This window comes from Phocoena phocoena, chromosome 4 (genome assembly GCF_963924675.1).
Source record: "Phocoena phocoena chromosome 4, mPhoPho1.1, whole genome shotgun sequence".
Taxonomy (NCBI): domain Eukaryota; kingdom Metazoa; phylum Chordata; class Mammalia; order Artiodactyla; family Phocoenidae; genus Phocoena; species Phocoena phocoena.
Genome location: NC_089222.1, coordinates 68,574,278 through 68,862,635, shown reverse-complemented (window position 1 = coordinate 68,862,635; position 288,358 = coordinate 68,574,278). Strand labels below are relative to the sequence as shown.

At 36.9% G+C, this 288,358-nt stretch overlaps 1 protein-coding gene and 1 pseudogene across 3 annotated transcripts; one reads left to right on the top strand and one right to left on the bottom strand.

The window, feature by feature from the left end:
* The first annotated feature begins 6,434 nt into the window (after positions 1–6,434).
* LOC136122728 (probable E3 ubiquitin-protein ligase HECTD2 pseudogene) lies at positions 6,435–7,524 on the top strand (annotated as a pseudogene).
* Positions 7,525–101,350: 93,826 nt separating this feature from the next.
* IL1RAP (interleukin 1 receptor accessory protein) lies at positions 101,351–236,095 on the bottom strand. 3 transcript variants are annotated; one of them, XM_065875963.1, is made up of 13 exons: positions 235,853–236,095; positions 191,042–191,106; positions 158,042–158,327; positions 154,091–154,277; positions 142,968–143,133; positions 140,529–140,600; positions 138,432–138,558; positions 135,897–136,045; positions 123,656–123,799; positions 122,192–122,335; positions 111,809–112,387; positions 111,443–111,526; positions 101,351–102,402 (listed from the first exon to the last, which is right to left on the bottom strand). In XM_065875963.1, coding segments are annotated over exons 2-12 (1,920 nt in total). In that variant the 5' UTR covers position 191,106; positions 235,853–236,095; the 3' UTR covers positions 101,351–102,402; positions 111,443–111,524. The 3 variants fall into 3 exon arrangements, with proteins under 3 accessions (XP_065732035.1, XP_065732034.1, XP_065732037.1); XM_065875965.1 differs by lacking the exons at positions 101,351–102,402; positions 111,443–111,526; positions 111,809–112,387 and adding an exon at positions 116,379–119,694; XM_065875962.1 differs by lacking the exons at positions 101,351–102,402; positions 111,443–111,526; positions 235,853–236,095 and having other exon boundaries at positions 111,669–112,387; positions 191,042–191,105.
* Between the last annotated feature and the right edge of the window lie 52,263 nt (positions 236,096–288,358).

Sequence of the window (288,358 nt, the reverse complement as noted above, 5' to 3'; positions counted from 1 at the left end):
TAAAATGTAATTTAAGAAAAGAAAAAAAGAAGAGAGCAACCAAACCAAAAAAGAAATCCACCAATGATAACAAGTGCTAAAAACCATATTTAAAAAAATGGACAGAGAGAACCCTCGGATAAATCACACAAAGAAGCATACACATCACACTCAGAAAAAGGGAAAAAGGAAAAAAAAACATATATATATATATATATATATATATATATATATATATATATATATCTACATTTTAAAAAAATGGAAGAGAGAAACCAGGTCAATAAACATATCTACCAATGATGATAAACTCTAAATACTAAACTAAGATAAACATAAAAGCAGAAACAAATTAGATGCAGAAAGCAAACCCCAAATCTACAGTTGCTCCCAAAGTTCAAGACCTCAATTTTCAGATGATGTGTTGTCTATTCAGGTATTCCACATATGCAGGGTACATCATGTTGATTGTGGAGTTTTAACCCGCTGCTCCTGAGGCTGCTGGGAGAAATTTCCCTTTCTCTTCTTTGTTTGCACAGCTCCTGGGCTTCAGCTTTGGATTTGGCCTCGTCTCTGCATGTAGCTTGCCTGAGGGCGTCTGTTCTTCGTTCAGACAGGACGGGATTAAAGTAGCAGCTGATTAGGGAGCTCTGGCTCACTCCGGCAGGGGGAGGGAGGGTTACAGAACGCAGGGCAAACCTGTGGTGGCTGAGGCTGGCGTGATATTGCAACAGCCTGAGGCGCGTCATGTGTTCTCCCAGGGAAGTTGTCCCTTGATCACAGGACCCTGGCAGTGGCAGTCTGCACAGCTCCCAGGAGGAGAGGTGTGGATAGTGATCTGTGCTTACACACAGGCTTCTTGGTGGCTGCAGCAAGAGTCTTAGCATTTCATGCCCGTTTCTGGTGTCCCTGCTGATAACCGTGGCTTGCGCCTGTCCCTGGAGCTCGTTTAGGTGGTGCTCTGAATCCCCTCTCCTCGTGCACCCTGGAACAGTTGTCTCTTGCCTCTTAGGCAGGTCCAGACTTCTTCCCAGTCTCCCTCCCGACTAGCTGTGGCACACTAGCCCCCTTCCAGCTGTGTTCACGCAGCCAACCCCAGTCCTCTCTCTGGGATCTGACCTCTGAAGACGGATCCTCAGCTCTGAGCCACTACCCATCCAGCGGGTGAGCAGACAAGCCTCTCAGGCTGGTGAATGCTGGTCGGCACTGATCCCCTGTGCGGGTATTTCTCCGCTTTGCCCTCTGCACCCCTATTGCTGCACTCTCCTCCATGGCTCTGAAGCTTCCCCCACCCCCCCCCATCTCTGCCAGTGAAGGGGCTTCCTGGAGCGTGGAAAACTTTCTCCTTCACAGCTCCCTCCCAGAGGTGAAGGTCTCATCCGTATTCTTTTTTCTCTGTTTTTTCTTTTGCCCTATCCAGGTACGTGGGGAGTTTCTTGCCTTTTGGGAAGTCTGAGGTCTTCTGCCAGCATTCAGTAGGCATTCTGTAGGAGTTGTTCCACATGTAGATGTATTTCTGATGTATTTGTGGGGAGGAAGGTGATCTCTAGTTTTTACTCCTCTGCCATTTTGATGGTTTCTGCAAGATATATTTTGAAGGTAGAGGCATTGGGATTTCCTTACAAAATGAATATAGGGTATTAAATGAATAAAACAATCGGTAATGTCTCCAAGGTTTTTTTTTTTTTTTTTTGCCTGACTAAATGGAGAGATAGAATTGCTATCAATTGAGAGGGAGGACACTGAAGTTGGAGCAAGTTTGGGGCATAGAAGTAGCAGTTCATTTGAACAGGTGAAGGGTGAGATGCTATAAATTATCCAAATGGAGATGTTGAGGACACAGTCGGGTATACAGAGTCAGAGCTTGGGAAACAAATTTGGTAACCATCAGCATAAAGTTGGTATTTAAACCTATGAGACTAGACAAGATCATTAAGGGAGTGAGTGAAGATAGAGAAGAGAAGATCAAGGACTGGGCCCTCGGTTCTTCCATGTTATCAGTCTGGAAAAGAGGAAGCCCAGCTAATGACACTGACCAAGAGTAACCTATGAACTACAAGGAAAACCAAGATATAGAAATGTGAGCATTATTAAGGAAAATGTAGTTAATATTCTCTTTGGGAACATTGACATGCTTTTTTTTCTTTTGCCATTTTGTAAAGATTTTTATTATGAGCAGAGAGCTATGGTTTTTGTTTTACAAGAAAGAACATAAACTATTACGGCCAAGATCCTGAATAAAATTGAAAAATTTACCTCTAACCAACTATGTGTTGCTGAGCAAGTGCTGTATATGTCTTTAACCCTCCATTTTTCATCTGCAAAATATAAATAATGGATACGTAAAATGTGTGCATATAAGAAACTTTACTTTTATCAAGTTGAAATAAAATATCCTATATCTTTCATTTCCCCTACATGCTATGAATAATTCCAATGTTTCTTCATATTTTGACTTGCTTGTTGTAGTAGGAAAAATTATATGATTAATATGTTTTATAATTTCATAATACATGTTTAACTTCTAGGGAAACTGTGCTTTCTCTTATTTAACAGAAAAAAGTGTTTTGGTTCTTTACCCAAAGCCTTACATTTTCAGTTCTTACCTGTTCTGGCATATTATAATTTGTATAGTTTGTAACAGGTCTTTCTCTTTTGTTTTGAACGGAAATCAACTGTTGTTGTGAAACATTTACAGACCTAGATTTCTTCGTTTCTCAAAGTCCACTTGTGTACTAACAATCTGTAAATCACTGAGCCTTAGAAGAGAGCTTCCCCAGGAAGGAAAACATAAAACATCAGAGGCATGAGATCTGAAATCTTTTTATATCAACACCCAGTGTTTAGATCTGGTTCTGTTTAACATTTGATTGGTAGAATCCTGTATCCTAGAAGAGTAGGTAGTCACCTCCTTCCCTTTTCCTCTCTCTGCCTCCATGCCCTACATAAACAAAACTAATATATTTCCTTCAAATCTCGTATATTGGAGCTTTACCCATTCTTTAATGTCTGACAAAATTACCACTCTTTCTATAAAAATGTTCTTATCTCAATCATTTGGAAATTTCTGATTATCACCATTTTATAATTATTATTATTTTTAATGGGGATATATGTATAATTATTTTTATAAATAGATTTTCTTGGACCATTTTATTAGATACTCAAAGGTAGAGACTAGGCCTTATGTATACACTTACATCGTATAATTTAAATTTAGTGGTTACTCAAATATATGGGTTGATACAACAATAGCAGAATACACTTTTTTTTTTTTTTTTTTTTTTGCGGTACATGGGCCTCTCACTGTTGTGGCCTCTCCCGTTGCAGAACACAGGCTCCGGACACGCAGGCTCAGCGGCCATGGCTCACAGGCGCAGCCACTCCGTGGCATGTGGGATCTTCCTAGACTGGGGCACGAACCCACGTCCCCTGCATCGGCAGGCAGACTCTCAACCACTGCGCCACCAGGGAAGCCCAGAATACACTTTTTTTAAAGCACTATGGAATATTCACTAAGATAAACCATATCCTGGGTCATAAAACGAACCTCAACAAATGTAAGATACTTGTAATTTTTATAGTATGTTCTATGAAAATAATAGAATCAAACTAGAAATTAGTCTAGTCTCTATACTTAGAAATAGCCTAAATAATCCTTGGGTCAAGGAAGAAATCTCAAAGTAAATTAAAAATTCATAGAACTAAATAAAAATGAAAATACAACATATTAAAATATGTGAGGTTCACCTAAAGCCTCTAATCAATAACGTAAAAAAAATTTTTAAAGAATGACAAAAAAATAGGAAAAGAATAACAAAATATGCCCAAAGCAAGAATAAGGAAGAAATAATAAAGACACAAGTAGAAATCAATGCAATTGAAAACAGGAAAACAATAGAGAAAATCAATGAAAAAGAAGTTGTTTCTTTGGGAAAAAAATAAAATTGATAATGCTCTACTAAGGCTGACAAAGAAAACAACTAGCAAAGACATAAATTACTAATATTAAGAATGAAACAAGAAACATCACTACAGATCTTGTAGTCATTAAAAGCATAAGAGGAGACTACTACAAACAATTCTGCACTCATAAATTCAATTTAGAAGAAATGGACAAATTCCTCAAAACCCACAAACTACTAAGGCTCAGTAAAGATGAAATAGTCAAATGAAATAATCTTATTACCTTTAAATAAATTGAATTTGTAGTTTAAAATCTCTCCAAAAAGAAACCAGACCCAGGTGTTTCACTGAAGATTTCTACCAAACAGTTAAAGAATACAATAATTTTATATAATCTCTTCCAGAATATAAAAGTGTGCAAAACATTTTCCAACACATTCTATAAGGCTAGTATCAACATGATATCAAAACCAAACAAGGACAGTACAAAATAAAAAGGAAAGAAAGAGGAAAAACATCTATAGACCAGTATCTCCATGAGCTTACACATAAAAACTGTCAACAAAATATTAGAAAAGTGAATCCAGAAAGGTATAAAAAAACCATAATTACCAAGTGAAATCTATAACAGGTATGGAAGACTGCTTCAACATTTGAAAATCAATCAGTTTAATTCACCATATCTATAAGCTGAAAAAGAAAAATCAAATGACATATCAATTGACAAAGAAAAAGCATTTTAGAAAATCCAACATTAATTAATGATAAAAACTCTAAGCATATTAGTAATAAAGTGGAATTACCTCAACCTGATGAAGAGCATCTACCAAAATTTCTAGCTATCACCATGCATCAAGAGTGAAAGACTGCCTCCAATATAAATCACATGCTGGGCCACAAAGCAAACCTTGGTAGATTTAAGAAAATTGAAATCATATGAAGCATCTTTTATGACCACAACACTATGAGATTAAAAATCAACTACAAGAAAAAAAAATAATAAACAGAAAAAACACAACCACATGGAGGCTGAATGAAATGTTACTAAACAGCCAATGGATCACTGAAGAAATCAAAGAGGAAGTTAAAAAAAAAAAACCTAGAGACAAGTGAAAATGAAAACAAGATGCTCTAAAACCTATGGGGCACACTAAAAGCAGTTCTAAGAGGGAAGTTTATAGTGATACAAGCTTACCTTAGGAACAAGAAAAATCTCAAATGAACAACTTAAACTTACACCTAAAGCAAGTAGAGAAAGAAGAACAAACAAAACCCCGTTAGTAAAAGGAAAGAAATCATAAAGATCAGAGCAGAAATAAATGAAAGACAGACTAAGAAAAATCAATGAACCCCAAAATTGATTGTTTGCAAAGATAAATAAAATTGATAAACCTTTATCCAGAATCATCAAAAAAAGGGAGAGGGCCCAAATCAATAAAATCAGAACTGAAAAAAAAGTTACTACAACCAACACCACAGAAATACAGAGAATCATAAGAGACTATTATGATCAATATACACTGATAGAACAAGAAACCTAAAAGAAATGGACAAATTCTTAGAAAGGTACAATCTCCTAAGACTGAATCAGAAAGAAATAGAAAGTATGAACAGACCAATTACCAGGACTGAAATTGAATCAGTAATTTAAAAAATCCCAACAAGCAAAAGTCCAGGATCAGATATATATATCATATATATATATATATAGATAGATAGATAGATAGATAGATAGATAGATATATAGATATATAGATATAGATATAGATATAACTGAATCACTTTGCTGGACACCTGAAAGTAACACAATACTGTAAATCAAATATACTTCAATAAAATTAAATTAATTAAAAACAGAGTGAGCTACCTGGGTTCTTCAGTTGGGCTAATGGCTGACTCTGGGAGGGCTCACGCTAAGGAGTACTTCCCAGAACTTCTGATGCCAGTGTCCTTGTCCTCATGGTGAGACAGAGCCACCCACCACCTCTGCAGGAGACCCTCCAATACTAGTAGCCTCAAGACATTCAGAAGACAATATTAAAGGGAATCATTAACAGCCTGTTACAAGAATGGAAAAGTCCATGAACAAAAGGTTATCTTAGAGCATATTTTATACATTTACAGAGTCCTCAATTTAATAACACATCTACATATGTCATCTGTGCTCACTTGCTACAACAGATAGCTACGTTAGTAGAAGCTGACCATCATTTCCTAGTTCACTGGTTTAAAAAATTATCCCAGAAGAGGTTCAAACAATTGGTAGAGAGATTGCTGCAGTTTATTTCTTTACACCTGTTTCCTGCAAAGCTTGAAGAATTTCCACCTATATCAAAGTGTTCCTGGTGGATCCCATTATCATCTAAAGTGTTGGCTTTACTTAATACTGCAAACAATTTTGTTCTTCCTCCCCTTATTCCTTATACTGATTTCTATAATTCTACATTGGATCATATTGATCTCATGGAAGAATACCACACCTGGCAGAGCTTCGGAAATTCTCAAAGCAAAGTCTGGTGGATAAAGTATCTAGAAGAGAGAGACCTGATATGAATATGTTATTTCTAAATATGAAAGTAAAGTGGACATATCTGGTCAGGGATTCTCTTGATGAGTTAACCCGGGAAAGAGCAGACTTGAAAAAGCAGTTGAAAGTTACCTTTGTAGGGGAAGCTGGTTTGGGTATGGGCGTCTTGACTAAAGAATGGTTCCTTCTTCTAATTCGCCAAATTTTTCATCCAGATTATGGTATGTTTACGTATCATAAGTATTTATACTGCCATTGGTTTAGCAGCTTTAAATGTGACAACTATTCTGAATTCCGATTGGTTGGAATTCTTATGGGACTAGCTGTTTATAACAGCATTGCTTTGGATATTTGTTTCCCCTGCTGCTGCTACAAGAAATTATTGAGCCCTCCCATCGTTCCAGATGCCCCCCAGTAGGCATCTGCAGTGTTACCACTGACGACCTGAGTCAAATTATGCCTGAGCTGGACCATGGATTAAGTGAACTCCGGTCATATGAAGGCAATGTTGAAGAAGATTTCTATTCAATATTTCAGGTGTTTCAAGAAGAATTCGGAATAATTAAGTCCTATAATTTAAAGCCAGGTGGTGATAAAATTCCAGTTACCAATCAAAATAGGAAAGAATATGTACAGCTTTATATTGACTTTCTTTTCAACAAATCCATCTATAAGCAGTTTGCTGCATTTTGTTATGGATTTCACAGTGTGTGTGCTTCAAATTTCCTAATGCTGCTTCGTCCAGAAGAGGTTGAAATTCTGGTCTGTGGAAGTCCTGAACTGGATATGCACACCCTGCAGAGAAGTACTCAGTATGATGTCTATGCAAAAACCGACTTGACTATACAATACTTTTGGGATGTTGTGCTTGGATTTCCTCTTGATCTTCAAAAGAAGTTGCTGCATTTTACCACAGGAAGTGACAGAGTACCTGTAGGAGGAATGGCTGACTTGAACTTTAAAATCTCAAAGAATGAAACTTCAACTAACTGGTTGCCTGTGGCCCACACCTGCTTCAATCAACTTTGCCTTCCCCCCTGCAAGAACAAAAAGGACCTGAAACAGAAATTGATTATTGGAATTCAAATTCAGAAGGTTTTGGACTTGAGTAACCTAGAAGACTTGAAATATATTTTATATGTAGCATTCACTTCCTTCTCATTGTGCCTTTAAGCTTTTCATGTTTCTGTCTCAAAACACCTTGACAAAACTCACCAACTTTAAAATACTGATATTTTAAAAATCAAATATGAAGTATGTTCAGTAGAGGCATGGTTTTCTAAAAATACAACACTGCTTGAGTGAGAAAAAGACCAGATGGCGGAGACAGGTGTGGGTCCAGTCCCTCTTTTTTATAGCACTTTATCATTCTCCATAAGTAGTTTGTCACAGGTGTTCCACTGGGAAAGCATTGTGCAGTAAAGAATGCACTGATGACAGAGTGGAGACCAGTGGCAGCTTGTGTGCTTCTAGCACACCGTAGCAACACAGATAGCTACATTGTCATTAATGTAAGGCATGTAGCCATATTTTCATATAGCTGTTAAACAACAGTATAATTGCAAATGCAATTTACAGAGTTTTTTGATATACTGGCTTTCGTTCTCTAAGATTCTTTTCAACCATTGCTGAAAAGCATGTAAATAACTACATAATAGCCTGAGAATAATGGGATTTTGATAGTGCCATTTATTGCTAAAGATTTATTTTTACAAAGTAAATTCAGGGTTTTAGATGTGTATACAGCTTTTACAAATCAATAAAGATGATTGTATAAGGGTATAAAAAAAAGTGAAAAACTGAATATTTTCCTTCTAAAATTGGGATAAGGTGAGGATGTCTGTACTCACTACTCTTATTAAACTAGAAGTTCTAGTCAGTGCAATAGGGTGAGAAAAACATTAAAGAAATAAATTGACTATTTCCATATGATATGATTGTTTACATCGAAAATCTCAAGGAATATACAAAAAATTCTTAGAACTATTAAGAGATTTCAACACAGTTGCAAGATTTATGAGTGACACATAAAAATCAATTATATTTGTATATACTAAGAAGCAATCCCACTACTGGGTATATACCCAGAGAAAACCATAACTCAAAAAGATACATGCACCCCAATGTTCATTGCAGCACTGTTTACAATAGTCAGGTCATGGAAGCAACCTAAATGCCCATCGACAGATGAATGGATAAAGAAGATGTGGTACATATATACAGTGGAATATTACTCAGCCATACAAAGGAATGAAATGGAGTCATTTATAGAGACATGGATAGACATAGAGACTGTCATACAGAGTCAGAAAGAGAAAAACAAATATCATATATTAATGCATATATGTGGAATCTAGAAAAATGGTACAGATGAACCTGTTTGCAAGGCAGAAATAGAGATACAGACGTAGAGAACAAACATATGGGCACCAAGGGGGAAAAGGGGTATGGGATGAATTGGAAGATTGATGACAAATACACACTAATATGTATAAAATAGATAACTAATGAGAACACACTGTATAGCACAGGGGGCTCCACTTCGTTGTACAGTAGAAACTAATGCAACATTGTGAAACAACTATATCCCAATTAAAAAAAAAATCAAAAGAAACATGTAGAAATCAAAATTTTTTTTAAAAAATTACAATTGTTCCCCCAAAATAAAATACTCACGTATAACTATAATAATACATGTAAAGGACTTTTATCCTAAAAATCACAAAATGTTGATGAAAGAAATCAAAGAAGACCCTAATGGATTCATGATTCACAATTCACGTTCATGGATTGTAACACTGGACATTATAAAGATGTCAATTCTCTTTAAATTGTTCTATAGGTTTAATGCAATTCTGTAAAAAAAAATGTGTCAAAGACATACTTGATCTTAGCCAATTTATACATTGTCCATATATACAGAGATTGACATTTTATCAGTATTTACAGGCATAAATTTTCACAATTTAACTCTCTTAATGTCATTAAATTTCTTCTCCCATTTCACATTGATAAGGTCTAAAAATTACTTTTAATTAACCTTTTGCTGGGTAGAAAGTGTTAAATGTCATTTGGGATTAAGAAGCCTATAGATTTTGACTGATTTCCAATTTACAGCATTTTAAAAACTGTTATATAATATTTTCAATGCATAGATTTGTACACTTATTTCTTCAGCTTTTTAATTTAACAATAGTATGATTTACAAAAATGGGAGAAAGTTGTGAGCACTGAGATGGTTCTTAGTTTTATTCCCAGCTTCAGAGAGCAAATCTTGCAGTCATCTTCATGTGCTTTTATTCCACAGATGTTAAAGCTGTTTATTTTTAAATGTTTAGAATCACGTCTTCTTCTGATCTTTAAAACTCACAATGATTAGGGAATCTGGATTTTGAAATAAAGTACGTCCAAAGATATGTCAATGGCATTAAATAAAATCTGAAACTGAGTTTTTTTAGGATGACATCTCCTTACTCAGATAAGGATTTACTTCATTTTTTTTTCTCCCTGTATTTGGGAGAATTGAAAGTATTATTTCTTCTTGGCTTGAATGAGGGAATGACTTACATTTATCTAATACAATTTATTCTTACAAATGGTCTCAAAAGTGAGGTAATCAGACATTGAGGCAAAGGAAAAGAGTTATTATCATAATAAATTTACAAATTTATGTGCATTCTTTCTGTTCTTTATAAGTCTGTGAGGTCCTTGATACCATGCCTTACATGTGAGACCTCTCAGTTTCCAGATCAATGTTTTATTTTATGCTTCAATATATCAGAGGATACTTTCATACTCAAACCAGTTCAAGCAAAAATTTTATTATTTCACATAACTGAAAAGTCCAGGGACAAATTTGGCTTTCAGGAAAATTGAATCAAAGATGCCATCATAATTCTGTCTCTGTCCCTTGATTCTGCTTTCCTGTGTTCTGGCTTCATCCTCAGGGAGATTCTCCCCACAGAGCAGTGTGAAAGCTTCACACTTATATTCTATAGCACTGTAAACCTAGTGGAAAGAGTTCTCCTCCCTTTTATATGTCCAGTTAAATTTTGAAGATTGAATGATAGGCCTGGAGTAAGTCATGTGTTGATCCCTAAACCATTTATTGTGGACAGCACATGTGCTGCTCTGATCAGATATGCATGCATCAACCCTACCCAAAGTCAGAGATGGAGTGCAGCACTGGGTGTTTTCTTGATGGAAATTGAGAATTTATTATTAAAAAATAGTAAATAGGTGCTGAACTGGCATAAATGAGATATCCAAACAGTACACATCCAATACAAACGCCTGAAATAAAATAATTAAAGCAATTAAATAATAAAAGTAAAACGCGAATTAAAGAATGCGCTGAGATTTACATTTGAAAGAACAGTGTTGGAATTATGGTTCTGGCACTTTCAAGCCCTGTGGACTTAAGTAAATACTCTGTGAGCTTTACTTTCCTTGGTTTTTTTTTAATTTTTGAGGAATAAACAAAATGTTTATAATCCACTAATGAGATAATTGTGTGCAGAGAAAAATTCAAAAGCATTTGAAAAATAAAATAATGTAAGAATTCAGCAGGTTTGTTGGAACTTAACAGATATCATAAAAATAAACCCTAACTTTATGCTTTAATAAATGGTTCAACACTGAAATTAAAAAATATACTATCTAAAATGCTAACAAAAATATAAAGCATTCAAGAAAAATGCCCCACAAATACGTATGAGACCTCCATAAAAAAAGAAATTAAAACAATTAAGTCTGGTTTATTAGGCTATAATTTATATGCAATTAATTTTTCTTTTTTCCCAGGACAGTTCTATGATTTTTAACAATGCACGCAGATGTGTAACCACTAGCACACTAAAGATAGTGAACATTTGCATCACCCCTGCAAAATTCTCAAATGTTCCTTTGTCAACCTACTTTTCTCACATCCAGCCCGTGGTTACCACTGTTCTTTTTTTGTTAGATAGATAGATATACACATCAAAGCCTTCCAGTATTCCTTATAAGCTTGAAAAGGTGAAATGTTATTTTTATCAGCAAGGTATTAAAATGCATTTATAAATTCTTCTTGGCTTCAATCATGAATAAATATTTGCTGTTAGCAATTAAAAAAAAAAACTTACAGTTTTGATTTTTCCAGAACATCATGTTAATGGAATAATACAATTTGTGGCTTTTTGAATCTGGCTTCTTTCACTTAGCGTCATGTATTTGCTAGTCATCCATGTGTTGCATACATCAGTAAATCCTTCCATTTTATTGCTGCATAGAATTCCTTTCCATGGTGTTCCACAGTTTGTTTATCCATTTAACAGTTGACATTTGCGTTGTTTCTAGTTTTTGGCAATTATCAACATGCAATAAAATTTCCCATACAGTATTTTTTGTGAACACGTATTTTCTTTCTCTTGAGTAAATACACAGGAGCGAGATTTCTGAGTCAAATGATAAGTATCTAACTTTGTGAGAAAACTGATTTCTAACATGTCTATACTAGTTTGCATTCCCACCAACAATGTATAAATATTCCAGCTGCTCCACATACTTGCCAGTACCTGGTACTGTCTGTTCTACTTTAGTCATTCTAATACATGTGTAATAATATTTCATTGTGATTTTAATTTGCATTTCCTTAATGACTAATGATAGTGAGCATCTTTTCATGTTTTTGCTTACTACCTATGCATCATCTTTGATGAAGTTTCTGCTCAAATCTTCTGCACATTTTTAATTTAGTTATTTTCTTGTTAAGTTAAAACAAGTCTTTATATATTCTGAATACAAGTCCCTCATCAGAGAATTATTTTGTATATATTGTCTCCTAGTCTTAAGTTATCCTGTCATTTTCTAAAGAGTGCCTTTTGAAATGCAAAAGTTTTAATTTTGAGGAAGTCCAATTTATCAATTTTTTCAAAACATCATGGTTCATGACTTTTGTGTTGTAGCTAAGAAAATTCTTGTTTGACCCAAGGCCACAAGGATTTTCTTCTATGTTTTATTCTAATATTTATAATTTTAAGTTTGATATTTATGTTTGTCACTCATTTCAACTTAATTAATCTTTGTATAGTGCAAGGTGGGATTGAGAGTTCTTTTGTAGAAAAATATCTCATAGTTTTGGCATTATTTGTTTAAATTACTATCCTGAATTTCCTTGGCTTCCTTGATGAAAATTGGTTAACCATATATGTGATCCTATGTCTGGAATCTATTATTATTTACTGGTCTATCCTTTAACAATATCACACTGTGGTAGATTACACAGATAGATAGTAATGATATAAATATATATATAAGATAATTATATATAAATATATACATATTTATGCTATTTTTATCATTTAGTATTTATATAATTGGTATATATTGTATATAATTATATTATATGTATGCCAGAAAGAGAATATAAATTCTTTTCAAGCATACATGGAGTATATTTGTCAGGATCAATGAAATAATTTTAAAAACTCTTAAATGCTTGCTAGCAGACAAAACACATTCTATAATCAAAACCAAGAAAAACTGAACACAAATGAGCTAAAAATTTGAATCAAGAAGCCAGAAACAGAACCATAGAAGAAGTCTAAAGTACATAGAAGGGAGAACAGATAAAAGCATAAATTAATAAAATAAAATTGTATAATATTTCTTATAGTAAATATTGCAGAGAATCAAAAAAGGGACTTTGTACAACTAATTTTATAAACCTGGTGAACTATGAAATCAGTGATAAGGACAATATAAAAATTATAGAACATTCTTACATATGAACATAAACTATAAATATATTAAATAAGTAAATCTAATACAACTGTGTGTGTGTGTGTATGTATGAATTATATCATCAATCAGTGGGATTTATCATGAAAGAAATTATACTCAAATAGAAAAGTAATTGATTTACTTATATATTCTAACATTAAATTTGAGAAATATTCAGATTAGCTTAATAAATAAAAAATTACTAAAATTAAAAATTTGTTGATAACTAAAAATAATAACAATAATGTTTTAGCAAAATAGGAATCGAGAAAATTCCCTCAAACTGATTAATGAGATAACTACTAAAAGTCAACCATAATCATCATGTTCTATGATGAAACTTTAGGTGCATTTTTTAAAATTAATTAATTAATTAATTAATTTTTTTGGTACACGGGCCTCTCACTGTTGTGGCCTCTCCCGTTGCGGCGCACAGACTCTGGACGCGCAAGCTCAGTGGCCATGGCTCACAGGACCAGTCGCTCCACGGCATGAGGGGTCTTCCCAGACTGGGGCATGAACCCATGTCCCCTGCATCGGCAGGCGGACTCTCAACCACTGCGCCACCAGGGAAGCCCTAGGGGCATTTTAATTAATCTAATTAAGGAGACCTTCAGGATGGTGGGGGAGTAAGACGTGGAGATCACCTTCCTCTACACAACTACATCAGAAATACATCTACATGTGGAACAACTCCTACAAAACACCTACTGAATGCTGGCAGAAGACCTCAGACTTCCCAAAAGCTGTGTGGCTGACAGGGTCTTTGTGCTTCTGCCAGGTGTCAGGCCTATGCCTCTGAGGTGGGAGAGCCTAGTTCAGGGCATTAGACCACCAGAGACCTCCCGGCTCCACGTATATAAAAAGGAGAAAGCTCTCCCAGAGATCCCCATCTCAACACTAACACACAGCTCCGTACAACGACCAGAATATACTGTGCTGGATACCCTATCTCAGACAATTTGCAAGAAAGGAACACAACCCCACCCATTAGCAGAGAGGATGCCTAAAATCATAATAAGTTCACAGACACCCCGAAACATACCACTGGACGTGGTCCTTCCTACCAGAAAGACAAGATCCAGCCTCATCCACCAGAACACAGGCACTAATCCCCTCCACCAGGAAGCCTACACAACCTACTGAACCAACCTTACCCACTGGGGGCAGACACCAAAAACAATGGAGACTACAAACCTGCAGCCTGCAAAAAGGAGACCCCAAACACAATAAGTTAAGCAGAATGAGAAGACAGAGAAACACACAGAATATGAAGGAGCAAGGTAAAAACCCACCAGACAAAACAAATAAAGAGGAAATAGGCAGTCTACCAGAAAAGAATTGAGAGTAATGATAGTAAAGGTGATACAAAATCTTGGAAATAGAATGGAGAAAATTCAAGAACATTTAACACAGACCTAGAAGAACTAAAGAACAAACAAACAATGATGAGCAACACAATAAGTGAAATGATAAATTCTCTAGAAAGAATCAATAGCAGAATAACTGAGGCAGAAGAATGGATAAGTGACCAGGAAGGTAAAATAGTGGAAACAACTACTGCAGAACAGAATAAAGAAAAAAGAAGAATGAAGAGAATTGAGGACAGTCTTAGAGACCTCTGGGACAACATTAAATGCATCAACATTTGAATTATAGGTGTTCCAGAAGAAGAAGTGAAAAAAAGGGACTGAGAAAATATTTGAAGAGATTATAGTTGAAAAATTCCCTAATATGGGAAAGGTAAAAGTTAATCAAGTCCGGGAAGAGCAGAGAGTCCTATACAGGATAAGTCCAAGGAGAAACACACAAAGACACAGATTTATCAAACTATCAAAAATTAAATACAAAGAAAAAAAATATTAAAAGCAGCAAGGGAAAAACAACAAATAATGTACAAGGGAATCCCTATAACGTTAACAGCTGATGTTTCAGCAGAAACTCTGCAAGCCAGAAGGGAGTGGCAGGACATATTTAAAGTGATGAAAAGGAAAAACCTACAACCAAGATTACTGTACCCAGCAAGGATCTCATTCAGATTGGATGTAAAAATTAAAAACTTTACAGACAAGCAAAGGCTAAGAGAATTCAGCACCACCAAACCAGCTTTACAACAAATGTTAAAGGAACTTCTCTAAGCAGGAAACACAAGAGAAGGAAAAGACCTACAATAACAAACCCAAAACAATTAAGAAAATGGAAATAGGAACATACATATTGATAATCACCTTAAATGTAAATGGATTAAATGCTCCCACCAAAAGACATAGACTGGCTGAATGGATACAACAACAAAACCTGTATCTATGCTGTCTACAAGAGTCTCACTTCAGACCTAGGGACACATACAGAAAGTGAGGGGATGGAAAAGATATCCCATGCAAATGGAAATCAAAAGAAAGCTGGAGTAGCAATTCTCATAGCAGACTAAATAGACTTTAAAGACTATTACAAGAGACAAAGAAGGACACTACAGAATGATCAAGGGATCAACCCAAGAAGAAGATATGACAATTGTAAATATTTATGCACCCAAAATAGGAGCACCTCAAAACATAAGGCAAATGCTGATAGACATAGAAGGGGAAATTGACAGTAATACAATAATAGTAGGGGACTTTAACACCCCACTTTCACCAATGGACAGATCATCCAAAATGCAAATAAATAATGAAAAACAAGCTTTAAATGATACATTAAACAAAATGTACATAATTGATATTTATAGGACATTCCATCAGAAAACAACAGAATACACTTTGTTCTCAAGTGCTCATGAAACATTCTCCAGCATAGATCCTATCTTGGGTCACAAATTCAGCAATGGTAAATTTAAGAAAATTGAAATCATATCAAGTATCTTTTCTGACCACAACACGATGAGATTAGATATCAATTACAGGAAAAAATCTGTAAAAAAACACAAACACATGGAGACTAAACAATACACTACTTAATGACCAAGATATCACTGAAGAAATCAAAGAGGAAATCAAAAAATATGTAGAAACATATGACAATGAAAATACGATGACCCAAAACCTATGGGGTGCAGCAAAAGCATTTCTAAGAGGGAAGTTTATAGCAATACAATCCTACCCCAAGAAACAAGAAACATCTCAAATAAACAACTAAAGCATTAGAGAAAAAAGAACCAAAAACCCCCCAAAGTTAGCAGAAGGAAAGAAATTATAAATATCAGATCAGAAGTAAATGAAAAAGAGATGAAGGAAATGATAGCAAACATCAATAAAGCTAAAAGCTGGTCTTTGAGAAGATAAACAAAATTGATAAACTATTAGCCAGATTCATGACGAAAAAAAGGGAAATCAACAGAATTCGAAATGAACAAGGAGAAGTAACAACGGACACTGCAGAAATAAAAAGGATCATGAAAGTTTACTACAAGTAACTATTTGCAATAAAATGGACAGCCTGGAAGAAATGGACAAATTCTTAGAAAAGCACAACCTTCCGAGACTGAACCAGGAAGAAATAGAAAATATAAACAGACCAATCAGAAGCACTGAAATTGAGACTGTGATTAAAAATCTTCCAACAAACAAAAGTCCAGGACCAGATGGCTTCTCAGGCGAATTCTATCAAACATTTTGAGAAGAGCTAACACCTATCCTTCTCAAACTCTTCCAAAATATAGCAGAGGAAGGAACACTCCCAAACTCATTCTATGAGCCCACCATCACACTGATAGCAAAACCGGACAAATATGTCACAAAGAAAGAAAACTACAGGCCAATATCACTGATGAACATAGATGCAAAATTCCTCAACAAAATACTGGCAAACAGAATCCAACAGCACATTAAAAGGATTATACACCATGATCAAGTGCAGTTTATCCCAGGAATGCAAGGATCCTTCAATATACGAAAATCAATCAATGTAATAAACCATATTAACAAATTGAAGAAGAAAACCCATATGATCATCTCAATAGATGCAGAAAAAGCTTTTGAAAAAATTCAACACCAATTTATTATAAAAACGCTCCAGAAAGTATGCATAGAGGGAACTTACCTCAACACAATAAAGGCCATATATGACAAACCTACAGCCAAAATCATTCTCAATGGTTAAAAACTGATATTTCTTCTAAGATTAGGAACAAGACAAGGTTATCCACTCTTACCACTATTATTCAACATAGTTTTGAAATTTTTCGCCACAACAATCAGAGAAGAAAAAGAAATTAAAGTATTGCAAAATGGAAAAGAAGAAGTAAAGATGTGACTGTTTGCAGATGACATGATTCCATACATAGAGAACCCTAAAGGTGCTTCCAGAAAACTACTAGAACTAATCAATTAATTTGGTAAAGTAGCAGGATACAAAATTAATGCACAGAAATCCCTGGCATTCCTATACACTAATGATGAAAAATCTGAAAGAGAAATTAAGGAAACACTCCCATTTACCATTGCAACAAAAAGAATAAAATACCTAGGAATAAACCTACCTAAGGAGACAAAAGACCTGTATGAAGAAAATTATAAGACATTGATGAAAGAAATTAAAGATGATACAAACAGATGGAGGGATATAGCATGTCCTTGAATTGGAAGAATCAACATTGTGAAAATTACTATACTACCTAAAGCAATCTACAGATTCAGTGCAATCCCTATCAAACTACCAGTGGCATTTTTCAAAGAACTAGAACAAAAAATTTCACAATTTGCATGGAAACACAAAAGACCCTGAACAGCCAAAGCAATTTTGAGAAAGAAAAATAGAGCTGGAGGAATCAGGCTCCCTGACTTCAGACTATATTACGAAGCTACAGTAATCAAGACAGCCTGGTACAGGCACAAAAACAGAAATATAGATCAATGGAACAGGATAGCAAGCCCAGAGTTAACCATGCAAATATGGTTACCTTACTTTTGATAAAAGATGCAAGAATATACAATGAAGAAAAGACAACCTCTTCAATAAGTAGTGCTGGGAAAACTGGACAGCTACCTATAAAACAATGAAATTAGAACACTCCCTAACACCATACACAAAAATAAACTCAAAATGGAATAAAGACCTACATGTAAGGCCAGACAATGTAAAACTCTTAGAGGAAAACATAGGCCGAACACTCTATGGCATAAATCACAGCAAGATCCTTTTTTACCCACCTCCTAGAGAAATGGAAATTTAAAAATAAATAAATAAATAAATGGGACCTAATGAAACTTCAAAGCTTTTGCACAGCAAAGGAAACCATAAACAAGACCAAAAGACAACACTCAGAATGGGAGAAAATATTTGCAAACGAAGCAACTGACAAATGATCAATCTCCAAAATTTACAAGCAGATCATGCTGCTCAATATCAGAAAAACAAACAACCTAGTCCAAAAATGGACAGAAGACCTAAATAGACATTTCTCCAAAGAAGATATACAGATTACCAACAAACACATGAAAGAATGCTCAACATCTCTTATCATTAGAGATAGGCAAGTCAAAACTGCAATGAGTTATCACCTCACACCAGTCAGAATGGCCATCATCAAAATCTATAAACAATAAATGCTGGAGAGGGTGTGGAAAAAAGAGAACCCTCTTGCATTGCTGGTGGGAATGTAAACTGATACAGCCACTATGGAGAACAGTATGGAGGTTCCTTAAAAAACTAACAATAGAACTACAATACTACCCAGCAATCCCACTACTGGGCATATGCCCTGAGAAAACCATAATTCAAAAAGTGTTATGTACCACAATGTTCATTGCAGCTCTATTTACAATAGCCAGGACATGGAAGCAACCTAAGTGTCCATCGACAGATGAATGGACAAAGAAGATGTGGCACATATATACAATGGAATATTACTCAGCCATAGAAAGGAACAAAATTGAGTTATTTGTAGTGAGGTGGATGGACCTAGAGTCTGTAATGTAGAGTGAAGTAAGTCAGAAAGAGGAAAACAGATACCGTATGCTAACGTATATATATGGAATCTAAAAAAAAAAACAAACTGGTTCTGAAGAACCTAGGGGCAGGATAGGAATAAAGACCCAGACGTAGAGAATGGACTTGAAGATACGGGGAGGGGGAAGGGTAAGCTGGGAAGAAGTGAGAGAGTGGCATGTACTTATATATACTACCAAAAGTAAAATAGATAGCTAGTGGAAAGCAGCCGCATAGTACAGGGAGATCAGCTCTGTGCTTAGTGACCACCTAGAGGGGTGGGATAGGGAGGCTGGTAGGGAGACACAAGAGGGAGGGAATATGGGGATATATGTATAGTTGATTCACTTTGTGATACAGCAGAAACTGACACACCATTGTAAAGCAATTATACTCCAATAGAGATGTTAAAAAAATCTTTCAATATTTTCACCATCAAGTAGTTGGTAATTATTAGTGAATAACAAACCAGTGACCAACTTACAAGTGCCCAGAAAATATGACAACAGCAAAGTGAAGGGACCAGATGGAAGTGGGAGTGTAAATGTGGAGATATACATGTCTCTTCAATGTTCCACACCAGGCTTAGCTTGCTGTCGACCCTCAGTAAATGTTAAGCAAGAATAATAATAGGTACCATCTGGATGCCAAATTTAGAGTGGTAGAAACATACAGGCCAGACTTCCCTTACTGATTATTCCCAATGCGTACAGCACTTTTCTTAGCTCAGTTAATAGGGTAAATATTCTTTCAGTCACTCAGGCAAAAAGTCACCTTTATCTTTAACTCTCCCTGCTTCACCATCACTCACAAACCCTTTCAGAAATCTTCCTGTCTTCAGTCTCCTTCTCTTCTAAACCAGACATAGCATTGCTGTCATTGTTTCCATAAAAAATGCAAGTCTATATTACTAGCTCAGAAAACCTCTGATCATGTTCTGTTACCTAAGAGGATAAAATCATAATATTTTAACTTGGTATATAAGACTTTTTAACTTCCTCAACTCATGTTTCCAATATAATATCATGCTACGTCACTTGAAAATCTTCTCTTGCATTCTATTTGCCTCACATATGAGGCTAATATTTTTCAAAAGATACCAAAAAAGAACCCTCATGTATTTCTAAGTACTCACACTTTTCTCATATGGAATGATCTTCTTATCTCTACCTGTTTGATTTCGATCTGTTCTTCAAAGATCAACTTAAAGTCATCTCTTGTGTGAGAACATCACTGTTCATCCCATGAGAATCTAAATTCTCTCTTTCATCTTCCTTTAATATATTGTGTGTGATCTTCATACCATATTATAGTCTGCTTTTTCTTAATAATTATAGCTAAAATTTATTAAACCCTCATTATGCATCATATATTCTTCTAAGTTCTTTTATTATTATAGTAATAATATTATATATTAACACACAATCTTCACAACAATCCTAGAAGAGCATTATTAACCATTTTACAGATGAGAGAATTAAGGTATAGAGCCATCAACTAATTTGAGCAGAGATAGTAAGTGACAGAGCTGAGATTTGAACCCAGAGTGCCTGCTCTCAACCGCTAGACTCGTGTTGAGCTACCTGTCTTGCTACTAGATTCTGAGCTACTTGAGAGCATATGATTCTCTTAACGCCACTTCATCAAGTTCTACCTTGATCCCATCCCCCATCCCACATAAATATCCAATTCCTCACAGCACCTAACAGAGCTTCTTATAGCTGGCAAATAATTATGCTATGGAAAGGAAAAAGAAAAAAATGATTCAACTGGTATCAATTAAAGACGTTATTATCACTATTATTATTATTAAAATATTATTATCTCAGCAAAGAAAAATTAAAGCATCTCTCATTTATTCTACCCTTTACCCTCCAAGAATAGAGACTAAGTAGGCTCTGGAGTTATTTAGTTCTAGGCTATCTTCCCCGCTAGGAGTAATTAATAGTATTTTGTGTTTTATGTACTCCAACTGGAATTGGAGTTGCTCTGAAGACATTTGCAACATGCACAGGTTCTGGAAGGCTTAGGCCCTTGAGGGAATTAGGTCGAATTATTCACAAGGAAGCCCTATGGACTAGACAAGAGGAGAGTGCTATGGATTGAAGGTTTGTGATCCCACCAAAATTCATCTGTTGAAATCCTAACCTTCATTGTGATGGTATTAAGAGGTGGTGTCTTTGGGATGTAATTGGTCATTAGGATGGAGACCACATGAATGGGATTAGTGCTCTTATAAGAAGAGATAGAAGATTTTGCTCCCTCTCTCTCTGCTTTCTACCATATGAGGATACAGCCATCTGCAAATGAGAAAGCAGGATTTTACCAGACACTGGATCTGCCAGCACCTTGATCTTAGACTTCCCAGGCTCCAGAACCATAAGAAATAAGTGTTTGTTGTTTAAACTACCAAGTTTGTTGTAATATGTTATAGCTGCCAGAGCTGACTAAAACAGGGAGTAACCCTGGAAACTGGCTAGGCATGATCTCCCTAAAAACTGGATAGAAAACAGCCATTCAGGTTCCTTTAGAAGCTATGCTCAAACAATTTCAGCTCTAGGGGAATGTTAAGGATCTCTGTGTTCCAGGAACACTAAAACCATGAAACTCGTAGTTCACAACACACTGCCTGAAAAACCAAAGGAAACAATGATACTGATGAAAATAACCAGACTCTTAAGACTTCTCTAAATGTACCTATTTGTTAGGACCATGTAAGTGCCAAAGAAGGAAATCTGTCCTTTAAACATTGATAATCAACTTCTTGACAATCCTACTGAGCTGGGAGTATATAGGAAATTTTAATTTAATTTATAAAAATAAGGAAATGTTGTGGAACAGTTAATACCTATTAGAGTTTTTGAGTGAATTGATCAATCAAACCACAGTTTGGAAGCCACTTGTAAAATAAAGGTTTATTGAGAATAGACAATATTTTTGCTTTGCTTGATTTTGATAGATCATAAAATCCATTGGTAGAGAAATAACAGTGACAATAAACTTTTATGAAATTACATAATTAAATAAGAAATTATAAGAAAATGAATAGACTATCATTTTTCTTTCTTAAAAGAATCACACAAAAATGGAAGAATTTACAATTTATTTTGAAATATCCCTACTTGACTAAATCCTAATCTTGCCAATTCTTCCTACAGGAATAATGCCGGAGAAGTAAAAGCTGTATGTGAAAAGATGTCCATCACAGTATTATTTATAAAATAATAAAGTTAACCAAAATTATATAATTTATTCAAATTGGGCCACTATTTAGAGAGAAAGATAGCACTAAAAATGAACAGGCAGTCATTGATCTATAACAGTTATAAATTAGGACTACCTTTTGAAGACTGGAAACTATGGTTACATCAATAATGAATTTAGTTAAGTAAATTACAGTCCACTCATTTAAAATAATGGTTATGGAGACTATGCTTAAAATTCATGTTCAATTCAACTCAATAAATATGTATTACACAATGAGTATATAGCAGTGAACATGTTCCTTGTCCTTATGGAACTGAAATTTTATTGGCTTATGAAACTGTATGTATAGTGTGACTTTCCCATATAAATATTCTTAGCATATATATACTAATAATTAAAAAAATAAGAATTTGTGCCTGACTTTTAAGGTGATGAATAAAATTTTGGGTGTTTCTTTACCTTTTATTTGTGTTATTTCTACAATATTGTTTAGACAATACATTTAGAGATGATGAACTTGAATATTCAATCCATTGGCATTAAAAATTAGAGTTAATTGGTAAATATTTATTGAGCTCTACTAGGTAATAGGTATTGTGATAAATGTTTCACTTATATTTCTTCCTCTAATTCTTACAATAACTGCATGTGATGAGCTTGAGGTTTAGAGGAATTAAGCGATTTGTCAATGGTCAAGCACATGATAACTAGCTAAATCCAGCATCAAAAGCTTGATTCTGAAATCTGGGTTCTTAAGCACTATTTCTCACCCACTGGAGAAGGCCTTGTTCTGTGGATGTTCCACACCTCACTTAATTTCCTATTGGTTTCAAGCTTAACATTAAGCACTCAAAATAACAGCCTTAAATCTGGCTGTGACCCAATGCAAGGTCTCCCAGGAGATTGCTGGCCTGGTATCAGAGATCCCAGATGGGAAAGCCATATAAGCCACTTTCCTAAGCTTACTTTGACAACCAGATGGAAACTGCAAGTGAACAAAACCAAACTGTACAGCTCAAATATGCAGGGTTGATTCAACTCAAGGTCTTTTATTTTAAGTTAAATTTTTTTTAAAGTTAAAATCATGAGATGGATAACTGTTTAATTAGAATTTTTTTAATGTTGTCTTTTGACTATAAAGTGTAGCCCTCTTAATCATAGTGAGGAATTGGAAAGATAATGCCTTTCTTCAATACATTTTACCCTTTTGATAAGCAACTTTCATGGTTTTTCCCTTAGGTCTTTGTGTTTTCCTCATGTTTTTTTTTCCTGCTTTCACTTAACCATATTTGATAGATCAGGTACTCATCATCTGATAAGAAGGCAAAAGGTTTCTTCCCTCTCAATAATGGGGTAGGGAATTTTCTGGTGGTCCATTGGTTAGAACTCGGCGTTTTCACTGCCAGGGACCCAGGTTTGATCCCTGGTCAGGGAACTAAGATCCCACAAGCTGCAGGGGAAAGCCAAAATAATAATAATAATAATGGGGTAAACCCAGATGCCATTGGAAATAAGATTATTTATAGTTTAACCTTAGTTGTAAAGCTTAGATTCTCCCTCATCCTGCTCTGCTGCTCAAACATTTCTAGGATAAGGTATTAATATCAGCACTTAGAAAATGTTCCCTCTTCCATAAATTCAAAGGACATACTTTTTACCATAAATATGTTCTAGGCTAAATTTTTTTTTTTTTTTTGCGGTACACGGGTCTCTCACTGTTGTGGCCTCTCCCGTTGTGGAGCACAGGCTCCGGACGCGCAAGCTCAGCGGCCATGGCTCACGGGCCCAGCCACTCCGTGGCATGTGGGATCTTCCTGGACCGGGGCACGAACCCGTGTCCCCTGCATCGGCAGGCAGACTCTCAACCACTGCGCCACCAGGGAAGCCTTAAGCTAAATCTTTATTCCATCAGTCATCAAGCTGTGTAAGCTTGGACAATTTATGTAATCTCTCTGACTTTCAATATCAGTGAGTAAGGGAACTAAAGGTGAAGATGGTTTGGTAGATAGAAGTCAGCTTATAAATTTTGTCTATTAATATCTCAGATTTTATTCTGCAGTAGAAATATAATTTCTGTGGGAGGTTTTGTTTTTCTTCTATAAGCCTTGACATTAATGGCTGTGTGTATGTGATGTGTTGTGTCTGCGATGACTATATGAAGGTCTTTGTTTTCTACCATGAGTTTTCTGTGTCTGTGTCTATGGTCTATATTCTCTTTGGTGATTGCCCACTTTTTTGATACTGAATGATCTGCTTTAGCTCAAAAATGTCTCACTTTGCAGTTTAAATTTTATCAAATGAAAAATGCACCTCTGTTGAACAGAAATTTGAATATATAACATAAAATGAATTGAAAATCCCCCCTCTATCTCATGGGGCTCCACCCCAAAGTGCAGGATGTTTTCTAGTTTTAATGCAGTTCCATGTAATTACTTTATGTTAGAGATCATGTGTGAATGACTACTGAGTGTGGAAAACAAAAATTACCAAGTATAAAATGGAAGAGTTTATTAGTCATATTTTAAGAGAAGTCACCAAAGGCTACCTTTAAGAGACATTTTTCAAAATATGTAAAAGGCGTACGACTGTTTTTAAAACCTATTTAAGCAATCTTTCCTCCCCTGCACTCCATACTTTTACAGAAAAGGTTAGAAGCATCTTTCAATAAAAGCCACTTTATGCTGTAAAGCTATATATTAAAATAATTTGGGGGAAGGGACTTGGGCTAGGGGAAAAAATAAAGTTATAGAAAGACTAAATTAACAATAGTTACTGTAATTGAACATTAAGTATAGCTCACAAACATTTTATGGGGAAGATATAGAAACTTTTGTGTCAAGTCTTCCATTGAAATTATAATGTCTGATTCTTTTCTACCATTTAGGGAAAATTAATAACTTCTCTGGATTTTAATTGTTGAAGAGCAACCCTATTGGGGTCTCTGAGGCAGAAATTATGCCGAAGTTTCACAAAAGGGGAAGAAAGGGAAGAGACAATTATTTGGTCAGTGAGAGAGATACAGCTAGACCTGGAAGGAAAAGTTGGATTCTCTATGCGTAGAGTGTGGAAGTGTCAGAGGACTCAGGGGTGATGGCAAATTGCACTCTACCCCACATAGAGAATGGGCTGGATACCTGTGAGAGGGTCAGGCCAATGTATGTGCAGGATGGCTTTTCAGTACCACTCCTTGTGAGTAACAGTAGTTGTGCCATTGGGCATAGTCTTTGAGCAAAAAAGGGCAAAAGGCTAACATTCAAAAGCTACATCTTATAGCAGAGGGAGCAGAGCTAACCATGTGACCACAGTAGCAAAAAGACCCTGCATGTTCCCACTATCCTGACACCAAGTAAGCTTGATGAACACCATTATGAGTAACACAAGATACTCTGCTAGCATGGGTGATAGGGTCTCAGAGCTAGGTTTAAGTCAATCTGGGAAAAAATGCAAATGTGGTGTTTCTCGCACACAGGTTTTATAGAATAAATGCATAATGCTACATGTAAGATGAGCTATATCATCATAAGATTTTCCTACTGAAAATACCATGTGTCATCTATGAAAATGTTAAATCTCTGCCATCTGCAGATCTGTTTAAATATTTTTGAAAACAAGCTTCTTTGAAAGATTTACAAAGTAAAGGCTTTAAGTAGAAATCTTGTTTCCAAAGATGAGGTATTTTCAGTTTTGGATATTCAGCAAAATGTATGTGATGTCTTGTAAGGGAAAGATTGAAAAGAATATGGACATTAATTTAAATTCAACAGCTTTTTCAGGTGGATGTATGGATATCTTTGCTGCATGGCAAAGCATTTGCAGAACCTCCCACCCACTCAACTACCGGGATTAAATCCCATCATACTTCCAGTTAAACAAATTTTCAGACCACTTTTCTTCAAATCTTGCCATCTTGCAGCTGTCAAGACAGTTTGGTACTAGACATCTAAATGGAAAAGATATGAATTCCAGGAATCCCTCAGCTAGTACTTTTGTATAATTCATCATGAATATTAATTATCTCTTTTCAGCTGAAAAGTGGTAGTAAAAAGATTAATGATTTTTTTTTGGACAAACTAAATGCCTCCTTGATTTTTTTTTTCTTTTTGGCAATAGTAAAGAGAGGTAAATATTTAAGTAGATGTATTTTGAGTGTGCTGCATGTGAACTTTCACCAAAATATTTTTTATACATTTTTATTGTATAGTTAGAAACAAACCCCACAACCAATATCTGTATTTTTGAGACCTATAAAAGATACCTCTTAATGTGCTACTTCAAAGCTTCTTGGCCTCATTTGTTTCCTGTTTTACTCTCTGCTATGAGTACCAGCTTTGTATGGGTTATGATAGCACTGTCCCTGGCACCTATGTCACATATCTTGTTTTCTGCTCCCTGTTAATTGGAAGGCTTGAGTAGCTAAGCACCCATGAAGCACAACTGAGAACTGTCCATCCTTGGGTGAAACATTGATAAATGGGAAACAGAAACTAGTGAGTAATTCTCCTTCCCCACCACCCCCAAGATTGGCTCTCCTGGGATGAAGTTTATGCATCTTACTGGTGGCTGGGATATCAGCAATCAACTGCATTTTGTAGCAGCCAAATCAATAGCATGTCATAGTAATTGGCTTTTTGTTTTTGTCTGCTTCACTCACCTCTTCCCTCATTCCTGCCACCTGGTATTATACTTCCCAGTAACATGGTTTCAGATAAGCCCTTTAGCTCAGGTTCTTCTTTCTGTGGAACTCAGACTGAAACAAGACTCTCTATATATTTCTCTGTCAGTTTTTAATTCAATTATTATATATTGTTAAAATACAAAATGTATTTAATCTTTTCTTAATTTTGAAAAGAATGCTATATATTTACTTTGAAAAATAAAAGATTATTTAATTAAAAATAAATGTGTCATATTTTTTATTTTAAATTTATTCATATATAATCATGATGTGGGCTTCTATAAATAAGGATTCTGTTTTTAAAAAGTGTAATTTTTGAGTGAACTGATGAGGAAGATTATAATTTTTGTGACTGAATAAAAAAAATAAAAAAACAACTATAACAGAAAAAAAAGTGTGTAATTTTTTAAAGGATTCAATGCAAAAAAATGAACAGCAAAACCTAGGTAAAACATTACAAAATGGAAAATGAGCAGACAATTGATTACTGTATTAAACGTTATTGGTGATTCTAGTCCAAAATTTCAACATAGGAGGCTTCTGAGCTCACCTACTCCCATGGACACACCAAATCTACAGCTACACAAGGGGCAGTTCCCTCTGAAAAAAATCCAGAAGCTAGCTGAGTGACTTCTATACATTGAGCAACAAGAAAATACTCAAAATGAAATGGGAGGAAAGGCTGAGACACATTCTGGCCATCAACCTCAGTCTTACCACAGCAACATGTAATTGGGAGGGAATTCACAACTCACAGTATCTCTCTGAGGGGCAATTGGTTTGGACCCAACATCAAGTGCCCCAAGTTTTAAGAATTCCACCTGAAAGATAGAACCCCAAAACACCAATGGGGTTTGAGTCCACAATATCCACAAGATTACAGCAAATGAAGAAAGAGTTCTTAACAGGCTCAAGAGGACTTGCTATAGCTATCTCCAAATGCCTTTAGGTCAGCCTTCTAATTTAATTTCTATCTAAGGGCTCTAATGGAAACAGTAGACAACATGTAAGAGCACATGGATAATGTAACCAGAGAGAATTTTCAAGAAAGCATCAAAAAGAAATTTCAGAGATCAAAAATGTTCTTTATTTAGAAATAAAGAAGGTATTTGATGGGCTCTGGACATGACAGTAGACTGGACATGGCTGAGGAAGGAATCTCTGAGCTAGAGAATGTAACAACAGAATCTTCAAAAACATAGAATTCCTTTATTCCTTTTTAATTTCCATGGAATCTTTAGTGATGTTCCTCTTTTCTTCCTAACATTAGTAACTGTATCTATCTCCTTTTTTTCTTAGCTTAGCTATAGGCTTATTCATTTTATCAATCTTTTCAAAGAATCAGCTTTTGATTTCATTGATTCTATTGACTGAGCATTTAATAGGATTCCACTTTCTTTCCTTTCTTAGCATATCAGTTATATCAATACTTTGTTTACTTTCTTTAGTGACTGCCCTTGAGTTTGCAATATACATTTACAGCAAATCTAAGTCCACTTTCAAATAATATTATATCACTTCATATGTAGTGCAAGTACATTATTATAACAAATAATTCTAATTCCTCCCTGCCATCCCCTATAACATTGCTGTCATTCATTTCGGTTACACACAAGCTATAATCATTGAATACATTGTTGCTTCTATTATTTTCAACAGACTCTTTTCTTTGATCAATTAAAAATAAGACAAATAAAAGTTTCTATATTACTTTCACTCTTTTCTTTATGTAGATTCGAGTTTCTGACCTATATTATTTTCCTTATCTCTAAAGAACTTCTTTTAACATTTCTTGCAAAGCAAGAAATTCCCTCAATTTTTATTTGTCTGAGAAAATCTTTATTTCTCCTTCACTTCTAAAGTATAGTTTTGCAGGGTAAAAATTTGGTTTCAGATTGAACAAATGCAAATTTTTTGTAAACTGTGAAGTATCAGGTAAGTTATTTAAAATAAATCTCTCTCTCCCTCTCCCCCACCACCTTTCTCTCTTCCTCCCTCCCTCTCTCTTGAGCCTACTGGATCTCTTTCTCTGCAGAACTCTAATACAGGGACATATATTAAAAAATCACAGGTGGCCTCTAGAAGCTGGCAAAAACAAGGAAACATATTCTCCTCTGGAGCCTCCAGAAGTAACCAGCTGTGCTGACACATTGAATTTAGCCCAGTGAATCTAACTTTGGACTTCTGGTTACCAGAATTGTGAAAGAATACACTTGTGTTATTATAAGCCACCAAGTTTGTGGTAAGTTTTACAGCAGCCCTAGGAAACTAAGGCAGGACCTTATCCTCACTTAATTAGTAAATTATTCCTGTTCTAATGTATGTTCTTTTAGATAACAATACTTCACCTCTTATCTAAATGACAAGTATAACTGACTCAACATGTGTCTCCCTTTACGTTATTTCAGCTTCCCTTTTTATTTCAGTTTTTGTTGTGTCAACCTACTGTGTGCAAGTGTAATCCAAGTGTAAGTCACTTCACCTCAGCTGTATGGAATAACTCCATTTATTTTCCTGAGCTTTTCTTCCACTGCCTGAGGTATAATGGCCAGCAAATCATCAGCCATTCTGACATGGAAAAACTCTCAAATTTTGAGGGAGTTAAACCTTGCATAGTTGCTTTTAACCAATGAGGGATGGAAACCAATGGAAAAATACCTTCCTTCTTCCGCAATTCAGCAGAAATAAATAAGTACTCTCCACCTGGTTCCTCCAGGGAACCAGATCTCTCTATCTCTAGCTACTCACCGTGGTGATTAACATGAAAATTTACTTCCTTCCCACTACCACTCCTACTTCTTGGGATCACGTTCAAAAATAAACTATTTACATGGAGGCCCATAATTCATGCCTGCCTTTTGGAGAAACCAGTCTAAGTTGGTTGGTAACAGAAAAGACACTGAAAGCACACCATCAGATTAGGATTTTAAACTAGAGCCCTCACCAGTCAGATAGCAGTGATGACTACATTGCTGGTGGTAAGTGGGATGATGATAACTCTTGCATGCCATAGCCTTATATTTACTAAGAATCTTACCAATGATAGATTAAAGTAAGGTATAGACAGGGCTTCCCTGGTGGCGCAGTGGTTGGGGGTCCGCCTGCCAATGCGCGGGACGTGGGTTCGTGCCCCGGTCCGGGAAGATCCCACATGCTGTGGAGCAGCTGGGCCCGTGAGCCATGGCCGCTGAGCCTGCACGTCCGGAGCCTGTGCTCTGCGGCGGGAGAGGCCGCAGCGGTGAGAGGCCCGCGTACCACACACACACACACACACACACACACACACACACACACACACAGATGTATAGACAGAAGAATAAACTTTAGCTTCTGAGGCAGTTTTAAAGGGTTGATATTTAAATATCACATAGGGGCAATAGTAATTCTAAAGATTGTCATTTGGCTGGCTTTTATTTACAGCTTCAAAAGCTTTAAAATATAAAGTGATAGACTCAGATAGTTATACTTTGAAACTAAAAAGAAAGCCTCCATGGCAACATGTATAAAGACCCTCATCTCCTGCAGCTAAGGCAGAGGCCCAATTTTTAATTATAAAGATAGCGCAGTTACAACTAATTCTATAACCTTAATAGGTCTCTTATGTCAAAGACAAAGTGCTAATAGAAAAACAATGAGACTTGAGGCCTGTAGTGGGACCATTTGATTGAACGAGCTTAGAACTTCTAACTTCTGGATTCTCCTGAGCAGTCTGACCCAGCAGAGGCAGTTTCCTTTCCCTTGTAACAAAAAAGATGCCTCTCGTTCCCTGGAGTTTCTGTAAAGACATCTGATATTTTTGCTTTGCAACATCATATTTGATTTCATCAAAAATGCCCTTGCTTCCCTTTATTGTTTCCACAATAATAAATACAGTTGGCTTGAACAGGAAAATAAAGCCCTTATTTCAGGAGGAAGTAGACGGAGAGAGAGAGGGAGAGGATCATCAAGCAAATGGGATAAAATGCTAACAATTGATGAATTGGGGTTAAATTTTTATGGATGTTCTTTGTTCTCTTTTTATTTTTGCAACTCTTTGTAAGTTGAAATTATTTCCAAATAAAAGTTTTAAAAGTGTATATCTTCCAAACTGCACTTTAAAGAAATGAGAAAAAATAAGGTTTTTCCTCAAGAGATTCCTAAATGCCACATCTCTATGGAGAACAAAAGTTAGACAAGTATTCTTTGACTTTAAGATATTAAAGGGGGCTAAAATATTTTAAAATTCACACCCAATATCCCCAAACACATTTCAGGAATAAGTCTTACATGATTAGTTGGATGAGTAGCTTTTTATATCTAATAAAACCACTTTCCTTAGACATACCAGAGCAGGAGATTGTGAAATTGGTATGAGTTGGTTCAAAAGTAATCCGAGTCCTTGCTTGCATTCCAAACAAGGAAGATCAAAAAGTAAGCCCAAGGAGCGAGTTGTTCCTTAAATATTTGATTTCTTTGACCCTAAGAAATACCTGAATTTTAAGGGACAAAATAATATCCATGAAATTGAATTTCCTAAGACCTTAAAATGTAAGATGCAATGTAAATGTCCAAAATGAATACCTTCCTAACTTTAGCTAAAAACTATTAGAAAAGTATCTTGCATTTTTTTGAGTTTATATTATATGATAGTGAAAATAATTTTTAAAAATCAGTCTGAGATTGTTTTATTATTCCATATGATGAAATATTTTCATGCACTTCTATAATTTAATGTCCAACTTACAAATGGTAAAATGCTTCAACTAATATATAATGTCATTGTATTGGAAATATTTAGGATGAGTGATTCTTTATTTCTCTAATCTAACCACTGCTTGTCTGCTTCTTCACTGCAAAATTGGCATTCTACTTATATTGTGAAACAAAAGAGACATTTAAAACCTCTTCTTGTGAGATAAGTCTCATAAGGCTTGGCATGCGGAGATGAAAACATGTCTCTCATTGCAGAGATAATAATTCCTAGGGAAAGTCTTAACAGCTCTTTCTCCTTTCTCTCACTTTCCAGAAGCAGCAGTTTAGGGCTTAACTGCTTAATCAGTTCAAGCTCCCATATTTGGTGAGCTATAACAGTAAATTAAGATTTCCAAGTTGTGCTAAAAATATCAGGTGATTCTCTACTCTGGGATAGGCAAACTATATTTGTCCTACAGGTCATACTTTCAATAACTAAATTTTATTTTAACCCACTTACTTTACATCAAAATAAATTGTGGCCTAGACAGGAGAGGTAACTTGTCCAAAGATGAGCTGGAATTAGCATCCAGGCATCCTGTTTCAGTCTAACATTATATGCATCACACCTAGAAAACTGTTTTTGTTTGCTCTGGATTTACCCTACTGATGACTTTAGCCTGAACACAAGGAGAAAGTTCAGACTCCTTGTGTTGACGACGATACTTGAATGACTGTCTATATATTAGTTTTAATGTGGAACAGGATTGTTCCCATGTGAAATCTAACTGGGTCTGCAGAGTTCAAACTGTTTGTAACTTTTTGGGTGGTTGATGCTCGACTTTAGCTTAAGTCTTCAACATATATTGTTTTTGCTTTTAAAAATGGAATTTTAGTATTTCAAGGTAAAATAGAGACTAGAAAAACAATAGAAAATATGAACAAAACTAAATGTTGGTTTTTTGAAAAGATGAAGTGCATTGACAACCCTTTAGCTAGCTTAACCCAAAAAAAGAGAGAAAAGACTCAAATAAACAAGATTGTGAATGAAAGAGGAGGCATTACAACTGATACTATAGAAATTCAAAGAATCATACTAATATGAACAATTATATACCAAAAAATTTGGATAACATAGACGAAATGGATGAATTCTTAGAAACATAAACTTACCAAGACTGAATCATAAAGAAACAGACAATCTGAACAGACTAATAGCAAGTAATGATGTTGAAGCAATAATCATAAACCTCCCACTTGTTCATCATAAACATCCTACTTGTGAATTTTACTAAACATTCTAAAAAGAATTAACACCAATCTTTCTCAAACTCTTCCAAAAAATTAGAGAGGAAAGAACACCTTAGGATTGTAAACTCTTGTTCTGAGAAATACCCATGGAAAATTTTGAGGCCTACATTGATGTTGTATTCTTCCAAAGAGAATTTGTGTTTTCTTCTGCCACATGACTGGGTATGCTATCAACTTGGGATCTTTTTAAATAAAATTCTGAGCTTAAGTTTTGTTGGATCAATTAGGTATATAACCCTGAGTTACATAGCCATATGAGAATCACCTTATGTTTGTAGGGCAATTATGGAATCTGAACTGACATTGGATCTAACACATGGGTTCACAAATGCATTGTATACCCCTTAATAGGATGAGGACTTATGGAAACCAGGTGATAAATGGAATTATGGTTCAAATATATCTTACTATATGTGAAACAGGTCCTTGGACACATCCTCAGGTCATTCCCTGATCCCCAGTACATAATTGAAATGCATATATTCAGATGATAGTAGAACCCTCATCTTGACTGCAGAGTGAATTGATATTATGGTAAGAAATTCCAAGTGAAAATTGAAACTTCCCCTCACACTGCCAGAATAGTAAGTCATCTGCATTACCACATGCCAGAAGGAATTGCAGAGGTAAATGTAATCATCAAAAATATAAAATATGCTGGGGTGGTGACCCCTCATTCCATTCAGCAATACCATGCCTGAAAACTCTGATGGATAATGACAACTAACAGAAATACGGTAACTCTCACCAAATGACAGTATTCATTGCAGATCTACCAGCTGTGGATCCTTATTGGAATAGGTCAAGACAGTCTCTGACCCTTGGTATGCAGCTATTGAGCTAGAGAATGTATTTTTATCAATTCTCATCAGTAAAGGAAAAATGAGTTTGTTTTATATGAGATAGACAGCAGTACGCATTTACCATTTTGACCCTGAGCTATGTTAATTCTCTTGATCTTTATCACAATAGCTGGCAGGTACTCTGATTATCTTAAAATTCTACATAATATTATACTAGTCCACTACATTGCTCCACCATGCTAATTGGACTTGGTAAGGAGGAAATTTCAAGTACTTTGTGTAATTTTTCTATGACTTCAAAAATTATAAAATATTATGGCTTCAGAAAACTAATTGCATTTTTTTAATGTATCTAACTCTTTAATCTAACCTTATATAACTTTGGTCCATTTTGAGAAGTTAAATTTTTTTTTCTAATTTTCTAAACATTTATTTTTCTTATTAAATAAGACCCAAGTTCATTATTGATTTGCAAATGTCTTCAAAATATGTTACATTCATTGGCAGTCTATTCTATTGCCTATTTTCTATTTTGCACATCTATTTTATCAAGTACAATATTTTTTAATTTATAGAAATACTTAAACTATGTCCATTTTTACCTTTAAAATATTCTTTGATATTCTTACCTGTTTATGCTTCCGATAATGTCTATTGTCTCATTATAGAGGTCCAAGAAAAAACTTGATAGGTTTAGTAGTGAAATTATGTTAACTCTACTAATTAATTTGGGAAAATTGAAATCTTTACAATTATTAGACTTCTTATCCATAATAAAAGTTTCTGCACTTATCCATAATAAAAGTTTCTGCACTTTATCCATAATAAAAGTTTCTGCACTTATATATTCAATACATTGTTACTGTTTTATATAAAATATGCATATTTTCATTGGGTTAGTAACTAAAAGGAAATTTTGTATTATTCCCTTTGTAAACACAATCTACATTAATAAATATTTTATTAAGAAACATCAATGAATAAAGCAAACCAGGAAATAAACCCTGAAAAAAATGTGTTTTACTTTCTGTGTAAATCTAAGCCTTATAAATGTAGATATACTTTAGTGTGTGGAAAGGGAAAAAATAATAGTGAAGAGTCCGTGGCATCACATGGCGAATTAATTGAAAAGTAACAATATTTAACCTATATAGATGAGAAGTTATAAGTTAATTCTATTGGAAAGTTTTTCATGTGGACAGAATAGATACATTTGTGGTCAAAAGAAATATAATTATACCATGGATAGAAATCTCAAGGCAACAGATTTTGACAAAGTATTTTAATAAATTCAGTTATAGATAACTTAGGCTACCCTAGATGGGAATGAGGTAGTTCCCTGCCCTTGCAGAAGCTGATACCACTTGGAAGGGTACCTGTGAAACAGATAAGATATTAAACAGTGATATTTTGAATTTGTTTCAAATGGTAAGTCTTTGATAGTATGGAACTTACGGTATAGTTTATTCTTCATTCCGATGGTCTTCTAATCCCACGCACAAAATTTATGATCTTAAAAAAAAAATGGTAGATCATCATTCCCATGACTATTGCTTCAGTTCTTAGTTCAGTAGGCATTTTTTGGCAGATGTAAAATGGCACCTGTAATGTAGGATATCGTATAAGGACATAGCTCTTATTTAAATTCCTTCATGGTTCATTTTAAAGTTAATGGTTTTAGCTGATGTGTTGGATTTGATTCACATTGTTAAATGCTTTAATACAAGTTGGAAAAACCAACTTTACATTCTTTTGCTTGTGAGTAGAATAAATCCTCTAAGACAAAAACCAAGAAAGATGATTGACCTAACTCAGCTTTTGTGCCTTTATTTGTTAAGGAAGTCAAAAGTGCCATGAGATTGATTAAATCAAATAAATAGGTTGGGGTTGACATTTGGGTAATTTGTACAATTCTCTTTGTTTGGTCCCCCTTCTAAGTATTGCCAAGCCTGTTGCCATGTGGGCAAACATGACCGTTTACTGGTAAATTATCACTTTTGGAAACTGAGCTAACAATAATTCTTCATTTAAAAAAAAAAAAGCAAGATTGTTAAGTCTAGTGTAAATACGTAACAGCTCACTCCTGTTTGTGTTTCGGTTGGGTGGCTTAAATGGTTTGTGAATTTTGTGTTCCTCACATACAAAATCAGCTGATTTTCTTAGCCCCCAACTCAAAACGGACAACTTCTGCTCCTTTGAACACAAATAGAACAGTTTTGAATCTCTGGGAATAGATTTTAAGAAAACATTTATTTTTATTACCATTAACCTATACATTTTCAAGCATTTCTGAATGGCACAGTGAGTGAAACAAAGTACTTATCAGCTTTGTTCAGTGAGATTGAGGCATCTGTTGAATCCTACTGTACTCCAGGACCTATGGGGGCTTCTAAGGAAAGAGAATGAACCCAGTTTCTTGCATAGAGTTGCTTATGAAGTAGTAGGGGAGGAAAGAAAGAAGCATAATTCATTATCGCTCAAAACAAAACCTAAGTGGCACGAGAAAGGGATTAAGTGCCATAAGGTTTCCTGCACAAGAATAAGCACCTTCCATTGGGAAAGATTTTGTGAGCTCAAAGGTGAACAAAATTTGAACCAGGAAAACAAAAAAGAAGAGGAATTGAGGCCCAATAATAGGTAAGTAATCTGCTTTCTAAGTGAATCAAATAATTCACTAAAGTATTTTAAAAGGCATATGCTTTAGTCTACGGTAAGGTGAATATTGCCCTTTACGGCAATTATTTTTATAATCAAATTAGGACATCCAGAAAGGCTTGATTTTTCAGGGACATTGGAAGCATACATCACTATAAAACCTCCAGAGAAGCCTGACCTGATACTGCATGTAATTGAGACATTCCTGCTTCCTTCAGGGAGTAAATCAGTTGATTTTCAACTCTTTTATTCACCTCTAATTTAAGTGTCCTCTTTCTAAACGGTAATTTGACCCAGAACATCTCTGAAACGTCTGAGACGTTTAGCAATCCCTCAAGGGGCTATTACACCTGTGAGTTATGATGAATTCAGAAGTTGGAACAAGTTAATGACTTTTGAAAAAAAAATGTATTTGATGTGGTAGGATTCACTTCCAGGAAATCACTTAGCATAAAACTAAAGGTCAGGAGGATGGAAAGTAAAAACATGATTGCCAAACACCATTTACTTTAATGTTAAATAAGGAAAATTTCTGAGTACTTATCAGAAGAGATGCTTTTATAAACTGACATCAGAAAGGCAGCGTGATATTGTTGAAAAAGGACTGGGGTAGGAATTGGGAGACCTGGAATCAGTTCTGATTTTGATACAAATTTCTTGTGCAACCCTAATCATATACTTCTCCTCCTGGGGCCCCAACTTCCTCCTGTCTGATGAAAGAGTTGGACAAGATCAACTTTAAGGTCATTTCTAGTTCTGACAGTGTTATCTTACCTTATCATGTGTTTGATCCTTTCATACTTTTAAGAGTGAGAATTAAGATGGAGGCCTGTTTTGAGTTTACAGGCTTGAAAATTTGGAAACTATTCTAGTAGTGAATTGTACAAAGTCAAATCACACCTAGACTTACGTTAGAAATGAAGCTGAGAAGTTTAGGAATACATCACTTGGCCATAAACCAGTGTCTAAGAATCTGGTGTTAAAAGAAACAGAATATATTAATAAGTAATAGTTTGAGGTTTTGCATTACATTTGAGGCTCAGTTTGAAAGTCTTAAAATAGCAAGTGTTTGCAAAATCTTAGGCCCACCAGTGACTACTAGGAAATTAATTGAACAAAAGGATAGAGTGAACCCTGTCAGTTCAGTGGTTAAGACACTGTGCTTTCACTGCCGAGGGCCCGGGTTCGATCCCTGGTTGGGGAACTAAGATCCCACAAGCCGCACCACACAGCCAAAAAAAATGGAGTGACTAATTTTCTGATTTTAATGATAAAAAAATAGGTTGATTATATTTAAATGGCAGCCTAGAAAACCAGTTCAGAAACTGGAAATATCAGGATTGGATAAGGCTTTTCAGGCTGAGACACTCATTTTATAGATGGAGAAACTGAGGCATCAGAGAGATTTGTCTAAGAGAAAGAGAGCAAAGAAAAAATGGAAAATAAAGCACAACTGACTAATGTATATACATATATATTAAATATTTTACATATATATATATATCCATGCAAGACCCTGTGGGGACTTCCTGGGGAGAGCTCCACCCTCCAAATGTCCCCTGCTTCTTGTTTGTAGAAAACCTTTAGCCTCCTAGGCCTTCCCCAAGTTCCAAAGAGCAGATTTAATCAGCGAAGTGAGAAAGTGTGGAAACAAAGGAAAAATTCAAGCAAGACAAAATAATAAATGTTTAGCCATAAAACAAAGTCAAGGACATTTTGTTCCTCCTCAAGGGCTATAGATAATATTCTGAGCCATATCCTTGAGTTGTTTTACAGCTACTAAAACCCACACCCAACCAGGTGGAAAAAGTTAACTGTATTCTGACTACCAGCAGGTAGACTCCACACTCCAGACTGGTTGGAACGAGAAGGTTGGTGATTTTAACTCCTGAAACATCACCGTTACCTTACCACCAACCAATTAGAGAGATGCCCATGAGCTGATCACACACCCTGTGACCCTCTCCGTCACCTTGCCTTTAAAAACCCTTCCGTGAAAGCCTTTAGGGCATTTGGGTCTTTTGATCATGAGCTGCCCATTCTCCTTGCTTGGCCCTATGTTGGACACCCTGCAGTAAATGCTGTACTTTCCTTCATCACAACCTGGTGTCAGTAGATTGGCTTTACTGCTCAAGGACAAGCAGACCCAAGTTTGGGTTGGTTATATATACATATATAGAGAGGGCGGGGGGAAGAGAGAGAGACACCTTGTACTCAGATATGTAGATCTGACAAATTTTAAAGGTCTAGAAAAACATTTAACAGCAGAAAATATCAGAGACTAGCTCTCTGATTTGAATATTATTGAGTAGAAATATTTGTCTTCTTGGTTTTAAATTAAGCAAATGTAAATTTATTGTAAACTGTGAAGTGTTAAGTAAATTCCAGGGATGTTGTTAATATATTAGCTCTTCTAAAGTTATCTGTGTTTTAGAAGGAAATTCCTGCAGTTGTAATGACCTTACTTTAAAGGACTGATAGATTCAGAAATATTGGAAATGTCTTCAAAATATGTTACAGAAATATTGGGCTCAGTGGCAAGAACTGGACTTTGAGTCATACTCTGAAATTTTAGAGGGATAATTCAGGGAAGTTTCACAGACGTGATACCGAGAATTGGTTTGCATTCTGATTATGACTTGACTAGGCATAAAAATGAAGAAGGACCACCCCAGAGAAAAAAGTAGCATGTGGGAAGATACAACTTGTTTAAAGAGCCTGACGTATTTGAAAAAAGAGTGGGGAGAGTGGTTGCAGATGGACCTGGAGATGTAAGTTGAGGCAAAATGAAGGAAGAGGTTCATTTGCTGAGGTGTTTGGATTTTATCTTGTAAGCAACAGGATGTCAAAAGAGGTTTTTAAGCATGGTAAATAGATATCAAATCTGCTTTTTAGGAAGGTAGTTCTGGAGAAAAAACAGATAGTAAGGAAAAAAAGTATCTGAAATTCGATATAATGTTCTTTGGCAGAAGTACAGGTGAGAAATGATTTTTTTCAAGTGAATCAATGAAAGTAAGAATAGAGAAGAACAGAATTCCTAAAAATATAATAAGTCTGATTCTGTGCCCTTTGCAACAAATCTCTTTGGATTTGGATATAGAGCCTGAGAAGAGCAAGCAAATGACCTTGAATTTTCTAGTTTGGAAAACAAGTGGATTAGACACCATTATTCAAGAGTGAGACAACTTGACTTATGATTCTGAACAATCAAATTTGCACAGTTGCATTATCTGTTTACTTTTATTGGTTTTATTTATCCCTGTTTTATGCCAACAGGTACCTGTATGGCTGCAGATATTTCTCTACCCTTTGAAACTTTCAGTCTACTTAGGGAGTTGGACATGGATCCAGTGACATAAGAAAGAATGCGATAAGAATTATGAGATCATAGTACTAGGTAGTGCCAAAGGAGAAAGACACTGATTCTGACTGCTCATGCACTGGGTCTATGTCTCTGCAGTTAAATTGCAAGCTCCTTGAGGTCAGGAGCTGGGTATTATTCATCTTTGGATTTGTGAACCTAGCACAGTGTCTTGACCCCTAGTTGACATCCAGAAAATGTTTATTGATTGGAATTGGTTGTAAATATATTAACAGAGAAGTTTTTTGTACACAAAACTTCAGTAAAGAGTACTTGTTAATCTCTCAGTTTCTTATAGTCCAATAGAGAAAAAAAATAAGTGAAAACAAATTCAGTTTTCAAAGAAGTTGGGCAAAACTAATTCAGAAGATATGTATTTTTGTATGGATAAATCTTCTGTGAAATGAAGAGCTGGTTTAACTGGGCACTTCTCTGGGACCTTATCTCAAACTTTTCAGTCAGAGTTTTTAGGGGCAGGGACTTGCGTCCCACCCTTTATTATTTTGTTTCACAGGTAATCCTCATATATCTTACCTAGTTGAAAACAAGGGTCCAATGTAATACGTTGGTGGGTAAGACAGAATCACATTCTCATTTATACAAACAAACAAAACACAATGATAAGATTCACTGTCTCTAGCTACCTGGTCATCTCTTCTCTAGGGTATGTCTCAAGTTTTGATGATTCTGTCTCTCATTAACTTCAAATAAGCAAACGTATACTTAGAGTTTTTCTTGTAAAGGTAAACTCCCTACCTCATCATGATACCTGCAATTTTTATAAGATTGAATTAGCTCATAGGAAAAATACTCCAAAGAACTTGATGAAACCAGAGCAATTCATTTTTCAAAGTGAGATACCCTCTGATACTTTTGCCTACAGGTTATTAGCTGGACTTTTCTTCATCTATATCTTTAAGCTGTCTGTAAAGTTTTCTCTGCCCCCATATTTCTGAGCTGAATTGTAGCTCCTAAACACACAGCATGGACCCCAGTGTGTGTGACTGTCAGCAATGCTTAATCCTGTTAAAGCACTTCTCTAACCACAAACCCTGGAGCACCCAAATATCACCTGCTGCCTCCCAGGCTATCCTTCAGAAGAAAGTTGGAATTCTTTCCTTAATTAATATCTTCAATATCTCTAGTCATTTTCACATTATGTACTCCTCAAGAGTCTTAAATGAAGTCACGCATTTCAGTTGTGATGGTTGCTCATGAAGACAGGCTGCCAAATCCCTGGATTGTGAAGATGTGATTGTTGGGATGTCCAGTCAAGCAACTGACTCACACTCCCTTTGCCTGCACACAATTCAGAAGCATTCAGTTTTGAACAAGTAGCACTGTAAAAATACTAGCCCTAGAGTTCTAAGGCTCAACTCTAATTCTTGAAATAACGGGATTTCTGAGCAGGTGGTAAAACATAGGTAAAACACTTTAGACTTCTGAGGTAAGTTTCTGTTAGGGGCCATGTTTTCACTGGGCTAGATTCTCCTTTTGAATCTAAAGCAGTTTCCGTTCAAATAAGAAAGGAAACTCTCTCCCTGAATATACATACATTTCTTCCTGACTTCTTCCAACCCAATAGGTATACATTTGTTCTGAGTCACTCTTGATTTCCTTTGCATGAAAAGAATAACTGCTCCATCCTACTTTATAACATCCCCAAGAAAATATGTAGGTAAAAAATATTTCTTACTAGGTAATAAGCAATACTCAGAAAAAAAAATGATTTTATAAGGTTTAAAAAATTTTGCAGGGTGACCATTCTTGAAATATCATAACAACATTATCAAAATTACTATTACTGTCATTGTAATGCTCATGGTAGCAGTTGTAATAGTATTATTAATTTTTTCTCGAGGTGAATAGCTTGCATTCAGATGAATGATTCCTTCTTGGTAAGGGAAAACTGGATTGAAGTTTCAAATTTAAGAGAAAGTCCATAAAATTTTGAAGATACTTTATTTCAGAACTGCTGCTGTTTTACTTAGAACACTGTACCATCATCTTTTTAAGAACAAACACCTGAAGGAGTTACTGTATCTCCCTCAAATCATTAGTTTATTCTCAGCAAAGTGTCATTATCATCATCATTCCTTGAATATGAAAATTTTAGTAATGTATATCTTAGATCAATGTTCATTTAACATTCATGAAAACTCTGTTAGGCAGATATTACTATTCTTATTTTACACATGGGGAACTAAGGCCAAAGATGACATGTGATTTGCCCCATACAACAGAGTATTAAGCAGTGGAGGCAGAACTAAGACATTAGATTTCTGACTTGAGTGTATTTATTAAGAAGAACTTATCCAAAGCAAATAAAATTGTACAATGGGAAGATAGGTAAATAGCATCAAATAAAATCACCCACTTTGACCTAGTTAACTGTCTGACACCCAAGCTGCCAAGACCATTTATCGCACGGTCACTATATGTCTCCTGAGACTCCACAGCTCTTTACAACACAAAAGGCTATTTCAACCTTAGACTGTTTTTTTTTATGAACTGGATATTTTCATTCCAGGGCGAGGAACTCTTAGATAGCAATGTAATGTCCCAGGATGAAAGAGAAATCACAGACTTAGGACTGAAGGTAGAAATAGGAATGCAAAACTTGTTTCTTGAAGAATCACACTATGCTATGGTCAGAAGAGACCATATACAGCTATTATTTACTCAAGGTTACACAGAAAGCTTTCAACAGTGTCAGGACTTCTAATCAATTTCAGCTCTCCAGATGCAGTGTAGTGCTTCTTCTACCGTCCTGCTCTACAGCATTGTTCTCTTTCCCACTGCCCTAGTATACAACTGAGATCTCCATATTATACTGGTCCATAGCCCCCTGAACTCCAAGAGTTCTACTGAAAACACTCCTGTTAACTTCAAGCTGAAATGAGAAAGTGAACCCTACCAGCAGAAACAGTATTGGGATTGCAATTCTTTTTGGCCATATGAAGTTAGTTTCCACCTTCACTTTTGTGAGAAGGCATCCAAAAAATACCAGTTATTCACCATATGACACTAGTACAAATACATCACTTACTGAAAATGCCAAAGCTCAAAACACGGTCTTTAAGAGAACGGACTACTTGTGATTTTGCAAATAATAAGCTTGTGCTAGCTGGCTATAGTTCCAGCAATTGTATCCATCATTATATTTACATTTCTATAATTGGTTGCAACGATTTAGGTCTCTAGTTTAATGCAGTCATTATTATCAGTTAGTAAATAATAAGCTTGAATTCTACTGATATGTTTGGAAAGCATTAATTTTAAAAGAATACCTTTCAAATGCAGCCCTAATCTCAATCCAACAACAATTACTGAACACCCACTTTTGGCAAGAAAAAGGAATGGTAAAGAGGGAGAATTCATAGACCTCACCCTTAAACAGCTTACAGTAAAGTTGAATAAAGTGACATAATAATATAGAGCCCGGTACATAATAATATAAGATATAATAAAATATGATGGTCCAGGTGAATGGTATAAACTGTAGGAGCTCAGAAAGGGAAGAGATTGCTGTTAACTAAGGGGAGAAAGACTATGAGAACATGTCACTTTGTTTAGTAAAAATAAAGTCCATTACTTATAGCAATATTTTATCTGTAAGAAAGAATATTAGAATTTAAGTGTGGATTTGAACTCGGGCATCTTACTCCTAATTTAGTCACATTTCCCATGACACTTAAGGTCTTATTAGTCATAAATTTAGCAAAACCTTTAGGATCTTATTCTCTCAAAAATCTATTTTCCTCTCTGCTTTTCTCTTAATATTATTTTGTGTTTCCAGAAAGAAATTATGTTTCCTTCAGTATACTACATCTGTTTTACAGAGAATATTTGGAGATAATGAAATATTTGAATTAAAGTTTGGACTCATTGTCATTCATACCCTCATGTCACATCATCATTTTCTCACCTAGAAAAGCAAGAAGCTGAGCACTTTAAAGCCAGTATTACTTCCCAGAGGAGGTTTGCTCTTTTCACTGTGCAGCCATCAGTTTGGCCATTTGCCTCTTCTTAGTGAGGGAAGAACACCTTTAGCAACAGCTTACCTCTTACTAATTAGAGTAGTTCTTTTAGGAAAGAAACTCCAGGAACATATTGAATGGGAGACCCCTTGGTTCACTCAGTAGTTGAAGTTAAAGGAGTCATAATGAAGAGATCGCTAATGATTCCAGAACGATCCTTGGAGAGGTTATTATGGTGTTAATGGTGTTGGTAGGCCCCTCAATTAGAGAGTAAGCGGCTTTACTACCAAAAGGTAAAATTTTAAGGGCAGAGATTATCTCCATACACTCTGCTAACACCTGCATGTGCAACACAAGGTTTTGCGCATAGCACACTGATTGCCTACTTAGTGAATGAAAGGCAGCAGAGCAAAATATAGTGATTAAGAGCACAGAAATCAAGGCCCATCGCTGCTATAAATCACTGAGTAATTATGCAGAGAAGCAGAGTCAGTGCAAAGCAGTGGTAAGAGCATGGCTGGGGGAAGACGACAGCAGTATTTCAGTCCCAGTATTATTTCGTTAATAATCCACCTCTTATTAACGGAGATTGAGGAGTATCTTAACCTCTCCATGTCTCTATTTCCTCATCTAAAGACTGAGACTAACAATAATATCTACCGAGTGGATTTTATTGTAGATTAAGTGAATTAATATGATTGTGTTCTTAAAACCAGGGTCTGGCAAATAATAAGCATTGGATAAGCATTTATTATTATCGTTACCAATATATTTGACTCCCACCTTCCTCATCTGTAAAAGAGAAAGATAGACAATACATTTACCTCATAATATTGATTTGTAATTAAAGGAAATCATGTAGGTAGAGCACATAATACAGTGACAGCACATAGTGGGTTCACATATTTTATCTATTATTATTATTATTGTTATATGGAACATTGATTTTGTTAAAATATGACAATTTAAAATGTGACTAGTTGCCTGATATATTTGAGTGTCCCATTAAATAATATGCATGCCAATGACCTCGTAGTTCTCTAAAGGCCATCAGCCTCTTTCTATAAGTAAATCTGATTTGTGGTCATCAGAATTCCTTCTGGTAATTCTCTCTTCTGAGTAGCAAAGGAGCCTGGAGTGTCATTTAGGTGATGAAGTGTTCTTTAATGGTACACCTGGGCAAGAAAAAATAAGTTTACATTAGTCTCAAAAGACTGTCTTCACACATGTTGCCTCATTTTTGAAAAAAAAAAAAATGACTCTCCTGGGTGACAAATTCATCAAGGAAAGTTCATTGAAACCTTTACTTTTTAGTGGAAATAGGTAAGGAAGTAATCCAGCAGGGAGAAAAGTGTAACAACATGTTTCATAGGAAATGCTGTTTGGATAAATCCACAGTGAATACTCCATTTCCCCTTCAAAGGATCTTTGGACACTAGTAAATATATTCCTAGGAGTAGTCATTTGATGACTTAATTTTTCCTCATCAGCCTTTAGCAGTAGACTTGACATGTATAGAAACAAAGTGGGACAGGAGGCAAAGACAAAGTACAGTCTCAGGGGCTACTTTCTGGTATGAAGGCTGAAGGCTATTCTAGGTACCGCCTGCCTTAGATCAAAAACACTAAAATTTAGCTTAATAGAAAGACAGAACCAGATATTACAAATTTGGTCATCACATCTAAAGAGATGACCCTTGTGCATACAAGTAGCAGAACAAGAAGGAAGAAATGTATTTGTTCTGAAAGGATTTTTGCCCCTTCACTGGAGTGGATACACTTGAAACCAGATAGTCACCATGGCTTTCTGACAGATGAGGTCAGACAAAGAAACATAAACCATGTGTTTAAAATGTCCTAATGGATTTTCTTTTTATATGGTTAAATGTGTGTCTAATTCATTCAGAGATTCTTAAAACAATAATAAATAATCAGAGATCCTCTACTTTTTAAGTCATGTAAATGGATTAATTACTGTGATTTACTGACTGAAAAAGTCGGTAAGATATCCTATTAGGAATATAGATTAGACACTGACTTTTTATAGAAACTCCTCCTATGAGTTCCATTGACAATTAACAAGTGGACTCTTGATCTAGAGAATACCTGTTTTCTCCAACTTAATAAAAATGTGATGACATTTGCAGTGAACCATCTGGGCCTTAGTTAACTAGAAGCTTATACGTGTGCAAATATCAAATGTGGTTTTTCCAGGTAATAAATTTATACCAGTTCACTGACTAGTAGCAGCTTAACAGATGGAAAATTTGTTTACATAATGTTAAAAACAGATTGAGTTTGGCCAAAATGTTGAGTTTCATTTAACATACTCTGTTGGGTTGAAAAGAAACAAATATTATTTTGGATTAATTTAACAGGGACTATGAACTCAGTTAGTGACAAAAGCATACGTAGATCCAGTTTCCCTTCCACTTCATGGGAGAAGTCAGGAGACAGGTTTCTTAAATGAAGGAATCAAACCGTGGTATCCCTGCAGAAATATTTAGAAGGCTTTTTTAGGAAGTTGAACACATTCCAACATCAAACCCTCAGGTGGAAGAACTGAGGTGATTCAACACCAGAATTGTAATAAATATCACAAGCAGAATGGAAACTTACCTTCTTTTCCTGAGGTAACAAGGCACCAAAACACTAATTTCAAACTGCAATTGCTGACCACAGTCAGAGGTCCTCCATGTATCCCAAGATGTCGGATTAAAAGAGGAACTGTTTGCACTTTATTGGCATCTCTCGGTAACATGGCTAGTACTAAATGGTTCAAATGATTATTTCAACATAATCTTGCAAATTGACTAGAAAGATGTCAGTTTTTTTCTCCCTCCCTCTTAACCTATAACTTTTCACATCCGTGATGAAAATTTGACATAAATAACACAGGAATGCTTACTGTATCTCGTAACAAAGGGACTCAGATGACCAAACATTATTAAAAGAAATGCATTAGCTTTCCCAAACAACATTCATCCAACCACAAAGATGTATGCAAACATAGTCAGAGTTGTATCTCATGACAGGGAGATAAATAAACCTGAGATCAAAGAAATTATTTTTGCAATTCTTTAATATTCAGTCAAGAAGTCATGAATCTATAGCATGCTGAGATTCTTTAGTGTGAATGTTCTCTTGCCTCCTTATTTTCCCCATTTCAGGAATCTCAGGGATCAACAACGCCACACTGATAAAGACCACAGTCACCGTATCCATCTGTGTAGGGCTGAGGAGAAACTACCATATTGAATATATTCAGAGAGGAAAACTCAGATGTTCTGTTTTTCCAGAAGTATGAGATAAGAGCATGGCAAAAGAGAAAAAAACCAAAAACATGAAAAGGCATATTTCAGATGATTGAATCTTCTTAGATAAAATGGAATGAAGTAGATATGAAATTTGTTTTAACTATAAAATATCATAAAGATCTAAAGGATTATTTAGTTATTGCTATTTAGAGAGCCTTTTCCTTATGGGATCTTTCTATAAGGGACATTTTGAGGGAAGGAATGATTACACAGTCGTGTATGAATTCTCACAACAGACCTGGTACACGGTTAATGTTCAGTAAATGCCTTGGATTAAATAATGTTATTTATCTCTGTGTTCTATTCTTTAATACAGTATCTGACTATAATAGGTGCTTAATTGCTTAGGGTTATTTTTTAGTGAACAAATGATGACAACATAAATAGCTACTGCCTTTCAATTCCATGTGCATCTATTGCACATTCTCCCCCAAGCATTATGATCATCCTTGGGTATGAGTGAGATAAAACCAATCCCAAAGATAGGATAGAACCTCCTTGATTGTCAAAGCCTGCTGCATGCTTTGTTCCTGATACCATAGCTGTTCCAGTCTTACCCTTTCCAGTCATTGAAATATGAGAGAATTCCATCAAAAGAAAGCCTCAGCCATTTAAGCGGGGGAAAAAGCAGTAAATAATGGAGAGTAGTTCTACCATTCCATCTTATACACAGGTTGGGTTAAAGAAATGCAAGACAATAAATGAGGACCAAGTGTCTACAAACACCCTAAGATAAGTGAAATAGCACGCTTGACTCACTCTGGGAGGAGAGTAAATACCAGAGCTCATGCTTGGCTTCTCAAGCATGATGGGGTGTTCTTTCATGGGTTTGTTGTCTTTCTGGTTGTATAGTGTAAAAGAGCAGAAACTCCAGGTGACAACATGACCTCCTTGCTTTAGGCCCCTCTAGCAAAGCTCTTTTTGCTGAGGGAGGTCAAGAGGACAGTCTTGGGAAAGACCTTGTTGGTGAGCATTTTTACTTTAGTCCAATAGGATGTCTCAGTTATAAAAAAGGTTTCATTGAGAAAAGATTAAAATATTTCACTGAGACATATTCATGAAAATGATGTACCTTAATTGGCCTAATATATAATAAATCCTTACTTACCTATTATGTACTTGGCATGGTGCTTTTAATTGTATATACAATCTCCCTCTTAATCCTAGCAATAATTTTACAGGATACAGGTAAAGAAAACAAGGCTTAGAAAGGTGAAGTAATTTGTCGTATATTATATATTTAGTCAGTGGTGATATGCTTTCCATTGTAACTGAGCTATTTAAACAGTCTCTCTTAGATGGCGATCCTCCCCACTTCTTACTCTAGTTCTCTCTTCCAACACAAATACCACTCTTCTTTCATTATCACCAGAACTTTCATACTAAAGCAAGGATTTAGCTATGCCCTCATTAGTGTTAAAAAACAACCAAACCTGTTTAGTGACCTACTGTCACTCCCTTGCTGAATAACCTTCAATAGCTTCCTATTGCTCATGAAAGAAAGTGCTCTGTTAGCCTCTAAGGTGCCCCATAATCGTGCCCCAACCCAGAACCTTTCCATTCCATGCCTTTTATGTCTCACCCAAACCCATTCCCCCAATATTTCTTCAGCAGATTCTTACCTCAGGACATTGATCTCATGGTTTCTCAATTTGAAATATTTTTCATCCAATTCTACAACTAGCATACACACACACTTATCTTTTAATACAATTCAAGTTTCCCTTCATTTAAGACTAAAAGGACTGACGAAAGATGCAAATATAATACCTCTTTCTTAAGCATTAAAAGACAGAGATAAAACCATGAGGTTGATGCTGTAAAGTCAGTGGAGGTAGTTGCTGTAGACAAAATATAAAACAAAACAAAAGGAAAAAAAAACAACTAAATTATATCATGGTGTACAGACAGGAAGAGCTAAGAAATGAACAAATAAGTCCTAATTTGAGGTTTTTGAGGCTGTTCTCTATCCATGTGAAAAATATGTGTCGTCTATCCATTCTCACATGTATCATAATAGTGCTCAAATAAAGGTATGAGTTCTTTGAAAAGTTCCATTTCTAGAGACTTTTATTGATTATTTCTCTTCCTTTCTCCTCCTCAGGAGTTCATCTATAGTTCACTGAAGGCCAAAACATAAAAGAATTTAGATCTTGTCTTTTTCCTTGCATCAACTAGGTAAGGTACCCTGACAACTCACTGCAACTGTTTCTACACATTTTAAATTGTATAATAGTACTTCCCTATGTGCCTCACATAGTTTTTTGTGTGAATCAAATTGTTTAATTTATCCAAAATGCCTTTACAGCAATTTACATATGTCAAGCATTATGCTATGAAAAAAATATGATTGAGACATTTTGTACATTATTTAATCTCTCATAATATAGTTAACAATGGATGTAAAAGCCTTTTGAAAATGCTAAAATGCTTGTAAGGTATTATCATGTGTAAGGAACTATCATAAATAAAGGTGTATAAGGAATACTTTTACTACATACATTAACTTCTGAGGTTAATGTCATAACAACTCCCTATGTTTTCTAAATACTTGTCCTTTAGACAGCCTTTGTAAAAAAAAAAGTCTGCAGAACAAGACCCATTGCTTATTGATATCAATGTGACATGGCTTTCTTAAGTTCTTATAAATTTGCTTAGTCCTAGTTTCAATAGTGAGATTTCTACAAAAGCTATAGTTAGTAACTATCACTAGTAGTCAACATCTAGGCATTTTTGGTTTTGTGAAATACTAAAATCAGTATTATTGTTTTTTATAGTTTCCCAAAGAGCTCTCTGGAGTCATAGTTCAAATGTGATGGATCTGGATCCACTCATAATTTCCTTTGAAGACAGCTTCCTATGGTGGTATGGGGAGAAGAAAGAAGTATTTAACAGATTATAATGAGCAAACACTGTTATCTGACTACCCATAGTGCTGTCAATCACTGTAAATTAAAACCTAAACTTTAGGGCTTCCCTGGTGGCGCAGCGGTTGAGCGTCTGCCTGCGGATGCAGGGGGCGTGGGTTCGTGCCCCGGTCTGGGAAGATCCCACATGCCGCAGAGCAGCTGGGCCCGTGAGCCATGGCTGCTGAGCCTGAGCGTCTGGAGCCTGTGATCCGCAACGGGAGAGGCCACAACAGCGAGAGGCCCGCGTACCGCAAAAAAAAAAAAAGAAAAAAAGAAAAAAAAAACCCCTAAACTTTCTTCACTAGTGTCTTCCTTCAGATTTAAGTGTCCGTATTACAGGTAAGGCAATAGGTTAATCAGTAGTTTCCTTTCCAGTCATTAATTTAATATTAGTTTGTAGCCATCTTGGCATCTTCCCCTACACACAGTTACTGGCAATTGCATGTTTAGAAAGCACATATTCTTCTCAGTTTTAGGAGTGTTTCATTTTCAAGTCCTTTCATGATAACTACTAAACAGGTCATACAATGGACATTTAATTACCATATTTTAATTTTCTGTTCTTTGCTTCTTATGGTACTTTCGGACCACTGCTTCTCTCACAGCAACTGATATTTACTCAGGAAACATAGTTTTTAATTTCAATGTTGGATTGAAATCAAAACAAAAAAAAAATCTTATGAAAGAAAATCTGAGCCTACTCAAGGAAGTTCATCTTATCAAAAATAAAAATTAACACTTCCCTGGTGGCTCAGTGGTTAAGAATCCGCCTGCCAATGCAGGGGACACGGGTTCGAGCCCTGGTCTGGGAAGATCCCACATGCAGCAGAGCAACTAAGCCCATGCACCACAACTACTGAGCCTGCGAGCCACAACTACTGAAGCCCGCATGTCACAACTACTGAAGCCCGAGTGCCTAAAGCCCATGCTCCACAGCAAGAGAAGCCACTGCAGTGAGAAGTGTGCCTACCGCAACAAAGAGTAGCCCCCACTCACCACAACTAGAGGAAGCCCACACACAGCAATGAAGACCCAACACAGCCAAAAATAAATGAATAAATTTATTTAAAAACAAATAAAAATTTTAAAATACATGGTTTAAGGCTTACTCTAAATTTTTGAAAAAATGTGCAGAGCTTTTGGCAATGTTTGAAAATCATTTGAAACCCACATTTTAGAATGGAGGGCCATATAATATTAAGCCAGAAGAACCTATAGAAATTGTTCCAGTCCAGTCTGTGTACCTCAGAAATAGCTAAAGTCCATTCTTTTTCTATTTGATATGGCTAAGGTGACTCATCAACTTGATAGCAGAGCCCAGGCATCCTGATACTGTCTCTATTCACTTCACTGTCTCATATCAACTGAGTTCTGAAAACCTCATTTTGTGAATTCATAAGAGCACATTGTCATCTGATAATATGCTTCTCAATTTTGTGGTTAGAATTAGATGCAAATACACACAATGAAAGGTATGAATTTTCAGATTCTCTAGGTTATTTTTCTAGTTACCTAAATATTACATGTAGAAAATCTGAAACATTACAAGAAGCATAAATAACTTAATTGACATGGGGAGTATAGATTTTACCAGACCCCTTGAGGAAGTGATCTAAGATGAGTTCTGAGGGATGATTCTGAGGTAGCCATAATTGGTGGTAATAGGAAGAGCATTCTAGGCATACAGAGTAACATAAATAAAATACCTAAAGTAGGAAATATCGTGGGACTTTCAAGGATTTGAAATAAAACCATTATGGCTGGAGCATAATGAGTAAAATAAAAGCAAGGTTTGGAAAAACAGGTGGAAATCATCCTATGCAGGGCTAGTGGACCATGTTAAGGATTCATATTCTAACTTTTTTGTTATTATGAAAAACCTTTACAACATTTAAGCAGGAAAGGACATGATACATTTGAAAATATTCTTCTAGTTTCTATACGCATTATGTTTAAAAAGTGGACAAGAAGGATGGGAAGTCATCAGGTAGAAAGCTACTGTGCTAACCTAGGAGAACATGAGTGTCTGGAGGGCATAAGAAGACACAAACTTGAATCTTAGTTTGGGGGAAGAATAGATTTAGAATACACTTCTCTTGCTGAAAGGATTGGAAATGTCCAATTAATTGTGTATTCAAGTAGTATTGTTTCTAACACTGAAATGTTTTTTATATTGATTCTTTCTTCATCCATATGTATAGGAACTGTCAGATTCTCATAAAGTATCAGAGAAACTGTTTTCTGAGCTACAAGTCTTTAGTACCGTGTCTATGAAATAAGCCTCTTCTGTGTTCAAATCTTGACTTATCCACTCAACAGTTATGAGAACATGGACAACTCATAAAAACCCTTAAACCTCACGTCCACGAGGATAAGATTAACACTCTACACTCACCTAACTCCATCTTAGTTTGCTCTAAGATTTAGTAAGGTAATGGAGACATCCCAGTTTAAACACACACACACACACACAAGAAATACACCAAAAATATGTTTTAAGGCATTAAACACAGAAAGACAATATTGAAAGTGTCTTTTCTTCCAATCTGGCCGGCCTAGGGAGAAAGCCTAAAATCATGCTGAGAGTCCAGGCAGACTCACCTTACAAGTAACAAGCTCTGCCCAAGTACTCAGAGAATCCAATCCACTCTAGTGTCCCCACTTTTAAGCATGAACAGACAACTGCCAGTGGTGGAAGAAAATAAATCCAAACTGAAAAAAATATGAGAACTCAGGATACAAAAAGAACATCTTACAAGCTTCTAGAAAGGAGAAAGACACAGCTAGATATTGTACATATGACTGGGATTCAGAATGATGGGACTTCTCAACAAACAACACTTGCAGCAAGAAGAAAACTGAACAATGCCTTCCAAATTCTTAGTTATGTAATAAAAAAACTAAAATTTTAATCCAGCCAAATTGAAAATTAAATCTGAAAATAAGATAAAAATATTTTAATTCACAAAACATTTTCATGAACCATTCTCATAAAGCTTCTGATTTTTTTCTTTCACTTTAATACACTATTCAGGTGATCCAACACAGGAGACCAGTAAGGGCAATCCCAGGATAACAAATGTACAAGAGACATAAAGAGCAACCAGCCCAGATTTAAGCCAATGAAACAGACACGCTAATGGCTATCATCACTAAAATACCTTCTGCTCTGCTGAGCCCGGTTCAGGCTCATGTGCTGATGAAGTTCCTACTCTCACTTCCAGTCACTATTGTCAACTAAGGATGTTCACCCCATTGTACTGAAATTTCCTGAGAACTGGAGTTGGCTATGGTGAGCTCAGGATTCCAGGAAAAAAATTCAAACTATCCCATTCCCCCCAACCATATCCAGTATCCAGCCCATTTGTGAAACTTTTTATATTTCCCAAGGCTCATTCACTGCCTTTACCACCAAATTCCCCAAAACAAATTTTTATAATAACCTCAAAAGGAATCTGAAAACCAAACGATGATCCAAACTCCAACTAAGTTGTCTTCTGCTATGATTCTTGTTCTTATGACAATATGGCTTTTCTTACAGAGCTGTTCATGCTTCCTAATCAATTTCTATATGTATGTCTTCATATTTATTCAAAAATAATTTTAAAATAAGGAAAAATCATTTAGAAAAATATATGAAGTGTTTAGCATCGTGAATATATATGGTGTTATAGAAAACTCTCAATAAATCACAAGTACAGTTGTTATAATTTTATGTAGTCCTTCCATTCCTTAGTATTAATTATTTTTCTGAAACATTGTTTGGGTGAAAAAATCTCTCAAATAGTCATATGATACATGTGCCCCAAATGCCCTTTCCCTATCACTGATAAACACAAATTCAAACACCCTTGAAATGTTACCAACAATAAAAATCCTCAATTATATTATTATCCATAAATAAGTTATATATTAATTTTAATAAAAATATTTGATGAATGACCTACATAAAGATTTTAGTTCACATTCAAATAATTGTGTTCATGTAGCACATATGCAGATATAAACTAGAAAAAATGTAGTAGGGAAAAAAAAAGAAAACTACTTCAACAATCAAGAGAACTTGAATCTAGTTTGGTAGGATCACTTCCCTCAAGGCAGTAGATTTCTTGTTTGCAAAATTAGAACACTGGACATTGTGCTGGATTGTGCCTTGTCAACTTGACTAAGTCTGGGGACTAAATTTCCCAGAATCCCTTTCTCTATATGGTTTTAGGCTAGAGTTGCCAAAAGAGGAACTTGCCTGAGATTTGGAAGGTAAAGCAGGTACCGTTACTTTTGGGAGACTGTCTCAGTCTGGCCTGATGTTGAACAGATGCAGTGTGTCTAGTAGACCTCAGTTTATGTTCATTTTCTTCTACTTTGCTTATAGCTTACCTTCCCCACTGCCAGGCCCACCAGCAGGGACTTGGCTGCAGAATTGCAAAGATAACAGCTACACAGAAGCATAGCTTCCTGAGAGGTGGCGCTTTCCATGCAGCTCCCCTCCAGCTTCCCCCTTTGTGGACCTCATTCACAGACTGAAAATGTCATTAGCCTGGATTCCCATGAAAGCTTCTGTTTGTTCACTCTCATCAGTGATTCAGGTAGACTGGTCAGTGACCTTTTCTCAGATCTTCCAACTCCCCTCTAGACTGTCACTTCTTCAGTTCCTCTCATATTTGGATAAGTTCTAATTCCTATAATAAATCCTTTATTCAGATAATACCTAGAGTGGCTCTCTTTCTCTTACTTACAACATGTGATGATGAGCTCTAAAGCCCCGTCCAAATCTAATATGCTAGGATTTTCAGAGTCCATTCTGTATGATATTGTATGATCTGTGCATATCTCAGCAAAGAGCAGGAGCAGGTTCAAGTCCATTCATCTATTTCTAGCAGACAACCGGGAAGTTAGGCCAGGTTGTGAGTTTTCATGTGACTTCCCAGAACACCAACAGAGTATTGAGTTCTCCAATTTCAGATATATAACCAATAAAAGGATTTACAGTGACTGCATATGGATTAAGTAGACACACAGGCTCACCTGCATAATAGTATATATTTAGAGCACAAGTGCTTAAATAAGAAATTAAATAAGAAATAACAAATACTTCTTTTCATGCTTCTTAAGTATACAAAGATAAAATGGAATCTAAAGATTTGTTCAGTGGCCAAGACCACAGCTGAGCCCTCACCCCCAGCTCCTTCCTATTAGTCCTCAATTGTTGCAAAAGCATTTCACTTGTACCTAAAGGAGAACAATATCTCAGAAACTATTCCAAGACAATAAATCAAGAAAGCTGGTTTGTTCACATTTTTTTCTTTTCTTTCCATTCTTGAGGTAAACCTCCCACAGAGAAAGTTATACCATGAAAAGAATTCAACAAAATGAATGAAAATATATTCATATCACTCATGGATTACTTTTCTGTGGCACAGTTTCAATCAACAGCCCTGGAGAAAAATGTGTGTGCGTGTGTCTGTGTGTGTCTGTGTGTGTCTGTGTGTGTGTGTGTGTGTTGTATGGTTGCTTAACTTTATAATTGCAGCTGTTCAAACATTTATCATTTCATGTTACAAAATAAGGAATTCACCGAAGCACAGAGAAGCAGCATATTCTTCCATCAGTTTAGCATTTGTTTCGGGATTAAACAAAGTAAATTAAGAATGCACGTGGTTTTCACATAAACTAGTTTGGCTTCTTCAAACCGATTCCAAAATTATCCCTTTTTTGCTACCTTCTTTGGCTGAAAGCATTACCGATTCATCTTTGCCTGCCACATTAGTTATAAAAGTTAACATTGGCATATTATTTTATAGCTTAGAAAAATGCTTTTATGTACATGAAATAGGTCAGCAAGGTATAGTAGATAAAGATACTGGCTTTGCAATCCAAAGATCCTTACCACCTGTGCAACAGAGTGAGTGGGGCTGAGGTAGGGGATCACCGCTATTCTGAGCCTCAGAATTCTAATAGAATTTCTGTAAAATTTAGATGAGATCATGTATGTTAAGGTGATTTGTGAAAAGCCTGGAATGAGACAAATAAAAGGTGTTAGAATCGATTTGCGTTTTACAGATGAGGAACAGCCATTAAATGATTCACCCAAAATTAAATAGAGGCGTATCAGGACCAGAAATCCAATGTCTTGACTCTGAGTACAATATTCTTTCAACCCCATCTTACTGCCTCTCATTCATTAATTTTGTTTAAAAACAAAAACTAGTTTTTAGTATGAACCACATCATTTTGTGTAGAAATTTCCAAAGAAACAACATATCTTAGAGATGAAGGATTAAGAGCAGGAGATTAGAATCCAAACGTTCTGAGTTTAAATCTGAGCTCTCTTCCTCACTAGCTTTGTGACTGAGTACATTAATTAATTTTTCTGTGCCTCAATTTCACTATCCTTAAAATCAGGATGCAATTATCATCAACATCATAGGGCAATTTTGAAGATTGTATGAGTCAGTATATTGTAAAGCTCTGAGAATAGTCCTGGTATAAAAGAAGCATTATATAATATTAGCAAATTTTATGTAAAGAATCATACAGGGTCATTATGTTAATGAGATCTATCATACCTGATATTATACTGAACATGTCATCAATAGCAAAAGGACTGATATCCTTAAGAGCATTAGGCATGAAGTGAGGAGGACATGTGATGCTGACTTCATCACCAAAGCCTGAGCAGAGCTTCTAAGGAGAAGCTCCAGATTCAAAATGAACAAAACCATCCATTGCTAGAAAGTTCAGAGCTCATGGAACAGCCATATTTAAATAAAGACGTGCATTACTTATTTTATCCCTTTTCAGTAAAACTGTAGGGTCCTTGAAAGGGTTAGCAATGACTAGAAAATGTTCAAGATGGACTGTTTTGGATACTTAGAGTTATTTAGAAGCGTAATTAATAGAAGAATCATTTGATTCAATATATCTATAGTAAATGCTGTACTCGAGAAGCACAAATCTTAGAATGTTAAGGTGGGAAGGGAATTTACAGCACATCTGTTCACATCAATTCCCATACCATTCAATAATTAACTTTCCTCTTCAGCATAACTTATAAGCAATCTTTCAGTCACTAAAAAATTCTCACCTCCTAATAAAGTTCTCTTACCTGACAGTAATAGATGTTCAGAAAGGTTTTTTTTTTACTTTGAACGCAAATTTTTTTCATAGCAACTTCCATTAACAAGAACAAATTCCCGGTCCAAAGAGAATAATAATATTTTATAAATAATAGGAACTGTGTAAAGGTACTATAAAACTTAAGTTGTTGCTATTAGTAATCATTATAAAATAATCAGTATTTGAGTATCTTGAGATGGTCCTGACCATTATGGTCCTGAAAATAGACATCTGAAGCTTCTAGTCATTATCTTTTACTTTTCACACTAGATATAACCCATGCCTACACCATGTGCCCAATTTACACTTTTCATAAATGAATCCAGTTTACTTTATGTAGACATTTATTTCCTTCTGCTCAAATTCATTTGTTGATGACATATTTGTTTCTATTTTACCCCATTCTGACCTACATTTTCATTACTATTGGAGGAGGTCATCTAGAGGACATGACCACTGGTTGACCAGCAAGCTGGACCTGGGCAATCGAAGGCTCCTCACCCACTCTCTTGCCCTTGCAATGTTCTCTCTGCTCACTGTTCCCATAGCCAGAGCTATTTCAAGGATACAACCTTGGGAGAGTTATGTGTCTTGAGACTATCAGGATGGTATGTGTGACTCAACCCTGTTAAGACTTTCAAGAATTCTGGCAGGTGGGTGTGAAGATTTACTTGTCTTGTGACAGACCAAGACAAACCTCTTATGTAAGTTCCCTTGCTAATTAAAACTGCCACCTACCAATCTGGAGTGGTCTGCTTCTTTCTTCGGTCTCTCCTTGACCTCTATGTATGGGGGCCACTTTCAAATTCCACCTGGGGAACTTCTAAGATTGAAAGCAAACAACTGGAGAGCCAACCAGGAGACTGAAGAAATGGGTCTTGGGAAAGAGGCACTTGTTGGGGAAATCCTGGGTTAGCCATTGACTTCTATATGTGGGGGGTGCCCTATAGATTAGATCCTGTGGATTGCTTTGTGAGTGTCAGGATGCCCCAAAAGTGTCAGCTGGTGTGATTTTTTTTTTTTTTTGAGAAACTGTGCATAACACACTGTAGCAAATAATGGAAACAAATGGTTGCCTTGGTGGGCTGGCCTCTACTATGGCAATTCAGCTGACCACCAATGCCCAACTAGAAGCTGAACCTGAGTTAGAAAGTTGGAAGAAGTGCTTAGGTTAGAGAAGGATGTGTAGTTGTCCACTACTCTACTAACTTCTTGGTGAGCACACAAGGTGGGAGTTCAGGATAATGAGGTGCAGCACATAGTGTGTCATTTTGCAAAGCTAGGAGGGTGCAAACTGCTGCAGATTTAGAGTCTAAGTGCTTGTGACAAAGCCTGATTGAGATACTAAGAAGTGGAACTCTGGAAAAGTGATGAGAGCAAAGAGGAGGATGTTGTGGTGATTGACAGTGAAGAGGACCGAGCATCTCATGCTGTCCAAAACCTAATTCAGAGGGAAATTTTAAATAGTACTTACCCTAGACTTCTGATAATAAAGAAATATACTATAAAACCCCTAAAAGAAAAACTTGCATTCTTTCTCTGTTCCTTGAAGGTTCAAATTTTATCATGTCGCTGAAAAAAAGGGGGGGCAATTTTTTAAATATACACTATTCTATAGAAGTTCCCTTGCCCAAAATCTATCTCACAGCCTGCATAAGATTATCCAACAAGAGCAAATACACATCTTAAAAGTCTTCTCCATAAAAATTAGTGAAAAACTTTAGCCATGTGAGTAGCTAAACTTAACTTGACACAATTTGTATTCAACTATTGTTTATAACTAGTGAGTTTTGTATTGTTGTACATGATTAATGGCTAAAATTTTGGAATGAAAACTATAGGGTCTCTATGCCTGTTTGTATGTTTCTGTATGTCTATGGATGTATTCTACGTATATGTGATATGTTTATACCGTTAGATGGTATAGCCAAAATTAATTTGTAAAAGAGCTCATTTAATTGACTGAAAATAAGTGCATGTGTAAATTAAGTATTCCAAAAACTCTCAGAAATATAGAAATTAACGCAAATACTTTTCAAGTTCATGTGATCTGGGCTAATCTTCAGTAAATAAAAGCTAGTTTAAGTTTGTTGGCTTAATTAAAATAAATATGTCTTCAGAGTTATCAGCATTAAATGTAATTCAAGCATACAACTTTTATTCTACCTGGGTTTACTAGTCAAATAAATTCATATTGTCTCTATTACAAAATTTGTTGACAAGAAAAACAATTTAATATGATGGCTAGCTATTTAAAGTCTCATGAAATTTTCATGAGTAATCTAAACAAAATTGTTAAGAACAAGCAAATTAAATAGATGTAAATGGTTATAGAGAGCTGGGAAGAGAGATAGAGAATCTTACCTTGTATAAATTAACCTTGTGTAATTTTAGCTGACTAAAACTGGATAAATTTGTTATAGTTATTTTAAATAAGCTTTAATATCAATTGTGTATATATGTAATACTAAAACTTAATTTTCCTTCATCTGCTGAAAGGCAAGCTTTCTTGAACTATCGGTCAGCTCCTGATAAGAGATTACAAAAGGATTTTCTTTACCTTTTAATTAATCTTCCTAGAAAGCAAAGATTTTTTATTTTATCAAAATAATTTCCTGTGCTTCATGTTGTCTTTGATTACTTTAGAAAAGTGAATCATCTCAACATTAAAAGAGCTGTTTTGGGGCTTCCCTGGTGGTGCAGTGGTTGAGAGTCCGCCTGCCGATGCAGGGGACACGGGTTCGTGCCCTGGTCCTGGAAGATCCCACATGCCGTGGAGGGGCTGGGCCGTGAGCCATGGCCGCTGAGCCTGCGTGTCCGGAGCCTGTGCTCCGCAACGGGAGAGGCCACAACAGTGAGAGGCCCGCGTACCGCAAAGAAAAAAAAGAGCTGTTTTGCTCACAACTATGTAAGCTTCTGTATTTGTCTTTAAAATATTTTATTGTCACTTTAGTTAAATTGATAATTAAGTATTGTTGCATAAAAATCTGTGTCCTATTTAGTCAACTTTTGATATTTCCCAAAATCAAGTTCTAAATGAAATCAATGTCTTTGACTCTCTTTAAGTGTGATTTTTTTCTCTTCTTAAGTTGAAAGCATAGTTAATTTGCTTTTAATCATTTTTATTTTCTAATTAATGTATTTATAGCAAAATAATTTCCTCTAAATACTATTCTGACCTCATCCTGCGTATTTCCATACAGTGCTATCATATATTCAGTAAGTAGGCAGCAGGTCTCGGAGAGATAACCAGCATAGCTGTTATACAATTAGTTACTTGTAATTTTAGTTTTCAATTCTTGTTTAACCAAACTTTTGTTTTCCGGTTGTCTTTTTTCATATTTAATTTTTACTATTATTAAATTGTGGTCAACAAATCTGATCTACATCATTTTTCAATTTTTTGAATTATTGAAGTCTTATAAACACTCCAGGGTGTGGTAAAAAATATGCGTTCTTTTTGTTGACTCTATCTTCTAGCTTAGATATACAGTCTTCAGCTGTATTTGTTCTATTTTCGCCTACCTATTTTTTGTTTCTGTAATCCTGTTTTTATTTTTGAAGTCTGATTTTTCTTTTCAAGACAGCCTGTACATTTTCATGAATGAGAATCCTTAAAATTTTCTTTAAGGACATTAATTATACCTAGCTTTCTTCTGGTTCCTAAATTAAGACCTTAGAGTTTAGTTATTTGATTTTTTGATATGCATATTTGAAATTCTGATTAAGAGACATGGGGAGGAGATGAAGATTTTTTCACTCCACCAGAAATCTTTATTGCCATGAATGTAAAGGCAGACCTGAGAGAAGGTTTACTGGGAGGCTTATTCCTCTGAGCACAGACATATCTTCACTTAAAGCCTGGAACCACTGCAACTACCTTGCAACCATGGTGGGAGAAGCCATGGAGACAAAGCTAATGAGCCAATGATGCCTGAGTGAAAGGTTTAAAAGGCTCTTGCCCTTAATGTTATTGCTGTAACTGAATAAACACTCCTGGAAACGTCCTATCTATGGATTTTTTTATTTTGAGTTAATATCTTTTTTAACTTTTATATCCACTATGAGTTAGGTTTTCTATAATTAGAGCCACAACCATAAAAATCAAAATATCACTTCCTACAATCGATTTCCCAAAAATTAATCAGAGTAGTCTTAACAGCATACAATACATTATGCTACTTGTCTACCTACAACTCTCCGGTTAGCTTTTTGTCCTATTTAAAATAAAATACAAACTCCTCTCTTACCTGATCTGACCTCTGCTTCCCTCTGTGACCTACTTTTTTACCATCACCCCACTTGCCTTCTTTCAGGTCCTCAAACATTCTAAGATCATTCATACTTTAGGGCCTTTGCACTAGCTCTTCTGTTTCCCAGGAATTTTTCCCCAGGTCTTTAAGCAGTTGGTTCCTTCTCAGTCAGCTCTCAACAAAACATCAGCTTCTTAAAGAGCTCTTCCATAACTATCCAAATTAAAGCGACCAGTCAATAATTTTTCTATCACACTACTTCTTTTAATTATATGCATTGCATTTATCACAATCTGATATATATGTATTTTTATATATATGAAATGCCTGATATCCCTTTCAATAATATAAGCTCCATGAGAACAAAGACATTTAACATCTTGTTCCTTGCAGTATTCCCATCACCTAGAAGAGTGTCTGGCATATAATAATAAGTCCTCAACAAATACTTGTTGAAAAAGTGAATGAATCTACTCTTTGCCTTCCAGAAATTCTTCACTTCTCTGATCAGCTGGTGGTACTTTTCTCCAATTACTCATACTGCTATGGATCTATTTTCATTTCTGTTACATCATTTCAGTAGAATTTGGGAAGGAAACATAAATAAAATCATATATTCAGTAGCATTTTTATAGGAATCAGAGATAAATTTTCTGAATGAAATCATCATTGCCCTTGAACATTTTGGTGATGTGAACACCAAGTTGATTTTAACAAAGTAATATGAATTTTCTTACACTTCCCAAATTACTATAATTTCAATGCCTGAAGATAAACAGAGAGCCAGAAAGGAGCACCAAACATGAGACACATACAGAAGGTGCCCATTTAGTTCTTCCTACCTTAGACTTGTTAATTTGCTTTAAATAAATATAAAAGAAGTCGTCTCTAAAGTCTAAGTATAGACTAGAAGAAAAATATATTAGTGAGAACTCAACCCCAAGTTTTCTTACCTGAGATGTAATAGGTCAGTGATTCCCAGATTTTTCATATTGTAGATCATAGTATTTTTCAAATAGAAGTTAACTGTTTATTTTACCCACTTCAGGCATTTATGAATACTATCATCATTGTTGTGAAATAAAGGACACTATAACATCAAATATTGCAAAGAATATATCTAAGAATAAAGAACACTTCTTAAGATGAAAAACTTTCAGGTTTGTGAAAAGTTTACTTCATTGTTCTTATTTTTCTCATTTTCCAGTGGGCCAGTGGAAAACTTATTAGTGTTCAGCACTAGTTCTAAGAGTATTAAAACATTCCTGGGACTTAAAATCTGAAGATGTGAGTTTCAGGGTTAGAATAAATCACTTAATCTTCTAGAGATCCAGTTTCTTTATCTTCTTTTTATCTATCCAGGTGAAGAAGGTTGAGAACCAAAGGAAATAATCATCCTTGCAGATATTTTATAAGCTATAAATCTCTTTATAAATATAAATTACGGATTTGATATAAGGTATGAGTGAGGGGGTGGGGTGACTCTTGTCTTTTTCACCTGAGGAAGTGGAAATTGCTTTAAACTGAGACAGGAAAACTACATTTTGGAGGAAAGATCGGGAATTTAGTTTTGAACATGTTAAGTCTGAGGTATCTATTAGACACTCAAGTAGACATGTCAAGTAGGCATTTGGATATAGGAATTTGGAGTGTATGGGAGAGACACAGCCTGGAGCTCTAAATTTAGCAATGAATTGTTAGCCTACAGGTGGTTTTAAAAGTCATGAAGCTAGAGGAGATCACAAGGAAATGAGGCAGACACAGAAGAAAATCGGTCCAATGTCTATCCCCTGGGCATTCTGCTGTTCTGAGATCAGAGAGGAGAGGAAAGTAAATGGCAGTGAGGAAAAGCAGTCTTTGATGTCACAGACAGTCCAGGAGAGCACGGTGCTGAAAGCCAAGTGAAAAGTTTTCCAGAAACATGAGGTTAGAATATCTTCTTGATGCCCTTCAATGCATATAATGAGCAGGCAGAATTGAAAATTGAGAACAGGGCACAGGCTTTCACAGGGGCACAGCTTCAAGGTGCTCAAGGAAGCATCAGTGGCCCACGAGCAGAATCTGTGGATATGCTAAATGACTGCTTGGGGATTTGGAAATCTAATTTGTGCTTTGCCACTGGTCTAATTGGGTAGTATGCTATTCTACTGAATCAAGTCTCAAGTAACTTAGCAATGTGTTCCTCTTTAAATCAATGTTATAAGGAATTTGAAGGTGTGTTCAAGTATTAAAATGATATTTTGCTTTCCTAAAGGAACACTTCCGATTTTGGAAAGACCTGCTTATGCCATCTTTTAATGGTGAAATCACCTATCATCATGAAAACAGGTTTTGATTTTCATAAACTCAATTTATATTAAACTTTTAGGTAACATACCGATGACATGACATGTATCTCATACAGCCATAATGCCATAGTCAATTACAACATCTATGTTAACAGTGTGTGGGCTGAGAATAAGATTTGGGGAAGCACCCACCCCATGTTGACAGCTCTTTTTTTAAACTTCAGTCTCAGTTCCAGCAAAATTTTGCCTTGAGATACTTAGTTATAGCTTAGTTTGCCCTGGTGCTGTCTGACCCTATTGCCACATCTCACCTTTGTTCCTTAACTTTCCCCCAAGGTAAGGGGTGCTGATTACCTCCCTCACTGCTGACTGGCAATGCCCTCCAGTGGTCATTGTGGAAAAAGAGCCCTGAAAATAATGTCCCAACTTGCCAATGGACTGTGAGAATAAGAGCTAATTGATACTGAGAAACTATTGCTAGAGTATTTTAGCTTGTACCAGTTATTTTTTCTTTCATTCTTCTTTATTTGGTTCTTCTGGCAAGCTATTTTTCCTGATACTCTTTCCAAACATTCTTTCTTTCTTGACATTATTTCTAAACATATAAATCTGTATCTAATATCAATGTGATCTTGATACAGAATTATATGCTTAGAAAGAATTTATGGGTATCAGGCAAGCAAAGGCAGATGGTGCAAATGCTATTTTAAGCTTGGATGGATCCTAGAACAAAGAGGAAGATTATTTGAAGAAATTTTTATTCCTGGAGAATAAATGCAAACACAGTATTCACTGCATTCTTTTCCTAAAATATGTTGCCTAGTGACCAAATAGAATCAATTGTCAATTGATCTGGTGGGAATCTCAATGGATGGTCTGTTTGACTACCCTTTATGAGGAAGAATAAGGATGAGATTGTGAAGCTCTATCTACCCAGGGGAAAGGAATCTGTGGCAAGAAGGAATTAGAGAGGGGGAGTAGAACTAAGGACAGGAAAGAATAGAAAGAAATGAGAGCCAAAAAAAAAGGTCCAATTTAATTTGTTGAAAAAATGATTATTTTTTATCTAAAAGATAAGAAGGAATAAGATAGAAAATGTATAACAATAATTAAAGAATGCATGTACATTGCCGGGCTTTATATATATTTACATGTTTAATCTCTACAACAGTCATATGAGGAAACATGTATTAATATCATTCTCCTTTTATATTTGAGAAAATTGAATCAAAGAAAGTTAAGGAATTTAACCAAAGTAGAAGATAGTCTGGGTTCAGAATCCATTTCCTTAAGAAAGAACATTATGAAAAAATATTTTTTAAAAATAGGAAAGAGAATATAGAAGTTTGGAAATAAAACAGTAAGGACATTTTAAGAAGTTTAATGTACCTACATATATTAGCTCAGGCTGCCACAACGAATACCATAGCCTGGGTGGCTTAAACAACTGAAACGTATTTTCTCACAGTTTTGGAGGCTAGAAGTATCAGATCAAGGTGCCAACTGATTCAGTTTCCCATGAGAGCTCTCTTCCTGGCTCGTAGACTCCACTTTCTCACTGTGTGTTCACATGGCCTTTCTTCTATGAGCACTTAGAGAGAAAGACAGAAATATACAGTTAGACTCTTCCTCTTCTTGTAAGAACACCGGTCTTCTGGGATTAGAGCCCCACCCTCTGACCTCATTTAGCTTTAGGTACCTCCCTAAAAGTGTTTTCTCCAAATACAGCCACATTGGAGGTTAAGGCTTCAATATATGAATTATGGGGGACACAATTCAGTCCACTGCAACATATTTTATCCTATATAAATAAAACAAAAACCTAAAAGAGATATCAAAAAGTTCAGGGGATATGTACAAGAATATTTATTGTAGCGTAAGCCATAGTGGTTAAATAAAACAAGACAAAACTGAAAAACAAAGAGAATGTTCTTTAATAGGGCAATAAATAGGTGAATAAATAGGTGAATAAATCATGGTTACATCCATGATGTAGAATATTATGCAACCATTAAAAAGTGTGAATTAGAGCTAGTTGATGTAAAAATTTAAGTTAAATAAGCAAGAAAAAGAGATGTGTATATAACATGATCATATTTTTATATTAAAACAATAACAAAATAATCCTATATATGTTCCAGTTGCTTTTTATTGAGACATAATTGACTCATAACATTATATTACTTTCAGGTGTACAACATAATGATTTGACATATGTATATGTTACAAAATGATCACCACAATACATCTAGTTAACTTCCATTCACTAAAGAAAATATTCTTCAATTCGGTTTGTACAGTACAATTAAATTTCATACAGCATAGGTGGCATAATCCAGAGCTAGTTTAGCATTCAATGAGAGAACAGATTAGATTTCTAAAAGGAGAAATTAGTGAAGAAAAGATGATCAGGTCTTAAATCAAAGTCTCGGAAACTGAGATTCTATATAGAGCCATGTGGCATGACCCCAGGAAGGTTCTCAGAGCTGGATTAAAGTAGAATATAATTTGAGTAGAGTATCTTAAACTCATCTTCCCCAAAAATTGAACTCTTCATTTCCATTCCAACATAAATCACTTTCCAGTAAAGGTGTCCTTTGTGTTTCCCCCAAAACACAGAGGGAGGCAAACATTCAACTGATCCTAGGAAATACAGAGATGTGGGGAAGTAAAACCTGAAATGGAAGAATGCCAAAGAAAGGTGCATTATAAAGCCACTTCCCATTATGGTTAACTGGAGCTAAACCCACCCAGAAACTCTAGAACTCTAGTACAACAGAGTTCATGGGTATATTTCTGAGGGAGAGGAAGTTGGAGTATTGATATGTCAGCTCCCCATATATCATGGGTTGGGGGCAATTCTCATTATTTCTGGGACAATAACTGTAACACATCCAGGTTCCTCTTGAGTGTAGAGCCAGTATGTTCCCACAGTCAGGAAAAAAAAAATCCTCAAGCAAGCAGTAGCATTTTTTCCCAATAAGTTTTTTTTGTTGTTTAAATTTCCCTTCTTTTTTCATTTTTTTTATTGAAGTATAGTTGATTTACAATGCTGTGCCAATCTCTGCTGAACAGCAAAATGACTCAGTTTTATACATATATACATTCTTTTTTTTAATATTCTTTTCCATTATGGTTATGCCAGGATATTGGATATAGTTCCCTGTGCTATACAGTAGGACCTTGCTTATTCATTCTAAATGTAATAGTTTGCAGCTACCAACCCCAAATTCCCAGTCCACCCCTCTCCCTCCCTCCCTCCCCCTTGGCAACTACAAGTCTGATCTCTATGTCTGTGAGTTTCTGTTTTGTAGATAAGTTCATTTGTGCCATATTTTAAATTTCCCTTCTTTTTTTTTAACATCTTTATTGGAGTATAATTGCTTTACAATGGTGTGTTAGTTTCTGCTTTATAACAAAGTGAATCAGTTATACATATACATATGTTCCCATATCTCTTCCCTCTTGCGTCTCCCTCCCTCCCACCCTCCCTATCCCACCCCTCTAGGTGGTCACAAAGCACCGAGCTGATCTCCCTGTGCTATGCGGCTGCTTCCCACTAGCTATCTATTTTACATTTGGTAGTGTATATATGTCCATGCCAGTCTCTCACTTTGTCACAGCTTACCCTTCCCCCTCCCCATATCCTCAAGTCCATTCTCTAGTAGGTCTGTATCTTTATTCCCATCTTACCCCTAGGTTCTTCATGATCTTTTTTTTTTTTCTTAAATTACATATATATGTGTTAGCGTACAGTATTTGTTTTTCTCTTTCTGACTTACTTCACTCTGTATGACAGACTCTAGGTCCATCCACCTCACTACAAATAACTCAATTTCATTTCTTTTTATGGCTGAGTAATATTCCATTGTATATATGTGCCACATCTTCTTTATCCATTCATCTGTTGATGGACACTTAGGTCACTTCCATGTCCTGGCTATTGTAAATAGAGCTGCAATAAACATTGTGGTACATGACTCTTTTTGAATTAATCTACAAACAATAAATGCTGGAGAGGGTGTGGAGAAAAGGGAACCCTCTTACACTGTTGATGGGAATGTAAATTGATATAGCCACTATGGAGAACAGTATGGAGATTCTTTAAAAGACTAAAAATAGAACTACCATACGACCCAGCAATCCCACTACTGGGCATATACCCTGAGAAAATCATAATTCCCAATAAGTTTTAAGGTAAGATAATCTTCTCTAAACTGCGGTTCATCACCACAGATATCTCTGATCTATTTCCAAGTTTTGTTGCTTCTACGTCCCTAAAATCTCTTGAATCCAGCCACATCTCAACATCCACAGCACTACCAGGCTAGATCAATCACCATCTCTTGCCTCAAAGGTTGCACACATTTCTAATAGATCTTCCTCCCTTCAGTATGCTTTTTCCAGATTATTCTACACAAGGAAGCTTGACTGATACAATATAAATATAATCATGATATTTCTCCACTTAAAACACTGTGATGTTTCCTCAGTGCCATCTGAATAAATTCTGAACGTGTTAGCCTACTTTAGACTCCTTAGCATGGTCAGGAAGGTATATTTCAAGTACCTATCTCCCCTGTACACATACTTACAGACTCACACCACTTGATGTTATTCCTGCTAAATGTCCATTATGGTTAGCAAACCTTTTCTTGGCCTAAGAAGTGGATCTCTGCAACTTTTTCATGCTTCTCATTCCTCAGGGAAAGTATCTCAAAAAAGATAGGAGCTATAGATACATTATTTTCCTAGATGATCTTTTCCTAGAATGATATTCTAGGAATATCATTTCCTAGAATGATATAAATAATCTCAGCCTCCCAGTCCCATTGTATAGGATCATTATTTCTTGTGATGCTGGTGATCTATTCCACACTTTCTCTGTTGCTTGAACCCCAACCCAGAGATGATTCTATAATCCTTCTCTTCATTTAAGTCTGATAGAAGTTTCTGCAGAAACTTCCCAGGCAAGCTTAAGGTAGAAGGCTACGTTTTGAGAGGCAATCCCTGGTTTGGAAAAATATTTAAAACTAATTTACAGAAAAAATACCAGTTGGAATTGAGAAAGTTGTGGATTAGTCATACCTCAAAAACAAAATCCCATCCTCTGATTCTCTTTTCTGGCTGGACCTATAATGACTTCTGTAAGACCACATGCATAGAGGGGCCTTATGTATGGCTGAAGGATAACATACACCTGTTGTCACAAAATATCCTCTTCTATAAGAGACAAATTGCCGAGGTTGGAGGGACAATTTACCTGTTTCAACACCAAATAGTAAAATTATTGACAGCAAAACTTTCCTCTTATTTTTACTTAAATCTTAAGTGTGTCGCATAGTGTGTGGTACAGAAGATGCTATATAAACTATAATGCTAGGAATAGATAAAGATGGTATATTAAGTAAGTGAAGTAGAGTAGACTTGGCCACTCATCTTTTCTCACACTAGGTACCAGACCTGGTTTTATAGCCTGTCCAAAATTTTAGTTTAAGTCACTCTAAATGTCCTGGTTTCTCAGGTTAAATGATCAGGCAGACTCATCCATAAACCTCACCTTCTTTCCTTCTGAGCCAGATAAGACATGAATTTCATGATGATTTCAAGGAAGAATGTACAACTGCAGGAAGGTAGTGGTTGGTTTGAAATTTAGTGGAAAATTCCATGGGTCCAAGGACCTGAAATCTTGCATCCTCAACTCTTCCTACTCTTTGGCAGTTATGTTAATTCAATGATCAAACCCTGTCAATTATATTTCAATAATGTCACTAGAATCTTGTGTTCTCACCACCTTTACTGCTACAGCCCTAGTTCAAGTTCTTTTCTTTTAATCTTTTACCTATAAGATGTTGGTCACAGATTCCTTCTGCCATCCCATCCCCTACACCTCCTTACTTCCCATCCCATGTCATTGTCCACACTGCAGCCAGATTGACCAATTATAAACAAATATTATCAAGTCATTCCCTTTTCAAAATTTTTATGTTATTATCTTTGCTTACAGAAAAAAAATCCATATAAGGTATTTCAAAATTTGTGTCATGAAAAAAGAATACTAATTAATGAATAACATTTATTGTTTCAAATTATTTCTGTAGTGGTGACTGCTTTTCATGCATCAAAATTGTTTTCGGTTTTTACAGCAAGAATGTCCTGAAAATTATTCTTGAAAATGTTTGTTGTAATATATTTTGCTGTTACACTGAGCACCTGCAATGTCTGATACTTTGCTAGGACTATCCAGTCGCAAAAGAGTTACGAGTCAATGTCAAAGTTGGTTTTTGTTTAGGAGGGGCAAGGAGATCCACAGCATTGTGAAAAGTTGCTCAAGAACTACTGGGTGGTCTTACGTTTCAGGATCCACCACCAGGTGGCGCTATATAAAACTTTTTCCAAGCTGTTTCCACGCAACATTTATCAAAAAGAAACAGGGTAACACATATGATGTGATTTTCCTCTTCTGAATTCTTCATTTTGGCTGTTTTTTGATAATTTTAGTAGATTCATCTCAGTAAATGTGGCAGCCTGCCAGATTTAGGGGATTCCTCAATTTTCTCAATTTCCCCCAAATCCTCCTACAACACAGGAATGCTGCAATTTGACATACACATACATACTGTGTATTTCATAAATTAAGCTAAGGCTTTCTTCCTTGTTATGATAAAACAAACAAACAGACAGAAAACATGCTTAAGAGAGGTAACTTCTTTGTCAAAGATTTTAGTCTAAATTTTCTCTGTCAGAGAGCTAGGGCCAGCCCAGCCCATTAACTGGTCATTCTAGTTAGCGGTTGAGACTGGGTCCCCAGGGAAAAAGCCAACAGGTTTTTTTGGTTTTTTTTTTAGCCCAGCCTGGTATCCAGGACCAGAGGAAAAGTCTAAGCCCAAGTCCTGGGAGAAATCTAGGGCTTAAAATTCATTATTCCTCCTATAATTTCTACTTAAGGAAACTGAAGCAGGCCATGTGCAGGACTTCAGTAGGGGAAACTGGAGAATAGGTAGAATAGGTAGGCCATTACACAAAGAGGATCCCAGGAGACTGGGAAATTGGGCACTAGATAGGTTAATATACACTATAAGCCTGACCAGATAGACGTTAATCTTAGACTCATGAGTACCAAAAATTGAAGTGATTTAGAAATCATATTATGTAGTGATTTCAAAACAGATTATAAGGTTATGACTTCAAAGAGCTTACTCAGATAAGCAATTGAATATTGCCAGCCATATTAGTAAACAAAGGATGTCACAGTCATCAACAATTGCAGCCACCGCCCATGGTGAGCCCTGAGGGAACTCAGGAAAGAAAAGAATACCTGCCATCTAGCAGCCATCAGACTGCAGCCACCCACCATGGTAAGCCCTGAGGAAACCCAGGATGTGAAAGCACAGGATATTGACCCCAGATGGCTGAGGTGCATATCAAAGGAATGATTTCAGTGAGTCCAGACTCTTGCATCTTCTTATACACAGAACAGCACTGAATTCTTTAGCTTGAGTTTTCTGGTTTTCTGTAATTAACAATAATCTTTTGACTTTCAGACTATCTGCCTTTTGTTGCAAAACTCCTATATATCCTGCCTCCACCCTCATCTCCTCTAAGCAGTTCTCTCAGGGTAACTTGAGATGCTGCCTCCCGGGCTTGAAGTCCTAAAAAATTTCAGCAAATAAAACATAACTCTCAACTTTTAGGTTGTGAATATTTTTTTAGTCGACACAGAGAAGTGAGGATAGTGGAGAGAGGGTTGAGTGACTGGGGCTTTGGTAAATTTCTCTAATTCAATTAAGGTGAATTTTCTTCTGTTTCTTTAATCTACTATGTTTTCATGAAAGATTTCCTTGTGCTTTTAGTGGCATATCCAAAAAAGAAGAAATAAGAAATCATTGCCAAGATCAGTATCAAAATTTCTCCATATGTTTTATACCAGTAGTTTTATGGTTTCAGGTTTTACATTTAATAAGTATTTAATCCATTTTGAATCAAGTTGGCATATGGTGCCAGATAAGGGTCCAATTTCATTCTTTTCCATGTGGATATCCAGTTTTCACAAAATCATGTATTAAAAAGACCACCTTTTTCCCATTGCATATTATTGCCTCCCTTGTCAAATATTAATTGATCATATATGCATGGATTTATTTTTAGGCTCTCTATTCTCTTCCACTGGTCTGTTTTTTTATGCCAGTACTATATTATTTTGATTACTATAGCTTTGTATATAATTTGAAATCAGAAAGTGTGATGTCTCCAGCTTTGTTTTTCTTGTTGAAGACTGCTTTCCTTATTAGAACTCTTGTGTTTCCATACAGTTTTTTTAGATTTTTAAAATTTCTTTCTGTTGAAAAATGGCTTTGGAATTCTGATAGGGATTTCACTGAATCTTAAGTTGCTTTGGGTAGTATGGACATTTTAACAATATTAACTCTTCCAATCCATGTACAGGAAACACATTTCCGTTTATTTGTCTTTTCTTCCATCCCTTTCATCAATATCTTTCTTATAGATTTCAATGTACAGATTTTCCATCTCTTTGGTTAAATTTATTCCTAAGTATTTTCCTCTTTTTGATGCTATTTTAAATGGGATTTTTAGAATTTCCTTTTTGAATAGTTTATTGTTACTATATAGAAATGCAAGTGATTTTTGTATGTCCATTTTATATCTTACAATTTTACTGAACTTATTTATTAATTTTAACAGTTTATTGATTGTGTCTTTAAAATTTTCTACACCTAATGTCATGTCATCTGTAAACAGACAATTTTAGGTCTCCATTTCTGACTTGAAAACCTTTCATTTCTTTTTTTTTTGCTTCATTGTTTTGGCTAGAAATCTCAGTGTTATATTGAATAGAAGTTGTGCAAGTGGGACCCTGGTCTTATTCCTGAGCGTAAAGAAAAAGTTTTAAGTTTTCACTCTTGAGTATAATGTTAGCTATGTGCTTGTCATATGCAACCTTTATTGTGTTGAGTACATTCCTTCTATACCTGATTTGTTGAAAGTTTTTACCATGAAAGGATATTGGATTTTGTCAAATGCTTTTTCTGTCTCTTTTGAAATGATAAAATTACTTTTATCCTTCATTTTGTTAATGTAGTATGTCACATTTATTGATTTGCAGATGGTGAACCATCCTTGCATCCCAGGGATAAATTCTAATTAGTCATAGTTTATGACCCTTTCAATGTACTGTTGAGTTCAGTTTGCTAGCATTTTGTTGAGAATTTCTTCACCTATGTTAACCACAAATATCAGTCTGTAATTTTCCTTTCTTGTAGTATCCTTGTCTGGCTTTGGTATTAGGGTAATGGAGGCCTCAAAAAATGTGTTTGGAAGTGTTCTGTACTCTTTATTTTTTTGAAGAGTTGAGAAGGATTGGTATTAATTCTTCTTTAAATGTTTGTTAATTCACCAATGAATTGGTCTGTCCTCTGTTGGGAGGTTTTTTTTTGATTACTGATTCAATCTTTTTACTTGTAATTGGTCTGTTTATACTTTCTATTTTTTCATGATTCAGGCTCAGTAGGTGTATGTCCTTAGGAATTTATCCATTTCTTCTAGGTTATCCAATGTGTTGGTATATAACTGTTCATAGTATCTCTTATGATCCTTTGTATTTCTGTGGTATCAGTTGTCATGTCTTGCCTTTCATTTCTTATTTAATTTATTTGATTATTCTCTCATTTTTCTTGGTTAGTCTAGTTAATGGTTTGCCAATTTTGTTCATTTCAAAAAACCTACTCTTAGTTTCATTAATCTTTTTTCTATTGTTATTCTAATATATATTTCATTTATTTTGGATCTGATCTTTGTTATTTTCTTCCTTTTGCTAACTTTAGCCTTACTTTGGTCCTCTTTTTCTAGTTTCATGAGGTATCCATTCATTCACTCTCTGTCTTTCAACTGGAGAATTTAATCCATTTACATTTGAAAAAATTATTGATAGGTAAGGACTTACCTATTGCTATTTTATTCATTATTTTCTGGATGTTTTGTGGTTCTTTTGATGTTTTCCTCCTCTCTTGCTGTCTTCTTTTTATAATTTATTTCTTTAGTGGTATATTTTATTTCCTTTATCTTTATGCATCTACTATAAGTTTTTGCTTTGTGGTTACCATTAGGCATACATAAAATATCTTTTAACTTTCTATTTTAAGGTGATAACAGCTTAACGTTGAATGCACACAAAAAGTCATCTCTTTTACTCCATCCCATTTTCTGTTTTTTGGTGTCACAATTTACATCTTTTTATATTATGTAACCATTAACAAATTATTGTGGCTATATTATTTTTAACACTTTGTCTTCTATGCTTTATACCAGAATTACACACCACCATTAGAGTAGTATTAGAGTATTCTGAATTTCATTATATATAAACTTTTACCAGTGAGTTTTCTACTTTCATAATTAATGTCTTTTTGTTTCAGCATGAGGAACTCCCTTCAACATTTCTTATAAGACAATGTTTTATTTTGTTTTAGCACTTTGAATGTATTATCCACTTTTTCTTAGTCTGCATGATTGTTGCTGGTAAATTCGCTGATAGCTCTGTAGGGGGTCCCTTGTATATGATTATTTTCTTTTCTTTTACTTCTTTCAAAAATTTCTGTTTGCATTTGATTTTTGACAGCTTGATTATAGTGTGACTTGGTGATGTCTTCATTGAGTTGAATCTAATTGTGGACCTTTGAACTTCTTGTATTGGATATACATATCTCTCCTTAGATTTAGAAAGTTTTTCACCATTATTTCTTTAAATAAGTTTTCTGCCCCTCTTCTCCTGGTATTCCCATGTTGTGTATATTCACTTCTTGATGGAGTTCCATACATTTTATAGACTTTCTTTACTCTTTATTATTTTGTCATTCCTGTAATTGGGTAATATCAAATGACTTATATTCAAGTTTGTAGATTCTTCTACTTGATCAAGTTTGACATTGACACTCTCTATTGCATTTTTCAATTCATGCATTGCAGTCTTCAGCTCCAATGTTTGTGTTTGATTCTTTTTTTTTTATGATTTCTCTCTTACTGAACTTCCTATTTTGTTCATTTGTTGTTCTTCTGATCTTATTGAGTCATCTATTTGTTTTCTTGTAGCTCACTAGGATTCCTTAAAGCAATTATTTTGAATTATTTGTATATCTCCATTTATTTGAAGGCAGTTACTAGGAAATCATTGTGTCCCATTGGTGAATCATGTTTCCTTCATTTTTGTGTGTTTCTTATAGTCTTGTATGGATGTCTGCACATTTTATGAACCAGCCACCTCTTCCAAATTTAATGAACTGGTTTTGGAGAAAGATCTTTACCTATAGGTGGGTACGAGTGTGCTGGCAGGGTAGAGTGTGGTAATTATGGCTTTGGGGAGGGTGCAGTTGTGTATCCTCCATGTAGCTCCATCAGCTGAGTTCAGCATCACCAAAGATTGAGGGGGTCCTCAGTAGCCAAGGCTGTGAGTGTCTGTAGTCATGGTGAGGGCTGTTAGGGTCTTTGGTAATGAAGGCTCCTGGGGTCTTCCTGATCTCTTTTTTTCACACAGGGGAAGTCATGGATGAGTGGATTCCTCTTGGCACTGGGCTGGTTTGTGGGTGCTCTCACATTTGCAATGGCACCAGTGTCTGATGTGTAGGTATCTGTGAAATGGTCATGGAATTGGAGTCTGTAGTATGGGCATGCATGGAGAGACTGTGCCTTTAGGGTTTAGGGGCACTAGTGCCCAGGCAAGGTGCCCTCACCTTAGCATTGGTAATGGTGTGAGTGGTGCAGGCACTTATGGAGTGACCACATGAAGCTGAGGTATGGAGCATGAGTGTGCACAGATCTACAGCAGCTCTAGCTTCTGGGATACAGGCACACCTTCTTCAGCAATGGCTCCAGTCCCTAGGTGCAGGCACTTTTGGAGCCAGGGCATGGAGAGTGGGTATGCATGGAGCTACCACTGTTCCAGGGGTTGAGACATGGGAACTACTGCTGTGGTGGTGGCTCTAGTGTCCTTGGTGTGGGCACTTGTGGAGAAGCTATGAAATCAAGGTCTGGAGCACAGGTGTGTGTGTGAGAGTGAACATGTTTCTGGAGCCAGGATCTAGAATGTGAGTGTGCATGGAGTCCAGGATGTGTTGGGTTTGGGGTTGAGGGCAACTCATTACCATGGTGGGCAACAGTGACTCCTTCTTGGGGGTTTCAGTAATGTCCCTTTCTCAGGGAGGTCTCTAGCAGTGACAGCTGTTGGTTCTTTCAGTGGTGAAAGCTGCCAGTGTCCTCAATGGAGGAGGTCACTGGGGTCTATGCTGACAAACTCTACTGAGTCCTCCATTGAGAAGGTTGCAAGGGGTGCTTGACTATCAGAAGGGCTGTTGAGGTCCTCTATGGCAAAGACTGCTGGGGTCCTCTATAGAGCAGGGGACCACAGTGGCACCCTCTGTAGCGCTGATACTGATAGCTTCTTTGTTCCTAGTCATATTCAGATGGCTTAGCTAAGCTGATCTCCCCAGTGATCTTTTCTGTGTGATTATTCTATTTTTTGCTCTACTGTGTTGTTGTATGTTCTTATTTAGACTCTTGAATCTTCCCAAAGCTATTTGCATGTGAATAGCTATCTGTTTTTTTTTTTTTTTTTTTTTTTTTGCTATCTGTTTTTTTTGTTTTGTTTTGGTGTGTGAAGAGATGAAGGTTGGTATCACCCACTCCACCATTTTGCTAAAATCACCACTCCTTACTCTGTCTTTAGTTATTGTGATTATTGGACTTGTTTTATCATCCTTACTAGTTTATTTGTTCACTTTTATTTGTGTATTTTCTGCTTATTCTTAACACAGTTCTTGGCTCATGGTAAATCTCATGAATATTTATAGAATATGAAATATCCAGTGCCTGGCATATAGTAGGCACTGAAAAAATGTTTGTATATAATTGGTTTGGATGAAGTATTATAGTGTACAAAAATGCATGTCCTTCTGCCTCCAGCAGTAAGAGTCATTTCTTTTAATCTCCTAAAGCTGGCTCCATGAGGGCAATAGCTTTGCCTAGAACACCTCACTGACATTTATTCACAGAAGGAAACCACCCTAACATTAGAATGAGCTGAGCAAGCTGTAGGTGTTACAAATAGGATTCCAGCTGGGAAACCCACACAGCACACACCAACAAAAAAACCCTGCAACCAGTCTTAAGCTAAATGCACAGATGTGTGTGGGGGAATTCCTTAAATAGCATGGGTGGGTTGTAAGTTTAGACTGTGATATCTCAACTGTGTGCTATGGGGGTGTGGATATGGAAAGAAAACTAAAACATAAGTGCAGGACATTTTAGGTTGGGATATGACTGTAGGAAGAACTGGATACACAACATTTAGAGAATATCATACTTCTCTTGACAAAACACTTAGATAAATAGAATGATAGGTAAGTGCACACACACACACACACACACAACCTATACCTGTATTATATCATGCTCCATTCCCTGTTGTAAAAAAACAAGCTGGGTTTATTTGGATTTCCAATGCAAAAAAAAAGGTAAGAAACCACAAAAGTACATACAATTGGAAATTAAAACAATGTTGTCTTTTTTTTTTCTTTCAAAGGAATATTTGAAAGTGCTCCATCTGGGAATCAAGATATATATGTATCTAGGAACCAAGGGAAGGAAATAAGATTCTCAACTCTCACCATTCTTTCCTATGTCCCAATTGCATAATTGATCTTGCTTGTCACTGCACTCTTAAGCATCACCAAATTAGAGTTCCTGGTTCCCCAAAAGGTAAACACTTTTCCAGGAACCACAGTAAGGTTTCTCATGAACTTGAAACTGAACCTACCACCTGCTTTTTCTGGCTCCTCATGCCAGTAGATCAATAGGCAAAGTAACTAATTGATGTAATAAGGGTACTATCAGCCCAGATTATCAGAAGTGATGTTTTCTGTTGGCTAATGTTGGCAGGGAGGAGTATGTTTGGAACTGCCTTGTTGCTTTCATATCCAGTAATAACAGTTATTGGACAATAGCAGCAACCACAGCCTAGGAAGGCAACTAAGGGACTAGACTTCGTGGGGCTAGCAACTCAGACCAGCCAACATTCTGGCCCAAGATGAGGAAACACTACAATGAACAGTTGGAGAGAAAGAAAATGATGACAAACATCAATCACAGCCTCACTACTGTAGCAAGGACTGAAGTATATTTCAATAACTAACTTGCTTTAAATCTTAACATCTAAGTGGCATTATGTGGCCAACATCTAGAATGAGACTTGGTGACAGATTGGAAAAAAGTGAAGGCAACCTGTTCTCACAAAAAGGGGGACTCCATATTGGGGTGTGGAGACCTGAGTGATATAAAGGGTGGTCTCTATCAGATTTCATTTTTGGATCCTCTCAGCCTCACTTTTCTCTTGCTATGGTCATAGCTGCATAGCTTTACAACTTCACACATCTGAAATTCAACAGTACCTTGTCTCATAACCACACTGTACACTTCTTGCCTCCCACCTTGGAACTTTTCTATCATTTGGAAATGAGAAGCTGTGGGACTCCACTTAAGCCCACATATGTGCACACCAGTGGTGTGGGGAATTTGACAACTTATGGGGCAAATATTTGCCAAATAGGAAAAGAGAGTTGGAGTAAAAATGATTCCCTCATTTTCTCCATGCAGAGGCTGTTCTGATGTGTACTTTATATGGCTTCTCAGAGTATAGTACCTAGGGATTAACCCATTAGTCACACTTAATGGTAAACCGCTCAATAATATATCCTTGTATCAGTTCTCCCTCTTTCCTTTTTACTCTCCCCTTGTCCCTCATTCTTATTCCATAAGATCCCTCTCCCTAATAAAGGAATAGTGTACAAGCATTTTTATATCTGTCTCACTTTCCTGAGGAACCCAGGCTAAGACACCCGGAGAGTGCTGTTAGTCAATTTCCACAAAAAGTAGTTGGAAGATGTTTCCGTCTCACCTGGAGATGGAGAACCTTGGAGCCCTTCAAAAGTCAGCCCTTATTTTAAAGTTTTTCACTTTTGGTAAATTGAAGTCCTTGATGACATTAACCAATAAAATTTTGTTTTTCTTCAAGTCATTTTAGGAAAATCTGCACTGAAATTACATCTGATACAGCACCCCAAAACAAGTTCCTAACCTGGTTCTGTCATTTATTTTAGTTTTAAGGCTGCTCCCACCCTTATATTAAGACAGAAGAACAGAGGCAGATTCAGAAGAAGGAGAAAGATGAGAAGGAGGCCATTGTTAACTGAATAGTCCAAAGAAACTGTACAGGAATAGGTGTATGAAGCAGGGTCATCCCTTACTGTCTGAGTTACCTGGTTAGGTGAGTAACCAAACTAATTTAGTCATGTCTCAGACTAGACCATCACCATCATCATCACAATGATAAAACCTCATTAGGTTAATGTAGGTAACAAAAGGTATTTGGTAAGAAGGACTTCATGAAATGTAAATCTCTGTGCAGATTAAGTTACTGCTATTATAACTATTCTCAGCCTAGAGATTCTTCGCCTCTCTCTGTGGGATCTCCAGAGAGGCAATATGTGATTTTAGGGGAGGTGTGAATTTTGAGAAGATTCATGTCATGTCCTGTCTCCATCACTTCCTGCTTGGTCTATATCCATGTCCCTACATTGCTCAGAGCCTCAGATTCTTCATGAGTAGAATGAGAATAATAATAAAGACTACAGTACATACTCCTGACAGAGATGTTGTGAAAATCAGTAAGATAACATTTGTGAAAGTACTTTATTAACTATCAAGAGCAAGATAAATATTAGTTACTATTAATATTCTCCCCCATCATCCTATTAAGGCATTTTCCTGGTTGAAGAGATGATTATTCCACATTATACTTGGCTAAGCAAATTACAAATATATAATTGCTCCCTTGAATTATCAATATTAAGTTGAAGTGGAAAGTTCATCTTCTTCAGGTTGTCAGACTGAGAAATCTCTCTACATTACCACCATGGGAACTTAAGATCACCAAAACTTGTGGGACATCTCTAGTCCATTGAGAACAGACACACACAGATAGTTATAAGCTATTTCTTCAAGTACTAAATTATTTAATAATTTAAATGTCCTTTAATTCAGAGATGGAGTGTACCTGATTTTGAGCTGAGAAAAATGTAAAATTAACTTTTGAGCAAATAATTTTAGCCTCTCTGTGTTTCAGTCTTGATTAGCTTAAAAATATGGGTGAAGAGACTTATCTGTAGAGGCTGAGAGGAGAGAAGAAAGACTGGCGATTTGAAAAATGGAGTGGAAACAGTGAATCTCCCAGTGACATTTTCCCTAAACACCTCAGAAAGTAAATTTTTTTGTAAAACCAAAGTACTTACCCTTCCAAAGGAATTTAAAACAAAATATAAATTTATCTAAAATGTGTACTTAAATATCTTCACAGAAACAGCATACAACTTCCAGTTTCCAGTTCTACCTGTAAGGAGCTTGGAATTCACCACTCCATCCTAACAACAAATGAAAATCTGAACAGATTGAAAAATCAAGAACTCTTCTTAGATCCATAAGAGAGGAGAAGACACCAGGCAAACCCTGCCCCCAAAGACTGTAGAGATCAATAGGTGTACACAGGGAGTTGTGGCTTACCAGAGCAGAGACTCAACAATGGAAACCACGCTAAGAACAAATTTCAGCGTGGGAAAATGTGGCTGTAATTGATGAATTATTGGAACTCTGACACCTCTGAGTTGTTTCAGTGCAGGGAGCTCTGGGAGTCAAAAACTCCCAGAGGACACAGTCCTGGTGGTGGAGGTGAGAGGGACAGCATAACATTGTGAAATTTATCTCCAGGATCCCTTGGGGCTTTGGGCAAGGGAGGAGAAAGAAACCATTTTGAAATATGCCAGTGCAGTCTGTTCTCAACAAGGTCTGCTCTCAGGGAGAATTAGTAAACTAAAGTAACCTGATGGGGTATTATTGAGTCTAACTGACCTGGACAAGGAAAATACCTAACTGAGCCCACTCCAGCCATACTGTCCCACCTAAGAGGGAGGCAAAAACTGATAAACACTTGTGAAGTTCAAAATCCAGAGCATAGGCTAACTAAAAGATTGAAAGTTAATCTTAAAATTATACAACACTCCCACACACTTCCTCCACCCCCAGCAACACAACCTCAACACCACATTACTAAAAGCCTATTTACAGCAGTTCTTTTATTTTTTGCATTTTTCTTTTTTTTTAAACATCTTTATTGGAGTATAATTGCTTTACATTGTTTTGCAATGTAATGTTTGCTATACGTATACATATATCCCCATATTGCCTCCCTTTTGCGTTTCCCTCCCACCCTCCCTATCCCACCCCTCTAGGTGGTCACAAAGCACGGAGCTGATCTCTCTGTGCTATGCGGCTGCTTCCCACTAGCTATCTATTTTACATTTGGTAGTGTATATATGTCTATGCCACTCTCTCACTTCGTCCCAGCTTACCCTTCCCCCACCCCGTGTCCTCAAGTCTATTCTCTGTGTCTGCGTCTTTATTCCTGTCTTTACACGGTACATCATGTCAAACCATTAAGAAAAATTACCAAAAGGCAAAAAGACACAATTTGAAGATACAAACCAGAATCAGAACCAGGCATGGCAGAGGTGTTAGAATTATCAGACTGGAAATTTAAAACAAGTATGATTAATATGCTAAGATCTCTATGAACAAAATAGACAGCATGTAAGAGCACATCTAAAAATGTAAGCAGAGAGATGGAAATCCAGAGAAATAACCAAAAAGAAATGCTATAGTCTAAAAAAAAAACCCAAAACACTGTAACAAAAAATGAAGAATGCCTTTGATGAGCCTATTAGTATATTGGACACAGCTGAGGAAAGAATCTCTGAGTTAGAGAGATTGAAGAAAACAGAGCAGAGCATTCAAGGACTGTGGGAAAAATATAAAAGGTGTAACATGTGCATAACAGGAATATAAGCAGAAGGAAGAAAGAAACAGAGAAATATTTGAAACAATAATGACTGAGAATTTCCCCATTAATGTCAAGCAGTCATGAAACCAAGAAGACTGCAGAATACTAAGCATGTTAAATGTCAAAATATCACATATCAGCATATTCAAATGATCAAAAATAAAGAAAAAACCTGAAAAGAGCCAGAGAGCCTATAGAGAAACAAAATAAGAATTACTTTGACTTCTCCTCAGAAATCATGTAAGCAAGAAGTGAGTGAAGTGAAATATTTAATGTGTCAAAAGGACAAAATCAGCCACCTAGAATAAGCCTAGCAAAAAGGCAAGAAAAGGAAATAACAAGTATACACATTGAGAAGAAAGACATAAAGCTTTCTTTGTTTGCAGATGACATTATTGTCTATGTAGAAAATCTGAGGGAATTGACAAAAAAACTCCTGAAATTAATAAACGACTTATAACAAGTTCACAGAACACAAGGTTAATGCACAAAATTAATTGTTTACCATATACCAGCAATAAACAAGTGGAAGTTAAAATTAAAAACTCAATACTATTTACATTAGCACTAAAAAAATGAAATACTTAGATATAAATCTAACAAAATATATACTAAATATATTTGAGAAAAGTTACAAAATCCTGATAAATAAAATGAAAAATGACTAAATAAATGGAGAGATATTCCCAGTACATAAATAGGATGACTCTATATTATCAAGATATCAGTTCTTCCCAATTTGATTTATAGATTCAGTGCAATCCCAACAAAAATACAAGCAAGTTTTTCTTATGGATTTTTGACAAACTGATTCTAAAGTTTATATGGAGAGGAAAAAGACACAGAATAGGCAACAAGATATTGAAGGAGAGGAACAAAGTTGGATAAAAGATGTTACCCAAATATATTATTTACTACAGATAGAAATTAAAAGGTGTGGTATCAGTGAAAGATTAGACAAATAAATCAATGGAGCAGAATAAACAGCCCAGAAATAGACCCACATAAATATAGTCAACTGATCTTTGACAAAGGAGCAAAGGCAATACAGTGGAGCAAAGATAGTCTCTTCAACAAATGGTGCTAGAATAACTGGATATCCACATGCAGAAGAAAAGAAAGAAAGAAAGAGCCTGAATTTAGAAAAAGACCTTACACCTTTCACAAAAATTAACTCCAAATGGATCACAGACCTAAACGTAAAACACAAAAGTGTAAAACTTTTAGAAGATAACATAAAAGAAAATCTAGATGACTCTGGGGATGGCAATGATCTTTTTAGATGCAACACCAAAGGCATGATCCATGAAATAAATAATCGAGAAGCTGGATTTCATTAAAATTAAATCTTCTGCTCTGTGAAAGACAATATCAAGAAAATGAGAAGACAAGCCACAGATTGGGAAAAAGTATTTGCAAAAGACATATCTAATAAAGGAGGGTTATCCAAAATATACAAAGAACTCTTGAAATTCAACAATAATAGAGCAAACAACCTGATTAAAAAGAGGACCAAAGACTTTAACCTCATCAAAAGAGATACAGAAATGGCAAATTAGTATACAAAAGTGTGTTCCATGTCATGTCATTAGAGACACGCAAATTAAAACAATGAGATATACCTGTTAAAATGGTCAAAATCTCGAACATTGACAACACCAAAGTGCTGAGGAGGATGTGGAGCAAGAAACTTTCATTTATTGCTTATGGGAATGCAAAATTGTACAATTAATTTGAGAGACAGTTTGGCAGTTTCTTACAAAATGAAATACACTCTTACCATATAATACAGCAATTGTACTACTTGGTATCTTTCCAGAAGAGTTAAAAACATTGTCTACACAAAAACCTTCACACTAATGTTTACAGCAGATTTGTTCATAACTGCCAAAACTTAGAAGCAACAAAAATGTCCTTTAGCGGGTGAATGGATACATAAACTGTAGTACATCCAGACAATGGAATATTATTCAGTCTAAAATGAAATGCGCTATCAAAGCATGAAAAGATTTGGAGGAAACTTAAGTGCATATTACTAAGTGACAGAAGCCAATCTGAAAAGATCACCTATATGATATTCTGGAAAAGGCAAAACTGGGAGACAATAAAATGATCAATGGTTACTGGGATTATGAGTGTGAAGAGATGAGTAGGCAGAGCACAGAGGATTTTTAAGGCACTAAAATACTCTGTATGTTATTACAATGATAAATACCGGTCATTACTCATTTGCCCAAATACTTAGAATGTAAAAATTCAAGAGAGAATCCTAAGATAAACTATGGACTTTGGGTGATTATGATGTGTCAATGTAGGTTCATCCTTGATTAAAAAAAAAAATACCCATCTGTTGAGTGTTGTTGGTAATGGGAGAGGCTATGCATGTGTGGGGGCAGGTTGTTTAAGGGAAATCTCTGTACATTTTCTCAATTTCATAGTAAATGTAAGACTGCTTATAAAATAAAGTTTTCAAAAAGTTATTATACATGTTTATTTTATTTTTAACCACATTTCCTTTTTGGAAAATAAAATACTCTGAGGTACATAAGAACTGGAGAAAGAGGTACACATAGGTGTTAGTTATATTGACAGTAAGTTCATACAACTAAACTCAGTAGATGTTTTTCAGTCTTTAATCTACTTGTTTTTAAGCAGCAATCCTTCCTGAAGAAATATCTTTCTTTGGCCTTTGGAATACCACATTCTGTCATTTGTTTTCCTGCTTCTGTTCTGCTTTCTTCTTAATCTTCCTGATTCTTTCTTTCTTTGTTCAATATGTAAAAGGTAGATTAATTTATGACTTAGTTTGACGTACTCTTTCTTATCTTCCAACTCTAAAATTTCTTTTTAAGTGAATCCATTTTATCCATGGATTCAGGTACCACCAAGTAAAATGATTTACATTACCTTAACCCAGAGATTTTGCCTGTATTCTAGAATCTTAGAAGTAGCTGCCATCTTGACATTTCTACTTGAATATGTCAAAGCTACTCCAAGCTCAACATGCATAACACTGAACTGATGACCCCTCCAACCAAATTAAAACAAAACTACGATGACTCAAAGAAAACCCAGAAGCCCCAAATCCTGTTTTATCTGTTTAACAGTGTTCCTTATCTTGACGAAAGGTAACATCACTCATTCAATTGTCCCTCCTAAATAGGATTTATCTTTTCATTCATTAATTTGATTTATTGTGTGTCAGACATTATTTTACATGTTTAGAATAATATCATTAAATAAAACAGACACAGATTCCTGCCCACCTGAGGAAACAATTTAATCTCATCTACACCCCTATCTATCAAATTCTAAATTTTTGCCACCTAACAGTCTCTTAACTTTGTGCACTTTGTTTCAACATGAGCATGAGCTAGTCTAACTACCATTAATTCTCATTTGTACCATTACTAAAATAGCCTTCTGACTGGTCTTTCTTCTCTATTCTTGTCCCTTTCAATACCTACTCTTTTTCCTGTGGCCAGAATGATCTTTACAAAATACTAATCTCATCATGTCCTCTTCTTGTTCAAAAATTATTCAATAGTTCTCCATTACTCTCAAGCTTAAGACCAAAATATTTCACACAGCCTGTAAGGTTCCACATAATTTGGCCACTATTAATATCTCCAGCCTAAGTTTCTTATTTTGCTTTTCTTAACTCTTTCCACTCTTGCCCACTGAACTTTTTTCATGTGTCCTCGAGAACACAAAAATCTCTCCCACCAAAGCTTTCCTCATGTTGGAAATGCAGGTCAACTCCATTCCTACCCATCTTCGACAAGGTGACTTATCATAATTCATAACTGAAGTTAATTATTGCACAGTTAGAGAAGTGGAACTCAGAAATGAGTTCCTACACTAGTGATACTTAATTTTATATAGGACTATGCACTTCCTCTTATGAGTACTTGAGACAATTATAATCATATTATATCATAACAAATCAAAATAAGGATGAAGGGAAATCTGCTTTCAGTAATGAGAAAATAGATTATATTAATCCAATTCTCACATAGTTGACAATTATAAACATTGGACAAAATTAAGAAGAAACAATAGGAAACACTGAAGAGTCACAAAACATAGACAAAATGGAGGTGAATCTACCCTTAAAAGAAGGAAAATATGCTGGGTGAACTTTGCATTAATGCAGCTTTCTCCCTGAAGGAATGTCCCAGTTTGCTCACCATAGTTTGGTTAGAAGTCAGGCACAAAGATACTATTTGAAGAGAAAAGAACAGAGTTTGAGGCTACTGTAGTGGCTGAAAATTAAGTGGGAAATCCTGAGAGAGAGGGATCCAGAGCAGGAGAATTACAAAAATCTACAAATTACACCACCCAAGTTCTTGACTGAACTCTGAACTACATATATGCAGGATATAATCCAGATAGCTCAAAGAAAGCAATATGATGAGGATGATTATAATTTTTGTGACTTTCTGTTTGAATAAAAAAAAAAATTCCCACCCCCCCCAAAAAAGAAAGAAAGCAATAGATGAAAGGATGAAAGAACTAAGCATAGATTTCACCTGCTGTCAAACACAGGGGAAAAGAGTTTGAACTTTGACTCCAGTCAAGTTAGTTAACTGCTAGAACAAAATTCATCACGTTTCATTGAAAGGTAAGAACATTCAGTGTCTCCATGATATATTAGGAAAATGTCTAACATAATATAAAAATGATGAAACACATTTAAAAATAAGAAAATATAATTAATATTTTAAAAATATCAATGTAAATAAACTCTAAGATGATCCAGAACTTGAGACTAACAGATGGGAACTTTAGAGCAAGTATCATATTATAAATATGTTCAAATACTTAAAGGAAAACACAGTTATAAACAATGGAGAGATGATGAATATTGACAGAGGTATGGAAACTTAAAAGAAAGAACCAAATGTAAATTCTACACCTAACATTTACAACATCTGAAATGAAATAGTTGCTATATGAACTTAACAGCAAATTAGAGGTGGCAAAATAATGTGTAAGTGAACTTGAAGATAAATCAGTAGGAAATTCCAACTCTGAAGAAGCGTGAGAAAAAATGATAGAAAAGAAGGAACAGAATCTCAGTTATCTGTATAAAAACATCAACTATTCTAACATAAAAGTAATTGAAATCTCCTAAAAGGAGGTAAAGGAGAATCGGATACAAAACTATTTTTAAATGATTATGGCTGAAATTTTCATTAATTTGCTAAAAAATATCTTATAAGTCCAAGATAAAAAAAAAAAAATCAAAAGACGTCCACAAACCTCAGTAATGTTAGATGACAAGGAAAACATCATTGATAACTCATAGTCAAACAACTGCATACCGAAGATAAAGACACAACCCCAAATGTCGGCAGAGAAAAACAACCCACTACATACAGCAGAACAATATAAATATTGCCACTCTTTGGCTAATACCACTAAAATAATTATGGCTTCACAATACTGGTGTGAGACTGTGTAAAGAAAAAAGTATTTTCATTACAATACACATCACATGTTGAGGACTTTGTGTGTGTGGTATTTTTTCATCAAGGTTTAATATTCATTTACAGCGAGGAAATATTTACTTAAATATAAGAGTAGTCTACAATTACAATATTTAAAACCCCTTGGGAGCATTCCTTCTAGACTTGACCTACTATTAACAGGTCAAGTCTTAACCACTTGACCTACTAGTTACTGTTCTAACTAGTCAGTTTTCCCCAAAGTGCCACTGCACTGTTCCAGGTGCCCAAAGGAGGAGCAAGACTCTGGCTATAAGAATTAAAACTGAAAATGTGTTTTGAAATTCATAGCATTTTCCTTATGGGAGCTTCATGTTATATTCAGTGGTTTCAACCTTCTCTCTTATTAATTCTCGTCAGAAACATGGAACAGTGGGAAATGATGGAAATAGCATCTCTAAAAAAATCTATTAACAAAATTTTATATCCAAAAAGTTTTATATAGAAAAATATATTTCAAAAATAAAGTAAGGGCTTCCCTGGTGGTGAGTGGTTGAGAGTCCGCCTGCCAATGCATGGGACACGGGTTTGTGCCCCGGTCCGGGAGGATCCCACATGCCACGGAGTGGCTGGGCCCATGAGCCATGGCCGCTGAACCTGTGCATCTGGAGCCTGTGCTCCACAGTGGGAGAGGCCACAACAGTGAGAGGCCCGCGTACCACAAAAAAAAACGTAAAAAAACAAGTTTTTGATAAACAAGACTAAGAGAATCTGCTTCTATTAAACACACACTACAATAAATGTAGAAGGATTGTTTTTTTTCTGGCTACGGATAACAGACATGAAATTGAAATGTGGATTTAAAGCAAGGAATGGAGAACATATAAATGGTAAATATGTGAATAAATATAAAAGACTATATTTTTCTTATATGATTTCTTTAAAAAGACATGACTGCATAAAGCAAAATATTATAACACTATCCTGGGGTTTATACAGTAGGTAGTTGTATTAAGTAAGACAAATAGCTCGAAAAATGGAAAATGGTAATAGAACTATCCCATTTCAAAGTTATTATCATGAATTTAAAGTATATGATATTAGCTCTAAGTACATGGTGATAATTTAGAAATATATATTGTATTTCTCACAGTAACCACTAAAAAAAATGCAAAAATCCCCTCCAAATAAAAAAAAGGAGGATTAAAATAGGATGATAAAATTTATTTAACTCAAAAGAAATGAAACATGAAAGAAAAGATGACATAGATAACAAACAAATAGAAAATTGTTAGATCTAAGTCCAACCACAAAAATAATTACATTAAAAATAAATGGCTAAACCACTCCATTTAAAAGTCAGGCAAGATATAAAGGCAAGACCAAGCTACTAGTTGTCTATAAGAGATGTATTTAAATATAAAGACACATTTAGTTAAAAGTAAAAGGATAACAAAGAATATATAACATTCAAATAGTAATCATTAAAACCCTGGAATGGCTGTTTTAATATCAGAAAAAATCAATTTCAAAAAAAAAGGAAGTATTTCCACAGATAAAGAGGGACATTTCCTCATTATAAAAAAGGTCAGTTTACCAGGAAGATATAATAATCCTGAATGACTAAGCATCTAATAATAGAGCTTCAAAATACAGGGATTAAAAACCTGACAGAACTAAGGAAATATGGAGAAGTCTGTAACCATTGCTGGAGAGTTTAAGAACACCTTTTCAGTAACTGATAGAAAACTTAAACAAAAAAATCAGTAAATATATAGAAGTTTTAAAACAACATTATCAACTATATTGGCTCAAATGACATTTATGGAACAATTCACCCAATGAGTACAGAATAAACACCACATCGTGGATCATAAAACAGTGTACTCAACATAATTAAAAATTGAAATACTTTAGAGCATGTTCTTTGACTACAATTTTAGAAAGCAATAACAAGTTATCTAGAAAAGCTCCAAGTATTGGAAAACTTGACAACTCACTTCTAAATGACCCAAACATCAAAGAATAAATCATATAGGAAATTATAAAATGTTTTGAACTGACTTATAATTAAATACAGCACATTATAACTTGTGAGAAGCTCTAAAATATATATAGGGTCATTTTTAATTTTAAATGCTTATATTAGAAAAAAATAAAGGTAACAGATCAATGGCTTAAGCTTTCATCTTTTGAAGATAGTAAAAATAAATAAATCTAGAGAATGTAAAAAGAAGTAATAAAGATGAGAACAGCAATAATCATGTAGGAAAAAGCACTACAAGCAATTAACATAGGAATATTTGGTTGTTTGCAAAGAATAATATAATAAACTCCTAAAAGAAATAAACAATAAAACAGAGAGCACACAAATTGCCAACATCAGAAATAAAAAAGTGACATAAACACCAATCCTGAGACACTATAAACTAAAAATGGAATATTATAAATAACTTTATACCAACAAATTTAATAACTTAGATTAAATGGACAAATTCCCTGGTGAACCTAATTCACCAGAAGTGGAACAAAATAAAATAGAAAATCTGCAAAGCATAAAATTTATTGAATATGTTGAATTCATTACCAAAAGCATTTACACAAAGAAAATTTAAGCCATATGGTTTCTAAGGGTTTATTCTAATAAATATTTATGGAAGAAATAACATCAGGATTACATAAACTCTTTCAAGTAATAAAAAAAAGTGAGACCGTTTCCAAATCACTTTATGAAGCAAGCAACATCCTGATAACAAAACCTGATAAAGATATGCATTGAAATAAGATATTACAGACAAATATCCTCCCATTGACATAAAAGCAAAAATTCTTAGTATTGTCAAATTAAGCCCAACAATACAGAGGTAGAATCATACATTATGATTTGTGTGTATATCACCATCTATCAAACACATCATATTTATTGGCAAAATATCAAAAGATAATCCTCTCTTCTCCAAGATCAAAACCAAAGCAAAGATGTCTACCCTCACCAATTTGATTCATTATTGTACTGAAGGTCCTAGCCAGTGTAATAAGACAAGAAAAATAAATAAAAGGCAGAAAGATTGGAAAGGAAGAAGTAAAACTGTATTCATAGATAGCGTGGTTGCTATATAAAAAGATGAATGAAAAAGATTGTACAAAGCAACTATTAATATAGATAAACAAGTTTAACAATGTTGACAGATACAAAATCAACTTACCATAAACAACTATATTTCTATATAATAGTAACAAAAATTGGTAAATGTATAGTTTTAAAAAGCAGTTCCATATAAAATAACATCAAATAACAAAAATAATTAGCAATAAATTTAACATAAGAGATGCAAAACTGAGCAGATTTTAAAATACCTAAATAAAAGATATACTACAAACATGGATGGGAAGACAGGATTTTGTTCAGATGTTAATTCTCATATACATACAGTCTCAGTTATCATAGCAACAGACTTTTTAAATTGACATTGACTAGGTGATTCTAAAATTTATATGAAAATATAAAGGGCTTAGAATAGCAAATCTAACTCTTTAAAAAAAAATTGAAGAATTTACACAACCTGATATCAAGATTTATTATGAACCTACAGTAATTGAGACAGTGTGGCATTAACACAAAAATAGACAAATAGGTCAATGGAACAGAATGCTAAGCATAGAAATAGATCCACAATTATACAATTGAAATTCAATTAAGATTTCCCTGGTGGCGCAGTGGTTAAGAAATCGCCTGCCAGTACAGGGGACATGGGTTGGAGCCCTGGTCCGGGAAGATACCACATGCCATGGAACTAAGCCCATGAGTCACAACTACTGAGCCTGCACTCTAAAGCCTGCAAGCCACAACTACTGAGCCCGCATGCTGCAACTACTGAAGTCCGCATGCTGCAACTACTGAAGCCCGCATGCCTAGAGCTCATGCCCAACAAAAAAAAGAAGCCACCGCAATGAGAAACCCATGCACCTCAATGAAGAGTAGCTCCGGCTTGCCACAACTAGAGAAAGCCTGAGAGCAGCAATGAAGACCCAACACAGACAAAAATAAAATTAATTAATTAACTTTAAAAAAAAGAAAATAAATTCAATTTTAAAGAGCACCAAAATAATTCAATTGAGAGACAGTAATCTTTACAACAAATGATGTTGGAACTACTAGATATTCAAAGAGAAATGAACCTCAACCTCTGCCTAAAGTGATATGCAAACACTGTTTCAAATGAACAATAAAACTAAACCTAAAAGCAAGCTAAAAATACATGCTTCTATAATAAGACAGGATAATAATTTTCTGACCTGGGGACAGGCAAATTTTCGTAGGTAAAACACAGAAATTTGTAGGCATAAAAGAAAAAAATATAAATTAGACTTCATTTAAATTAAAATTTCTGCTTATAAGAAGATTACATTAAAAATTAATAGGCAATACTCATACTGGCGGAAATCTATATGCATGTGTATGTATGTATATGTTGTATATAAATGTATATACGCATATATGTATGTGTATATATATATATATGAGATGAAGAATTTGTATCCAGACTACATCAAGAACTCCTATAACTCAATAATAAAAAGATTTAACAGAATACAGTGGAACAAGGGAGGCAAAAATCTTGAACAGACATATGCAAACGCCAAAGCCGATAAGCATACAAAAGAGTTTTTATTATCATTACCCATCAAGGAAACACAAATTAAATTCATAATGTAATACCACTGCCCACCTGCTTGAATGGCTAAAATTAACAAGCCTGACAACACCGATTATTGTATGTGAAGCAATAAGAACTTTCATACATTGCTTGTGGGGATACAAAATACCACAATCACTTTTGGAAAAGGTTTAGCAGTTTCTTATATAATTTCAAACATACACCTACCCTATAACCAAGTAATTACACTCTTAGGTATTTATGCAATAGAAATGAGGACATATTTTCTCAGAGAGGCTTGTACAGAATATTCATAGAAGATTTACTCTTAAAAACTCCAAACTGGAAACAATTCCAAAGTTCATGAACTTTTGTACATGAATTTTTTTTTTAATTATGGTATATTTATTATCACAATAGAATATTATTCAATAACTAAAAAGGAACAAACCACGGATTATGCCACAGTATGGATAAATCTCACAGATATTATACTGAGTGAAAGAACATAGATACAAGATCATATACTTCATGATTATTTATATGAACTTTTAGAGAAGGGAACACTTGTCTTCTAATAATAATTTAAAAAAAGGTTACCTCGGGCTTCCCTGGCGGTGCAGTGGTTGAGAGTCCGCCTGCCAATGCAGGGGACACGGGTTCATGCCCGGGTCTGGGAAGATCCCACATGCCGCGTAGCGGCTGGGCCCGTGAGCCACGGCCGCTGGGCCTGCGCGTCCGGAGCCTGTGCTCCGCAACGGGAGAGTCCACAACAGTGAGAGGCCCACGTACCGCAAAAAAAAAAAAAGTTACCTCTGGCAGAGGAGGCAGAGAAGGAAATGAGAATTGACTGAAAAGGGACACGAGGGAACTTTCTGGAATGATGGAAATATTCTATATCTTGATTAGGATGGTGATTATATGGATATACATATATACCCACATATGTAAAATGTTATTAATACATACATATGTGTACATTTTAATTTATGCAAATTATATAAAAATAAATTTGTTTTTAATACATACATACAATATTTTAAAATAAATTTTTATACATACAATACATATTTCATAGAGAATAACAGCAATACAAATGACTGTTGACTTCTCACCAGAAGTCTTTATGGTGTTAAAGATGACAAAACAAAACTATCTTGAATTCCATCTTCAGTAAAAATATCCCTCAAGATACTTTTTCAGAGAAACAAAAATCAGAGAGTTTGTTTCCAGCTGACCTACACTACTAAAAACTTTTCAAAATGCTAACTGAATTTATTCAGACTGAAAAAAAAAGATACCAGATGGAATTCTGGCTGAGCAGGAAGAAATAAAGAACATCAGAATAGATTCATATGTGGGTAAATATAAAAATACTTTTCAAAAAGTGTCTTATTTTTATATGTAGTTTTAAATTTAAAATACAGTTGTCCCTCATCACCAGTGGGGGATTGGTTCCAGGATCCGCCTCAGTTTCCCAAATCCAGGATGCTCAAATCCCATAGTCTGCCCTCCTCCCTATACAAGATGCTCCACATCTGTGGATTCAACAAGCTGGGGATCATGTAGTATTGTAATATTTATTGAAGAAAATCTTCCTCTAAGCAGACATGTATATAAATGTATATACACATTTCAAACTGTGTTGTTCAAGGGTCAACTGTACTATTAACTACTTAAAATAATAACAATATGTTATGATGTATACTGTATGTGGAAGTAAAATGTATAACAATTGGAGTATAAAGGGTGGGAAAAGGCAAAATGTAATTAATTAAGATTTCATAAAGTAATATCCTATATTATTTGAAGATAAACTGTAAATACTTAAAGATATTTATTGTAATCTCTACAGCACTAGCTAAAAAAATAACACAAAATAATATAGCTAAAAAAACAATCCAGAGGATGAAAAATAACATTGAAAATAGTGATTCACTCCCCACGCCCACCCCCCAAAAAAGATAGGAAAGAAAGACTAGAGGAACAAAGAATAAATAGGCTAAATGGGAAACGTAAATCACATCTATAATTACATGAAATGAAAATGAACTAACCACATCAATTAAAAGGCGAAGATTAAAAAACTGAATTTAAAAAAGACCAAACCGTAGGCTGTTCACAAGAAACACACTTTAAATGTAGAGCACAGACGGTTGGAAATAATAGGGTAAAAAAAGATACATCATGCAGCCTTAAACATAAGAAAGCTGGTGTGGCTATATTAATATCAGACAAAGTAGACTTTAAAATATAAAGTATTATTGGAGATAAAGAGGGACATTTGCAGTGTAAAACATCCATCGGAAGACTATAATCCCAAACACATATTCACCTAATAAGAAAGAGACAGAACCCTTCACTTTATCTGGATGTTAATGTGACTGGAAGCAAATGCTGGAAATACTGTAGCTACATGTCAGTGATGTAGAACTCTTGTCTCAGACAGAAGAGCAAAGACTTAGGGTAGCAGAGTGAAGGTATAGTAGGAATCTATGCATCTACCCACTTGCTTATACTGTTCAACCATTTGTCTTACCTCCCTGGGTCCTGTCTTACCTCTAAACTTCCAGTTTTAAGTAAATTAATATTTGTAGTCCAAAGCATCCTACTCAACACAGTGAAAAATAAACATATAATTGCTAAATTAAATAAGTAAGATAAAAATAATCCTGCAAATAAATTAGAAACTTAGTTCTCATTAGCAGATTCCAAGGAATCTAGGAGTGTCTGAATCACCTACTGCAACAAAGCTAATATTGAGGAAGCATTAAAAATTTTTCTAGGACCCTCAGGGTCATGTAAATCCACTGGGAAGAATGTCAATTTTATGATCTTCAAAGATGATATTTTAGATTTTTCCTTTGGAATATTTTAATTGTAGATAAGCCAGTCTCAGATGTATCTTGAGTCAAACAGAGATACTTTATTAAACCCCAGTTTATTCTTTAAATGACCACTCTGATATCCTTGCCTCTGAGTAAACCTCCCTCACCATGTCCAGTCGGGAAAAACTCTTTCGTCAGGCACCTGCGTCTCTTCTTCTATCCTTCCTTGTATCCGTTACTCTGTATTTAATTCTTTTTTGTTTGTTTCTTCATTTATCAACTCAACCAATGGATATGCTCCTTGAAAATAAGTTTCATGCTTTACATGTCTTCATATTCATCAAGTCTGGTTTAGTGCTTATCTGAGTGAATGTTGAAATAAATTGAATCAAATCCGATGAAATCTAATCCAATAAAATTTATATATTTGTGACAACGTTGATCTTTTTTCAAATCTGTTAGTGTATCTTGGACCTATATGTGTATGCATAATGTTAAGTTTTTCAAATTAAAAGAAATAGACACTCTCTTTAGCTACTTTAAGTCAAGTGAGTTTACTTTAAGGACCTATGTGTCAGTAAATGATGAAAGAGCTCAGATGAACCTGGACTATTTGCTGCTCAGTTTTTTGGAAACTCTAGGTTGGAGTTATTTACTGACATCTAGCAGAAGCAGGAGTTCACGACCTTCACTTTAGTCATTAATATGAATTTAAAATGGAGACACTAAAAAAATTAAAGCACTAACATGGTTAAAAATACTCATGTATGTACTCACCACTCAGACTTGACTACTGATAACATTGTCATATTTGCTTCAAGTCTCTTTTTTTCCTAAAAGAAACAAAACACTACAAGGTTGAACACATTTTCAAGCAGTCTCAGGCCCATTTTTCTTCCTCCTCTCCAGAGGCAGCCACTAATATGAATTTAGAGTATACCATTTTCTTTATTTTACTTACATATATATAAATATCTATTCATAATCCATATATATTTCCTGTATGTTAACAACCATTTTAATTACTCCTCTCCAATCTTCAACATTACTATTCAGTATTTTAATTCCACCTTATTTTTTTACACATGCAAAAAGATGTTATTTTAAAATTTACATTTAATACTTGTGCTTATTTATTTATTTAAATTTTGCTCATATTTGCTTATTACATATTACTGCTTCCTTCTGGGTTTATTTTTTTTCCTGCTTAAGTATATTTCTTATTCATAAATTCCATGGACAATGCTTTCAGTTAGCATTTTTTTGGTAGTGTTTTTATTTCATCCCCAGATTTGAATTATAGTTTAGCTGGGTATATAATTTGAGGGTCACAGTTTTATTTTTCCCTCAGCACTTTGATAATATTATTCCAAAAGTCAGCTAGCCTCAATTTTTGCTGATAAGAACATTTTCAGTGGTCAGTTTCCTAGGCAATCTTGTGCAAATTCTGAGTACTGGAAGTTCCTCTATGGGACAGTTTTCTGGTTGTCTCTGCTTAGGTCCTATGGGTAGGCTGGTTCCAACTTTTTTTTAATCAGGTTTCCTACTTGAGGTTCTTCCAAATAGCTCAGGTGGTATAAATTTGGGTTGCACACAGGTATAGGACTAAGATCTCAGTCTCTTACAGGTCACTTGGTTCATGCCTATGACTTCAGAAGCCATTGCTCAGTGAGAAGAGATTTCAGAGATTTTAAGATGTTACACATATACAGAGCAGCACTTATTTGGCTTCTGGTTTATACTAAGAACTCAGATACAGTCCTAACTGTATGTGGGGATTAAAGTCTTGACCAATTTTTGCATGTAGCATTAAAAATTCAAGTCACTAAAGCATATAACCTTATTCTCACAGAGGCAACATGTTGCAACTCTTGCTCATAGCTATGGCTCTGGGATTATTTTTTTTATTTCTGGCATCTGGATATTTCCCTTTATTGCTTTATAGGCTATCTAACTGTTTTTAATTTATTTAAAATACATTAGCCAGTGTTAGTATGTGTTCAAAGTAAGAGCAAGAACTTCTGCTCTATTAAGTCTGTCCTTTAGACCAGAAGTCTGACTCTTCTGTTCTCTCAGTCTGCTTCTTTTTGAGTTTCTACCTATTTAATAGCCTTTGCCCCTGTGAACAGATATTTTATGCTAGACCACATCATATGTTAGCAGCCAGTTTATGGATTTGCTGCTTTTGGGCCAGTCTATGTTACTGAGCTGACTCAGGACAACCCTAGTCAGCTTCTTTTAGTAGAGGTGATAGGTTGGGACTTGGAAAGATATTAGACCTGGTAGGCACTATTATTAACATATTTTGTATAGTCTGTAATGTAAAGTTCTAACTTATGAAATGAGTAATAGATTGGATATTGCTTAAGAAATAATAGTGTCACATAATAGATATGCTAAATTATTTTTTGAAAGAGTGAGTACATCAATGAATGAATGGTCTATGTTTTCATATAGGCTCTGCAGTCATTTGATTTGAGCAAAAACTTCTCTGTTCCTCAATTTCCTCAACTTTAAAATAGTGAGAATAAAATTGGTTCTGCCTACTTCACAGGTTGTTACAAGAACAGAATCACAAGGAGGCCGAGTATGTGGAAATATTTTGAAATTGTAAAATGCTATATAAATGTGATTTATTGCTATTGCTGTTGCCATAACATAACAGAAAGTTACATTTGGATTCACAAGACCATCTATGTAGTCTTATTATAATCTGTGATCTGTAATGATAAAATAATAAAGCTGATTAATCATTAAGCCATTCTTGATCGTATTTCATTATCATAATACGTCATTGGTGCCAAAAATGTAAACAACCATTTAAAAATCGTGCTGATTGAAATGTTAGGAGACAGCCTGATTTGTGAAGAAAACTTAGTCTTTGGAACTAGATTTCTTCGGTTTTCAAATACAAGTTCTGCCATTTGATAGTTGTTGGATCTTGAACAAGTTAGTTTCTCTGAATTTTGGTTATATAACTTTTGAAACAGAGATAATTATACCAGCCTCTGATTGTCATAGGAATGGCATGATGTCCATCAGTGAGGGTAGGTAGACCCTACTGTCCTTCGTCTCCTTCTCTCTCCAGCAAGTATCCTGCTGCTTCCCAATACAATCCTGTACAGCAAATTTTAGTCAGAGAGATTGAAAATGTCTACATAGTTGGAAGAAGACATTTTACTCTTCTAAAGGAAAACACTGTCCATAAGCATAACTATTTATAAAGTGTACAGCTGTGGCTTTATTTAGTACAGTTTTATCAGTGTAAGCCATCACAAATGTGCTTCAAGAGATGGTCACTATCTGTGGTTAACTGAGCTTTATGGCCAGTTACTATGGACTGTTTCATGCAGTTAATGTAATTCCCTGAATAATTTTGAATGCAGATATACAGCCTAGGATTTTCCAAATGAGGGTGTGTATAACAAAACACTGTAGTGTGTTATGGACATGCTGTTGACTATGATTCTGTTATACTCCAGAGGAAAATGTTGCCTTTATGTTCTCTCTTTTAACTTTTCAAAAGATAATGTGTTTCACAAAAATAACTCACACTATATGTCTTTGATCTGCTCTTTAAAATTGGAAAGAAATTTTGTATTCTCCAAAATGTATTTGGAGAAGTTCTCTCTGTACCCTTTATGTGTAACCTTACTCTGTTCTGTTCTGGGTTGTTGCAAATTAACAATAATTGATTAGCTAATTTATTTATAGCTCTGAATAAAAATTTGAAACTTCTGAATAAAATATGTTGAAAACTCTTCCTAAGGGTAAGCAGGTTGATAAAATGTAATAGGAAGCAGACTCCTTTGAAATATTTTGGTTTTAAACTTTTCTTTGTTTCCCTCAAGGGCAGGTTTTGTCTTCAGACTATGTGACTTGTGTTGAATATGAGCATTGTCATAATTGAATGAACCTTTAATTGTAGACTTTGGGTGGCTTTCACAAGGAAGAAGAATTTCCCCTTAATTAAATATCTTTTGCTAATTATCTCTGCATTAATGGTCTGACTGCTATTATTCATCCTGTGGGAATCATAAGTAAAAGGTTTAGAGCTGAGGAAAACAGCCCTACGTGAGGTCTTTTCTTCCCACTGCCTAAGAGACTCACTGTTTCTGTTCTGGGTCCTAGAAGACCCAATAATTCACAGGAGCTTGGGCTTTGATTATGGGACACAGGACTTCTGACTCTCCATCATATAAAGTAGTTGTATTAGTCATGGTTCTTTTATTTATAAGTGGAAGACATGCACTCCAACTGTCTTAAGGGGGGAAAAAGGAAATTTATTACTTCACATGATTGAAAAGTCCAGGGATAGAAAATACTTTAGATATTGCTGGATCCAGGGACTCATGGTACTTCGGGAGTCATTTTCTCTTCATCTCTTGGCTCCTCTGTTGGTTTTATTCAGGTGGTCTCTTCCCACAAAGCAAGGAAGGTCGTAGCAGCTCCTATTCTCTCAGTAACCCCATCAAAATACTATATTTCTTTCTGAAAATTCTAATAGTAATCCCATTTCAATTTCTTTGGATGGATTTGGGCCATGTGACTTTTATAAACTAATTATAGAAGTCAGGGAAATACTACTGATTGGGTGTGCTTAAATCATATACCCTCTTCTGAATCTAATCCTAGCTGTAAAACAAGGATTGAAAGAAGGAAAGAGTTGGATATCCTTAAAAAGTGAGAATTTTATTACTGTGAAATGGGGGAATGGATACCAAGATGTAAAAAAGAAAAAAAATCTGTCATCGTGCATTTGTCAAGAATGTGATATATGTGTTGAGCCTGAAATAATGAATGAACAAAAGTTCCATAAGGTGAACAAGTAGCTGTAGGAGATAGAGTAGTGGGCATTTGAGGCAAAGGGGACAGGAAGACATAGGGATGGTTAAAGAATGTGATAGTTTGGAGGAACGAGAGTAGGTTGCTGTTATGGCTAAATCTCAAAGTAACCACCTCCGTGCAGTTTCACTTCTGGCAGGGACAGGGCACTTGAGACGCTAGGCATTCTAAGGACAAAAAATTAAAAAATTATACTGTACAAATTTAGGTTGATATGTACAATGGAATATAGCTCAGCCATCAAAAAAGAATGAAATAATGCCATTTGCAGCAACATGGGTGGACCTAGTGATGTCATACTGAGTGAAGTCAGACAGAGAAAGACAAATATCATATGATATCACTTATATGTGGAATCTTAAATAATGGTATGAATGATCTTATTTACAAAGCAGAATTAGAGTCACACATGTAGAAAATAATCTTATGGTTACCAGGGGGGAGAGGGGGAAGGATAAACTGGGAGATTGGGTTTGACACACAAGCACTACTGTTTAGAAAGCAGATAACTAATAAAGATCTACTGTATGCCACAGGGAACTCTACTCAATACTGTGTAATGGCCTATATGGGAAAAGAATCTAAAATAGAGTGGATATATGTATATGTATACTGATTCACTTTGCTGTACAGCAGAAAGTAACACAACATTGTAAATCAACTATACTCCAATAAAAATTAAAAAAAAACAACAACAGAAAAGTTAGGTTGAAATACAAAAGTTAACGTTCAGTAGTAACCGAGGATGGCTTGATCATCGCTGGACAATGGCTTATAAAGCGTCTACCATGGCTGAGACCTTAGGGAGCATGGAGAAACTATGCAAACGACAATAATCATGCTTTCAAGAAACTCTTATTAGGGCCCTATAAAACATGTAAACAAATCATTATATACGGGACAGGAAGAAAACAGCCTAACCCTTATCCCTCACACTTCCATTAATATGGGTCAGGAGAGGGGCTTCCCTGGTGACGCAGTGGTTGAGAGTCCGCCTGCCGATGCAGGCGATATGGGTTCGTGCCCCGGTCCGGGAAGATCCCACATGCCGCGGAGCGGCTGGGCCCGTGAGCCATGGCCGCTGAGCCTGCGCGTCCGGCTGCTCCGCAATGGGAGAGGCCACAACAGTGAGAGGCCCATGTACCGCAAAAAAAATAAAAAAGCCACCTACTCCTTGTGACTTTCTATGAACACTATTTAAAATGGAAAGTCCCCTCCCAATACTCCTTATCCCATGTCTCTTCTTTATCTAAATCCTTAGAACTTATCACTATATAGCATACTCTGTATCTTACTTACTTTACTTTTTCCCTGTTTCCACTAGAATGTAAGCCTAAGGAGAGAAAGAAATTTGATCTGTTTTGTTTACTGATGTGTTTTGATCACAAAACAAAAGTTCACAAAAGTGCTGGGCACAGAGTAGATGCTCAGTTAATATTGTTGAATGAGTGAACGAATGAAAAAACAGGAAAAATGCAATGAAAGATTTAATAGGAAAGAAAATATTTTCAGCTAATAGTATCAGAAAAATGATATTTGAACTGCACTTTGAGAGTGGACGTGGCTGATGAGTAGAAGGGTTTTCCCAGGAAGTAACAATTGGAACAAAGTCACATTGATGGAAAAGTACTCAAGAAACATTGTCTTTCAGTTGGATTGGAGTGTTGACTGCAGAAGCAGGAAAGAAGTAAGTTGTTGAAGACAGGCTCAGGCTAGAGAACAGAGTATCCCAAGTGCAGGGTAAAGCAAACCAAAACAAGTTTTATTTTGTGGGAAAAGAGGTGCGGACTCTTTGGGACTTAGTGAAGTGTCATGGTCCAAGATGTATCCTAGAAAGACTAATTTGGTGGTGGTATACACAAGAGTTTAGAGAAGGGAGAGTAGAGTCATTGAGAGAAACTAGAAAAGCTATTACAAGAGGTGATGAGTCCTGAACCACAGTAGTGGTGATGAGCATGGAAAGGAGGGCTGCAAGATATATTGTCTTGTAAGAGTTTCTTGACCCCTAGAGTAAACCAATATATTATGCAGGGTGTTTGGAAGAACTGATCTCTTAATTACCAATTAACCCTGAATCAACACAGTACTTCATTCATTTTTCCCGTATCATCTGAATTTTAAAATAATAAACAGGTTTAATTTTCTTCTTCTTAAATACATTAACGAGAAATACTCTATGGTACACTGTAGGTAGAAGGTGTTTATCACAGCTTAATGTCCTGTCATTTTGAGCCTATTTAATAACAAGATCACAGATAGAACATCTGCCAATGAGCGTGATGCTGATTCCAGCATCAGCTGTAATTGCAAATAGTGTGGAGCAGGGATGAGAGTCCTTTATTTGGAGGTGACAACCAGGACAGGCATGGTACAGCTGGGAGTCTTTCTACCCCTACTTGATCATGGATCATCTGTCCCCAAGCAATGCCAAGAGTAAAATTTAGTGGTGTTGGATGTGTTGCTGGGAGTCCCAGGATTCCAATATTGAAATTCATTTTACACAGTGATGAACAAAATCCTAAAATGGTACCTTTTATAGAACACTGCATCTATAATGGGAGTGGAGATGGAAGAAAGAAAGAGGCAAGGCTCTATTACTTTCTTTCCAATGATACTGGTCATAATTAATTTATTTATTTAACAAAACATCGGTGGAAAAATGTTATGTTCTCGTCTTCTTGCTAAGTGCTTAAATTAGAGATACGGTATATAGTATCTGTCCAGAGACACTTACAGGATAGTAGGTGAAAGAGAAATGCAGAAATGTATAATTCAATAACAGAAGTCTTATGAACAATACAACTACAGAGGAAGGAGTATCCAACTCTACCAGGGAAATTTTATAGGTCTGAAAACATTTGAACTGAACTTGAGGTATTGGCAGAGCTCTAACATGAAGGAGGAAAAAAGTGGACATTCCAAGCAGAAGTAACATTAGCAAAGGCAAATAGAGCATAAAAGTGCATGTCATGTTCAGAAAATAGAGTGCTAGCGTGTATGCAGCTCATATTCTTAGAATTCCTGGGGAGAAGAGAAAAACTTTGAAAGACTTTTGGGAAATAGATGAACAAGAGTTGATGAACAAATGACTCAGGATGAATGGGGAGGAGAGAACTCTGAGATCTTTATTCACTTTGGGCAACTCAACTAGCATTTTATATACTTATGAAGAATCAATTCCTTAGACATCTGACTTTGGATTACTCGGAAGGAATCATAGATTGTACCTTGAAACACACAGGAAAGTCTTCCTTCATTATTATTGTATCAACTCCTAGAATATCAGAGATAGAAAGGCACATAGTGATCCTTGAATTGTATTGATGCGGGAACTATGGCACAGTTAGTGATTTGCTCAACATCTCACAGTAAAAGAATTATAGTTTGAATTAGAGCTCAGATCTCCTAACTCCATAGATGTTGATGTTTATACACTGTATAATTTCAAAAGCAGTTTCCATTTTTTTTTTGGCATGGTGAAATATATGGACGTATATGACAATAGTAAGGTCACTTGGATTTTTGTTTGGGTAAAAGATAAGGGCATAAAACTGTTAAGAAGTCAGAAGGTAGCATTTTCTTCAGTCTAATTTACAAAGTAGTGACCTTAGAACTTGAGATTAAAATTGATTTGGAGAAATTGGAGGCAACAGAGTTGACCTGTGAAGAGGCTCCATGTAAACAATGTATCTTCTCAAAGCTACTGGCACCAAGCAGGGACATAAAACAGATAACGGAGGAGAACAGAAGTAAGTTGTTTAGCTTTACATGTGAGAAATGCATGTTACAGGAACTAGGTCTAAACAGACAGAAGTACTGTTTACTATTTATTATTATTATTAAGTCTTATTGAGAAGAAGACTTGCGTCTCTTAAATATTCTTCCAACTATCACTAGACCTTGGATGCTGGTGTGTATGTATATGAGAGGGGAGGGGGTTATTTATGCATTACTAAGTAAACCAAAGAAACATAAAATTATAACATCCTACAGAGTGTCTAGTCCAACTCCATCCATTTGGGGTAGGGGTCTTAGAAGTCTGAGATACAGGGGAGAAATGACTTGGTTATTAATATATAATCATTTCATTTCAGAGCTAAGACAAGAACCTGGGTTACTTCAAAGAGAGCAATTACCTGCTCATCCTTTCTCCTGCAGCAGCTGCTTTTTGGAATAAACAGTCACTTCCAATCTCTTTAGAGGCAAGCCCAGAATAAAAGTTCTATTTCAGGACTCAACCCTGGACCAAGAATATGGCTAACCAGCTCCATTTATCTCATCCATCTGCAGTTTTCAGAGCCTGCCTGTCTCTTTGTCGAGTAGAACAGAAAGAGGGGAGGGGAGGAAAAGAAAGAGAGAAAGAAGAGAGAGATAGACAAGAGACAGAAAGAGAGACAGAGACAGAGATACCAGGACTGCAGATGATATAATTCTTCCCCATTCTATAATCTCTCACCAGACAGAAGAAATGCCCTAGCCAGAACAAGACAGCTCTCATTTGAATTGTGGCATCACTACAGCTAGTTAGCTTACCAGGTTAGGGAGGCTAACCTCCCTAGGAAGGCCAAGAACCAGTCACTTTCCTTTTCTGGACTTCAATTTAACTGAAAAATAAAGGGCTTTCTATGTTACAGTACTGGCTTTAAAATATGCTCACAGATTCTTTGATAGTCCTCCCTTCAAGAGCTGAATTCCTCTCTTCTTGAGTTTGGGGTGGACTTAGGGACTCATTTCTAACCAATAGACTATTGCAGAAGTAATGATATAACACTTTGGAGACTGGGTTATAGATGACACTGAGGCTTTCTCTCTCTCTCTCATCTCTTCCTCTGGGGTAAATCAGCTGATGCATCATGACGATACTCAAGGAAGCCTATGACCCTACAGGGAGGTCCATATGGCAAGGGACTGAGGCTTCCTACCAATACTCATGTGCCTACACTTGGAAGTGGATCCTCTATCCCCAGTCAAGCCTTCAGATGGCTGCAGCCCTGGCCAACACTCTGACAGTAACTTCATGTGTAACTCTGAGCAAGAACCACCCAGCTAAGCCTCTCCCAAATTCCTGACCCACAGAGAATGTGATGCCGTCAATATTTGTTGTTTTAAGCTGCTATGGGGTAATTTGTTGTATGGCAATGCAAAACAAATACTGTTATTTTTCAACTTCTTATTTTTTCAGAGACTACGATTTTTTTTTGTAGTCTTCAGTGTTTAGAGTCATAAGAAATTGTATTATCTATTCCCTAATTTTTAGGTATGATATATAATTTTTAGGAATGATTACAATTAGACCATGTACTGTGGGAAGTACCCTTAGGATTCAGCAGGTTAAGGAGTTTTTTTGGACCTCTTCTTTTCTCCTAGCTTTCTTTAATAATATCATCATCATCATCATCATCATCGTCCCACTACCAAGCATGTAGTTTACACACTTTACAGGTTCACATTTATTATATAATTTTACCTTTTACAACAATACAATGAGGTAGATATTATATTTTATTCCCATTTTATAGATGAGGAAATAGAGTACTTGAGAGCAAAAGTAACTGGTTGAAAGTCACACAGTTTATAGAAGAATTGTTACTCCAATTCAGGTCTTCTGACTCCAATCTAATATTTTTTGCACTGTATCAAGAGTCCTTATAACAGAAGTGATCATTCAACTTTATTTCCTCATACCTGACATCCACTCCACATTTTAGCTTTCAAGTCTGATATTTGGGTATTTTTACATATAACCCTTCTCTTTTTTATTACTGAGGTTTCTGAATAACTGAGCGGGTTCATTTATTCTCCCTTTTTTTCTCCTGGTACTTCTTAAAAGTCATCTAATTGTTTTGCCTATAGCCAGGTGTTATACTTTAAACACTCTCCTATTCTAGATGACTGATTACATGTCTTCTGGCTTTCTTTGGCTCTTCAGTTAAGTAATTTCATTGGTGATTTCTATAATTTTATCATCTGTATTTGGTTTTTCTCATATTTTATGTAATTTCATAATAAGATATGAAAATAAAAGACTCAAATTTCAGGATTTGGGAATCAGTTTTAAGTTTTGCACTTTAAGGAAAAGATATTATCTAGAATATTAGGATTTTTTAACCTCTTTACTCCAAATTTGTAATATATCACTATTGATTTTTCACTGAAACATTTGCAGATATTATAAGGATAACTTGAGACACTTATCCTTTACAAGATTATGCATATAAATCATTTTGGTAGATTTAGCAGTCTGGAGTAACCTCAGTTTTTAAAAAGATGATGTCTAATTCTGGTTAAGAACCACTGTCCAGGGTGTGTTTCAAAACATGGTACAAAATTACAAATTAATTGCAAGCATATGACACAGTTTTTGACAATGGAAAAGTAATAAGTTGTTATGTATGCCTTTGTGTCTTAAGTGAAAAATAAATAAATGCATATCAGATTGTATGTTAAGTTTTTTTCAATATGGCAATAGAGTATTAATGGTCGCATCACCTGGAGCAGGATAAAAATAGCTCATGATCTGAATTCAGAGTTTATTTTCAATCTTCCTGCTTTCTTTCCAAGAGCTCATTTCAAAGAGAATTCTTCCTTTTTAAATATTTTTAAGTGCTTTGAATTGTCCAAAATGAAAACTTTGTAAATTATTCTCTGAAGAATTTGGAGTGTGTCAACAATCTCCTCACTACACTAGAACATAAAACCTCTTCTTTGTTCAACATTATAACTTATAACCAAATAATATTAAAAACAATTATATACGTATATGTATAACTGAATCACTTTGCTATACAGCAAAAATTAACACAGCATAAGAAATCAACTATACTTCAATAAAAAAAAAAAACTCCTTGAGCACTGATCTTCACCACCCCAAAGAGAGCTTCTCCTCATGATCAAATGTTATTTCACAGTATTAAAGGAGTCATACAATAATTCAGATTTTAATACAGAGAATCCACACCATAGAGCAGATGCACAGATAGCAGCAGACTTCATAATGCCCACTCTAGCATTTGTCTCTTCCTTCATCTAAGCTTTAACATTTTCAGTTTGAATTCCCTATTTAGCTCTTCAGATAAATGGATAAGTGATGCTTTCTAATGACCATGTTACATGCTCTGCTGTGTTCTAAATGTCTTCAATTCTTCTGAGGCTCCCTGAATATTCAAAAATGAAATGGCTCATCAGCAGATAGTTTGAGCATCACATTCTTAGAGAGCTAACTAAAGCCACTGAATGGAAATTAACCAAATACAGAAACTTTCCAATTTTTAAGAATGCTTCCTCTTAACCAGAAGCTATATGTATTATGCATTCCTTCAAAAATTTTTCATTGGGGAACATTTAAATACAAGGTCTACACTTTTCTGTACACTGCTTTTTTCCAAAACTGTCTGATTTGACACTTTGGCAACCTGAGGTGGGTGTTGGTAGCAAAGTCCTTCTTTCCTTCATTATCAAAATATGTGACATATCTCAATTTGAAGGTCCCTTGACTCTTTAGGCAATCTCAATATCTCATTCTTAGACACAGACAATGCTATGTGTTCTCCCAGTTCTATTTCATTCTCCTCTCCAAGGCACATGGGAAAACTACATTTTCCAGCCTTCTCTATGAACAGATCAGTACTTGTAGCTAGTTCTGGCCAAGAGTAAGAGTATTAAATGTCATAATTAGTCTGAAGTATAGAACAGCAGGAAGCTACGCATTTCAGATGGGAATGCTACAAAAAAGTAAGCCCCTATACTGGACATGTAGCATATACAAGAAATATGTCTTGGTGTATGAAGCCACTGAAATGTTGGAGTTATTTGTTAGCACAGCATAGCTTATGAGATTCTGATTAATGTATATGATAAACTACAGCAATCCCATCAGATTCCAAATGTCAGTGTTTGATGTTTAAAATATTAAAAATATATTCTATTAACTGCTCATCTACTCAAATATCTCCTCATGCTGAGGCAACTCCAAGGGTTAAACTTGTCCTACATTTTCATGTACTTCCTGTAAACACCTTCTTAAAAGGATGATTCGTAGTCCTCCTTAGCTGGAGAAAATCAGAGCCTACAAGGGTAAAAGAGTAGTTAAAGAAAGATAAAAATTAATGGTTCTTAAACATTTTGTACATCAGAATCACCTGGGAAGTTTATTCCAAGTGCAAATCTGCCCCACTCTCTTGAGTGGGGCAGATTTGTAGACCTTCATTTAGTTAATATTGCATGGGGTCAAGAATTTTTAATGTGAAACCAAACTGGTTCTGATGTGGGTGCATCAAGAATACGCTTTGAGAAGGCTTAGTCTGGACTCTAATAAAGGCTCTCTCTTCTTATAGCTTGAATAGTATAAAAATGTAAGACTAGTTTGAAAGAATTCTCATAGGTAGTTGTTTGTTTGACCCATGGAATACCTTATCTGAATTATCAAGGGTACAATGTTAAAATGCAGACTCCTGGACAATGTCCACTACCTAATAAATCAGTCCCTCTGGATTAGGAGCTTCACCTGAGATCCTCACTTTTAAGATGTCCCCCAAACAATTTTTAGACACAAAAAGTTTGAAACCAGTGCCATAGGGATTGTTTGTCCTTCTGCACACATTTTTATAATTAGTTCAATTTATTATTCATGACTTTTTCATGAACATTAGTTCAGGAACATTAGTTTTACCAACCACCTCAAATCTTCACACTGTAAGTGAATATATTATTACTAGAGTTTTTACTAGTTATAAGAGTAAGTAATTGGAACCCACAGTGTAAATCATAGCTCCTGAAAGATTATATTTGATTTTTAAGATAAATGGTGAACATATTTTTATTTTGCATTAATAAAAATACAAATTATTTATTGGGGGGAAATTATAATATGATCATAGGGTCTAGAAGAAAGAAAAAGATTCTACTTTTTAAATGCTTAGATGTTATAATATTTTTAAATGAAATTATATAAAATCATAAGATGACAAGGCCAGATGACACATCAGACACTTGATATGACATTTAATTAACTGTGTGTGGGTTTACATTAACTGCCTTTTTGATTTGAATGTATAATGGTTCAAATTAAATAGTTCCAGTTAGGTGGCTTTGTAATAGATGTACTTCCAATTGAATCTTACAAGAGTAGTTCTACAGTTGACACTGGATCAGGTGTCCGAAGCTTAGATTAGAGGCCCAACCCTATCACTAATTGGCTGAGGGTCATTAGGAAAGTCACTTAACCTGGATAATATGTTCCTGCTCTGAACTGCTTTTGTGCTAAAAAATATGATGTAATAAAATTGATTTGTAAGCCATAAATAATTATGCAAATGGAAATTTATGCAACCACAAGAGTGATTTCACTATGTGTATAAAATTTGTCAACAAATATTGAGCACTTACAGTGTGCCAGACACTGTGCTATGAACTTACATGCATTATATCATTTAATGCTTGCAAAGTCCAATGAGGTTAATAATATTATCTCCATTTTAGCTAGCAGGAGATGGAGGCCCAGAGAGCCCATAGTCACACAGACAGTTAGGAGAGAAGCAGGACTCACATTCATCTCTACTTGACTTGAAACTTACTCCTAAATAGGCAATTTTCCTATGTAAATGATGTCCATTTAACTTATAATCATATTAATTCAGTTATGAATATGCATGACCCAAGAGGAAATTTCATTCTTCTTATTCACCCACTGAAATATATGGTACTGAATACTGCATTCAATTGTAGCATGTTGGGTCAGGGAATAATGACATAACCTCATCGCTTTTCTCCATACAGTACAAGTATGGTCTATCATCTTTCTGACCCTTGTATAGCTAACGCCAAAAATTATGACTTTATATTGCTTACACTGTACTTATATTGTCAATGGAAATTGATACTGACCAACATTTAGCTTTTGAGAACACCGTGATTATCCAGCTATTCATTCGTAATAAGAGCTCAGGTGTAATTTTCCATGCCTCTGCCACTAGTCCTTTCACTTATTTTCCCCACTTAGAAAATAATTTATAAATCATAAAAGTAATGTCTTAATTTCCCCAAAGATATTTTATGGTTTGAGATACTGTGCTAATAAGGGATAAGACTGATTATAGGTAACCGCATTCTATCCCTTTTTGGGATTTGGAGCAACTTACATTACCCACTATTTACCAGATTTAGAGAGAAACTACTTTCTGTCTTCCAAGTGAAGATTCTTGAACATAAATCAAGAATGGATTAATCCCTTCAAGAAGGAATGCAGTGTAGAACACGGGTTGTGCTCAATCATTTTCTGCTGGATATTCAGGTAGATATTCAGGCCTGTCATTTCCTAATTACAAGTTCCATGTTGAATCCCATTACTCTGGAGGGCCCTACTTCCTCATCTTATTTCAGCAGGAGAAGGATCTAATTGTTTCTGTTTTCATTATAGAATTCTGTATTTCTCTCCAAGAGGAGTAGTGGGATGAAAACTCTGGCTTCTTTCTCCACCTCTCATTCACTATTAATAACTGAGAATGGATGACATCCATTGGGCCATAGCTCACTAGCAGCCAGGGCTCATATACTGAAGGTGAGCGCTCATGTCTGGTATGACCTTTGGCTCCTTTTACTCTGCTCCTGGTCAGGAGCAGCAGATTGGGCTTCTAATTTTTTTACAGTAAACCCGCCAGGCAGAGGCCCTTTACAGAGTAGATGGAAGGCACGCTATTTTCCAGCTTTTTCTCCTTAATGGAGTGTTGGATCAGATCAGCCCTATTCTGAGTGTCCAGATGTCTTCAATTTGGGGAGGAAATAAATGTCTTCCATTATTTCCTTAGGGCCAGTCTGTGTTCTCCAGTCTCAGAATCATCAGGGTTATTTGGATCTTCATTTGACATATGTTTTCTGGGTGAATACCTTCGTTTTGAAATTACAAACTAGTGGCTCTCTGGGTAAATGTATGTTCATGTGTTTTGGTTGGTTCTTTACTTTTTTCTTTTCTTTTCTTTTCTTTTTTTTTAAGTAAAGGTCATTCCATAATTGACAGATTACATAAAAATCTGGATTTTTAGATTCTTTTGAAAAACTGGACAATCTTCCAATAGTGGGGCTAAATCAGTGACAGCAATCAAGTGGAGCTGAGTAGAGGATGCTCCCTTTTAAAGAAATATATACTCTTCAATTACCTCCAGGCTTAATCATCTCTATTATCTCCCTGACTTGGAAATCAAATGCCATGTGCCTTTTATGATTGTGTTAAAATGTTTAAAGAAATACTGATCTATACCTATGTCCCTATACACATGGGTACTAGATGGAGAGCATTGTATTATACTTATATCTGGCCCCCTTTTCTCTTACTTTTGATCCTTGTGGGCACTTGAATTGACTATTCTCAGAATTCTGAATGAGAAGAAGGGATTGGTGTACCAAAGTCTACTGTAAACCCTTAATGGTACTGAATTTTTCAGGTGTCATTTCTAAAAATATAATGATATTTTTGTATAAACCTCCTTTTCCTTTGTGACATTTTCTTACTCTCTTTTGGTCTTTCTCGGATCACTTTTATACACATTAGAAAGAAACTAAAGAGACATCTCAGTTTTCCTAGTACCCAAACCAAATTGCAATTTCCTTAAAGGGAATTCTCTTCAGATATGAATTTAAAAGCCATAAAGGGTAAAAGGGAGAGAGAGAGGTAAAAATTTGTTAGTACAAATGAAATCACATAAAAATATAACTTTATTGATGCTAACAACTTTAGGCAGTTTAGAGAACACTAGTTTACAGTGAGACAGAGGACACCATGTATCCCTGTGTGGGAGTATTTGGTTCTTCCTGGGAAAATGTGCTGTAGGTTTTCTGTTGAGCTTAGTCCTACAGCTTCCATCAAAACCAATTTCTTTCCATAATGCTCCCTCAAGATACACATACCCTGTAAGTGTCATAGCCCTTATGACACTTATATGACTTATATGACTGACTTATAACGAGGTTGGTCAACAAACTCAGAGGAAACCCAATAAAATTCTTTGCTCCATTGAAAACCATTGGGCAAGAGAGAGGATCAGATTTTAGGCAACTTGCACATACTGACCTTCTAGGGCCCAAGAAGAGTGTGCTCTTCTGAGGCCGTTAGAGGCAATAAGTCTGGATTCGGGTCCTTCGGATCTTTTGTCTCCTAGAAATAAATAGTTTTTAAAAATCAATAAAGGGGGCACAATCTGATAGTCCATTAGATGATAAAAATATCAATTATTCCCATAGGTTCATGAAACAAAATGGGCTGGTAGAAATAGCAGCCACCCACCACCACACAGTAATTATAGGATATAAAAGTCATTGTTGTTGGATAAATCCGTGAAATGGTGAAGAGCAAGGGCTGAGATCTGGGGAGCAGGGGGTTCCAATCTGGTGCCATTTTGTATCCATTGAGTTTCTGACTCTTGGGGAACAGGCTTACAGAGGTGTGTCTCCCACTGGGGCTGGGTATGAATCTCTGCCCGGCTTTTGCTCCTAAGCTGACTCTCTCCTTCACAGTAGGTGACACAGCAGCGACAGGCTGCAGAGGGCTTCCCTCTGTGCTTGGACATCGTGTCTGGGGCTGGAGAGGCATCTGCAGCCCTGCCTGAGCTCTGGAGTCCTGGGGGCTCTTTCAAACGACTTCTCCTCCTTTGAACGTGGTCCAGACTGATGTCAGACTGCGAAGAGCAGCTCTCATTCCAGCCAGAGCTGGCACTCAGACTTCTCAGAGGAAGAGCCAATCGCAAGGCCTTCCAGAATTTAGAACCAGAATGTTTAGACTTTTCTCCCTTCCAGCTCACAAAAGACACAGACTCTTTCAGCTGCAGGATGCTTGGGTGTGGATGCTCAAGGGGACGATACTCAACCACAATGAGCTTGGTGGCAATGGAGTTCTGACACATGACACCCAGTTTGAACTCCAGCATGCTGATGCTCTTTTCTGTCACATAATCTGGGCTCAGGACAACAATCATCCTCCGGCTCCTTTGAATGAAGTCAAAAACTGCTTCCACTGTATCTATAGGAAAATGGAAAGATAGGACAATGCCTAGTGAAAACTTATATAGGTTTCAGTTCATTGTTGACAATCCTGCAAAGGACAGGCCATGAACACTTGAGAATATAAGATCTAAGTGTTAAATAATCTACCCAGGTAAGGAATCTCATCTACACTACTGTTATCAATGGTTGCAAAGTATCTGCTACCTTTAAGGATGAGGAATTAACCACCTCTAAAAGCAGCTGATTTCAGCTCCGTTGGTACATAATTTCTTGTTTTGAAATTCTTTCCACTTTTGTCCAGTGGTCTTGGATCTGACATTTTAAAATATCTGAAATATTTCATAATTCTTGTGATCTCATTGTATTTTCTTCTTTTCTCTAGATTAAATGACTTCATGAATTTTATGTTATTCTCCGTATGATGCAGTATCAAGTCTCTTCCCCACTTTTATAATTTTTCTCTTAATAATATTCAGTATATATAAGTGTCTCCTAAAAATAGTACCCTGAACAGGACTGAACATAATGCTCCAGACACAGTCTTATCAGCAAAGGTCAATAGGGCATTACTACCTCCTAAGATCCACAGAGTTATAGTTCTTGCTACTTAAAATGTTTGGATATAGCAGACAGTTCATAGTATTGACCGTGTTGTCAACCAAAATACCCTTTCTTTTTCTCTTGTGTGTATGTGTGAAGGATTGGCCTGGAAATCAATGAAAGGGTCAACAATGATGACAAAAATGACTGCTAAAAATCAGGCAATAAGTTGAGACTCTGCATGAAGCATTCAATTCTAACAGTTATTGAGGTGAATTTGGACAGAACCCACTGGAAAGTACTTGAGATAAATGGAGTGCTTAACTCACTGTGAGAGTTAGGAGCTTAAACAATGTGATTTTCTAAAGGAAAGGAATTCCAAATTTATAAATGGCAGCCATTGACAACTCTGAAAACAGGTACTGTGGACAGACCATGAGGTTGAGTGCCTATGCTTTTGAGGCCAGGGGTAAAACACTGACAGAGAAACTTTTCAGCCTGTGAAGACAAGCTGGAAGTTTTCAGTGAATTGGATCATGAATTTGACAGGGAATGAAGGAACTGTGCTCTTTACCGGATTATTTATTTCCAGTTGATGAACTTAACATGAATTTGAAGGAAAATCAAATGAAACATGCTTAATGTTTAAGAACTTTTGACTGGTTTTATCAAGAGCATTAAGTGTTTTAGACAATTTTTGTTGTACTCTTAAAAGATAAATCTAAATTTTCACTTATCTTCAAAGCCCGCATGTGTGTGTGTGTGTGTGTGTGTGTGTGTGTGTGTGTGTGTGTCTTGGTAACTCCTTTGTGCTCTCTGGTGCTGCTCAGAATTTTATGTTGCTGCCTTTCATGAATCTGAGAATGTAAGGGTAGGAACTCTACTGTTTCTCCTGTATCATGATAAATATGATATAACCCTTAGATAACATGGATAGTTTTTCAACAAAAGGAACATGTGCACTCAAATTGTGTGTGGGGGGAGTGTGAGTGAGTGTGGGTGTGGGTGTTTCACTTCAAAATAGTCACTTTAGAAAAATGTTTGCTCTGTCCAGTGATGGTACCACTGTTGAAAATAAAACATTGTCTTAGATCCTCTCAAGAAAATTGTCTTTAAAGCCTATGGCTTTTTTTGTTTGTTTTTAATTTTGGTACCTCACCCTGAAAATGGAGGATTTGCATTTGAGAGAGGGTAATGCTAAAAAAAAAACAAAAAACAAAAACCAAATATGAATTGTGGAATTCCAGACATTGTGGAATGGATATAGGATATGCTTCTCAGATAAGGGTTGGGCTATACCTAGGGGTATTCACATAGTACTTTGAAGGAAACTGCCTCCTTTATGGCCTATTTTATTATCTTCCATATTGTCAAACTTCATATTTGAGGATGTTAATCATTACTATTTTTTAATGCTGAGTATTATTTGGCAAGGGCATCTTAAATTAGGTCGTTTATTCTGTTTCGCTCAAAAAAAAAAAACAAAACTGAGGTGTGGCTGTAGATGGATAAGATCAGTTTTCTGGTGTCGTTACTAAATTGGTTTTGAAGTCACAGTTTCTGATCTAGAGCTCTTCACTGTTCCAGAACACTCCAGAGTGTAAAAGTTGTAATCTCCTTGGTATTAACTTGAAAGTAGAAAGAAAACCAAAAGAAAACTAGGGCTGTAAATTTGTTCTTTGTCTAGTTTACTGGTGTATGAAAGAGTAGCAAACCTCTTTCTCTCTCTCTTAAAACTTGAAGTACAGATAAAAAAAATGGGGGCAACTAATTTGGAAGATGAACCTGAATTCAAATATTGGTTTCTCCATTTATCTTAATATTTTGTCTTAATAGTATAATCATTTATTTTAATATCTTTAAAAGTTTGAGTTCATCCATCTATAAAATGTACATAATGAGAGCAGAATTGTAGGACTGTTAGACAATTCATTGATACCTATAGGTAAATATCTAGTGCATGGTGCACTTTTGAATTAATCACCTTGATTCAATTATTATTCAATAATAATAATACAAAATTGAATAACAATATTATTATAGTTAATAACAATATTATATATTGTTTATAACAATAAAAATAATACATAAAGGACATATAAAAATAATGTATAGACTAATGATTGATTCTAATGGTAACTTTACAGAACCACCTTAAAATGTGGATTTTAATTTTTAAAATTCTGTCTATTCAGTTTAAAAAATACTACTGGAATACTTAATCTGTTAGCCCATGCTAAAAATACCTCATATCCCTTGAGTAGAAACAGAGAAATAGACAGACAAGTTGCTGAACATGTCTCTTCTGTTATACTGCAAGTTTACTTGTGTCAAAGACTTAGTAACTTCAGTAAGTGACTGAAAAATACATCTTAAAAGTTTTAATAGGGTCAGTAACAGCCAGGTAGCCATCATATCCAAACTATTGATATTGAAACTGCTGATATTGAAAATAGTCACCACTGTGTTCCAGCAAGTCATTTTCAAAGTTGGAAGCAACTTCAGGATCATCATTACTTATACAATGCAAAAAAACCTTTTACAAAATCTCAATAAGATCCATCAAATCTCTGCTTGTACATCTCTAGTAATGGCGGTGGGGCTAATATCTCCAAAGACTGTGAAATACATTATTGTTTAGCTTTGCTTTACAGTTGCTTCTTAAATGAGTAGAAATTGTTTTCTTGTAACTTGCATCCATTGATCTTAAGTCTACTCTTTGGAGACTGGTTTGAAACTGGGAAATTCTTCAGTAGGAAAATTTTTACTAAGCTAACCAGCTCAGTTATAGAGATCCAATAAATAATCTTGGAATAAATGAATAAGATTTTTTTTAAAAGAGCAAGAAATCTTTCCTGTCACTACAGACTTAATATTAACTCAAAAGAAAATGCCTTTCCAAATATTTATCACTGATTTGTTTGAAATTTGTGATAGAAATGCATATTTGATTCAAATTGTCACCTATTAACTAACGGCAAGGCATTAGTTAATTGATTTCCTTTCAAAGCAACTGCCTTAAGGTTGTATTAAAACCTATAAAAGGTAAGAGATTACTGTAAGCTGCCCAAGTTTCAAGTTGAACAAAAAAGGAATAGGCTTGTGTCTTTATTTTAAAACTCTCTCCTCTCTCTCTCTGCCTCTCTGTTATTCTCTCTGTCTCCATTCCCCATCTCTCTCTCTCTCCCCCTCTGATTCTCTCTCTCTCTCTCTCAATCCACACACACACACACACAGATACATACACACATACACACACACACACACATACACACACACACGTCTGGTACACTAGATCAACCCATTTAATTAAGTAACTCATTTACTCACATGTAAAAAAAAATGTTCTTGAGTTGAAGTTCCTGGTTTTCTTAGATTTTTCTCAGAAAGAGAAAATTAATGTCTCATAACATTTCTTTTTCTAAGTGTATCATTAATCTTTGTATTCTCATTTCTTATGCCCAAACATGAAAATAAAGACATAAAACACATGCACAAAATAAAATTCAAAGCTTAAAATAAATGGTTTATTTTTAAAATAAACAAATTTACAAATCATTGGAAAATGGAAAATACAAAAGTTTATGAATAAAATAAAAAAGATAATATATGAAAACCTATGGAAAGAAAATAGATAATTAACAAGTGGAGTAATGCTTTTGTTCCCCAATACAATGAAGTCCTAGTTTATTAGACTCCTAGGGAATCATCTAAATTACAACGCAGAAAAATATTAAATAATTTTATATGACTGTGTAATTAGACACTCTATATATCATGGTTTTTTGTTAACGGGTGCAGAAGGTCTTTATATCATATATCTAAAACCATTAAGGTTTTTCTTTTTAACATTAGATACTTTTATTTTTAACATTAGAGAGCGATTTCTTCTTGTTCTCCAAATTATGTTTCTCCATCTCACTCAGATAATCTGTATTGGGCATCTTCTGGGACATAAAATAAAAAAATCTTGAAACAAAATTATCTTAATATGAGACATATCATTTAGATTTGAGTTGCTCTAGATTTGGAAAATTTCAGTACCAAATACAGGAATATAAATAGGACAAGAAGCATCAAGAAGTTTCTAGGGGTACCAAACAGCATTTGGGGCAAATATAAAATTCAAAAGTGCAAAAAGAATGCAGCATTGGCAAGAGAACAGCCCCTTGGTAATGGGGCTGTCCTTCATTTACCTAAAATTCATCCTAGAATTGATATTCAAATCTTATCTGAAGTCAGCTCTCCTCTGGTCTTGTGAGTGAAGGGTTAATAAGAGGAGTAATTGTGGTTTCTAATAAAGTAAAGCATTAATAAGGCTAAAAAAGTTAGATCCAAGAGTGACCCCATACCATAGGCTTATGGTCAATGATTCATGAAGGTATTTTTAATTTAAAATAATCATTAACTCCTCTGTAGAAAAATGATTTATTAAATAGACTTTAATACCTCAGGAGGACACAAATGTAGTAGATAGTATTAGAATTGCTTATCAACATTCATGCTATTAAGATAAGGATCTCCTTAAATTATGAATTCTCATTTTTCATAGGATACCGAGTCTTATTTATAGGTATTTTTATTTTCTTTTCCTGTATTACTTAACAGTCCAAACAGAGATTTATCTCTCCAGTAGTTGAGCACTAAGATTAATATAGCTTACCTTCTACGTGTGTGTGCTCAGAACATAGTAGATGATCAGTTAATGCCAGAGGGCTGACTACTGCTTAGCAGTGACCGTGGAAGCTCTGTGCACAAGAGATTCCGTTGCACCCAGATCAACTGTGGCAGTAGTAAGTTATTTATACTAATTTAGGGAGAGCAAAAGCTAACAACAACTACCACTCTGTGAGCTGTGAATTCACAAATATTAATGTACAGAAAACACTGACACAAAAATATTACAGTAAAGAAGGTAATTTAAAAACTGGATAAGAGTTCCAGTAATTCTTAATATTGTGCCAATGACTATTTAAAGTCATATGTCTGTATGTGTATATATAGTGTGAGTATGTGTATATATATATATTTATATATAATATATACAATTCATGTATGTATATATGTATATATATGTAATTCATGTGTATATATATGCAATATATATACATATATAATTCTTGTGTGTATATACATACATATGTTTTTAAAACTATATGTAACATAGATATTCACCACTCTGTAAACTCTGGACTTAGTTTTCACTTTTCCAAGTCTTAAGAACAGTTAAACTTTACTTAAAACAAACTAAAACATGTTTCATTAACAGTGACTATTCAGACTGACTTGTTTGGAGTGAGTGGATTAACTGTACCAGTGAATACAATATGAAAAATGCTTGGGGTCCAGTTAATGCTCTTAGAATATTCATGCTAAAAGCACTCTCAAGGTCACTAAGTCCAGCTTTCACACTTTACAATGGGGAGACAGAAACAAATGAGAAATGACTTTCCTAATATTCACATTAGCAAGGTTGAGATTAAAAGACAAATTGACAAACACCCTGTTGTGCTTTTCTCATAAGACAGAAAAGGCCCTAAAAGCTTTTTGCTGTTATTTTACTTGGTATTAGCACCATTAAGAGAAGCTTCCTATCCGACTGAACCAAGTGAGGAACCACCTGCAAACTCCCAATGACTGACACAAGATGCAGTAGGTAGGGAGATGGAATGCTAAGTATGGGTCAACCTACAGATAATCGGGAGTTTAATAAAAATTACTATACATTTTTCAAGTTGACAAATACGATATCAATTACCTGAGATAGAGGACATGGGTTGCATAGTAGGAGACAATTCAGGCAAGCCCTTTAAACCAATTGCTGTCTAAGGAACATTTTCAGTTACTCTGCTTTGTATCGTCCTAAGTGGTGTCAGTCTTGCTATGAGGGTGTCTGATACAGCTGAATGAGCAAAAGAGTTTTTATCCTTAGCTAAAATAAATTTAGGCCCTGATTACCTTTTTAATGGATGAGTAAAAATAAAAGAAAAAGAAAACTATACTTGGAAACTCATAATGACCCTGTTAACAGATGACTCATCTTTAAGGGGTCTTTAAATCCACAGCAAAGGCTGCCCCATAATGTTAAGATTATTTCAAAAGAGAGAGAGAGAGGATAGAGATGAGTAGGGACAGGAATGCAGGATGCAGAAGGGGAAATTCGCATCAACCAGGTCTTTGCAAAGAACATAGTGACATCAGACGCTGGTGACAGGAGGTGGCACCAGCATTCTAAGCCTTACTATTGCCTGAGGAAGCAGAACAGCTCTTCCTACAGTCACCCTGAATTTATCTCTATGGGGAGGCTTCCATAGAATTTTTTTCTGTCCATGAAGCAATACATTGGGAATAAAGAAGGGGGAATTCTTCCTTCCTGGAGTACCCTTGGATCTTTTTACCCCTTTCACTGGCCCTTTCATACATTTTTCAAGGATGAATAGGAGAGACCCTGCTCGCCACTTCTAGACCACCTGGAAATTTTCTTCACTGGCATGGCCACCTGCAGCTGCTTCCAAAATCTGCCCTGCGGATATTTGGATTTCTCCCCTTTCCATTTAATGACCGTGAGCACCGTCTTAGCCCTCTTCAGCTCTTTCACCTTCGTTTCCTTCACAGCTTTGTACTGTACTAAAATGACGTTGATGTTGCCCCGAGAGGCCATGTTTTCTAGGCCAGCCTTGAGCTCCAGGAGGGCTTGGGTTCCCTGGAGCACGTAGTTGGGGCTTAGGACAACCAGGAGGCGTCTGCTTTTCTGAATGAAGCTCAAGGTCTCGTCTGTGACAACTGGGAAAGAAAACACCATGGGGATTAGTGTTGGCCAAGAACTCCCCCAAGGTACAGGGCTTGAGGAGCAAGTGAAAAGAAATTAGGGTAACAGACTGAGAACTGAGGTGAAACTTTTTACGAAGAACACTTAGTCCTTAGTCCCAATCACTCTGTTCACAAAATATCACTCTCCTCCGGGGAACAGAATCTATATGTACATATTCCAACCCCAAAAGAGTTCTAAACAAGCCTAAAGCCAAAATGTATTTCTATGACCTTGGTCTTCAAAAGCATTATTCGGGACGTGAAGGATGAGTGGGTTGTACTGAAATCAACTTCTTCAAACCGTGTTACACGTCGTGGCCCAGCAAAATCAGCTCCTGAGCCCTTTCTCCCCAAAGACACCCGTGTATTAACTCTCTAGTGCCAGTGAGCAATCAAAAAATATACATTATAGAGTCAAAGTCATAGAAGTTCATTTTTCACTAACACAGGACAGCAAGAGTAGAACTCTTCATTTTTTGAAACTCTCTACTGCCAGACACCTCCCCGACTCAGACTAGTATCACTATGTCATTGGAATAGGAAATTAAGAAAATCTAGTCAACTGAATGGCATTTTGGCTGGTAACACATTCTCAGCTCAGCTTGTTCTGGAGCCTAAATTAGTCCCTGAATCTTTCTCTTTAAACTCCTATCATTACTGTGAAGCCATGTGTTTCGGCAGCTGCCAGCTGATGTGTGTGCCTTCGCTAACAGGCAAACGCTTTCTTCGTGTCCAAAACGAAGAAGAAAACGCAGGGAAAATGGAAGCGTAGTGTAATTTTATTCCGTTGTCAAGGGCTCTGATTAGCTCCTATCACTAAATTCTTGGGAATAATCTATCTCCTTGAGGTTGCTTATCAAGGACTGAATAATCCTTTACCTGGGGTTCAGATAGAAGCCAACTCCAGGGAATGCACCAGTGTTATGGAAAGCTATTTCAAGGCTTACAATACTCCCCTAAGCAGTCATTTTGCACCTTAATCTTCGCGGGTACAGAGGCAGTGGGGAAAGATTTGCAATTAAAATAGCATATGCAGCCTAGAGGAGAATCCAGGAATAAGTGATTGCCTACTCCAAGCAGTATTCCTGGAGGCTGACTGTGCGTAAGCAGGGAGAGAGACCCAGAGGCAAAGGGACTGAGTGAGAACAGCAGGGAGAATGCAAAAGACCACAAGGATCAAAAGCAAGATGCAAGAGTAATTATGTAGAACCTGAATTCTTCAAAGAACTATCGATCCCTACTGGAGGGTCTTACATTGTTGTTCTACTATGTATCTTTATATAACTTTTCACACAGTAGTAAATATCTGTTGAATGGCTGTATGAATGAATAAATAGATAAATAAATTATTTAGGATTTTAAGCCTTGAAATGAGTGGGATTTATCCTTTAACTATATAGTCAAGTCACCATTTCCTGGCAAAATTATACTGAAAGAGACATCTGCTGTAGAACAGAAGCATTGATGGACTTTTGGGTGATGAATGGGGAGATACAGTAAGTGATCCAGCTAACTCAAAATAAGAATAAACATTAATGTCTATTCTTTATCTTAATTACCAATGTAACCTTAAAAAACATGTTAAGTGATTAAACAGGATTTTAGGGGGAGAAAATAAATTAGTTTGTTGTAAAGATTAGAGACATTACATGCATTTTTACCAGTATGGAGTTTAACAATGGGTTTAGGAGCGTTACTGTGCATTTATAAAACAGACTCAAATGTACTATCAATCACTTTATGTGTTACTGTTTGGATCTGAAAATTAGAGGTATACTTTTATTTAAAATCATTCAGCATTTCTAACTTTTTAAAAAACCTGTTAGAATATACTGGCCTTTGTAAAATGTTAAGCTTATCTCAAACGTGTGATCTGATAGAAAGGAAGAAACAGACACAAGGAAAGGGGGGATTTGAGCAGCACTGGTTTGCCAGAAAACAAGGGTGAAGAAAAGGACATTAGCAAATGCCACAGGGAAACATTCTACTTACTATCAGTAAGTAATATAAAGAAGGATTCCATGCACTGTCTTCTGCACCTCATTTTTAGTAAAATTGAGTAAACCTCAGTCTTTATAAAAGTGTTTTGTTTAAACTCAGTCTTTATGAAAAAATTAGAGGCAGATTAATGCAAATTAGCTAAACCTTCTAAAAATCTAAACGTGAGTAAACAAAATGTTTAAAGCTGTGGTACTTAGAGCGCTAATCCACCATGCACCTACACTTTTTTGACACTAAGTTTTTAAAGCTTACCTGGGAAAATATTTTAATACCATAAACTGTACTTATAGTCTACATCTTACAATGTAGATTTATTCCTAGAGTCTGTCTATTACATCAAAGCATTGGACATTTAAATGTCCAAAGATGCCAACATAGAGCTGTACCATGACTCTTGTACATGACCCAAAGCTAAGGATCTTCTCTGCCTTTAAGTGTAGCATCACCTATATTCATCTGAAATACCTACTTCCCCCAGGCAGACTGTCTCGGTCAAAGATGCACAGCTTGTATCCAAATTCATTCTCCAAGACTCCACGGAGGGTCAGTAATACAAATTCTTCTTCTTCAGCATTCCTTGCATAGGATACATAAATATCATATTCCTTCCCATCTAGCAAAAATTAAAAAACAGAAAACACAGATCCAATATAAATTAGGAATGTTCCTCAATAGTATTGCATTTTTTTCTGAAATCGAACTTTTGAATATTTGACATTTTCATTTTTTACTTATATAAATTAGCTGACAGATTTCAGTATGATTTTCCACCTGTGACAGGTCTCCGGGCAAAATGACTATTTTAAGGTGTAATTGAAAATTTCATCTGATGTGTCTTCTCCTCTCATATCACTGAGTTCAGATTTTGTAGTGGAGAATGAGTGAGGTTTGACTCATTCAACTATGAATTAACAGAATCAGGAAGCAAATACTCAGTCATATGTGCTGGCAATAATAGTATGCAGAAAATTTCTAGTTCCTGTCCTAGTATGTCACTCACTAATATGTTAGAATTATAAATTGAGCAAAACCTTGAGAAACTGTCTAAATTATGTACACCTGAAAATATCTACAATTAAGAATATACCTAGATTCAATGAATCAATCTTTCTCAAAATTGCCTAATTATAAAAATCACCTCTCATTAAAAATACAGGGTCTGTGTCTCTTCCACAAACCCTCTCAATGAGAATCTTTATGGGATGGGTCTAAGAATCTATAGGTTAAATGTTTCATTCTTGTCACCAGGCACATATGCACTAGAACAGTGCTCCTTAAACTTTAATGTGTATATATGAATCATTTCGGGATACTGTTGAAATATAGCTTCTGCTTCAGAGTAGGCTTTAGATTCTCCTTTTAGTAAGCTCCCATGTGATGCTTCTGGTACATGGATCACCTGTAGTTACAAAGAGTGTGGACATGCAGGGTCCAGTACAGTAGCCACAAGCTACAAGTGGTTATTGAGCCCTTGAAATGCAGTTGGTCTGAATTGAGATATGCTATATGTGTAAAATACAATACATACTGAATTTTGAAGATTTTTAGTACCAAAAATAAGACTAAAATATCTCTATTAACTTAATATTAATTATAAGCTAAAATGATAGTATTTGGAAGATATTAAATTAGATAAGATATATTATTAAAATTATTTTCACTTTTTCTTTTACTTTTCCTTATGTGACCACTAGAAAAATATTAAATTATGTATGTGGCTTGCATTATATTTCTATTTGAATAGTGCTGATCTAAACTAAATCACATATTGACCCAAAAAAGCAGAATAATATGCATTAGGAAGATTTTCAATAGCAAGGGCTGAAACAAAAGGTAGTCTAATTACATCTTCCAATTAACCTAGGTTTTATCAAGCCAACATGTTTTCTAAAGATGACAGTAGGGAGATTTACAACAAACTTTCATTACTCACCTAAAATGGTTTCATCCGTTCCAAAATGAGCCCGGTAAAATAGGACCATCTCTAGCCAGTAAACATGGTAAACAACAATGAGAATCACCACCAGTAGGACTGTGGCTCCAAAACCACACGCCAGTTCCACTGTGTATCTTGGAGCTAGCATTGGAATGAACAACAAAGAAACAAACTGATTTGTGCGTGGTCACTGCGGTGACCCATCATCCTGTAAATAGCTGTTTACACCAAGCAGCTGAGCCATGAACCTGACTTACGTGTGTGAACAAGATAACATGGTAGAGGTTAAGCACTATGTTTTAATACTAGACCGTGGCATATTTATCTCTTTGTTTCCAGAAACTGGCATAGAAGGTGTTTTTTAACTATTAGATGATTTGAATAGAATTTGATGATATACAAATTAAAACAGCATCTTATCATTGAGAAGAATTTAAAAGGTCATCCAATTAAACTCACAAACTGAATCTCCTCAAAACTATTTTTGAAAAGTAACTCCATCCTCTGTTTGTGCATCTCTTACCTGGACCAGCCCATGATATTGGTAGAATTTTAATTGCCGGAGCAGTTGAATTGAGAAAACATTTTAATGTGTTTATAACAGTCTTAATTTCCTCCTCTTGTCCAGTGCCATATGGAAGAAATTTAATTCCTTTTTCTTTATATTTGACAATAGGCCTCAAAAATCTTATTATCATTGAGCAGAAAATGAGGGCATCCACCAAATGCTGAGTATGCTTGGCCCTGAAATTATCTATCAGGTCTACATTACTAGGATACACATTCCACAAGCCTGCTTCTCCACCCTTTCTCACTCCCCATTAAACTATACATTTACAGTCCTCTAGGTAGAGACTATGTCTTCTTCATCCATCTTATCCCGAGAATTTCTAGGATCTGAATAAGCATCTCTTGATATAACACTACACACTTTTGGGATATTTAAAATAAATCTAGTACTATATATACTATGTATTAGTAACTTCATTTGGCTGTTTTATTAGCTTGTGAAAATGAAACTAAAGAGTTTGAGATGGAATAAAATATTTACTGGATCTGAAGCAGAAGTGGCTTAAATTATGTATTAGTTGATTTGACAATTACTTACTGATATCTACTATTTGCTGGAAGCTGTCGAGGTTATAATGGTAGATAAGACAGGAAGGGTCTCTGCCCTCTTAGGGCTAATAGTCTAATGCAGGAAAGTAAATGTGGAAATAAATAAATAAGATAGTTACTTTTAGACAGTGATCAGTGTTATAAAAAAAATAAACCAGGATAATGTGATGGAGTGACCTAGGGGAGGGGTTGGGGCAGGAGAGGTATATCTGGTATGGTGGTGAGAAAAGGCCCCTTTGAGCACCTGAACATCATAGGTGTTAAGTGTTTGCCAGGACTAGGCATAGAAAAACTTTCTTCAAAGCTGGGATTGTTATCAAGCCTTCCTGACTCCAAAGTTCAGAGATCTTTGCACAACACTACAATGAAGTTCAATTATTGATCATACACTATTGGAAAAATCTCTTTTAAAACAGGTAGCTATTCTAAGGGGAAAATGTTGAGCAGCCTGGAGTGGAGTCTGAAGTTCTCTTATTAAAGGGAATAATCATTAAGTTTTGAGTTCATTATCCTACATTCTGGCTACTAATTCTGATGCAGATACAGCCTAGGACTCAGCAGTGCAGAATTATTAGGTACTCTTGTACTCATCCCATGAACAATGGTGCTTTAAAATAAGAAAATTCCCATGATAAAATGCCAGAAGCTGTGTCAGTGCAGTGGATGAGAATTTACTAAGATCAATCTGAGTAGCTAGCATGAATATTGCTGTGTCCTTGGTATTTCTGAGTACATGTTAACAACATACTGGGTTAATTCCCACTGTCATCTTCATTATTTGCTCAGTTATTTTGGCTCCCTCTGGGTGGACATTTCACAATAAGGAAAAATAAAAGAGGTCAGTGGATGCACTAACCTGAAATGGATTTTTTTTTTTAATATCAATAGTTACCTTGCTTAGTGATCAAGAGATAAATTATACTCATGGCTTTCCCTCTGCCACATTCATTTTACTACTGCCTATTTTATTTCTAGTAGAGCTTTTTAATTTTGTGTCATACAATTATATGTGTCATATTTACAGATTGCATTTTGTTGGACCATCTTGATGATATCAAGAAGTTCCTAATGTTATTTAACTAATGGAACTCTTAAGACAAATAATTCACAAGTCTGAATTCCTAAATGGTTTGAATCACATTCAGGAAGTGCTCTAAAAAGCTTTCATATACAGCTTTGCCGGCTTGTAGGGAAAGTATGACCCTTAGCTCACATTTTCTGTCTGCCCCACATTGATCCTCTGAGCAATCCCAGACCAAAGGGTTTCCAATCAAAAGAGGTGATGTAATTTGACCAAATTGGACTCTTAAACTGCTTCTGTCTTTGATCTCACTGATAATCAGATTCAGGAGGGAGTAAAATTTAGCGATTTGCTCTGCTGTTACTCTCTGAATCAGAATTCCCTCCATCCCTTTTGCAATTCTATAGTAATGGCAGGCTCCAGAGCCCAGATTTCCAGCTAACCACCTGATTTGTTTGGCTATCATAGTGTGTTAAAATTTGTGCATTTTGGACTTCAGCTTCTGATCTTAGAGAAGTGATTGGGGTAGCCTTCTCTCCATAATATCTAAAATAACAACTTTTCAAACTTGGACAACTGGTTGTGTACGAGTGTGATATGTGAGAGATAGGATACAAAAAGGTAAGCCCATGATCTCCCTGGCTTTTTGCCTAATGGCACCTTGGGGACTGTGACACAGACACACAGTATTTACACTGAGCGAGGAAATCAAAAGTAGAGTTCATGACTACTGCATTTGTAGACCTGGGTACTGGAGAGAAGAAAACTATGTAGACAAAGAGCTCTAGAAATCCACAAGTCTTTGGAAAAATACAAAGGGTGACACTTCTCAGAGTCAGGCAAGGAAGAGCTACCAGTGAAAGAAAAACCACCAGGGAAGAAATGACTGCTAAAGAGTTGGGAACTGAACAACTTAGGAGCACATACAAGGCTGAGAGACATTTGAGTTAAGACCACCCAGACTGAAGAAACTTTATTTAGCTCCCCAAGTATTAAGTAGAGACCCCAAATAGTATATGCCTTAGAAATAGGTCCAATCTAGCCTTAGAGAGAAGCCTAGTTTGGACCTACTCTAGAAAGATAAGCTAGATGCTTCAAATAAGCAAGATGTTATGCAAGTAAATTAACTACCTTTTAGAACAAAAATTAACAGGCATTTATAAAATTCAGACAGTCAATAGTGTACCATCTATAATGTCCAGTATAGGATTAAATTTAAAAAAAACAACTAGACAGAAAGAAAGCCAAAAAAAAGGACCCATAATCAGAAGAAAGATAGCCAATAAAAATGGCTATCATGTGGAATTAGGAGATAAATACTTTAAAATGAGTATTATAAATATATCTGTTGAATTTTTAAAAAGACCATGAACATTATAAGAGCAAATAGGAAATATCAGTACAGACATTTTGATGGAGAAATATAAATTCAAAAACTGAAAAAGAAAATCCTGAAATTAAAAACACTGCAGATTAGATATCAAGAAAGAAATAGTCAGCAGAAACTATCCTAAGTGAAATACAGAGTGAAAAAAGGATGGAAAAAAAATAACGAGAACCTCAGTGACGTGTGGGACAACGCTGAGGGGTCTATCCTAAATATAACAAGTACTAGAAGAAAAGGAAAGGATGAATAAATGAAAGAATGAGCAAAACATACTTGAAGAAATAATGGCTGGTTTTTTCAAATTAAATAAAAAATATACTCACAGAACTAAGAAGTATAAAGAACCTTAAAGAAGATATATACAAATAAAACTACAGCAAAGTGTATCATGATGTAAGTTTTGAAAAACAATGAAGAGAAAATCTTAAAACCTGTCAAAGAAAAAGAGAGGGGGTGTACATAAAGGGAAACATGACTAAAAATTAACAAGAAAACCCTGCCTGATTCATATTAGAAATAATATTAGCCATAAGACAATGGAATTGCACCTTCAAAGGGCTGAAATAAGAAAAAGAAAAAGAACACTTCCAACCTAAAGTTATATATGCAGTGAAAGGCACCAGAGCAACATAATGAGGAAATAAAAATCTTTCCAACAAGTTGTGCTGGAACTGGATATCCATATAACACAAGATTAAACTTCAATTCCTACCTCACAAAATACATTAAAAATAATAATAATTGGAGATGGATCATAGACCCCCCCCCCCAAAAAAAAGATGAAGCTTGATGACTTGGGGGTATTTCTTAGAACACAGAACACAATACCATTAAAGAAAACATTAATAAATTACACCTCATCAAGAGTAATAACCTTTGTTTACTAAAATATACCACTGAAGAAAGGAACTGGCAAGACACAGACTGGGAGAAGGTATTTGCAAAGCATCTATCTGACAAAGAACTGGTATCCAGGATAGAAAAAAGAACTGCTAAGATTCAATAATGAAAACACAAACAACTCACTTATAAAATGAACAAAATATTTGAATAGTCATATCACAAAAGAAGATACCAATGACTAATAAGCACATGAAAATGTACACAGTATCTTAGTCATCAGTGACATGAAAAATACAAACTACAGTGAGCTACCACCATGAACTCACCAAAATGGCTAAAACTAAGATTAACAACACCAAATGGCAAAGATGTGAATACACTGTCGGTGAGAGTGCAGAATGATACTACCACTTGGGAAGAAAGGTCTGACAGTTTCTGATAAAACTAAGCCAGTAATTCCACAGTAGATATTCAGATCAGAGAAGTAAAAATAAAAGTCCATAAAGAGACTTGGATAAGAATATTAACAGGAGCTCTATTCAAAACTGTGAACAACCCAAATGTCCTCCACCCAGAGAATGAATAAATAAAGTGTGATATATTCTTTTAAAAAAACACTCCTTGGCAAACAGAAGGAGCTAATGACTGATACAACGGCATGAATATTAATAATATTTTCTGAATGAAAGAAGCTTTATACAAGAGTGCATTCTGTATAGGTCTAGGTACACTGAGTTCTAAAAGAGGAAAAAATAATCTATTCTGATAAGGAAAATCAGAACATTGCCTTGTCAGTGGTGGGGGAGGTAGGAGTAGCAGGGGGAGGTAGGAGTAGCAGGAGAAGGAATGAAAGGTTATTATCTATGGTGATAACATTCTATATCTTGATTTTAGGTTACACACATACATATATATGCATTTCTTAAAAACTGTCAAATTATACACTTGTGTTTTGCAATTTGTCACTCTATACAAGTTTTACCTCAAAAATAAAATCAAGAGAACTGTAAATAAATATTAAAATTTGGATAATATAAGATGCTTAAAGGTTTAGGTGATAACTTTTACTCATGTCTGTAACTACATTAAAGGCATCAAAAATAAGATGCATTAATGTATGCATACAGGAATGGATAGATGGATAGATATGTGATAAAGCAAAGACAGCAAAATGATAGACTCTAGGTAGGATATATGATTGTTCATTGTATAATTCTTTCAAATCTTCCAAGTATTTGAAAACTTTGTTAATAAAGTGTTGAAATATAAAAATTAAGATGAAATAAGATACTTTCAGATTAAAACAAAGCTGAGAGAATTTGTCACCAGCAGATGTGCACCACCAGAAATACTAAACAGTTTTTCAGACTAAAATGTTACCAAGAATGAATAGTGCCAGAAATGGAAAATATGTAAATAAATATAAAAATCTTTTTTCTCAGTTCTTAATGTATTTAAAGGATACTTATTTAAAGCAAAAAATAATAGCAATGTATTGTGGCATTTATAATAAATGCAGAACTGAAATGTATTATAACAATAAAACAAAAGACAGGAGAGAAGTAATGGAAGTATGCCACTTTAAGGTTCTTATAAAATATGTAAAGTGATTAATTCAAGGCAGATTGTGATAAGTTCAAGATAAATATTGTAAACACTATAGAAAAAACAAAACAAAACAAAAAAACATGGAGGTAAAGCCAGTAGGCCAAAGAGGTGATAAAATAGAATACTAAGAAATTATCAATTAATCCACAAGAAGGCAGGGAAGGAGAAAAAAGCAAACAATAGATGTAAATGTAGACAACAAATAGTAAGATGGTAGACTTGAAGCCAATAATACTAATAATTACATTAAAGACAAATGGATTAAACATATAAATTAAAAGGCAGAAATTATCATATAGTATTAAAACCAAAACCCAATGATATGCTGTCTATAAGAAATGTACATTAAATATGAAGACATTGATAGATAAAACAAAAGAATGAAAAAAGATACACAATACAAATGCTAACTATAAGAAATCTGGAGTGGCTAAATTAATATCAGACAAAGAATATTAACCAAAAAGACATGTCATAATTTAAAAGAGTCCATTCATCGAAAAGACATAACAATCCTGAATGTGTATGTATCTAAAAACACAATTCCAAAATAATGTGAAACAAATGGCAGAACTGAATGGAGAATTAGAAAAAAACATAATTCTATGTAAAAATTTAAACACCGCTTTCTCTCAAAAGATGAAATATTAGCAGATTTTAAAAAATCAATAAACATATATAAGACTTGAACATCACTGACATCAATTGACTTAACTGACATTTATAGAACACCAAAGCTGCAGAATATACATCCTTTTTAAGTGCATGTGAAACATTCACCAAAATAGACAATCTGCTGGGAATTAAAAAAATAAAAGAAGCACCGATAAACTTAAAAGAAATGAAATGATGCAGACTATATTTTTTTGGCCATGAAGGAATTAAATTAGAAATTAGAATCAAATGTGTCACACTGTGCTAAGTACGTGTTACTTGCTCCCTCCAGTCTCACAGATACACTGAGAGTTGGGATCAAAAGAAAGAAAAATGGAAGCCTTGAACCAGTTCATATACACAGTCTGCACCAGAGCCTGAACTTGAACTGAGGTCTGTCTAACACCAAATCCCATGTTCCTTCCACTTCACTGTACAGTCTTCCCAGGTAGTTCTAAGTCAGAGGTACCCTTTCCCTGCCTTTTAATATCCATTGCTGATTTTTAAAAAATTACCTAACTTAAATGACAATATGAAATATCAAAAATTATCAAGATTGAGAGAAAATAGTCAGTTCTAAAATTCAAATACATTTTAATACATAATGTAATAAAAAATGTTATCTAGAAACTTCCCAAATATGTAAATTAAGTAACACATTTCTAAATAAACCATGGGTCAAAAATAATTAAAAGGATAATGAAAATATTTTGAACTGAATGATAAGGAAACTTCAAGATTTCATCATTTGTTTGTTTCAGCTAAAGTGGTCTTATGAGGGAAATTTATAGCTCTGAATGTTTATATTGGAAAAAAGGATTATTTAAAATCAATGATGTGCTTTTATCTTCAGTTGAGAGAAAAGAAGGGCATATTAAATGCAAAGTAAGCATAAAGAAAAATCAGAGTAAAATGAATAAAATAAAAAATAGAGAAAAATAAATGAAAACACCTTTGTTCATTGAAAAAAATCAGTAAAATTGGAAAACCTCTTTCTTGAGTCATGAGCAAATTGACAGAAAACATAAATTGTTAATATCAGGAATGACAGAGGGAGAATCACTACAAATCCTGCAGGCATTAAAAAGATAAAGAAATAACATAAAATAATTATGCCAAAAATGTGACAACTTAGATGAAACAGAAAAATTTCTCTGAAAGACAAATTCCCAAAATTGTCACATGAAGAAACAATATCCAGATAATTATTAAAGAAACTGAATTCATAATTTACAGCTTTCCCATAAAGAAAACACAGGCCCAGATAGTTTCATGGGTGTTCCCTTCAAATATTCGAGTAAGAAGTAATATCAATTTTACACATAAGTTTTCAGATAATAGCAAAGGAGGAGCCATCAACCGACTCATATCATGAGGCCAACATGACATTTTTACTAGTCAATGGCATTACAAGAAAAGAAAATCACAGACCAATATCCCTCATGAACAAATATATGAGCAAAATCCCTAACATAAACAAAAATCTTCTAAAAATATTAGCAAATAAATACAGGTATATATAAAAAAGGATAATACATCATGATGATGTTGGGGTTTATCTCAGAAATGAAAGGTTGGATCAACATTTTGAAATCAATCAATGTAAAGTATAACATTAGCGGAATTAAAAAGAAAGATTATATGACCTTCTCAACGGATAAGAAAAGAATTTGACAAATTTCAATAGACATTCATTATAAAAACAATACAAAATGAAACAAAACTCTCAGCAAACCAAAGACAGAAGATTAATCCCTCATGTACATAAAGGTTATCTACAAAAACCTACAAATGACATCATACGTATCATGAAAACTGAATATTTGCCTTGTAAGATAGGGAACAATGCAAAGATGGCTGTTCTCAATTTCTGCTGATTATGCTACTGGAGGTCCAAAAGAGTGAAATAGTCAGGAAAAAGAAATCAAAAGTATGAAGTGTAGAAAAGAAGGAGTGAAAGTTGTTTATTTGTGGGTGACATGATCAAGTGTGTAGAAAATGCTAAGATGCCAAAAAAACAAAACAAACAGAAACCCTATTTTTTGGTGAATTTAGAAAAGTCAAAGGGCCATAAAAAAATTAACTTCATGTTTATTTTTTTATCAATGAGCAATTTGAAAATGAAAAAGTTTAAATATCATTATAATAGCATCAACAACAAAATAGTGATAAATTTAACTATATGTGTACAAGACCTGTACACTCGAAACTAAAAAAAAAAAAAAAGCATTGCTGAGAAAATTCAATTAGTCCTAAATAAATTGAGAGCTATATCATGTTAATGGGTTAAAAAACTCAATATTGGTAAAACTTCAGTTCTCCCCAAATCAATTTATAAGTTAATGCAATCCCAATCAAATTGCAGGAGACTTTATGTAGAAGTTGACAAGCTGATATTAAAATCCATATGAAAAAATATTTGGTCCCTAAAATAGTCGAATCAATCTTGGAAAAGAAAAAAATGGAGGGAAGGACATAAAGTATATGATTTCTTGACTTACTTTAAAGCTGTTAATCAAGACAAAGTAGTATCGGACTAAGGATACATAAACAGATTAATAGGACACAATAGGGAATGCAGGAATAGACCCACACTCATAGAGCCATTTATTTATTTTTGGCCAAGTTGTCAAAACAATTCAATACAAAAAGGAGGGATCTTTCAATATGAGGCTAGAACAACTGGTTTCTGTATGGGAAAACAAAAAAAAAGAAATTTATCATAAGCCTACGTATAGAAGAAAAGTCTTTATAAATCAAACATTGTTAATATGGGATTTAGAAAGTACTAACTATAATAGAAGAAATGTATTAAATGGACTTCATGAAATTTTAAAAAATTCTGCTCATCAAAAGAAAAAATTCACAAACTGCATAAAAATATTTACATATTAAATATTTACTATATAAATATATATTAAATATATCTATATATAGAAAAGATATATAGATATAATCACTAACAACCCAATAACAAATGGACACCTCACAAAAAGAAGAACTATTATATAATGGTAAATAAGTCCACGAAAAAGTGTTCATGGTAATGTAATACACATATCATTAGTATCTGAGAAATGCAAATTAAAAACAATGTGATACCTGTACCTATCTACTAGTATGGCCAAAATTTAGAAGTTTGACAACTCTAGGTGAGGAAGTAGAGCACCTGGAATTTATATACACAGCTAATGGAAATGTAAAATGGTACAACCTCTTTGGCAACAGGTTTGGCAGGTTCTCATAAAGTTCAGCTTACACCGTGCCTGAGTCCCTACAACTCTGCTATTATAAAACTTATGTTTATCGTTTTGACATTAGCTGCCTTTCCTTTAATACTTTGCTTTAACTGACTAGATGAATTTGTGCAGCTGTCAAAAGACCTACCCCTGTTAACGCTTCTCATTCTAGGCTCTAGCCTCTTCCTGTCATCTTGGCGACGTACATAGAATGCTTTGTCAATGAATTCAGAATTCAGAGAAAGACCCCTACATATAGTGTATGAATGTGAACATAGATATCACCTATGAATTTCAGCATTAGCTGGCCCAGAATAGAATCCAAGTAAACAACACCTCTGTTACCACTGGATGTACACAGATCTAACTGGGTTATATGTAATATTAATGCAATTTCAGCACAGATCATCTGGTCCAGTAGCTGCATTTGTCACTCCATATTCCTGATGCCATTCGTATTAAACCACTGAGAACACAGCCTTCTGTGAAAGGAGAGTTACTCAAGCAACTCTGGTGGACAGACTTCCACATCACTCCTAGATTAAACATTATTTTAATTGATTGTTTTGATTCTATCCATCTGACAATGTTATTATGTTTTCCTCCATAATGTTGCCCAAAACACATGCCTCAGAAGATGAATCCCACAAAATGCTCCATACTTAAAGAATCTGGAATCAAATATATTTGAAAAAATCCTGCCTACTATATTCCAACCCCTTGCAGATATTCACATCAAATACTAATATATTAAAGAACCTAAGGGGCCCTGAACTAAACTAACTTGATTGATTTTGCTTACCCCAGACTTTAATGATACTTGAGTATAAAAGACTTTGTCAAATAATACCTGTGAAAATCGTGTGGAAGTAATAATAATGAGCTAACATGCACTGAGCATTTAATATGTTTATACATATATATGCCAGTAACTGTGCCGAGTACTTTAAAACAACCTTATGAGGGAGTGGTATTCTTTTGCCTACTTTAAATAGAAAGAAATTGAAGCTCAGAGAGGTTAAAGTGACTTTTCCAAAGTCACAGAATTAGATTACATAGAAACTAGTATTCCAACACAGGCTATCTGTGCCTGGAGTAAAAATAATGAATGGCAGTACTATAAAGAGTCTTAGTAGTGTTCTTAGGAACTAACTTTGGGAAACACTGCCTTAGGTCAAGGGGTTCAGTCTTTTCTCTTTACACTAGCTTCTGAGGAGCAGAAGCAATTAACTATTCAGAACAAATCCACTAAGTCTTCTTAAGAGGCATATACACTTCAGTCCTTTGCTCTTAACTTTCTAAATTGTAATAAAATGTTAAAGTGAAGTCTGTTTTCTCATCAGCTTTAAAAAAGGTTTAACTCCCACTGAAAAATGCAGCAGTTATAAATGAACATTTTTTATATAAACATTATAGGCTCTGACACTGGGATCCAGAATAACCCTGAATGGCTTAACTTCATGTGTGATGAATCATCATCATTATTATCCAGATCACTGAAAAACATTCATGAGAGAATTAATTATCTGGGGTTCTTTGTTAGGTGAGAGACCCACAGAGAATCTTAGACACAAAATGTTTCAGGAGCAACAGCTCACACAAGAAAGCTTTATCATTTTTATTTATTGTAGGAAAATATAGTAATATCGACATAGAAATCATTTTACAGCCTTTTAAGTCATAGTTTAATTAATTTTCATTTTAGCAATTGTGGCTAGTGGTATATTATAAACCTGTTTGAATATTGGCACATAGTGTTTAAAATTATCATTTTAAAATTATATTTTTTGAGAATATTTTATATCTTAACTACTTGAATACAATTAGATGGTTGCTATTTATAATGTTTCATTATTATAGATAATGCTTCTAAGAATATAGATGGGGACATAATTCTCTTTCTGTTAAGTTAGTTGTTCAGGAAAAATTCCAAAAGTATTAAGTCATATGGTACGACCATTTTTCGTAACGCCTAAACTGCCATCAATGATTTCTAAAAGGGTCTTTACAATTCACCAACAATAAATGACTCTACCAGTTTTATTAAATCTTTGGTAGCTTTAAATATTTTCTTTATTTTTCATTACTGTATAGATATAAAACTATGCTTCATTATCATAATCATATGGAATTTTAAAGTCACATTTGGGCATTAAGATACTAAAACTATAAGAAATATAATATTTTGAGTATCTTTATATAAATGGAAACTTTCTCTCAAGATTTTTTCATTCAACTTTAATTCATTACTATGTGTCAGATATGCTAAGTGCTGGAGCTCTCTCGTTCTCAGTTTCTCCTTTTTTCTTATTCACCTCAGTGTTGCATTTGGAGTTCACAGATTCATCTGCTGAGTGCATCCATTACCTTTCTGTTTCACCTTGGCTGGTTTGTCAACCTCCCCTTTGGCATTTCTGGCATGACAGACATAGTTACGCTTGAGATCCTCAGCAGTAACTTTCTTGATGCTCAGAAGCTGAGTCCTTGTCTCGTCTTCTGTTATACTCAGAGTTACACTAGAAGTAGGGGAAAGAAAATCAAACCATTAGCGAGACTCAGGGGCCAGAGCTCCTAGGTGAGGATGTCGATAAGCTGAGTTGCCTGTGATCCAAAAGGAGTTACAAAAGGAGACTAGCTTCTAGATTCCAATACCATTCTTTACCATCTATACTACACACAATCCCAATATGTAGATCAACTCCCAGAGTTAGCATCATACTAAAGATCTGTCTTCAAAGGGAAACGTCTTCTATCCTCAAACATCTGAGGTAGGATGCAGCATCGTTTTAGAGAGAAGCTTCTGAGGCCCGACCCCTTTGGAGTTTGATCCAGGCTTTGCCACTTATTGCTTATATACTTTGGGCATGGTAACTAATCTTTCCACATCTTAGTTCCTCCTTTGAAAAGGAGGAAAGTGGCAATGTCTACATATTGCACTGCATGTATTAACTTACTCTAGAATTCTGAGGATTGAGTATGTTAATGCATAAGTGTTAGAACAATGTTTAATTAGGCTATTATTATTATTATCCCACAGTGATAGTTGATACATTTCAGAGATTCCCAAAACTTGGATTTTGAACACAGATAGAACATTTTGGTCAAACCTCATGGTTATATCCTAAAAAGAATAAACTTCTCAGAGCAAGTAAACATCGTGAAAATAAATATATCCAATTCTCAGCAAGTTAGAGATCAAGTGCTTTGGGTCTAAGATCAAGATTTAAGATCCCTTTGAACTACTTTGCTCAAAAGGAGAAAAAAAAATTCTCTCTCCTACAGTTGACTGACATCTGGGTTCTTCTGATGCAGTTTACTGTAGGTCATGAGAATTTGGTTAAGGACTGTGATGGATTTAACCTAAGCTTAACTGCACTGCTGAACAATGAACAATGACTTGTGTTTCAAGAGCAACGAGGAAGAACAACATGACTTTCATTACTATTCATTCATTATTATTGTGAGGGTTGGAAGCACAATGTCCAGAATTCCTGAAATAATAACTCTCCTTCTGTGCCTCCAGCCACATCTTTCATCAATTCCTTCAGCAAAAACTGCTCCAATTTCAGGAAACTCCTTCTGTATCTTTTTTTTTTTTTGCGGTACACGGGCCTCTCAGCACCGTGGCCTCTCCCATTGCGGAGCACAGGCTCCGGACGCGCAGGCTCAGCGGCCATGGCTCACGGGCCCAGCCGCTCCGCGGCATGTGGGATCTTCCCGGACCGGGGCACGAACCCGTGTCCCCTGCATCGGCAGGCTGACTCTCAACCACTGCGCCACCAGGGAAGCCCCCTTCTGTATCTTTAAATATGTTCTGCTTCTTGAAACCTCCACACCTTCGCACATGATGTTCTTTTTACCAGGAACATACTTTTGATTTCTTTATCTAGTTTATTTCTACTCATCCTTCAAATCTTTATTTAGTCTCTGTATCGTCTGAGAAGCATTACCGAATCCCCTAAAGCTGACTGGAATCCCCAACTAAATCTTTCTTTAACATTCCATACTTCCCATTCACTGCGTTTATCACATTATACTGGCATTTCTGTTCTATGATTGTTACTCCTATAAAATCTACTCAGTTAGGGACTAAGTATCTTGCAGAGTACCTGATGACATTTTATAATTTCTGCATAAAGTCTAAGTTTACTAGTAGGGGATAAATGTCTTTTAAATTCTAGAAGTTCAAATAGCCTAAGATATATCCACACACAGATGATAGATAAGGCATAAGTTTTCAGAACTACTTTGTCATGTAATTAGTCAGCTGCTCATTTTAATTAATTGTTGCAGTTCTCCTTGCCAACTCAAGCCACTTCAAAAAAAGTCATGTTTATTTATGAATAAAATGACCCAGCTTGTTACTTTGAGAATGAGCTATATTACCACAACATCCATTTAAAAAATAAAATTTAAAGAACATTATTTAGTCAATATTAAAAATTATGCTTAATTAAAAATGTGACTTGTATGCTATGAAAATTAAGAAAGAGGAGGAAAATAGGAAATATATGCTGACTATAAGACAAGAAACTAACACAGTTATCTGAGGCACAAAAACATAGGCCCAGACTCCAGACTTGAGAAAGAGAATAGGGCCACACTGGCAGGCTTTCATCTATCCACAACCCTATATCCTGGCCTTTTCTCATATAGGATATGCATTCCATCTACCTTCAAGTGGGTATCATAAAGATGTAATCATCAGGTAGCATCTGGGGCTTGGATTGCAAGTCCAATAATCCTGCTTTGGGGTGTAGCCACTAAAGACTTGAAAATCTTGCTGATATTTGTTAATGATAGGTGAAAATTAGAATTTTAATTTTCATTGATCAGCATACACTGGAAGGCATTAGGTTGAGGGACAAGGGTTAGTCACCCCCTTGCCTGTGTCAATGATACCTTTCATTAACAGCTACGTCAATAGTGGTGTCCTCTGGCTTTTTTCCATCAATGGTCCACCAAACCTCATTGCGAGAGTCCTTCAGGAAAGTAAAAAAGACTTTACAGGGGATGAGTAGCTCCTCTCCTGAAAAAACAAGTTAACTCATCAGTTTGTAACCTTCACATGGTTATACTGGTTCCATTCTGTGATTAATCAAAAGCCATAAAATTTATGTGTGCCTTCAACCCTACTTCTGACTGATTTTCAAGTGGGCCACCATAAGGTAACCTTTTTCCTTCACTGCATAAGAAACAAACCAAGAAAAGGACAGCAGCTTTATATAAAACTATTAGACTGCCCATCTTTTAATACAACCTATATATGTTCTAAAATGACAGTATTTATTCAAAAAGGCTCTGACAACATTCCTTTTTTTAGCCCTAAACCTCCACGGGCTACTCTTCTCCTTTGTTATTTCCCTCACAAACAACGGGTGATTGAGGTAAGGTTCTCCAGATCTTTGGACCTTGGCCCAGAAAAGATGGGGCAACGCCATCACTGAGAGGACTTGGCCAGGCAGGATGCATCTGGAAATGCTCAAGCTATCAGGATGCAGTCAATGAGTTTAAAGACAACTTTTAAATAGAAATGCTATGCTACCCTTCTGAGATGGAACATGAGGATGGGGGGATCTCTAGGCAAAACTGGTCATAATAATCATAACAACAACAGCAGCACACTCACTGAGAACTTTGAATAATTCACTGTGCTAAATATTTATTATATTTGGCTACTTATTAATAAGCTTATTTAGTTTTAACAAAATATTATGAAATAGTTTTTAAATTCATGTTTTATAGATATAGAAACTAAAGCTTAAAGATGTTACATGTCATTCCAAGGTCAAATTGCTAATAGTGGCAGACCAGGATTTGACCTAGACTGACTTTACATTTCAGTTTGCCCAGAACAGTTTTGTTTTACGCTTGCTTTCCTAGTTATTTATTAATATCGACTGCTTTCACTCTCAAAAGGTGGCCAGGTTGAGATGATAAATTATATTGTCATCACAATTTGAACTCAGGTTTGTCTCACTGAGTGGTCATACTCTATCCTCTTTTCCAATGCATGGTTTTTATGCCTTCCTCTCCAGTTATAAAGTGAATATGGATTCAGGCATGTTTTTATAACCATAATATGATAGATAGAGGAAAGATATTTAGACGATTAATAAGGGTTTACCCTGATAGCAGGAAGAATGTTCATATTAATACATAAAACCACTACTGATTCTAGGAAATCTGGTCCATTTGGGGTTGGCAGACTCCCCTTGGTATTATTTTTTCACAAGGCAGATCACTATTTGAAACCTTTTCTTAATTTGCGGGGGGGTATCATTGTTCTCCATCTATGTTGAACACTGCTTCAATTATCTTTAGTACATTTTAAACAAATTTTCTTTTATACTTTTCATTGGATTTGAAGTGAATTTATTGGTAAGGATGCAATATAGAGAATGTTAAAATTTTCTATGTTTTTCAAGTTAACCGTGAGAGGCGTTGAGTCAGAAGAATAACAGATTATGCCTTATTTGGTCAGTTCCAAATGATTTTTGTCTAGAATGAAAAATTATGAAAACTAAAAGGAAACCCAGGTAGCCAGCGTATGCATTCGATGGTGTTCTGAATCAAGGTGTACTAGTCCTATTAGTTGTTACCTGTTGAATTCACAGTTCTGACTCCAGGTCTACTCCCTGCTCCTTTGTAGTGGGGTAGAAGTTTAAAGGACATCTGGTGCTCATGTTGAAGTCTCGGTAAACCAAAGCCCTGCACAGGCTAAAGTTTGCATCAAACAGAAATCGCTAATCAGAAGAAAACTGCTCACAGAGGGAGAAGGGAGCATCTGCTGTGAGAGAAGCAGAGAATCCCTGAGCTGCCCACGAGATCAATGAAGCAGCTAATACCCAAAGCTGACTAGGTTTCTGAGAGCACTTCAGTTTCAATTCATGTGTTTCTTTACAATAGCCCTCTATTCTCTTGCGTTAACTTAAGTGACATTTTATTCCTCGTAATTAAGAGAATCTAACTGATATTCCGAGGCACAGCTATAATTACCTGGTTCTTTCTCGTAGACCACAAGATCAGTGGGTGAATAGAACTGGGGAGGCAATGCATCGTTTGGAGAGCCTGTGATAGAGAGGAAGGGACAAAGGGATATGATGTCAAATCATGTAGCCTTTATTCCACATAACCCATTTCAAAATTCTGCTCTTCAGTAAAGCATTGCCCAACTTCCTGGCATAGTTTGTCAATTCTTGAGAGGGCCCACAGTTCAATGGATAGTCAATTACAACACTTCTTTCATTTAAAAGAAGCAAACAAAGGGAAAAAAATATACTGAGGATCCTTCATGCTTCGGATAGAATGTTTATCCAGTGTTTTTGCTTCCCAAAGCCTATATGAGATAAACTTCTTTCTCATACTACTTAATAATTAATCGATTTCAAGTCTTTCTCAATTGTTTCTTTTCTACATATTTCTCTTCAACATGCCCAGAGTGTCTAGTTTGGGAAATGATTAAATAAGTAAGTATTAATTAATGAACAAGCAAATGGAAAATTCACAATCACAATGTGAGGTCAGTACGTAAGTCTACCTGTTATCTAGTTATCAGTTGAATGTCCATTCATAGGATTGCTGCTTTTTATAACATTATATATTCCTAAACTGAAAGAAAGATGCCCTGAAAGGGTTTAATAATGTAGTATTTAAGTGTAGAAGTTTCAAAGATTTAATGACCAGGGTTCTAACCTTGACCTGACCATATACAAAGCATACAATTTTTTTTTTTACTTAAACTTTGAAAATCTAATTTAATCAACTCTAAGATGAGAGTAATTAAACTTACCTCACAGGTTTATTATGTGGATTAAATTAAGTAATGCATATTAAAGCATCCTACTGGTGTATAATAAATACTCAGTACTTCAGTTTTAAAAAACAAACTTGGGAGTTGGATAAGAAACACACCCCTCACATATGTGTCTGTCAACTTCTATTTCTATAAGTCAAAGTGAACATGCATGCCTGTTCCCAACTCTCCAAAAATGAATACATTGAAGTATATATACATTGGAAACAATTACCAAGATGTATATATGGTTAGATTATTCATGTGACTTTCAATGTCCATTCATGTTAGGTTCTAAATTTAGTCTGATTTTTCTTCTGAATCCGTCCCCAATTCAGCATGATTCCAAAGGTAAGCAGAGAAAGAGAAGTGATTACAAAATTGTTTGATGCGAATTTTATTTGCACTATGTTAAAGCCCTTTGAAAAAATTGTGCTGAACTTGGTGTCAGACTAGTAGAAAAAGCCCTAAACACAGAGTCAGAAGCCTGGGATTTAGAATTACTTCTTCCACTAACTCAGGAAGCTTCTCTAAGCAGGTTAGTTTCTGTTGTTAGGACTCAATGTTTCCATCTATTAAAAGATGGGGTATGAAAAAAATCTCACTCTGATATGCTGTCATTTTATTTTCTTCTTTATAAACTTATTTATTTTTATTTATTTACTTTTGGCTGCACTGGGTCCTCATTGCTGTTCACGGGCTTCCTCTAGTTGCAGCGAGCGGGGGCTACTTTTCATTGCGGTGCACGGGCTTCTCATTGCGGTGGCTTCTCTTGCTGCGGAGCACGGGCTTTAGGCACGTGGGCTCAGTAGTTGTGGCTTACGGGCTCCACAGTGCAGGCTCAGCAGCTGTGGCACATGGGCCCAGCTGCTTTGTGGCATGTGGGATGTTCCCGGACCAGGGCTCAAACCCACGTCCCCTGCATTGGCAGGCGGGCTCTCAACCACTGCGCCACCAGGGAAGCCCTGTCATTTTTAATACAGTGGGTGCAGTAGTATTTAGGGCTCTCCTCTAAATGCCACCTATCCTGACACTGGTTCTCTTGATTTCTAGGTCTGACGGGAGTCTGTTGACTCTGCCTAGACACTGTCCTTTCCACTTCTCTAGTTTCTCACCCCCAAAGAAAGCAATGGTTGAGCACTAGCTTCAGCAATTGCTACAGAAGTTCCAGTAGATAAAAGACATATTTTACCTAATTCAAGTAAAATACTTTTTTTTGACAACAATATTAACTAATATTCATTGAGTTTCTACTGCTTGCCTGGAACTGCATTAGCATAATATGTATATTATTTCTAACATTCTGAACTATACTAAATGTTAGGTTGTTGTAGTCCTAGAGTACAGGCAAGTCATAGTGCTAATAAATGGCAATGGTATAATTTGAACACAGATATGTCCGCACTCTTTTCACTCTCCAAGCTGCCTTTACTTCATTCATCCACATATTCATTCAGTAGAACAATAGTTGTTAAATGCCTAGTATCTACGTGAAATTGCTGAGGCCTTGGGAATAGTGCGGTGAAGGTAAAAGATAACCCTCTTTTCTTTCAGAATTTACACACTTGTTTTTAATAAACTCTTAAGAGCCTAAACAAAAGTATTGCATTTTGTTGTGCGCACTTAATACAAATCATGCTTACCTACCACCTTTACAGTCTGAGTCCTGGTGAGATGGAAGGTACGTCCATTTTCTGGATATGTAACAACACATGTGTAATCGCCATTATTTGAAACCATGGCTATGATAAAACTCAAGTTCATGCCTTCGGGTATTACATTATTAAAGTTGTGTACTTTATAACAGCCCTAAGAAGAAGTAAAGGAAAAGATGTTTACTATTTAGATACATGCATAGAAAGTATACAAACAAATATATGCATACACATCTAACTTTGCACAGAATGTAGAAATATCTATGCTGGCTATACTTTTTACAAAACTATTTTGGTCATGTATTTGATGATGTTTCTGCAAAGAATGAATGCAGTAATTTTTATTATCATTTCTGCAAGAGGAAAATTAACATTCTTAACTGAAATATGAATTCAAAAGCACAAGCTTCCTGTCTCAAGATCTAGTATTCAAATTCTGGGAATTCCAAGTTAATAGTAAAGCAAGATTAAAGTTTCAAAAAGTGATTAAGGCAACTTAAGTAAATGTGTACCCTGCTACTTAAAGAACAATTTTTTTCATTTTTCTGTGTTTTTTCACTGATTATGTTAATTCAGAAATACAGTCACTCTGACAAACTAGGCACTGTTTTAGATGTCTGGTTTTGGCATTCTTGATCATTCTGTGAATCACTGTATCAGTTATTTCCAAACTTCTTTGTTTTTCTTCTACTTATCCCATTTTTTTAGTTGAATAGTACAGACTCCAGAATTTAAAAATAAAATATATTTTATGAGTCTTACCAAGAGTTAAGAGTTTATTTGTGCTCCAACTCATGTTTTCATATAACTATGTTGTTTTTTTAAAATTTTGAGGTTAAAATATCTCATTCAACATAACTAGAATCCTGTTTTGAATCTCTCAGCCCCACTAATTGGCTATATCATTTTACTTTTTTCTTTTCAAGAAAAAAATCAATACATCATATTTGACAAAAATATGCATTGAACATTTACTTTTAGAAAAACTTGTGTTTGTCTTTTAAAAATCAATACTTCATCTATGACAAAAAGAATTGGGTCCTCTCGATCTTTAATATTCTGGGAGCCTATTACCAGGTTGTACTTTCAATTTCCTGTGTTCACATGTTTAACTTTAATTCTTGTATCCTCAAGGTTTTCTTACTTCAATTCCTGGAGCATGTGTTTTGAAATATGACAGTTACACTAAATGGCACATTTTGTAATTCCTTGTCACAGGAAATAACACCTTTTAGGAATAGTGCTAAACTTTTGATTCATGGAGATGATCATCAAGAGGACAATGACATCCACTCAGTTATTTTTCTGAATACAATTTATCCTGTTTTGATAAGCAGTGACTCTAGAAAATTGTCACATCAGTACAATATTTTAATACTCTAAGGTTATTACAAGGTATAAGGCCATAAAGCCCTGTACTCCTATAATAACTTCATGCCAGATTTGGTTTAACTTGAGTTTAGACTATCTATAGAACTCTTTGATTTTTCTGGCACCTTTCATTTAAATGGTTCAAAGCTATTTGCCTCTTTCATGTGTTAGCTTAGCTGTTCTTAAGTCCTTGTGAAGTAGACAGATCAGACTAAATATGCCCTAGTTTTCAGGTGGAAAAAAATGAGATAGATAAAGAGATATTCTAGGTAACACAGTGCAGAGCTAAAACTCAGTTTTTTACACATCTGAGTAAAGGTCTTTCACTAGCTTCTTAACCAAGAATGAACACCAGTTTTCATCCATTACTTGAGGCTGAAAAAATTATACTGAGACCTGTGCTTAGGTATACTCCATTATTACATCTAATCCTTATTCCAAACTTAGCAAATTTGGAATGCTCTTGTGTCCATTTTATAGATGAAAATACAAAGGACTATAAAGGTTAAGCGATTGCCGTTATCATAGAGCCAAGCAGTGTCAGAGCTGGAATTTAAACCCAGATCTACGTGTTTTGTAGCCCTTGCCCTTAATCCCAACTGACACTGTCTCACACTACACTGTGGTCCTGACCTATCTGGGGCCAGCCCCAGTGTTAATAGTGTGATGTGACTCTTATATGAGGCTTATTCTTACAATTAGTGGTACACTGGAAAAGCATACTTTTCAGTATGAGAAGTTAGCTATTAATACTAAACTTGTCAACAGTACTTCTTAATAAAATGTTAAAAAAACCTTTTTTTTACTCACCAAATATCATTTATGTAAAAACTATTTCAAACACATCATTTTAGGAGTCATAGTATGTGCTACAAATATAAAGAAATGTTTCTGACTCAAAGTCTTCTCATTCATTCATTCACCCTTGAGTATTATTCAATAAACCACATGCCAGGCACTTTTTGAGGTTCCGAGAGTACAGCACTGAATAGAACAAAGAATCCACCCTCATGGGCTTATCATTAACAGAAAAATGGAATCTGACACATCTAAATAGCAAGGAAAATGTTATAAAACAGGTGTGTGTTGATCTCTTGCCAGCTCCCCCTTTCTCTTCATCTTTGGGCTGGATGTGCTTAAGACTATCATGGGGTCTATGTGTCAGTGCTGTAAGTCAGGTTCTCTGGGATTTTCTCTTCTTTCCATAAGGTAGGATAAAAATGTAGGCCAAGGACAGGTTTTGCTTGGAGCTGATTTGTCTAGAAAATTATTTCAAATTGAGGAATATTCCATAAAAAGTAATGGAAAACTTTGGGGTCTAATCTACTATTCAGAAAAATCTGACCATGAAAAATTAAATTAACTAAAAAAAAAAAGAAATAAAAAAAAGAAAAATAATTAAAAGCTATTAGACTTATGTTAGAAAAGGAAACGAAGAAAATATTTTACATTATAAGTGTTTATGTATGTGGTAAGGGTAGCTTCAGGGCATTGTTGAACTATAAATACCCATTAACCTTAGTCTGTAGTATCTGATGAGCTCTCTCTACTTCTTATAAGCAGCTGCTTCTCTAGGCCCTTCATGGGCCTAAGACACAAAGGGCATTTTTAAACATAATAAACTATTCCTGAAAATAAATCCTGCAAACTTTTTGATGATTTGAAAATCATTTATTTGGAATCCAGGAAAAAAAAAAAGATATGAACAAAGATCTCAATACCCAAAGAATAATAAAAACATGTTTCCAAATATAAGAAATGGGTTAACAGTAAGTGGGTTCCACTATGAAGCAAACACTTGTCTGACCAGAAGACAAGTCATTCATTTAGTTGAGCCATCAGTTCCTCATTCTGAATTTAAAAGAGAGAAGTTAAATAGGAGAGCAACTTTTCAACCACATAATGGTAGCCATGGCAACCTACCGCAGTATATAGGTAAAGCACAGCATAAGAAATGATTTTGAGATCCTTCAGAGGAAATAAATCATGTGGTGAGGTACGGGGTGTGGGTGAGGGGATGGCATGACTAAATAAGAACAAATATGCCCATTCAGTAAACCTACAACTTTTAAAGAACTATGTTAAGGCACAAGGATGGAAAAGACACAGTTCTTAACCTGTAAGTAAGCAGTCTAGTAGAGGATTGCAACAAATGCTGTGAAAGGCATATTGGGGTGGGGAAGTGGAGGAAGAAGACCAAACAGAAAACATTTAGAAACTCTTCATGGAGAAAGAAGATCTGAACTGGATCTTAAAGGATGTGTAGATTATTAACAGTTATTCAGGAGGAGGGCAGACATGGAGAAGGACGCTCCAGGGACAGGAAAAAGTGTAAACAACTTCCCTTCACTCTTATAGCATTTTGCCCTCCATGTTATACTTAACTAACTTTATTATAATGACCTCTTTTCACTTATCTCTTTCTCCAGAACATTTATTTCTATGGGGTAAAGTGGTCGGGCGGGTGGATGAGTACTCTATCTGCATAGCCAGCTACTTGCCCAATACTGGACACATGGTAAATGCTCAATACATTGGTGTTGCATGATTAAAAATATAAACTGAACCAGAGAAGCAAAGACATAGACATGGAGCTGCAAGCTCATGTGGTATGCAAATGATAATGAAAAGGTGAGTATATAGACTTATAAGACATGGGATGGGTGAGTTGTAGGATGGGTGGGGAAAGTGGAAGTAAGGATACAAAGAGTTAAACTGACATATGAGGTTAAAACAGTTAGAAATATCTATTGACATTTTTGTTTCCAAGATTAAGTTGTTATAAAATACACCACACTTGTTCACAAAGACTCATAAGAGTTTTATACATCAGTCACTTTCAATGAGCAGAACTATGTCATGCATAGACACAGATGAACTGTATCTATGTGATAGATACTTACAAAATCTCTCCTATGTGTCAGGCACTGTGTTAGAAGCTGGGCATACAGTAAGTAGCCAGTAAAACCAGAAATGGCCCTTATTTCCATGGAATTTTCTAGTCCACTCTAATTCATTCAATTATTTAATCAGTTCCTAAATATAAAGTATATTGGCTCAGTTTTGTGATATGCACTTGATAGTCAAAGGAAAGCAAAGGAGAAAAGTCACTACTTAGTACAGAAGAGAGAAATGCAATCATTATAGTAACAAAGATGCTATGCAATCATTATAGTAACAAAAATGAGATATAAATTAAGTGCTGTCAAAATGTAGAGTGGGTGATTCACTCAGCCTAACTGAACCTCAAGGTTTCACAGATATCTGAACTGAGTTTCAGTTTAAAAGATGAATCTTAGGTCCTCAGAAGCCCTGAAATTACACGTAGAATGCTATGTGTATATATGCATATATACATAATTAAATATGTATAGTTTGGAAAGAAAATATGGAATTAAATATGTATATTAAATTAAATATGTACAGTTTGGAAAGAAAATATGATACTCACTTCCTTCATACCAAAGGTTAAAAATCATTATATAGGGACTTTAGGAAAAGGGAGGAGATAAAGAACCAAACTAAGCTGTCAGATCAAATTGAAACAAGCACTTTAAAAATAAAGTCTATTAGATAGACCTTGGACTAACTTTCCAACCGTATGTGCTATGCCAACAAGAAGGCTAAGCCTGGCACTGTTTCAGAAATGTGCTTTCCTAATGGCACTTTGTCAGAAAAAGCAAAGAATTTCCTATTTTTTGAGAGAGATTTATAAACAATACCTGAAAAATTCTGCTTAATTTCACACTGAAAATTAAAGGTGGATGTAAAACACCAATTTTAATGATCACACTGAGGACAAGGACAACCAGCTTTTTGAAAACTGATATCCAGAATGATATCTACTCTGCTAAATAGCAATTGAGAGCATTTCAGCAGCTGCTATAAATGTAACATCCAAAGCACCCAATAAAGTGGTCCCTCTGATCCTTAGTAAGAAGGGGAAAACTGACTTTGTTTTTATAAGTGTCTTTAGGAAAAATAATTCCAATACCTAATTATAACAATGAGAAAGAGAAATAATCCAGTAATATGAATGTTAAGATGGCTCGCCATATTTTAAAGCTCAGTTCTTTGAATATATTTCATAATAATAGTGAAAACAACAACAAGATCACGCTTACCTGTGTCCTTACTACTATATATTTGGAAGACCCTGTGAATAAACAGGCAGCCTCCAATTTATATACATGTTGTGTTCCAGAAGTTCTTTTAGAAGCTGGCTATTTGAAATTCAGTAAATCACTTACAAACCATGTTTTGCTCTCCAGGCTGGTTACAAACCCTGGCTTACTCAACAAACATTTACTGAACATCAATTTGACTCACAGGATTGTTGAACTAGAGAACTGTGAATTCTGGGCGCCGAATGAAGAAAACTATGCCGTGCAGAAGACAGGATGAGAGAAGAGAAGACATGCAGAGGAAGAATGTTCAATCCTGCCCCATTAACCTAAGATTCTAAAATACAAACTTCAGATTTTCTGTTCCCTCCAATCTCAGCTTTTCTGCACGCCTTATGATTTTCCAGGGCTCTCTTTTCACAGGTTTCCTTATGTTCCACAGTCCAGCCTACAACCCAATCTGTGTTCAAAGATTGCTCTGCCCTTCAAAGTGCCCTACCCCCAGAAGTAAAGACTAGACCACCCTCTCTGTGCCATTTCTGGAGACCATAGGTCTTGGAACCACACAGAACTGGCCTGAAATTCCAGAGTCTCCTATTATCAGCTGGATTATTTTGAGCAAATTATATAAGATAATGTAAAAGTCTGGGCTCTTGATACAGATTGTATAGTGCTGAATCTTGGACAAGTCACTCAACCACTCTACACCTCAGTTTCCTTGACTACAAAACGGAGAAAACAAGAGAGTCCACCTCACGTTGAGATATCGATAATGAGTGAAATTATTAAAGCATTTAGAAGAATTACTGTGCTCAATAAATGTGAACTATTATTGTTTATGTCTCCAAACATCTGTTTCCTAATCTATACAAGGATGATATCTACCTTGAAGGATTGTGATGAGTATTACATATGATAACATTTAAAGTACATAGCACAATGTATTGCACTAGTAAAATGCAAGAAATGTTAGTTTCCTTTTCCTTCTTTCAATTCATCAGTTTTCATCCTTCCGCTAACAGGGAAGCAAATTTTGCTGGAACTGATTAATGTGTCTTTTAACTCTCATAGAGTTATTTGTATTACTAAAAGAGACCATTTCTACAATGTCAAAGTAGGGAATTCAGCTGTTAATAACTGAAAGAGGACTACTGTAGGAGGGTCAAATACCTTGGTGGATGCAGGGAGTGACTGTAGAAGGTGGAAAGCAAAAAACAATAGCAGCATTGCTACACAGTGATAGGAAAATGCAGCTACCAAGAACCCTTATTTTGTTCCCAACATGGAAGCACTCTTAGGAGTAAAGGTGTCAATTACCAAAACGTAAAGAAATGAAAAGCAGTGTAACACACATCCATAGCAACCTTTTCATAATCAGAGAATAGAAAGGATGGCTGGTTACTGGTTATCCTCTTTAGTCATCTGCACATTGTTGGTTATCTGCCATGGTGATGGTTTTACCACCATGACTTTTTTTTCTTGGTCTTCTTTCCAGGCTTTGTGCTTTCACTCACCCCATAAACATTCTCTCCAGATTTTTATCTTAGCCCTTTTCTCTTCTCACTTTAGTTTGTCTTCTTAAGGGCTTCAACTATCACATAGATGTATCCAATTCTCTGTCTCCAGCTTTGATTTTTTTTTTTTATAAGCTCCAGATCCATACACATGTAGCCACTACCTATTGGTCACTGCCACCTAGATGTCACACAGATAAATCTAACTCAATATGACATGATCTAAATTCATTACTTGATCCCCAAACCTCTTCCTCCTCTGCTATTTCATACCTTGGTTAATAGCACTGACATCGGTCCAATCAGGAAAACCAGAAGTCTGGGAATCATTGGAGATACAGAGATGGATATGGCATAACTTTGCCCTCAAGATATAGTCAATCTCATAGAATACCTGCATGTAAATCTGTCCCTCTTCTTAAAACCAACAATAAATTCTCTTTGACACTCTTGTAGAACTTAGAATTCTACTTTTTGATAAGAACAGGAATTCTTATTTATAAATTTGTTTGAATTAAACTGAGATCCTTTGGGACTATGTTGGGGAGGGCACATATCACATTCATTACCGTGTACCCACCAGACCCCAGATATATTGCATTGAATACAGTATGTATTGAATATATGCATGAATAAATGGTTATAAAACAATAAAGGAAGTGAAAAGTGACATTGAAACAGTTACAAATAAATAGCTAATTGAGGGTATATGAGGGAAAATTTATTTCAGCTGGAGAGTACAGGGAACATTTTACAAAGGTGTAGAATTTGATTTGTTCTAAAGGAGAAAAAGAGGATGTTCCAGGCAGAGGGAATACATGAGGAAAAAGAGGAGAAAATAATAGAATATGTATAAAAGTAAAATTCTTTTTTCGGACCATAAAGTATTCAAAATATAGAAAAAGTGAATAGGATCTCATTAGAAATGAGAGACCTTGTTGCAGATAAATAGATGAACATAATTTTTTAACCAGAAGACATATTACACTTATTGATGTCAAATTGTTAATATAATTCTTTTAATCCTTTTTACTATGGAAAAGTACAATCATAGAATAAACAATGATCCCTGTACCCATATCTAGAGTCAAAAGTACCAATTCAGGCTATGTCTTATTTCATCTATACCCACTAACTGCATCCCAATATTATTTCAAAGCAAATCACAGACATTATACAATTTAATTTGTAAATATTTCTGTGTGTACTTCTAAATGACAAGACCCCTCCTGAAAACATAACGACATTACCATTATCATGATTTAAAAAGTAATAATAACTTATTGATATCATCAATATTCTGTCTGTGTTCATATTTCCCTGACTTTCTCATAACATGTTTCATAGTTTGTTTGAATAAAACATGATCCACTTAAGGTCCATACATTGCAATTGGTTGTTATATACCTTAAATCAGTCTCCTCTACCTCCCCTTCCTTTCCTATCATCTCCCTTCCTCTTAATCATTTTACTATAGAATGAAGCATATATGAAAAACACTCAAAACATATGTGTGAGTTAATGAATTAGTATAAAGCAAATACTTTTAAAACCACCACTCAGGTCCAGGAATAGAACATTACCAGTCACCCTTGAAAGCCTTCCACATGCCCCATGTCAATCACACCTTCTTTACTATCCCCCAAAGTAGCAACTATCTATACCTTCATAGTGAAGTCACTTCCTTGTTTTCATGTACGATTTTATCACTCATATATGTCCTTAGATACTATATTCTCATCCACTCTAGTGTTTTAAATGTTTTACGGTTCTTTTAATCTAAACATTCCCACTCTATGCCTTTCTTTTTCTGCAGTTTATCTGTTGACTAACACAAGACATTTGGCCTGTAGTGTGTCTCACAATTTAGATTTTGCTGATTGCAAACTCATGGTGCAGATCAATACATTCCTCTGTTCTCTATATTTTCTGCAAAATGGCAGCAGGATCCAAAGGTTTTATCAGACTCAGATTGAATCCATTTGGCACAATTATAGGTAATATTGTGTTCTTTCATCAGAAGAAAAGTGGCTGTTTCTCTCCTTATGATATTAACAGTCAATGATGCATAATGCTTAGATTTAGTAATTCATTGGGGTTTGCAAAGTGATTATATACTTTTATAAAAATACACTTCCCTGCACTATGTCATTACTCAATATATCAATACATTTCTTATAGAAAAGGCAGAATAAAATCTTGGCTTTTTTTCACCTTTATTTACCGGTTTTCAAGGTAATGTTTTTATTTCCTATTCTCATCCAAATGTGGCCATATTTTGAAATATCATTATGAACTTATGGATTTAAATTTAATTCATGAGATTCGACCTATTGCAATTAATATCCTTACTAAAGTTTAAATTGTTCCATCTTTGGCCAATGGAAAACTCTTAAAGTTGGCTCCCTAAGTCACTTCATTAATGGCTTAAACAGAGACAGATACTAAAATTTTCAACTAGGATTGTAGAATTGTCTATTTCGTCTTTTAATTTTGTCAACTTTTCCTTCATGTATTTTGAAGCACTGTTATTAAGCATATATATACTTTTTTATTATTTTCATGCCTTCCTGATGAGTTTACCCTTTTATTATTCTGAAAAGTCCTTTCTATCTCTGATAACATTAATCTTCTTACAGTCTATTTTATATGATATTGGTATATCCATTCTAACCTTTTTATTTTTATTCATCATTTATTTTTGATCAAAATTTTTTCTCCATTCCACTTTCTCTTAATCTTAAGGCATTATTTGTTGTGTTCATTTTCTGTTTGCTCCTCTTAATTTAGATTTATTTCTGAAATAATTAATTTTCTTCTAAGTTTTTACTGAGTGGTATAATTTCTGGAATTTTCTAATTTTTATTTGTTATTCTCTCTCATCTTGCATCACTTCTTAATGTCTTTGTGCCAATTTTTGAAACAGTAGGTTGCAATAGGTCGTTCTGGAATGCTTTTATTTTTTTCTATAGAAATGTTATTCTGCTTCTTATTCTTCTTTTTTCTTATAGCTTCGAATGGGATTTTACCTTGATTCTTTTTGTTGCTCATTATTATGTAAAACTAGTTTTTCTGACCTTTATGATTTGGCAGAATTTTCCAATTTCACAGAGATCCTTCTTCAAAACTACAGTCTTGAGATTTCCTGATTCTGTTCGGCTCCTCCATTCTCAGCAGGTTCTCCTTCCTTCGTCTACATTACCCTGATCCTGTTTATTTTGATTCCACTCCTAGCAGTTTTACCTCAGTGTGGGTGGTTGTTTTTCAGAGTTCCGAGGCACTAGAACTATTCCAATTCCTTCAAAATGTCTTGCTATAGGCTGCTTGGACTCACTCTCTATTAGAGAGCAAAATTTTAGCTGCTATTCTCAAATTGCTTCACCCACTGGCTTTTTGGGGTTTCTCCTCTTCCTGAGCCTGCCAAATGCCATATTATTTCCATCAGCTTCCTTCTCTATAGACTCTGATTCTATATGGGTTGTACTGGTGATTTATCTCACTTATTTTACTGAAAGTGATTCTTATGGATAACTTGTCACTGAGTTTTGTTTTAAATGTTTTTCAGGAGTTTTTGGCTTTGGCTTAGGTGGATATTTGAAGAGATTAGAGAACTATGCTGCTGCCCCAAGTGTCATCTTCCAACACTTTCATATTTTGATTAAATACTTTCCAAAGCTCTCAGATGTGTAATAGACCACAGATCGACCGTGCCCACAAAGGAAGGCAAACGTGAAAACACATACAAATAATCAAATACACTACTTATTAACCAAAGAGCTGAAATTCACCAGATGAATTAGCAGCTTCTGACTTCACTCAGCAGTGAGTAGAAGTGGGCAATATTTCTCAAATTGTATTTCACAGGAAGTTAATAGAAATAAGGTAGTTCTGGTAGTCCAGTGAATGTAATTTAAGACATGGTGGGTTGAGGCAAAGCATCTCCACCACTTCCTTTAAAATGGTACAAAGTGAGGAAGCAGTAAAAGATTTGTATAAAGTTATTAAGGAGGAAATGATGATGAGAAAAATCTCAGTTTCTATATTAACTCAACAAATAACCATTGTCATTTTAGAGAGGGTAAATGCCCTCTAGTTTGCTTACCATATACCAAGTGATGGTTGGCTTGACACTAGAAGGAAAAAATCCATCGATGTTTGGACAAGTGATCTTCTGAACACCATATTCTAAATATAATCTATGCACTGGAAGTTTCATGGGAGAATTGAAGCAGCTATCTTTTTGAACCACTTCCAGAGGAAATGCAACTTTGCTGCAATATGTAGTGTTCCTGAAAAGAAAAATATGCAATGAATGGGCAGTCTCATTTGCATTTGTTTTGATGCAGCAAACACATTAAAATGAGCTAAGTGAAGTACTGCTGTGTATTGAGACTTTATGTACATATTAAGTTCATGTAAAAATTAAGCGTGTTATGGAGGTATTTTCTATAACAACTGACACAACAGAATAAAAACAGACACAATTAGCTACTATTGATAAACTATTTAGATTTTTAGATATGTTCCTAAACATACATGTGTATGTGTGTGTATATATTCATATGTATAATGTTTAATTTTACCCTTAAAACATTCTTAATAACACTCAGTACTGGTAAGGCACAGGTAAGAACAGCATATTAACTCATGGTTGGTAATGGTATAAACGAGTTCTGGAAAATTAAATATGTTTCCGAAAACATTTTTAAAAGCCTTAGCCTTTGCCCTTGTAATCTTATTTCTGGAGATTTTTTCACATGATAGATGTAGGAAAAGTGAGAATAGAGAGAGCACATGATCAAAACTGCTCATCCTGTGCTATATCAGCAAGGAAGATATTGGAATCAGTAGAAAAACCTATGAAAAGGAAGACTGTAAAAAAAAAAATCATGGTACAACCATCCAAAGTTATTGTACACATATATAAAAAAATCAAGCATGAAGGAAAAAACTAACAAACACATAAAACATGTTAAGATGGCTGGGGAGGGACTTCCCTGGTGGTCCAGTGGTTAAGACTTCGCCTTCCAGTGCAGGGGTTGCGGGTTTGATCCCTGATTGGGGAGCTAAGATCCCACGTGTCTTGTGGCCAAAAAAACAAAATATAAAACAAAAGACATTGTCAATAAAGACTTTACAAATGGTCCACATCAAAAAAAAAATCTTTAGAAAAAGAAAAAAAAAAGATGGTGGGGAACTGTATTTATACCTTTAATGTTTGTGTAAGTCATTTCATCTGCCTGGAGGGTTCTTCTTTTCCCATCACCCTACCTTTCACATGGAGGTCTATGTCATTCTCTACACACCCCATATCTAAATTAGGACTCTTATCCTCTCAGCACCTTGGACAATTCCTTGATTGAATTTATCATAGTTCAAACAAAGTCACGGCCATATGTGTTTTCTTTTATTTCTTGCATCTAGTGCAGTGCCTAAACTTTCAGTAGGCACTGAATAAATATTTGTTGGATACATGGAATATATATAAAACTGTATTACATATAGGAAAACAATAAAGGGGGTATAGATAATAAAAATTAGTGATTTTTTAGGGTGATATGTAAATGGGTCATTCATTGTCCACCCCTTTTTGTGATTTCTATTTAAGACATATTATATACTCAATAACTCATGAATTAAGACTAAATCCAATGGAAAGTGTGGGAGAATTCATTACCCTCCCCAGGATGGGAGGAGAGAGTGTTTAAGGATGACTTATGACAATGGTAATAAGGTGGAAAGGGAGAGTGGCAGGCACAATCTTTACCTACAGATAACAAAAGGTCTTCCAAGTAGAAGTATCCTATAGGTGGAAGTTATAGAAGGTAAATTTCAGCTTAATAAGATACATTTCCTGACTATAAAATCAAGTGATGAACAATGGATGGACTGACATTTCCAGCTCCATAAGTCAAATCTGGATGTTATCTTAATAGAGGTACTGAAGCAAGAATACAAGCAGTAAAATCCTAGAGAATGAATCTTAACTTTATTTTCTTAATGACATCAGGCCTATGATTTCACATGGCTCAGTTTAAGGTCATTCTCAGTTTAGGAATCACCACAGGACAATGGGAAGCTTCTGGTACCCTCACCAGATAAGTTTAATTCAAATTTTCTTTAGAAGATAGGCAGACAGGTAAACTGAAGAGATGGCAATCTGGAAATTGATAAATAACACTAAAGGTATACTCAGGCCTAGACAGTCATGAGCCCTGTTCCTATAATATAAAAGAAGGCTGGAAAAGTTTGGAGGAGAGCTCTAAAGAAGTAGTGGGTTGCTAAGGAAAAAAAAGAAAAAGAGATACTGAAGCACTAGAATGCGTAGTACAGACCAAGGTCAACCAGAAAGCTACTGATGACCCTTCCCCAGGTATTTGCCAAGGTGTATGTGTGAACTGTTACTAGATTAACAATTGCCAAAGATGAAAAAGAGCTCAAAGAACATTTAGGCCAGCTTTCTCATTGTGTGGGTATAGATACCAAAGCTGTATTAGGGCATAAACAATGGACACATGTGTATTGCAGGCTCCTTGGAAGCTCACATCCCAGTCTAGAAGGGGTAAAAGCCTCAGAAGGGACTTAAAAGGTTACAAGGGACTCCCAAAGCCACAGTGATCAATACGCTTTTTTCTGTGATAGAGAAGTCCTTTCTCACTAAATCAGAACATTGTTTAAATTTATCAAAACATAGTCATAGTTCTCCATCAGAGAACAGTTATAACATCCATGAGAGACAAGGAGCATTCAGAAGAAGGTCTGGGCTTACTTATTATTCTGTTATGTTCTTTTGTTATTGTTATGTCATCCAGCTCTATCACTATAGGCTGAATTGTGTCCCCCACCCCAAATTCATATGTCGAAGTTGAATACCTTAGAATGCGACTGTATTTGGAGATAGGTCTTGAAAGAGGTAATTAAGGTAAAATGAGGTAATATGGGTGGGCCTTAATCCAATATAACTGATGCTCTTATAAGAAGAGGATTAGGACACAGAAGACACAGAGGTGAAATGATGTGAAGACATGGAGAGAAGATGTCTATCTACAAGCCAAGGAGAGAGGAATGAAACCAACCCTGTTGACACCTTAATCTTGGAATTCTAGCCTCCAAAATTATGAGAAAACATATTTCCATTGTTTAAGCCACCCAGTCTCTGGTATTTTGTTATGGAAGACCTAGGAAAGCCAATGTACTATTAAATAGTAGGAAACTATCTTTAAAAAAAAAATTCACAACCCAGATGGGAGTTTAAAAAATAAAATAAAGCCTGGAAGCTAAAAAGGGACCTCAGGAAAAAAAGTAGCCAAAGTACTAAGCCTTAAAATGGTTATTTTTCAGAAGGACCCTCAATTTTTTCAAGGTTTTTTTTTTTTCCAGAGGAAAAACAAAATTAATCTGTTGTAAAAGGAAAATTGGTATATTGTGAAGTAAAATGCAAAATGTACATGAACTTTCAGAAAAAAAGTGGATTTGAAAGAAATTTTGCAGTAATGGTAGGGTGCTTTGGATTATACTCTTAGATTCTCAGAGATCTGGTATTCATTTGCTTTTTAGGGGAATTTTGGTGGAAAAGTCTGAAAAGCACTGTTCTAAGTATATTTAATGCCTCTCAGATATTCTTTCCTTTATATGGCATCCTGAGGCTTTATTTGTGCTAGGTATTTAAAAAGTTGCCAAGAATAACAGATATGAATGGGTTCTACTGCCTACCCTGTTCATTGTCCAGGGAAACGGATATACCTTCAGGTGAGGCAGACGTGGAGGCAGATTCATGTCAGGCAAAGGGAAAAAACGAACAAGCCTCCACCTCTAGACAACCCCAATGTATGTCAGGTTTGAAAAGGAACCACCTATTGACAATGTTCTCAGAAGCTCAACCATTTTCTCTGCACATGTCTTTCAGCTAACCTCAGCTAAGCCAATGAGGTGAAGTGTACATCTCTCTACATGCTTCCTTCTTCCCCTTCCCGCCTTCACAGCCCATGCATCGTTTGGAAAACGGTTCAGGAACGAAAGGGAAAAGAGAAAGTCACCATAAGGGTCAGGCTACCTTAACATGCAGGTATAGTTGCCTGTGTCATTGAGGAGTGTGGGCCGGAACCAGAGCACATCTTTCTCCTTACTAATGCGGTTCTCAGGGAGGCGGAAGTTAATCGGCTCCTCAAGGTCCCGGTCCTGCCTTGTCCAATACCAGATCAGAGTAAGGCCTGCTGAATGGGCTGTACTGTAGTTATATTTCAAGAAGTGTTCAAAGAGTGGGCACTTGATACGAGCTGGCTCATCTTCGTACACTTGGATCTGCCTCATGGTATCTAGTCCCCAGTCATCACAGCGTTCTGGAACAGTCAAAAAGAAAGAAAAGGCAGAGGAGTCATCTCATCTCCAGAGAACACACCTTCTCTTTAGGATACCACAGTAATTTCTGGACCCTCCTCTCGGGCCACATTCATTAGCCTCTTTCTAATAAATGCATGTAATAGACAGCTGTGGTGTGAGGAGAATTCCCCTCATTCATTTATTAGCTTTTGACTATCCATTGTATAACAATGTGATCTGATAGCTTGATCCTGTTGAACCCTACAAGGTATGGGGGAGAATCTCACCTGGAAAAGAAATCATGTACTCTTTCACTCCTCCGGGGACAAAAGAGGTTCTGAGGAGGAGATTATAACTGAAATGGCAACCCTCTAAGATTCCCAGTTTTCCCCTGGTCTTCACTGTCCAATAGCAATAAAATGCAAGCCACATAGTTAATTTTAGGTGTCCTAGTTGCCACATTAAAGAAATAAAAAGCAGGTAAAGTTAATTTTTATAATGTATTTTGTTAAACTCAATATATCCCAAACATCCCAAATATTGATAAGCTATTTTACACTTATATTCTTTTTTTTTTGGTACGCGGGCCTCTCACTGTTGTGGCCTCCTCCGTTGCGGAGCACAGGATCCGGACATGCAGGCTCAGCGGCCATGGCTCACGGGCCCAGCCGCCCCGCGGCATGTGGGATCTTCCCGGACCGGGGCACGAACCCGCGTTCCCTGCATCGGCAGGTGGACTCTCAACCACTGCGCCACCAGGGAAGCCCCTATATTCTTTTTTGTAATAACTCTTCAAAATTCAGTGTATTTTACACTTACTGCACATATCAATTTGGATTAGTCATGTGTGTCTACTGGTATTAAATTAGACAGCCAAACTGACTACAATACACAAGAAAGCTTCCTAGTAAATAAGAGACCACATGTAGTAGAGCTGAGGCACACTTGCTGACAGCTGCACCCTCCAGAAGCACAGCTGTCAGACGTCTCTACAGCTGACCAAAGACATAAGAGCAAGCTCAGCCTATATCACCAGAACCACCCAGAAAACCTATAGACTCATGAGCAATAATACATGTGTAATAAATTAAATGAAGTTTATGATCGTTTGCTAGGCAACATTTTGGGCATAAGCAGAGAGCTAACAGAACAACTAAATTAGTGACTAATTTTGATAAAAGCAAAGCATTTGAAGCTTTATGACTTACAAAATGTTTTGTAAGTAAGTAATACATTTCTAAGTAAGTAATAGACCTCTGGGAAAGCTAACAAACTGACTTTTCCAAGAATCAACAAATTTCCATTGTTTACAATTTCTGTGCTTCATTCAGAAACGTTTTAAAATCCAATACACAAGAAAGAACTGGAAAGATCAAAGTATTGTTCACATTAATACAAATTGATAATAAAAGATTTTTATTAAACATCTATCATAACGTTCTTTAAATATATTTTCATTAAAACTGCATAGTTGCAGAATTAGCTCCTTCAGTTAACAGCAAGTTATAACCATAGTTTTTTCAGTTAAACATGTCAGATTGAATACATGCATCCAGTTTCACTCCTTTATGAAACTCCACTAAAGCTAAAATAATTTTCAAGACGTAAACCCAAGTAATAGCAATAACAAGAGGAAAGATAATAGCAACATCAAATGGACAAGTGGTGACCAGCTTAGCACATTTAAAATGAAAAATCCTAAATGAAGAGGGGAGAGCTGGAGAACAAACCAATCTGCAATGCAGAATGCAGAGAAAACCCAGGAGGAGAAACGGTCAGTATCAAGATAAGTAATCACTAGTACCATACACTCCATATTTCTGGGTTCTCTTACTAGGCATATTGTAAGATTGTACTTTTATGCCCCTCTGAAATAAGGGGATGCCATGTGACTCACTTTGGCCAAAATGATGTACTGAGCATCACCTGTGTTGAGTGTTTTAAGGGCCAGAGTATATTTCACCATGCTTCCTTTTCTTCTGCCTTAGCAAATATGAAAGCACAGACATCGAGACTCCTTTAGCTTGGTTCCCTTGGTATGGATGACACACAGCAAAGCTTTGCCATTTTAAGTCATAGAGAATTGGGATTTGCTTACTACCAATATGAATAATCTATCCTATCCTGACAAATGCAATCAGATACCTTAAAAATAAGCACATAGGTGGGACAGTAAAATAAGGAGAACTGGATGAATGCTATGTCAAAAAGTGACATCTTTGGTTCCAACCCCACCCTCCTAGCACTCAGGAACATTTCCCACTGCACTCCAAGGATAGGAGCAGCCAGACCTTTACTCTCCAGGCAGGAGAATGAATGAATCTTCTCTAGAAAATCTGACTACTTTCAGAAGAAAGATCTAACAATCTTAGTATCAGAATTGTTTTTTTTTTTTAAACAACTTGTACAGCCATATCATCATATCATCCAATAGAAAAGCTCAAGGTTAATAAGTCCCACATTCACATTTAGAATTTTTAATCAGCTTCTTAATCACTTCTTCTTAAATATGAACAAACAGCCCCAGGAGACATCTGAGAAAAATCTCTACTATAAAAGGTAACATCCAAAGAAACATTGTAAAAGAAAATTTGATAAAACCAAGATTATTCAAGAAAAAGTAATCTTTTAAAAGAAAAACAAACAACTATCATTAACATACTCAGAGAGATAAGGAAATTTTATATTCATGAAGCAAGAACAGAATGATATAGGAATACTCAGAGAAAGAAAAAGCTTATTAAAATTAAAAACATGATTGAAGAAAGGTAAAATTTAATAAATGGTTTATTTAGAAGTTAAATTTGAGAATTTTCTAAAAAGTAGAGTAGAAAGAAAAACAGAAAATAGAGAAGAAAGTTAAACCAGTCCACGAGTCTCAACATCTCAACAGTAGGATCCCCAAAAGAAAGAAAATAAAAAGAAAACTCTCCATTAAATAATTCAAAGCAAAAACAAATCTCAGAACTGAAGTCATAACCTTCTAAATTAAAAAAATCTGTCAATTACCCCAACACAGTAGATGAAAACAGACTTACACCACAAAAATATTTTTTAAAACTGTGGAAAAAGAAAAGATTATATAAACTACCAGCGAGTGAGAAAGAGGAAAAAAATAGTCACATACAAAAGACTAGGAATCAGAATGGCTTTGCAACTCTCAAAAACAAGCTTGGAAACTAGAAGATAATGAAGCAATGCATCTAAAGGAAATTTATTTGCAATCTTGAACCTTAAACCCAACGAAACAATAACGTGCGAGTGACATTTTCAGACACATAAAGACTCAGTAATTTTATATCCTATGTGCTATTTTTTCAAGAAGCTTCTGGGAGATTTGTGCCAACAAAATGAGAGAAAAAACAAGAAGAAGGAAAACAGGAGATCAAGGAATAGGGGATGCAATTAAAGAGAGAGGGGAAGGGATTCCCAGAATAACAATGCAGGATATCCCAGGAAAGCAGCTATGCAGTAGGGCTTGGTGGTAAATCAGTGTAGATAGAAAAAAAAAATGGAAACCCCCAATAAAGAAAAATTAATCGTAACTGATGGATTATCTGATTAGATTTGCACTGTGAAAAATGATGCTGAAGGGTAATCGAAAAGTATGAAAATGGTTACCAAAGGATACTAATTAGAGCAAGCATATGAAAGCAAGGCAATTCATAACTTCAAAAAATAAGAAAGGTAAAAAAAAAAAAAATAAGAAAGGTAACATAATCATAGTTCGTTAATATTTGAAGATATATTAATTGAATGATTATTGATTCAACCAAATATTGCAATAATATTATACAGAGAGGTATGAGTAAGGAAAGCAAAGGGGATAGCACTTGAGAGAGTCCTTATTTACTATAATTTTAAAAAGTGAAGAGATAACACATAGCGTTGACCAAATGAAAAATAACGATATACACAAATTGGTTAGCAAACTGTAGATAGGAAATGCCAGAAAAAATAAATAAAATCCTCAAAAGTGGTTGTCTCTGAAGAAGTGAACTAGTAGGAGCAGAGGAAAATTATGACAGAAAGAATACGATTATTTTGGTATCCCCGTTAATATATTGGCCTTAAAATACCTCCGTGCATGACTTGCTTTGAAAATAATTAAAATATTAATTAGAGGAAAACAAAGGAAGGAAGGAAGGAAGGAAATATCCACTGTGCAACACAATTGGCAAAGTCCCTCTCAGTGTCAAACCATCCTAATCATACCTACTTTCTGTGAGAAAGAAGTACTGATTTCGTTTTTTAATTCCAAAATTTGTATTAATATGCATTGGCAGGACATTCATTCACTTTTAAATTATAAGATATAGTTGAAAGAGGCAGAGAGAGACAGTTGGCAGCTGATGGAGTCTGGAACTGCAATATATTAAGTTTGTTGTCTGGATGAAGTAAGATGCTACTGCCTTCTGTATTTCATAAAAATATTCTTTATGCTGTTCCTAAAGGCCTCTCTGTCAAGAACTTTAAACTATTTGCTCAAATTTGAATGATTTTAGAGGCAAGGCTATAAAATGAAAAGTATCATTCTCCTTGCAACCCCACTCAACAATATATCTCAATTCAGATCACGCCAACTTGGGTCAGTAGAACACAGTTCTGATATCATGGCTCGCTTTTAACAGGAACACTGGTAAATTGGAGAGAAGGAGGAAGCCATTCTGGGGGTTAATGTTACCTTGATTAAAGGAGACTTTCGGATACCAATGATAAAAATTGTTACTTTGGCCCTGGGAAGTCTTTATGGCCCTGAACAATAATTAACACCAAGACAGATGATAAGTGACAGTTGTATTTTTCTTTTGTAAAGTAGGAGAATGCTAATTGTGAGAAGGGAGATGGAAAAAGGGAGCTAGTGTAACATAACAAGCATGTACTCAAGCAGACCCATTTAGGAAGAAGTATGAAATGAAATTTTGGTGATCACTGGGGTAGACTGTGGCAGAGACTGGCCAAATGTTCATTAGTCCTGTTTTCTTTTCCTCGGCCCATATGAAACCTACATATCCTTAGCAGTTGGGTTGGGGCCACGTGATTTGGTTCCGGCCAATGAGTATGGCCAGAGATGCTGTACAACTTGAAACTCCCAGCATAATCTTTGGTGCTTTCTCTTTCCCTTCCACGGAGTCCTTGAAGACCAGAAATTTTTGAAATGTGCAGCATCACAAGATGGAAGGAGCCCGGATTCCTGCCATCAGTCAAAGCAGAGCTTCTCAGGAAAGCCATCTCACTTTCAAAGAGCTGTGACTGTGTTAAGACAAGTCTCTATCATTTAAGCCATTGAGATTTGGTGGACATAATTTGTTATAGCGACTAGGATTGACTAATAAAGGAAGCCAGAATTTTCCTTTCATAGCATAACAATAAATCAAGAGCAGACAAGAGTTATTTTTAAAATAGCATATGTTAAAGGCCCTTACACACTAAAATTTAAATACAGGTCAATCAATATTTTTGGCTAACTCCATAGACTTAATATTTTTTCAACCAAATTAAATGCAATACAGGGTCAAGGGAAAATACATCATTATACCCGCTACGTATCTCCCTTACAGTATGTTTCATGGGCCAAATGCATATATCTATAAAGTGAATCAGACTCCTCTATAATAGGGACCAAAACCACACATATTAGTATTCATGAACATTAACAAAAACGATATGATTTTTATTGAGTTTTTTCTTTGCCCATTTGAAATTAGTTCTGTGGGTTTTTTAACTTTCTCTAGCCAGCCACCTGAGGGCATTTTGTCAGAGCTTTTTAAATTATTCAATGAACAAATAAAAATAAAATCTATGGCAACGGGCTGGAGTGTCACGTAATACCAAATTAATTATATGATCCACTGCAGGCACTAGCCGAAGAAAAGACTGGGGAAAAGGCTGTTATGCAAATAGATTTGTCTCTAATAACAGCAAAGGGAATTTAGTGAATTACTGGCACAATGAATTACTTTTTTGTTTAAAATGTCCCTTTTTAACCAGTTTACTCCATAGTGGAAATCCTCTCTAAATTGGCCCCTCATCACGGGAGAACTACAAAGTCATCATTTCCCTCAGCCAAAGGATTTCTTAAGGCCGGGGCTTGGTGCTACAGAGGACTAATGGAAATGTGCAAAGCCGTCGCAAAGCCAAGTCACTGGAAAATCCAACCCACGCTCCTGACAGCAATTAGCATTTATATAGCAGGGTATACATTTTAACTAATTAATCTCACAGCACCCTCTTGGGCTTTCATGCCCATTCCCACATTACATGCCAGGAAATGAAGACAGAGAGATTAATTGACTTACTTTTGCCTGAGTGGTAGCACAAATAAAAGCTGCCTGGACGTAGATCTGGGAGGCTTGTCCCAAACCTACGTTCACACATTCAAAGCAAGATATTTCCCACAGGAAAGCTACTTATATTTTTGTATTTATTAAATATTTACTGAAAACCTGCTGTGTTGTATGCTATGGTAGAGAGGCATGCATATATAAGAACTCAAGAAGCTCAGGTATAGGAAAAAAAAAGAAGAGGAAATTTTTAAATATTGGAAGACCTAGGTGGAATTAATTTCTGTATGTTATTATTTTCCCTGTGCCACTTACTTGCCATATGACTTCGGAGAAAATGCCTCCCTTCTCAGACTCAGATTCTCCATGTGTCATATGCCTATCTTACAGGGCTGTATGTTTCGAAAGCAAAGGGCCAGACATATGAAAGGAGCTCAGTACGTATTAGCTGGATCTGCATGGGTCCCTGTCCATCAAGAGGTTAACAATCTTAGAAAAACAAAGACATAGATGCAAAATTAACTAAATGAAAATAGCTGGTAGAATGAATGAATCAAGTGTTAAAACAGGATTCTAGGCAGGATTATAGTCATTACATTAGTATAGTATAGATAGTATAGTATAGTATAGTATAGTATAGTATAGTATATACAGGTGTGGGCAGAGAGGGTAGTCCTGAGATTGGGTTGAGATGAGAACCAGGCCCTTTTAATATCCCATCTTAGAACCCCATGTGGATGACGTCACCTTAACACCCATCAGCACATTCTATCTAAGGCTGAGGGCAGAGACTAAGTCTAATGGAAGGGCAGAGACTAAGCCTGAGGGTGATTTCCTCTCTCCAGGTCTATGGCAAAGACTGTTAAACATGTCCCATATACCATGTCCCCACACCCTTCTTTTTCTAGTGTATGGGAATTTTCAGTTGGGCACATAGCCATTCAGAATAAAGGCTATATTCTGCAGCTTTCCTCTCACCTGGATATAGTCAGGTGACAGTTCTGGGCAATGGGATATGTTTGAAATTGTCATGTGGTAGATTCCAGAAACTTTCCTTGAGAAACACTGACATATCCTATGTCTCCTGTGCTCTTGCTACCATCCCACTTCTTCCATCTTGCTGCTGGGAACATGGATGTGACAGCTGGAGCTACCTTGTGGACTATAAGATGAAGACCACACCCTAAAGATGGAGGAATGTGAAAGTGAATGGAGATGGGACCTTGAATAAGTATGGAGCTGGCTTATCAGCCCTGAATTTTCTACCTCTAGATTTTACATAGGAAATATGTATTTTTTTAATATCCTGGCTACCGAACGTGTGATCCATGACCCACTACCATCAGCAGCATCCCTTGGGAGCTTGTCAGAACTGCAGACTTCCAGGCCCCACCCAGACCTACCAAATCAGAATCTACAGTTTAACAAGATTCCTATGCACATCAACATTGGGGAAGTATTAATGTATTGTTGTCTCCTTATTCAAAGCTGATCATCATTCTAATTGATAAAAACGTCTTATTTCATCTCTTATAACAAGTGGGTTGTTGAACTATTTGTGAGGTTTTATCCACCCCATGATTCTAGGTTTTTGATTAATATTTACATTGAAAAATATATTCCTTTTTGTTCCTCAGTGGAAAAAATACGAAAACTATCCAGATATTTTTCTAGCAGTGTCCTATTAATTAATCACCAGTTTTTAAAAACAAAAGAAAAAAAATCTACGAACTACATTTCCTAGAGTATGATTTCCGTGGAAAAAAAGATGACTAAAACTTAGATATTTTTTTATTCAGAGGAGAGCTACTCAAAGGTCTAGAAAATGTTGCTGAAATTGAATAGTTGTCAACTGAGCCATCAAGAGGAGAGAGAGAAGTTCCTGGTGGGGGAGGAAAGCTGGAGTGGCTGTGAGCACCCATCAGACATCCTCAGGCTGCTTGTACTGTTCAACAATACTGAGCTAATAACTGGCAGATGGCTTTCCTGGAGCAGATAATTAGACATACCTTACTCCCACCAAAGAAGGGAGTTTTCTTGATTGAGTAATTTGAAAAAAAAAAAGAACTAGCTCTGAGCAGATGATAAGATTTGCCAGATAAGGAAAGAATGCCAAACTCAGAAAGTGGGTTGGGGGAGGGTGAAGATCCACAAGTTACAGCTTCAGCTTTGCACAGGTTGTTAGGGTCTTGTTGCTACAACAAGTTTTACTCCAGATAGTGTACAATGCCCCCCTGTGACACTGGGCACTTATCTTTACACTGACCTAAAGACCGTTATTTTATATCAATTAGAAGTGGTAGTCCCCACAATGGAAAAAAAAAAAAAAAAGTAGAGAAAGTCATTACCAGGCAAACATGAAAATAAAGATGAGAAGAGGTGAAAAGGGACAATGAAACCTCATAGATGAAAACAACCAAACTTATGAAGTTTAAATCCAAAACATATACCAAAGTAGGTGATATTTAAAGTTACAAAATCAAATCTTCTGAAGGATGATGTAGAGTTGAGATCTTTCAAAGTCTAATTATTGTTATAGGACCAGCACTCTAGGGTCTATGAACAGTTTGGTTTTCATTCAGTCCTGCCATGTAGCTGTTCCTTTCTTAGTCTGTGAACATGAGTGTCACTTTCTACAAAGTTTTCCCTGTGGCAGAGGACTTGAGAAAAAACCATGTGTGCTCTAGAAATGTTTACAGTTCTCAGGTCTACAGGAGCTGCTGAAGGTCTTCAGGCTCACTCTTCGTCTCCATCAAGTCATTTCCCAACTGGTTCTTGCAGGACCAACAAAGAGACCCTTCATCATCATGAGTTAAGGTCCAAGAAAGGTCCAACAACCACCCTTCCTCTTGCTGTGCATAATAAGCAGGAACATGGAAGAGCATCATCTAATAGCTACCTAGAAAAGGGTTCGCTTCTCTCACCAAAGTGGCAGTAGGGGTTAGCAGGCTAAAGAATGGATTATGGGTAGGCTGCCTCTTTTCCTTAAAAAAATCACTGTAACGAGCATCCCCATGTGGCTGAAGGGAAACATTTTCTTTGCAGGGCTGTTGTGACAGTAAGTAAACGGGCTTATGTCAAGTGTGGCACAGTGCTCTAGGGAAACTCTAAGCAGTCATTAGCTGGTTTTTATGTTATTTTCCCCAAGCAATTTTTTTCTAATCCATGATTAAGACGTAAATATCCAATTACTATTCTCATATAATAATCAAGCAACTTTCACTCTCTTCATTTTCATTATTACACAATATTTACTCAGGGTCCTATGAGTGCTAGGGCTATAAACAAAATGTAGCAAAAAACAAGGTCTCTGCCTTCAAATTTCCACGCTAGAAACAGATCCTCAGCATTGGAAGTAAAGGTATTTTGGGCAGCATCACAGAATCCCAGAACACAAGGGTCTTAGATCTGGTGGTAGCCTTCTGTTCCAGTACGATAGCTGGTAATACCCCCATTTTACAGATGAGGTGAATGAAGCCAAGAGAAGATAAAAGACAGGTCTGAGAGATGGGCTAACAATATACGATAGAGGTGGGGAGTGACCAAACCTGAAACTCATATCCTGAAACTACTTTCTCTATGGAGTCTCTGGAGTCTGACAACCCCAGTTCAAATCATTCTGCTACTCGCTAACCACGTGAGTATGGGCAAGAATAGTAAATATTCCTGTCAAAGAAAGCTGGTTGGAAGACTTAAGAGACAATGTTCTTTAATGTGTTTAACAGAGAGCTATTCAGTAGTCCTCACCATTCTTAATATTATATTCCTCTCTTTCTTGATTCCAAACTGAGAATGGACAATTTCAAACTAAATGTGGCCCAACAAATGTTATCATTTAACTTATGAGGACTCACCTCTAACACAGTGTTTGAGGGTGTTAGACTAGAGGGGAGTTTTTAAAATATTTAGAACCATCTTCTCATTTTACAAATGGGGTAAATAAGCTCAGAGAGCTAACTTGATGAATGGCATAGAGCTCACGAATGGCAAGCATAGAATCACTTCTTTTCGGTCCAAATGTCACGTTCTGTCCACTCTAACATTCCAGTAAAATGCATATCTACACAAACATTCCCAGTTGGTATTGGGAAGGTAAATAGCATAATAGTATATTCTCCTTCAAAACAGAGGTTGAAATAGGCAAAAAAAAGCAAATCCAGGAAGATTGAAACCGATAACAGTAATACTGGAGCATAGGAGGTAACTCTACATGCGTTCTACATAATCAAGCCACCCAATTCTCCTCCTTTTCTTTTTACAGGTGAAGAAGCTGATATATGGGATATGGGTCTTATCCTTGAGGCTGATACTCAAGTAAAGTAGGTGGCAATGCTGCCCATAAGTATGGCACTTGGAAAGAAAGATCCCATACCCCAGCTTCCTCACATGTAATAATACATGAAGCAAAATATGAAGCTAATGTAAGTACCTACCTAGCAGACCTGTTGACAGAGGTAAAGAAGATCGTATATGTGGTATTATATGCTTGGGTGCATAGTAAGAACGTAATACATTTTAGCTACAATTATTATTTTGATTTTCACAGATGAGGGAATTAAGACCTGGAAAGATAGCAGGAAAAATTATTACGTGCATTTGTTTTTGAGTTTTTATTGCACTTTACCAGATCCAGGACAGAAAATCCAAAATTAAATTTGAGTCCTAAAATGTAGAAAGCAGGCTAAGTGTAAACCAACTTCTTAATTAGTAAAGACAGCCAAGCAATCACTTTTCTCCATGATGAAAATTTAAAGCCCTCCACATACTCAAAATGTCTCTATAACCCTCCATCCCCACATCTCATGTCCCAGATGGAGGGTGAAGGGGGCTTGTTCAGTGAAAGTACATCAGGGGCCTTCAACTTTCAATTAAAAGCTGTATGATTCCCATGCCTCAAGATTTGCAATCATATTCTATAAGCAACTACAAAGTCAAAAAAAAAGAGCATTTTGTGAACCTTGCCAGCAACCTCCTCAGAAATTCTCAGGAAATTGCCTGGAGTAAAAGGGCGTTTGAGATCTTCATCACCTGCCAGGGGAAGAGACAGGGGCTACAATCCTGCCAGTGCATTTAAGAGAGGCATCACCTGTGAAATGCCAGTGCAGTCTCATTCAATTTTAATCATGTGTCAAGCATGTAGATTTTTTTCGAAGGCTGGTAGTGACAAGCAGAAAACAAAAGATTCTGAGAGAAAATCAGGTGAAGCAAGCAACAAAAGCTGAGCGTTCGAAATGGGGTCTGGGAAACATCTGGCTGTGAATGACAGTAGGGCAGTAGGAAGAATTTACGAGGTAGGGGTTCCAAGTGGCTGGGCTTTCATTGGTCCCTCAGGAAGAGAACAGCGTCAGCTCCCAAGGGGAGAAGCAAGGTCTTGGGAAGATAAATGTCAAGATTAAATCACGGTCCAAGTTTCTGAATGTTTAAGCCACCTGTAATCCACTATGCATCTGAAAAAAACCACTATGCGTTGGAGCTGGAAGGGGGCCTTACAAATCATCCAGTTCCAGGACACATTATACTGATTAGGCTTTGAGACCAGAGGGGTGAAGGAATGCCTGAGTGAAACGATGGGTTAGTACCAGCGGCAGGATGAAACCTTCCAGATTCCTGGTTACTTTTCCCATATCACACATGACTTCTGCCTATAAAACCAATTACAGAAGAGAGTTTATACCACACTTACATCAGTTTCTGTTTTTCTTTTCTCCTGGCATATCAAAGGTTGAATTTTTATGCTTATATTTATGGTCAGCTACTTGAGTCACTATAGGGTTGAGAACATTTGCCTCTTACATATTTATTGCTGAAGAGAAAGCAGAAAACACAAACCAACTTTCCTGAACTCCAGAGCTCTTGAAACATAGGAAGCAAAATGGGAGAATAAATTTTCAACATAGGAAGCAAAAGCAAACACTCCAAAGAAACCAAACGTAGAAGATTTTAGCTAATAACCCTACTATTATCAGCCCTCTTTCATGTGATACACACATTCTCCACTGACACTCACGAGGGGATACATGTCAGTGTTCTGACGCTGAAAAAAAGCAAATAATTACCATAAAGTAGAAAAAATGAAAATAAGAGAAACAGGTGCTAGATCAGGAAAAGGGTCTGCAGTCATACCAAGAAGGCTTTTAGGAGCTTCAACATACAACTTTAACTGTCCGTGTATATATCTGTTTTGTGTGTGTATGTGTCTACCCAAGGTACACATCCCAAGGCAAAACTGTCAAGTCAGGACACTCTTCTCTGGGTACTTTTAGCCTCCCAATGCTGTGGCTCCCTGCCTCGTGGAGAAAGTGATAATGGAGGTGGGTGATTAGAAATGGCTTTTTATTTTCATACTCTTTAAGTCAGTAAAATGTCCCAAACTTATTACTCAGGAATCAGTGCCTACTTCCCCGCCCTCACCACATCCCGCCAAAGATTATAAATCTGTAATTGTTAACAGAGTCCACAATAATTTACACTTGACACTGCAGTTTCAGACACACTGTATTCTTTGATCACGGAGGTAGGGGTTGTTGCCTCGTTTGGGGGTTTGGAGAGGCTCAGAGAGTGACACGGGAAGCCCACAGTGCTATTGGGCAGTAGAAGTTTCTGATTCCAGAACCAGTCCTCTCTCTACTGATCCTCTAAGACTCTGGTATCATACTCAGTCCTTTGGCTTCTAGTTTGGAGACTATATACAATCTTCCCTCAAATACTCCATTCACATTGATTCTTTTTTTTTTTTTTTTTTCTGCTGTACGCGGGCCTCTCACTGTTGTGGCCTCCCCATTGTGGAGCACAGGCTCCGGACGTGCAGGCTCCGGATGCGCAGGCTCAGCGGCCGTGACTCACGGGCCCAGCTGCTCCGTGGCATGTGGGATCTTCCCGGACCGGGGCACGAACCCGTGTCCCCTGCATCGGCAGGCGGACTCTCAACCACTGCGCCACCAGGAAAGCCCCACGTTGATTCTTGAGCCTCTTAAACCATGTTCTTTCTGTCTTACAGCTAACTGCTGAGACTTTTCTTTGACCATAGAATTCATCGTCAGACAGATATCTTTAAACTTCCTTGCCATTAAACAGAGTTCCTGAGGTACATCTAGTAGTATTCTTTATGGAGAATAACAACATAGGATCAGGAGACCTGATTTCTTGCACTAACTCTGCCAGTGAGACCACCATTATTATAATAATTACCACCTAATACTGAATGCTTTCCATATGCCAGGTATTAAGTGCTTTACATTTATTGTCTCTTTTAATTCTCATAACAACTCTTTCAGATGGTTTTATTATTGTCCGCATTTAACAAATGAGGAACAGGGGCCTTAGATAAGTAAAAGAGTATCTGCAGGATTACACAGTGTTAAATTAACTAAACAAAGAGGCCATTAGACTGAGGTGGCTGTAATGTCCTGGAAGCCTACTTAAGCAAGCCAAAACCTAAGCTGGAATGCTTCAAGGTCAAGAAAATTGAAACCTAAGGACAATCACTCACAAACAGCCAACTGGACTTTCTCAGCTAATGCAACCACTCAAGCTGTAGCCAATCAAATACTTTCCTTGTCTTGCTTCCACCTCTTCTCCATAGAAGTCTTGGCCCTGGCTCCCCTCTGTGGAGTGCTCCTAACTATGTCCAGTTTGATGCTGCCCAATTCGCATTGATTTTTGCTCAAATACCCTCTTAAAATTTAAAAATTTTAATATGCCCCAGTTTATCATTTAACAACAGCAAGTAAGTGAGAGAGAAGGATTCTAACACAGATCAGCCTCATTCCAGGATCTAAAATTTAACCATGAATGTGGCCAAGTAACTTCCCTTTTCTTGGATTTTATTTTTTCATGTATAATACAAGGAAGTAAAACCAGACGATCTCTAACCCTTTCCATCTCTATAATATGATGGGTTTATAAGCAGTGCTAACTTCAACCATGTTTTCTAGCCTGAAACTTAAAAATATAAAATCAAGTCAGTTTTTCAAGGACAAGAGTGGGAGTGGGTGGGCACTTGTTAATAGAAAGTGGAACAAACTGAATGAGTCTCTTTAATAAGGAGCATAAAATCCATGATTAGCAGTTTCCAGCATCAGAAGACACATATCACAGCCAAGAGGCAGTGGGGCAGATCACATCTGTCTGAATTAAAGAGTGTCATCATGTAGTCTTGTTTCCAGTGGAGACTCTGAAGCTATCTTCATGCTCAAGTTTCTCTCACAACACCCACTTTTAAAAAGCAGAGGAGTCAGAAAAGTCAGCTTGTCCTCAAAGGCAGCTCCCTCAGGTATTAGCTGCCTCTGTCTTATTAAATGTGGTCAGGCATGACTCAGCTCGTCTATCAACTGTCTGGGAAGGAGAACATTTCATGCTGGTAGAAAGTCACCTTAAGCAGAACAATGGAAGGCACTTACGGTACACAGTTAGAACTGGGTTGCTTATTACTCAAAATCAAATCACCCTTTTCTTATTCTAGACAGGAGAGCATAATCACAGCCACGAGGGAAACAAGACTGCACTTGCTTAGGACACATCAGATCACCCTGTCACCTCCAGTTACAACTATCAGCCACTCAGACACCTCTTCTGTCTGGTTCACAAAGCAAGGGGGAACCGTGGGTTATGTCATGTCTTTCAACCAATAAACCCTCGGTGAGAACCTACTACATGCAACAGTTTATAATCAGCTCCAATGGGGGGATAAAGACACAGGGAAGACATGGTTTCTGCCCTCAAAGGTCTCACTATCTAGAGAGGGTAGACAGCCAAATAATTCATCTCAATGCAAAGCAAAATAAAGTAAATGCGAAAAAGAAAAAGATACAATGTGACATAAGAAGGCAGAAGGAGCTCTTAATTCTGACTGCAGGGGAGGGTGGGGAGTTCAATGAAGCCTTCACAGAAGAGATAGCATCTGATTTAAGCCTGAAAAGTGAATAAAATGTGTGCTGACAGATACAGAGGGAGGAATCCAGGCTGATGGAATATTGTAAGTAAAGGCGGGGAGGGCAAGGGAGCCATAACTGGTCTGTAAATCACCTGGGGTCGGATTACAGAGTGTGGGATGGTTTAGTTAAGCATGAGGGTGGGAGACTAGGATTATACAGGGTAAGGCACTCTGACTTATGAGTGACACATATTAATGATAATTATGGCACAGATGAAGACTGGATTGGGAAATACGTTTGTGCTCCCTGAGGCTGTCTGATGGTTCACACACACATGCATCTCCACAAGTGTCAAGAATGAAATTTCTTTATCCACTTGTTATCTCTGCTTTTACTTATACAAACCACAAATGATGACAAAAGAGACAATTACAGTAACCTGGTCTCCAGGGATGTGGAGGCAGTGAAGCTAATCACTTTTGAGGTGGTCCTCTAGCTCCACAACTGTTGGATTAGACGACTGTGATTTACCAAGATGAGAAAGACATTGCCTAGCGCCTGTTCCTTTTCCATCCCCCAGCCCCCCTATCGTCACTGATCATACATGGGGTTGTAGGGGGGGCAGCCACTTTATGTCAGTTTCTGGAATTTAATTATCCAGAACTTTCATTGCTTCTCTCTTGTGGAGTCTGTGCTCAAAATATTTTAATAACCAGAAACCTCAATGAATGGCAATGCTCTGTAGTATAGCACACTGTCTATACATCCCTTATGGTACTCAGAACATCAGCCCGTGAGTTATAGATGATTAGATATCTGGACTCTCTTTCCAACTACCTAAAGTTTCCTTGTTAATAGGACAATTGTCCTTTTCATCTTCATATCCCACCCCACCCCCACCCCCCACCCCCTGCCATGCCTGAAAAAGCCAAGAATCTCTGTAAACATGCAGAGTGAAAAAGAGAATAGTGGTAGATTCAGTGACAGGCTGAAGAATAGGACTTGAAAATAACTGGAAAAATTAAAGTTTAGCAAAATACAAGCCACAGATGAGAAAAAAAATTAAAAATTTACACATCTGATGGGACTTCCCTGGTGGCGCAGTGGTTGAGAATCTGCCTGCCAATGCAGGGGACAGGGGTTCCACCCCTGGTCTGGGAAGATCCCACATGCAACAGAGCAACTAATTACTGAAGCTCTAGTACTGAAGCCCTAGTACTCTAGAGCCCACGTGCTGCAACTACTGAAGCCCGCATGCCTAGAGCCCATGCTCTGCAACAAGAGAAGCCACTGCAGGCAGAAGCCTGTGCCCTGCAGCAAAGAGTAGCCCCCACTCACCACAACTAGAGAAAGCCTGAGTGCAGCAACAAAGACCCAATACGGCCAAAAAAAAAAAAAAAAAAGAAAGAAAGAAAAAGAAGCTAATAAAAATAATAAATAAAATAAAGCTGCCTCTTTAAAAAAAATTACACATCTGATAAAGGACATATCCAGGATATATAAAGAACTCTCAAAATTCTATATGAAAACAAATAATTTAAAAAGGGATAAAAGATTTCAATAGACATTTTAGTAAAGAAGATATACAAAGAGTGAATAAGCATATGAAAAGATGCCCCAAATCATTAGTCATTAGATAAATGCCAATTAAAAATCACAGAGGATACTACTACACACCCACTAGAACGGCTAAAATTTTTAAAGTGGAAAATACCAAGTGTTCACAAGGATATGCAACAGCTGGAACTCTCGTTTGTTGCTGATGGAAATGCAAAATGAAGTACAGTCACTTTAGAAAACAGTTTGACATTTTCCTATTAAGCTAAATATATACTTACAATGCAACCTAGCAATATTAGTTATAGGTATTTACCAAAGATAAATGAAAACTCGTGTTCAAACAAAACCCTATACACAGATGTTTATAGCAGACTTAATCATTATCACCAGAACTTTGAAGCACCCAAATGAACTTCAACTTGCTGATGAATAAACAAACTGTGGTATTATCTTTACAATGGAATACTACTCGGCAATAAAGAATGAATTTCTGATATGCTCAACAATGTGGATACATCTCAAATGCATCATACTAAGTGAAAGAAGCCCAGTCTCATATGATTCCGTCTGTATAAGATTCTGGAAAAGGCAGAATTATAGAAACAGAAAACAGATCAGTGATTGGCTAGGGACTTTGACAAGAGATTAATTGCGTTTGGAAACGTAGATTCTTATGGGCAAACACCCACCTTCAGGTACAAAAATCTCAATCCTAATCTCATAATAAAGGAAACCAGTTGGTGCTTACCCATGTGCCAGTGCATGGTGTCAGTTTTCAAGTTTATTCAACTGAGTACCTGATTACCTACTTGCTTTTGCTGGTTACAGGGAGACTTTGAAGTGTACATCTCACTGATTCTCCAGAACAACTCTGCGAGGTAGGTACGGCCTATAGTATCATCTTCATTTTATAAAGACAGAGAGTCACATGGAGCCAAATTTGACTCTAGTCCAGGATTTCTTTTTCTCTACATTACATATTGTGAATTATCCAGGGCATTTTCTGCGCTCCCATAGCACTGAGATTTAAATTTGCTACGCTAACAGTAAAGGAACTGCTCAAATGTTCCCCTCCTAGATCCCAGATTAGTGGGGTGAGTCCTGGGAAGACCTCTGAATTCACCATGATCTCTTCTTTTATGATGCAATGTAGTTAACCTTAAGGAACCATCCTGGAATGAGGCTGTGGTATCTATCATACACAGCCTGAGACTCATCTGCTATTTCATAATTCAAAAGACATTTACAATGGCACAGTCACTTTGGAAAATACTTTGGTAGTCCTTCAAAATGTTACACAAGGAGTTCCCATGTGACCCAGCAATTCCACTTCTAGGTATATACCCAAGAGAAATGAAAACATATGTCCACACAAAACTTGTACACAAATGTTCACAGTAGCATTATTCATAATAGATAAAAAGTAAAAACAATCCAAATGCCCATCAGTGATGAATGGATAAACAACAGAATTATTCATCACTAGAAGACAGTGAAGTACTGATACATGCTACACATGGACGCGCCTTTAAAACATTAAGTGAAAACATTATTCTAAGCCAGTCACAAAAAGCTACATATGATTCCATTTCTAGGAAATGTCCAGAATAGACAAATCTATGGAGAAAGAAAGTAGATTAGTGGTTGTTTAGGATTGAGGGAAGGGGGAAAGAAGTCATGTGGAATGGCAGCTAATGGATACAAAGTTTCTATTTTGAGTGATGAATATGTTCTTAACACAGATGTAGTGATGACTGCTAACATGACTGGTTGCTACTGTTTTCAACACATGGAGTCTTTAGAAAAAATATAAAATAAATAATGTTCTTAGTAGTGAAAGGGTTGGAATCCCCTGGGTATACCAGGAAAAAGAATCATAGGTTGGGAGTATAAGACAAGGGTTTGTGTCCTGGTTCTCTGGTTCTTCTGTTTACTGTTTTATGTCTATGGCTAAGTCGCCTAGTCTCTCCAAGTCTCTGTTTCCTTATCTGCAAAACAAGAATAATGATATGATTTATCATTTTTCCGATGATCATAGAATGCAAGCATTTTTAAACTATAAAACACTATATGATGTTGTTCATCACTATAATGATTAGTTGATATAATGATAATATGAACTATATTTGGCACATACTATAAGCCCAATAGTATGTGTGTTTATTGCATAGAGAAATGAAGGAATGCTGACAGGTGAAGGAAGAAGTACTCATTTGTTTAACATATGTATAACCATGTCTACAGATACTGAAATATTGGCAATTGGCTGAGTATCCTTTGTAGCACTGATTGTCTTTAAAACAAAAAAAAAAAAAGAAGGAAAAGAAAACTGCCTATAATCAATTGAAATGTTTAAATGAGCAGATACTACAGGCAAGAATTAGGGTACATAACTACTTTTTGGGCTGAGTATCCAGTATTGGAAAACTTTGAACTGGAGAAGCGAGAACTCACTGATTTCAACTTCCAAAAATTGGGGTGGCTAATTTTCATCTTCTTGACATTACATATCTGACTAATACACAAATAGTAGCCACACTTATAATGCAGGAAATTCAAGAGTGATATCACTTTTCCCTCACAGATCACCTAACTTGATAGTTTACCAAGGGCATTTCCTGAATACTGAAATTATCTCTGTTCTATGCAAGTTATTAACATATCATTTTAAATATAGAAACAAAGAACCAATGTTTAAACAAGAATATCTCACAATTGCCCCTTGCTTACCATCCCAAGCACTCCAAAGGTTCAGGTCTTCATTCCTTCTTACTTCCAAAAATTGTTACTCTATATTTCTAGTTATACATATAATTAGATCGTAATATATTCAGATGATACAAAATTATTTTTAAATGGCGGAAATAAACTCAAACATAATTCCACTTTCTAAAGATAATCACCGTTAAGATTTGGGTGTATTCTACGGAAGGTTTTCTATATGTGCACATGTATGTAATTACACACACATGCACACAGTGGTGTGTGGTAAACCAAGGTTGGGGCAGGGCGGGGGTTGATTTGCAGCATCTGTTTATTAATTTCCATAGGTTAAATACTCTCACCAAGGCCAGTTTCAAACTAGCAATGATTTAATAGCTGGGTCACATAATTCCTGAAAATTGAACAAATGGCTCTCATAAACCACTGCAATCTAGCTCCAGCAAACAACTGCCACTGTTTTTAAAGGTTTCAAACTTTAGAAAACTGCTGTATGGTACCTGTTTTTAAACAGAAATATCTATCATAAACTCATTTCTTTATCAACAAATATAAATATATATTTTTTAAGACTCAATAATATTCTCCTTTTTTTTTTGGTATCCTCTATCAATGGATATTTACGTTGCTTTGTCCAATGTTACCTATTTGAACAACTGTATGAGAAAAATAGTTGTGAATACAGCTTGACGCACCTCTCTGATTATTTCTTTAGGATATATGTGTGCAACGTCCATTACAAGGTCAATGGGAGGCACTTTGGTGTCTTTGAAACGAACAGTCAAAGTGCCCTTCACAAAGCCTATTCAAGGGACACTCTTACCCACGTGGTATGAGAACACCACACTTGGTCATTAGATCACCACATCCTGTCTAATGCTAGGTAGGACTGTTCTCCTTAATTGTTGCTAATATGATGGGTGAAAAATGACATCTCATTGTTGCTTTAATTTGCATCTATCTTCCTACTCATGAACTTGACTTATTTTTAGTATGATCCATCTGTTTTTCTCTTCTTGAACTGCCTGAACTTCTAGTTTAAAATCTTTTCTCATTTTTTTCAAAGAGTATACTTTACATTGGAAGGATTTTTTTGTGAGCAAGAGCTCCTTGTGTTGTACTGACTTAACCATTTGCCATATACCTGTATCTTCCCAAGTTTTCATTCATCCTTTAACTTATAATATTTTGATGCTCCACTAATTTTGTCAATCTTTATGTAGTCAAATATATCTAATTTTCTTTAATGGCCCCTACCCTTGATGATATATCTAGAAAGGCTTTCTCTACCTCCACATTATAAAAACACTTGCATATATTTTCTTCAAGTACTTTTAGGCTTTAATTTATTTTTTTACATTTAAATATTTCATTCAAGTGAGATTTGTTTGGGGGTAAGGAATAAGGTAAGAATTTAACTTTATTTTTATAGAAATTACGCAAATGTCCTAGCATTTAAATACATCTTTTTCGACCGACTCTGGATGCTACCTTGGGTAACCACCAGCTGCAGAGCTGGCTTCCTTTCTGGATTTGTGTTTTCACTTCAATTTTGTCCTCCGAGAATTTCTTACCAACTCAGCAAGATACTTATTTTTAAATGCAGCATTTCTAGATGCTTTACAGGAAAAGGGTTGTTTAGGGGACCTTGTCCACCATACTGAGAGAAATTGAAATCTTCTCCAAGCTATTTCCGACATGGTGGGTAGCATGAACATTCAGTAACTAGATAGTGTCAGGGACCTGCTCAAGTCCTTTCAGTGACCTTTTGTGGCATGAAGGTAAATGAAATAACACCCGTAATAGGCCCTGGACTCTGACTACCTCTTCCTCCTCGTCTCAGGCCCCTTCCTCCAGAGTTTTCTTTTTTCTTTTTTTTTTTGTGTATGTGTGTGAATTTTAAAAATATTTTTATCGAGGTATAATTGACATATAACATTATGTTAGTTTCAGGCATACAGCATAATGATTTGATATTTGTGTATACTGTGAAATGATTGCCACTGTAAGTCTAGTTAACATCTGTTACCATACATAGTTACAATTTTCTTTCTTATGATGAGGACTTTTAAGATTTATACATGGACATATATGCACTACCAAATGTAAAACAGATAGCTAGTGGGAAGCAGCCGCATAGCACAGGGAGATCAGCTCCGTGCTTTGTGACCACCTAGAGGGATGGGATAGGGAGGGTGGGAGGGAGACGCAAGAGGGTGGGGATATGGGGATATATGTATACGTATAGCTGATTCACTTTGTTATACAGCAGAAACTAACACACCATTGTAAAGCAATTATACTCCAATAAAGATGTTAAAAAAATAATAAAAAATAAAAATAAAGCAGAAACTAACACACCATTGTAAAGCAGTTATCCTCCAATAAAGATGTTAAAAAAATAAAAATAAAGTAGAAACTAACACACCATTGTAAAGCAATTATACTCCAATAAAGATATTAAAAAAAGAAAGATTTACTCACTTAGCAATTTCAATGGATGAATGGATAAAAAAGATATAATATTATTATTGCATTATTCACCCATGAAAAAAGAATGAAGTCTTGCCATTTGTGACAACATGGATGGACCTTGAGGGCATTATGCTAAGTGAAATAAGTCAGACAAAGACAAACATCACATGATCTCACTTATATGTGGAAAAATAAAATAAAATAAACAAAAACCTGAGTCTATAGATACAGAGAACAGATTGGTGGTTGCCAGAGGTGGGAGATGGAGGGGTGGGTGAAATGGAGAAGGGAGTCAAAAGGTACAAACTTCCAGTTACAAAATAAGTAAGTCATGGGGATATAATGTATAGCATGGGGACTATAATTGATAACACTGAATTGTATATTTGAAAGCTTCCCCCAGTTCTTGAAGCTCCAGCGATACTGGTGTCATGATCCTTATGGCTCAGGGCCTTCACATATGCCATCCACTGCCTTCTCTCTGCTTTGCATGGTGGTCCTTCTTTCCTTCACTTCTCAATAGAATATGTCATCTTCTCAAATAGATTTTCTCAACCACCCAACAATGGGAGTATTGTCCTATTATTTTCTATCAGTATAATGCCCTATAGATAATCTTCACTTTTTAAAAATGTGTTTATTTATTTATTTTCTTCTGTCCTACAGCCTCCCCAAGACTAAGCTCCATGATGGCAGATACCATTTCTGTCTTGTTTACCAATAAATACAGGCAAGCACAGTGTATATCACATACTGATAGACTATGAATGAATGCAAAGTGTCTTAATCTTCTTTACATCCCCTGTGGTACAGATGCCCAGGAAACATCTGCTGAGCTGGGTTCCACATCTAGTCATGAAGGACCACCTACCCTAGATATGGACGTCATGTAGATGTTTGACCTGTTTCTATTACGTCACAAAGGTACATTTTCAAAACAGGAGGGAAATACTTATCCTTCTGTGATAAAAGTATTGCATGCTTTAAAATGGATAACTAGCCTATGAAAACACAGATTTCCCTGGGATTAAAGAGGACTTGTGCATTAAACCTGAACACTTTTTCAGGTTTGTGATTCTGGAGAGTTTGCACTGGGTATGGATCAGGGATAATGCCCCCTGTCCAAAATTTTGCGCACTTGCTGAATCCAGATAACAGTTATTCTAGCAGTTTTATTGCCACAGTGTTTGGCTGTTAGCATAACTGATGCCATTCTGGCCCTTACAGGTTCTCCTGTCCTTCGCTGACCCTACCCAGGACTGTACAGTACAGTGAGTCACTTCTCTGTAGTCAAAGGCTTTGTAGTTAATAGATATTGCTTCATAATTATTAGGATCAGGTGGCCTCTATGCTCTGTTAGTCCCCACACAATGATGAAAACCTTTGCTGACGTATTCATGGAACCCACAAGACTAGTTACCCATTCATGAATTTTGACTTAGGAATGCATGTCCTGTTTCCAGTGACCTAACTCCTTACCCTAGGTTAACTATAACCCCTCGGTGGTGCAGAGAGCAGCTGTGAATGCTTCTGAATACTTGTCCACCCAAACCTGATCCCACCTTGTAAGTTACTTATAAGAAACGGATCCATTGATTATATGGAGCTGCCTGCCTCAGTTTTCAGCCTCAAGATGCCTTCTCAGTTCAGTGGGTATGTTTGTTCCCTCTGTCCTCCAACACACACACACACACACACACACACACACACACACACACACACAGAAACAATAGTTTCTGAAAAAGATGAAACATTCCAGCCCCACCAGAAATAAAATGGAACGTGCAGTAAATCCACCATCAAATTTCAAAATTCACACCCAATCACCACCAAAGGCTAGCAAAAAACCCCCAAAACCTGGCATTTTTTGACTGAAAATAATTTTCTAAAGCTATACACTGTTGGGTACCAAAAAATTTCTGAGCCACAGGTAAACATCATTTACAAAGTCCCTAGACACCTAGCAAGAGGGACGGAACCTCTGTAGTTGGAGAAGAAGGAGAAGACAGGGAATTACAGTCCATATCTCTGAGTTAGCCACAGGGGAAGCCAAATGAGTAACGCCAAAGCAACCTTGCCACATGCTAAAGTCAACAGCTTCCCATTCCACTCAAACCCGCTGCATCTGAATTGAACCACTGTTCCTTCATCCATCTGCAATCTTGTTAAGAACTGCTTTCCCTTAAGAAACTTTTTATAACCTTGGGAAAATGTATGTTATCTAATGTACACAATTGTAGTACACTGTATATGTTTCAGGAAGCTTGGAACAAATCAATTTGAAATAGTATTTGCAACATGAAAAATTACATCCTATGTTCTCTGTTTTTTTAATCGGTTGAATGTTTCCTTTCAAATGTGTGTGCTCCGTATCATCAATTATTGATAGCTTTCGTTGGCATATTTAGAAAGAGAAGAGTTTTAATCATAAAGAATTCAGTGGCAGCGTGGTATTGAGCGAATAGCATGCATTTTAAGGTCAATCAGGTAGACGAGTTTTACTACTTATAATAGCTATAGTAAGCTGTTAATTTAGCTTTTTAATTCACCTTTCTGAATGTGGAGTTCCTCACTGGTAAAGACAGATGAAAACATCTATTTCTATCTTATGAGGCTCTTCAGAAATTTATGCAATATTTTATATTAATACACACACAGAGACACACACACGCACACAAACACTACTCCCTGATTCAATTAATGCTATTTCATTCACCTCCTTCTTTTTTTATTATACACACACACACACACGCACGCACATTCCACTATATAGCTATTACCAATTTAAAGAGAATTAGAATAAGAGATATTTAAAGCCATGCTTAGCTTAACATGATCTTCCTTTAGTCATTAAAAAAATTCAGTATTGTATAATGCTTCATGGCTATTTTGCAGTCATCAACTATCACTGCATTGTAGATAAGAGGAAGAACATTTTTTAATAACAGGATATTTAGAGTAATAAAGGTGAGATAACTAAGAGCTTGCTTTAATAAAGCAACCAGGAACAAAGACCCTGTCTTCACTTTCTTCCTGAAATCCTGCTTAGCATCTCATGAAGAATATTGTATGTAGTGGGAGGGACTCCTCCAACACTTCCATTTATTAATCGCTATATTCACACTTTCCATTATTTCAATTATCCTCCAAACGAAGCTACATCCTCCTCTTAGACCTAAATACGAGCTGGGTTTCTACTGAGCCTCCAGCAATACATTGCTAAAAGGAAAGACATTTTACAGCTCAGTGTCAGTTGCAACCAGCAGATTGCTTCTGCCCTAGACCTTATGTATGCAGAGTGCATAAGGGCGCACTCTTGCCTGCCATCTCCTCTCCCTTCAGTATCATGAAGGCCATGCACAGCTCTACGCCTCTACCATCTCTGCTGTATACTTCCTTCATAATACAAGTATCCTGAAGATGCTGATGGCTCTCTTGGCTAGAGGTACACTAGATACAAGGAAACTTCTATAATACTTAAGGCTTCTATTTCAGCTCATCATTTTAACATACTAGGAAGAAAGGAAAGAGTCGGAAGGTAAACAAAACAAAACCGAACTCTTCTAAAAGGATACCATCCAATGCAAAGTTCAGTTAAAAAAAGAGAGTATTTAACTGTGGTACTTAAAAAAGTTTTTTTTTTAATGATCTGAAAAAGTATATTCCTGGGTTTGCATCAAATGCAGCAAAGTCCCTCTGTGGAAAGACTCTCTGTATCTCCTCTATCTTTCTCTTTGTATCTCCCTCTCTCTCACCCTGTCTCTATCTCTATCACTATCTCTTCTCTTTCTTCCTCTCTCCTTTTTCTTTCTTCTTCTCTCCTCACCCCCACTCCTTCTCTTTATTTTCCTTTACCTTGAGTGGACAATTTAAAAATGCTGAAAAGACATTTAGAAGCAAGCCATGGATGTGAAAAAGTCTTGCATAAGAGAAATTCTGTTTTCCTCAGGGGACCAAATAGATCAAAGAGTCCAAAGCAAATTAGAAAACTATGGAGATAAAAGTAATGCTTTCTATCTGAAAAGCAAAAATTAGTTCATTAAGAGACCTTTGGGGCAGTCTGAAGTCCCAGAGGATCTAGGGAAGGACAGAATTAACTCAGGTGCATCAATTTAAGCTATTAGGTGTAATGTGTTTAAACAGCAAACAAGTCCATGGTGAAGGATTAAAGGTTTCTTCCCAAAGTAAAAAAGAGCAAACAAAGCTATGTTAAATAATGGCTGATAATGGTTGAGATCTGCTTGGGAAAAACAATTTGTATATCTGTGTTTGCTTTAACAATAATAGAGTCCTATATTTCAACTATAGTTGTATGCAAGCAATTAAGAATCAAATAAAATCCACGGTATTATATTAATAAAGAGTTACGTTTACATAGAAAAGCTACGAGTAACTGATGGATGGCCTCCCTGTTTCCTTCCCCTTGAATATCTACACAGGTTCCACGGAGGAAGCATAGTTGGCAAATACTCTTCGGTTGGTCCTTCTCGCTGGCATGGAAAGCCCAGACTTTAAAAGGACCACAATGTTCTGTTATATAAGTTATGGGAAAAATGCAAACATCAGTACCTTGGTTTATATATCAAAATGGACACTCCTGCATACCTCAAGGAGTACTTCAAGAAATGTGAAAGTATCTCGGAAGTAAACAAAACAAAACAATGAGATGATGGGCAAAGAGCCTTAAACTATTATTCCAGACACTACTGACAAACACCGTAGGAAAGTGGTATTTATTTCCCAATAATGTACAGCTTTACCAAGAGTTTTGATCCTGGTGGCAGAAGGAGAAATGAGATTCATGAAAACAACAGAACTCAGCCAAGTCTAGATTATCAAGTGTGTGATTACTTTGTCTCTTTTCTCTTATTTTCTCAGTTACCTTGTATTTTCATTATTCCTACTGCCTCTAAAACTGAGAAGGACAAAGGAAGGCAATTCTGTATATTGCTTTTATAGGTTTGGATGGCAGGTACTTGAAGTTATTGACTGAGGTTCTCATATTATTTATAAAATGTATCCATTTTCTCTCTGTCCCTCAAAAATAAATGAGTGATTGCAGCACCTAGTGGATTTTAGAATAAAGTCATTATTGTGTTGTTATCTCAAGGGTAGATATATATTTTATTTTTTAAAGAAGTTCATCAACTAAATAGAAAAGGAATTTTTAAAGTAGTGAAATAAAAGGAGTGAGAACTAGCCCAGGAGTGAGTCACTTGATAATCAGATGGTCATCTGGTTCTATAAAGCTCATCTCAATATGGCAGAAACAAATATTGGGGAGGGGGGAACGTAGAAACAAAGGCGATTCAAAGTGCAGAAGACTGTCTTATAAGCCAGATATTGTCACTTATAACCATATACACCCATGTATTCCCTGCAAAGACAGCGGCTTCTCTTAACTCACACATGTTATGGAAGAATCAGGTCATTTTTCTAAACATAGAATTATCGCTGTGATACAAGAAGCCTTTCTAGAAAATCTATAACTGCAAAGCTAGCATCAGGCCAATAAATTGTGGTACTCAAATCTCTTTTCAATACCCACCCTTGGGAAGTACAAGTAACTTAAAAATAAACATCAGTGTCTTTCAATGCAGCTCAAAAAAAAAAAAAAAAAAAAGTGAAGATACCTGCTCCGAAGAAGAAACATAGAAACATTTATAGGACATCAGGGTGAATGTTATAATTCCAATGACCTTTAGGTCTAAGAATAAAATGAAACTATATTCTTCACACATTCTTCAAATGTTTGGACTAAATTGCATAGAAAGGAAGTGTGTTCAGGATGACCAGCCATGAGCAACAGAGACAGGACTGAATGTCACAAGTAGATCCAAGTATGGAGTTTTTCAAAGAGCATATTCAAATAACATGAGGCCACTGGTGCTGGCAACAAATTGAATCTTTACCAAAAGCTGAAAGAACCATTTCACAGCATTAAAATATTACAGATCCTTGTAGAAGAAAGACCGAAAAAAAAGAGCTGGCCAACTATGTCTAAAATACATTAAACACAAATATTCCCTTCACCTGCAAGGATTCCTGTCCTCCACAATCTGTTCCTAACTTACCTTTCCAGCTTGGCTTCTAAACGCCTTCACACTAACCCTGAATTCAGCTGAACTGAACTATTCTGTTCCCAAGTAAGAGATATATTTTCTCCTAGAAAAGAGCAGTCGTTGTTTGATTAAGAAGTTGTCCTCAGTACCACCCTACAGGACTCATAACTTTCTCTGCCGTCTTATGCAATTTTGTTTGGTATTTATTTTCTCTTCTTTCTCTCAAATTTTACTGTAAGATACTTACAATAAGAATCTTCCTTTATTCACCCTGGTTTCTACAGTATGAAATGGTCAAACACATGACCTTTAGAATAAAGTGAAATCATTGTAAGATAAACACTTGTCATTAGAAATAATTAAATAATAGGAAGGGTGTACCCTGAGCATGTCCATGGTGTATAAGACAACCCATAATGCTCTTTAATAAAAAAGCAAGAAGGAAGAATTGGTTGAGGTTTTGCTGTTGTTGGTTTAGCTGGTTGGATGGTTATTTTGCTGTTGTTAGTTGGTTGGTTGTTTTGGTTTATATGCAGGGACACAGTGAAACAGAATGATTAAATGACTTTAATGTCATCAAACAGCTCACGAAGTGAAACAGTCAGAACTTGAACCAGTGTCTCTTGATTCCTGGTAAGCCACAATGTTTTTATTTATTTTACATAGTGTAATTCACTCTCAATAAGCCACACGATTATTTCCACCCTCTGCAAATTTCTTAAAAATAATGATAAAGAAATAAGGGGATCTTACCTCCGTTAGTAGAAGAAAGCCCTAAGGGTAGGTAATGCTGTATAAAAGAAAGAGCTCTGCTTTTGGAGGGAAGGCAGCCTTCAAAACCTTATCATGAGTACTGTTAACTGAGACCACTCCCTGGCTTTACATTTCCTAAACTATAAGACGGGTATAATACCTACACCCCATCCGCATCACAGTGTTTTCTGTGAAGTTAATGATAATGTGAGTGAAATCTAGCCCTGCACCTGGCACACAGTCAACTGTTTGTTGACTTTGAAATAAAAAGCTGTATTCAAAGACCTCTGTGTGTGTGTGTGTGTGTGTGTGCGTGCATGCCTTTGGGAAAGAAAATTCATTGCTATCATTTTTTATGTGGACTGTGTAGCAAATAATTTTGATATGGCAGTATTTTTTAAATTCACCATATTATATGTGGTGCCATTCTAACTACCTCCCCAACTTGGAATCACAAGTTCCAAATGTTCATTTCTACTCTAAAGGCAGCTTAAACAATTCAACTTTTTAACATGTCGCCAATGAAACACACCAAAATAGAAATGTGTGACAAGTCAAAGTTTGCTTTTGGGATTCTTGCAAAGGAGCACTTCTTTGAGTTTAGTATTAGAAATGTTTAATTCTATAATAAGCAAAAACAGGAATATTGACTTTTGAGCTTACACTACAGTGATTTGCTTCCCGGGGGGGAAAATCACTGCAATGGGGGGGGGGGTGCACCTTAAGTGAGGGGGCAGGGCGAGTAAAGATACTTCTTATCTAGAAAACACAGAAATATATTACTGAGTGGTTCTTTAACAGTTAGCAAAACCCGTGACCCCTTGGATCTTAATTTTTTTTCTGAATTATTTATCTGCCAGTAGAGTACAAGGGGAATGCATTTAGTAAAAGTAACATGCATCTTGGGAACTGAGGAACTAGTTGAAGTCACAGATGTGTTAAGTATTAGCTGTTTAACTTTGGGTAGCTCACTTAGCCACTTTGATCCTAATTTTCTTATCCAAATAAGAAATACCCTGACTGCTCTGTTTTGGGTGTGAGAACTAAATGACACAGAACATGTAAAATTCAAAGAGAATTTTATTTCAGCAAAGGAAGCTTTATTATCACCACTATACCACATTATAATTATATTATCACTATTATAATTATCCAAGCTTTAATTCCTTAAAAGAAAGTAAATGTTGGCTTTTGATTATCTGCTTTTATCACCACTGGAGATGAAATGTTGCTGCCACGTTCCTGAGTGAAGATGGAAGTCACTGTACTGCTATAGAGAGACTATGTTCTCTAGTCAGAATTGTGTGCCTTGAAGCCCAGTTCACTGCACTTGAATGCACCACATAGAAATAAAGCTCTTATGTTGTTATGATTCTTTTTTAAAATTGTGGGCTTTCCTTAAGAGAAGGGTCCACATGGAGGGGTCCAGAGCAACAAGACAAAACTCTTACTAATATCATATGTGTGTACAGAGCTTTAAGGTTTTAAAGCTATTTCTCCTTTGTCCCTCACATCAATCTTGTGGTTCCATTAACATGGGTACCTAAAGCACAAAAAGAGCCTCATGAAAGACCAACCAGTCTACTGTCATCTACCTCGTTGTAAGAGGCATGATGCACGAGAGGTTGGTTGATCCCCCAGTATGTGCATTGATCCCTTTTTCCTCTTATAGCCCAGAGCCAGTTGCCCCTTTTATTTTTGTCAACAACACTTCCTTTTTGTTCCTCTCCCTCCCACTAGGAAGTACATCACTGACACAGACACAATATACCTTTTCATAAGGAAGGCAAATAAACATGGGCCAGATGGGCTGAGGGCATTACAACATGTTTCCTGCTCCCATGGTGACTCAATGGGGTTGGTATGAGAACTTATCTTATTCAAGAAATCAGCTTCCCTGGCAGAATTATGAGTCAGTTCCTGGGTAGAAAGCTCATTTTCCAACAACATTTGAGGGGGTGGGGTGGGGGCCCGTTGGATGGATTACAGTAAAGGTCATTCAGAAAACAACGTGGCCAGGACCAGTAGGGAGGCACCAGCACTAACCATCCACTAACTTCTGAAACTTCATTGACCTCTAACGAGAGTAACAAGGTCATCTCCCCCTTTTCCTTCAAGGTGGGAACATAAAACCACATTGACGAATTGCTGGCATGAATCCAAATAAGTTCCATTATAAAATTAACCAATTTGGGCAAAAAAGGATGTGAAGGGACACTTTTTTCATCCATTTTACATATATGTGTTTGTAGATATATGTATATATATGTATAAATATAAAAGTTGAGTTCCTACTCTGTGTCTATATGTCAATCTTTACTCCAAGTGTTTGGGTAACAAACAAAATGGACAAGTCCCTGTCCTTAGGGAGCTTAAAAACAGAGAAATAGGGAGGGATGGAGGAAAAGGAGGGAAAGAGAAAGAAAGAAAGGAGAGGAGGATGGGGTTGGGGAGGAAAAAGAAAAGGAAGAAGGTGGAAGGGAAGGAGAAGAAAAGGAGGAGGAGAGAAAAAAAAGAGTTAATATAGCATCAAGAAATAATGAGTGTTATGAAGACAACTAAAGCAGGATAGAGGAATAGAGAGTGATTGGCCGGGCTATTTTAGTTAAGATGGTTAAGGAAGGCCTCTGTAAGAAGATACCAGTGAAGGATAGAACTAAATCAAATAAGAACAAACAACAATCAGGCGTCATATTCAGCATATTTAAGAATCAGGACATCAGGACACCGGCCAGTCAAATGGGACACTCACTCAAACAGGACAGATGCTGGTCTAAACAGCCAGTAGAGTTGTACACTAGTGCATCCCAGCTGAATATCAGCTCTGCTTATAATATATCCTTTCCTCTGTGAAGCCTCCAAGGGCCAGCAAGGTTAGAAGTTATCGCTCCTTCTCTTGGCTTTGAGCTGTACTCTGTCCTAATTATACCCCTCCTTTAGTGCTATTATTGGTTTCCAATAAAATGCCTTAAGTGGTATAGCAAAACTGAAACACACCCAGAAAAGATCTTCAGGATGGTAGGAGGGCTCAAATCCATGCCATGTGAAGAACAGTTGAAGGCACGTATTGGACAACATGGTCATGGTTTTATGACCACTGTTTTAACATCTCTGACAGCCTGTCACATAGAAGAGGAAATAAAGCAATGATATTCAAAGTATGGTCCATGGTCTTCAGGGAAATTATACATGGCAAGCTTTTATTTAAATGAAGATACCTTAGTTCCCTGAATTAAAATTAGAGAATCATGGGATTAGGTATTTTCTATTTAAATCCAGTAGTTGAACCAAAGAAATATATAGATATGATGAGACAAATTCCAGTTATATGTACTAAAAAATTTCTAAGAATTTGATCAGTCCAAAGACATAATGGGCTAAAATTCGATGATCACTAGTTAGAGGTACCATAGAATGGTTCTGAGCAGTACCTCTGAAGATGAGACGAGACCTGCAAGGACAGACTTTCAAGTCCCCTGTAACTCTGAGGACATATGATCCAAGTCCATGATAACTGAGTTTGGTTATTTAAACTCAGTAACCGGTTATTTCTTTCCTATATGGAAGCAGTAGACAAAAACCCATGTTTATCTACTTGTTTCTATAAGGTATCAGTGGACTGGTACCACTGAGGCTTTCTCCACCATTGGCTCAAGTTTGGAAAACAGAGTCATACTACCATCACTGTCATTTCTTTTCCCATAGGACCTGAGGTAAGGGGAAGAAATAGGATTCTAGTTGGCTTGGATGTGAAGGTGATGGAAAATTCCTATAATTAGAAAGTGCACTCCCCCCAGTGCACTTTGTCCCATGAAGACGAAAGATATCAGTGGTTCCTCCTGGCACCAAAATTCTATAATTCTGTCAAATATAAGATTCCATGTTACCAAAGAAGTCAGTGGAAATAAACAACGTTATGTTCTCTTAACTCATTTTCAGAAAGACTTGAGACATTACCCTATGTGTGAGTTGCATTTTAATAGATTGTCAAAAGACATTCACTTACCTGAGGCATCACTTTGCAGGATCCCATAGAAGTAGAGACTCATTACACACCACAGAAGTCCCATCCTGTCAATATAAATGCAAAGGTAAGGAGAGTACTTATTACTCTCAAGTGCTTAAATAATATTCGTACATAGGCATGCTGACTATTGACTAGGAACTGTTCTAAGAAGTTTACAATATTAACACACTTAATTGTCAGAACCAACCCGTAAGATAGGCTTTTTTCATCCCCATATTGCAGATAAGAAAACTGAGACACGCGTAAATAACATACCCAAGAACCTGTGGCTAGAAAGTGGTAGAGTAATGATCAAATTCCAGTAGCCTGGCTCTAGAACGGCCTCTTAATCACTGAACTCTAACTGCCTACTAAAAAAATATTTTTTTGGATTTTTTTTATCAGAGTTGAATTTCTGGTAGATGAGTTTGTTCTTATTACCCTTCATCATATTCTCTTGTTTATTCCCAATTGGAAATATTTTATAATCCAGACAGTTTTCCTTCTTAGTGATGAATAGAAAGTCTACAAATACTGGATTCAGACTTGGTTTGCAGTCCACCATACTCTGAATTTATAGTAAGGGGAAATGTATAATCCTCATGCCCTGCTGTGCCTGCTCTTATCTTCTCATTCGCAGAGACGAATGATGAGGCTGAATTCCAATTTCTGTGATCTTTAGCCTTTCTGTTGATAACCAGCTGAAACAGCCAACTAGAAAGAACGATGCCCTTATATTTGGTTGTGTGATCTTTAATGCAGAAGGGCTGGAGATTTAACAACTCTGTGAAATATTTCTTTCCCTACTACTCTAGACATATCTGGCCCCTGATAAAACTGCTGTGGGGTTATAAATACTGAAACCTGAATATTACTGATAAATTCCATACTTAAGACTTCCACTCTCTGTTTTGAACACAACAGCCATAGTGGGTGCTTACATTGGTCTTGGTAACTTGTCCAGACCATATTTATAGTAGGTGACAGAGATGAGATTTATATCCACACCTGGAAAACTACAAATCTGTTATCCTAAACATTAGCCTATGTCACAAGTTTCACAACCACAGGAACCCAGTAGTCTAAAAAGCTCAAAGACATATTTAATAAGTAGGGTAACATTAATAGCATTTGAAATGGGACATTTTGAAGAGCACTACACTGAAACAAAAGGTACCTTTTGGACAGTACCAAAAGGTACGGTCCAAAACGGTACTGTCCAAGCAATCCAGAGTGTGTGGTCACTTTAAAGGACAATGCAAGTTTCCAACATCTGTCACCTCTCTTGACCACACATCACCAAAAATCTCTACTGTTCTTCTTTTTAGCATGATTGTACACAAATCACAGGAGAGTATATTGTATCTTAAACAACTATTTTATCTCAGAAATTAAATGTCTCTTTCTTAACGCTACCATTCCCTTCCAGTTCTTATACCATGAACTTAGGGAGTTCTCTCCATTAGTCATTCATTAATTCAATAAAACATGTATTGAACACTTTCTGTTCACAAGTTACTATGATATAATCACAGGGGTCACTGGCAAGCAAGATGCAGGGCTGTTATCCCCAGTAGAGGAGATAAACCACATGCAAACCACTGCAGCAACAGCAACTTTGAATAATACACATGCAGAGGCACTCTAGGATATTCAAAGATTTATCGGAAGTTCTAGCACTAAGCAGACTCTAGCACGGACTTAAAATGTGTACAAGGAATAACTGCAACACAAAGTAATGTGGTAAAAATAGTCAGAGAGGGGCCAATAAGCACTATTGAAGATTAGCCAAAGAAAGAGATTACTCCAGCTAAGGCAGTCAAAGAAGACTAAACCCAAGAGGTAGCTTTGAACTGAGCAAGAACTGGTTGGGAAATTTAGAACTGAGGCAGAAGAAAAATGTGGGGAAAAGAAACTCAGTGGAGAATAATGCTCAAAGAGGAAAGCATGGAACATAAATAGGAAATAGTCTATAAATAATTCAGCTTGACTCAAGCACAGGGTATTAGAAAAAGAACTATAGAAGATTTTGTTGGAAAGCAGGGGGTTTTAGGATCAGAATATTGCAAGGCCTTGAACAGTAGGCTAAGAACTTAGGATTTCATTTAAACAGAAAATAGGGAATCACTGAAAGTTTCTGATTAGAGGAATGATATGATCTTCAAATTATGCCATATGGAGAGCATTCTTCCGGGCACACATTGGATGGATGGCCACTAAATTCTGTCTTATAATCACTGTGGCTCCTGAGTCATCACAATAATTGTTATCCTCATAGTTTTGTGTCATCTAAGAACTTGATCGACATTCCACCTATGTCCTCATCCAAGTCATTAATAAAAGTAATTAATCATTCTGTATAATCCTTGTCAACAGAGAGCAACCGGACATTTAACTGCCGATTCAGGGCAGGGTAATCTCAGTTCCAGTACTCAGCTATGCTAAAGCACTCCAGCCTTCCAAATTGCTTTTGGCTATTAAAAAAAAAAAGACTCACACCTCTAGATTTTCCCAATTTGCCTGTTTATAACCTTCTGAGTTCCTATGGCAAACACTTAGAAGACATTCTAATTAATGTGATTGAGAGTCTTAATTGATAATTCCATGAGTAACTGGACTATTCTTGAGGCAGCAAGGAGTCAGGTCACCAAGATAAAGCTGATCTAACTTGTGTGCAAACACAAATCCAGGGTCAGTCCTGTCCTGTGATGAATTAGAATAAAGCAGACTGAAAAGAAAATGTGATTGTGCAGGCTGGTTTTGACAGACTGAAGGTATCAATGTTAGTGTCTGGTCTGAAACCTCTCTGGGAAGACTGATTCATTTAACCTTTTTTTTTCTTTTTTTGGCTGCATGGCAAAGCACGCAGAACTTCCCCGACCAGGGATAGAAGCCATCGTACCCCCTGCAGTGGAAGCACGGAATCTTAACCACTGGACCACCAGGGAAGTCCAGTAATACACTTTCGATTCTTATTTCTTGTGGGGATGGGGTGCTGGGTGTTTTCAGACATGAAGAAACTGTCAGAAAAGCAAGGGAATCTGTCTAATAATGCATGGTTTCTCATGGTCTGAAGTACTACCTAGTTTTAGATTATTGTGATGGGGTTTAACAGCCCCTGCCCTTGCTTCAGATGATTGGACCCTACACATAATAAATTCGCAAGTCAGCCTTCCCTGCATTATCCATTTTATTTACTATATGATCACTTTTGCACTTCCCCTTAGATATTAGTACTTCTCTCATATTTAATGCCGTTGTTTCCTAGTATAATGTCTGTACCATCTAGCAAGAAGTTTCAAACACATAATTAGTTCTATGCAATCAACATAATGTTGGGACTTCCCTGGCGGTCCAGTGGTTAAGACTTTGCCTTCCAATGCAGGGGGTGCGGGTTCGATCCCTGGTCAGGGATCTAAGATCCCACATGCCTTGTGGCCAAAAAATCAAAAAACATAAAAGGGAAGCAATAATTTAATAAATTCAATAAAGACTTTAAAAATGGTCCACATGAAAAAAACCTTTAAAAAAAGCCATGATGTTAATAATGATTGTTATCATATACTTTAACATCTATCCTAGCAAATCAATATTTCTAGTGTCTGCATTCTCTAGGGTTATTAAGCTTCAAGATTTCCTTACCCCTGGGTCAGCCCTGACCACTAGATTTTCTCACTGAGCCAGGAGATAACAGGCTGAAACTAGGTTTGCTACCCCAAGGGTAGTATTACCTCTGAATCACCATTTGCTCAGCCTTCCTTCTGTACAACAGCATTCACAAGGCCACAAGACTGGATTCATCCATCAGTTTCCTAATTCCACATGCAGCTCCACAATCAGATCATAGGCACTCTTTGAATCCCAGCAACCTGGTTGGAGCTTGGCCCTTCAACCTGGTGCTTATGAGTACTCTGTTCCAAGAGCCTGCATTTTATTCCCCTATAAGGTCCTACTCCAAGCTGGATTAACCTCCTACAACCATGAAGCTTTATCTGCTTCATTCTTGGTTGACAGATACCCTTTGCTTTTACCTGCTCACTGAATACCTGGACATAAACACCAAGGCACAAACCCTAAATGGTCATCCCCAAATTGGCCCTGCAGCCAAATTACTTCCTTGTGTCCTAATTCCATCTAGGTGTTTCCTTTACCTTTCTCTAACTTTCTGATAAAGTTTGAGTGGGTCTTGCTTCTATGCCGACCTAAGATATGACAAACAAGCTTTTGAAGGACACAGGAGAAGTTATTAATTACTCCATTTTACACAAAAAGAGATAGAATAAATCAGAGTTATTTTCTTCATCAATCTTTTAACTAATTGATAGCTTTTGAACCGTAAAAGCATTCTTGTGCAGAATATTTCAGAATCTAATATTTATTAATAAACCAAAGTTTCAGCAAAGTGACACAGAATGCTCTGAATCTGGGTAAAATGAAGTAAGCATACGGCACTTTGTCTTTCTTAATGAATGTAACTATAAACCTGGGCAGAGTGCATGGAGCAACTTTTTGAGGATTCTAAAAAGGAAAAATTAGCACATTCTTTTCAAGTATACATAAGCATTCACCACAATATTATGCACCATAAATAAAACCTTAACAAATGTTAAAGAATTCAAAGTACACTCTCTGAGCATAGAATTAAACTATAAATATACATAAATAAATAAATAACAGGAAAATTCTCCAAGCACTTAGAAATTAAGGGATATACTTCTAAATAATCCATGAGACAAAGACATAATCTCAAGGGAGATTAGATAACATTTTGTATTGAACAAAATGGAAAATCCAACATACCAAAATGCATGGGATGCAATTAAAGCAGTGCTTAGAGAAAAATTTGTTGTATTAAAAGCTCACAATATAAAAAGAAGAAAGATCTCAAGAAAATCATCTAATCTTTCACCTTAAGAACCCACAAAAAGAAGAGAAAATTAAATCAAGCAAGCAAAACGAGGGAAATAATGAAGAGTAGAGATCAAAGATTTTAAAATCAGAAATAATATAAGCATAGAAAAAAATAATAAAACCAAAAGTTGGTTCTTTGAAAAGAACAATAAAATTGCTAAACCTTTAACCAGGAGAATCAACAAGGAAAGAATAACACATATCACTAGTATCAGTAATAAAAGAGGGTACTTCACTACACAGGCATTATAACTGTCATAAGGCAATATTAAAAATTCTAGGCACATAAATTCCACAATTTAGATGAAATGGGCCAACATCTTAAAAACCACAAATTACCAAAATTCACCCAAAATTAAATGGACAATCTAAATGGCCCTATATTATTAGAAGAAATTGTATTTGCAGGTAGAAACCTTCTAAAAAGTAAATATCTAAGCTCCAGATGGTTTCACTGGTGAATTCTACCAAACATTTTAAGGATTAATAATGTCACTTCTACATAATTTCTTCCAGAAAATAAAAGAGGACATAACGGTTCTCAATTTACGTAATGAGATCAATATTGCTCTGATTACAAAACCTACCACAGAGAGCACAAGAAAACAAATTGACAGATATCCCACAACCAAGCAGAGTTTCTCCCAGGAATTCAAGGTTGGTTTCAGTATTTTTAAAGTCTGAAGAAGAAAAACCCCATGATCTTATCAACTGATGCAGGAACAATATCTGACAAAATTCAATATCCATTCACGATAAAAACTCTCAGCAAACTAAGAATAGAAGGGAACTTCCTCAAATAGATAAAAAACATCTACAAAAAACCTACAGCTGGGCTTCCCTGGTGGCGCAGTGGTTGAGAGTCCGCCTGCCGATGCAGGGGACATGGGTTCGTGCCCCGGTCCGGGAGGATCCCACATGCCGCGAAGCGGCTGGGCCTGTGAGCCAGGGCCACTGAGCCTGCGCGTCCGGAGCCTGTGCTCCGCAACGGGAGAGGCCACAACAGTGAGAGGCCCGCGTACCACAAAACAAAAACAAAAACAAAAACCTACAGCTAACATTACATCTAATATTGAAAGACTGAATGTTTTTCCACTAACATGAGGAGCAAGGCAAGGAAGTCCATTCTCAGGACTATTCAACATGATTCTAGAAGCCTTACCCAGTGCAATAAGGCTATTCACAGATGACATGATTTTCAACATAGAAAACCCTAAGAAATCTATTAAAAAATGGAACTAAATAAGTATGTTTAGCAAAGTCACATCATGTGTAGTCAACACACAAAAATTAAACATATTACTATAGACTAGCAATGAGCAATTGGAAAGAATCTTCTTTTAAAAATACTGGTTACAAGGCTTCCCTGGTGGCGCAGTGGTTGAGAGTCCGCCTACCTTTGCAGGGGACACGGGTTCGTGCCCCTGTCCGGGAGAATCCCACGTGCCGTGGAGCGGCTGGGCCCGTGAGCCATGGCCGCTGAGCCTGCGCGTCCGGAGCCTGTGCTCCGCAATGGGAGAGGCTGCAGCAGTGAGAGGCCCGCGTACAGCAAAAAAAAAAAAAAAAATACTGGTTACAATAACTCAAAGAAAATATAAAATGCTTAGCTAAAAAGCCTAACCAAACATGTGCAAAATCGGTTGAAATTTACAAAATGTTGATAAAGAAATGAAAGAACCTAAATAAATGGAAATATGTGGTTGGCAGGATGGCTCCCAATGCTAACCATGTCCTAATCCCTGGAAACTGTTATGTTACCTTACTTGGCAAAATAACTTTAATTAAGGTTATGGACCTTAAAATAGGGAGATTATACTGGATTATTCACATGGGCTTAATTTAACCACTATGAGCCTTTAAAAGCAGAGAACTTTCTCTGGCTAAAGTCAGAGAGATGCAGCAGAAGGATGAGCCAAAGAAATGGGAAGCTATAGGCTTTTGATGTTAAAAGATAAATGTAGCAACATATTTTGATGTTAAAAGATAAATGTACAACGTATCATGGAATGTCGGTGACCTTAGAGAACTGAGAGAATTCTCCAACGAACAACCAGTAAGGAAACAGGAACCTCAGGCCTATAGCCACAGGGCATAAATTCTGTCCACAGCTTTGGAAGTGTGTTCTTCCCCAGAGCCTCCAGAAAGGAACACAACCTTGCTGACAATTTGATCACTTTGACTTTAGCCTTGTAAGGCCCTAAGCAGAGAACCAGCTAAACTACACTGTACCTGGACATGTGATTCGCAGAAACTCTGATGTAATAAATGGATGTTGCTTTAAGCCACTAAGTGTCTGGTATTTATTACATTGGTAATAGAAAATAATACAAGAGACATACCAGCCTCATGGATTGTAAGACTCCACATAGAAAACATGTCAACTCTCCCCCAAATTACTAGACAGACTTAATGAAATTCCAGTCAAAAATCCTAGCAAGATCTGTTTATAGATATAGACAATTTGATTCTAAAATTTGTATGGAAAGAGAAATGCCTTAAATATTGAAAACCATTTTGACAAAGAAGAATAAAGTTGTAGGAATCATACTACAAACAACCCAATTTTAAAATGTCAAAAGTCTTAAAGAGACACTTTACCAAAAAAGGATATTTAGAAGGCAAATTAATACAAGAAAGGATGTTCAACATTATTAATACCACTAAACGCCTTTCAGCATAACTAAAGTAAGAAATATTGACAATACCAAGTGCTGAAGGGAATACAGAACAACTGGAACTCTCCTACTGCTGAGACTACAAAATGGTACGGCCTCTCTGGAAAACAATTTGTCAGTTTCTTATTAAGTTAAGCACACACATACCATAGGATCTAGCAATCCCATTCCTAGCTATTTACTCAAGAGAAAGGGAAACTTATGTTCACACAAAAACCTGTACGTGGATGTTTATAGTAGCTCCATTATTAATTGTCAAAAACTAGAAACAACTCAAATGGCCTTCAAGAGGGAAACGGATAAACAAACCCTGGTACATCCAAAAAATAGTCGCTTGCCAGCAGTACATAGCGATGAGCTGTTGATACCAACTGGGATGAACCTCAAAGGTACTATGCTGAGTGAAAAAAAAGTCAGTTTCAGTAGGTTACCACCATCCAGGTCCGTTTAAATGACATTTCCAAAAAGACAAACCTAAAGTGACAAAGAACAGATCAGGGGCTAGAGGTAGTACAAGGGTGACTGCAAAGGGACAGCACAAGGCATCGTTTGGGAGACAGAACAGTTCTCTGTCCTGATTGGGGCAGTGATTAAATAAATGAGTCTATCCATAAGTTAAAATTCATAGAATGGTACTTCCAGAAAAGTCCATTTTATTTCATGTTAATTAAAGAAAATGTTTAAGTGTCATTATTTTTCTTTTTAAAAACTCCACAAATGATTTGTGAACCCCTTTAGACAGTTTAAATAAATGAAAGCTGTTTTAACCCAAATTTGGCTTCTATTTTCAAAGGTCACTTTGAAAATAACACAGTCCTATTGTTAAGCACGAAATGTTCCAAAAAAGTCTAGCAGTAGAGGAACATGGAGAGATCAATGAAACTGTTCTAACTTTCGGCACATCAAGCCAGTGTTGCTAACCTCCATACGACAGAGGACTCAAAGTTTAGAAAACATGAGCACACTCCTCTTAGATACTGCCTTCCCCTTTCTTATTAAATAGCTTCAAAGTGTTTGGAACTCTGAGAGGACATATGTAACATAATATACCACCTGCCACCTTTAGAAGCTTAGAATAGAATGTGAGCAGGTTGATTTCCTTTTGTCCTTTAATATTTTGAATAGCAACATGCTCAGTGGGGTGAGGGAAGAAATGTCATCATTAAGTCTCACCCTTCACAAGAGGGAACTGGAACTAGGTTTTCAGTGGAAAGTGCAATGAACTTGGAGTTCTAAGTTTCACCGTATGATCTTGGACAGCCTGGCAGAAGAGGAGAGAACTATTCACAGCAACCACTTACAGTTATAACCTGGTTACTGTCTTGATGACTAATTTAAAACTGATGTGCTAAGCATTTGTGGACACTTCTTAGGGCAGGAAGAGTGTTCCAATGTACCTTCTCCCTAGTAGGTGGACAATTTGATGACTAAGTATTCTGTACTTATGGATACTGAGGCTGGAGTTTGCATGGGGTGAAAGAAACTAATACCTACCTCATCAGTTTGTTAGGAGGAGTGTACTTGATAATTCCTGCAGAGTACTTAGCACTGTCCAGGAACATAAATAGCTCTCAGCAAATTCTGGTTATCATTAACTCTTATTAAACGAGGGCATATATGAGAAACACTTCAGAAACTGCGGAGCTGTAGGCAGATGTGAGCTACCATTAATATCATGTACAAAGAATAGACTAAGTTATTTGGTTCAAGTTGACCATTGACCATTGACCATTGGGCAAAATGTGCCATGTCCTACACTTTGCAGGTACTAGGTCCAAGTTCAGTACTCTGTTCCCAAAATATTTCAGACAAGACAGTCGTGGTTTTAAGTCGGGCCTCTGTACCTTACTTTTAAAAGCCAAGATGGTTATGATACACTCTACAAAAAACTTGAACTTGGAAAAATCATGGTCCAGATGGTCTCACTTCTCTAGTCCTCAAATCCCTCATTTACAAAATGAAGTGAAAACCTCTGCCCTGATATCGCATAGGGCAGCTGTAGAGGATCAAATGACGTGACACATGGAAGAATTTAATTATAAAGTGTTACACTGACATAAAGTGTCACGACATTGGTTTTTATTACGAAATGAGATGGGCTGTTTTGTTTTGTTTAGATTTTAAAGAATTTGAAGAAGTGGGGATCTTAAAGTCAAAAAGAAAATAATGTTACAGATTGCTTAATTCAGATCACAACATGGATTACCTTTGGTGACATTGCCAGGGAGAAGCAAGAATGAGGCTTCTAAGGTCTGGTAATGTTCTATTCCTTAGTCAGGTGATGGTTACATGATGATGCATTTGTAAAAATTCAGCAATCTGTACATGCAATATTTATGTACTTTAGTGTTAATATTCTATGCTTCTGTAAAAAATATGGAAAAACTTTTGCTTGATTGAAGTTAAAAGGGTGGTTTAAAACAACAAGGAGAGGTTAGAGAAAGGTATAGGATAACAGTATAGTTCTTTAAATCAAGAAAGCAGCTTAAAATCCAACACAGAGTGAGAGAGATATCTCAGAGCTCTTCAAAGCTGTGGGGGGAATTTTTAGGATGAACCTCACATTCCTTCTAATTCATTCAGCAAATATTTATTAAGCTGTGGACGCAGTCTGAAGGAGGAAGAAAGGTGGAAACTTCCCCTGTTCTCATGGAGAGCTTGCAGTCCTGAGGCGTATAAACGTCTAGAGTCTAAAGAACGGGGCTGCAGCAGAAGCATTTCACAGCATGTGAGTATAGAGGAGGGAGGGGCTCACTGGGGAAATGTGATGTTATTTGAAGTTAAAGTAGAGAATTAGGAGAAATGTAAACCACCACGGACACAAACCGTCCTATCACCTGAAAGACTAAGATCTAGTCACCTCCAGGTTAGGAAATTCATTACTTTTCTCAACATAGGAAAGCTTCCTAACCATCTGAGGTTTTCTCCCCTTAAATTTAATACAACGACATTGCCACCAATAACCTCTTTAATTCAAACGGATAGTCTGAAGATCACGATCCTGTCTGGGAGGCTGTCTAGAGAGAGACACCATCTACACAGTTAGAGAGGCCACAGGAACAAAACTGTAGCCAAGTTTTCATAGATTTCTCCATAAAGACTGTATGCTCTAGCTTTTGAGTATGCAGAATCGAGTTTTGTTCAAATCAAGAAGTACTTATTGAACTCCTATCTCATACACTTTAATAGAAACTGTGCGGTATACAGAAATAAACACACAGCTCTTATAATCATGGATCTCATAGTTTGGGAGCAAAGTCAGACATAAACACAAAATAAATAGAAAGAAAGAAAGTAGAGAGAAAAGAACAAGTAAACTATCACATCCCATGGTGAGCATTCTGCCAAAGGACCATGTGACCAAATGATTCTGAAAAGTAATATGTCACAAAGCTCCTTCTTGGAGATTCACAACGTACATTAGTATTTTAAAGGCTCAGGTCATCTACCAAGCAAATATTGTGGTTGACTTCTTTTAACCCAGCATTAAACCAAGTTATCTGGCCGTGAACCCCTTTTTGATGCATTAAGACTCTTAGGGTTCCATTGGAAATACTGAAGTAAATAGTGAAAGCACTAATTAGGGAAGAAAGAGCCCCAGCCCTAATTCCCAGATCAATCTTCAGTCCATAAGATGCTGACGCTTTTCAAAATCATCCAACTCCACTTGAGACTAAACCAGGGAAAGAAATGAGTCCTAGCTTTCCCACAGCTTTACCTCTCCTCTGCAGCCTTTCCTGGTTCTCTGTTGTCTGGCCACTGGCTGGAAATATACTATGCTTTCTCTGAAAACTCAGTTCAGTTATCTGTATCTCCCTTAGAGCCCTGAGAAATTTTTGTCCTAATCTGTTTTATTTAGGTTTTTCTCTTTTTACCTCCCTTTTTGGGCTAGAACTCCAAGTTTGTGCCCACGTTACATAGTCCAATGCCGTTACGTAATAAACATATATAATTATAGGGCAACTACTGGGTGGTAGAAAGAACATCTCCCCAGGATACAGTCAACCTCTGTTCTAATTTGGTGTTGGTCACTTTGTAACTTTGCTCCCTTGGATAATTTTCTGAATTCCTGTGGAGCCTGGTATCCTCATCAATAAAATAGACTAACAAATACTTCATAGGCTGTTATAAGGATCCAGTTAGATGATATTTATGAAAAAACTGTATAAATGGTGAAGTATGATGCAAATATGAAGCACTGATGTTTTTATTTTGCACACGTATTCACATGAACCCTAGATTCTTTAGCAAAGCTGAAGGCCATGCAGAGGACGCAGTCTCCTCCAGGAGTGGGTCTTAACAGATGTCACTGTGAGTTCTATGACTCCCATCAAAATCCACTGTGTAAAAAGTGGACCTGTTTTCAGAAATTAGACTTAAATGGGTCTAAGTCATCCTCGGTCGGTCTCACAACACCAAGTCAGTTGTCCTTTCACAAGAGCATTTCCCTGTGCCATCCCCCTGCTTCCATCAGAGAGAAAGAGATTGGTTTGCTAGAGATCATCTATCAGAATGGAACCTCACCTGCTCCCCTATGTAGGGACCTGGAAGTTTCAGTAGCTTCAGCTATTCAAACAGACCCTGCAGGGGCTTCCCTGGTGGCGCAGTGGTTGAGAGTCCGCCTGCCGATGCAGGGCACACGGGTTCGTGCCCCAGTCCGGGAAGATCCCACATGCCGCGGAGCGGCTGGGCCCGTGAGCCACGGCCGCTGAGCCTGCGCGTCCGGAGCCTGTGCTCCGCAACGGGAGAGGCCACAACAGTGAGAGGCCCGCGTACCACAAAAAAAAAACAAAAACAAAAACAAAACAGACCCTGCAGCACTCAGGGGTTCCTCATTCTCACTTACACAGAGAAACAGGAGGGAAGAGCCCCAGGTCCTAGTCCTGCTTCTTACATGAATTAGTTGTGTGACTTTGCCTATGCACTTTACTGTCCTGGTGCCACAGTTCCCACAACTGGCTTTGTTAAGAAGAGTTCAAATCACGAGTTAAAGCAGAACTTTCACAAAAGACTTCCCATGTACCAGACCGACACTGTGCCGATCGTGAGAAAGCACAGGGGCTTCAGGACAGCCTCTACCTTGAGGCATTCAGTCTACTGGAGAACACAACCTGTCGGACTTCCTTCCCATCCCCAACCTTGTCCCTGAAACACAAAGATAACATCCCAAGTCTTCCTGGGAACCCACGTAAGCCAAAACTAGAGAGCGTTAAGGAAAATATTATCTCTCTGTCTCTAAAGTGTTAAAGAAAATCCCCTTATGAACTAACACTGAGGAGGTCTGTGTGAGCCTGTGTCCCTGTTGAGAAAATTCTATGGCCTCTTTCACTGATTTTTGGGCACCGGGATCATCCTGACAGATGGCAATGTGTACCCACCAGTCCCATAGTCTGGGATGTGACCTCAGTCAACCAGATCGCTCTGGATGGAGGGAAGAGGCGGGGGTTCTGGTAGCAATTCTTTACATATGCATCTGACATTCGGTGACTTTGTGGCAAGTAAAGTAAGACCACGAAATCCCCCTTTAATGAGAATGAGAATGAGCTGGAATTTTATAGTGCTGTTATCTACTGATCCATAAACCACTAAAGACTCAAGTGACCCTAATTTCAACAAGTATGCCTTATCTTCACTATACAGCAACTTAGGAAAAAAAACCAAAAAGCCTGTGCCCTCACAGAGGGGTGCTCAAGCAGTGCTTAATATGAGGCTTTAAAATGCTTTGACAAGAAAATTGAGCAGGATGGCAGAACATATACTAAAAACAATATGGACAGAGTACAAGGGGGGGGCATTTTGTGGCTGCACCTTACGCTTTTTAGGGGCATTCTTTTCCAATACAAAGCTAATGAATAGTAACTGAGTACCCACTATGTGGACCCTCTGTGCTAAATGCTAAAGGATGAAACAGATTTTAACATGCCGCAGGCATCTAGGACCTCACAACCAAGCAGGGATCTCCAGCATGCACTTTGCTAATGTAACCTTGTAGTTAAAAGCCTATTATTTTAGTTAAATGTTCCAATCCTTGGCTCTGCCATTTAGTACCTGTGGAATATTGGTCAAGTTATTTAATCTATCTGTGACTTAGTTTTCTCAACTGTAAAATGGGGAGAATAACAGTATCAATTATTTCTTTAACTATACAGAAGTTTAGCTGTGTACACTCATACTATTATGAATCATGTAAGTCCAAGGAACATGCTCTAAGGAAGGAATTACTTATGCTTTAATGGGGGTGGGGGGATGGGTTGGGTGGAGGCAGGGGTGTCGGCGGCTGGACTGGATGGCTTTACAGCTGGATTCTGAAGACAGGTAACACTCTGAAATGCAGCCATGAATACAGAGAAAGGCATTTAGGGCAAAATTAAAATAAAACAAGCCTTACGTTTTACCACTGAGCATAGAACAGGAAGGAAAACTTGTTGAGAGATTCTAATTAGATGAGTATTATCTTGCAGTTATGAAGTCCCTAAAACCACATACTAGGAACAGTGATTCAGAATAGGAATTTTATTCTGCACATCATTTCAACGGCTCCTTGGAGCCACTAATCATATCAACACGTGGCTACCACATTCTGTAGGTAGCAAAACTAATGATTATAGGAGTTAGTCGGACATTACCCAAGCACCGGGGCCACAAAAAGCATGTCCGATTACACCGATACTGCCAGTTCAAGAATGGAAGTCTTTCTCATCAGCACAGAAAATATTTTTAAAACACTTTTCCATTCACAAAGTTTTGTTCACACATATGTATTCATTTAAACCTCTGAAGACTACCTAGAGATTGATATTTAATATCAATCCCATTTTACAGAAGGAGTAGTGATTTCTCCAAAGTTCCACAGATAATAAATGGTGAAGCCAGTATTTAAACTGAGATACCATGACACCAAATCTCATGGTCTTTCCACTACATGCTCCCTCTCTGCTCTTGTCATTACTTTAAAAGTTTGTGTTAGAGACATGGGGCCAAAGAAACATGATTTTTTATTGGAGTCTGAATGTCTACCTTCTGCTTAGCAAACTGACACAGCATTCATCGTGTCCTAAAGAAAATCCCATGTTGCTCACGCCATCGATCTGTAGCTATCTCCGACAAAAGGACCTGAATACCTGCTGTGGCCCTGGGAATTTTAAATAAGAAGTCAATGAGAGATGCTGGTTAAGTGGTTCTGTAATTGTCTAGGAGCGGATAAAACCTTGGTGGAATAATAATCATACCAATATGCTGGCTACATGAATGATCCTGCAGTGAATTACAACAGGGTACTTCAACTCCAAAGCCTAGGATGGTACATCTGCATAACTAATCTTGCCCTGCAATAACCCGGCAGGGTCAGCAACATTGGCATTCTGCAGCCGAAATTAATGTCTTATTATTTTAGTCCCCTTTGGTGTTTCCTTGGATTCAGGAAAATAATATTAGATGCAGCAGCTCTGTTGACACAGACAGGGTTTTAAGGGATCACCAAGTTATAAAAAGAAAACCCCTCACATAAATCCTGGTAGGTAGACAGGATGAACGGGACACATAGTCCTAATACACCTACTAAATCCAAGGTTCTTGATACTTTTTATTCTTGGATTAACTTAGACCCTCTGAAGATCACGTATTGATCCATATTGTCCAGCTTAGGCTTCTACAAAGTGATTTCAAGAAATTACACTTTGGTACTGTGCCCTCATTTTGGAGAAACGTTAAGTTGTTAGTATTAGGTGAAGTATCAGGTTAAAAAGTCATCTTTTTCTACATGACTTCTCAGGGTCTTTAGAATGCGTTCTGTGAAACTAAAGTCCTTAGGAATCATTAACAGTGCCCCTCCAACTCAATTGATTTCAGCAATCCTTGTTTAAAATATCTCTAAACATTAGGATTCTCGGCACAGTTTAGAAATGCTGACTGAAGTTCTTTCAGGAAAAAAAAAAGGGGGTTTCATCTGTATAAGGCATCCCAGCAATAGACGAAGCTTTGAGAAATTCCTGGCAATTCTCTCAGGAGGTGTGTTAGAGAAAACTCTTAAGTGAGGTAAGGGTCATGAATTCTTAACTGGAGAAAAAAGTTGGAAATTCAAATCAATTTTCTAATCTGTGAAGCCATCCCTGTGGCAAAAGCTGATGGAGAAACAGAAGCATAATGACTATAGCTAACGTGAGACATAGGACATGCCGGGCGGCGGTGGGCGGGGGAGGAAAGCATGATAGTGCTATGCTCGGCCAGTACTGCTAATTGGCATTGGTTATGATCTCACTTCTTCTAGCATTTTTGAGGCTGTTGCCAAGTCAGAACATAAGACACCATAGAGAAAGAGTCAGAAAACAGAGGAGAGCTCTTATTTCTCCAATTATAAAAGGAGTCAGCATACATGAGGAGACCCGGAAAATAACCTCTGTGACCTGAATACATGCTAGATACATTAAAAGTGCTATTATTTTTAATTGGTCTGCCTTACTCTGAAAAAGAGAAAGATGTGAAAATGTGTATTCATTAGGCTGACCTAAAAACCAGTGGCTTTTTGCATGTAAATATTCTTTTTATCCACTGATGCTTGGAAAACAGACTGAAATCTTGTCCTCCAAAGCCAAAAGAAGAGATGTTTACCACATCACAAACAAGAAGGCTGTAAAAGCCTTAGTTAAGTTTTGGGTGCCATGAGGACACCTGTAAAGGCTGACTAATGACAAGGACCAAACAAATTTTCCCACACAGCACATCTTAATTCTGTTTCCCTGATGTCCTTCATAGGACATTCTGGTTCCTCCAAGATCTGGCGGCAAACTCCTCTAGACAATGTTTTTCCACATCCCTCTTCATATACCCCAGCCTTTGGCCACAGGTACACACACAGATGGGGTTATAAGTCACCCCCGCTCCTCCCTTCCCTTTTAATCATTCCTTCTGCCTGGAATGTCCTGCATTCCCCTCTTCACATGTACAAACACTGCCCATCCTTCAAGATCTATTTCCAAAAACATTTCCTCAGGAAACGCCCCTGCTTCCTTTAGCCAGATGTAATTTATTCCTTCTCCCCTACAACTTTCCCGTCCAGTTGCAGTAATGAAATCCTTTGCCTTGTACTACAGTTAGGTGTGTATGTCTTCTCTCTTGAGACCCTTGAGAACAGGGTCTACCTCTGATGAATATCTGTCTTGCGGGGCCTCGCAGGAAGCCTGGCCCATGAAAGTGCCCCACACTGTGGACTGAATGATTATGGTCTTCTACACACAGTGATTCTACAAGCTGTTTCTCAGTCCAGGAATCTGCTGTAACTCTTTCATTTGTTTTTCACACCTCTGGCCTCTCAACAGTCATTTCTTTCCCCAGATCATCTTTAGGGAGGTGTTTCCTCACTAAAATCTGTCAGACAGTTTACAAGAATACCCCGGGACTGTCATCTGTCTCATCAGTATAAGACCTGGTTATGCCTTTTAATACATATATTTGCATTTATTCTGTGCATGATTACACGGAGAAAGAGAGACCCAGAGTGAGCTCCTGCCCACCTGTCCACAGAGGGAACTCCTGGGACTAACCTTGGAATATTGTTTAATTCAGATTCACAGTGTCTGATTCAACATTACTGCAGCTTATTATTTTTTGGCCTGGGTGAAATCCCCTGATCGTGCTGGTGCTGAGCAGGAAGAAAATCCCCTTCTTCCTAACTGTATATGTTCCGGCAGATGACCGTGTTTCTACCTGCCATTTCTAACACCTCAAAAGCTTTGAGGTAGCATCTAGACTTAGAAAGGAAGAGCTGATGCGAGGATGTAACAGACTTTCCTTGACCTCTTCCTATCACTCCCCAAATCCTGCACTCTGGAATTTTTAAACCTGAAGCATGATTTTGGTCAAGAGAGAGGGGTGTGATCAGAAACCAGAGGAAAGCAGGGAGTAGAGAGGTTATAAGCCGAGCCAGGAGTACCTGTGGAGATAAGGGAGCCCTAGGAAATTTAAATTTGAGAACAGTAACTTTTCATTCATTCAAGAAATATTTTCCAAATCCCTCTATATGTAGGTACCTTATTCCACTGAAATAATTCATGCTTTGACAGTATACACAGTGCTTCTTTCCATGTCTTACTTTATTTGACATTCACAAGCTTTATTGAGAAAGGAATATAATTTTTCTGTTTTACAGATGAACAAATTAGGTGCAAAAAAGTGAAGTGTCGGGATCCCCTGGTGGCGTAGTGGTTGAGAGTCCGCCTGCCGATGCAGGGGACACGGGTTCGTGCCCCGGTCCGGGAAGATCCCACATGCCGCAGAGCAGCTGGGCCCGTGAGCCATGGCCGCTGAGCCTGCGCGTCCGGAGCCTGTGCTCCGCAATGGGAGAGGCCACAACAGTGAGAGGCCCGCGTACCAAAAAAAAAAGTGAAGTGTCTTACTCAAGATACCACAGCAATCAAAGAGCAGAGTTTGGTTTTAAATAAGATCCTCTGATTACAGCAGAGTGTCTCTCCCGATTCTTTTACATTATCCTCCACCCAATGCCCATGGCAGGCTATAAACAAAACATATGAAAGAACTGTTCAATATTTAGTTTGGTATGCTTCACAAAATAACCCAAAAGATCAATTTAAAAAGATAAAGATTCACTGAAGCAAAGGTTGTGAAAAATGCCAATCTACATTAGTAAAATCCTTGAATTATAAGCAAAAAATATTCTCACTGGGAAAATGATTTTTATTACTTTGAAAGTAATGGAGTGGCACAAATGAGACGTTTCTGGGAACTGCACAGACTCCGATTATTTGTAATTAGTGTAGCATCACTTGTATAAATGATGGCATCACATTCAAAGGTTTTAAACTTGTTTCTGCCAGTCAGTTTCCCAAGGAAACACCTTTGTGTTTCAAATCCTGGGCAAACAGAGCTCCACTTATTGCCCATAAGCAGGATATTGAAATTTCATGGGTAGTTTTTAATAGGTAGGTTAAAATGCTAATGATGATGGTTGCCAGGGGCTGGAGGAGGAGAGAATAGGGGGCCAGTGTTTAAAGGGTACGATCTCTGTTGAGGAAGATGAAAAAGTTCTGGAGATGAATAATGGTGACAGCTGCACAGCAATATGAATGTACTTAATACTACAGCACTGTACACTTTCAAAATGGTTAAAATGGTAAATTTTATGTATATTTTACCACAATATAAAAATGTTTTAAATGCGAATGAATTTTCAAATCAAATTCCATTAGGAAGGGATATAATTTGTTACACAAGGTTAAAGACAAACTTCAGCTGAATCTCTAGTTGATCACAAACTCCAAAAAAAATAAGACTTTAATTCTAAACTGAATTAGCTAAACATACTAAAATATGTCCTAGCCTCTGTAAGACCAAATATAAGTTAAAAATAAGAGGCTTTATTCTCCTTGTTGAAAATAAGGGAAGAGATTTCCTTTCTTTCTTTTCTTAGTTTTTATTTTCTATCGGGGTATAGTTGATTAACAATGTTGTGATAATTTCAGGTGCACAGCAAAGAGACTCAGCCATACATATACATGTACCCATTCTCCTCCCCCGAACTCCCACGTCTTCTTTATCCATTCATATGTTGATGGACATTTAGGTTGCGTCCATGTCTTGGCTATTGTAAACAGTGCCATAATGAACATTAAGGTGCACGTGACCTTTCAAACCATGGTTTTCTCAGGATATATGCCCAGTAGTGGGATTGTTGGATCATATGGTAGCTCTACTTTTTGTTTTTTAAGGAACCTACATACTGTTCTCCATAGTGGCTGTATCAATTTACATTCCCACCAACAATGTAGGAGGGTTCCATATTCTCCACACCCTCTCCAGCATTTATTGTATGTAGAGTTTTTGATGATGGCCATTCTGACTCCCGTAAGATGATATCTCGTAGTTTTGATTTGCATTTCTCTAATAATTAGCGATGTTGAGCGTCTTTTCATGTGCCTCTTGGCCATCTGTATGTCTTCTTTGGAGAAATGTCTATTTAGGTCTTCTGCCCATTTTTTGATTGGGTTATTTGTTTTTCTGATATTGAGCTGCATGAGCTGTTTGTAGATTTTAGAGATTAATCCTTCGTCGCTTGCATTGTGGCTGCAAAACCACTCCCTGTCAGACCCAGCAATTCCACTTCTGGGTCTTGATCCAAAAAAATTGAAATCAGGATATCTTCACTCCCATATTCACTGCAGCACTATTCACAATAGCCAAGATGTGGAAAAAAACTAAATGTCCATCTACAGATGAATGGATAAAGAAAATTTTTGTATAAACATAAACAATGTAATCCTATTCTTTCTTAGAAAAGAAGAGAATTCTGCAAGGCGACAACTTGGATGAACTTTGAGGACATTATGTCAAGTGACAAATACTGCATGATGGCACTTATGTGGAATGTGGAATGGTGGTTGCCATGGCCTTGGGGGATGGGGAAATGGGAGTTTGTAATCAATGGCCTAGACTTTTAGTTAAGAGAGATGCATCTGCTCTAGAGGTCTGCCGTACAATATTGTACTTATAGTGAACGGACAGTGTACTGTAGACTTAAAATTTTGCTGAGAGTGTAGATCTTGTGTTAAGTCTTCTTATCACAATAAATTATAATTAAAAAAATTAAAGATATGAGAAGTTTTTCCTTTGGATAAAGCCAATTAACTAACACAGATGGTCACCTCCATTACCAAATAATGTCAGGATAAACTATGTATGACAAATGATACTATGAAGTCCTCTTACTTGAGAACAAGCTATTGTTTATCTTGAAAACATGTATGCAGTGGGCTGCTTGGCTATATAAAGGTTTGAGATTTCTTTCTGTTTTTACAGTCTCTTAGTGGACAGCCTGTGATTGGCATCACATTCTATTTTAACGCTTATTCAATAATAGAAATGTTTTATTTCTCTCTTACCTTTGTGAAGAGGATTTCTGGGTTGAGAGGTTTTGTTTTTAATTATATTTCCCCAACATCTCCTAAACCAGTAACGTACAATTTTCACCAAAATAAGAAGGAAAAAACCCCTAAAACACAGATGCACAAGAGAAAGGCTAATTTTTATTATTACAAACTGGCAGGAAAACCAGAAGAAAGGGCCAAATTAACTTCTGGAAGAAAAGGCAAAACAAATTTTAAAATGACAAGCGAGTATTGGTATCTATGAAAACAAATCAATGGTTAATTGTACAGCCAAGACAGCCTGTAGACAGGCTCATGAAAAGGGGCTGTAGAATGACTTCTAAAAAGAGAGTTCTGTGACTTCGGAGGCTTTCAGCTTCATAACAGACATCATGCAAACACTGGTCCACCAAAGACAAAAAATTGTAAGGACAGAAAGGAAGAAAGGTAGAAAGAGACCTTGAGAAGGAGGAAGAAATGGAGTGTTGGAAGGAGAAAGGGAGATAGAAAAGAGAGAAAGAGAGAGAGAGAGAGAGAAGGAGAATGAGAATGAGAGTTACTGTGAATAACAGTAATCATAATTCATAGAAACTAGTCCCTCATTAGTCTAAAAAATTTCCTGCCGTTTCTGCAAACTGAATACCTCCTGTATTTCTCTAAATAAAACTTCTATGACAATTTTGTTAAACATTTGTTAGTATCCATCCTATTGTACATTGTATTATGGTTATTCCTCAACATTTCTCATCTCTTCTATTTATCGTGAGCACTTTAAAGACTTGAAGGAAAAGCAAATTTTGTTTTGTCTTTTATAATTCATTTTTTCATTCATTACAATGCCACATGGAGAGCACAGACCTAGAAAATATCCCCTAAATAAATTAACGACTATAAGTAGAAAGAAGTATTCAAACAATTTCACCTTAATAATCTAAAAGAAATGGATTTAACAGGCATGACATAGTCAAGATGAGGTGTTTTTTTGTTTGTTTGTTTTTTTGTTTTTTTTTTTTTTGCGGTACGCGGGCCTCCCGCTGCTGTGGCCTCTCCCGTTGCGGAGCAACAGGCTCCGGACGCGCAGGCTCAGCGGCCATGGCCCACGGGCGCAGCAGCTCCGCGGCACGTGGGATCTTCCCGAACCGGGGCACGAACCCCTGTCCCCTGCATCGGCAGGCGGACTCTCAACCACTGCGCCACCAGGGAAGCCCATGGTGAGTTTTTAATAACAGGAAAAAAAAAAGCAAGTCTCCACTGGGCTTGTACTTACTTAAGTCAAAAAGTCTACTGTTTGGTTTTTTATTTTATTTTTACTTTATTTTATTTAATTTACAGTCATATTATTTATATTTATTTTATTTATAACTACATTATTTGTATCTATTTTATTATACTTATTTTACTTATTGCTATTACATATATTTTTTAAACAGGGAACAGGAGTATTTATTTATTTATTTTTAAATTTATTTATTTAATTTATTTATTTTGGGCTGTGTTGGGTCTTTGTTTCTGTGCAAGGGCTTTCTCTAGTTGTGGCAAGCGGGGGCCACTCCTCACTGCGGTGTGCGGGCCTCTCACTATCGCGGCCTCTCTTGTTGCGGAGCACAAGCTCCAGACGCACAGGCTCAGTAGTTGTGGCTCATGGGCCTGGTTGCTCCGCGGCATGTGGGATCTTCCCAGACCAGGGCTCGAACCCGTGTCCCCTGCATTAGCAGGTGGATTCTCAACCACTGAGCCACCAGGGAAGCCCCGCTATTAGATATTTATTATTTTTAACTGACTTACTTATTTTGTTGTATATGTTTATTTTATTCATTTATATTTATTGTAATTTTACACTCAGCATTTTTGTGAAGGATCAGAGATATCATCAGAGTTATACAATTCAGAAGTTCTGAGTATGGGACTAATGAGTAGAATGAATAAGAAAACTACACAACAAATACGTTGTGACTAGAAGAGAAGACAGAAGGGACAGACAAGAAAAATAATAACTCCAGGCAAAGTGGGAAGGATGGAGATGATGGGAGAAAGAATCTGAAGATAATCTATAACAGGAGATAGAAAAAAGCCCTTTCGAAGTTATGAAGCTTCTCCCTTTTTGAATTTTCAAAAAGCAAATCTAACCAACTAACATTATTTTCCTGAGATCAGATGCACCAAAATCTGATTCTGAACCTTACTCTGACTTGTGATCAGGCTTCGAATTTTTGAAACAAATACACAATTATGTCAGTTGTACAGATACAACTCTATTAATAAAATACAGATACAAAGTGTTCCTCTGTGCCTTAAATGTAATTCCTTGAACAGTGAATTCAGATGAGCTTCTGAAAGCTCCAATACCCCATGTCAATTGTGGCACTTCTCAAAGAAGTGAGTGGAGGAAACAGATTTGATAATAGGGTAAGCCCCTTTGACCAGAAGCTGTAAAACCCAACCATGGCAATGACAAGAATGAGGCAGTTTAAAAGATATCTCACTGAAAGAATCATGAAAATACCCTGCATTCACATATATATTTCCCTCACATACCCTCCTCATTGAAAGCACAGGCTTTCATTCAGCAACACACACTAAAGGGCCACTACTGCATGCAAAGCCATTCTCGGGGCCCTGCAGGTAAAAGAGGAAGAGGACACAGTCCCTGATCACAAGACACGGTCTATCAGAATCCATTACACGAAAGCAATCAAGTGAAAGGCAAAGCTGGATATCTGTTCTAAGATGCTATTTCGTAAATGTGTATAAAGACGATCTAAAGATTTTGGTAAAATGGAGATTCTTAGTCAGCAAGTTTAGGTTAGGACTCAAGATTCTATCTTTCTAGTCCACCCCCAGAGGCTGCTATTGCTTCCGTTTCACAGACCATAGATTGACAAGCAAGAGCCTAAGGGATAAAGTGTATTTGTAAATAAAGGACTGTGGGAATGTAAAGTTAGATGTGATTCCTTCTAGCCCATAGGTTTAGAGAGGTTTCCTAGAGAAGACCCTGTACTGAAACAGGTGGAGATGCAGAGGTAATAGATGTGTATGTCTGTGTAGGTGGTGGGTATCAGAGAGATTGCACAGAGGAGAACGGGGGAGTGAAAAGGAAGGGGGAGAAGGAACGAGGAGGAGGAACTGCAAAAGGGGAAAATAAGTTGAGCCAAGTTCTGAAAGCAAAAAAGTGCATGAGCTATTTAGACCAATGCAAGATATCTGGTAAGACTAGAGTGTAGTCTGCAAGGAGCAGACAAGGGATTATGGGAAATGGGCCTAGAACGACAAGTCAGGGAAAAATGATGGAGATATTATATGGATTTGACCCCTTTTTTTTGGGGGGGTGTACATTTGATCCCCAACAAGATAGGCAAATTCTACCTGTTAAAATAAATTATGCAGAATGATACATTCTAGAAATTAGGTCTGATCTAAAGTTATTCATATTCCACAATTTTTTTGCGGTACGCGGGCCTCTCACTGCTGTGGCTTCTCCCGTTGCGGAGCACAGCCTCCGGACGCGCAGGCCCAGCGGCCATGGCTCACGGGCCCAGCCGCTCCACAGCATGTGGGATCCTCCCGTACCGGGGCACGAACCCGCGTCCCCTGCATCAGCAGGCAGACTCCCAACCACTGCACCACCAGGGAAGCCCCATATTCCACAATTTTATTATGTATAACTAAGTACCTAAATCATTATTGTTCTTTAACGTAACAGCCTTCTGCAAATCATAGCCCATCCTCAGCTGAATACCCTTTCTTCAAATGAGTTTGCGTAGGACCGAAACAAAATATGGTCTGTCCCAGGCTTCTTACAGTTCAGGCATTCAGAACCCTAAAATCAAGCAGCGGTTCAGTGGAATCACTAATAATTTGTATTTGTTTCTCCAAAACTGATAATTTCCAGAAACATTTCATAATGTAATATACTGGAAAAGGAAGCTAATGAGGCTTGTAGGGTTTGCACAGCTGCCTGCAAGAAAAGGCACGGCATAGAGTCAATGCATGGTAGCAGAGGCCAAGGGAACTCACAGGATGCCTAGGAAATTCAAGCAAGTCGCCAGCCCTAATGGACAAGTTCCTTGACTCCTCTGGCAACATTGTTACTTGTGAAAAAGAAGATAAAAGGTATCTAAGGTAAGGATGTCTAAAAAGCCTCTGTCAGTATTTGTTTCTGGGTCTGTCCAAATCAGTGAAATCTGCGAATATGGCATTATGGTTCTTTGGGATAGGCTATGAATCTCATTTAGTAAGTGGCTCCAGGTCAATTCCTTAAATAAGTCTGAAAATACCGAAAAACATAAATATCACCCATAAATACATAAATGGATACATAAGTAATAAAGCAGGTATAATAGGATATTAATGGTAGAATCTAGGCGGTGGTTATATGGGTGTTTACTGTAACACATTTCCAATGGTACTGTATGCCTTTACAGTTTCATAAAACAATGTTGAGGAGGAAATTATCTATAATCCTACTTCTCCTTTAAAAAAAAATTGTATTAGGTAGGAAGTGAAAACATGTGCCCTTCCCTTTCTTTTCAGCCTTCATTAATCCCACTGCCACCATAATCCTATGTAACTCCTAGATTCAGATTTTTCCATTTTTTCATACATAATTTTTTTCTTTCTTTTTCTTTTTTACAAAAATCAAATCATGTGTAGGTCTACAAATTGCTTTTTTTTAATTTAATAATATATCATTCCCATTTTGCCAGATCAGTTCACAAAATTATACTAATACTTTTTTTGGGGGGGGGGCGCCTCTCACTGCTGTGGCCTCTCCCCTTGTGGAGCACAGGCTCCGGACGCACAGGCTCAGCGGCCATGGCTCACGGGCCCAGCCGCTCCACAGCATGTGGGATCTTCCCGGACCAGGGCACGAACCCGTGTCCCCTGCATCGGCAGGCAGACTCTCAACCACTGAGCCACCAGGGAAGCCCCTACTAATACTTTTTAATGGCTAAATACAAGTCCATTAACCAACTATACCATAGTGTATTTAACCATTTCCCTATTGATGCCTTTTTGATTTCTTTTAAAAATTTGCTCTTTTTATACCACACTTAGGCTTATGGTGAATTTAGTATTAATTAAAAAGTCCGTAAGGTCCCTAGCATCTACCCAGAAAACCACGGTAAAACTCTGAAGTGATCCTAGTGGCTAAGAAGCATAACATCTATCAATAAAAGAGGAGGAAAGCAAAACACACAGAATCAAAGGCATATGGTTATACCTCAACAGTTGGTAACTCAATTACTAGATAGTGTCAATCACCAAATCAATACTCAGTAGCCAATAACAGTGCTCTTAACAGCAGCCAGAATGAGTTCTACATCAACCTAAAAACATTAATCAACTTTGGTTACACTGCATTCCTCATACCTCCATTCTAACAACTTGGTTATCTGAGTTTTTATGCCAAAGCACAGAAGAGTAGCAAATTTGGACGTTAGACAAATCTTTTATAAGTAGGCATGTTGATGGCAGTGGGAAAGTTGAGCTATTAAAAGCAAACAAGAGGAATTCCCTGGCAGTCCAGTGGTTAAGACTCGGTGCTTTCACTGCTAAGGGCACGTGGGTTCAATCCCTGATCAGGTTACTAAGATCCTGCAATCCACATGGCGCGGCCAAAAAAAATCAATCAATCAAAAAGTTTCCCCTCAAAGTGTTACCATTAAATTACCAAAGGATTTAAAAAAAAAAAAAAAAAAAAAGCCAAACAAGAAAACTAAAAAGCAAGAAGAAGAATAAAAAAACAGCGATATGGAGGTCTGGGGTCACATAGTGTTGGAGTCTTACATATTTCAGTAGGTCCTGGGCACATCATTTTGCACAGTAAAAAGTAATTGATGCTCAAAATAATGGCCTTGAATTATTAATTAAAGATATAATTTCTCAGGATACTCAGTATAAGAAAGCTGTGTGGTATGGAATACACTTTAGAAAGACATACTATTAAAACAGTTACAACAAGATCCTTGATCCTAGAAGACCTGTGGAAGGCCTTGGGTCAACTACCTCACTTAACAGACAGAAAAACAAAAGTACAAAGATAACATGACTGATCCAAGGTCAGCTGGTTGTTAGAAATAATCAGACCTATAATCCAGGATAGGTTGAATCTTATCCCGTGTTTGTGGCTACCCCATGATTACAAAATTGGTAATTAGGAACTAAAACCTTAACTTTTCATAATGCTTTATATCCCAGAAAGAACTGAGTCATTTCAGAGAGCTGAGGTTTTACCGTAAGAAATCCTGTAATCAGAATTGTCAGAGTGAGTGGCCCTGGTAGGGAACTGAGAATGCGTTGTAAGTTTTCCATGGAGAAGAGACCTCCTAAACCTAAGAGAAAGAAAGGTGTTATATGTTGGCCAGAAAGAGAGCTGCACAAAAGGGAACTTATGTCCAAAACATTTACCATGGGGGAAAATAAGTCACATACATAAATCAAATCTTCTTGCTAGCATGTTCTTATAGTCACTAAAATATGGTTTAGATGGCATCAACTTTGAGAATCTGGCCTGATTCTTCCTCTAAAGGCTCATTACTGTTAAATAAACTGAACAGGTGATGCATTAGAAAGAGAACTGCCCAAGAAGGCAGGCGATGAGTTCAAGGCTCTGTGTAACTCTGGGTAAGGGTCTTGGGTTTATTTATGTGTAAAATGAGTGAATTAAACATGATGATTTCTAAGCTTCCTCGTGGCTATGATTCATATTTCTAGTCAGGTCTTAGCAAATAGAAATGACAGGGGAAATCCAAACACCCTGTATTATACAATACAGATGAAGTTTCATATATTTGCAATATAAGCTTGCTGCAACAAAGGCTTCCTCTATTTAAAATAGAGAACATATTTTCCTAAGCCTTATCCTACAATTCGTTGTTTTTTTAATTGTCTCCCCGCCCCCTTTATCTATCTTCTTATCAAGATCATCTCTAGAAAATCAGAAAGGGCCTCAGAAGTCAAACAATGTTATTTGGGACACTATTCAGGAAGCAGAAGCCCAGGAAGGAGAGGTGACTTTCATGAGGTCAATAGCTTGCTTGTGAAATGTGAAAAGATGGCTTTTGATTCCCTATTCAAGCTTTTCTCTCGTGAAGCCATGCTGCCTCCCAACTCTGAAAAACTACTAAGAAATATAACTGTCCCATAAAAATAACACACCATTTATATCCCAGGAAAGAGTCATGTCTAAACAGGCAATGGTCCTGTGTCACAGGAGGACGGCTACTTGGGCCCAGGAACAATGAGCCAGCTACCAGAGGAGCTGAAGCTGTTGTTCTCTTCCCAAGATATTGTGAAGATGTATGGTGTATGCATGAAATCTTGGTCAAACTACCTTCAGGCAGTGTGGAACCAGATCCCTAAAGAAATTCCTGCACCTATGAAGTTTCTCACGTGTTTATTTCCTAAGAACAGTGGGGTTGACCTGACCAGATAGCTGTGAGTTCCTGAAGCATCCCTGTAAGGGACTTCACAGTTTGAGATATCCAAACGTGACAGATTTGAGCAAAGTATACTTAGCTATAGCATTTCATTAAAAAAAAAAAAAAAGTTGAACTGGCTTGGAGATTGGTAAAGTCTTTATAAATCCTGAAGGGAAAGAGACCACGTTTAATTGAAAAGCACTGTCCATTCTGACATGCAGTACTGGTCTGAATGACCCACTGCCAGTTTGGGTAACTTTGTATTCTTTCAAATCCAAGATGTTAATCAACTCCTGGACACTTTCTATCATTCTAACACACCTTCCTTCAAGAACAGAAGTATTGTCTCACTTCTGACATTAAGTCAAAGGATTATCATTTTTGAACAGCACAGCTTTCAGATTAGTAGTAAGCCAATTCAAAATTAAAAAAATAAAAGAAAAGAAAATAGGAAAAGAAAAAAAAAAAAAAGGAGCTTTGCACTGCTGACATCCTGGCCCGTAAGCGGCTCTCCTTTGAAATGGCAAGAAGAAACTGGTCTCAAAGGCACTTTCTCATAGGCTGCCAACTGCAGAGGGATTATTTTGCAGGGGATGCTTAACTGGTCTGACTCGGACTTGTTTCAGGGTGTGTCTTCATTCCTCCAAGAGGTCTGCCCTGGGCAAGACTGCATTCATTAGTAATTACAAAACAAAAATCCAGAGCTGGCAGCCAGTGGGAGATTTTTCTACACGGATGTGCACCTCCCACGTGCTCTGGTCACAGACACGACTGGGCTGGTAAGAGGGCCCGACGGATCCGTGCCAGGCGCAGACACAAGTCTTCCATTCTGACACGGAGTTGCTGCCAAGCGGGAAGAAGCCACATCCTTCCTCATCCTGAGTCCCCGTCCTAAATCGAGTGGTTGTTCAGACGGGGGAAGCACAGTGGGGAGGGAGGAGGCGATATCACTAGTTGGTGTTAATTGTAACAAGGGCAAACCTTTATTCCCAAGATAAAGTTTCTAAGTGAATTCAAGACAGAATCTCAAGGCCGGAAAAGCCCTCAAGTGTCACTTTGATTCAAACTTCTTTTTGCGATATTCAGTTCTCCCTGTAAGATCCTTGCCAAGTGGAAGTACGGGGCCTCTTTAAATATCTCTAGCGATGGTGAAATCATTACCAGTTTACTTTTCATATGACCCGAACTGTGTAAGTATCTCGTTATGTTGAGCAGGACTCTGATCCCCTGGAATTTCTACCTACTTGTCCTGGTTGAGGTCTCTGGAACCATGTCAGGAACGTGCCTCTCTCTTCTACGGACACCTTTGGACATTTAACCCAGTGGTTCCAGTATTTGAGACATCATTTCCATGTCTCCATAGAGCTTTCTACTCGCCTCTCCAAACCTCATAGTGAGAAAAGCATACTAAGAAAATGAAAATGCCATTAAAATGGGAAGAACTGGCATCTGTTGGTTAATGCAGCTCCTATGCTAGCTAGGCTTAAGAGAAAACTGAAAAAGGAGAATGGAAAGCAATAAGAGGCCAGAAACTCCAATGACCATGGGCTAGCTCACCCAAGCTGGGTTTCTGGGGAACTGTTGGACAGATCAGTGTAGTAACTAAAGATTGTTTGCAAGATTCTCATGTGCGTGTAAGCTATGGTATGGGTTCCTGACATAGAGGGGACACCGCAACACAGTGAATCAAAACACATGGCTTCAGCATATGCTTTGGAGTGACACAGACCTAGCCTCGAATCCTCTATAGCTGTGCAAGCTTCTTTACCATGCTGAGTCTCAGTTTCCTTATTCATGGATGGGGTCAGTAAGACATCTTACGGAATTAGAGGTATGAGGATCATGTGAGATAATTTTATAAGGCACCTGGCACGTAGAAAGCACTCCAGTTTCTTGGATATTATTATCTTTTATTACTAGAAGTCTAGCCTTCAATTCTCCTCAACTTTCCCCTACACACTGTAGCAAATTCAGGAAACAGAAAACCCACCTGTTTGGTGGAGAGAAATGAGGGCAGTTCTCACGGGGGAGAACCAAAGCAGGAGAAGCAGCATATTATAGTAGAAAGTACACTGTACTAGAACTTGGAAGGCCAGGTATAGACAGGTTTGACTGACTAAACCAGGGACATCCTCTTCTAGCCTATTTGCAAAGCCAGCAATTTAGTCTTTTCAACCCTACGATTCAGTATTTTCAGAGAACCATTAAAAGTACTCCTTTTTTCCGTCTTACCCCTAGGTTCTTTATGACCTTTTTTTTTTTTTTTACCTTAGTTTCCATATATATGTGTTAGCATACGATATTTGTTTTTCTCTTTCTGACTTACTTCACTCTGTATGACAGACTCGAGGTCCATCCACCTCACTACAAATAACTCAATTTCGTTTCTTTTTATGGCTGAGTAATATTCCATTGTATATATGTGCCACATCTTCTTTATCCACTCATCCGATGATGGACACTTAGGTTGCTTCCATCTCCTGGCTATTGTAAATAGAGCTGTATCTGAGCAGCTCTATTGTAAATAGAGCTGCAATGAATACAGACCTACTAGAGAATGGACTTGAGGATATGGGGAGGGGGAAGGGTAAGTTGGGACGAAGTGAGAGAGGAGTGGCATGGACATATATACACTACCAAATGTAAAATAGATAGCTAGTGGGAAGCAGCCGCATAGCACAGGGAGAACAGCTCGGTGCTTTGTGACCACCTAGAGTGGTGGAATAGGGAGGGTGGGAGGGAGACACAAGAGGGAGGAGATATGGGGATATATGTATATGTGTAACTGATTCACTTTGTTATACAGAAACTAACACACCATTGTAAAGCAATTATACTCCAATAAAGATGTTAAAAGAAAAAAAAAGGTACTCCTTTTAATGGCAACTAGAAAGCTTGATTCCTGTATGCCCCTTCCTGCTCTCCTGTGCCGTGTCTCTACATTAATAACAGCAACAGTTCTAGACGTCCCAAAGTATAGCACCTGAAGTTGTCACCCTAACTTGCTATGCCATAGGGACCCCCTAAGTGGACAAAACACTGCAGGGGTGCATTGAATGGAGGTTATAGCTTTCTTATTCGCTTGCTGTTCACTGTTGAAATCTCAGCGATACAGCACTGGGTATAAGTGTGTTTTGAATAAGTCAAGACAAGTGAATGAGCTGCTGCCTTTTGACAAGTAGAAAGCCAGGAGATATGATTTTCAAACATTCAGGAGTATGTGCTTGGAAGCACTGTCAGGGAAGACTCATGGAATGGTCTAATTCAAAGATTGTGTGGCTCTCCCGGGGATGCTAATGTACCTGCCCAGGTATGCTCTTGTAAAGAAGACTTTCCTCTTTGCCCTGTGTTTGGTGTTCTGCACTTTGAGGGAAGGCAGTAAAAATCCTGCAAGAGGGTGAGGAATCAGACAGCTGGAACTGTAACACCTGGGTTCCAAGGGGCCTGCTCTCTGGGTGGGAACAGACCTTAAAGGTAATGAAGTCCAAAAACTAAGGACAGATTTAGAATAGGGACACAGCAGACCCAGAGATGTGTCCCAAGGAAATTATCAGGCAGTGGTGCATTGAGTGAGATGAAGGGATGAGCGATAGAAAGGTGTCCACTGAATGAATCTATGGAACTGCAGTGAGCGCTCTTGAGTCATCAGGGGCTAAGTGGTCGCTTGATGGCTATCACCTCTGAACTTCAGTTTTCTCACTTACACTAATTCAGACCAAACTGACCTCGCAGAGCTGTTGTCGAATCAAATGCGATAATGGACATGCGAGTAATTTGCAGGTTCTTAGGCACTGGACCGACATATGGGGACACTCCCATTACCACTCAGCAAAACCAAAAAGCATTATTTTACTAAGTGAAACAAGTAATATTTATTTTATAGGATCTTCCTCTCAAAATGATACTGACGTGGTTCATAAGCCAATTCCATTTCAGTCAGTGTTCCAATTACATACACACTTTCTCTTCCTCTTCACGTACCACAGGCAGAAGCATCAGGGGATTTTAAAGAACAGTGATCTAGGTATGCCATAAGGATATCATAGCTGACAACATTAGCCCTAGATCAAATCAGCTTGGCTTGCAATGTACACAGATATTTTTTATTCCCAGGATGGTCCTGAACAACCTCTTACGATGACTCTGAGTCACCTCCCTCGTGAGAATAGCAAAGAGCTCTGGGAATGTGAATTTTCTTCCTTGGACTATTATAATGCTCATTAATTGCCCCACCTATTCCCTTTCGAAGCTCCAATGCTTTGCATTGCCAGACCTGTCTAAAACACAGGTCTGATTACACCCTTCCCTTGCTCAAGAATATTCAGTGCTTCTCCCTGTCTTACAGGACTAAACACAAATTGCTCAACAGAGTACGGAAAGTCCTTAAAATACAGCCTCTGCTCACCTTTTTAAAGTCTGATCTTCAATGACCCCAGTGCTCATATACCATCTCCTGGCCAAACTGGGCTCTGCCCCAGCAAGACACCCGATTCCCTCCTTCCCTTTATGTTTTCACCCTGTTCCCTTTATCTGTCGTATCACTTGTGGTTTTTAACTGTGTCAATTTAGTTCAACTGGAATTATGTTTTCCAGAATCCCCTTCTCTGCATTGTTCTAAGTTTGGGTTGACCACAGGGAAATGTGCATGAGATTTGGAGGGAAGAAGTGAAGCGGTAGCAATCGCTTTGGGAGGGTCTGTCTAGGCACCTGGGTGCTATTGCAGCTCATGCCCCTTATTGCTGATCTGATGGCTCACCTCCTAGGTGGGGGCAGCAGCCAGGCCCACGGCTCCTTCAGCTCCTGCTAGATCCCCTCCTTCAACTTCTTCATGCCCAAAGCCAGGTAAGTATGAAGCTCTATGGCTAAGAGCACCGGCTCCTTCTGCAGGCCACCCATACAGTATGGTTAGATCCAGACAGAGATAGTTAAGGGCTGCAGTTTGTCCCCAGGTTGATCTCTTGCATTTCACTTCCAGCATTTCTTTTCTTTTTTTTTTTTTTCGGTACGTGGGCCTCTCACTGTTGCGGCCTCTCCCGTTGCGGAGCACACGCTCCGGACACGCAGGCCCAGCGGCCATGGCTCATGGGCCCAGCCGCTCCGCGGCATGTGGGATCTTCCCAGACGGGGGCACGAACCCCTGTCCCCTGCATTGACAGGAGGACTCTCAGCCACTGCGCCACCAGGGAAGCCCCACCACTTCCAGCATTTCTTCCTGACTCCCTGCCTAAGACAGGCAGGGGCAACAGACTTCCTCACTGGCTCCTTCTCAGGGTCCTTAGTGACTCCCAACTGCCCTTTTTGGGGTTTTCTTTGCCCATCTTCTCCCACAATTGTAAGACTAATCCCTATGATAAATTCCATATCATTCATCCATATCATTTCTGCTTCCCTGGTCGGACCCTAGCTCATACGTCACTCCTCCCCACCAATCTATGTCCAAAACCTGCCTGTCCATCATTTTAAGATTCACTTCAAATACCACTTCCTCATAAACCCCTTCCTGAGTGACACAGTTGCCTCTTCCTTTGAAACGTCAAAATATTTTACCACATATCTTTTAAAAGTTCTGTCATATACTCTTAGACTAATCCAAATATTATATAAGTTGTATTACAGCCTCTGATGCATCTTATCTTTCACAATGATCTATAAATTCTTATTCTTCTGGAGTCGTGTTAGTGTGATTGCATTTTAATCTCCAAATCTCACCAGTGTCTTAACTACAGAAGGATCTCAAAAAATGCTTAGTGTCCAAAAGAGTAAATGAATTCTCCATGCAACTACTCCCTTTTTAATAACACAGGTAAGGAAAACCCAATGCTACTGTGTATGGTGTAGCCTCACTTATATGGAGACTATTTCTAGAGCCACTTTACTTTTCCATTCTCTTCCCTTGGAGAAGAGCCTCTCCAATCTGAATCCAATGCTTTTTATTATCTTATACATGGTTCTAATAAAACTCGTTAGCTGGCTCCATAGTCCACAATAAAGCAGAAACAGCTAATTGTATGGAGAATAGATAACTGCTAGAGCAAGACATGCTGAAAGCAAGAAGTAATAGCAGACAATGAAAGAGAAAGCAGACAGAAAATGTATGAAAATCCGATTACACAAATTTAAAGTATACCAGTTTGGGGCCATTTAGTATATAGGTAAATGATCTCATCTTAATAAATTCTAAAGGAATTACAGCCCATTCCAATAAACTGCCCTGAGTCACCAACATTTAGTAATGCTACATATTTTAGAATAATCTCCCTCTGAAACTAATTTTTTAAACAAAAAATTTAAAAGAAAGTTACATATTGAAATTTCACCATTAAAAAAATCCCATAGTGGCTCCCATTCTCAGAAAAAAAGAGGATTTTTATTTTTTATTATGCATTTATTCAACAAATAAGTAGTGAGAGTCAACTATGATTAAGGCACTGTTCCCGTGTGTGTGTGTGTGTGTGTGTGTGTGTGTGTGTGTGTGTGTGTACTTTTCCTCCAGGGAAATCATCAAACTTGGGAGAAGTGGGACAATAAAAATTACAACTTTTAAATATCTCATAAAGCAAAAAAATAAATAAATAAATAGCAGTCATTGTAAATCAGCACCACATTGGTTTCTTACAAAAAAGCAAGTAAATGCAGCCAGCAAAATAGGACTGAGTTCATAGTTGCCAGCTTCTTCCAGGGCAAAATAAACTGTCAACTAGAATGAAGCTGCTTGCCTTCCCCACACAGCCTTTGCCTCATTTCTCTGCCAAGCATCTCTTCCCGGCAGGGAAGGTCCCCAGAGACTCTACAGGTGTTACAACCCTGTACAGTTTGCTTTGGAAGAAAAATCTGGAGAAAAACACACATAAGAAATACTCGTTTTCATCATCACAGCCCCCAATACACACAAGGAGGCAACTGTGGCACTTTCTAATTTTTCCCCCTGGTTTAATTCACATAGGTTGGAAATAGGATTGAATGAGATAATGAAAATAAAGCACTCAGCACAGCTCCTAGCACACAAGAAGCACTGGATCAATATCAGTGATCATGATTAGAAGGGGTCCTAAACGTCCGGCAAACTGTGTAAATTAGCCTTAAGTGTTATCTGGGACAAAATTTGAGTCTTCGGCCGTTTTCTCTTTGTCACCCAGAATGCTCTGGGGCCACCACCAGAATATAAAATAATTTTTCAGCAAGCCAGCTTTGGCTGGGGAGAAGGATGGGCAGTGCTGCCTGCAGGGATGTTTGGAGTAGAGAAACAGGGTGGTCCTACAGCACCTTTGCCCCCATGCAGTTCCCCAGGAGTGCCATGCGGAGGGCAAGGTACCAGGATGGATCCTGGAACAAAATTAACATCACTGATTATATGATTGGATTTTTGGCTTTGATTTTTAAAGGAAGTGAATAAAACTAGCACAACTGAAAAACTAAGGAGTATGTAAGTGTAAGCATGTTTGGCGAGGTTGTTTTAGTTCAAAAAATAAAAATAGCTTAAGTGGACTCACTAATTAAATTGCAGGCACTCTGCTAAGTACTCTATAAACGTATTTTAATCCTAAAACAGTTCTATAGCCTTATGCCAATAACACAAACAAGGAAACAGGTTTAGAGATGTGAAGTAATTTTACTATAGCCCAGGGGTAGTAAGTAGCATTACCCTGCCCAGGTTATCTCAGTCTAAAACCCACACGTTTACTACTATATGCTAATGAAATAATGCAATTTAAAAGGTCACGCATTCATTCACTGATTCAATACATTTATTGAACTATTCCTTCACAGGAGGCACCGTGAAGTGGGACTAGTAGAGAGAAATAAAATATTCAGGGTCACTTCTTACAATCACAGGGCAGTATGGTATAGTGGTTAAGCTTGCCCAAGTTCAAGTACTGACTCTACTGTCAACTAAGTCTGTGAGCTTGGGCTCAGTTTTCTCTTCTGTAAAATGGTGATTATAATAGTACCTGCCTCTCTTAAACTTATTCTGAGATTTTGATAAGCTAATATTTGTAAAGCTTGTATTACTACGAGGCATGTATGAGCCTGCATATGCATGTGTGTCAGTAAAGACTTCGTGGAGGAGTTCTACCTCTTGGGAGAAGAGTTAGGCGCCTTTTAGACTTGAAGAAATTGATCTAATATGGAATTAAATTTGCCTTTCACACACTCACTCTTCAGGACGGCAGATTTCAGAAACTGGTACCTAAAATCTCATAAAGAACTAGCTCTAGGTCCAGTGTTTTGAGGGGCTGATTACATAAAACACCTACACAAAAACTGTAAAATTTCCAGCTGAATTGAACTGCTCAACAGCACTCAACATATCCATCTCTTACTTAGTGCATTCGGAAAAAATCATGACACCATTTGAGAAAAGGACTGATTTTGCCTATTTAGGCTGCTTTTTTCTGTTGTTTTGTTGGACATTCTAATGGGAAAGAAAGGCCACGAATGACAGATCAATGAGACTGAGCTGTCTTCTCATTTGTCCTTAGGAACCTACATGAGGTCAGCACAGTTTACCTCTTCATCTTAGAAATGAATTCTTCCATTCTCCTTCACTCTCTGCTTGAGGTTCCGAATATGTCAGACCTGGTCATCATTCTACTTTAGTCCTTTCAGTGACTTCCTGCTGCATTTTGCATAAAATCCAAACTCCTTACCTTGGCTTGTAAGGTCAGCCTGATCTAGCCCCTGCTTGTCTTAGAACCTCAGTTCCAGCCCGTCTCTCCCTCTTACCAGGCCCTGCAACCTCAACCCTGCCACCTCAACCATGAACAGATCGACCCTGGCTCTTTCTCAGGCTTTTTTCTTCTTAGCTCAGACATCACCTTCTCAGAGGTATCATCCCTGACTACCCTATTTAAAATTGCCTCTCCTCCACAGCCCTCCAACATTGTTGCTGTTGTCACTGTTTTAATCTCAGCCCCTTATTTCTTACCCTGAAATCACTTGTATGTCTTCTGTTTATTTGTTTGTTGTCTGTTCATATATATATATATATATATATATTTTTTTTTTTTTTTTGTATCTCTCCCAAACTATTCTTAGTAATGCTAACGGCAAGGAATTACCTTAACACCTCTGCCTCCCAAGGCAATTTTGGATAACTTCTAAATGTATGTACACACTTACATCTACACACATACATATGCATACACATAAATTTATACTTCAATATTCTAAATATATGGTCAATATTCTAAATATATATGCCCACATATATATGTATATGTGTATAAGTGTATATACATATATATGTGTGTATATATAACAAATTTTTTATTTCATTATTATATATCTATATAATTCATTTCCTTATCTATTTTTTCTACTTGTTGAGGATAAATAATACTAACATCTATACTTTTATTTATTCATCATTTACTTATGATGCTATTTGCGTCATTTAGGCAGATACTATTTGCTAAGACACTATTTTAGGCACCCAGGATACAGCAGTGAGGAAAACAAAGGTCCCTGCCCTTGTAGATTTGACATTCTAGTGGGGCTAAACTAAACAGTTGACAGGCTAAACATATTAATTAAATAGTATGTGGAAGCTGATAAGGTGACAACCGCTATGCACAAGAGAAAAAGCTGAGCAGGGTAAGTGAGATCAGGAATGGCAGGAGTGGAGATGGGAATAGATATAGATATAGAGGTCTATCTAACCAGGAGATAGCTAGAGCAGGCTTATTACCATTTTACAGAAAAGGAAACTAAGTCTGGACAGGCTAAGCAAGCAGTACTTAGGATTCAAACCCAACTCTGACTTCAAAGCCAGCCAACTTTTCACCACCCACTTTATCCATTCAACCCCCAAACCCTGCTACTGTCTCACACTGTAATTGGCAAACTGAAGTCTAATCTTCCAGAAAAGAGCCATTGAGTGTGTATTATCGTTCTCAAGTGTCCATGATTTCTTTAAGTGGAAAAACCCCCTATATCTATTTCAATGAGAGTCTAGCTTCTTCCATGGGTACTAAATTAGCTCAAAAGAAGAAAGCAGAAAATATGCACTCATAATGCTACAGTCCAAATTAAAGCTAAATATTTTATCCCCTTACTGCTTTGTAGAAGATTATGGTAATTAATGGTGATAGAGAGCTTGCTTTATATTTTTTTTAAAAAGCTCTCTTTTTATTTCCCAAACAAAAAATGTCAGGTGTCTGTGTACTCCTCCCACACCCAAACCTGGATCCAGAGGGAGAAAACAGTTTGCAGGTTGTGGGAATGTAGCAGAATCACATCCTTAAGGACATAGAAAGTGTCTTTATGGATGTGACTCCTAACGCAGTGGTCACTTGTGATTCTCATTGAGGCCAAGGAGGCTGCCGGGTATCTGGATTTGATGATGCTCCACATGCCTGACATGTGGATGCCTCTGTGGAACTAAGAGTATGGATCTACTCTTAGCTTTTCATGGTGTCTCCTAAGTCATTACCTTCCAGGCACAGATTCATAGAACAACATGCCTTAGACAGGACCTTGTCCAAGTTCCTCACTCTGGAGGTTAGAAAAAGGACTCTTAGAGAAGGAAAAGCCACTAACCAGTATCAGGGCTGTTGCACTGAATGACTGAGGGGGAAAGAGCATAACCTTGGAGTTAGAAATCTAGGGTGCAAGTCCCAACTCCACTATTTGCTGGCTGTGTGACCTTAGAAAATATTTAGCCTCTCAGACTCGGGATGTAGAATGGTGTTGAGAACAATTACTTTGATTACCTCAGATTATTGTAAAAAAAAATACTTGTGTGCATGTGCATATATAATAACAAGCATTTTGAGGGCTTAAAATTCTATAAAAAAAAAACCTGTTAATTTGAATCTAGGTCTTCTACTTTCTAATCCAATATTGATTTGGGCATGCAGTTGAATATCTCTGTAGTTGTTAATCATAATGAAGGTTGAAATCCCCATATGCCAGGCTCTTAACAAATGTTTTGGCACCTGACTGACACCTACCAAAAGCTGGATGAAATGGGTTCTATTAACCCCTTTTTACAGATGATGAGAATAAAGTAGGGATAGACGAAATAACTTGTCTAAGGTCAAATCCAGGGAAGGTGGTCTGATGCTAAAGCCCATGATGTTACACAACCACAATTTTAGGTCACCATAGCATCTAACCATAACTGGCGTAAGGAACTATGTTATCTATGAAAAGAACATTTTCAGAAATGACGGGTTCTCTTTTCTGTTGCCTTTAGCACTGATCGGGTAAACAGGAAGCCAGTGTAATCATAAGGACTTATGTGTCAGACAGGAAGAAACTACAGGCATCTCCTACATATAAACTAGACATAAAAGGTCACCTGCCCTCATGTCCAATTATATCAAATAATAGCTGGACTGGTTTGAATTCTTCACTGCTTTTAGAAAGTGAGATCAAAGCTCACTGCAGCTGCCCACTTCCCTGGTAACTTCCTACTTTCTTTCAGGTAATTTATTTAGGACACTTGACACTGGCCTTGCTGTCAGTATATGCAAGCATGAACTTCAGTGCCATCCTTCATTGTGCTTGCTGCAAAATGTCCTGTATTATTGGGATAAAAATGTCTTTTTCCATGATTGAGCCAGTGATGTTCAATCTTATTAGAGTCTGTGACTCCTTATCATTTGTCTGATTTTGTGACCACAAAATTTAAAAAAAATAAAATAAAGTTATCTTATTAGTCTGTAGACATGGCCTTTGAAATAATTAATGATATGATAAAGTATGAGAAAACTAGAAAGCCAATGCTGGGCGTACCTGACACAGCATGAATCCATCATCTATTTAACTCAACCTTTTGAGTACAGGGCACTGTGCTAGGCATGTGGCAGGATAAACCATGCCCTCAGCTGCTTGGGTGCTAATCAGGGACTTGGACAAGAATACAAAGGGACAAATTACTGGCCCACAGTTAAAAAAGAAACTTAAAAAAATTTTTTTTAACTATAATAGAGAGAGAAAGAATATGTTACAAGCATTTAAAGGGTTCTCCAAAACTGGGAAGAATCAAGAAGTGATTTGAGTAGTAGGTTTGGGAAGGAAAGCAGGGGAAAGGAGATGGCACCTGAGGTGGCGTGAGGACACAGGGAGGGGACATTTATGGATCTAGTTATACGAGTCCTCAGCTCTTACGCTGTGGTGTCTAGTAAACATGGGATAGTAGACCTAAGAGCTTTGTGCTCAGGCACGCACATTCTAATTCTCACTAATTGGATAACTGTGGGCAATTCTCTAAGTCTCTCAGAACCTCAGTTCTTTCATCTGTAAAAGGTAGACAATAATATGGACCTGAGAGTTATTTTTATGCTTAAATGAAATGACAGAAATACATGTACCAATGAATGCTGATTTCCCTTGCCCTTCTCTGTTTAACCAGAAAATAGATTTCTTGGCATAATACAATCAGGGTATTTTCTCTTTATTCCCCTTTCAATCTTTAGCCTTGACTTTTACAACGAGATGTGGCAATAGAATTTCAGAGTTGAAAGGAATCTTAAAAAAAAAATAACAATGTATTGTAGCCGAAGAGCCTTAGAGATGAACTAGACCAGCTGTCTCATACTTTAGGCCCAAAGGTAAAGCGACTTCCCAGGCACAGGCAAGATAATACCAGGATCAGAAAGACAGGATGGGGATGGGTGGGTCACGGGTCCTAATTCAGGTCCTCAGTTCTAGTCCAGAGGCTGCACAATTTCAGGTCTTTCCTAGCTCTGAAATGAAATGCAGAGATGAGTCTCAGCATTGGAGCTTGCTTTGTGCTATGCGATAAGGTCCTGCTACTTAACCTTTCTGAGTCTCAGGTGCCTCAAAAAATACACAGGATTACTGCCAGGACTGAATGAGATGACAGACATAAAACACTCAGTACAAGCCATGATGGAGTTCACTAAAGGGCGGCTATTAAATTTTGATTTTCACAACTGAACAGACTAATAAACTGTTCATTAAACGCCTCCTATGGAAAAGGCACTGAGAAAGAGACTCAGGCTTCTAGGTAGGCATCAGTGTTCCTGTTTCCCAACTGAGGAGACCGAGGCACATCTCAACATAATAACTTGCCTGAGGTACCCTCCAGACGCTAAGACTCCACACTGCCACAGCTGCTAGAGCTAGGCAGAACATGGTCAGGCTAGAAGGAGGTCTCCTAACAACCTCGTCAGTGTAAACCATGCATTCTCACTTTCAAAAAGGAGAAAAAAAAAAAAAAAGAGCAAATCAGTAGCTAACCTGATTTAATCCCCCAAAATATAAGATACCAAGTGTTCTGTAACCTTCCTGTTCTTTGGGGTTTTTATTTCTCCCACAGATCAATTTCCAAAATGAGCAAAGAGCACAGTAGGTGGCTCTCTTTAATATTTCACGGACAAGACAATAGTGACTCAACAGATCCTACATCTGTGTCACCAGCAAAAGCCTGACCAAGTTGAGCAACAAATGAAACTGTGTGTATATTGGAAATAACCTTTACTTTTTTCTTCTGCTTCATCCTCTGATTTTTCTCCAGCTACATTCTGCTTTTCTAACTGTGCCAGGTAAGATGCCGCTGACTGCCTACCTTTTGGCAAAAGCAAACATATGCTTCCAAAGGCCAAACTCAAGGAGCACAGCGTTTCTCCCCAAACTGCCTTTGCAAACCTGTCTGCTTGCTGCAAAGCAAAGAAACCTAAAGGCCTGTGGGAAGTCTCAACTGATAAATGGCCCCATTGCCTGGGCCAGAAACAGATCTGTTCATTTTCCTACATAAGCCTGCAGCCGTCAGTTTCCACAGGGAGGATTGAAACTCCAGACCAATGATCAGCATCACCAGCCAGCAGTGGCCTTTCCTGCGAATGCTGCCTCTGTACACTGTTCACTATATTCCATCCTTTCCGACTTCGGAATTGGCAAAAGAAGAGAAAAACGGTATGGTCACTCATGGTACTCGTTCCTCAGTCTTCTTAACAGCCTGTGTATTAGCACGAGGATGGCAGAAACAAGAAACCACTCCGAACAGGAAGAAAAACATGACACAATTCTAAGCTTTGTGTCTTCATAGTATGCTTACTCCTAGGAATTGAAGGTACATTACTTCAAACACATGTGAGTAGGCAGGCTGCCTTACAGAGCATCACCCTGAAACTTCCTCTCCTGAGAGCTGGCCCCGCTATAGTTCTCTTAGCAAGGACATATCCTCTTTGGGACAAAAAGGATACCCTGAAATCACCAAACAAATAAGGTCAACCCAACAACTGAAGTAAATTGTTAAAGATCTCATTGGAGAGACGACAGGGTGTGATGGAAAAACCCTTAACTAGAAGTCAAAAGCTGTGATCTGTATTCCCAAGGCTGAAACTTATGAACCATGTGACCCTGGGCAATTTCTCATTTCTCTGACTCTTATTCAGTTGTTTTCTCAACTGAAAAACAACTAAGAAACTGAGAACAACTAAGAAGAAATATCATTTAATGAGCACTTACTCACTACATGTACTTTACATTATTCTACTTAATTTAATCCTCACACGCATCCTTGGGGTAAGCATTTTTTTTTTCACTTTAGAATTGGATAAAACAGAAACTCTAAATGGTGAAATAAATTGTTTAGTATTACCCAGCTACATAGGAATTAGAGCTGAAATCTGAATTTGATGACAAAACCAGCTTTTTTCATACTTTATCATATCATTATATCATCCTTCCACTATTAATATGTCTGCCATGTCCTTCTCTCAAGGCTACTGCAAGTAACAAGGAAGATAATATATATGGAATACACTGTGGAAATTTTAAAGTTTTATATATATATATTTGGTAACAAATAATCTCTATAAGGAGAAAGGGTATAACTGAGTATCCTTTCTTTAAAAAACCAGAACTAAAAGGAATTAGCTTTCAATCTCCCATCCCCTTGTTCTGACCTTATTTTGAACATTCTCCTTTTCCCTACAAGTCCCCAGTCTCTCAGGCACGCGTTCAGATGTATCCTGGCCAGCTCATCACAATGCATGCACACGGAACAGGCTGACGGAAGCAAGCGATCCAATCCTCTGCAAATGTCTGGTGCGGGAGCTACCTAAGAGGGTACCACCAAACTCTTTCCTTTCCTCAAGGTGTATCACACCCCTGCTCTGCATACATCAATAACACAGGCATATGTGATGGACTGTGGAGCAGGTAGCCAACTATAAATACTGGATGCTCAGTTCAGGGACTTATGGCATAGCCAGGAGATGATAGTAAAAACTGTATGAAGTCAATCAGAATAAAATCAATTGTTATGAGCCAGGGGGGGGTATGTAAAGGACACTATTTCACTTTAAAATACCAATAATGCCAATAATAAAGGAAGCCTGGTGAGGGCACATGTGGATGTTTGTGTTTATATGAGGTAAGTTTGTATCCAAAAGGGACAGAATTTAGCAGCATCACTGTATAATCCAAAAGAAATACACGGGGATCTTGTTGTTTGCCTATATCAGCTGAGAAATATAAAGCTGCTTGTCTGACCTGACATGGGGGGAATAAAAGGCTTAGAACAGTCTGTGACATAGATGAAACTTGCAACTTCTCCTCTTGTCTTTCTACCTCTCATCAAATTCAAGACCCTCTTTGCCGGTAAAGGATGCCTCAGATCAAAGTTTCACAGACCTGAAGCTTGGCCTAAAAACTAGCAGGGCATTGGCATCACTGGGAAACCTTTTATACACCAAGTCAAGCATCTACGATCAAAGTCACATGTAGAGGGCATTCAGAAAACACTATAAAAGAGCTGTTCAAACTCCAAAGAAGAAAAAAAACACAACAACTAGATTTAAAAAAAAAAGTCACTCTATCTGAAAATTCAGCTTCCTAAAAACCCACTGTCTCCAAGGTTACTATGCAGTAACATTTATAATTGTTGCCATCAATGTCAAACTGAACAGGTGCCAAGCCAGGCACTGTGCTAAGCATGTTATTTGAATTATCCCGTTTCATCCTCCCAAGTGCCCGAAGGGCTCATTGTGACCGTGAAAATCTCCATTTTATGGCTGGAAAAAAAACAAAAAACAAAACAAAACTGAGTATCAGAAAGATTGGATAACTTGCCCAAGTTCACACGGCTAATAGGTGGCAGAGCTGGAGCGAAGGCCAGGTAAATCCTTCTCCTCAGCTGGTAGCTAACCTTAGCGGTGTTTCACAATTTCACAACCAGCGAGCGGAGGCAAGACAGACTGGGAACTGGTTCTTAAAGGAAACGGCATAAGTTTGCTTTTGTGTTTGTGATTTTTCTCTTTAACTCAGCTTCCTTGTTCCCTCCCAGGACTTAGAAGTGACAGGGGCTATGGCTCCGTGAGGTCAGCTATTCCTGTAAGAGAAGCATCCTATTTCCCACAGGACGACCGGCCCCGCTTCCCCTGGGGCTGGAGAGAGCACCGTACCAAAGGAGGTGACTGACGCCCAGACGTCCCTCACCTCTCCACGGACTCTACCAGGAGTCTGACGGACACCCTCGGCGGGGCATCTTTCTGAGAAAACAGGTCAGCGGAAGAGAAAGAGAGGCTGCAAGCAGCCTTTACCCAGGCTGTCACAGGTCCAGGCTGGAAACGACGTGATACCCAGTGGCAACGCTGGGACACACTGCCCCCTTCTATCCTCACCGTTCACAGCAGCACTCCAGAGAAACCAAGGCCGGGGGTATACCGGGGTACATCCCTTAAAGAGCTGGGAGAGGGCTGCAGTGACGCGCAGCACTCACACAACTGCGTTACTTAAATGCCTACAAAGCGAAGACGGGACTCTGGACAGTGGGTTCGAGTCCTGCCCACGGCACTAACTTAGGTGTGATCTATCCCAGCCGCTGCCTTGCTCTGTGCCTCAGTTTGCCCTTCTGTAAAATAGGGTTGAAGGAGACGATGCGTAAGAATCCTTCCACCTTGAGATTCTCTAGATCGGTGATCCCCCGAGCCCTCATCACCGCGCGAGACTCACCTTTCCTGGGAGGCAGAGCGGGAGCAGCGAAGGCGGCGGGGATGGGTGCAGGATCGCCCAGCACCGCGTCTTTCGGTGCGCTTGGCCAAAGCAGAGTCCCGGGGACCCGGATCCGGCCAGTCTTCCAGCAACGAGCCTCTTACTTTCCGCCGCACTTTCTTTTTTCCCCCTTTGGGGCTCCTCCCCTGCCGCTGCGCGATTGGCCGGCGCTGCGCGGCTCCCGCTCCACCCGGCGCCGCGCCAGCCACCAGCGCTTCCCAGAGCGGAGGCCGCGGGGCGGCACCGAGAGCGGCCCCGCCCGCGGCGAGGAGGAGCGGCGCCAGGCCCGCGGACTGCAAGAGGCTGCGCTAGGCCCTTCGGCCACCGCCTGTGCCGGCTGGAGCGCGCAGGAAGGGACAACGTGGGTCCTGCAGCTTGGCACCATGCCAGGCGCTCTGGGGAGATGCGTCCCCGGCTATACACAGAGACTCACACTTGCGCTCATTGCAACATCCTGGTCTCACAATCGAGATCGCCTTTTCTTTCCTGCTCTGTGTGTTTAGCTCTCGTGCTGCACCAAGGCCATAAATCAATTCAGGCCGCAGGATTTGAGCCCCCATCGTGTGCCAAGCCCAGAGCGCGACGGGAAGAAACAGACTCAATCTCGGTGGTCTGGCGCTCCGCTCCGCTACAAAAGTGACAGTCATGGGAACAAACTACTGCTCAGGACAGCCAAACGGAACCTGTATTTTCCACTGGGTATACCCAGTGTGCCTAGGAAGGTGCCTGGCACGAAGTAGGCACTCAGTACATGTGCACTGAATGAATGAAATAATCATTATAGAAGCAAACAATCTCAAAAGAATTACTCCCTTTCATGCACTCCCGTTTCTCCAGATTTCTGAGAGAGCCCTCAGCCACCCTCTAACACTCTAGATGGTAGTCTGTATAGTCATCCTGAGAAGCTTTACAGTGACTGTCAACTCCTTTGCTCAAGAACCTTCTCTTGTTCTCTATCGCTAGTCCATCACGATTTCTTCCTGACTGGCAAGGCCCTTCATCACTTTTCCCCATTTCTGGGACTCCCTAACAAAAGCTATCTACCAAGTTGACTTGTCTCTTCACACAGGCTTTACTCCACCACCTCCATGACTTTTCTTCTGCTCTTAGAGTTACCTAACTGAATCGTATTTATTTATTTATCCAAGAAATTGAGATCCAAAGAAAACAATTAAAGAGACGGGGGGGGGGGGGGGGGGGAAGGAAAGAAGAAAAGGTCCTCATGAACTAGTAGGTGCAAGTAGGAGGTGCCAGTCTCTAGGTACCAGCTAAAGATGGACAGCAGTGCAAAACTTACACACTGCCCCTGCCTTCAAAGGGTTTAACTCCCCAAGGGAAAATCGCAGTATAATTGAAGCTGTAGCAATGTTCATGTTGTTTCATTTATTGATATCGCTTATGGAAATTAATCCTGAGAAATTATTTGTCTCTGGTTATCTGGCACACAATACATGCTCACAACGTTGTTATTAAGCCAAAAAGGAAACAATATAAAATTTTAAAAGTTTATTGTATGAAGCAGAAGTAAAACTGCTCTTTAGGGCTTCCCTGGTGGCGCAGTGGTTGAGAGTCCGCCTGCCGATGCAGAGGACACGGGTTCGTGCCCCGGTCCGGGAAGATCCCACATGCCGCAGAGCGGCTGGGCCTGTGAGCCGCGTCCGGAGCCCGTGCTCCACAATGGGAGAGGCCACAACAGTGAGAGGCCTGCATAATACAAAAAAAAAACAAAAAACTACTCTTTGATGTATTATTCACTCATTAAATATATTTCAGGGCATCCAATTTTTTTTCTTATATAATACACTCATTGAACACTCTTATAACATGTGCTTACAAAGTAGCAGGCACTTTGCGTGTATCAGCTAATTCTCACGATAATTTATAAGGTACTATTATTATCTACAATTTATAGATGAGTTATAGAGAAGTTGTATCTTGTCCAAAGCCACAAGCCTACAAGAAGAGAATGCAAAATGAGAACTGAGGCAGTCTCCTTGCTCTTAACTACCCAACTAGACAGTCTCATGTGCTTTCTAGAAGTCCTTACTCTGTGCCAGGCACACGTTGGTGATTCAGAATTGAACCAGATATAGTCTTTCACTTTGAGGAGCTACTCATAGTTTAATGAGGATGACGTCATATAGACAGATCATCACAGTATTAAATATTGTAATTTTAAGACAACATAAGTGACTGGGAATGAAAATGGTTAGAAAACCAATGCTGTATATTCACACAATAAAGTATTTGCTGTCATAATTAACATTATGAAACTGTGTCTACAAAGGAAAAGGCTTACAGTATAGTTAGTCAGGTTGTATAAAAGGTATGAAATCATGGACAGTAATTGAAAGAAATGTGGAAAGTGTTAATGTGTCAGAATTATGGGAGTATTTTTCTTTTTTAAATTTGCTTGATGGCAAAATTTTATTGTAACAGTTAATGAATGTTTGAAAACTCACATACTAGGCATTCAATGAACAGTTGTGGCCTGAGCGAATGAATGAATGAGGCTGCAAGCTCATTGGTGTCAGTGCCTAACAGTATTGGGTGCGTAAGAAATGCTCAGAAAAACATTTTGAAAGTGACTCAGTATTTGGAAAAGCATCATTACTCTCTTCTTGCCTCGGCTACTAACCTCTACTTCTTTTTTCAGGTTATCTCTAATCATTTTGCAGTAGTTGTAAGGGGGCCTCAGAATTTTGCTTTTCCCTTGAACCCAGTCCAGTCAGACTTTTGTCCCTAATACTCCATAGTTAAGGTATCTAATGACTTTCACTTTGCCAAATTCAGTGGTCAATTTGTGGTCTTCATCTTACTTGACCTATTTAACAGCACCAGACACAGTTATTCAGTTTCTCCCTCAAACTCCTTTTTATTTGACTCCTTGTTTTCTATCAATTTTTTCTGCTGCTCCTCTTTCATTGGATCCTTTACCTCTTGGTGACCTCTGAGAGTTAGAATGTCCCAGAGCTCAATCCTTGGTGTACTTAGTCCCTCCCTAGGGGATCTCATCTCAAACATCTATGTGAAAAAAACTTGCAAACTTAAATCTACAGTAGGAAACCACTACTATTGTTTCCTTACTATCTCTTCTTAGATGTTTCATACATATTTCAAATTTCACTTGTTCAAAACAAACTCTTTATGTTTACATAAAGCGCCCCAACTTCCCAGTTGCTTCTCCTTTAAGACTGGCTTCCCCTCCCTTAGAATGCTTGTCTTCACAATGATGCTCCTCCAGCACCTCCAGGGGACCGGATCTAGTTGAGTGACAGGGTGAGGGACAAAGACATGTTTTCCAAACGACAGCCTGAGTCTTCTTGGCCTATGGCCCAAAGCTCCTGGAGACTGTTAGAAAAGACCTAATTTTCTCTCCTTACTTTTCTCCTTCCAAACAGAAGCTTTGAAGCAAAGGTCAGGATTTTAATAAAGTCTTGGAGGATGGTTATTATGCAATGTTGACACTTCACTACAGCAGGAAATTTCAAGACAAGAACTTTGCACGTAAACAGGAGAAACTTATCTTTATGTTTCTAACTTAGCCTTGTAAGTAGTTAACAACACTTTACCAGCTTCCAGCCTCCAAAAATCTAATCAAAATGGAAGGCATACTCTTCACATAGATACCATAACCTGTATTATCCCGTAAGCCAAACCCCTGCAATATTCTTTTGGGCAGACTCAATCTAAATTGGTCACCATCTGGTGAATAACAGCCAGTCCATTTCAGTTAAAATCATGCTAATATTTGCTTGTTCTTACAGCAATATGAGAGGGCTGTGCCATTCAGCTCTATTTTTTTTTCTGTGCAGCAATAGGAAGCTTGAATGATCCCCTAACAGTCAGGCACTTGTTATATTACTCATCTCCAGAGAGGGATTTTCAACTAGTCATCTGAGATTCAGAGACTGTGTATAGGATTCTTTCTCTGCCACCAGCATTGGGTAATTTGTTTTATCTTTCTTTCATTCATTTATTCAAACATGTGTTGAATATTTGCTCTACATGAGCACTGTGAGCAATGCTGAAATAGGGTCGACGTGGATCTTTCATAATAGAAAAAGACACAATGTCTACATAGATTATACAAAACAAGGTTGAAATAATATCTCCCCTCCAAAGAACAACTGTTATGTGGCATGTCCTTTGAACATGCATTATTTCTAAACTTTACAATAGCCTTCAGAAATAGACATAGTTTTCCCTTCTTTTACTGGTGAGATAAGAGAGTGAGAGAAGCTTACTTACCTAAGAACACACAGCTAGTTAAGGTTGAACCCAATAGCAAACCCCAGGTTTAACAAATTCTCAAGGTCGCATTTTCCCATACTACCCTGAGGTCCCCCAAAAAGTTCAAATAAAGTATTCTTGGAGTATTGAGGAACAAAAATTTCTTCTGTTTGGAGGGGATCAAGGAAAGAAACAGAGAAGGTGTCATAGCAGGGACTGGAAGAAGAGGTGAAATAAAGATGTATGGTGACAAAGGAGGAAGCAGTAAGACACTACAGGACAAAGGAAAAGCATTCATTCATCCATCCAACTATTGCTTGACGTATAAATAAATTCAACGTGACGTGGTAAATGCTTTTGGAAACAGAGTGCAGTCCTCCGTATGAACCCAGAGGAAGGTGTTTGCACGTGGCCCCAAGAGGTGGGAAAGGGGAAGAGTCAGACTCCCCTGACGCTAGCTAGAAAACACGTGGGAGGTAATGGGGAAAAAAAAGTGGAAAAATGTACTTTAATTGGATATTGGAATAAAAATGGGGGAAATATTATTGAAATTGCTCATTACAGAGCAAGAACTGTGACTTATTGGCTTTTATATCACAGAATGATGCTTGACACAAAAAGTGAACAAATGAATCAGTTACTGACATCTCTTGAGGGCCAGGTGCTCTCTAAGCCTGGTGCTTCTTACAAATATTATATTATCATCACAGCAACTCCATGAGGTAGATATTTTTTTTATTTAATTTTATTTATTTACTTTTTATACAGCAGGTTCTTATTAGTTATCTGTTTTACACATATTAGTGTATACATGTCAATCCCAGTCTCCCAATTCATCCCACCCACTTTCCCGCCTTGGTGTCCATGTGTTTGTTCTCTATATCTGTGTCTCTATTTCTGCCTTGCAAACCAGTTCACCTGTACCATTTTTCTAGATTCCACATATGTGTGTTAATATACGATATTTGTTTTTCTCTTTCTGAATTACTTCACTTTGTATGACAGTCTCTAAGTCCATCCACGTCTCTGCAAATCACCCAATTTTGTTCATTTTATGGCTGAGTAATATTCCATTGTATATATGCACCACATCTTCTTTATCCATTCGTCTGTCAATGGGCATTTAGGTTGCTTCCATGACCTGGCTATTGTAAATAGTGCTACAATGAACATTGAGGTGCATGTGTCTTTTTGAATTATGGTTTTCATAGGGTATATATGCCCAGTAGTGAGAGTGCTGAGTCATATGGTAATTCTACTTTTAGATTTTTAAGGAGCCTCCATACTGTTCTGCATAGTGGCTGTATCAATTTACATTCCCACCAACAGTGCAAGAGGGTTCCCTTTTTTCCACACCCTCTCCAGCATTTGTTGTCTGTACATTTTCTGTTGATGCCCATTCTAACCAGTGTGAGATGCCTCATTGTAGTTTTGATTTGCATTTCTCTAATAATTAGCGATGTTGACCAGCTTTTCATGTGCCTCTTGGCCATCTGTATGTATTCTTTGGAGAAATGTCTATTTAAGTCTGCCCATTTTTTTGATTGGGTTGTTCATTTTTTTTAATATTGAGCTGCATGGGCTGTTTATATATTTTGGAAATTGATCTTTTTTCCGTTGATTCATTTGCAAATATTTTCTCCCATTCTGAAGGCTGTCTTTTCATCTTGTTTATAGTTTCCTTTGCTGTGCAAAAGCTTTGAAGTTTCATTAGGTCCCATTTGTTTATTTTTGTTTTTTATTTCCAATACTCTAGGAGGTGGGTCAGAAAGGATCTTGTTGTGATTTATGTCAAAGAGTGTTCTTCCTATGTTTTCCTCTAAGAGTTTTATAGTGTCTGGTCTTACATTTAGGTCTTTAATCCATTTTGAGCTTATTTTTGTGTGTGGTGTTATGGAGTGTTCTAATGTCATTATTTTACATGTAGCTGTCTAGTTTTCCCAGCACCACTTATTGAAGAGACTGTCTTTTCTCCATTGTATATCCTTGCCTCCTATGTCATAGATTAGTTGACTATACAGGCTTGGGTTTATCTTTGGGCTTTCTATCTTGTTCAGTTGAACTATATCTCTGTTTCTGTGCCAGTATCATATTGTCTTAATTACTGTAGCTTTGTAATATAGCCTGAAGTCAGCAAGTCTGATTCCTCCAGCTCCGTTTTTTTCCGTCAAGATTACTTTGGCTATTTGACGTCTTTTCTGTCTCCATACAAATTTTAATTTTTGTTCTAGTTCTGTAAAAATTGTCATTGGTCATTTGATAGGGATTGCATTGAATCTGTAGATTGCTTTGGTAGTATACTCATTTTCACAATATTGATTCTTCCAATCCAAGAACATGGTATATCTCTCCATCTGTTTGTGTCATCTTTGATTTCTTTCATCAGTGTCTTAAAGTTTTCTAAGTACAGGTCTTTTACCTCCTAAGGTAGGTTTATTCCTAGGTATTTTATTCTTTTTGTTGCAATGGTGAATGGGATAGTTTCCTTAATTTCTCTTTCTGACTTTTCGTTGTTAGTGTAAAAGAATGCAAGAGATTTCTGTGCATTAATTTTGTCTCCTGCAACTTTACCAAATTCATTGATCAGCTCTAGTAGTTTTCTGGTGGCATCTCTAGGATTATCTATGTAAAATATCATCTCATCTTCAAACAGTAACAATTTTAATTTTTCTTTTCCAATCTGTATTCCTTTTATTTATTTTTCATCTCTGATTGCCATGACTAGGACTTCCAAAACTATGTTGAATAAGAGTGGCAAGAGTGGACATCCTTGTCTCGTTCCTGATCTTAGAGGAAATGTTTTCAGTTTTTCGCCATTAAGAATAATGCTTGCTGTGGGTTTGTCATATATGGCCTTTATTATGTTGAGGTAGGTTCCCTCTATGCCCACTTTCTGGAGAGTTTTTTATCATAAGTTGGTGTTGAATTTTGTCAAAAGCTTTTCCTCCATATATTGAGATGATCATATGGTTTTTATTCTTCAATTTGTTAATATGGTGTATCATATTGATTGATTTGCATATATTGAAGAATCCTTGAATCCCTGGGATAAATCCCACTTGATCATGTTGTATGATCATTTTAATGTGTTGTTGGATTCTGTTTGCTACTATTTTGTTGAGGATTTTGCATCTATATTCAACAGTGTTATTGGTACGTAATTTTCTTTTTTTGTAGTATCTCTGTCTGGTTTTGATGGCGGCCTTGTAGACTGAATTTGGGAGTGTTCCTTCCTCTGAACTTTTTTGGAAGAGTTTGAGAAGGATGGGTGTTGGCTCTTCTCTAAATGTTTGATGGGAATCACCTGTGAAGTCGTCTGACCCTGGACTTTTGCTTGTTGGAAGATTTTTAATCACACTTCCAATTTCAGTGCTTGTGACTGGTCTGTTCATATTTTCTATTTCTTCCTGGTTCAATCTTGGAAGGTTATACCTCTCTAAGAATTTTTCCATTTCTTCCAGGTTGTCCATATTATTGGCATAGAGTCATTTGTAGTAGTCTCTTAGGATGCTTTGTATTTCTGCAGTGTCCATTGTAATGTCTCCTTTTTCATTTCTAATTTTATTGATTTGAGTCCTCTCTCTCTCTTTCTTGATGAGTATGGCTAAAGGTTTATCAATTTTGTTTTTCTTCTCAAAGAACCAGCTTTTACTTTTATTGATCTCTGCTATCATTTTCTTTGTTTCTATTTCATTTATTTCTGCTCTGATCTTTATGATTTCTTTCATTCTACTAGCTTTGGGTTTTTTTGTTCTTCTTTCTCTGGTTCCTTTAGGTGTAAGGTTAGATTGTCTGTTTGAGATGTTTCTTGTTTCTTAAGGTAGGGTTGTATTGCTATAAACTTCCCTCTTAAAACTGCTTTTATTAACACGACGATCCAAAACCTGTGGGATGCAGCAAAAGCAGTTCTAAGAGGGAAGTTTATAGCTATACAAGCCTACCTCAAGAAACAAGAAAAATCTCAAGTAAACAATCTAACCTTACACATAAAGGAACTAGAGAAAGAAGAACAAACAAAACCCAAAGTTAGCAGAAGGAAAGAAGTCATAAAATCAGAGCAGAAATAAATGAAATAGAAACAAAGAAAAAAATAGCAAAGATCAATAAAACTAAAAGCTGGTTCTTTGAGAAGATAAACAAAATTGATAAACCATTAGCCAGACTCATCAAGAAAAAGAGGGAGAGGACTCAAATCAATAAAATTAGAAATGAAAAAGGAGAAGTTACAACAGACACCGCAGAAATACAAAGCATCCTAAGAGACTACTACAAGCAAATCTATGCCAAAAAAATGGACAATCTGGAAGAAATGAACCAATTCTTAGAAAGGTATAACCTTCCAAGACTGAACCAGGAAGAAACAGAAAATATGAACAGACCAATCACAAGTAATGAAATTGAAACTGTGATTAAAAATCTTCCAACAAACAAAAGTCCAGGACCAGATGGCTTCACAGGTGAATTATATCAAACATTTAGAGAAGAGATAACACCCATCCTTCTCAAACTCTTCCAAAAAATTGCAGAGGAAGGAACACTCCAAAGCTCATTCTATGAGGCCACCATCACCCTGATACCAAAACCAGACAAAGATACTACAAAAAAAGAAAATTACAGACAAATATCACTGATGAATATAGATGCAAAAACCCTCAACAAAATACTAGCAAACAGAATCCAACAACACATTAAAATGATCATATACCATGATCAAGTGGGATTTATCTCAGGGATGCAAGGATTCTTCAATATGAGCAAATCAATCAATATGATACATCATATTAACAAATTGAAGAATAAAAACCATATGATCATCTCAATATATGGGGGAAAAGCTTTTGACAAAATTCAACACCCATTTATGATAAAAACTCTCCAGAAAGTGGGTATAGAGGGAAACTACCTCAACATAATAAAGACCATATACGACAAACCCATGGCAAACATCATTCTCAATGGTGAAAAACTGAAATCATTTCCTCTAAGATCAGGAACGAGACAAGGATGTCCACTCTCACCACTATTTTCAACATAGTTTTGGAAGTCCTAGCCACGGCAATCAGAGAAGAAAAAGAAATAAAAGGAATACAAATTGGAAAAGAAGAAGTAAGACTGTCCACAAAGACTCAGATGCAAAAATATACAAAATAATTTTCACTGCAAAGTAAAGGAGTTGTTACAGTGGAGGATAACTGGACTGAATGTCAATATTATGACATTGTATGAGTGTGTTTCATGTTTGGTAATTGCAATCATTGTTACTTTTCTTGTGGTCATCCATTTACAATGCTTGGTGACAGTTTATTTATCTCTTGTAAAAATAAAATACAGTGTGTGGGTGTGAAAAAAATAAAAATGGGTAAACAGAAAAATAAATTACAAAAAAAACCACAAAAAACCCTGCTTTTACTGCATTCCATAGGTTTTGGATCATCATGTTTTCATTGTAATTTGTCTCTAGGTATTTTTTTATTTCCTTTTTGATTTCTTCAGTGATCTCTTGGTTCTTTAGTAGTGTATTGTTTAGCCTCCATGTGTTTGTGTTTTTTACATTTTTCCCCTGTAATTGATTTCTAATCTAATAACATTGTGGTCGGAAAAGATGCTTGATATGATTACAGTTTTCTTAAATTTACCAAAGCTTGATTTGTGATTTGTGACCCAAGATGTGATCTATCCTAGAGAATGTTCCATGTGCACTTGAGAAGAAAGTGTAATCTGCTGTTTTTGGATGGAATGTCCTATAAATATCAACTAAATTGATCTGGTCTATTGTGTCATTTAAAGCTTGTGTTTCCTTATTAATTTTCTGTCTGGATGATCTATCCATTGGTGTAAGTGAGGTGTTAAAGTCCCCCACTATTATTATGTTACTGTTGATTTCCTCTTTTATAGCTATTAGCATTTGCCTTATGTATTGAAGTACTCCTATGTTGGGTGCATATATGTTTATAATTGTTATATCTTCTTCTTGGATTGATCCCTTGATCATTATGTAGTGTCCTTCATTGTCTCTTGTAACATTCTTTATTTTAAAGTCATTTTATCTGATATGAGTATTGTTACTCCAGCTTTCTTTTGATTTCCATTAGCATGGAATATCTTTTTCCATGCCCTCACTTTCAGTCTGTATGCATCCCTAGGTCTGAAGTGGGTCTCTTGTAGACAGCATATATATGGGTCTTGTTTTTGTATCCATTCAGCGGGCCTGTATCTTTTTGTTGGAGCATTTAATCCATTCACGTTTTAGGTAATTATCGATATGCATGTCCTTTTGCCACTTTCTTAACTGTTTTTGGTTTGTTTTTGTAGGTTCTTTTCTTCTTTTGTGTCTCTCACTTAGAGACGCTCCTTTAGCATTTGTGGAGCTGGTCTGGTGGTGCTGAATTCTCTTAGCTTTTGCTTGTCTGTAAAGCTTTTGATTTCTCCATTGAATGTGAATGTGATCCTTGCCAGGTAGAGAAATCTTGGTTGTAGGTTCTTCCCTTTCATCACTTTAAATATGTCATGCCACTCCCTTCTGGCTTGTAGAGTTTCTGCTGAGAAATCAGCTGTTAACCTTATGGGAGTTTCCTTGTATGTTATTTGTCGTTTTTCCCTTGCTGCTTTCAATAATTTTTCTTTGTCTTTAAGTTTTGCCAACTTGATTACTATGTGTCTTGACGTGTTTCTCCTTGGGTTTATCCTGTATGGAACTCTCTGTGCTTCCTGGCCTTGGGTGGCCATTTCCTTTCCCGTGTTAGGGAAGTTTTCAACTATAATCTCTTCAAATATTTCCTTGGGTTCTCTCTTCTCCTTCTGGGACCCCTATAATGCAAATGTTGTTGTGTTTCATGTTGTCCCAGAGGTCTCTTATGCTGTCTTCGTTTCTTTTCATTCTTTTTTCTTCATTCTGTTATGCAGCAGTGAATTCCACCATTCTGTCTTCCAGGTCACTTATCCGTTCTTCTGCCTCAGTTATTCTGCTATTGATTCCTTCTAGTGTAGTTTTCATTTCAGTTATTGTATTGTTCATCTCTGTTTGTTTGTTCTTTAATTCTCCTAGGTCTTTGTTAAACATTTCTTAGATCTTCTTGATTTTTGCCTCCATTCTTTTTCTGAGGCTCTGGATCATCTTCACTATCATTATTCTGAATTTTTTTTCTGGAAGGTTGCCTATCTCCACTCATTTAGTTGTTTTTCTGGGGTTTTATCTTGTTGCTTCATCTGGTACATAGTCCTCTGTCTTTTCATTTTGTCTATCTTTCTGTGAATGTGGTTTTCATTCCACAGGCTGCAGGATTGTCAGTACATATTTATTTTTCTTATTTAAGAGATATGAAAAATTCCAAGGCTCAGGGAGGTAAAGAGTTGCCCAACATCACAGAGCTAGGAAGATATAAAGCTACGTTTTAAAGTTTTACTCTAGAACTTGTAGTTTTTTCTCATTCTTTGCCTTGCTCTAAATGCAAGGCTAGGGCAGTGTTGTTTTGTTAGTATTGTTTTTATTATTTACAATAAACATTTTATGGAAGCATAACATCAATGCATAAAATTGCACTAATCATATGTGTAGAGCATGATCAATTTTCACAAAGTAAACACAACCAAGGAAAACACATTATCACAGGTGACAGAGTTTGACTTACTATGGTGTCAATATCTTCATTTCTGTTGGGGTAAAATACTCCCTTTGTAGTTTTATTCACACACACACTCTTCATGAGAACTGAAGCACTACAGAGTTATAACCTACCTGAAGAATGAATTAGTTGGCACATGATAGCTCCCTTTAGGGAGCATGTTTGTTCCATTACATCAGAGGTTATCTCCATTAAACAATAGCACCAGAGCCATTATCGCACCTGGATAGACCTGGATGGCTCTGAATCCCAAGCAGCAGAAAGAGAGGAGACGGTGAGACTTCTGCATCTAGTTTTGAAAATGATCAATGATTAACATGCTGCTATGTTGTATTTCTACAGTTGTAACCTGTAAAATTTAACATTGTCAGAGAGTTATCCTGGATACAGAAAAATCTTGCAAAAGATAAGGAAGAGTGAAGATGTTGGAGAGTAAAGAGGCAAAATAATGCACTTGACAGATACCAGGTGACCTGAGCTCCAGTCTAGGTTTGGCTTCTCATTTTCTGTGTGATCTGGACACAGTAACTTCTGTTTTCTGAGCTTCTGGTTCCTTTCCTTTAAGATGGTTATGGACTTGGCAATATTATATTGGAATAGTCATCATTAGCCCTTATAACTAAGCAGGTAAATCACCCATGGCTTTTTAATTTTGTTTTATTATTTTCTGAATGATTTTGCAAATAATTAGAGACGCCCAGTTCTTTTACTAACCTGTGGGTTATGGGCTTTGTGTGAGATGAATCACCTCACTCCAGAAGTGATTCTAAAAACTGACATTTGATATAGACAACTGGATTTGCTGATTTCTCAGTTACCTTCCAGGGCTAAATTTCTAAGATTACATATTAGTTCCAATATAAATTTGGAAAAGTTCCTAAATGGTCACTTAACCAGACTCCAAAAGAAACTGCATTAAAAAACTATATATTTAAACTGTATTCATCTGAGAGTATGACTGCACAGTTTTGATCATGAGGTAATTACATTTAAAATACATCTGGTAAAATTTACACATTGCTAGTGATTGAAATCACATAAAGTCCACAAGAAGGAAGAGATTATTTGGTTGTGTATACTTATTAACCTCGAATGAGCTATAATATAATTTGCTTATTTGAGATCTGCTTTGTTATTTAGAAAGTTATCACATGAAAATGAAGATTAAAACAGAGATTTTAAACAATTAGTAAATGTAAAATCCAGTATTATGTTCCACAGGAAGTGCACAATAAACTTAAGAAGATAAATTTCTAGTATGAAAGCTATGACAGGTATGTACACTCACATTCATACTATGGAATAACAAGACGGCTTCTGGCTGAGAAATCAGGCAAGGTTTTATGGAGATGGTATTTGAGATTCATCTTGAAAGATGGATAGGATTTGTCAAAAAGAGTGGGAGACAGGAGGCATTCAGGCAAGAGAAATTTAGATAACAGCAGGGACAGAGGCATAGTGGTCTGAACGTGCACAGCAAGAAGAAAAGAAATGGTCCAGTTTTCCTGTCTATAATCTCTATCCTTAGGAGGATGTAGGAATAAGGTGGGAAAGGTTAGTTAGAGAGACTAGTCATGACAGGCCTGGCCACATTAAGGCATTGTTTTCTGCAACCTTGGGAAAGTTGAAGAGTAAGGGAGTGAGTTGCCTAAGGTCACACATGTAATAAGAGTCAGAGGCGTTAGACTGGAATTCAGACTACCAGATATGAAGTCTAAAGATCTTTTTGACGGACCCCAATCTACTGAAATGGGGTCGGTAGGGTCATGGGAGAATAACCATGCCAAATGCACTACACTTCAGGACCTCCAGAATTTTCTATAACAGCCTAAACGTTTGGAAGTGAGATTCTTCAGAAATGAAAAACCACAATGACATGTATAATGACTGTTCCTCTGGTGGCTTCAAGGCCTTCTCCAGGGTAGAGGTTACCAGTTACTTATTGATGCAGAGCAGCAACATGCAGTGTGTTGGCATCAGGAAGCACAGAAGGGGTATTACATTAGAAACTGTGGAGGGAATTTAAAATTGACCGAATGCAATTATCCAAGTTGGAATTCGGCCAAGGTCTCAAGATTTAATACCACTACTTATCCTACATCCTTGTAAAGACCCTCTGTGGTCAGAGACCTTAATTTTATTGTTCCTGTAAAATTCATGGGACAGCATGTCTCAGCCTTTCCCCCCCAAAACCAGGACTCTTCACTTTCTTTTCTTGGCCACAGTGCTTCCAATATGGCTTTGATTGCTGCTACTGACACCAAGACACTTTCTTTGGCCCTGAAGGCCCTTTTATTTATTGGTGCTATGTTTCCAAAAGATGCGTTTCCTTCAACAAATATGTTCAGCTGTCCACATAATAGCATAGGCTGACATTTTGGTCACAACTCAGGAAAGCCAGCAGATTGTGTAAATTCCACAGCTCCGGCAAATCAGCTGTGAGGTACCTTGAAAAAAATTGTACAGGTTGACCTTGCTTTAAGAAAGAATCATAGAAAACATACAATAAAAAACATAGCAGGAAGTAGAATCTAGTATCACATTTCAAATGTCAGAAAGATTTAGTTAACTATTATGCATACACACACGTAACTTTTTTACAATGAAAACTAAAGCATGACTAAAATAAAAAATATGTATAGGGACAAAATTGCAAAATATTTGAAAAGTCATGAGACAAACACCTAAATTACAATAGTCAAATAAGCAAATACGTGATCTAACTATTAATAAAAAAGGGAATGGTAAAATATGGAACAGTATTCAACTTTACTAGTAATCAAAGAAATGCAGATGTAGAAAATGAGGAACATTTTTATGCTTACTGTTGGAAAAAAACTTAAACCTAATTTTGCTAGTGAAATTTTGGCATTACTGGTACGGTGCTGAATTTCCGTGATTCTAAGCTTAATAAGCACAACTCTTACAAGAAGCAATTTGGCAATTAAAGTCAACACCTAAAAATGTTATATTCTTCAAGACAAAATTTCAATCCTGAAAATTTACCTAAAGAAATAATTCAAGCAAAGAGAAAAATATATCCACATAAGTATTCGTTGCAAGATTGAATGGTAACCTGAGGTTAATATCCAGAAATATATAAAGAACTCCTACGACTCAGGAACAAAAGCAAATATCCTAACTAGGAAACAGGCAAAAACCTTGAATAGTCATTTGTCCAAAGAGGGTATACAAATGGCCAATAAGCACGTGAAAAGATGGTAAGCATCACTAATCATCAGAGAAATGCCAATCAAAACCACTAGGATAGGGAAGCAGCCGGATGGCACAGGAAGATCAGCTGGTGCTTTGTGACCACCTAGAGGGGTGAGATAGGGAGGGTGGGGGGAGGGAGACGCAAGAGGGAAGAGATATGGGAACATATGTATATGTATAACTGATTCACTTTGTTATAAAGCAGAAACTAACACACCATTGTAAAGCAATTATACTCCAATAAAGATGTTAAAAAAAATAAATAAATAAAAGATGATGGAGCAGATACAATACAGACATTTTGCTTTTACCAGGAGATTTTAAATAAAACAATGTGAAATGCTCTGGCTAATCTGACAATTATTAGGTCTAGTGTTTTGCAAAACAGTTGATGTTAACCCTCCCTTTTAAATAGCATAATTGAATGGTTTTATTGGATAAGACTCAAAATATATTCAAGTCCTGGGATGCTGTGGGTAAAGGGCTGAGTACTAACAGTTCATCGAGAATCCTTCAAAGGAGGGCTAAAAGTATAATTTAAATGTTTGAGGATCAACAGATTAAAAAAATGTAGCTGTACCAACTTCTATTCCAATAAATATAAGTTTCCTATCTTAAAACACAAAACAAAACCCGCTACGATATACCACCCATATCCATTAGGACGGCTACTCTAAAAACAAACAAAACAAAAAGCTCCCTCAAGCCCCAGAAATTAACAGGTGTTGGCGAGGATATGGAGAATTTGGAATGCTTGTGCACTGCTGGTAGAATGTAAAATGGTGCAGCCTCCGTGGAAAGTGGTATGATGATTCCTCAAAAAAATTGAACATAGAATTCCATATGATGCATCAATTCCACTTTGGGGTATATACCCAAAAGAATTGAAAGCAGGATCTTGAACAGATATTTGTACACCATATTCATAGCAGCATTATTCACAGCAGTCAAAAGGTAGAAGCAACCCAAGTGTTCATTGACTGACGAATGGATAAACAAAATGTGGTATAGACATACAGTGGAATGTTTCCAGCCTTAAACGTTAAGAACATTATGGAACAAGCTACAATGTGGATGAACCTTCCAGATAGAATGCTAAGTGAAATAAGCTAGTCACAAAAAGCTAAATACTGTAATTCCATTTACGTGTCATACTTAGGGTAGTCAAATTCATAGAGGCAGAAAGTAGAAAGGTGGTTACCAGGGGCTGGTGGCATGTGGGAAAGAGTAGTTTTTGTTTAGTGGGTACAGGATTTCAGTTTTGCAAGAGATAAAACAGTTCTGGATATTGGTTGCATAAGAATACAAATATAGGGCTTCCCTGGTGGCACAGTGGTTGAGAGTCCGCCTGCCGATGCAGGGGACACGGGTTCGTGCCCCGATCCGGGAGGATCCCACATGCCGCGGAGCAGCTAGGCCTGTGAGCCATGGCCGCTGAGCCTGCGCGTCCGGAGCCTGTGCTCCGCAACGGGAGAGACCACAACAGTGAGAGGCCCGCGTATCGCAAAAAAAAAAACCAAAACAAACAAAAAAACAAATATAATTAACATTTCCAAACTGTAAAGTTAAAAATGCTTAAGATGATAAATTTTATGCTATATGTATTTTTACCACAATTTAAAAAATGATAACCTAGTTCTGTTAAAAAAATTGGAAAATGATTTTGTCAATTTTGAAATGTCATGTGTTAGAGTATTATATAGCCATTGTCATTATAATTATACACAGTATAAATTTTTTATGATATTTAAATTTTAAAACACAGAATTCAAAACATATTTATAGGCTTGCAGCCTAATATGAAAATTAAAACAATTGAAGTGTTAAGATGATAGGACTGTATTTAAACTTCATGATGGTTTATTTAAATTATTCTACAACAGTGTTATTTGTGAAAGAAATAAAATTCGTACTACTCCTCTAAAAGGGGGTGTCAATATATTTTCCTCTATGGCAAATAACTAAAAATAAATGTTCTTTCTCCCCATGGAGAAGTGAACAAATAAGTAATTTGGACACAGAGAGACCCCTTTTGAAAGAAAAATCAAAGCAAAATATTTAGTTTGGGATAAAAGCAAAAAAAAAAAAATGTGGGGGAACTTTCTTGGTGGTGCAGTGGTTAAGAATCTGCCTGCCAATGTAGGGGATATGGGTTCGATCCCTGAAGAAACCACATGTTGCTGAGCAACTAAGCCCGTGCGCCACAACTACTGAGCCCCTGCACCACAACTACTGAAGTCTGTGTGTCCTAGAGCCCGCATGCCACAACTACTGAGCCCACGTGCTGCAACTACTGAAGCCCACGTCCCTAGAGCCCATGCTCCACTACAAGAGAAGCCACTGCAGTAAGAAGCCTGCGCACCGCAACAAAGAGTAGCCCCCGCTTGCTACAACTAGAAACAGCCCACACCCAGCAAAGAAGACCCAACGCAGCCAAAAATTAAAAAAAAAAAAAAATTTAAAAAGAAACAAAAAAACCCAAAAAACAGAAACAAGGAAAGAAACCTGAAATTTAAATCATGAACTACAGAAAATTCCAAAGATACAAATAAACTGAGAATATTATTTAACATTTTATGTTTTAGCATATCTAATTTGTGATTCATTTTTAAAATTCTTATTGTTGTTTTACTGAAAAGTTTTTTTGTTTTAGATATATGGTTTTAAGAGTTTAGTAATATTCCTTTGTATTTGTTCATACCTAATGCTGCAAAAAACAGTTCTCTATTGGAATATGTCTCCAATTTTATAATGGACATCAACAGAAAAGTATGATTTGATTTGATATTTGATATCATATTTGATATGATTTGATATTCTTTGTAATAAATAATTTTTAGAGGTAACAATGCTAGCTTTATGTGTTTATTCATTCAATAAATGTACATTTGTTTTTCTTCACTAAATAATTTGTGATAATTGATATTTAAATCATATATTCACAAAACATGTCAGATGTTATTTAACATGTCACAATTTCTACCTGTAAAAATGAGGTAAAGCCCTCATCTCCTTTGTGATAATCAAGCATTTTGTGGAGATAAATGAAATCATATGATACCATCATATATGAAACAATTAACACTTAAATGAAGAGTTCATTGTGAAGCCGAATCCTGGAGAGAAAGAGAGAGATAGAAAACAAGAGAGGTAAGGACACTCCCATCAGGCCCCACCATACTTGGCCAGGATTTCCTATTATTTGCCAAGGCCCCAGTTTGGGTTGAATTTCCAACTTTCTGACTGATTGGTGGCATATTCTTGAATAAGTTGTCTGACATAAAGTCAGAAAGCCTCAGTGTTTATACATGAAAAATGAGGATTAAAAACCCCTCTATCTCCAAAGGTAAATTACTACAAGGATTAAATGGGGTAATGCTTTTAAAGTGCCTACCACAGTGGCTAGTGCATTATGTGTGTACAGAAAATGGAAGTTCCTGCCCCAGGGCTTGGCTTAAAATGAATTAATAATTTGTCTCCTGTTACCTAGAAACCACAGGTACCCTAAGGGAACCATAGATGATAATAATTCTTATTCTCCCCAAAGTCTAACACAATTCCTTACGGGTGATAGATATTTGATATACATTTATTGATTAATAGAAGCATTCAATAAACACTTTTTCTCGATTGACACTGCAGCAAGGATGTTTTATGTTTTTAAATGCTTTCCTGATTTATTGTGAGAAGCAGAGGTACCAAATGGGGAGTAGCTGGAGAGTCAGCTCCTACGTAATTTAAGAAGAGGGAGAGGTCCTTCCCTGGAATTGTTGTAATAATTATCATTCTTTACGTTTATGTACTTTATGTACCTTACAAGTCATTATCATCTATAACTTGATCCACAAAACAATTATGTAAGAAAGCTAAGAAGCAGGAATTGTTACTCCCATTTTAACACGAGGCTCAAATTGGTTGATGTGATTGTAAATACGTAGTAAATATCAGCAAAGGGTCCTGAATCCAGGTCTGCCACCGTGTCCTCTTTATGGTGCTGTTTGGTGTGGTCTTGTTCAGTCACAAGCCCCCACTCAGCCTGCAGTCCTGGCTTTATTATTTGCCTATGCCCAAGGAACACAGGGTGAGTCAGTCTCTTCATCACTAGGATTCAGTGTTAACTCTGAGGCTCCACCTAGTATTGCATTGTGGTTTCATGAGACAGTTGACTTCCCCATGAGAAAGACACAAGAAGACAATTTTATTAAAATTACTGTAACCATCATTATTATTTCATATGGACTACTCAATGCTTTTCATACTCCATTCACATACAATAATCATCACTCTTTGGAGTTCTTTACCTTTAAAAACCCATAACTCAGAGCTGAGGTTTTGAAAAGAACCTCAGTGTAAAACGACAGGGTGAAATTACATAGTCTGCAAACTATTTAAATGAAATCGGCATCTCAAGAGGGAGATCGCCAGCCTCTTTCCCAGGCGTTTGACGGCAGCTGCCTGACATGAACACAAATGCCATGTGGTCTGGCTTCATCAAGTCAGCCTGGCTGATATAACAAGACAATGCCTTGCCATCTAAGAAGCCCTGATGTATTAGCCAATGTTAAATCACGTGGCTGTCTTTCTCATCCCATTGACATCTTTTACTCTAAGGTATAGGGAGCAAAAATGATTCTGTAGAACTGATTGATGACACAATGCAGGGATACAGAAACCACACACTGTAATCCACATGCCCTTAATATCATCCTTGCATTCCTTCTCACGCCTGCAGCCGATCAATCATTGTTTACCGTGCACCTACTATGTACAAAGTACTGTGCAAGGCATTTTGGAGAAGGATGTTCTGAATCACATCCATTCTCTCCACTCAACAAAACCTTGGCATCTCAGAGGAGGTAAGAATACACAAATAGATATCACACCAGGAAGCTGAGATGAGAGCTATAGACAGTTATAAAGTACAAAGGAGTTCAGAGAAATTAAAGATAAATCCCTCCAATTGTTTCCATCTGGCAAATTGTCTCCTTTGTGTATATTCCTTTGTTTTAAACAATTCTGTTACGACCTAACATCTCACACTCTTACTTTATATCCTATGTTGGTTCTTCATGAATTAACCACCATTAAAAATTTAAAGATCTCTTTTTGCCTATCCTATTCCCACTCCTGGCTTTAAGGTTGGTTCTTCTCATTAATTGGTTTTAAATATTATGTTTTACTTTCTGCTGACGGAAGTCTTGGCATTGATAGAGTTAAAATTTCAAAGGAGCCGGAAAAAGGGATTTGCCCAATTGTCTGGATTCCAGCTCATGACTTCTTACTTAGGACCATCTCTTGCAAATGACAATGGAGAAGAGACAACATCTGACAAGCAAAACGTGCAGCCCATTACTGAGAGTTTTAAAGGTCAGACTGCAAGTGACCTGCTCTTATATGTGAAATTCACAATGACTAAAGAAAAAATGTTCTGAAGAGATTAGCTGGATAAAATGACTATTATAAACTCACCATTTATGTATGTCAGGACAAATGGAGCATCACAAGAACATTTTTTTTCTGAATTTCTTTGCGTTATGACAGAAAATTAATTTGAGACTGGAGAATAGAAAAGGACAGTGAGTTATAAATTTGGAATTTGACAAATAAGGCATGCTTATACAATGTGCCAAGTCTGAAATAAAAAAAATGAACTTATTAGAAAATCCCAAGTCCTTGTGAAGAAGTTCCTTTTCTTAACACTTTGTGCCAGTCAGGCTTTTTTCTATTTTTTTTCTTTTATGTTATTATTCCTGTTTTTATCGTGTTTCCAAAATCTTGAGCCACGATCAGATCATCACCATGCAAAAAACACATAAAATGCAGGTGTAATTTTTTTTCTGTGTTATGTATAAACTAGCAAATAAGCACCTTAAGCTGTACTTTAAGCTTTAAGCCCCGGGGCGTAAAATAAAGAACCTACTGAAACAAAACAGCAGCGTTCATATGCATCTACTTACACATATACAATATGTATATAGGGCAAGTATAAATTTACGGAATTGATTTTTCATATGCATATATACACGAGTGCACACACACACACATCCCACACACAGCAGGAAGTACCCTTGCTATATATGTACGTGTACACAAAAACACACATGTGCAACACTTTATTTAGCACTTTGTCCATCTGTTTAAGAAGTTTCCATATATTCCCTTCAATTCCAGTTAAGTGTGAGCATGTGTTTCCTATTTAGGATCAGGTGAATCCGTCCTTTTTATTTGCCCTGAACGTGGTATAGAGTGCCCAAAACACAGGAGGCACTTAGTAAATATTGTTTGAACTAAGTTGGGTTGAATGGTGAATACTACAAATAATCAACTAAATCAATACAACTTTGATATGATGTATAACATAGGCATAATGAGACTTGGTTTAAATCTATAATCAGAATAGTTCAAGTCCTGGCGTTTTAAGTACTATGATATAGACAAAGGGCATATCCAGATGTAGAAGTCACAGAACCCAGGTGTGAATTTCAGCTCTGTCATTAATAGCTGTGTGACTGGGGGTGATTTGTTTAACATCTCATAATAGTACTTACCTTGTTGTTTGAAACATCAAGCCACATAATCTGTACATGCAACTAGTACATGGTAAGTACTCAGTATATGTTGCTTTCTTTCCCCTTTTCTATTCTGACCAAATTTTAGCTGTTTAATATTTGGAAATAATAACTTTGTCTTTTGTGGATTTTAAATGTGTACTCTCTCTCCCTCTTTCAAGATTATTAAATGCTTAAAAATATTAGACCTTTAAATTAGTTCAGTTACACTATCTGTTGTTTTATTCAGCAGATGTGTGTTTTCCAGTGTAATAAGTATCTAAAATATACGCTTATATTGCAATGATGTCAGTTTTGGTGGAGACCTCCTGGTAGAGCAGTCATAAGGCTGGCATGGCATTTTGGAGACCGAGATCCATACGTCAAGCCTATGTGACCATGGAAAAATCATTTCTCCGTTCTCTGGGCCTTAGTTTCTCCAGCTTGAAAATGAGGAAGTTATACCATATCTGAGGATTATACTAAGAATTTTGTGATTCTGCATGCACAAAAAGACTCTTGTTTATTGGAATTTATGGGAAATGACAGATAGAAGGGGAAAAAGACAGTTATTTAGCCTACAGAAGAATGGCTACATTTTTTTGAACTTCCTCTGTCCCGTAAGTGTTCAAAACTGAAGTGCACCCTTTTTCAGACAATTGTCCCACAGCTAAAATCTTAGATCTTTGATTATGCTTGTTTTGTAATTTGAATTATTATTGACGCCAGCAATGACAGTTAATCTTATTCTCATATTCTCTCTTTGTGTAGCCCATCCATTCTAACCACTTGCTGAGAGTTTCCTGCGTGTCAGCTGCCTTGGTTCTATGTACACTGCACAGAATAAGACACAGTCCCCTTCATCGAGCTGTTCACAACCTAGTGAGGGACTGCAAGAGAGACAAGACAACTGAGGGAGAATAAAATCAGTTCTCTAATCAGGGCATGAGAAGGTGGGGAGTACTGAGGGGAGAGTACTTAATTCTGACTGAAGGAAGAAATGCTTAGTAATTTAAAGTAAATGAATTGTACATTTCTAGACACTTTTCGTAGGATGACCATTTCCTTAAAAAATAATAACGTTTGAGAAGAGAGCAAATCTAGATTCTGCAATTCTGCCAATAGAAGGTTTCATGCCAAAGTGCTGGATCCCACTGGCCTTGATGAGATAAGAGTCTGATGTGAGGAGGGGATTCTGATCATAACTGCCCTATCCTTTAATGCTGCTTTCAATTCATTCATTCATTCACTCAACAAATATGGAGCAACTCCTCTGTGCTAGGTACTGTTCTGGGTGCTGGGGATATAGAAATAACTGAACTGACAAAGATTCACCTTGGTTCCTTGGAAGAATGGCTAATTCTAAGACAGGAACAGAAAATACACGGGGTAATCCTGGACCATCTTGTAATACCAGAAATGAAGAAAGTGCTAAAAACGATTGATGGCAATATGTCAAATGGGTACAGGAGCAACAGAAAGCACTCCGAATGGACAGAGATATAACAACTTGAGCGACAAAATAAAGTAGTATTGGACTGTAACGCAAAACATAAAATAAAATCAGTGTACGTTTATACCAATAAAGCTAAATGATGGAATAAATTAATAAATGGGTGGGGGCTTCCCTGGTGGTGCAGTGGTTGAGAGTCCGCCTGCCGATGCAGGGGACATGGGTTCGTGCCCCGGTCCGGGAAGATTCCACATGCTGCGGAGCGGCTGGACCCGTGAGCCATGGCTGCTGAGCCTGCGCGTCCGGAGCCTGTGCTCCGCAACGGGAGAGGCCACAACAGTGAGAAGCCTGCTTACTGCAAGAAAAATAAATATAAATAAATAAATAAGTGGGTGAGAAGAGACAAATCTCCCACGCAGAAAAATTCCAATAATTTACATAGATGCTCTGCCCTCAAGGAGTTGGACTGTGTGGACTCGCTAAGTGTGGACTGTGCACAGTGACTTCCTTCCAAAGATTACAATATGGAAATTGGGTGAAGGAGAGTCACAGTATGATAGAGAAACCTGACAAACTCTACGTCAGCCAGGTGATCAAGGTCAACGCCATCAGTCATAAGTCATGTTGATATTATGCACTCTTGATATGATGTGATGAAAATGGCAGTTTACCTCTATGATCTTCCTTTCCAAAACCATAACCTCAGTCTAATCATGAGAAAAACATCAGAAATTTTCCAATATAGGGGCATCCTACAGTATATCAGACCATTACTCTTCAAAACTGTCAAAAACATCAAAAACAAGGAAAGTCTGAATAACTGTCCTAGCCAAGAAGAGGCTAAGGAGACTTGACAACTTAATACTGTAATACAGTAAAGAGGATGGGATTCTGGATTAGAAAAAGGACATTAAAGAAAAACTAAGAAAATCTGAATAAACTATGGACTTTATTTAATAATGTTTCAATATCAGTTCATTAATTGTGACAAATGTACCATACTAAAGTAAGATGTTGATAACAAGAGAAACTGGGTACCAGGTATACAGGAACTCTCTGTACTATCTTCTTAATTTTTTCTGAAAATATAAAGCTGTTCTAAAAATTAAAGTCTATTTAAAAAATTTCACCACTTAATGGAGCTTAATCATTTATGTAAAATAAATTATAAAATGCATAGTATGTCAGATGAAATAAATCCTATGAAAAACAATAAAACAAAAAAAGAGAATGTTGTTTATAATATAATTTTACCTGGAGTGGTTAGAGAAGGTTTACTTGAGAAGGTGGCATTTGAACAAAGACTTAAAAGGTAAGATAGTGAATCACATGGCTAACTGGAGAAAGAGATTCCAAGAAGATGGAATAGCAAGTGCAAAGGCCCTGAGGTGGGAGCAAACTTGACATGTTTGAGGAATAGCAAAGATACCAGTGTGGCTGTAATGGAGTGAAAGGTAAAGTAAGAGATATAATGTTTGGCCAGATCATGTAGGGCCTTTTAACCATTGCAAGGTATTTTTTTTTTTTTTTTTTTTTTTTTTTTTGCGGTACGCGGGCCTCTCACTGCTGCGGCCTCTCCCGTTGCAGAGCACAGGCTCCGGACGCGCAGGCTCAGCGGCCATGGCTCACGGGCCCAGCCGCTCCGCGGCATGTGGGATCCTCCCAGACCGGGGCACGAACCCGTGTCCCCTGCATCGGCAGGCGGACTCTCAACCACTGCGCCACCAGGGAAGCCCATTGCAATGTATTTATCTCTTATTCAAAGTGAGATGTGAAGCTGTGGTAGATTTTGAGCAGAGGATTAACATGATCTGATCTAATTTTTAATGGAATTTCTGAATGTTGTAGGACCATAGACTGCAGGAGGAAAGGCAAAAAAGCAGGCAAGGTTATTGCAATAATCTAAGTGAGAGATCATGGTCGCTTTGGATAGACATTTAGAGGTAGAATTGGTGCGGGTGGTTGATTCTGGATACATTTTTAATGTAGAGCCAAAAGATTGCTTAGTATTTGCATGAAGGATATGAGGAATAAATTTCAAAGAGCAGCAAAAAGGATGGAGTGGCCATCAACTAAATTTGGGAAGATTGTAAATGGAGCAGGTTTATGGTAGAAGTCCAGAAGCTTATCACTAAGTTTCTTTTCTTCTACTTCCCAAATGTATTTCAGATTTGGCTTTTTGCTATCTCTACTGCCTCTCACCAATCATCTATCATTCTTTCTCCTGGACCTCTGCCATAGTCTCCTAAATGGACTGTTTCATTCCCTTCCTCCTACTACCAGTTCCTCTCCAGAAAATAAATATAATCCTGTAAAAATGTAAATGGATCAAAGCATTCACTGCATAAAGTCCTCCCAATGATTTCCATTCACTTGGTGAAGCTAAAATCCAAATCCCTGTCTGTAATATCAACCTCATCTCCTTACTAACGTCTAGTTGCCCTGGTCTTTTCTCAGTTCCTCATGGCTAGCTCTTTCCTTGCCTACCCCACTCTCCACTTCTCATCCCACCTCCCACCCTGACACTGCCTCTCCCAGGACATTTGCACAAGCTGTTCCTTCTGCCTGGAATACATTTCACATGAATGGTGCCTTCTTAGTCTTTGCATCACAGCCTCAGAAAGCCCTCTTCTTTGTTCTCTGTTTAAACAAACTCCCCTTCTCCTTGTTATTCTGTCTCAGCAGCATGTTTATTTCTTATCACAATTTGTCATTTGGTGCTTTTGTTTGTCTACCTCTCTTTCCATTTAATCTATAAACTCTAATCAGGGGCCAAATCTATTTAATTCCATAATTTTTCCCCAGTGCCTAATACAGAACCATAAACTGTATTAGGAGCTCAATAAATTCTTGAAGTATTGAGATATTTTGAGGGTTTTCCAATTATTTTATTAATACAATCCTGGAGCAGGTCCTTGGCCTCAGTTTTACACTCTCATCCTGGATGCCAAATTATGGAGTTCATAGTTTCATAGAAAAACAGCAAAAATGCTTAACCTACAAAAGCAGCTTGGTAGCTAGCCTCAGTGATAGAATCTCATTGAGTGGGCCTCTATTCTGTTCAAGTGGAGTAAAAATAGGCACTGCTTAGCAACCAGCGATTTGTATTGAGCTCTCTCCTCCAAGGAAGGCAGAGTGATGCTAGGGCTAAAACAGTGAGGGGATTAGGAACTGGTAAGTATATTAAATAATCAGTGAGAAATGTTTTTGAGAAAAGGCTCCAAACAATTGCTCCAGAAAGAACATGAATGTGACATGCTAATGATGAAAGGACCCGTTTTCATAGGAAACCTTCACATCTCCTAAATTAGGGAGAACACTCTGGTCAGATTACAGAAGGTTCTTCACATACACCAGAATAAACTCACACAATAGACTACACAAATCTTCCCTACCCCTCCTGTTTAGCTGGATTCATTGCTCTATTACCACACTCACTGACCATGGAAATGAAGTGAAAACCAAATTAGAAACTGGGTTTTGTTTGTTAGTTTGGAGTTTTGGTTTTGATTTTTAACTCCAAGTTGTCAGCTAGTATATACAAGTCTCAATTTTCTCAACTGTCAAAGAAGGTGATTCAGTGAACTCCAAAGCCTCTTTTAGACCTAAAAGTAAGTGATGGGATTGTCTTATTTTTGTCAACAATCTAGCTTCCAGATGCAACTGTTAGCATGCAATTTATAAACAATGTAATGATTTCAAGAGACAGAGACTAAATAAAATACACTTAGATTTTCAGTACCAAGAATTCTCATTTATATATCTCATTTAATTCTCCCCAAAATCTTCTGAGGAAGGTCATATGAATATTTTACGGACAAGAAAACTAAAGCTCAGGAAAGCAAAATATATAGCCCCAAATCACATACAGGCAACTAAGTGATATTAGTAAGTAACATTAATATTTTAATCCTGATTGTCTGATTCTTAAGTATAGAGAATTTCCCAATATATCAGAGCCAAGCTATGGTAAAATTACACAAGTAAATTAACAACATATTGTCTTTCTGCTCCAAATGCATCCTTCAATACATACTCGGTGATCAACAATGGAATTCCTACAATCATTTTTCCTTAAAAGTAAGCACCAAGCTTTCTCATGAGAGGGCACTAGAGGGACATTGCAGAAGGAAGAGGTTTCCTCTGCAGACTAGGTGTCAACAATGTAGGTGTGAGAACATCTGGTGGAGCCTGCCTCAGCCATGGGCTCAGAACGCAGTCTCTCTAGGATCTTTCAGCCTCTTGTCAGGTGATATCTTCCTGCAGTCACCTAGACATTTTGGGTGAGCCCAAACCCCCTGTGGCTCAAAGGGTCATACATCTGCAGTTGGCTTCATATGCAAGCCTCTCCAACACCCATCTTCCACCCCCAACCCCCAGAAGGGCAGAAACCCTTCTGCCCTGTCAATGCCAGGTCTCTCACTGCACTCCTACACCACAGTTTGCTGACCCCCTGCAGCTCATCTGCAATCAGAGGGCTACCTACTGTTTGTCCTGCAACTCCAGACCAACTCCAGCCATCTCTGCTATAGTGTGGCTGAACCACACCTTCTCCAGTGAAGTCTGAACCACTTCCAAGTTTGTGCTTTCTTGGGCACTCCATCAGCTCTAGGGTACCATATAGAGTTTCCTTATATCTTACAGTTATTCTTTCATCATGGCTAATAGTTCTTTATATTTAACTTCCCCAGTTTATCTAAGTGTTTTCTATTTATCTTTTAACTGGGCCCAGACTGATACATCAATAGAATTAAATTTGTGACATATTTCAACAGAGTATTATATTTATTAGAGGGAAGGTGAAGCTCTCAATCATTAAAAAGAATAACATTTTAGAGGATATTGTATTTTGGAGAAATAACTTTCAATAGACATTGATCTCAGGTTCATCCTGATTGACTTAATGGAGCAAGGAGGGAGGAAGGATTGTCAAAGAGAGGTCTAGCAACCAAACCTAAGGGAGGACTGAGGAGAAATTTGGGTCATTGAAAAAACTGCATATTCAATTTTGGTTCCAAATATCTATCCTTTCCTCCTCTATTCTTAATATTGTGAAACCATTTTGAACAGCAGGAAACAGCAATATAATTGGGAGTGAAATTGACCTCTCACAATACCTAGGAGGTTTTTGTCTGGACAGTTGTATCCTTTAGGAGCTTGTAGGGTATCCGTCTCAACTTGGAGGAAACATTCTAATGGAGTGACACAGGAATCCATCTTGTGTCTAATTTGGTTCAATGCTTCTGCTACTGGATAAAAACAAAGTAGGGAGATTCATTAAACTTTCAAATAACAGATGCTAGGAGGAATAACAAGTATATAGGTATAGGATAAAGAACCACAAAGATCCATAGAGAGTTGAGGCTAAACACTCTATAATTTAACAAAGCTGAGTCTTCAGTAGATTTATATTTTAAGGCAGTTCCTAAAATTTTACAGCTCTCCCCAAAGGAGAGAAAGTTTACTATTTCCTCAATCAGAAATTATGTGCATTTCCTGTCTCTGCTGATTTCTCTTGGTAAAAGTGGAAGCCCTGATGAATTTTCAGAAAGATTCATAAATATAAAGAAGTCACTTATTTGATCTTGTTTTTTCTTAACAGTGGCTAAGGATCAGACACGGGCTATGCCTACACAAAACCATAAATCTGGTCATTTCAGGTTGAAAAGAAAAGAGAGGCAAATGAGTGAGAAATAAATCAAGGAGATGTCAGCTGCAAAACAGCTCCTTACATGACTCAGTTTTTCAGTTTCCACGTCCCTATGAGGATCTTATGCAGTATACGTAACCACTGATAATGTGAAGTGGATTTATGGTAGCTATAAGCAGACAAAATTAGCCCATAACCAAAAATGAGCTGCCATATATTATGCCTTAGATAAAGTCATCCTAAAGGATTTATAATAATCAACAATACTATAATAATAAAAATATCTAATAATTATTGAGAGCATCCTATTTTCCGGGTACCGCGGTAAGCACTTTATTTGTCTTAGATAGTAAGTAACTTGATAAATTCATGCTGGAAAATTAGAGATGTCAGATTTGAATCCTGCTGTGATGACTCCAAAGCCAGTTTTTTGCACTGCCAGAGATGAAAGGAGCCTGGAGATCATTTAGCGCACACTGTTTTGTAAGAGAAAGAGGCCTGAGAAATGTACATAGTATGGACTCACAGAATCAGACCTCAAACCTTTGCCTCCTGCTTCCTTTTCTGTTATGTTTTCCATCACACAAAGTTTGTAAAGGATATTAGATTCTCTCTGGTGATGTAGAGTGTGTTTCTGAGTGTCTTTGTAAAGAGGGTAGAGTATGGTGAAGGCGGGGTGGGGAGAAGGTGAGGCAATAGTTGAATGCATTTAAATCAGACTGTATGGAGTGGTAATGTTCAGATATGGATAGTCAGTTCAATACATATTTTTTGATGCTTACTATGGGACAGTCAGTGTGCCAGGTGCTATAGGAGAGCAATAAATCAATCAGATATAAATCTTCCATTCAAAAGAATTATAGTAAAGTATGTGTCTATAAACTAATCTAATAAAAAGCAGCCCTGTTTAAGTTCATAGCAGTTTTTTTTTTTTGAAGAGTATTGGCTTGCATAATTTACTAGTGTCTTCACTGTATTGTAAGTTCCATGGCATAGTGTTTAAAAGCTCAGTCATTGGATTATACTGCCCTCTGAGTTTGAATCATAGATATCAAACTAGTCAGAGGAAAGCAGGAAGGAAGAAAGGAGAAGGCAGGGAAGGGAGGAGATGGGAGGGATGGAGGATGCAAAACTCTAGGGTATAGAGGAGATACCAATCAATTTCATTGCATAAAGTAGTCTGTGCTGTCTTCAGGAAAGTCATGGAAGGTATCTGACCTAAGTTTAGAAGACTTCATGGGGTTTCAGTATGTGTAACAAAGTAATCTATTCAACTTCAAATTCTGTGTTATGCTCAGAGTTGTAAGAAATGTATAAAGATGAAAACCCAATTTAAAATTCCTCTGTTTTCACTGTTCTAAGTAGATGGCTAAGAATTTGTATTCTACAGTCTAAGACAAAGGTCACCAACTTGTAGCCTGCGGGCTGAATTTGGCCGGAGATAACTTTTGACTGGTCCGTGAGGGATTTTTAGACATGTAAAATTATCTGTCAACTTTTAAAAATCAAGAAAATTCACATAAAAATGGGATTTTCTGTATATTTATCCCTGGTAGAAACAGCCATGAATGCCTAAGGTCCAAAAACTATTTTCCACGTTTTCTGGACTCCATAAGTCTTCCGGATTCGTACATGATTCTGAGGGAGGGAAGAAACCCTTCCACCCTTCAAAAAATAATGACTGTGATAAATTTCCTGCCAGTCCTTCTGCGTAGAGGCAAATCCAGATATATTTGATTAGGAAAATAAATATATGGGAGGTTTTTGGCATATGAACAAAAATTTATCTTTTCACAAGGATAGGTGTAATTAGAAGGGAGCATCTAAGTTGACAGAAAAGGCAACTCAAGTGTGTTCAGGGGAAATAAATAGGAGAAGGAATAATTATGTGGGGTGGGTTAAGGTGATGGTGAAGGGAGGAATAAAGTGAGAGATGTGGAAAGGTGGGTATGTTGTGTCCCATCATAGAAGTTCTTGAATGAATGTCATACTAAGGGGTATCCATTAAGCTCTTTTCCCCTCCTTATTCTCTTTTTGGAGAGAAAATATTCAATCATAATGCCATTCAATGAGAATGGCTTCTTTTTCCCCCATTTTCTCCTGAAATTCTTATCCATCATTTATCGTAGTCCCTGAATATTTTCTAAAATATATCTGTAAGAGGGATTCAGCATAGATAAGTAATTTGGTTCCATAATTACTGCTCAGTCAAATAGCATTTTAGTGCTTGACTTTACCAAGTGCTTCTGTACATATCATTATTCAAACCTTACAACAATCTCTGAGACAGATGAAATTATATTTTCTACTACATGAAGCTAAATCCCATGTTTTGTGTCCTCAGGTCCCTGCTATGTACAATATCCCCCAACTATCACTACAGTTCACTTGGTCTTGGTGCTCTGGACCCTATGGGCACAAAAGGGTATACTTTACAGTATGGGGCTGATGAGGACAGGCTGACCTAGAGCCAGGTATGTTAACCAAGATGAAGCAGGTGGTGAGCAGGGTAGCGAAGCTAAAGAGTGACCAGCCTGCAGGTGTAAACCCTGTATTTTAGGAGGGGAAAATGGAACATGCATGAGATGCTTGAGTGCCGGCAGGCAGGCAGAGAGGTAACTCTGTGGTGGGTTCCAGGTTAAGGAGTGGAACTACAGTCTATGTAGGAAGAGTGTGCAAAGGATAAGGAAAAGTCTACATCCACAGCCTCCTAGGCCTGTTAGGAAGACAGGATTCTGGAATTATAATGAGGCTTCCAGGAGAAAGCCAGAGTCAGAGCATTATAAATGGCAATGCTTCTCAAGCTTTCAGGTGCATTTGAATCACCTGGGGGTCTTCTCAAAAATGCAGATTCTGATTGAGTAGGTCTGGGGTAGGACCTTAGATTCTACATCTCTAACAAGCTCTCAGGTGTGTGGATGCTGGTGGTCCTCTCCTGAGGAGCAAAGCTCTACAGCAAAGCAATGAGTCAGGACAAATTAGCTGCCAGGGGCCACAGAGCTACCTTAGGTAAGGAGCCATCCTGAAGACAACAAGTCTGAACTAGCAGGTGGGGATCACTCAACATTTACAGTGTAGAATGAGAGGGTGAAAGAGCTCAATACAAGCTAAGCTTGACCTACTTCTCCAGGCACTGGTTGATGACAGGTGGGATGGAGAAGACTCTCAATTCAGCAAGTAAGAAATCCTCCAAGACCCACAAGCCATAGAGGGCCATGTGAAGCAATCAAATGATATATAAATACTTTTAAAAAATGGGCTTTCAAATCTTTGCAGAAGAATCAGAGTCAGTGCTTTTAGACCCTGCCTTCAGTCAGTGGGAAATAATAAGTACTAGATTTTGTTTGTTTGTTTGTTTTGTTTGTTTGTTTGTGGTACACGGGCCTCTCACTGTTGTGGCCTCTCCCGTTGCGGAACACAGGCTCCGGACGCGCAGGCTCAGCGGCCATGGCTCACGGGTCCAGCCGCTCTGCGGCATGTGGGATCTTCCCGGACCGGGGCACGAACCCGCGTCCCCTGCATCGGCAGGCGGACTCTCAACCACTGAGCCACCAGGGAAGCCCAGTACTAGATTTTTATTGTTTTAAAACTGGCAGTAAATTGGGAGCATGGCTCAGCTTCCGTAGCTTGCTCAAGGGAGCTGAAAATAGGACTCATTGGCAGAGAATGTCATCTGCTGTGTTTGAGATTAAAACAAAAGCCAGATGGGCCCCAAAGACAGCGGAAGAGGTGGGGCAGTTGGAAAATGCCCACCACGGGCTATATAAAACACAGGATGAGAAACTTGCTTGTATTTTACTCTTTTGAACCTAAAGGATGTTAGGGAAGTATGGAGGGCAGCTGTCTAATGTCAAAGATAAAACTGGACACTAGTTAAAGTGGTCAGGACAGATTTTAATCAGTAGTATATTATCGCAATAGGGAAAAGAGTCCAGCATGAACTGAATTCAGCTTAGATTTGTACAGAGGTGACTGGGCATTTAAAGGGAGAATGGGGAAATAAGGAAGGGAGAGAACGAGGGCTCAGTAGAGTCAGGGAAGTGAAAAATTACAAAAAGCAGGAAAGGGGGGTCCCATCTGTGTTTGTTAACTAGCACTTATCAAAGTCAGGCTCCTGGTCTCCCACAGAGGCTGGGAGACAGGGGCCCTATCCTTAGGTGTGGACTGGAACAAACAAAAAATTCTTTTGGCGGCCCTGAGTTTTCTCAGGCATGTGTTTTCAGAGTCATCCTAGGGATGCAGCCTTAAGCTGTTAGAAATAAAGTTAGTGTTCTGTTCAGGTCTTTATAGGCCAAGGGTAAGGTCTAGTCCAGAAGAAGCACAGAGAAGAAAGTCTTTGTCACTCAGTGATGAAGTGTGACATTGAACGTGCTTGGAATTTCCCAGGTTGCTTCACCTTTAGGAAATTCTGGAGGCTGAAAACTGTGCCCATGGATTCAGGCTTTTGATATGATGCAATCACAGCACTAAGGCAATCATTTAAAAAATTACCAGCTATATTAATAGTGTTGAATAACAAAGGAACTCTATAAAAGATAAGTTCAAGAAGGGCTTAAAGAGTTCATCTAGACAGCCCCATCTTTACCATCCCCATCTCAGATCCATTTCATAAATGTGCACAAAATAATTCAAGAAAAGGTAACTGTCTTTCTTAAGATCATGTTAGGAAAAGTTAGGGAAAGAATCTGATATATGTCAGATACATGTTTTGGGAAAGCAAGAAAGGAAGTTGCTGAAGCAATGAGGGGAATTTAATTTCACAAAGAGTGGGATTTTCCCTCCTAAATGGAGTTTGCAATGCCTTCCCAACCCTCTCCCCAGCCACACCCATACCCGCTTTTCTGCAGCATCTGTAGCCTCAGGAGTAGCAGGAGGCAGTGACTCCCCATGCCATCTGCGCTGCTAGGATGCCCTGGTATTTCCACGCTCCACCCCTATGTCTCATCTCCACCCTGTATTTCTTCTTTAGGAAAATCTGTACCAGAAGCAAAGAACTGTTTGAGCTCATTCCTCTCCCCCTTACCACTCCTCCCCTACACACATAAACACACATTTCTCCCTTGAGTCAGTTTGTCAAGCCTTTTGTTATTTACCCTTTAGCGTCACAAATAAGTCTGGTCTTGCCAACATGAACCACACTGCAGTATTATTTATATAGCAGCAATTGCTTCCTGCATCTGTGATTATAACCTTAGGGGAAAGAACTAGAGCACTGGCTGGTCTTTCAAGTGTTTCCTTTTTGCTTAAGTCATTAATGTTCCAACATTCAGTGCAGGTTTTCTGCCATGGCTTTTAGTCACTAAACTAATGTTACATTAAAGTGATAAATGATGCTATAAAAATGAGGAACCCCAGCTGAGGGATTAATGTGAGTTGCCCTTTGAAAAGGATTTAGATTGTGTATTTTGAATGTATTTGTTATGAGATTATTTGAACATTTTAGTAATACACTAGCTTTAAACCCTTCCATTCTGATGTTGTCTGTTTAAACAATGTCAGATCAACTCTTGCTTCATAGACACCAAAGATAAATCTTCTCATTAAATGAAGCCCTTTTGATCCTATCCAGATAGAAGCCCATGGTAGAAAAACGATTAAGGGGCTCCTCTGAACTCATTACCATTCATTCAGTCTACTGCCTTCCTCTTCCGGATCTCTTCCTTTCTCTTTCCCTACGCAAGAGTCATCCTACCTTTTCCCACCAAATGGGTGAAGCCACACAACCACACAAAGGTGGTTGCCAGAGGATAAAAAATCTTCATCGCTAAGAACTCTGCTATTGAGTCTTTCTCCTAAAGCACGGCTGTTTTATATGATCATTAAGTTGTTCCAGACCACTTAGGGGATAAAGAAAAGCTCAAACATTCCCCAGTTTTATTATAGATAGATTTATTGTATTTTACTTTTTACATTTGTGAGAAACTTTTAAACTCTTTCATGATCAGTTCCTCAAGTACCAGCTCTTAAAGTCATCGCATCATAAGACATATGTGCTATTATTTGCTATGAAGATAATTAGGTTTCCATTAGATAGAATACTGACATTAAATTACTTCTTTAGTGAGTAGATCTTTTTTCTCTTATTCCTTTCATCTTATGTCACTATCCTCTCTTCTACTAACACTCAAAAACACTTGTGATAAAGGATGACGTAGGTATAAGAGGTGTTATAGCAACCAGAAGAAGCTGTAATTATTCTGCATTGCTGTCAATTTGGTTTTGCAGGGAGTTATGTTCTTTAAAAAAGTATACTGTCTTTTTAAAAGAGAAAAATAAATACCATATGCTAACACATATATATGAAATCTAAAAAAAAAAAAAAATAGTTCTGATGAACCTAGGGGCAAGACAGGAATAAAGATGCAGACGTAGAGAATGGACTTGAGGACATGGGAGGGGAAAGGGTAAACTGGGACAAAATGAAAGAGTGGCATGGACATATATACACTACCAAATATAAAATAGCTAGCTAGTGGGAAGCAGCCGCATAGCACGGGGAGATCGGCTCAGTGTTTTGTGTCCACCTAGAGGGGTGAGATAGGGAGGGTGGGAGGGAGACACAAGAGGGAGGAGATATGGAGATATATGTATACGTAGAGCTGATTCACTTTGTTATACAGCAGAAACTCACACACCATTGTAAAGCAATTACACTCCAATAAAGATGTTTAAAAAAAAGTATACTTCCTTTTTAAGTTAAGGCAATTAGAAGTCTGTGTAGATTGGCTATTACATGGAACCTTCAAAAGCACATCTGAGCCTAGTTACTCAGCTTCTTATATGCAACACAGATAATGTAGAAGGATGTAAAGAAGAGTGAGGAACTCAGGAAATTATGTTGCTAATTTGAGCCAAAAATGCTTTGGGGGATTCCTATGTGTCTTCTATTTTATCATTGTCTTCTATTTTATCATTAAACTCCTAATTGCAGAACTAAAAGTCTTTTCAAATTTATCAGGTCTTCCTACTTCTCTAGTTCCCTTTCTGCCCTTTTGGATTAGAAATGATTCACAACCTGGTAGTTTATGTGACTTTGGGCACATTCAGAGATACAGAAGAACTACTCTAGTTCTTAAAAATTGAATCCCCAAAGTAAATCATAATGATAATTCAAAGATCACTTTCTGTCAGTGACTCATCAGTAAAATCAATTTCTTGTATTAAAGACCCCAATTTGAAAGTCCATTTAATAAGTAGGGATATAGCATAAATACTGGAGTCTGAGCTTTGCATTTCGTGGATGACCATTTTCAACTCCCTCTTATCGGTCAATCACCAAAATCATGCTTTAGTTTACTGTTACATAAAACTGAAAGGATCTCTCTCTACTCTAAGTAAATCTGTACTATGCAATTACCTGTGCCTAGATTTTATGTTTCCTACTTTAAAAAATATTTTTTTAACCACATAAATTTTCACCTCTTTTTTTCCATTCCCTACCTTAAAAGACTTGAATCCCTTAATTGTATAAATGTTTTCTCAGCATTAAGATTTAGCCTTTTATACTATGAGGCTGAGCTAGTTTTGGTTAGATCACTAGATCCTGGGAATCAGATGTACTAATCCTCACATCCGTCTATAGAATTATGCTCAATACCCCTGGAATAGATAAGTCACAGATAGAAAATAATGGAGTGAGATAAAAGGAGCATATGAGAGACTGAGATAGTATAGAGAAAACTTATGAAAGATTATTTATTGTATCAACAGCCACTTTTCCCCACAACTGCTTATCTCCCATCTAGAATATTCAGTAGCTTACTTCCTGGTCTCACTCCTTGGCCTGTGTCCCACAAAATAAAATATAAATTATTATGGGAGTTCCCTACTTTAAAAAAAAATCTACATCAGAGTTTTTCAAGGTATGGTCCATAAACACTGATTCAGAATCCCCAGGGGAATTTAGGGAAAAAGGTAGATTCCTAGTATCATCCTCAATCTAGTGAGTCAGAACTTGTGTACTTTTCTAATGAAACTTTTTGGTAATTCTTAAACCAGCAGCTATTAATATACAAAGTACAGTCTAAAATACTCAGCTTGCCACAAGAAGTACTCTAAAATGTGGCCCAATTCCTCACTGGTGTTCTGTGTCTCTGGATTAGCCAGGTTCTTTTGGTTTGAGAAACAGACTCCTTCCAGTTTCGGTTTATAAGAAGGACTTATCAAAAAGAGGGAACTCTGGGGACAAACTGCTTTCTGACTCTCAAGAACCCCATGGGTTCTCTTCACGGAGCTTCTAAACCCTCACAATTACAATTCGTCATAGCCCTGATTTTATCTTACAGTTTTTCTTTCTGTATCTTTTCTTCCAGAAGATATCCAGAATATCTTCTCTATCTTTATCTTCCATTGAAACTTTGTGTTTTTAAATTCAAATAATCAAATATGGCACGTGATTGGCCTCATTCATCTTTTTGGTCAGGTCAACATATATATTTTTGATGAGCCTGTGGATGGAGTATCTTACCTCTAATCCAATGAGGGGCATTTGGAGACAAGGTCACATGGTAAAGTTCATGGCCACCTAAGAGAAAGTCCTGAGTGATGTTTGGATACACGGGTGGCCTCAAAGAACAGGCTGTGTATGGGCAAGCATTGCAGTCAGTAAGCCAACAGTACTCTCTTTCCCCTACCCTAAATACACACAGCCAGTATACTTGTCTTTGCTAAAAAGCACACTAGACATTCTTACCTCTCTGCCTTTGTGGGTATATTCCTTTTGATCTGAAATGACCTTCTTTCTCAATCTATGTTCATTGAAGTCTTATTATTCCTTCAAGGTTTGTTCTCAATTTAATTTCACAAAGGCTTCCCAAATTCTAAATAGAATTAAACTCTCCATGACCTATTCTCTCAAAACTCCTTTAAAAAAATTTTTTGGCCTATAAATTTTGTATTTTTTGCCTATAATTAATCTCATTTGGATAACTGTAAACCACTGGAGGTCAGGAACCTTGTTGAATTAATTTATGGTTTCTCTGCAGAGTGAAGAATAGTACCTGTAAGCATTAAACGTCAAAACAGTGTTTTTGAATTTTATTTAATTATGTGGCTAATGCAAAATTATAAGTTCGAATCATTATGTTAGGCTTTGATTTTGACTTAGGGTGGTGTTGCATTCACTTACTATTGTTCTATCAGTTTATAAAATGTTAAAATATTTAAACACTGTTATGTGAAAAAGAAAGTATAACAAAACAATAACTATAATATGTCCTCCTTTAAAAAAAGTGGAGATTCTGAGAGGTATTATGTATCTTGTAGTTTGATGATAAATAAATTAATAACATTATAAACATCAAGTCCTTTTATTTTATCTACTCTGGGCATTATTTCCTCCATATAAAAAATAAAGTCATTGGTTTGAGTGGTCTGGATAGTCTGTAAAATACCTTCCAGTTCTGACATCCAGTAATCTAGTTCTGACATCCGATAATCTAAGGCACTTCATGTGTCATTACCAATACCACTCACATTCCCCATCATTCCTTTTATTTCTTCAGCCATTGAATTGTGGGTTTATTTTTTTTTTGCACCATTTCTTCTTCCTCATCACTAAAGATATAATTTATGCTTCCAAATTCATTGCATTTTCATTAGTCAAATGCTACTTGCTCTCCACCTTCCTTAGGTTTATAACGAGTCTTTCACATGGACCCTCTTCTCTCTCATTTCAAGCTACATTGGAAGAAATGCTCCATACCTCAGATCCTTTTTAGTTTAGTTTCCTTCAGACTAACTTAATTAAGATAATGAGACTATTTTGTGCGGGTACACAGACTAACTGTCACAACAAAATGTGCAGGGACTTCCAGGAAGTTTGTTGGAGCACATGCACTGGGAATTCTCTCCCCTCCTGCCCCTCCTTAGGGAGCCTCAGCTGGTGAGTCAGGGCTGAGCAGGCAGAACCCTTGAAAGATCCAGAAAATAAAATTCTTGAGGAGGGCAGATTATTCTTGGTGGAAAATGCCAGGTTGTAAAAACAGAGGCTGAATGACTGAATTTACAGCAGTAGTTGTCTCAGAATGATAATTAACTATCTTCAAGTTTTTGGAGATGTAAATGCCTTCTACTTTGCTGTAACTGTGTCTGTTTTAGTATGAGTGTGTTTGGATCTTCTGTTTAGATTCCATAGAATGATGGAAAACCGTTGTTTACTTTTTTTCCTAGGATTTTTGACCTCATTCCCCACTTGGTCTCATAGTCTATGATGGGGATTTCCTTTGTGTAACCAGTTTTTTGTTTTTTGGTTTTTCTCCAATTTAAATAACCATGAGTGAGTATACCAAGTTTTAGACCTTAGTACCAACATAATTCTTTAACATGCTGTGACATGTCAGCTTTTGTCCATCAGATGGATTTGGGTCTAATTTGGTCTCAGTCACACGGTGGTATACAAATGATGGGGTGATGAGAGGGGTCTACCCCAGGCATAGGCAATAAGAGGGTGCATTGTTGATAGAGAATTTATAAACCATAATAAAACTGACAAAAAGTCAGTCTTATTTTTATTATCAGCATATGCAGGCACTTCTAAGAAATGTCAATAATAAAATAATCCTCCTTGAAAAAATTCTTTTTTGGTCCAAGTTCTAAACCAGTGGTTCTCAAAGTATAAACCTCTGGGAATACTAGAGATCCTTTCAGGGAGGCCATGAGGTCAAAACTATTTTCATAATAAAACTAAAAGTTTACTTGTTCTTTTTCTCTCGTATTCTTTCGAGTGTGCAATGATGTTTCCCGAAGCCGTAATGTGATAATACAGCACATTGGATGCTGAAGCAAATAGGAGTGTTTTACATTAGCTAAAACGTAAAGCAATGTACTTTCATGTTAATTTTAGTGTAGTTTTTTTTATAAAAAATGGAATAACATGGAATATGTTTATCATTTTTAAATGAGCCTTAAATGCATATTTAAAATTTTTCCCATTCTAAATTCTAATATGGTAAATATCACTAGATATAACCCAGAAAAATAAAAAATAAAGGTTGAGATCTTCAATGAATCTTAATTGTTTACAGAACCCTGAGACCAAAAAGTCTGAAAACCACTGTTCTTAATAATTGCTGGGTTTAATTTTCTTTTTTGTAGATGCAGAGTATTCCTCTGAAAAGATGGACTAGATATTTAATATATAATATTATGTATACATACATATTTAACAAGTAATCAATTGATGGACATTATTTCCAATCTTTGTTATTATAAACAGACCCACAGTTAATATCCTTATGTATAATTACTTTCACACGTAACTATAAGGTGCCTATATAACATCCAAATCAGGGCATCTTTGAGACTAAAAGGGCAGGGGTATTTCTGTTTATACTAGGACAGGACAGGTGTAAACCAGGACTATATGCCAGGCAAACTGAGATGCATGATCACTCCACTTATATTGCACCTGTTATGTGCTGAGCATTTTACATATATTACCATGTTTAACAATCATGGAAACCCTATGAGGTACCTGCTATTATTATCCCCATTCTACAAATCAGAGAACTCTGACATAAGAGGTATTAAATAATTTGCCCAAGGCCACACAATTAGTAAATGCAAAATCAGGATTCAAACCCAAACAGTGTGGCTCCAGCATCTGTGCTCTTAATCATTGCATATAACATCTCTCTTTGAGAGATGTGGAAGATTACTAAAGGATAAATTCCTAGAATTATAATTGCAAGTAAAATGTATGTGAATTGTTATGTTGACAGATATTGCCAAATACCTATCTATACAGTTGAACCAATATTCTCTAACCGAAAATGCATCAGATTATCTATTCCGCTATATTCTTACCCATGCTGAATACTATCAATCTTTTTCAAGGAAATAATTGCCATTCTGACAGGTGAAAAATTGTATTTCAACGTATTTCTATTGCTCCTCTTCTGATGGTAGTTAAGAATATTTTCAGGTGTTTGAGTCGTACGTAGTGATAGTTAACTTTATGTGTCGAATTGACTGGGCTGAGGGATGCCCAGATAGTTGGTAAAACATTATTCTTGGGTGTGTCTGTGAGAGTATCTCTTGAAGTGATTACCATTTGAGTCAGCAGAGATCACCATCTAATCCACAGAGGGCCTGAATAGGACAAAAGGAGGAGGAAGGGTGAATTCGCTCTCTGCTTAAGCTGACACATTCATCTTCTGCCCTCAGATAGCAGTGTTCCTGATTCTCAGGCTTTGAAATTCAGGCCAGAACTTACACCACTGGCCCAATGATTCTCAGGACTTCACACTCAGACTGAATTACACCATCAGCTTTCTTGGTCCCCGGTTTGCAGACAGCCAACCGTGGGCCTTTTTGGCCCCTAAAACTATGTGAGCCATTTCCTATAAGTCTCCTCTAATCTCTATCACCTATCTATCTACCTATCTATCTATCTATCTATCATCTATCTATCATCTACCTACCATCTATCTATCTCCAACTGATTCTGTTTCTCTGGAGAACTTTGACTAATGCATATGTACTTGCACTTCTGTTTATAATTGTTGCCCCTTTTCAGTTGCACTGTTCGATTTTTGCTTACTGATTTATGGGAGCCCTGTATTAAGGAAATTGGATCAATTATCCGTCATATATGTTCCAAATAGCTTTCCTCTTCTTTTCACTATGTTTATACTACTTTGCCATGCAGATTAAAACCTATTTTAAAATTAATTCAATAATCTTTTTTTTTTTTCATGGTTTTTGAATTTTCTTTCATACTAAGAAAGGACAGCTTCATGCCATTTATGGGTGTGTTTTTTTACATGTGTGTTTAACTCTCAGAATCTCTTCTTGGTTCTTTTATGGCTTAATTTTCACATTTTACTCCATGAATTACATTTATGTCATTTATTTTAGTATAGAAGGTGAGGTAAGATGTCACCTTTATTTTTACATTTTAATATACATTTTGAATGATTATATTGTCATAATACACTTCATGTATGGTAGTGTTACCTCTCATTTCTCTACTCTTTCAAAAATATCCTGGGTATTTTGCTTGTCTAGTTTTCCATGTGAATATTAGAAACAGTTAATGTAATTATAAAACCAAAATTCCATTCATATTATTAATTTCTATATTATTGTAATTTATATAGATATAATTTTTTTATAATAGTTCCCTTGAAAAACTGACATTTTTTGTCACTCTTTCAAGTCTTATTTGAGTTGTTGGATAGTTTTAAACTTGTATTCACATGGAACTTGTTTGAATATAGGAAATATTTATTTTTATATATAATTTTGTACAAAGGAAACTTACTGAATTCTAGTGTCACAACCTTAAATATAAATACACAAATAGTGATCAGACATAAAATAAATCTTTCAAAATGAAAGAATAGAACAAAATAAATAAGCAGAGAAAATATACCACTGAGGCTAATACAGAGAATTCAAAAAAACTAAGCTCCATATAAAAATGTATAACTGTTAGCATAACTGACTCCATTTTGGACATTTACAGGTTCTCCTGTCCTTTTGCTGACCCTACCCACGACTGTACTATGCAGCGAATCACTTCTTTGTCATCAAGGGCTTTGTAGTTAATGGATATTGTTTAATAATTGTTAGGATCAGGTGGAGTCTATGCTCCGTTAGTCCCCAAACAATGATGAAAACCTTCCCTGACTTATTCCAGGTGCCCAGGAGGCCAGTTACCCATTCATGAATTTTGACTTAGGAATGCAGGTTCCATTTCCAAGCCTCTACCCTCAGACCCTAGGTTAACTGTAAAATTGTCCCAGTGACCCCTTGGTGGTGAGAAGTGTGGCTGCAAATGCTTCCAGATTGTTGTCTGCCCAATCATGATCTCACCCTTTGAGTAAGTTACCCAGTAATAAACTGATCCATTAATTATAAACTGATCCATTGATTATATGGAGCTGTCCACCTCGTTTTTCAGTCTCAAGATGTCTTTTCTGGGGCTTCCTGGTGGCACAGTGGTTAAGAATCCGCCTGCCAACACAGGGGACACGGGTTCGGGTCCTGGTCCAGGAAGATCCCACATGCCGTGGAGCAACTAAGCCCGTGTGCCACAACTACCGAACCTGTGCTCTAGAGCCGGTGAGCCACAACTACTGAGCCCACGTGCTGCAACCACTGAAGCCCGCGCTCCTAGAGCCCGTGCTCCGCAACAAGGGAAGCCACCTGAATGAGAAGCCCTCGCGCCGCAACAAAGAGTAGCCCCCACTCTCCACAACTAGAGAAAAGCCCGCGCACAGCAACAAAGACCCAACGCAGCCAAAATAAATGTTTATTTTTTTTAAAAAAAAGATGTCTTCTCTGTTTGGTGGGCAACTTTCATTCCCTCCATCTTCCAACAAAAACAACACTCCAATCAGGCTTCAGAGAGATTATAGAAAATATTTCATAAATAAAGCAAAAATAGATTGCCATGGAAAAGGTAAAAGTGAATACAAGGAACAGTTCTTGGAATTTAGAATAATTACTCAGGTAAACAATTCAAGAGAAATGCTGAAAGATGAGTTCAAGGAAATCTCTCACTTTTATGCAAACCTAATAAAATTCTCTATTTTGGTAGAAAATAATCTTGTTAATGTTACTTTTTTTTTTTTTTTTTCGGTACGCGGGCCTCTCACTGCTATGGCCTCTGCCGCCGCGGAGCACAGGCTCCGGACACGCAGGTTCAGCGGCCACAGCCCACGGGCCCACGGGCCCAGCCTATCCACGGCATGTGGGATCCTCCCGGACCGGGGCACGAACCCGCGTCCGCTGCCTCGGCAGGCGGACTCCCAACCACTGCGCCACCAGGGAAGCCCCAATGTTACGTTTTTAAATCTTGCCTTTTGTTTTCTAATTCTAGTTTACCTAACCAAAATAGTCCACACAACTGTCCAGTATTGTTATAGACCAAATAGGCTCTAGTTTGTTTTGATTTACTGTATGAAATCTCCTTAGTTCTTCCAAGCCAAATAAAAATAGTCCTCTAAAGCACTGTGCAGTATGTAAACAGAGAGTATCAGTTATTTGGTTTTGTTACTCACTGTGATATTTAATTTTATATGATAACCTGACTGGGCCACATGGTATCCAGACATTGGATTAAACATTATTCTGGGTGTCTCTGTGTGGATGTTTCTAGATGAAATTAACATTTGAATTCAGAGACTGAGTAAAGCAAATTGCCCTCCTTAATGAAAATGGCCCTCCAGTCAATTGAACCTGAATAGAACAAAATTCTGAATAAGAAGGACTTCCTCTACCTGACTGCTTAGCTGGGGCATCAGTTTTTTGGTTCTTTTCCTTCCTTCAGACTCAGAAATAACACATCTGCTCTTTCTGGATCTCCAGCCTGCCAACTGCAGAGCTCAGACCTTGTCTAACCTCCATGATTGTGTGAGTCAAATACTTTACTGTGTGTGTGTGTGTGTGTGTGTGTGTGTGTAACAGAACCTTATTTGCTCTGTTTCTGTTTCTGTGTAGAACCCTGACTAATACACTGGCTAAATTACCATGGCAAAATAGCCATCTCACATCTCCATAATTTGGTGAAAATATGCTGCTCCTTGGACATTAGGTGAAGGATAGCAATGGGTTATAATAGAAAGAATGAACAGATAGAAATCAGGAGACCTGAGGCCTGGGTCAGTCTCTGCTAGAAACTCTCTGAGACACTATTAATCACTTCACCTATCTAGAATTCAGTTTCCAATATCTATAAAATTGGGGGGTTGAGTAGATGAACTCTACGATCATTTCCAGCTTTGCAATTCTATGACTTTTTTAAACAATTACTCCATCCATTGTTTTTTTTATTTTAATTTTTATTGGTGTATACTTGATTTAGAATGTTGTATTAGTTTCTGCTGTACAGAAAAATGAGTCAATTATAGATATACATATGTCAACTCTTTTTTTAGCTTCTTTCCCCATATAGGTCATTACAGAGTACTGAGTAGAGTTCCCAGTGCTTTAGAGTAGGTCCTTATTAGTTATCTATTTTATGTATAGTAGTGTGTATATGTAGATCCCAATCTCCCAATCATCCATTGTTTTTCTCAGTAGATTGGTTATAGAAGTGCTAGAATAGAATCATTTGCTCATCTACCCATCACAAGTTGTCTCATTCACTTCTCTATTTTTTTTCAAATTCTTTCCCTTAATCAAACTCCAACTCGCTGCGGTTTTATAGCTAAAGTTTTCTCCTCTAAGCAGAGTTAGCCTCAGCTTATTATCGTTTCCCACTGCATATTTTCCCTCATATTTTTTGTTGAAGTACATACTGTATTGTATTATAAATTATCGATTTCTATTTCTCTTTCAGTATTAAGTTCAGAATTCCTAGATGATAAAGACTACCTACTTAAGACTCTTTTAAACAAACTCTGAGGAGAGCCTGAGACATAAGGGACACTAGGGATTGTTGTTGAATGAAAATTCCATTTAACAAATGTCCACTTACCATGTAACAGACACAAAAACTACATGTTATATGGAATCCAAGTGAGTAATACACCACCCATCATGCTTATAATGTAACTGAAAGCAGAGAAGGTGGAAAATCAAATGAATATACTACAAATTAAAACCAGGTTTCTTATTGTCAACCTCAGCACTGTTGATAGTTTGGGCCAAATAATTCCTATCGTGGGGAACTGTTCTGTGCACTGTAGGATGTTTAGCCTCATTTCTGGCCTTTACCCACAATAATACTCTCTGAGTTGTGACAACCAAAAATGTCTCCAGACACTGTCAAATGTCCTCGGTGGGCAAAGTTGCCCCTGGTGAGGACCACCGAGTTAAATTAAGACAGGTACCATAAAGCAATATAAACACAGTCCTTTGGAGATTCAAAATAGGGAGAGAAATACCTAGTGGGGAAAATCAGGAAAGTTTTCATGGAAAAGTTAAGATGAGCAATTATTAACACTATGTCCAAAACATGTTTGAAATTTTGGCTAAAATATTCATCTCTTGAGCTCTCAACAAGTTTGATTTGTTGAGTGTCAGTAAAGGGCATTTGTGAAACTAGAGAAAAATTATACTGTGAATATTTTCTAATATGTAAATATCAAGGAGAGATTACTATTCTTTAGCTGATTTTTTGTATATTTTCCAAAAAATCTTTAGAATTGCACATTTTTTTGCTTTCATCTTGAAAATGCAATTTAATAGTATTATCTATTTTCTTGATGAATTATTCCTGTTTACTCATATAATGAGCCTCTTAATTCCTAATGAGACATTTTTGCATTCGTGTCTATTTTTTCTGTCATTAATATAGATAATCTAAATATTCCTTTCATTAGACATTTTTTGGTATTTTTCTCACTCTGATACTTTCATTATTAATCATTTTATTATTTATTATGTCAAGCTCTTTGTTGTCACTGTTCTTTTAATCCATTCTGAGAGTCTTTTAATAGGCAATATTATACCATTTATATTTAACTGGAAAGTATAGATCTTTTACATTTACTATCATTATTGATAAATTTAGAATTATTTCACCATCTTAATTTTTGTATATAAAATAATTATAGTGGTGAGAGAATGGACTCCAGAGCCCAACTCTCTAAGTTCTACTATTTATTAGCTATGCAAGTTTGAAAAAACTATTTAAATCATGTGCATGCCAACTTCATAATCTTTAAAATGACATGCTTCATACACTTATTGCCTGACATCAGTGTAAGGATTAAATGAGAAAACACATCTGACACACTTATAATGCTACCTAATTTTACCATATGCACTCAAAATTTTATTTGTGCATACAATTTAGGCTTTCCATATCACGCTTTCTTCTTTGCTCTTTTTCTCTTTTCTATTCTTCTACTGGATTAATCTTAGTGTTATATAATTTATTTCCTTTTTTTTGGTCACTACTAGCTTCAAGGTTTTACATTTTCATTTGTATTCTTTTTGTGGTTACTTTTAACTTCAGATTTGACTTAAAGTTTAATTAAAATCTTTACCTTCCACACAAACAATGCAAAGTCTATAAGAATACTTTAACATATTTCCCAATATTTTGCTCACCATTGCTCTTGTATCCCAATTCTTCCAGGATTTAAAATTCTTCTTCCTGAAGGAGGAGTCTGTCAGGGACTCTCAGTCTTTGTTTATTTGAAATTTGATTCATATAACACTCATTCTTGATAGATTATCTGGGCAGCGTATTATAGGTTGACAGTTATTTTTGTTCCATGTTATGAAGATGTTACACCATAATCGTGATTGCTATTGTTTTTGTTGAGCTATCTATAGTCATTCTAATTATAGTTCTTTTGTGTGTAATTTGTCTTTTCTATTTAGTTGGATTTTACATATTCTCTTTGATTTCATGTTCTGAAGTTTCACTAAAATATGTCTAACTGTGGAATTATTTGTTTTTTATAGAACTTATGCTTCTTGAAAATGAAGAATTTTAATTCAAAAACTCTTCAACCGTGCTTTCTTCAAATATAGATGTCCTTCTTTTCTGTATTTTCTTTTTCTGGAACACCTATCAAACATAATTGGACATTCTATTTTCCTTGTCTCTAAACGTGTCTTCCATGTTTCTATCTCATTGTCTTTGTGCTGCATTACAAACAATATTCTCCAATTTATCTTTCAACTCTCTAATTCACTTTTCAGTTCTTATAACTTCCTGTAAACTACTTTTATTGTGATATCATTTCAAGAGGCCTTCCTCTGTGAGATTTTCTTGTGACTGGGACTGTGGAATATCTCTTTAGGTTGGTTTTATATTTGCCTTTGTTAGGAACACACTGGTTTGAGACTAACATTTATCTTAATTATTGAAATGGAGGCTCCTACATCTTGCAGTCATTGGTAATTTAGATTCCAATTTTCAAAGACTTGGGTCCAAGTTTACAAGTTCCCCCCTGCCTTTTTTTTTTTTTCCATTCAAACGCCAGGCAGAGAGAAGATGAGAAGATTCATTGTTGTCTCTCTGCTTCCTATGCCAGCAAATAGATTTTATTCTAGTTTATCCTTTGACTGAGGTTTCAATTCTTTTAGGGCCCCAGCAACATGCATCAGTCTCTTTCCAACTTCTTACCAAAGTAAGATTATTAAAATCCAAGCACTAGGAGACTTGCCTGGTGGTCCAGTGGTTAAGACAAATGCAGGGGGTGCCGGTTCAATCCCTGGTTGGGGAGCTAAGATACCACATGCCTCGTGGCCAAAAAAGCAAAACATGAAACAGAAGCAATATTGTAACAAATTCAATAAAGACTTTAAAAATGGAAGAAAAAAAAAATCCAAGCACTAGACATACTAAGTCTTATACTCAATATTTCTATCTACTGTAACCTATGGTTTTTATCACATGAACTTTTCAGTTTTAATTTCTATCACCTGGGTATTCTCATTTCATTTTGTTAATTCAACTACACATTTTATATATTGTTTGATTATATCTAGCATCTCAAGTTGTTCATAATGGGAGGAATTTTATACCATTTTAATATACCATTTTACCAGAATCAGATGGGTTAGCACTGTCAATTTCAATACTTTATGTATTGAAAGTTTCCCAGGCACAGGACATCTTAGGAGAATAAAACAACACTTTACAAAGAGCTTTTAATTCAAACCTCTGTGGTGATGGTAACAGGATTTCTCCATTTACAAGTGGTAGGAAGCCAGAAGCTTACTTGGTTTATCAAAAATCATTTAGCAAAATTCAGAACCACCCAGAAACTTCTTCTGATTTCACTTATAGGATCTTCTTATATGTCACACAATTTCAAAGAGCAGAAATGATTATCGAGGTCATAATAATACAAAAATCATGCATTGTAGATCTAGAGATGTTACTAGGACAAGAATTATGAGTGAAAAATAAAGTGGTGGAATTATATTAAAGTGAGAATTTTGAACAAGTTCTTTTAAAATCTGAAATAAATAATAAAATAAATTATTCACAGCCATTGGAATTCAAAGGTTCTCAGCAATTATTTTTGGTATTTCTCATGCTGCATTCATATATGCCACCCAAATATGAAATTTCAAATATGGTATGCATGAATTAGCTGATAAAATACCTTAAAGCAGAATATATTTCAGTATTCATGGCTAAATGATTTTGCCAAGGAAATTGACTTGATAATGCTTCATGAAAAGTGTCAGCTATTATCATGTAATTTCAAAGTCCAGCCTCAAATAGTGTCAGTATTTCAAAAGTGGAATAAAAAATATAACTTTTATATTTTAAAAAATCATTATTTCCATTCTGTCCTTTCCTTCCCAGGATTAAGTAAAATTTAAGACTTGAAATCACAAAGAAATTATTTTTGTCATAGCTTTTTACCTATATGCCAGTTATAAGTAATATCTGGATACAAATTCTAATGAACAAATGGGTATGTTGTGAGGAGGCAGAAATAAAAGTAACTGCATGAAGGACCAAATGTAATTTAAAAATTACTCCTCATTCATTTCCTGAAGAGTAAAAAGCTTATTAAAATAAAAAATTATAGTCACAGTGGTTTAAGTCTTAAATCCATAAATTTCAGATGTATTTTATTGCATAGCTATTCTTCTAAGTGATGAGGACTGTAAAGAGCTTTCAGATAGCCTCTCTTACTGTGGGCTCATCATATTCTTTTATTTTTTATTTTTTTTGCAGTACGCGGGCCTCTCACTGTTGTGGCCTCTCCCGTTGCGGAGCTCAGGCTCCGGACGCGCAGGCTCAGTGGCCCTGGCTCACGGGCCCAGCCACTCCGTGGCATGTGGGATCTTCCCGGACCAGGGCACGAACCCGCGTCCCCTGCATCGGCAGGCGGACTCAACCACTGCGCCACCAGGGAAGCCCTCATTATATTCTTTTTTTTTTTTTTTTTTTTTTTTTTTTTTTTTTTTTTTTTTGTGGTACGCGAGATTCTCACTGTTGTGGCCTCTCCCGTTGCGGAGTACAGGCTCCGGACGCACAGGCTCAGCGCCCATGGCTCACGGGCCTAGCCGCTTCGCAGCATGTGGGATCTTCCCGGACCGGGGCACGAACCCATGTCCCCTGCATCAGCAGGCGGACTCTCAACCACTGCGCCACCAGGGAAGCCCCCTCATTATATTCTTAATTGCTTTCTCTAAAAAATGAAACCAATATGTGTTAGTAAGCAGATAGGATAATTTCTAATTTAGGTCCTTAATTCCAAGACTGCCTGAAAACTAGGCAAAGAAAAATATGCTTAGGATCAGCAGATTATGATTATTTCAGCCTCAACTAACAAGGGCAGCAATAATGTAGATTAAGTCACAGATCAAAACCCAATCTCTGCAGGCTTCTTAGATTTCTCTTTTACTTTGACAAAATAGGTGCATTAATGCTAAAATGCTTCTTAATAACCAAAAATAATAAACAAAGTTATCTACTAAAATAGCTGTGTCAGAATTTTGATTATAACAACTCCTATTTTCTGTAGAAATATGGAGTTTTTAAAGAATTTCTACACCAAGGTCTGGTAATATGTTCCTAAGTAAACTGAGGCTCTAAGAAGCAAAGCTACTTTCTCAAGCAGGAACAGCCAATTAATTTCAAATAGGAAAAAACACAGGTTTTCTTTCCTCTCTAGCATGAGCTACATCATACACTGAAGGTGTAGGATAAGTAATTGAATACGACTCCTTTTGTCAAACCCCTTCTCCTCCCCTATAATCTAAAGTATAATTCCCTCTGGAATATATGATAAAATAATGGAAGAGAACACTTTACAAAGGAAACAGTGTGAGTTCCAGTTCTTGTTTGGTTGTGTGAAGCCCCAATAACCCAACCCTCCTCCTGACAAGAGCTACAAACTCTACAAAATACAAAAAAGGCAACTACATTTTGTTTGCTAAGGAGAGTTAACAAATGTAAGTATCTATGAAGAGGAGTCAAAATATGGAAAAGTATGGGAGTGGATTTTCAGAACTTTTCCCACCTTTGGCCATATTTGAAAGTGAACCTCAGCTGCAGAGTGATGCAGTGTGGGCAACAGAAATACCAACATCTCAACATTTTTTCTGGCCATAGGAAACAAGGAAAGGATCATAAGTGGACTGGGAGGTGTAGGAAGATGGAAAAGAGCTAGGGAAAGAAGCCTTAATTCTGGGAATGAATCTCACACAAGTCTTAGCCTAACTGCATGGACAGGACTGACTCAAACAATGGCGTGAAGTTTTAAGAAACGAAACTGAGACTTGAGACACCATCCTCAGAAAGTGAGCTGGAAATTACACTCTAAATAGAACCAAATTGATTGACTGCTGAAAGAAAAATAAGAATGTTTTCCATAGAATTATAGCAGAATAATATATACATAGTATAAACAAAAAAAGAATTCACAATTTCACTGACATAATCCAAAATTAATTGACATACAAGGAATCAGGAAAGGTAATCCATTCTAAGAGTAAAGACAGTCAGAAGATGCCAAACCAAGATGATATATGCTGTTTAAATGATCAGATAGTACTTTAAAGAAGCTATTACACTATGCTTCCCCAGCTTTGCAGGACACTGCCCAGGAGGCCCACGTCTGGCTCACCCCACCTGAACGCTGAGAGGACTGCCATGGCTGTAGTCTGGGGATAGGTAAGAGCAGAAAAAAAAGGGGCAGGGACTCACAGCAAATAGCATGCTGATCTCAACAACTGGCCACAGATCCTATCGACTGCTCGTGGACTCCACCAAGAGCCCAGACCACCAACCCTGAGGAACAGCCCATCTGCAGACCCACACAGCTAGCTGACACGTGCTCCCAACAGTCTGCTTTTGGCTTCTCCCTTCTGGCTGGTGCTGCACACACCCCACAGACAAAATACATGAGCCCCGACAGATGGCACACACAGATGTTTTATGTGTTTGTAATCAATCTTTGCCTCAATTTCACAAAGACATATTCTTATTTTTAAATTTTTATTTATTTATTTTTTTGCAGTACGTGTTCCTCTCACTGCTGTGGCCTCTCCCGTTGCGGAGCACAGGCTCCGGACGCGCAGGCTCAGCGGCCATGGCTCACGGGCCCAGCTGCTCCGCGGCATGTGGGATCTTCCCGGACCGGGGCACGAACCTGTGTCCCCTGCATCAGCAGGCAGACTCTCAACCACTGCGCCGCCAGGGAAGCCCGTATTCTTATTTTTTATTCTAGGTAATTTATACTTTGGGTTCTTTTATTTAGGTCCATAATCCACTTTGAATAATTTCTGGGTATGTGGCAAGGTAGAAATTGATGTTTGTTTTTTTCTATAGAGATATTTGGTTTTTCAGTACAATCTGTTGAAAGGATTTTCCTTTCCCCATTGAGTTGTACTTTTAGTACTTTTAGTTGTAACGTTAGTACTTTTGTTGAAGATCAATGTTAAATTTTGTCAAAAGCTTTTTCTACATCTAACTACTGAAATGCTCATACGGTTTTTCTCCTTTATTCTGCTGTAGAGTAAATTATGTTTGTTTTTTAAACCACTTTATTGAGGCGAGATTGACATGTAAAAAGCTGTACATATTTAATGGATACAACTCAATGAGTTTGAGGATACATATACACCTGTGAAACCACTACCACCATCAAAGCCAAAGACACATCCATTACCTCATAAGGTTTCCCTCCACCTCCATTATTATTATTATTATTATTACTTAAGTGTCGTAAGAACACTTAACATAAGACCTACCCTCTTAGCAAATTTTAAGTATATCATACAGCATTGTTAGCTGTAGACACTTTATGGTAGATCCCCACATTATTTATCTTGCATAATGTGAGATATAAAATTTTTAAAAATTATACA

Coding starts and splice junctions, on each gene's coding strand:
- IL1RAP (XM_065875962.1), bottom strand. CDS start 191,105: ATGGGACTTCTGTGGTGTGTAATGAGTCTCTACTTCTATGGGATCCTG. Junction 140,601..142,967: donor TCAGACTGTAAAGGTGGTAG/GTAAGCATGATT, acceptor TCTCTATCACAG/GCTCTCCAAACGATGCATTG. Junction 123,800..135,896: donor AGCCAAGGTGAAACAGAAAG/GTAATGGATGCA, acceptor TTCCAATGCTAG/CTCCAAGATACACAGTGGAA.